Raw genomic sequence first — 219,981 nt, 5'->3', positions numbered from 1 at the left:
GGTTTTGGCTCTCATACCACTGTTATGTATCTGGAATGAGAAAAATAAAAAGACAAACAAGATAAGAGACAATGAACTAATCTTCTATCACATTCTGCTCCAATTATTAACTCACAACCAGCTGCTCTCTATATAGACCTACTGCCCAACGGCTATATGCATAAAAGTAGAAATATGCAGCCACTTAAGTCCTAGATAAGTGCTCAACGTACAAACAAAATAACAAACCGAAAGACTCGGTAAATACATGCAACAGACTCCACTACCACCTGAAGACTAGGACAATATTCAACTAAATACCAAAATAAAATATTAAGTAAATACTTCCAACATTACTTGCAGGCGGTTCCTGCCCAAGCCTCGTGCAGCTCAACCATGGGGACTGTAATGTCAAATAACTGAGTCACCAACAACCACGAGTGGAACAACCAAGGCCTCGAATGATAAAACCTGTTCCTCCACAAGCTCCATCATCGATCACACTTCTATCAAAGTTGATCTTAAGGTAACCATGAGATGGGAGGCCCCCAAATGAAATAAGTAACATGAGAAGACAGACTGCAGAAGGGGAATCATAAATTTCCCTCGCTGTCAAAGACCCTTAGTGGTATGTGCTTGAATGGACTATGAAGCTTGAAGGGATGCATCTTTTATAGGCGTCAGTCAACGGCTTTGGTAAGTGTGTCCAAATAGTTGACAATTCCTGGCCAGCCAAACGTAATATGCATTATAGTAGAGGAAAATGGCTTCTATCCTTGATCCCTGAGATCCCTATTTTAGCTGATGAAGAAAGGCTCCTTAAGAGGGAATAGCAGCTGCATGGGGATTGGAGCCAGTCTCCACACCTACACTACCCATGAACGCTGAAGAAGAACGTAACCTGAAAGGTCGTGCCTGTGATAGAAATGTTCATAGAGAAATAGGGCGTACAGGAGGGGAACCTAATGGAAAGGATCCTTCAACGTGTCAAGTCTTCACGATTTACATGCAAGGACAAGGCTTTGGATTTTTTGTGTATTGAAGTACAGCCTCTCTGTGAGACTGAATATATGCATTTTCTATTTGGTGTCTTTGTTGGTTTACAAAGAATTTATTTTTACAGGACTTTTTTGGACCCTGCCAATCTGATGAGTTAGGGGCAGGGAATTAATTTATTCTCAAAAAAAGGAATTTTTATAGGAAAAAGAAAATGATTTACTAATATTGGTTATACTTATGCCCTTGATGGAACGATAAATAAGCTCGAGTGGAAATCTTTTTGGGGGTGATTGAGTGCACCATTGATCAACAAGAATCACGGAAATCAGCCACAAACTCTCATCAGGTTTCTACTGACAATATAGGATAAAATTTGTTCTATGTCCATGAGCCGGGATTTATTCTTCTTCTTAGCAACTAGAGATTCCAAGTTTGACTCTTCGATGATATATCCAAAAAAAATATGGACTTGAATAATAAGACTGAGAGTGAATCACTCCATTTCTTTTTTTTTAAACAAAAAATCTTCCTTATTCAAACATACAAATTTTCCAAAACCATCTAATCATACCCAAGTTCACTCAATGAATAAAGATGTCAGAGTTTCTATGAATATAATCCTCTTTTTCTCAATTTAATGTACAAGTTTAATAACACAAGTAAAAGACACTTGGATTATCACATGTAGCACATAAATCATCAAGGCATTTCAACAGTTTCCTAAGTAAAAACTTAGATCCCTAATGTCAAATTATTTGTTTGAGGTGAGTTTCCTCAAAAAATTCTTGATTTGTGGCTTCTTTTCATTGGCTGATGAACTGCCAATGCCTACACAGGTTTTTATCTTCAACCTATTTAAGCTAGCTGGCTTCACATTTAGTATAATAAATCATGAAATTCACATTGAAGACTGTGTAACTAAAGAAGAACAAAAATAATACCAAAACCAGCATCACAGAACGGAAGATTGAGACCACACCTGATAGGAAGAGCTCCCAAAACCATATGAATGCAATTCAGAGCCACAATCACACTTTCTGCCTGCCGCTAACAAAGATAACAGGTGAAAATAATTTATCAGTAGAAAACATATCAATAGAAAGATAACCCCATCACTCTCTTGTACAATGTCAGAGTACTAGACAAAAAATTTTGCTTGAGTTTGGCATATGTGACAATGATTAAGACTAATTTGTTTAAGCACAATTTTTGATGAAGATGCAAGTAGCTGGAAGTTAACTGCAGCATGAAATAGAAACTGCAATCTGCAGATATGGTGTTTTAATCTATCGTACCTGAGGAATGGACCACGTTGTGCAAGCTTTCTCAGTCCAATATATTGAAACTGAGAAACTTGAGGAGCAATATTGGATGAATTATAAGATTGAACGAAATCTGCAAAAGACAGCAATTACCATCTATGTACAATTACAAGGGATTAGAACTTGGTTACCAAAAGTGGGTGAGGGTGCAGGAGCAGATTCATAATCAGGGTGTGCAGAAACAAATCTCTTTTTTCTACAGAAATTAAAAAAAGAAAGAAAACTGGTGCTGGGACGGGTTTCCTGGAAGATTCTGGAGCAAGTGCAGAACCCTATGCAGAAGATTCCTGATACGAAGGGTTAGAATTATTGAAGATATCGGCACAAAAAGATTAATAAAGGCTATGGCATCATTCTTTTGTGAAATCTGGCAGATGTCTTCAACTTTTTGCAGAAGTCAAGATTTACGTACATAACCACAAAATTTTGTGAATACATGAGTAGGTAAAAGTGTTGCCTCAGAGATGCAAAGAATACCAATTTACCCATAAGAAACTAACTGCAGCATGAGTAAATACACTCTTTTCAATGCATCACACCTACAGTCTTAGCTTAAACATCTACATGTCATTTTGCATGCCTTCTGTCCAACATATCAGAACCAATACTTGAGAAAGAACCCAGGTTGCAAGACTGACAAAGGGCAACAGCTCCATGTATACAAATTTAATGAGCTATCGCTCTCTCATGTATGTACGAACAAACAGATATTCAACTAACATATAATCCAGGAAAAAACAAACTCACATATAAACCAAGGAAAAAAAGAATTCAGCAATTTTAACACAGTCCTAGAACTCATATGGATCAAGAACTCGTAGCTTGCACCATGCAATGCAATAAATTTTAATTTTCGTCCACAAGCTACTTTAAATTGGATAAATCAAGGTGATATAGTTAAGTTAGGAAAAGAAGCAAAAAATCACAATATGCTTCATCTGCTCCAAGCAAAATCTTAAATAAATCTGCTGCAGAGAAGGAATCCAATGTGAACATTGCTTCACACCTACAGACATAGCTGGAATAGTAAGGTTCATTTCTGGGCTATATTGGGAGCAGTTCGACGCATCTCTTGCAACCGAATAGAAGCACATTTACTACCAATACATACACCTTTATTACTTAAAACCTGGTTTGTTTAAGTCATACTACATAAACAAATTCTTTTAGCTACAGATAGGATTTTGCAGGTTCTTCTAAGCTTCCACCTATGCATTTAATGCAACACATGGTGCTAATAAATCATATACGATTTTTTTGATGGAAATCTGGTTATACTCCAATGAAAGTACTCGATGACCGAAAAAATCAATCATTTTACTGTTGTTTTCTTGCAATGCATCCTAAATTTGTGCAGAATAAACATTTATCTAGTATCCACTAGATGAATGTGATTTAATTTGGTCACAAATTCTAAGAAGACAGTGAATGGATGCTTTTAGTCATAACTAAGATAATTTGGAAAAAGGACTTACACAATGTAAATCACATATTGCAAGAAACCACAAGTCATTTGCGAAAAAATAGAAAAAACGAACAATATAACTGAATTTGTGATGCATTATATACTCACGAATCATCTGAAGCTTCATTGTTAAATACTGTCATGATGGCTAAACCTATTCATTATTAAGACACATCTCACAAGCTTCTTTTCCTCTTCATGAGTCATATACATGGCAACCAGCCTCGGCTTCACTGCATGAAATTTCTCTCCTGTGAGAGGTCCAGAGTTCAAAGCCTACTAGCAGCAACCTCGCCATTATTCTCATGTATTATACATATGAAGGTAGAGAAGTAGACTAAGATTTGAGTAGTTTCCAAGTAGTCTGATTGATGTAAGGTATACCATCCAAACAGCAAAATTTAGATATAGCTAACAAACAATCAAATGCTTAAAAACTTCCATAAATCCATGATATAAAAGTTTAGTTTATACCATATAAATAAAAAATTCATTGAGCAATACTCATGCTTATGTACTTTACTGATAATGTTCAATAAGAAGCAAAAAAAAAAAAAATCAATTTTTCTTGCCAACACATTATAATGCAATCTGGAATTGCCGATAATAAGCAATTTATCTAGTATATAAAGGTAAATCAGTTGACTTGCCCGAGGTGAAACGAATGAAATCACACAGTTCTGCTATTGGTAGTGGCACGTGGGATGTGCCCACTAGTTAAGTCCCCTCTCAAACCAGTGAAATCATGTCTGCCACGTTAATGTAAAACCAAAAACAAAATCTTTCTCGAAGCTTCAGGTTCATTCACAGGAACCAAACAACAAAGCAACAACAAGCATGGTGTGAAACAAATGAAACTACATATTTTTTTGTCAACAACAGCAGCACTCACTATGAGACACCTGGATTAGTCCGCTCTCAAAACAACAAAGTTCTATCCATAATGTTAATGTGAAAGATTTCTAATACTAGCAACAAGATATGGTACAAGGCCCATTAGAATAAGTCTTCTGCAAAACTCACAAATTGTGCCCCCAACATTAATATGAAATTGAATCTAATCTCTCTCAAAGCTTCAGGTTCATCCAGAGGAACTAAAGAACAAAAGACAACAAGCTTGATAGAGTTCAAACCAAACATTTGTATCATCGGCAATTAGACTCCATATGAGCCCACCAATTTAACTGTCACTCAAACCTGGGAAATCACTTCCCAATGTTAATACAGAAATGAATCCAAGCTCTCTCTCTCTCTCTCTCTCTCTCACACACACACACACACACATTCATAGGAAGTCAACAGACTTGCAACAAGCAATATAAATGCAACAACAGATTTAGAAACTCACCCATCTGAGACATCCACTTCCTGTTTTGATGTTATGAAGCCAAAAGAGACCCTTTATTTCTGAGCCATTAAAGGGGATCAATTCGATACTATCGTGATGCTAAATTTGCCTCTAAAAAATTATTGAGACCGCTGCAAGAAGTTTCATTATAAACTCATTAGACTCTCCAAAGAACTTCTCAACCAACAACTTTAACTGAAAAAGAAAAAGGAAACAAAATAATAATTCATATGTCAAGAAATATTTTGACTGAGTTGAAACCTGATATGGACTTTCTCATATGCACATATTAATATAGTTTCAACTAAAAAAATATTGATGAAAATCAAATAGTTGGAACCCAGCCCAAAAAACATCAGCACACTTTCTATCTTATTGACAAATTTTAAAATCTTTCTTTTCATCATCCAATTCTTGATACCTACAAATTTGTCAAATATATGCACTTTGTAAGCATATGACAACTGAGTGCTTAGCATAGGATTCACACATATAATATAAAGAATCAACTAGAGGATGTCAGTCAGCAAATAACAATTCCCCACACCTTCATAAAGTTCAAATGAATATATGCTGAAGAACGAGACAAGAAATTCCTTTACCCATCAATTCAAACACCATCATCAAAATTAGTTGTTTGTAGCATAAAAGGAAACCTATATGAAAAGTATTAATTAGAACGGGAACTATCTAGATTGCTAGAATATGTTGTAGATAATGTATTTATTTCTGAGTTCTAATTTAAGCTCATACATACATACATATATGTCAAGGATTGCTAAGCCCGTACTAGGTCCAGCACTGGTTGCCCAACGGCACAGTTTGATACGATACCATGCAATTTTGTTCTAGACCCATACCGACATAGCAAAACTGGGGGAGGGCAAGGGAGAGAGAGAGAATGGGAGAAAGAAAAAGAGAGAGAGGGGGAGGTGGAGAGGGAGAGGAAGGGAGGGAAAGAGAGAGAGAGGGAGGAGGATGGCTGTAGAGGGTCGGGGGTGGGGAGGGGCGGAGGAAGGGCTCTTCCCTCTTATTTTCTTGTTTCGTTTGAAACAGGAGCCCCGAAGTTGCCTTTTTTTATTTTAAAAATTTTAAGTGAAGTCGGCAAGGAGACTCCACAGGCCTCCTCTAGCAATCCCTCTTTGTCCCTCCCTTCCTCTCCGTCTCCCTCCCTTTCTCTCTATATCTTTTTCTCTCTTTCCTTCTCCCTCTCTCCATCCCTTGCTTGTCTCGAACTAAGGGGCTAAACTGTGCCGGTCCACATCGGTATGGCTCGATATGCTCCGAACCGGATGGTTCGGGCCGTAAAACGAACCATTATATATATATATATATATATATATATATATATATATATATGCGCGCACGTGCACGTGTGTGTAGGTGCGGGTGCGGGTGCGTGTGTCTGTGTACATATAGCAACTCTTGGTAATAAAAACTGCCAATGAGTTTGGTAAGAAACAAAAAAGAAAACACGCATTTTTATTACTTGGGGGGGGGGGGGTGCACTTGGTATGAGCTCATTGCACTAAATCTTCTCTCAATCCAACAAATTGTGGCCACGACATTAATAGGAAACCAAATATAAGCTGCCTCAAAGCTTCAGGTTCATTCACTAGACATAGACAATAAACCAATAGCCTTGTTACGGACCAAAAAAACCCCACGTATTTCTATTGCTAGGGGCCACACCTGGTAAGAGGCAGCCACATTAAGTCATCTTTTAAAGTTGGTCCGCTATATTAATATGAAACTGAATTCAAGCGCTCTCTTGAAGTTTCAAGTTTTTACATAGGGCATAAATGACAAACTAATAATGAATTTGGTAACAAAAGAAACACAGAGTTACAAGGGCCACAATTGTTATGAGCCCACCGTATTAAGTCTTCTCTCAAACCTACAATTTGCACCCATGACAATAATGTGAAATTGAATCAAGGTTAAAAATGAGCTTATTATGAAATAAATAAAACGTGTTTCTTTTACTGTGGACCACATTGGTAGTCCACCACATTATTTCTTCTCTCAAATTTACAATTGTGCACACAGTATTATTGTAAAACTAAATACAAGCTCTCTCTTGAAGCTTAGGTTCATCCATAGGATTTAAACAACAAACTGACAAAGGCGATGTATTTCTATTACCAGGGGCCACACACAGTATGAGGCCACCACATTATGTTTTCTCTCAAATCCACAAATTGCAGCCACGATTAATGTGAAATCAAATTCAAGCTCTCGAATTGAAGCTTTACATAGGCTTGTATAAACAATAAAGGGAAAATAGGCTTGTATAAACAAACAAACCAGACATTTTTGTTACTAGGGGTACACGCGGTATGAGCCCACTACATTGTCTTTTCTACAACCTACAATTTGCACCCATGATATTAAGCAAAATTAAATTTAAGCTCTCTCTCAAAGCTCACGTTCATTCACAAGACATAAATCACAAACCAACAAAGCTTAGTATGAAACAAAAGAAATTATGTATTTTTATTACCAAGGGTCACATTGGTATAAGCTCACTGCATTAAGTCTCCTTCCAAACCTACAAATTGCTTTCACGATATTAAATGTGAAGCTGAATTCAAGCTCTCGCAACTTTGGATTCATTCATATGTCATAAATGACAAACTGGAAATGAGATTGGTATGAAACAATAGAAACCACACACTTCTATTACCATGGGCCACACTCGATATGAGTCAGCGCATTAAGTTTTCTTCCAAACTTACAAATTATCCCTGCGACATTAATGGATACCAAACTTCAGATGCATTCATAAAAATAAATGACAAACCCACAAATAGTTTGATATTAAAAAGAAAACCACATATTTCTATTACTAGGAGTTGCACTAGATATAACCAACTACATTAAGACTTCTCTAAAACCTAGAAATTGCACCTACAATATTAATGTCCAATAAAATTCAAGTTTCCTCTTGAAGTTTCGAGATCATTAACATAAAATAAATGACAAATTCACAACGAGCCTACTATAAGGCAAAACAAACCACTCATTTGTATTACTGGTATAGGCGCCACCACGATATTAATGCAAAATTAAGTTCAAGCTTGCTCTCGGAGCTTCGAGTTTATTAGCGCAAAATGAACCGAGCAACATCAAGTATAGCACGAAACAAAAGAAACCACATATTTCTATTACCGACAGCGGCACGCAGTATAAGATTAAATCCTCTCTCAAACCTGTGGAATTACGCCCACAACATATCTGTAAAACCGGATGCAACCTCTCTTTGGAAACTTTGGGTGCCGGAACTAAACGACAAATGAACAACTGCTATATGAAGGCAAGAAAGGGTTCAGACACTCACCAAACCAAGCTACAACAATAGCCACCTCATGAAGCCACCAAAGGAGCCCCCATCACAGCCCTTCCAAGAATTGGCATGCGTGAAGCCATTAGAGGGGATTCCATCTACGCCCTCGACATCAGTCCCATACCATCCATACCTAAGAAACGGGCAGCCAGGCCTCAGCACTGCTGCGCCTTCAATTGTGGCCTTCTCCCAGGAGTCGGATCCGTTCCCCAGGATTAGGAGTCAATGGCACGCCAAGAGCCAGGATCCCTCCATTGACTCGGCACAGAGGCCGTCTGGCGAACCCATGGGTCGCTTTACGCCCTTCTGATCCCGGACCAGCTCCTCGGTTGGGACCGCCTGGAGGAGGTGCTGAAGGCTGGTGGTGGCTCCGGATCGAAGCCATGATCGACTTGGTGCCTGAGTTCCGGGGAGGGGGCCGTGGACGGATGCTCGGAGACGGGGGGAAATCGAAGGCCCTTACCATGGCGATGGGGTTGGGCTGGTGGACTCCTAGACAGGTAACGGGGGTCATAGGATTGAAATCATAAAGTGGTGTAAAAATAGGGCACACCAATGAAATAGATATGGTCGTAATAAAGCTTTGGATCTCTCATATAGAAATTTTAAGCTTAAATAGAAATAGGAGTCTTATGATGGATGATACTTACAAGAGAAGTTCATTGAAATTGTTTCAGCTTTCCTCTCGTCCCAGAAGCAAAACCCTAAGGTGCGCTTTGTGAGAAGCGATGTTGGAGAAGGGCTTTAGCGGTAGTCGGCGTTGGCAACGGAAGAGGTAGAGGATTCGGCCGCTGACTCGCCGGTGGAGGATGTTGGCGACGGATCAGAGGACGCCGATTGCATGGCAGCCATGTCCGACGATGTTATGCCGCCATTAAAAGAGAGGGCGGGACGGCACGCACGCTCGAGAGAGAACAAGAAGCACAAGAAGGAAAAGGTGGGGGCCCGGGAAGCGAGAGAACAATATCAAGGTGAAGAAGTGCGAGAAGAAAAGGTTGGGAGGAGGGAAGGAAACGTGACATGGTCACAGAGAGCTGTGGCTGGGGATTGGAGCCATGATCGACTTGGTTTACTTCCTCTTTATTTCTTTTTTTTCGAGAAAAAATGTAAAACCATAATCTAATTGTTCCATCGGTACATTAAAAATTTCAATTGTATAAGATTTCTAAACGTGTCCGCTATAAGCACCATTTACGGATGCGAGCCACGCATCTATGCCGTAACCTCCCCGATTGGGAAAACACAGACCGCGCGCTTCTCCACAGTTTATAGTCATCTAGTCCAAAAAGAAAACGAAAAGAAAATCCGGTTCTCTAGATTTCAAATTTAAATCGCGCGCTTACGCAATTTTTTTCTTATTTCTCTCATGGTAAGGTTTCTACGCTGCGCACGCAGAAAATGATGCTCAAGGGTGCAACCTGAAACTAGCGCTCCACATTATCTAACGTTTAATATTTCATAAAAAATTACTGATTTCAATAAAGCGAACCGTGAAGCACTGAAGGAGGATGGATGGATGGATGAGGTGGACTGGAGAAAGGATGGACGAGGCAGAATTCATCCCTCCCCTGCTTGTTTAATGAAATATGGAAAGATGGATGAAAATACTTTTTTTTATTTAGTAATAAAAAATTGAAAAAAATTAGATTATATTTATGAGATATTTTTATTAAACTATTTTTTTTGGTAAATACGGCATTTCATATAGTTCTAACGTGAGTACATCCAGCCATATCAGAAGAAAGTAGAGAGTACATAGTACAAGGTATCTCTCCTACAGATGTCCAAATGATCTTCCCAGAATGCCGAGCAACAAATGAGGCAACCCAATCTACTACGCTGTTCGCCTCCCTAAACACGTGTAAAGCCTGAAAATCAATCAACTCCTGAGCCAACCTACGAGTATCATGGATAAGAGGATGACCATCACCATATCTGTCCACTCCCCTAACCCAATCAATCACAACAGAGGAGTCCCCCTCAAGGCATATATGCTCAGCACCAAGTATCCGTCTCGCATAAGATATCTCCTCCCAAGCTGCCCGCAGCTCTGTCCCAACAACAGAAAGTCCAGGCGTATGACGGCCACCAGTTGCCATCATCCTCCCGAAATGATCTCTGATCACAAAACCAACACCTCCAGACAACCAATTCACTGACATACTATCATCGAAGTTCACTTTGAGATAACCAAGAGATGGGGGTACCCAAGAAACAAGGACGAACCTGGGCACTGTGATAGCGGAAATAGTATCCCAGATGTCCCTGACCATTCCAGAAGAGAAACTCGCAGTAGCTGTGGTGATCTCCCTCGCATGACATATAGCTCTATCCACCACCATCCTCGGGGATAACCTCCTGCCCTCGAACATGCCAGCATTCCTATCCAACCAGATGTAATAAGCCAAATATGCCCAATGAATCCCCACCTCAACAGTACTTGGCCTTCGCATGGAAATTCTCAGCCAATGAATCAAGTTCTGTACCAACTCGACTGAGTGGGGCAGTAGGTCAGGTAATCTCCTCCAAATCTTCCTGGCCCTGGAACACTGCAGCAAAACATGGTCAAAAAAGATAGGACGTGGATCTCGTCTCCTATCAAAAAAGATAAGACGTGGATCTCGTCTCCTATCAAAAAATTAATAAAAATTAATTTTATCAATGTACAAATCCATTTCTCCTAATTTATTCATCCTTTTTTACATCCTCATTTTCGTCCATCTTCCTTAAAATTTTTTTGAACCAAATAGTAAATAAAAATTATCCATTCTTCCAACATCATCCACTGACCTCAACCAAATACAGGATTAAAAAATATCTGAAAAAGAAGAACAAGCCTCAAAGTAATTATGAGACGGAAGCATACACATGCCAATTACAATGACAGTTCAATTATCTTTTGTATGTAATTGTTGGAAAAAACTTAAGCAAATTGACTCCATGATTGCGCCGAAAAAATAATGCAAACTGCTCATATTTCTAAAATACACATTCGCAACCTTTCAAAAATTTGTTGACAGCGATCCTTCCTTTGATAGGAATGCACATAAAAAGGGGAAAGTATACAATATGGAAGAACACTGCAAATTCATTAATCAAATATCTAGCTGTTTGTCCCTGCATACTATCAAAGACGCCTTATCCCTCTCCCTCTTCTCCTCGAGGGTCATGCATGAAGCAGAATCCTTGAACTGATTAGACGTTCATCTTGGAATCAGTTCACTGCCATGGGTTCTTTCTTGTATTTCTAGCCCTTCTTTGATTGCTCGAAGAGGTTTTAGAACTCTGCAGATAAGAACCAGATGGTGCTATGGGACTACATATCAGCATTAAAGATAACATCAGATGCTTATATGGTTTGACATACTAATTAGTCTTCAACTTTCCTCAGATCCTGTTATTCGGAGGTTTCAAGTAAATACATTTTACTCAAGCACAGGAGTAAAATTTACTCAGCAGCCATGAAAAAATTAGGCATGCGAAAAAGCCGATGTATCACTGGCTAATCCAGGCATATTCTGACAATGACAAACTAAAAGCCAATGGAACTAGAAGACTGCATGCTTCAGCTCAGATCTCCAAAGTTGGTCAAAAATAAGAATAATGGAATACAACTTTTGGTGAAGTAGTTGACAAAATATAGAACATTGAAAAGCTACTAAAGATTTGAAATTATTTCACCTCCTTAAAATGGGTTAGCTGGAATTTTTTTGTTTCCTATTCCTGTCCTCCTAACTCGATCAAACCCTTGTCCATCGGTCTCCACAAATGAAGACATAAGTAAATAAAATTCGAAGCAACATCAGTACTGCAACTGTAGATCAAGTGGGAAACCTACAGAAAGATTCATAAACCTGTAATAAGTGAGCTTGTACATGAGGCAATTCAACATTGTTGGAGTTGCATGAGCTTGTACATGAGGCAATCAACATTGTTGGATTTGCATGAGCTTGTACATGAGGCAATTCAACATTGTTGGAGTTGCATGAGCTTGTACAACTTGAGACAACAGTAGCTAGAAGGCCACAAAATATCAGCATTTCCTTTTGATCGTCTAATTCTCAATATACTCAAGTTTATTACTATTGCAATCAACTAGAGTATGCCAGTCTTGCAGAATAGCATATTGCCATGATTGACAGGTTAATTAACCTCTAAGAAAATTTCAGTCAAATAAAATATAGAAAAATGGCAGACAATATACTCTTTCAACCAGCAAGGCAAGCAAAATTAACTTTAAATCCCCAACAAGAAAAGAATTCTATGCAAATATCAAACCCACAAAACAAGATGGAATATTAAGATTTTTCTAGACTCAAAAGGCACCCTTTGAGATGTCAATTCTTTTGCGGATGACTAGAAACATACCTTTTACTTATTGCCCCCCGTCAAGTAGTTTGACCATGTTTAGTTGAGATATCTTCAAATAATTTAAAACTTCCATATATGCATTCAGATGACAATTAATGCCTTGAAATCATGTGAAAAAAAAAATAACCAACTCATATTTACTTATACTTTACCAAATATATCCAATGAGTACACATGCACATTGCATGGATACAATTTGAATCCTTTTAACTTATTCGTAGTAATCTATATCTGTCTAGAATAAACACTATCTCTTACATTAATGTGAGTCCATCGACTTGCCAATGACTAAACTCGAGAATTCTAGTCTCTTCAAGAACTTTCTAAACCATAAAGAGTACATTAATGAAAAGCTGAATTCAAGAACTATCGTGAATGTTTCCAATTCATATATAATATATAACCAACAAGTGAAAATAACATGGTTAGCCTCTTATCAATGACACGAAAAATAATGACGGGACAATTATGCAGCCATACTTTGATAAAATCTGGCCTGGCTTTAAAGCATTGACCTACCCAATTGGGGACGAGGACACATGCGTGGCATTGTTGAGACATGAACAGCAACTGCCTCTGCCAGTCCATTTTCCATCTGTACCATGCATGTGGAATCAAAGCAAAGCATGAAACAGTTGCCTGATATATCTATGTTCTCGAAGTTGATATTGACTTCTCAATATATTGCATGAAAGTTCCTTTTGTTTTTAACAGGAAAATCAGTCCATGAAAAAGTGCTCTTTTCAAATCACAGCATGTCCATTGGAAATAATGTCAAAAAGCAAGAAAAGATTGCTGAGACCATGCACTACCACATAAAATACTTGAGATGTCACACTGTCGGTCCTTCCAAAGTTAGCTAACTGTAGTTTTTGGAAACTAAAAAATTAACAATTCTTACTGATGCAGCATTTCACCTAAAAGACTCTCTTCCTTTAGAAGTAACATTAATATTCAAATTATGAAAACTAGCTCCTTTTTGTCAGTAGGACATGATTTCTAATGTCAATATTAGTGACCATTTAGAGAAAAACATGAATTAACCTTTTATTGGTATGCTTACCAACCTCACGGCTGCCAAGTTGATCCACTTGATGATCCATGTAGTCTCAACAATTTCACTTGCAAAAGAGAATAGTGTTCACTCGGCTTATGAGGCAATTACAGGACCTGAATGATGTACTAATGATACAGATTGCAGATGCCAGCGAACTACTTGAGAATTGAGATAGATAAACTTCAAAACCTCTTACCAGAATGTCAAGCCAACCAACTGCAAGTGCTAATGAACATATTGAAGACCCATAGGGAATGTATTTTGTGCATACTAAGAAATTCAAATATATCTCACGCCCTAAAGGAATCTTACCATGGTGGTCTTATCATTGCACAAGAAGATAAAAAACGACAATATCCTTCGTATGGTTATTTAAAGACACAATCAAAATAAAAGTTATACACAGTGATTTTTCTCAGAAGAACCAGACATCTAATAAATATGATTCTCTAATCAAGTTACTAAGCCACTGATCAAAAAAACACTGAAGAGGTAAATTTGAAAAACAAAGGGGCAATTGCATAGATCACTAATTGGAATATAACATGTTTAATGAGGGTTCATTCTGTTACAAACCTACAAAGTGTAATACCAATGAGCGAGGTCTTACAAGAATAGAACTTTAATCACTTAATGATCAATCATTGTACCATATAATGGTCAAAAGTAATTAAACCAACAAAAAAAAGATCATGCGGATAGTAAAAGAAAGATTGAGTAAGATTCAAGGAATAATAATCCAACTAGTGCAACTAAGAATACCATTTCACATTAGAACAAGATTATTCTACCAAAAGGTATATCCAAATCAAATAGATAAGATCATGACAAAGGATCATATCAAGTACATAATTATTTTAAAATAAGAGAACTGGAGAAAATGATGTCGCCTGATAGATCACTAAGGGCTCGTTTGGTTCGCGGGAAGCATTTTTCCTCCTAGGAATATGATTCCTGGGAAGAAGATTCCTAGAAAGAGAATGCCTGGGAATGTACTTTTGGCATGTTTGGTTAAACATGAAAAGTGACAAATTTTTAGAGTGCTTATGTTTAGTTGACCATCCACTTTTCTGGAAAAGTTATGTGTAATTTCTATTATACCCGTAATAAAAATTAGGTCTTTAATGCCTCTTTAATGCTGAAGGGCCTTTTTGGGAAAAAATAAAAATGAAGTGATTCCCACCTCATGGGAAAGTTACTTTTCCATGTTTCTTATGGGAAAGATTTTCAAAGTTACTTTCCCATGTTTCTCATGGGAAAGACTTTCCCATGCAATGTGGGAATCATATTTCCATGGGAATATAACTTTCCCATCTCTCTCCTTTGAAAACTTCCACCAAACAAGAGGCATCTCATTACTTTTCCATTAACCACACTTTCCCCCCTTCTTTTTCCGCGAACCAAACGAGCCCTAAGAAAATCAAACATGTAAATTGACAAGTCTTTTTTGCAAGCCTGCAAGCTTTGAATGAATTGTTGTCTATGTCCTGGTTAGAAGGCTGTCATAATCCTAGGAAAGGAAAAACAAAATAAAAACAAAAGCAAGCATTTAAAATCCCACAACGGAGAATGAAAATTGCTGTGTCAGATCCACATTGAATGAGAAGAAAAAGAAGCTGAAGAATAAAAAGAAAGAACGGTACTGCTACCAATCAACAAGGCACCCTGGAAGCCAAGTCAATGACTGCTTATCCACATAAAATATTTCCATTAGCTGCCATGCTGCTTTCAAACCAGTAGGCTCCTCATGGTGCTGTGGCAGAAGAGTTGATTAACTTCAATAGAGGCAGCTATTAGAGAAAGAGAAAAAAGACTTTGGTGTTAATAAAAACCTCACATATGATGTTAAAAAAAGTATATAAATAACAAAGAACAAAAATGATAAACAAGGAAAGGATGAACCACAAATGTTTTGAGAAACTATCAATTGCTTCCCTTCGAATGCAACTTTATTAGCAAGCTACAGAACAAACTCACCTGCAGAAACATCTTTGGGTCCTCAACCACTGTGCTTGAAGGAAGCCTTGGGGTCCCAAGAAGATCATTTATGTGACAACTGACTCCAAAACATGTTCCTACCTGCATGTGCCACAAGCATCATATTAGAGAACAGCTTACAGCCCGTATCCATTTTCTGCTGATCTGCATGCACAAAAATGCAACAAAGTTTCTACCAGCCCTTCATAGGTTGTTTCCCTATTTTACCACAGAAAAGGTTCGTCGATCCAAAACAACTGACTACAAGAACCTATCATTACTGGGTATAAACAGTAAAAGTTTGAAGGCTAATACCAATTGTGATACCCAACTGTTGGGGGAAAATAAATCGCTCTGAAGCACGTGAGCAGATCGCCAGCACGTGATTGAAGGCGCCCAACCTGAGGGCGCCCGACCTGGAAGCGTCCGACCCGAGGGCGTCCGACCTGAAGGCGCCCGACTTGGAAGCGCCCGACCTGGAGGCGCCCGACCTGAAGACGCCCGGCTCCAGAGGCGCCCAACCTAAGGGCGCCCGACCTGGAAGCGTCCGACCCGAGGGCGTCCGACCTGGAGGCGTCCGACTTCAAGATGCCCAACTGAAAGTCCGACCTCAGGGCTCTCGATCCAGCGCCCGGCCAGACGCTCGACTCCGAGACCCCCGACCTGGGCACCCGACCTCAGCACCCTCGACCTCGGAAGTCCGACCTCGCTACCTATCTGTTGCGGTCACATCCTTCTGCAGCTCGACCAAGGACCATGCTCTGCTCCGGCTCACTCAACAATCAATGCGCATGGCCTCTGCTGATCTCCGGCTTACTCAACAATCAATGCGCATGGCCTCTGCTGATCTCCGGCTCACTCAGCAATCAATGCGCATGCTATCTACGGATCTCAAGTCCTCCACGGCAAACAGCTGACCCGCTCGACTACGTCCGATCAGCCACGACGACTCACTGGCTCCAGCATGATCTCCTACGGCAATGCATTAATTCACACGATCGTGCATATTTATACGACATGCTCAATCATGACGGTAACCCGTTTGCCTCGTCACATCACAGATAATCCTGTATCCCTCTATAAAAGGGGAACCCCTCCATCCGAGGAGGGGTTGGACTCTGAAACTTCTGAGACATATTTCCTCTCCTCTCATACATTTGCCCCCTCTGACTTAGGCATCGGAGGGCTGGTGCCGAAAACCCCAGCCACCGGCTTTTTGCAGGTCCCCCGGAGGACGCCGCCCGCCGACGGACCACCACCCGCTATCTCACTCTGGAGCTCCTCCTTCTCAGCCGACGGCCACCCCCGGGTCCAATTTCCAGCAACAGTTGGCGCTAGAGGAAGGGCCCTAGTCGTGGCCATGAAGTTGAGAAGCAAAGGAGCCTCCAACGCCTCCCGGCATTTTCCACCAAGTCCTGGACACTCTGTCCAGAATTCGCCATCTCCGGCTGATCCAGTTCCCCAAGTCCAGCCGGAACAGTTCAACATCCTGGTGCAGCAAGTTCAAGCCTTGGCCGCAGCCGTCCAAGGCCTGCAACGTGAGGAAGCCCCACCTGTGCCGCCTCCGCAGGCCCAGGTCCAGCCAGTGCTTCCTCCAAACGGACCGGTGCCCCAGGGCCAGAACCTCCACGACTCCTCAAGGGCCAACAATGAAGAATGATGCTGTCGCCAAGGCTCAGCCCGGGCGTCTCCCCGGAGAGAATTGCCAGGGAGGAGCATAGACAGAAGGCCACAGCTGTCGGAAGCCGAGTCAGCCCCGGGCCGTCACGAGCCGGAGCAGACTACTGTGGCGATCCCCCAGGCTGGGGAGCTCGACAGGAAGGTCGAGAACCTTGAGCGCCAGATTGAAGCGCTTCACAGCAGGAAGGCAAGGCGCGAGGGCGACTTTGAGTTTACCACCAAATCCTCCTTTTCTCGCCAGATCGAGGATGAGCTGGTCCCACCGAGGTTCAAAATGCACCAAGTGGAGCCCTACAACGAAACTACCGACCCCTCGATCATTTGGAAAGTTACCCGAGCCCTCATGGCATTGCAAGGGTCCTCGGAGGCTGTGCTTTGCAAGGCCTTCCCAGCAACTCTTCGGAGAACAGCTCGGCTTTGGTTCTCTGGACTGAAGCCGAGCACGGTATCCTCCTTTGAGCAGCTCAGCAGGCAGTTCGCCACCAACTTTGCTGCCAGCCGGCGCCAGCGGCGAACATCGGATTCCCTTCTGAACGTCAAGCAAAAGGAGGGGGAATCCCTCAGAGAATACCTCGACCGCTTTACTGCTGCAACCTAGGAGGTCCGCGAGCTCGACCAGTCGATAGTCATGTCGGCACTAAAGACTGGGGCTCGCTCCTACAGATTCCTCTTCTCCATTGAGAAGAGCTTTTTCCGCCGACTTCACTGAAATGCTGGCCCGAGCTCGGAAGATGCGAAGACCGAGGAGGCTATCGCCTTCAGGCGGGGCACGACCGAGCAGGCCTCAAAGAAGCAGAAGAAGCGTCGTGAAGAGCGCGGCCTCCCGAGAAGCCGATCTCCTCATCGAGATAAGAACCTGCCTCAGTTGAGGAGCCCACCTCGACCGTGGGGACGGCTTCGACCAAGGTCCAGCCTCGACTGAGATCTCCACCGCGGCCATGAATGCCCTCGGGGAGGTACAAGAATTACACCCCCCTGAATGCCCCCCGAGCAGAGGTCCTAATGGAGATAGAAGGTCGAGACTATTTCCGACCTCCACCCCCGATGCGGGATACCGGAGCTCGGCGCAATCCTAGGAAGTATTGTCGTTTCCACCGGGACCTCGGCCACGACACGAAGGATTGCTTTCAGCTCCGGGATGAGATCGAGGCGCTTATTCGTCGCGGAGTACTCAACCGGTTCGTGCGAAACCGGCATGAGGAAAGAAGGCCAGTGAAAAATGCCGCCCTGCCCGAAAATCCGAATGACAACGGGCCTATCGCCGGCACCATCAACACCATTGGAGGAGGAAGCTCGGCTGAAGAACCAATCGAGGGAAGGACCCCTCCGAAGCGCCCGCGCACCTCCGAAGCCATCTCATTCTCGGACGAGGACTTGGAAGGAGTTGAGACGCCTCATGACGACGTTGTGGTCATCTCCATGATTGTAAATAAATTTGATGTAAAGCGCGTCCTAGTTGATAATGGAAGCTCGGCTAATATTTTGTACTACGATGCCTATCAAAAATGGGGATGACAGAAAGCCAGCTTCGGAGAATGAACGCTCCATTGGTCGGATTTACCAGGGATTCGATCCCAGTCGAGGGCGAGGTCGGCCTCCTTGTCACGGTCGGGCTCGCTCCCCGAGAAAGTACCGTAAGGACGGACTTCCTAGTGGTCCGCCTATCTTCGGCCTACAACGCCATTCTTGGACGACCAGGGCTAAATGCCCTCCGAGCTGTGGTCTCGACCTATCACCTGCTTATGCGGTTCCCCACCGACCGAGGAGTAGGCGAAGTTCGTGGGGACCAGGCAATAGCTAAGCGGTGCTATATGGCAACTCACCGAGCAAAGCAACTAGCTAAGGCACCAAGCCGGGAGGAGCTACCGGCCAAGGCGCCAACCCAAATGTCAGATCAGATGCTGCCCATCGAAACCTTGGAAGTGCGGGACGATCCCCGAAAAGGACGGGTAGAACCTGGAAACCCGACAAAGCTCGGATGCCCGACCAAGCTCGGATGACCGACCAAGCTCGGATGCCCGACCAAGCTCGAATGCCCCAGCCAAGCCTGGAACGCCTCGGCACGTCGATGTCGAGCTTGGTCTCGATCTCCCTCAAAGACCCCGACTAAGATCGAGATGCCCCGTTGTTCGACAGTGAGCCCAAGCTTCCTCGACCTTGGGAAGCGTCACCAGGTCGACAGCGAGCCCAAGCTCCCTCGACCTCGTGCTCGATTCCTCGACTAAGGTCGGGATGCCCTGCTGAGTCGACAGTGAGCCCAAGCTCCCTCGGCCTCAGAAAGCATCACCAGGTCGACAGCGAGCCCAAGCTCCCTCGACCTCGTGCTCGATCCCCCGACTAAGGTCGGAATGCCCTGCTGAGTCGATAGTGAGCACAAGCTCCCTCGGCCTCGGAAAGCGTCACCAGGTCGACAGCGAGCCCAAGCTCCCTCGACTTCGTGCTCGATCCCTCGACTAAGGTCAGGATGCCCCGTTGAGTCGACAGTGAGCCCAAGCTCCCTCGACCTCGGGAAGACAACAACGGGATAGTACCTTCTCGGACCCCCGAGGCCTTCAACAACGGGATAGTACCTTCGCGGACCTCCGAGGCCTTCAACAACGGGGTAGTACCTTCGCGGACCCCCCGAGGCCTTCAACCACGGGGTAGTACCTTCGCGGACCCCCGAGGCCTTCAACCACGGGGTAGTACCTTCGCGGACCTCCGAGGCCTTCAACAACGGGGCAGTACCTACGCGGACCCCCGAGGCGTGTGCAGACGCGCCCAAAGCGGACTACAGGCCGAAGAGCACCGCTGAAAGCCAACTTCGGAGCGGAGTCTGTTGCCCAAGGTGACAAGCCAAGAGGGGGGGTGAATTAGTTTTTCTAACTTTTTGATTTCTTAATCGAGTTAATTGATGAGTAAGTAATTGTAGTAAAGTAAGACAATACACAATGCAAACACACAAGAAATATAGTGGTTCGGTGCTCTCCTAAGCACCTACGTCCACTTCCCAAGCGACCCCTTGGGAATTCACTATAATCCCGCGGATTACAGTTGGATTGTTTTCCGGGCTCACAATCCAAAAACCTTTACACTTTGGTTTCCGGGATCACCAAAAACCTATGTTGGTTTTACGGGCTCACCAACGAACCTTCACAATTGATTTTACGGGTTCACCAACAGCCAACGTTGGTTTTACGGGCTTACCAACAACCTATGTTGGTTTTACGGGCTTACCAACAACCTACAATGTTGGTTTTACGGGCTTACCAACAAACCTTACAACAAGAATAAAGAACAAGGAACTAAAGCTCCTAAATGAGCAAATAATACAATTATGAGCTACAAAGAAGAGTTTAGAATATAGTTATCCCTTTAATAAGGCTCTTCTCTTCTTTGTCATGATTGCTTCACTCTTCAAGGGTTGGTGGAGCTCTTAATGTCTCTTGGAATCTGCTCAACCACTTCCTTTTGGCTCTTTGAATGAAGCAATTGAATAAAGCTTGCTTTGCTAGGGTTCTCTCTTGAATGCACTTGATGTATTTTCCAAAGCTTACTTCCTCTGATGAATACTCCCTCTTAAATACTTCTCCAACCTCCAAATAGTCCTTCCTGACCGTTGGATTGAAGAAACTAGCCGTTTATAGCCGTTGGAAGTCCAAAAAGCACTTCTGCACAACTAGCCGTTATGCTTCTGCCCGTGCTTGGGTCGACCCAAACTTTTCTGGGGTCGACCCAAACCACTGTTCATCGGACTTGGGTCAGCTCAAGCTTTTCTTGGATCGGCCCTCTCAGAAAATCCAGAACCTTGTATTTCAGCCTTTCTTCACTTGGGTCGACTCAACTCTTTTAGGGTCGACTCAAAGATCAGTTGGGTCGACTCAATTTTCACTTGGGTCGACCCTCTCAGGAATTCCAGAGACTTGTTTTCTTGACATTTCAATCTAGGGTCGACTCAACTTTTTCTGGGGTCGACTCAAGGTTGGGTCGACTCAAGGTTGGGTCGACCCAAGGTTGGCCTCCCGAGAAGCCGATCTCCTCACCGAGATAAGAACCTGCCTCAGCTGAGGAGCCCACCTCGACCGTGGGGACGGCTTCGACCAAGGTCCCGCCTCGACTGAGATCTCCACCGCGGCCACGAATGCCCTCGGGGAAGTACGAGAATTACACCCCCCCTGAATGCCCCCCGAGCAGAGGTCCTAATGGAGATAGAAGGTCAAGACTATTCCGACCTCCACCCCCGATGCGGGATACCGAAGCTCGGCGCAATCCTAGGAAGTATTGTCGTTTCCACCGGGACCTCGGCCACGACACGAAGGATTGCTTTCAGCTCCAGGATGAGATCGAGGCGCTTATTCGTCGCGGAGTACTCAACCGGTTCGTGCGAAACCGGCCATGAGGAAAGGAGGCCAGTGGAAAATGCCGCCCTGCCCGAAAATCCGAATGACAACGGGCCTATCGCCGGCACCATCAACACCATTGAAGGAGGAAGCTCGGCTGAAGAACCAATCGAGGGAAGGACCCCTCCGAAGCGCCCGCGCACCTCCGAAGCCATCTCATTCTCGGACGAGAACTTGGAAGGAGTTGAGACGCCTCATGACGATGCTGTGGTCATCTCCATGATTGTAAATAAATTTGATGTAAAGCGCGTCCTAGTTGATAATGGAAGCTCGGCTAATATTTTGTACTACGATGCCTATCAAAAAATGGGGATGACAGAAAGCCAGCTTCGGAGAATGAACGCTCCATTGGTCGGATTTACCAGGGATTCGATCCCAGTCGAGGGCGAGGTCGGCCTCCTTGTCACGGTCGGGCTCGCTCCCCGAGAAAGTACCGTAAGGACGGACTTCCTAGTGGTCCGCCTATCTTCGGCCTACAACGCCATTCTTGGACGACCAGGGCTAAATGCCCTCCGAGCTGTGGTCTCGACCTATCACCTGCTTATGCGGTTCCCCACCGACCGAGGAGTAGGCGAAGTTCGTGGGGACCAGGCAATAGCTAAGCGGTGCTATATGGCAACTCACCGAGCAAAGCAACTAGCTAAGGCACCAAGCCGGGAGGAGCTACCGGCCAAAGCGCCAACCCAAATGTCAGATCAGATGCTGCCCATCGAAACCTTGGAAGTGCGGGACGATCCCCGAAAAGGACGGGTAGAACCTGGAAACCCGACCAAACTCGGATGCCCGACCAAGCTCGGATGCCCGACCAAGCTCGAATGCCCCAGCCAAGCCTGGAACGCCTCGGCACGTCGATATCGAGCTTGGTCTCGATCTCCCTCAAAGACCCCGACCAAGATCGAGATGCCCCGTTGTTCGACAGTGAGCCCAAGCTTCCTCGACCTTGGGAAGCGTCACCAGGTCGACAGCGAGCCCAAGCTCCCTCGACCTCGTGCTCGATTCCTCGACTAAGGTCGAGATGCCCTGCTGAGTCGACAGTGAGCCCAAGCTCCCTCGGCCTCGGAAAGCATCACCAGGTCGACAGCGAGCCCAAGCTCCCTCGACCTCGTGCTCGATCCCCCGACTAAGGTCGGGATGCCCTGCTGAGTCGATAGTGAGCACAAGCTCCCTCGGCCTCGGAAAGCGTCACCAGGTCGACAGCGAGCCCAAGCTCCCTCGACTTCGTGCTCGATCCCTCGACTAAGGTCAGGATGCCCCGTTGAGTCGACAGTGAGCCCAAGCTCCCTCGACCTCGGGAAGACAACAACGGGATAGTACTTTCTCGGACCTCCGAGGCCTTCAACAACGGGATAGTACCTTCGCGGACCTCCGAGGCCTTCAACAACGGGGTAGTACCTTCGCGGACCCCCCGAGGCCTTCAACCACGGGGTAGTACCTTCGCGGACCCCCGAGGCCTTCAACCACGGAATAGTACCTTCGCGGACCTCCGAGGCCTTCAACAACGGGGCAGTACCTACGCGGACCCCCGAGGCGTGTGCAGACGCGCCCAAAGCGGACTACAGGCCGAAGAGCACCGCTGAAAGCCAACTTCGGAGCGGAGTCCTGTTGCCTAAGGTGACAAGCCAAGAGGGGGGGTGAATTGGTTTTTCTAACTTTTTGATTTCTTAATCGAGTTAATTGATGAGTAATTAATTGTAGTAAAGTAAAACAATACACAATGCAAACACACAAGAAATATAGTGGTTCGGTGCTCTCCTAAGCACCTACGTCCACTCTCCAAGCGACCCCTTGGGAATTCACTATAATCCCGCGGATTACAGTTGGATTGTTTTCCAGGCTCACAATCCAAAAACCTTTACACTTTGGTTTTCCGGGATCACCAAAAACCTATGTTGGTTTTATGGGCTCACCAACGAACCTTCACAATTGGTTTTACGGGTTCACCAACAACCTACGTTGGTTTTACGGGCTTACCAACAACCTATGTTGGTTTTACGGGCTTACCAACAACCTACAATGTTGGTTTTACGGGCTTACCAACAAACCTTACAACAAGAATAAAGAACAAGGAACTAAAGCTCCTAAATGAGCAAATAAAACAATTATGAGCTACAAAGAAGAGTTTAGAATATAGTTATCCCCTTTAATAAGGCTCTTCTCTTCTTTGTCACGATTGCTTCACTCTTCAAGGGTTGGTGGAGCTCTTAATGTCTCTTGGAATCTGCTCAACCACTTCCTTTTGGCTCTTTGAATGAAGCAATTGAATGAAGCTTGCTTTGCTAGGGTTCTCTCTTGAATGCACTTGATGTATTTTCCAAAGCTTACTTCCTCTGATGAATACTCCCTCTTAAATACTTCTCCAACCTCCAAATAGTCCTTCCTGACCGTTGGATTGAAGAAACTAGCCGTTTATAGCCGTTGGAAGTCCAAAAAGCACTTCTGCACAACTAGCTGTTATGCTTCTGCCCGTGCTTGGGTCGACCCCAAACTTTTCTGGGGTCGACCCAAACCACTGTTCACCAGACTTGGGTCAGCTCAAGCTTTTCTTGGATCGGCCCTCTCAGAAAATCCAGAACCTTGTATTTCAGCCTTCCTTCACTTGGGTCGACTCAACTCTTTTTGGGTCGACTCAAGGATCAGTTGGGTCGACTCAATTTCCACTTGGGTCGACCCTCTCAGAAATTTCAGAGACTTGTTTTCTTGACATTTCAATCTGGGGTCGACTCAACTTTTTCTGGGGTCGACCCAAGGTTGGGTCTACTCAAGTTCAGTTAGGGTCGACCCTCTTAGGGATTCCCAGAGACTTGTTTTCTTGAGGCTTGAGGATGGGGTCGACTCAACTTTCACTTGGGTCGACCCAAGTACTGTTCATCTGTGCCATAAGTGCTAGAATGTGCCAGAATGTTTCTTGATGTGCCGGGATCGACTCCACCTCTTCTAGGGTCGACTCCTACTTTGTGCCAAGTGTTCCAAGGCGTGCCAAACGTATCGGGGTCGACTCCAAACTAATTGGGGTCGACTCTAACCATATTTTTCTGCACTTTGAAGGTTAGTTATGCACATTGAAACAACAATATGATATTCCAAGCAAATTATGATGCATGGCATAATAAAGTTTCATACCCTTAACAGTAGAAATTACCGAATTGCCCTTTTAGGTATTTTTAACGTGAAACTTTGTCAAAATAAATTCTTGAGCTTTCTACCATTCTCTATTACAAATTTTATGTCGTTTATCAATCTTGAGAGTATTTTGACCATATAATCCTAATGTATCATGAGTGTATCGAGGGTGTGCCATTTATCAATGATGTATCAAGTTAATTTGCATTTCTAATTTGATATAGCCTCAATGGTTGTGTTAATTATCAAAATAACATTATCATCCTTCAATCTCCCCCTTTTTGATGATTACAAAACATTGAGTGTAAGCAAATTGGCATTCATATGAAAAGTTAGATTTAATATTCATAAAATACTTTTGGTTCAAGAGTTTTCAAAATAGTCTTATTTAGAGTTTGTATAAATGAACCAAGAGCTCCCCCTATCCTATCCAAATGGATGCCAAATGAGTTTTAGCTTTGCTCCCCCTTACTCTTGTATTTCATTAAGACAAAATTTTCAAAAGTTTGTGTCAAAGCAAGAGTTTCAAGTCATGTATCAAGGCAAGAAAAATCTCTATGATTATGTGCCAGATTCAGATTTTCTCTTTGTTAAATGTCTCCCCCTTAAGTGTATGATGCCATGTCTCCCCCCGTAAGTATACAATATATACCTTTTATATTTTCTTTGTTGAATGTCTCCCCCTTAAGTATATAATACATGTCTCCCCGTAAGTATACAATATATACCTTTTATATTTTCTTTCTTATACGGTCTTTGTTTATAGAATTATCTTTCCTATAGAATTTGCTTCTAGTTTCTCTCTTATACTTTCTCCCCCTTTTTGTCATCATCAAAAAGAATGAATAGCAATGGATAGTATTGTTATGACAATCACAAAGATCATGACTCAAGAGAAACATTGTCTATGCCAAAAGCACTATGTTTTAGAGAAGAAATACAAACTACCACAAAGAGCAAATATAAGTCAAAACAAATACAAAGTTTGGGAGATACTTTAAGAACATACTTCATGATAATGCTTTAGAGTTAATCAGCTTTAACATAATCAACATATTTTAATCTAAGCTGATTTATATTCAATTCAAAACATAAAGCATTATGAGCATATACTCAGATATTTTTTTTTTTTGACAATATCAAAAAGATTGCAAAATAATGAAACATTAAGCACAAGGCAATATTTCATTCAATGGATGTCAAATTATTGCAAGCATATGAATCACGTAACTCAAGGCAATAATGTCAGGGCAAGATAATGAGTATAGATCATAGCCAATTAAGGTAGTTTCAAAATTATGATGAGATCACATCAAATTTGATGATTTTAACATTCTTTTAAAGTTCTTTTACCTTTCTTTCAAAAAAAACATCAAACCTGAAACAATTTCAGGGGTAACAGATATCATCAAAATCAAGAATGAAAAGTTTGGCTTTAAGAATGAGACATTTAGGATGTGAGCCAGAAGTGATCTCTAAATGTAGATTCCAAAGATAGTTTTCAAATCAAGTGTAGATGGAATCTTTTTCAAGTTATTTCAAGGAGTATCAAGAATAATATTCAAAGAAAGCACGAATGAAAATCCAACACCCTTTTTTTTTTAATATATTAAGTATATAGCAACATGAGAGCAATCTAATTAATTTTCAGAGTATAGTATAAGAGCAGATAAAGATCAAAATTTATATACTCGAAAAATATAAGATTATGTTGAATCCTTAATTCTTAATGACTTCAAAGTTCTTTCATGATATAAAAGTATTGGGGCATAGATACCAAAATATGAATTTATGCAATGTAGGATACATAAAATTCAGGGCTTTGAAAGTTCTTTTAAAGCTTTCTTAAAGACTTTCTTTTACTCCTTTAAAGATCATAGCATCAAAATCAATTAAAATGGATTGGCTCAGGATTGAAACACTAAAGTGCAAGCCAATAAGAGCTTATTCGTAGATTCCAAAGTAAATTTCCAATACTAAGACAAATAGAATTCTTTTCAAGTGATTTACCAATTAAGTACAGATGAAAATCCAACTTTCAAAAGATATTCAATAAATCACAAAGTCTAATACCAAAATATGCTTAAATTTGATATCAGTTTTAGATCAGTTAGACATTAAAAACATACTAAAAGTTCTTTGCCAAATTTACATAGAGTAACCTTTAATGATTTAGCTTTAAGAAAATTCATTTCTCTTTCATTTATGTAAGGCTCTTGATATTAATTCATGCTTTGTAAGTAAAGCGGTTAAATTTAGAAATTGACAAGAATGATTATGAATCAAACATAAAACATTCAAAGTATGCATCAAATGTAAGTGACTTTTGAAAAAGATGCAGAATGCAAGGAGATTGAATATTTAAGGCTTTCCCTCAAAAGATACATTCTTCTTTAAATATTCTTTTCTTTTATTGAATTTCAGATTTTAATGATAAGCATGAATGAACTGAAATTTTGTGATATAGAGTGATCTAGAGTTTTTCAAAATTTATAGCAATCACTCTTTTAAGTCTTTCAAGAACAAGTTATGCTTCCTCTTAACTTTTGAGAATATGCACTGAAATATTGATCTGAAAATAATTCTTTTGAAGCGCAAATTTCTTTCAAAAGCAATTACATTTTCTTTTCTTTATGAATCATTTGAGTGAGCTAAAATATTATTAGCCTTAAGATCATTCACTCTCCTCTAAAAATAGCTTTTTCTCTTAATGATAGAAGCACTTAATTATGTAGGAGAAAAGCATATAGAAAATCATTCAAGTGTATATTTATAAAATTCAATTTCTTAGTCATGTTTTCTTAGCAATGTATACATGTAGTACAATAAATCTTTTTAATATCAAAACAAAATCATATGCTTAGAACTATTTGTTCGCAATCAAGATTATTGAAAAACACATCATTTAGACCAATTTCAGTATACTTATAAGATAGAAAAAGATATGTTTCATATGCGTATCGGAGCAAACAACCAAGGCATCAAAATTAATTCTATTTTTCTTAAACCGTAGTTTTCATCTAGGAATCATATTGAGTTATTCTCGAAAATCTTTTTTTTAATTTCTTTCTTTAACCACTCAATGAACATTTTGATTATCTTCATTTGTTTTTCGGTTTTACTTTTCTATGCTCTATATTCTATTTGCTCCCTATCCGGTGGAGTTGGAAGGGGCACGAGGTACTACCACTAGCCTCCCTCTTGTGTCGTTCCTAATATACCCTACACCGAATAGTTGGGTCAAATAGTGCCGAGTACTACCACTAGCCTCCCCATTGGCACCATCCCTATGATGAGCAATGTAGAAAGGTTAAACTTTTCTCTTTAAAAATGTTCACTCCAAACTCTTCCTATTATAGTTGATTACGGATTTTATCCCATCCAAAGAAATGCTCACATAATTCTTACAAATGTGCTGAATATATTATGCTTGTTTTGCTTTTACCTAAGATTGGAGTACTTACTTAGTTTTATTATCTTAACAGATTTTTATGAATCTTTTGATATCAATTAGATGTGATTCATTAGAATTAGTTTGATATCTTTGCATATAAGCACAAAATGAGCATACAATTTGGCCTACAAGCTGCATGATATAGTAATACAGCTTCAAACAATAAAATTATCTTGCTCATTATTTTTAAACTCTACAATATGGGGTCATAGATATACCTTTCTTCTTGCCAAACTTCTGTAAGAATATTCTTGTGAACTTACTTTGGCCAATGAAGATTTCCTTTCTTATTTGTCTTAGTTTGGAGTTCGAGAGGAAAGACTAGTTCATCCATTTTACTCATTTCGAACTCACCCTGCATGAGCTTAGAAAAAAGAAAAAACTTTACATAAAGCTTCATTAGTAGCACCACAAATAATGTCATCAATATATATTTGAGCAATTATGATATCAAAATTTTTCTTTTTGATACATAGTTTTATCACTATTACTTTCTATCAAAAAGTTACTTAATCATTCATATCATGCTCTTGGTGCTTGTTCTAAATCAAATAGTATTTTATCATGTTTGTAATGAATATTTTTCAAATATAGATGGTTATTTTTACATAAAAATTTTAATCATATAACCACACAGAAGTTCATTCTACACATTCATTTGACAAAATACAAGTCTCATAAAACAATCAAATGAAAGTGGTTATCTTTGGCTTCTAATCATGCAAAGATTTCATCAAGATCTATTTCATCTTTTCTGATTAATTCTTTTAGTAATTCATAAATTCTTCTTAATTGTGTTTCTGAAAAACTCAGTTTTGTTCCAAATATAAAAAGTTTTCAGATTCTTCAATAAGATTTCAAATTTTATCCCTTTCAAAATGATTTAGTTTAACTTAACCAATTATCATCTTGTTCATTCTTCTTAATGTCTTTTAAATAGAAGCAAAATGACAAACTATATTCTCAATAAAAGATCTAGTTTTAATAAGAATAATATGAATTGACATTTCTACAACTAGTATCTTTTCATTGAATATTCTATATGCATTGCTTAAAGAGTAATATCCAAAGAAACACTTGTTTTATCAGATTTGGCATATATTTCATTCTTGAGAACATAACATGTATAACTGAAAAACATGAAGGTATGCACCATTTGATTTTCTGTTTTTCATGAGTTCACATGGGGTTTTCTTCAAAAATAGATTTAATAGAAACCTTATAATATGACAAGCTGTGATGATAACATTAATCAACTGCTATCACAAAGCATTGTCCTTACACAACAAAGATTCTATTTTTATATTTTTATAACCCCTATATGTAATAGTATTCTTGGTGCAAAAATAATTGTATTCAATACCGTTTTCTGTGCAAACCTTATTAATAAATTGGTTTTCAAAACTGTGCCATGATACTTTCACAGTTTGCAAACCCTTTTCATTTGAAACCTTTTGTAAGTTTGTGCCAAAGTAGAGAATATTTCAATTTAAGTGCCAAGAATAAAACCAACGTTAGCTTTGAGAAATCATCCATAATTACAAAGTCAAGAAGCTTATCTCCTAGGCTCACTATCCTAGAGATTCAAATAAGTTCTTATGGAGAATTTTCAAAGACTAAGAGGTGGAAACAATGTTTTCAGATTTCGAAATGATTCTAGTTTGTTTTTCTAGATGACATGCATAGCAAACTTTGACCTTTTAGAAATTAATTTAAGTAAGCCAATGACAAGGTCTTTGGAGATTAAGTACATACTAGTATGAGTTGATTTTATATGCCAAAAGTGGTTTCTTTAATCTTGGTATTCATAGTGCATATATTTAAAGGCATACCAAGTATACATTCTCATGTCTATGATCAATAAAAGATAATATCATTGATAAAAACTCTCAATCAAGCATATAGAGAATTCATAGAGTTATTCTTAATAAATTGATTAATCATTTAGCAACTTATCCAGCAGTAAGTAAAGCATACTATAAAATGAAGTGATTTGATTATATTTTTAAAAATATTACCTATATCACAAAATTGATTAATACCTCCAATTTATGTTTTAATTAGATACTAAGGCAAAGAGAATGATGAGATGCAAGGATTACTAATTTCATTATTCTTTTCATTTCAATTACTTTTCTTAAGTATATTTTAAATTTCATTCTTTAATATATGTCTAGAGCACCCAATGTCTAAATTAACATCTTTTGTTGGAGCCTTGAGTGCTAGACACACCTACAGAAAATATTCAGATTTTCAACTTAGGAATCCAAGCTCTTTTGGGTCCTTGTAGGTTAGCTATTATTGTTCCTTTTGGAACCCATATTTTCTTAATAGCTATTTTGTCCATAGGCTTGCAGATTTTAGGATTATAAGGAATGTATTTATGCATACTCTTATTAAATTTAACAAACATCGATTTAATATAAGTAGATGATGGATTTTTAATTTTCTGTTTTTGTTCATTAGGTTCATCAGATAAATTAGAATCCGTTTTAGGATAGATAGTGAGGATTTAACACATATGTCATTAAGGAATTTTTGTGTGTACCAAGATTGATATCCTAATCCAGTCTTTTCAAATTCAGCTCTTTGATTATTTATCATTAAGTTCAGTTTTTCAGAGCTGATAGTAAATTTTTCGACTATAGGCTTAAATTTGTTAACTTCTTTAGTTAGCCTTTCACTGTCTTCTGAAAGTAATTTATTATTTTTCTGAGTTGTATCTAGCTTTCAGCAAGAGATAGATTTTTCTGATTTAGCTTTTTATTCTTTAAACTAAGCTTCTTATATTCTAAGTATAGATCATAAAAAGCATCATGAAGTTCATCAAATGTAAAATCAGATTGAGTTTCAGCATGTACTTTATCTTGGAATGAGAAATCACTTTGTGTTCCAATACATACCTTATCTTCATGTGCCATAAAGCAAGGATTTTTAATTTCAGTTTGCTACTCTTCTTCTTCAGAGCTAGTTTCAGATTCACTAAAAATGTTAGTGCATTCATATTTACCTTCAAGCATATTCCAGATTTCCTTAGCAGTTATGCAAAAAGATATGCTATTAAGTTCACTATCATCTAATGCACAATATAGAATATTCATGGCTTTTGCATTTTGCTGAGCCATTTTCTTATCATGATTAGTGTTTGTGTGTAGCCCGTTGACTATGATACTCCATAAATCATAGTCATGTGCTTGAATGAAAATGCGCATGCGTACTTTCCAATGTGTGTAGTTTATGCCATTAAATAGTGGAGGTCGATCAATTAACTGTCCCTCTCCTAAGAAACTGTCTATTTGAGTTGTCATGATCTTTGGCTCTTTGACGGTTAGATCAAAATCAAAAAGGCAAGGAATTATAGAGCACCTGCTCTGATACCACTTGTTGCCCAAGGTGACAAGCCAAGAGGGGGGTGAATTGGTTTTTCTAACTTTTTGATTCCTTAATCGAGTTAATTGATGAGTAAGTAATTGTAGTAAAGTAAGACAATACACAATGCAAACACACAAGAAATATAGTGGTTCGGTGCTCTCCTAAGCACCTACGTCCACTCCCCAAGCGACCCCTTGAGAATTCACTATAATTTCGCGGATTACAGTTGGATTGTTTTTCGGGCTCACAATCCAAAAACCTTTACACTTTGGTTTTCCGGGATCACTAAAAACCTATGTTGGTTTTACGAGCTCACCAACGAACCTTCACAATTGGTTTTACGGGTTCACCAACAACCTACGTTGGTTTTACGGGCTTACCAACAACCTATATTGGTTTTACGGGCTTACCAACAACCTACAATGTTGGTTTTACGGGCTTACCAACAAACCTTACAACAAGAATAAAGAACAAGGAACTAAAGCTCCTAAATGAGCAAATAAAACAATTATGAGCTACAAAGAAGAGTTTAGAATATAGTTATCCCTTTAATAAGGCTCTTCTCTTCTTTGTCACGATTGCTTCACTCTTCAAGGGTTGGTGGAGCTCTTAATGTCTCTTGGAATCTACTCAACCACTTCCTTTTGGCTCTTTGAATGAAGCAATTGAATGAAGCTTGCTTTGCTAGGGTTCTCTCTTGAATGCACTTGATGTATTTTCCAAAGCTTACTTCCTCTGATGAATACTCCCTCTTAAATACTTCTCCAACCTCCAAATAGTCCTTCCTGACCGTTGGATTGAAGAAACTAGCCGTTTATAGCCGTTGGAAGTCCAAAAAGCACTTCTGCACAACTAGCCGTTATGCTTCTGCCCGTGCTTGGGTCGACCCAAACTTTTCTGGGGTCGACCCAAACCACTGTTCATCAGACTTGGGTCAGCTCAAGCTTTTCTTGGATCGGCCCTCTCAGAAAATCCAGAACCTTGTATTTCAGCCTTCCTTCACTTGGGTCGACTCAAGGATCAGTTGGGTCGACTCAATTTCCACTTGAGTCGACCCTCTCAGGAATTCCAGAGACTTGTTTTCTTGACATTTCAATCTGGGGTCGACTCAACTTTTTCTGGGGTCGACTCAAGGTTGGGTCGACCCAAGGTTGGGTCTACTCAAGTTCAGTTAGGGTCGACCCTCTCAGGGATTCCAGAGACTTATTTTCTTGAGGCTTGAGGATGGGGTCGACTCAACTTTCACTTGGGTCGACCCAAGTACTGTTCATCCGTGCCATAAGTGCTAGAATGTGCCAGAATGTTTCTTGATGTGCCGGGATCGACTCCACCTCTTCTAAGGTCGACTCCTACTTTGTGCCAAGTGTTCCAAAGGCGTGCCAAACGTATCGGGGTCGACTCCAAACTAATTGGGGTCAACTCTAACCATATTTTTCTGCACTTTGAAGGTTAGTTATGCACATTGAAACAACAATATGATATTCCAAGCAAATTATGATGCATGGCACAATAAAGTTTCATACCCTTAACAGTAGAAATTACCGAATTGCCCTTTTAGGTATTTTTAACGTGAAACTTTGTCAAAATGAATTCTTGAGCTTTCTACCATTCTCTATTACAAATTTTATGTCGTTTATCAATCTTGAGAGTATTTTGACCATATAATCCTAATGTATCATGAGTGTATCGAGGGTGTGCTATTTATCAATGATGTATCAAGTTAATTTGCATTTCTAATTTGATATAGCCTCAATGGTTGCGTTAATCATCAAAATAACATTATCATCCTCAGAGTCGCTTACCTTAACAAGAGATATCCGGCTCCGATGGTGCGAGAGGTATATCCTATCCAGCACCTACACTATTGTGCTTACTTGCTTATATTACAGGGCGGTCAACAAAACCCCGACCAAGGCCGGGATGCTCCCCTAAATCGATCACGAGCCGAGGTTCCCTCGACCTCGTGAAGCTCCACTCCACCAATCTCCGGCTCAATCTTAGTCCGAGCTCCCCCTGGACGAAGGCTTTGCCAAGTCCGAACGTCGGCTCAAGCCGAGACAGCCTGTAACGACGACTTCGAGCTCCGCCCGATGATACTATGGCCGAGCCCGGAAGTGCCAAGTCACTCACTGTAAGTTCTGATTCTACTTGTTGATACTCCGACCAAGTTCGAGATCAAAAAGCACGAAAGCTCCAACGATAGCCCGACCTCGGTCTAGGATCTCTTCGGAGTCCGACCTTAAAGCTTTGACAAGTTTATTCTGGAAGCCGAGCCCAAGGACTTGGCAAAATTTTCCAGAAGATAAACCTAAAGGTCTAGCGGGATCTCTTCAGAGTCCGACCTTAAAGCTTTGACAAGCTTATTCTGGAAGCCAAGCCCAAGGACTTGGCAAAATTTTTCAGAGGATAAACCTAAAGGTCTAGCGGGATCTCTTCGGAGTTCGACCTTAAAACTTTGACAAGCTTATTCCGGTAGCGAGTTCTCCTAAAATCTAAACCCAGAGCTAAGCCTAACAACTTAGCGAATACTATCGGGACTTAGGTCTAAAGACTTAGCCGAGCTCGAAGACTTGAAGAAACTCGCCAAAAAGAATCCGATTTAAGCAGCCAAAAATAACAGTCTATCAATTATGCAAATAGAAGCAGACACAAGTTTAAAAAAGAAGGCTCTTCATTGATAAAAGCCCGAAGGCTAAAATACAAAATTAAGGTTCGGCCGTACAATGACTTCAATGGCCGACCTCATTTACAAAAAGGAGAACAAAACAAAGAAAAAGAAGAGACCAAGTCCTAAGAGGCTGCGGCTTCATCGGCACCGGGGTCGTACACGATGATCACCTGGGGGTCCTCGGCAGGAATTGGCTCAGGACCTTCCGCAGCGGCCTCAGATGGAGCTTCGCCAGCGGCCTCGGGAACGCCACCGGCAACTTCCCCAGCGGGAGTCTCTTGAGCCGTTCGCTCGGCCGCGCCAGTCTCGGCCTCGACGACCTCTTCCTCGGCCTCAAGGGTTGCGGAGAGATCGAACTCGCTCTCTTCGCCGACCCCCGACCTAGGTCGAATACCCCCGAGGTCAAGCTGGGGGCAGAACCTGTGCATCTGCCTCCGAAAATTTTCGAAGCCGCAGAGAAACCCATCCACGGCCTCCTCCAACATATCACGAAACTCCTCCGATTCCTTGAAGAGTTCCACTGCATTCTGGGCTTGCTCCAGCGCCCTTTTTTCTCGAGCCTCGAGCTGCTCGATTTTCAGGCAGAGAACCCCGCCCTCATACTTATGGCCGGCGACTTCGGCGCGGGCCTCAACAAGACACGCCTCGGAGGCGCGTAACTCCGACCTTGCCAGAGTGTGCGCAGCCTTCTCCTCCGCGAGCTGGTCGAGCGCTGATCGCCGCTCGGCCTCGGCAGCCTCCATCCGCGCGATGGTCTCCGCCCGCGCGACCTCAGAGTCGGCGAGCCTCTTCTCGGCCATCTCCAGCTGCCTCTGGAATCGCCGAGCCTCATTCTAGCATCCCGAAGCTATGAATACCAGTGTGTTGATCTCGTGGAGATGCTGCACGAAAAACGACGATAAGTAAAAGTGAAGGAAATGTCAATAGCCGAAGCAAAAATGAAAAGGTAACTTACCCGAGCAGCATTACAGTAAGTTTGGTCGACCAGATCGCCGAGATCGATAGCTTCGAACTCGGCCCGGTCGGCCGGGAGCAACGCGCGGCGAAATACTGCGCGCGCGACATCACTGTCTCGGAGAGCCGAACTGCCCTCATGGATCGGGGACTTCGGGTCACTGGACCCCCTCCCGGAGCGATCTCCGGCCCCCGACGAACTCGGCCTATCCGAGCTCGAAACTCCGAGGCCCCTGCTCGGCTGAGGGCCTGAGCGTCGTAGGCGAACGACTGGCCGACCTAGCCGCTGAGAAATAGGGGCGGGGCAAGCAAGGGGCGCCGAACCCGTCACCCCCTGGAATCCAAGCTCGCCTGCTCGGTAGCCGGGGCCTCAACCCGGACGGATCCGGAAGTTCCGGCCCTAGAACCCCTCACCTCGGCGGGAGCAGAAGTTGAGACCGACCTGGCCTTCTTCCTGGGCTCGGGAAGAGCCTCGCCGGCTTCGGCCGCCCTCCTCTTAAGTCGGGAGAAAAGCACGGTGTTGCTCATCACCATGTTGGGAATGTTTGAAAAAAAGAAAAAATTTCTAAGTGTTAGATCAGCACTAAGAAAAGGAAAGAAGCAAATAAGACAAAAAATAGCAAAATGAAGAAGGAGCAGTGCGACTGCTCTTACCCTCGGGGCGCGCCGAGCTCAAGCCGACATTCACCAAAGCCTCTTCGCTCAGGAGGCCGGTCAGAAGGATATCGCCCCCAAGGCCGCATAGAGCATCAAATGCCCTCTGCTCATCCGCCGAGAGCTCGGTGAGACGGTTGAGGGCCTTCAGCCGGGGATGCCCCCATCTCGGATCAAATCCCCACGAAAGCTCGAAGGAGAGGAAGAAAAACCTCCCCTTCCACTCATGAATAGAGGAAGGGGCACCTCGGAAGAGTAACATACCGCCCCGAAGGGCGAAGTAAAGCCACTCCCCGTCCGCCAGGTTCGACTTCAATAAGAAGCACCGGCGGAAAACACCTCTCAGGGTCGGTATCCCATGCGCAAGGCAGAGGGATACGAACCCAATGATGGTCCTCCACGAGTTCGGAGCGAGTTGTGCTGGGACGAGCTGATACTCCACCAGCAACTCGTTCACGAACTCGTGAAGAGGAAAGCGCAAGCCGGCCCAAAGCGTCTCAACGTACACTCCGATCCGACCTGGAGGAGGTCTCGTCACCCGGTTCTCCGACCCCGCAGGCTCGAGATGAAACCCAGGCCAAAAAAAAACCGGGAACGGACCAGCTCTAGCTCCACCTCGGTAAGGGTAGACCCGACCTCACCGGGACCAAGACCCATCCTAGAAAAAGAAAAAACGAAGGAGAAGACAAGGAACGAAGGAAAAACGAAGGAGGAGACAAGGAACGAAAGAAAAAAACAAAGGAGAAAGCAAGAAATAAAAGGAAAGAAGAAAAAGAAGAAAGGTCCCCCGAGCTAAGGTGGGAGAATGACCTACTGTAGAATCGCCGGAAATCGCCTCAACACACCGCCGGGGAGACTCGATCACGACAATGGAAGAAGGAAGGAAACGAGAGGAAGAGGGAAAAAACAGTGACGGCCAAGCAAGACCTTTCTAGGGCTAAGTCAGAAGGTTTATATAGACCCTCCCGACGGCACAAATCGGCGCCCGCCTTCTGTCCAGATCATGCCACGTGTCGGCCCCAAAAACCGAAGCGACATATTTAACCTGGATCGACGCTTCGAATACAGAATCAAGGCAGCATCCCATCGGATCCTGGAGCCCCATCATGAGCCCACCACGCGAGGCGGCCTCGAAGGCGAAAGGGCGTCATCTCATCTCCTCTCATTAAAGATATCCCGAAGCGCGCAGAACGCCGAAATAATTTAAGGCTCCCTGGCCCCCATCAGTGCAATAAAGGCAACTACTTCCCACGCCCGAGCTCGCAAACGGCTCGAACTCGGAAGTCAGAGGGTAGTGTTGGGGGAAAATAAATCGCTCTGAAGCACGTGAGCAGATCGCCAGCACGTGATTGAAGGCGCTCGACCTGGAGGCACCCAAATTGGAGGCGCCCGACTTGGAGGCGCCCAACCTGAGGGCGCTCGACCTGAAAGCGTCCGACCCAAGGGCGTCCGACCTGAAGGCGTCCGACCTTAAGACGCCCGACCTGGAGGCGCCCGACCTTAAGACGCCCGGCTCCAGAGGCGCCCGACCTGGAAGCGTCCGACCCAAGGGCGTCCGACCTGGAGGCGTCCGACTTCAAGATGCCCAACTGAAAGTCCGACCTCAGGGCTCTCGATCCGGCGCCAGGCCAGACGCTCGATTCCGAGACCCCCGACCTGGGCACCCAACCTCGGCACCCTCGACCTCGGAAGTTCGACCTCGCTACCTATCTGTTGCGGTCACATCCTTTTGCAGCTCGACCAGGGATCATGCCCTGCTCCGGCTCACTCAACAATCAATGCGCATGGCCTCTGCTGATCTCCGGCTCACTCAACAATCAATGCGCATGACCTCTGCTGATCTCCGGCTCACTCAACAATCAATGCGCATGCTATCTATGGATCTCAAGTCCTCCACGGCAAACAGCTGACCCGCTCGGCTATGTCCGATCAGCCACGACGACTCACTGGCTCCGGCCTGATCTCCTACGGCAATGCATTAATTCACACGATCGTGCATTAATTTATACGACATGCTCAATTATGATGGTAACCCGTTCGTCTCGTCACATCACAGGTAATCCTATATCCCCCTATAAAAGGGGAACCCCTCCATCCAAGGAGGGGTTGGACTCTGAAACTCTTGAGACATATTTTCTCTCCTCTCATACATTTGGCCCCTCTGACTTAGGCAGGTCCTCCGACCACCGGAAACCCCGACCACCGGCTTTTCGCAGGTCCTCCGGAGGACGCCACCCGCCGACGGACCACCACCCGCCATCTCACGCCAGAGCTCCTCCTTCTCAGCCGACGGCCGCCCCCAGATCCAATTTCCAGCAACACCAACCAACCCATTTTCATAGAAGTTCAACAAGTTTCTCTGGAAATCCTGAGATAAATGCAATTGGATGATTTCTGCAAGGAATGCAGCAGCATCAAAAGCCCAATTGAAGTAACCAAGAAATGGTGGAACATTTGACCCAAGAAACCACCAAGCCTTGCTCTTTCTTACAATCCTCCTCTTTAGACAAGGATATTAGCTATTCAATAAAAGAAGTGCAAGAAAGGCTAGGCTGAATAAAAATTTTGAATCTTTTCAACAGAAACCTTGCAGGTGATTCAAAAATTGGGAGCATAGCAAAGCCAAATAACCCCTAAGTTTTCTATCACATACTATGCTAAAGGACGTAAAGCTCCATGAAGAAGTTTGCCAAGGAGGTGTGATGATTGGCTAATTCGGATAGACAAATGACTATGGACAAATTCTTGAACACCCTAGTTCAAGATACAAACCCTAGTTCAAGAGAATCCAATTCTTCAAACAGGATATTGATACATAAAAAACTTCAAACAGCATAATGGTACATTAAGAAAACACAAAAAGAAAGAAAAGAATTGAACGGAAAAAGGACACCATTCGGTGCGAATCGAAGACGCAGACATTCTGGAGGTAGCCGCGAGGGAATTCTTCCGACTGGAGCAACGCGAAGGCCGCAACTGGGCCATAAGCGATCCTCCGCCTCTGGGCCTCACCGATCTCCCCGTCACCGGCCCCAAGCGTGACCTCCACCACCTTCCCGACGACCTCTTCATCGGAAACTCCGTCATCACCGCAGCCGGCTGGATCCGGCGCCGGAGGACGGAGGCACGCGACTTGGAGGAGGTTCCCCCGAGTCCACGACACGAAGACGTGGAAGATCGGGGGATTGACGCCAAGGTGGACGGGGTAGACGACCGGGTCCAAGAAGTCCGGCGAAAACGTGGCAACGGAGTCGCCGTGATCCGACGCAAGACCGGTCATCTCCACCGGCGACTCGGCCGGACGGGATGGAGGATAGGGTTCTGGGAAGGGCGGGTTTTTTGGGCGTTTGGGGTTATTTGAAAGGGTTCGCCAAAGTACTGAACATGAAGCCAGGCGGTGCATCCCCGGCGCGCGTGGTCACTAACCGCACCCGCTCCGCCTGTGGTCTTCACGGCAACGTGACGGTGGACCACGCCATATATATATATATATATATATATATATATATATATATATATATATATATATATATATATATATATATATATATATATATATATATATATATTATTTTTTTATTTTTTTTATTTTTTTTTTTAGGAATGGCTACTCATTTCATATAGTTCTAACATAAGTACAACCTGCCAGATCGCGAGAAAGCAATAAAAACAAAGGAGTAGGAGCGTCTGATACAGACATCCACAAAAAATCTCCGAAGTGCCGGGCTACAAAGAAGACGACCCAGTCTGCTGGCCTGTTCGCTTTCCTAAATACGTGTGCTGTCTGAAACTCGCCCATAAGCCATCCTACACGTCTTCCGGATAAAGGGATGACTATCACCATACCTGTCTGCCCCCCAGATTCAATCAATCACCACAGATGAGTCCTCCTCGAGATACACCCACTCGGTACCAAGTACCTGCCTAGCAAAAGATATACCCTCTCAGACCGCCCGCAGCTCTGCCCCGACTACTGTAAGCCCTGGCGTACGCTACCCTCCTACAGCAAACATCCTACCATGGTGATCCCTGATCACAAATTCAACCCTGTCAGTCACACCATCCATAGACCTGCTGCCATCGAAGTTTACTTTGAGATAGCCAAGGAGTGGAGGTACCTAAGAGACAAAGGGCAAATCATGACACTGACCCAGCGTGAAGAGTACCCCAAATATTCCTAGTCATTCTAGAAAAAAATATAGTATACCATATTTATAGTTGCTGGTTAATGCCGTTACTATGACGCTATCATAGTTGTTAGAAAAGACAAAGTAAATTCCATTATCTATGTTTCATGTGGTGACTGTGATTGATTCTATGATGACTATATGAAAATATAGAATTTGAGCATTCAATAATAAAATACAAAGTGATATGTTATCAAGTTTCATTTTCCATATGTTGTATAATGATCATAGAATCAATTTCTAGTCACTATATGGAAATATCACTAAGTTTTAGCATAATCAACAAATCATGGAGGGATTTGTGATTGAATTTCTTTTCCCAGGGTGCATAAAGCAACCATGATAAGTTTGGTAGTTATTAGTTGTATGGTTACTATACACCAACATTAAATTTGGCCATGATTGACCTATTATTAAATTATTTTTCATATTTTATATAATAATCCAAGATAGTTACATGGTTATTACATGGAAAACAAGAAAAGTTTAACCTTGTTATAATCAATAAACTATAGAGGAGACTTTGATGCTTGCAATTATAATCGTTCTTAGCTCTTCTTTCGTATTTTGAGTCTTGCCTTCTTCATTATAGCATAAAGAAAAGACACTATAAAATCACAAATTTTCAATTCCAATAAGTCATATAGTGACCACTGAATGATTTAGAGTCGCTATATCAAAACACAAGATTTAGGTGTTAACATTATCGATGGACTACCCAGAGACCTTTTATGCATCTTCATTTATGTATTTCATAAAGTGGACCAAATATAATTTTGCAGTTAGTATATTGAACTATAGAATTTGGTTCTTAATATAATTTATAAAGCACAAAAGGGACCTGTTCTACGATTCTCTTATATTTTTTGTAGAATGACACTAAAATGATTATATTGGATTGGCCTTCATGGGTTGAGATGTCACTGCATTGAAAAGTTTATGTTTTATGATCCACTCTTGATTTGGCCTTCAACAGTTAGAATCTGATGCAATTTTGGGCAAGAATGGCATGCCATGAAATCTAAAAGGTGGATTGGCTGATAATATTTCTTACCAAATTAACTTAAGCTCATGCCATAATGGTAGAGTAGTGAAGTAGTTTAATTCCCAGGACGAATGGTAATGCGGTGGAGCATGGCTAACATATGCATGACAGGCAGTTATCTGCTCATGCTCTCAAATATTATTTGACTGCACATGAAAGAAGAGCATAGTAGGTGCAAATCATGGGTCTTATTTTATGACTGAATCCTCACAAATTGTTTTAAAATGAGGATCATTGTTTTGTTTGCTAAAAATTGCAATTATACTGAGCAACTTATTTCGAAGCTGTTCTACAAGCAACTCCTTGACCCAGTCCCCAATCGACAACCAGTACATGCATCATTCGAGCGAAGAATGATAGACTTCATTAGATCAACACATGCTTTTGAGTTACATTTATAGCTATCACATGCTAACACTGATATTTCAAAAGATCAACTAATAAAAAGTAGCCAACATATTTCTTTCTATATATTCAGAGTCCCCCAGATTTATGGATAAAACCTGTCAGACAATAAGGAGCACAGCCAGAACAGCTAGCTATTCAAGAATTTGGAGAAAAAAAAATCAGCCATATCCCACTCCTCTAGGATTATCCCGGATCTGTATACCATATAGAAAAAATCAATGAACATTAACTGATATCAAATGGGTCTGCTCTATGTCCATAACATAGTAGTTCATATAATAAATTAGCCAGTTCCACTGAGCTTCAGAACATCATACTAACCATACAAAATGAAGAATAGAACAAGCACACACTTGTAACCAATCGCCAACGATTGAAACCTTCAATTATTTGCTGCAATCCTAGACTTTATATGACAAGCAAATAGCACAAATATGCAGACTTATAAACATTGTACCAACAGTCATCTATTTCACAGCTGCAATAAAGTAAGAAGCTCCTTATATTTTGCTTATATGATTGATGTATTGACTTCAGTAAGTACGTCTCCCAGTGGATAAAGAACGAAGACACTCTTTGACCATCTCTTGTACTTTTCTTTTCGTCAGTTTGTCCTTCACACTTGAAAGCATGCTACGGTAGAACATCTCCATTCGAGCAAGCTCATCAGTGTCGGCTGCTTCCATCATATTCTCCAATTCCCTTCTGATATCAAACACACCTGAGTCTTGCAATGATTGTGGAAGATTTCGCTCATCAAGAGGCTTACGAAAGATTGAAATATGCAGCACAGTAGCATATCGTTCCATGATTGTCAGCTTCATCTGTAGGTTCTGTATCTCTTCCATTGCTGTAGACAACGTCTGGTCCATCTCCAGTGTCTGTCCAACTTCACCTCTAGCATCTCTGTTGCTGTTTCTTTCCCCTCTGACCTTCTTGAAATCCTCATCAAGAGGAGGCCACATCACAAGACATGGAACAAAACTATCGGCCGTCTGGCCTCTCCCTAGTACACCACTCCGGCCTCTACCCCAAGCCCACAGCTTATACCCATTGCCAGCAACAAGAACTGTATGAGCCGCTCCACAGGCAACTTGAACCGCATCTGTGAACCTGAATCCATTTGTTTCAGGAGCTGGAATCCTTATGGGAGAGAGTGCATCCCCTGCATCTCTTCCAGTAAAGCTAGCATCTGGGCATAGCCCAAGACCCTTCTCCATCCCCCAAGACCATACATCTCCAGCTGAAGAGACAACAGATGTGTGAAACAGGCCACAATCAAGAGAAATCAGAAAGGCATCCTGTGGTAAACCATCTACAGGTTCCGGCAAGCTTGCGCTGTTGGTAGTCCCATGACCAAGCTGCCCATTTTCGCCAAGGCCAAATGTCCAGCACTTTGATTCTAACTCCTGGTCATATGACTTCTTATGAGTAAGAACAGCGGTGTGAAAAGCTCCACAAGCAATTTCATAGACAGCCCAAGAAGTCTCTTGGTTGAATGTGGGAATGACTTCAGGACGTGCTCTGTTGTCTTTGTCACCTAATCCTAACTGACCATGGCTATTGTTGCCCCAGGCATAGCATATCAGGTCACCTCCTGTATATGTTTCTCCAGCACTAACTGCAGCTACCACATGCTCGTTTCCACATGCCACTTTAACAACAGTGTGGCCATGGAAATCCCAAACAGGCAGAGGAACGGAACTACTAACAAGGCAGAATACCCCTTCATCAGTTGGCTGAGGGCAGTTTCCCCACATCCATAAAGCCCCCAGACTATCTATAGCAAGTGACGTCATTCCTCCAGCCTTGACAGAACAAATCTGCAAGCAAGTCGTGACAAATGTTCTTAATACACTGCAATTGAAAATCAATAATTGCTCGTGGACTCAATGTGGCATATCAATAATCTGCAAGCAAGCCCCCAGACTTTGTTCACTTGCACCTCAAAGGATGAAATTCCACTACCTTCAATGGAGTCCTTTCACCATCTGTGTTTGATTCGTCCGCCAAAGAGTCAGGAGAACCCAGTTCCTGGAAGCGCTCTATTAAACAAGGAACCGAGGAATTTTCCACACCATGACCACACTGGCCATCCATCAAATAGTCAATGCAACAAAAGATATGGTGGCTTACTAACCAATCCATGCAGTGAGGTGCCTTAATCAAACCAGAAAATTAAATGAACAGTAGCATAAAGGATACAGGTATTGTAGCCCCATGACCAAACTGATCCATCATCTGCCATTTAAGAATCAAGAAGTCAATACAACATGCTTCATCCCATCTATTTGTCATAGCGCAAGTAGAGAAGATGCAATTGCAAGGAGATAACATCCAATAACAAATATACAATAGAATACATACTTCCCATGTCTTAATACATTCAGCCTTGATATGTCGAATGCATGAGCCATCATGAGACATAGAACATCCATGATGTCTAATAATGTGCAACACATCTTCCAAATCATATTCGAAATTGATTGATATTATCTAGAAGACTTGCATTGATGGTAAATACAAGGCACATTCATTCAATATTTTCCTAAAAAAGAGAAAGCAATCTGCCAATGATCGTATGTGCCAGTATGCAGTCCATCACATAAGGTAACATTTGCTTCTTCCCTCTTAACTGCTGCTGTATGGATAAGCGGTTTTTTAAAACTACTCGTTTTACATGAGAAAAAAAGGTCTCCTGAATCAATCATCAATGCTTCAGAAACTCAATGGAAGAATTAACCTGGTCGATATTGGAGGTACGAGATGACTAAAATTTCGTTCTCTGAACCAAAGAAACAAGGCTGCATTGGCATGGGAATTGCATCAAATAACTAATGATAAAGGATCTCTTAAGCTAATGTTGCATCAAATAGTTCCTGGGGACATCAATAGAAGCCCAAGACAACTGCTATGAAAATTTGTGGTATCAACATGACGAAGCAAATTGCCCTTACAATTGGAACATAGTATACTTTTATTTCAGCATATTGAAAGAATAGCAAAGATGAACACCAAGGATCTCCTCTACGCAATTTTCGATCTGAAGATCCTAACAGTCGGTTTCTTGCAGGGTGAAGGACCAGGAATAAATGGGGAAAAAAATACGAAATCTGTTTGCTACATGAGTAAGATCAAAATCCAACAATAAGTCAATGTTATGTTTGATCGCTCTTCATATGAGATGGAAAGAATGGAGAAATGAAACCTTGAAGAATTTTATGCAAACATCCAGAACTACTCTGACAGGGGGACAAAAGAATTTTACAGGCACAGCAAGAAAAGGCATGCACAAAGTGTATTACTCCAGTCTCACCTCTCTGCCAAGCATTTTTTTTCGAAAAAAAAAGAAGAAAAACTTTAGATTACAATACTTTATTTGAACTGGTGGAAAGTTGAACTTGCTTAACCGCCTTGTTAGAGCTAAATTGATAGCTCAGGAATGGAATAGTTTAACAACTATTTGGTTCACGGGAGAGTGGAGTCGGATATCATCCTAAAGAAACCCCTAAATTGCTGGTCAGTCCCGACGAAGGAAAATCAGCATATTCAATAACTTTCTGAAAACTTCCATCTCATTCACTAGAATGAATTCATTCTCATGTATCAATTCTTTCTCAATATTAGATGAAGTGGCTTTGATGTCATAACATATGAACCATGTAAAAAATCTTTTACTATAAAAGACTTATTAATCTAGAATTTTGATGTCACGACAACTGCTAAGAGTACTACAACTGATCCAAATTCCACTTAAATACCCTCAAATTCGTGCTTTGATTGACCTTGGTGATCCCAACACTTAAATTCAATTGAGAAGTACTGCGCGCACATATCATGATCCCCCTTTATTCCCTATGAATAATAACAGCATCTACTTCGGATTTTCCCTTCCAAGTATAGATCTTTAACTAAAAACAAAGGCCCCGTAGCTACATAGTTTAATTCAAAACATCCTATTTGATGACAAATGCAAAAGAAAGATCAAGATATTTACCGAATCAATTCAATGGAATCGCAAGAAGAAAGGAAGAAGAGATCAAACCTTCCAAGGCGAGACTATGGTAAGCACCAGTAGCTATTCCCACAAATTTCGGCCGCCCTATCTCTCCATTCTCCAAAGAACTCCTCTCCTTCTTCGAAGAAGCGTCGCCCGAGGCGATGGGGACCGGGAAGAGCTCATCCTCGTCCTTTCCGGTTCCCAGCCGCCCAAACGTCCCCCTTCCCCACGAGTACACGCTTCCGTCGCCTGCCCCAATTGCACAAAAGAATCAAAAACAACAAAAAAAGAAGAAAAAACGGATTTTTTTCTCCTCTATCGATCACTTCGACTCGGTGTATGGGAGAAGAGAAGAAAATAACACCGTTGAGAGCGAGGGTATGGGCTTCCCCGGCGGCGATTCCAACGACTTTTTTCGACATATCGCCGGATTTAAAGCGAGGCGCTGCTGCTGCAGTGGAGTCCCGGAGGTACGGCCCGTGAATCGCAGACAGGTAGTGATAAGGATCAGTGGGAAGGCAGCGACAAAGCACTCGACCTTTATAGCGACTCCATGCTATTCTGCGCCGCGGCCGCTCACGGCGAACCGCCTATGATCAGGTATTCAGGTCTAATAAACCTACATTGTAGTACCTCTTAATATACGATTGATATTATTTAAATTTTTTTGACCCTACATCTAGTAAATAATTTTTTTAATAACTTTTTTATTTTACTCTTAAATAAATTAGTCATATAGGTAGAATTTTTCTTGACATAGGGATCTTGTTTTCGATCTAATTTTATTTTAAAAAAATCTCATTTTATAATTTAACTAAGCTTCCAGCTACCATGATCATTAAAAAGTTAAAAATTAAAAAAATATATATAGAAATGGTTTCCATCGTTCAAAGTTAGCACCACGTGGATAGCGGAGGGAAATGCCATTTTCCGGACATGTCACATGCGGACTTGAAAGCTTAATTTATGTTTTTATGTTCCGCTAGTAGATACTCCCGTTTTTGATTTAACAGTTAGTAAACACTGTAGAAGTATATCATGTAAAGTATTCTCATCCACACTTGGTTACTGGGATCCATAAGTTTGTCATAAAGATTGGATGCTACCAAAAGGAAAAAATGAAAGGATAGAAAAGAAAGCAAATGACGCAGACACATGACCTTCTAAAAAGATAACTATTATTTGAGTTCGTACCCTCGACCACAGATGCTGATTTAGCACGGACGTTGATTTCTTTACGTTTCTTAGCCAATTCTTCATCCGATTAGTCTTGGATAATATATGTTGATGATGATAAATTGTGCCAGCTACATCATCTACTTTAGCTATAGCCGGAGGAGAAGCCCCTCGAAAGAAGGGGAAAGGGGACAGCTCACGGAAGGAGCAAGTGTGGTCAGACACAGGTGGAGATGCGGTCTTTTTTGCTTGTTGGTTACGTTGTTTATTTGGTATCAAACCAACCATATTTTGACGCAATGGGCGATTTGAACAAGACCTTCGTGCATGGAGGCGAGAGAGCTCTCGCTTGTAAGATTCGTGGAGAACTTACCCACAAATATGTCCCTATAATGTGGTCGGTCTCTTCGTGGGCCATGGCATTGCAGCTTTGCAGTGTTCGTGTCCACAAAAACTAGACGATAGATAAAGTTGGATGACTCGATACTTTTGCTCTCTTTTTCCTTTTTTCTCTGAGCACCGAATCCTACTTCTTCACTAGGTTATGCAATGGGCGATTTGAACACGACCTTCGTGGATGGAAGCGGGACAGCTCTCGCTTGTAAAATTCGTGGAGAACTTTCCCACAAATATGTCCCTATAAATGCGGTCGGTCGCTTCGTGGGCCATGGCATTGCGCTTTGGAATGTCCGTGTCCGCAAAAACTAGACGACAGATAAAGTTGGATGACTCGATGCTTTTGCTCTCTTTTTCTCTGATCACCGAATCCTACTTCTTCACTAGGTCATGCTAAGAATCCAATCAATAATTGAGCCCGGGCAACAATAGTAAGATTATGAGTTGTGACAAATGATATTGGAGTGAATCTGACCCATAATTTATATAGACTAGAGGATACTGCAACCCAAATCCATCGGGACTAATTGCGGGCTGATCGTTGTGCTTATGATTAGATTTGAATGAATTTGAACTCTTCGCCTAACGAGGACATCAGGACTTAAACGAATAACGTATGTAAAGACTTATACAGATATATGTTTAGTCTCACATTAGTTATTCACTAGATAGATCTTGAGTGCTTATTCCATACAGGCGTGTGTTTAGTCCCACATCAGTTATCCAACTAGCTTTTTTGGGTGAAGTCCTGGGTTGTTACAGGATCCCAATAATATATGTATTGAGCTCTTGTTACACATTGATACATAAGCAAGTTTTGGTCCATGTATGAGCACAAGTAAAATGTATTTCTGCAGTTCCTCACCACAACAACCATAAAAGCTACAAAACCTGTAAGTTGATATATTCCTTTGGAAAAAAAAAAAAGTTAGAACAAAATGCACACAAGACCACTTGAACTTGTCAGCGCTGGTAAGAAATGGCAGCTACCATAGAACCGGCTATAACTAATTTCGGCCATCACCAGTCATAAATCATTAAAGAGAAATTCAATTATTTTTAAGCAATGAAAATTGATAAACTACTTGCATTTTTGTTCAATTCTAGACCTGATAAAATTATACGTAAATAGACTAGATAAAATTGATGAGTAGCCATCCGCATTCAGGTGGAGTTGCGTTCTGCGATCAAGGCAAAAAAATAACCAGTATTTGTCTTACCAGATGGTCAGGGCAGCATGCTAAAGATAGATCAAGGTCGATCGAAGGGTCGTGTTTAAAACAACAATGGGCACTAAGCAAAGCCAACAAGAGCTTTTCTTCCACAAAGGAAAAGAGCAACTGACACAGAAAAATTGTGGTCAGGTTAGCTGCCTGGATGATAGAATTTTCATTTTTCCATCATAATAACTTCCTTCAAGGCTATCTTTTTCTTTAAAAGAAAACCATTCATGGCTTTGCAGCATTGCTGTCCTACAACACTGTCAGCTGACCAGTTCTCGATTAGAGAAACAGTTCTAATAACATGCCACTTTGCATCCTCATGATTGATTATTGAAGTGTCATATTTAGATGGCGAACAACTCATATGCGCTTGATATGGCTATATGGCACCTGCAATCATGTCTTCTCCTCACCATGTTCTTGGCAATGGGAACAGGCACTCATTTGACTTAGCACTGAAAATATTGGCTGTTGGATGCCACTTTCCTTAAGATTGATAGTAGTTTTCTTACTACTACTATAGGCTGTTAAAACCTAGAAAGATAAATATTTTTGAATTCACTATTCTGAGGCACTTTAACAGCAGATGACATGCACATTAGTTCAATTTCCACAAAGGAGGCAAGAGTCTAAATTTCAAACCAAAAGATTTTGATAACCTGGTAACACAATCACATACAAGTGCAAGTCTCGATATTTTAGATCATCCATTCTGACCAAAAGATCCAATATACTCTAAAATTTAGCTGATCTTTACATGGAACACAGGTATGGCGGCAAGTGGGGTTTTAAAGCACTCAGTACTTAGATAACCAAAGCACATCGAGAATTGCAGAAGTAGCTAAGAGGAGGCAGCTAAGAAAAGCAAATGTAATTGAGATAGCCATGCGGTCACAGAACCGATGCAGAGGCTTGCAGAAGTCTGGAAGTGCAGTGTGCCGGATCCCTGTGCGGTTTAAGTTGGTTATCCCAGCTGCAGCTGAGCCCGCGCTCATCATAGCATATGCAAAAGCCTGTCATCATGCAAAATAACAGCATTATAGCTTGTCGTAGCATACTCATCTTAAACCATTTTTCATCAGGTCGAAACTAATATGGTTGTATTTATTGAGTCACATACAGTGAACTATTGGCAGTCAATTAGTGTTATTCATTACAATACAATGAACGTTGCAAGACCAGGCATTCCTTATAGCTCATACACTGGCATAGCATGCAAGCTTGCAAAGTTTTCCTGTCAACACATAGATGAGACCACATTCTAAACATCATATACATACCTAAACCTTGTTTGACTCCATATACATACATATATATGTAAAAAAACCATCGGTCAATAGTTGTAGATCAATTTCTGTACATAGAATAGAGCTATATGCAACTTTGCATATCATGTGGTACGCCTGGTCGTCACTATTGGTTAAGAAATAACTCATGCATGTCAAAATGAAAACTAGAGTTTGTTGCATATATGGAAATTAAATAAAATGAGATATATGCACCAAATGGATAGACTGAAGAAGTGAGCCATTCACAAGGCAATCAGCATGGCTATTACACTTGGAATCTTCAAGAACTCAGAAGGAGGTGGAGACGACAACACCTTTTATTTACCCATAAGCCCACAATAGAGAGGATGCCAAGCCTGCTGATGTGATTGCTGCCGGGGACGTTCTTTATTTTAAATGAGAAAGGATGGGAGGGACATGAGCTTCTGCAAGTCATGAAGAGAAGGACCTGCAATTGGCCATTCAAGATGAAAACCTCTTCAAGCTTGCACATCTTCCTGTTTGTGCTGATCACTAAAATCTACCTAGGAGGTACCCAGGCAATGGAGCAGCCAATATATCTTGTCAAGCTGATTAGCAGACAAAGCTGATAATCAGATGTCAAAATACCTATCCAAATTTCCAGAGACAAAATTGCAGAAATGATCCGTTTCGCATGTGCACGCAAAATATCTTTTGTCACCAGTATCTAGGTTTCTCTTACTAGAAAATATTAAACAAGCAGTCATAACAACACGAATGCTACATATATTAAGTCAAATATCTTGTTTTCTCTTTGAGAACTCATTATATCAAATATCTTTAATGTAATAGTCCATTTTACTATAAAAAAGATGTATGCACATTTTGCCTAAGGAGTGTACTTATAAGAGTATAATTACAGAACTCTAGAAAAGCTTTACAGCTTTTTTTAAAAGGAAAAGCTTTACAGCTCTTTTTAAAAGGAAAAGCTGGAAGCCGGATATCCATGATATTTCTTTTCAAGAAATGAAAATGAAAAATCAGAGAAGAAGCCAAGAGATAACTAATGACTGCCATACTAAATTAGCCCTTTTACTAATCTCGGGCTGAAAGAGACTTCTGGTGCATTATTAACACAAAACATTGAGCTCATTGCAAAAAGACGCTTTGGTATTCCTTGCATATCACAAGAAAATAATAGATATGCTTTAGCGACTCAAAAGTGTAAGTCAAAACCCAGAGTGTTGTATTCTCATTGCTCCCTTTGAATTGGCATCGTGAATTGTGCCACATAACTAAGAAAAGTGAATGGTGCAAGACAATTGAACAACTTTTGAGTGATTTTTAATATCTAACCTCAAGGTCACACAACTCCTGCATTAACTTTTGTAAAAGAAAATAGCTTTAAAACAATCCGCCTTGCATTTGTACAAATATAATTGATGCAAGTACCAGAAAGGGAAGGGTTCATAGGATGCAGAAATCTGTAGTTTATGAAATAATAGAACTTTGTTACATGGAATGATCTGATATCAGAACTACAAAAGAAATTACAACCAAAGAAAAATTACATCAAAAGGACAAGCACTTGGATGGACTATGGAACAACAACAGGCTATTTTGATGGCTGTTTGCTCTATGCAACACCTTACTGGTCCAAGAAACAATACAGAATCAAAGCAGTGTTGGATTTAATGCTTCTATATTCTATTTCTCTGAAAAAAGGAAAGAATCAAATTATCAAACAAGTATTTGCGCCCTGTGCAACCTGTAAAATTTTGTTATGTCCAATTGACAGCATGTTGTGGATCTATATGACAAGCTTCACCATTTCCTACCATCAGAAGACTACTAGATTTTTTTTATCATATTATCATTTTAATTACATTGGTTGCACTTCATACTTATTTCTAGAAATAGCTTAAAAGAAACTGTTATGCTATAGAAGTTTGAAATAAACTACACCTATTTAGAATCTTGTAACGATTAATGTGAGAAATGACCAGAGTTGTATAACTTTCTGAATTTTTTAGCTTGTTTTAAACCACTACATATCCCTATATGTGCATGCTGGTTCTCAGGCTATATAAATAAAAACCAAGTACATGACACTATGCAATTTATTAGAAAGGAACATAGAGACCAATTTACTATAAGTGCTCGACAAGGTTTGCAATACCGGTTTCGGTATTCGTACCAGTATCACATTGGTATAGTTACCACGGCCCCCTGTACCGAATATTGGTTTAGTGTTGGTACAGGTTTGGTTCAATACAGGGTGGTACATATTGGTACAACGAAACTTAGTGTTAGAAATATCATCAAACATTAGGCATACACACTATAACAAAGCTAAGTGTATATTAGACATAACATGAAAGGATAAACATAAAGCATCATGACAAACTTCATGGTATAAAATTCTGCTTCTTAGCTGCATGTAATAAGATAGGTTGCCTTTCCCACCAAGTGATTCATATGTCTTAAAGTGGCCATGGCTCTAATTCATAAGGTTGACATCATCCTAAGTATTGGTCATCATTCAAAATCCAGATCCATGAAGATGAGATAAAGTTGATTAGTTAAAGTTTAAAATAGGAACTATCTACATAGAGGGCACTGCCATGAGATCCCTCTCTCTGGGTTGTCATGGTCTGAGGATGGGTAAGATATCATGAACCGTGTCCATGCTAGGAGGTATACAGGAGAAAAAAAAAGTAAAAAGAAGCACCTCTGACTTAGTGTTTGAAGCAAAAAGCTCAAGATTACCTATGCTTTTATGAACTGTGTCAGTTACAAGCGAACCTGATAATGCAATTTAGTTCACAAAAATTATGGTTTTACATTTGGTTTTGGTGTCGCAGAGTGCAAGACGTCTGACATACACCCAGATTGAGCTTATACCAAGACAATCGGGGCCTCAATAGTGCATCCTTTTTTCTTAGGAGGCAAGTTATACATGACACCAACCACTGTCCCTCATCTCCCACCATCCCTTTTCAGTCCATGGCACTTTTCTTCAACCTCATTTACAAAAGCAATCTCGGCAATGCTTCAAAAACCACACATCATTTTCAGACTGATGCCCGACACACGATTTATATTAACTAAAAATGTTGATCAAAAACTTTGCAATAATTTTCATATAAAACATGGTAGGTTCTATTTCCACAAACTTAGCAATATAACTGCTGGCAAAGATACAACCTTTAAATAAGAAGAGAACCAAAATTCATCTGGAATCAGAGCTATAAATAAACCTAGATTCACCCTCCTATCATCGCTTCAGCTCAGTTACTACTAGTTAGTGCTTCTGAACACTATCAAACTTAAAGAGTATCTACCTCCTTTATCAAAGCTATTTAATGTTCTGATCTCTATGATGAAGCTATGTCGGTTTGCATAAGCCACCATAAATGCTAGGTTGGGCCACACCTATTTAAAGGCAAGCAACAAATATCTCTCCTACTCCCAAACCTCTTAACTTCCATGGCACATTTAAGAAGATAGAACATGTTACATGTAATCTTGGTAGCATGATTACATGCATCTTGCACATCAAAACCGTCTCTTTTTTTTTCTTTTTCTTTTTTTTGGAAAATGAGAGCAATACATGAAAGATAACATCATGATGGTGCTACCTTGGTCAAAAAAAGGGGAAAAAAACCAAAAAAACGTATAAAAACTTCAAAATTTCCACAGAATCGTGATTCTATAGTTTGCAAGACGCTGAGACAAAAATAGAACTTAATTACGCTAATATTAAAGCAAAATAAAGATTGGTAATTAAAGAATATATACCTGATCGCCAGCAAATATAACCCAGCCGTGACGACGGGACGGGATGACAGGCGCCTTCTTCACCAGCTTCCTCACGCTCAATAGTAGCTGCAGCAGCGAATGCGCCGCCACCGCCGCCGAGATCCCCACCAGATACCTGACCAAAGAACAGAAACGGTAATTTCACCGGCCGGTACGCCGACCCCAAATTCAAATCTAAAAACAGAAATATCCGTGAATCACGACCGTCATGAAGGGGCATTTTAGGAGATCAAAAAATTATTTTTAAAAAAAAAACGGGTGGCGGGGCATCGTGGGAAGGAGGGCAAGACTTCTCGCTCTTACTCGAGGGAGTCGGAGAACGACCACTTGGAGTGGAGCGGGAGCTGGAAGCCGAAGAGCGAGAGCTCCCCACGCTGCTCCGCCGAGACCATCAGCGCCAAAGCCAAAAGCGACGAGACGACCGTTGCCGCCCGCATCGCCGCTCCGGCAATGTCCCACCGCCTCCCGGCAGCGGCGGCGCCGTCCGGCCTTCCTGTCACAGGCACCAGCGGCCCGCTCATTGTTCCCGAGTCTACCGCCACTGCCACCTTCGCCGCCTCCGGCATCTGGATCCCCACCTCCGCCAGCGCCTTCCGCCCTTTGCCCGCCCCGTCCATATCTCCCTCCCTCTCACTCTAGTTCTCTCACTCTAGTTCCTGGAGGCTAATGGAGAGGAGACAAGGGGTGGCAGGGACTTTAAGGGAGTAATGGGTGACCGTACCTCGTTGTGGCGCGCAAGGACACGTGTTAAGAGGAGAGAGCCGGAGGATGTCCTGTCCGTGTCTACGAGAGTGCACGAGACCCCGGAAATGGTGCTTTGATGTTTCCGACGCTCGGAGTTGGTTGGGTATGGATTCGCGCGAGAACCGTCTGATGTTTATTTTAAGGTGATGAGAATGGATTGATCAAGTAAGTGTAAAGCTCCCACGGAAGTACAAATCTAACCTTCCCACTTGTTTTGGGCAACAAAACTTAACTGGGAAACTGTGATGGATTAAAATTTAAAAGTAACAACCTATTACAATAAATTTTTAGCGGGGTACGTCTCGCTGCAAGAGTCTAAGCCGGTTCCGATGCCAATATATCCAATCGATCATATATTTTTATACATATTTTATTTAACAATTACATATCCTTGTACGAACATTGGTAGGATAGAGATTCAAATAAAATATTAAAAAGATATTTATAAATATACATTATAAGTTAATAGGTTGATCCATTTTTTAGCATCGCAAAAGTGACCCAGAAACATTGAGGATTGAACAAGAGGATCCATGCAACCCAAGTGCCAAAATATTTTACTTCAAAAAGCTTTAATTCCAAATATTTTACTGCTCTTCGCTAGATGTCAGACCTCTTAACAATTTCTCTTTAGAATTTACCAGAATTCAGTGCTACTGGGGAAGATCCTCATTGCATCGGAGAGATTATGAGATTATTTGTTCACAAAAATTGAAAACGTTATACTTAACCTCCTTCGGGCCTGTGAAACCGTAAATAAATGATGATTATTTGATATTTTCATGGGAAACTAAGCATGTTCTCTTTGCCTCCTATCACCCTTTCAATGTGTCATCATCCTACTAGAAAGGAGACAGAAGCAGCAATATATTACTAAGGCCGAAGATATCCGAGCACTAATTGACAGATCCTTAGTCAATCAGCATAAAAAAAAAAGGAAAGCAAGAGGCAAAACCCGGCAAGTCAAGGCAAAGTCACGAGGGAAAAAGGACAAAAGACCATCCGGCTCGCTCGGGGAATCTTTTTGGAAGCCGCACGGGCTGCATACAAACGATGCAGCAAAACTGCCACCCGAAGGCATCAACTACCAACTAAATATGTTCATGCTGACAAATATATGTTCGAATTTAAGAGAGAGATTAGTAATCAACAGTCTAAAATTCTGGGGACGCTTGTTGGTCATAGGAAGTTGGTATACCAAGTTTTCTTTGTTTTGCTCCTCCATTGCGTATGAAAATAGACAACTTGTTAATAGAGTATTTGTACAATTATTGGAGATATTGAAAAGAAATTTTGCAATGATTGTTCCATGACATCTTTGTAATTACTGATGGGAGGCAAAATGAATCGTCCTGCTCACAACAATAGGACCATTCAATTTCAGCCAAACAGACTCCTGCACCGATTGAGTCAGACCTTGGTCTTGCTAAGAGCCAGTCCAAACTCGAATTTTGTCAAGGGCTCAGCCGACCTCAAACGAGTCTCTCCGTTGCTACGATCTGCATCAATCTTTTCTGATGCTCATAGCAACGACCCGAGCCCAAGCTCGGGGCGCGCCCAACTGTTTGGATTACGAGCTCGAGAGCTCCTTCGACCACATATCCATTCGCCAACGCGCCCCAACCGAACTTGGGGCGCCCCCTTTATATATTCACCGACGCCCCCTCCCCCCGAGCTCGGGGTGCCCTTATATTCGCCGACACGCCCTGGCCGAGCTCGAGGCGCCTTTATATTCGCCGACGCGCCCCGACTAAGTTTGGAGCGCCTTATCCAGCAACGTGCTCCGACTCTTGAGCTCGAGGTGCTCTACCGAGCACACCTCGGAGTCAAGGATGCTAGGCCGGCCTCAGCACTCGTTAAGCTGACTTCACCAAATACATAATGCGACCTCTTATCGAGCTTGGCCTTGCCTACGGCCGCATCTACGAGCGTGCCCATGCCCACCTACGTGGCCGTACATTGCAATGCCTCCGCACCATGCTTTGTTTGCTGACCAATGACAGCCAAGGACAACGCCATGCTACTCCAGCCATATCCTGCTACAACTGTCAACATCTTACCGTTCACAAGAACGGACTGCACCGTGCGCCTCAAGCGAGCTCTAACTACGCACCATTTGGCTTAAAGCCATCCTTTCTCATGATGAGAACGGGCCATATCTCCGCCACCTGGGCACCTCTATAGAGACTATAAATAGCTCCGTCAGGTAACGCCTAAAGGACTTTTCGATCCATCTGAAATCTACCATAACTTGAGTATCGGAGGGTCCTCACCAGAACCACCGGTGAGCCTTTATGTAAGTATGCCGTCATGCGGGAGGTGGCTCTCCTCTTCCTCAACATTCCGGCAGCTCTCTCGACTCCTCTAGCGTTGTCATTTTCGGGCCAAATTTGAACCACAATAATTATTATAAAATTTCAATACTAATCTCTAAAAATCCAGTCATGTTCTTCCAATATCAACTACCTGAAGAATCATTGAAAGATCAACAAATTGTTCCATTTTACAACAGTTAATGATGATCGTTAACATAGTGCAATAATATTTTATAACACTATTACAGTGCTTGCAATTGATGAGTTTTGGGTCATTAACCACATTTCTAGCAAAGAACGAGAGTAATAATTCTCTTCTCGCATGGCTTACCACATGGCACAAAGGAGCTGATGTGATTCGCCGGTTGACGCAATTCATGGCAGAGTTATAGGACAAAGCACCGATCTTCTTGTGCCACATCAAAATGATAGCTGTGAAGAGGGTAAATTTTAATAATTGGGCTCCACCTCAGCATTTTGTTTGCAAAGTTAGTCATGTGGAAAGTGACTTATTAGTAAAAGGATGCTGTATTCTATCTGATCATGTGGTCTAAAACATCATGCTCATCGCCCGTAAGTCTGGCATCTTTTACATGGCCACATTTCAGTAGCTGAATTTAGGAGTAATCATTCTGAAATGCTTTCTATGGGAGTTGTTGTCTTATTAAACTTTTTTTTGAAATTTATAGATGCAGTTGGATGTTTCCATTTGATGCTTAGATCACCACTACTGATCAAATTTCCTTCTACATAGAGTATTTGTTGAAGCTAATAATCATTGGAAGCAATAGTCTCGACGTATTAAAGGATAAGATTTCAAAGGTTAGAACATGACTTCATGGCAGGATAATCTCAAGTTTGTGGTCCAGGGCCCAAATTGGTAAAAAAGGATTGAAAAAACAGTGAATCCATCTTAACTACTAATTTGAGTACGCTGTTATATTTATTTACTCGTAGCGATGTTTTGTAGTCCTCGGAAGCCATGATAAAGAGTGGAATCTCCTTATGCTTCCGCGAATTTGCCACTAAGGCTGCAAATAGGCCGGGTTGACCCGTGATCCGATCTCTTTAGATCTGATCCAACCTGATTTAAAGGATCCATAGGGCCGAGTCGAATTCTGACATTAGACTTGTTTCTTTTTCTAAGTAAATTTACTAAATTCTTGTAAACCCATTTACAGCCCTGTCAGCCACTGGCTACTGAAGAGCGAAGTCCGACATCAAAAGCAGTGTGAACTCTGATGAGCAGGTCTCACGAAGGAAAAGCTATGGTAGTGGTAACCACGGGTATAAAAAAAAAGAAAGATAAAATAATTTACAGGGATTAGGAACTTGGATTGAAGTATGATCTTTTGGACGGCATGCCTATATTAATAGGAGATGATCGGATTTATCTGACTGTTTAAAATACCCACTGAACCGTACAAGGAAGCCAATGGCTCTTCATCATTCTCGAACACCTTTTGATATCTTGATATCCTAAAAGCTTTATTGACTTACTTATATATTAAACCAAAATTCAGGGCTCTAAGGCGAGCAAGCTGAGAGTCAAATATCTAAAATATTCAAGTCTGAGTGCAGGCTAAAGATTTTCATTTTCCAATGGACTACTATGTAAAGAGAGTCCATCGTGTTTCAATCTCAATATTCCCAGCAAATCTGATCCATTCTTCCCACAATTTCAACCCTAAATTTTGCAAAACTGAGATTATTCTAAATTTTTTTTACATCTTTTATCAGAAAAATTAGTTTGTTCTACTTTTCTATATCTTTTCTCCAAGACTATTGGAGCATAGCTAGACCTAAATCGATAAGCTTGAGTTAGCAGATTTCCATCTAATTTTATCAGGCTTTAATGCGAACAAAAAAAAAAATCTCAAATATTAATTGTAGATATATGACCTACTTACTTCATAAGGTTGACTTATCCTTAAATTATTGAAAACTAATCTTTTAATATGGCCAAAGTTTTGTTTTTAGAAAAATAAAGAATAATCAAACGATAACTCTTAATGCCATAACACTGAAATCGATTTTAGATTCATCTTTTTCTATACATGAAAAATTATACTACCATAGGAAAGATCGAAGTTGCCAACCCCCATTGCTCCAATTGATAATAAAAAAATTAAAAATACTCTTACTAATAAAGAGAAAAAAACTACTATGTTTATTCATCTGATGATCCTATCTCAGAGGACAAGTAATAGGATTACTGAATTAGGGTGGCAGCGGATCAAATTGGACTATACACAGGCCGGGGTGGATAAAGAATAAGTTAAAACTTTATTCAATCTGAATATGATGGATTTATTTATTAGATGAATCGGAAATTTAAATTTGAACCTGATTGTTTGACTAAATAAATAATTCAATCCGATCTATGATAAATTGAACTAAGTTGAATAAATTAAATATGTTAAACATTATGTTGTAAATAATATTTTTTTTGGCTGAAAAATAGAAGAGAGGAGAGAAGAACCTCACCCGCGCAGCAGTCCCCACTGGTTCCCCTTCTATCAGAAAATGTTTGATGCAAGTCGCAAGTTTCTGCGTACCTTCTTCGACCTATGGGTTCTTCTACTGAGATCAATAATCATCCCAGCGCCACCTCGGTACCAGTAGACCAGATAGCAATTCTATTGGATGAATCAAGTGAAAAATATTTGATCTTCATATTTAATCGATGCATGTGCATTTTGAACTTGAGCCACTTCGATAAAATTAAAGCTCCGTTCCTACCGCGCTACAATCGTTGTGGCTTGTAAATAATTTTGTTAGGAGTGTCTTTGTGCGTGAAGAAAAGAAGCTCTTCCGCAGGTACATGGCCTTCACGGATTTTGGATTTTAAAATTACAAAGCAACGACGGGGGTTCTGCCCGCTGATCCACTCATAAGTCAGATCAAATTAAAAGTTCTCGCCGATAACTTGACGCTACGGTCTACATCAAGCGCGGTAGACGTAAGCTTGTGGGGTCTCCCGTAACGGGTAAAAGATCCATAGACAATGGCTGGTAGCTTAAATAAAGGGCAGCAGCGCGGCTGACCGCTTATTTCTCCCTCCGTTTTCTTGGGTCTCTCGTGGTGCATGCAGTGTAGGGTATAATTTCTCATCTTCTTGGGGTTCGGTCGATCGGTAAGCGAGCGTTTTTAGCTTCAAGAGCTTCGAGAACTGTTCCCTTTTTCTCTCTTCTTGGCGTTCTTCTTCGTCTTCTCCTACTCCTACTCAACGCAATCTTCTTGGAGATGGTGGGCAAATTGTTAGTGTAGTTCTTGTTCTTTAGCGTTGGTCTTTGTTAAAACCAACCCCCATCTCTCCTCTCCTCCGGTTGTCTTCTCTCTTCTTGAACGATAGGCGAGGCAGCCCTTGTTAGTCTAGAAGCACAAATATAATTGATAAATCAATAATATTTAATTTAATTAAACAGCTCTGGGGGTTCTGATGTCCCGCAGGCAACCGATCTGCAGCCATCTTGAGATGGAGAGGTCCTCGACTGGAGGAGAGGAGAAGGGGAGATCTTTGGGTCCCATCGATTCAAGATTCGTCTGAGCCTCCCTGTTTGCTTCTACTATTCTTATCGTTCTCCTTTTTCTTCTTCTTGCTCTTCCAGGAGGTGAAGGCCGTGTTGTTCTGCCTCTGGCTCTCATCCCTTCTCTTCTTTTCTTTTCTTTTCTATTGCTTTATAAGGAGGCTGTGATGACTCCGGGCAGAGGGTTTGCGGCATAATGAAGCGGAAAATGGTTAATTCCAAACGGCAAGGCGATCTTGGATGGCCTGCTGCTGTTTAGCAGGCAACCGTTCCCAGCCGATTTGGTTTAGTTGTAGAGAATACCCGAAGTAACGTTACAATGCAGGATTAAATGGTGAATCTGAGCCTCCTTTTTCCTTTTAACATCTTCACTTTTCTAATTTCTGTTCTTTTTCTTTCCCAAGTTTCAATTTTTCAACGCTTCTTTGTCATATTTTTGGAGAGTTGTTCTTGTGGCTCCTCAACAATTTATAGATTTTGGAGGCCGATGAATCATCCGAGACGGACTGCATCAATATTAGCTAGGGTTCCGAGAAACCCCCAAATGCTAAATATTTTTTTTAGAGAATTCGTTTTCGAAAATCAGGGAATATTTGCTTGCTATTAGGGTCGCACATTGTTCTCGATCTTGGCTCAATTTTTTTCTTCTTGTTTTTTTACTTAGGTTATTTTTAACCCATGTAACAAGGGTTTTGATCTTCTATTGGCTTCCTTTTGCTCCATTATTTTTTAGTCTTGTCCTTCTTCGTTTGAGCGTCAATATGGCGAAAAGACAGCCAGAAAATTCTATTTCGCCGTAACTACCTGGTTCCATGAGCTGGTTTCTCTGGCGTTGCTCTTCTAATATGGCTTTCTTAGGGGCTGACTGGGCTTTGTGACAACTTCGCGTTGCAGTATTTTTTCAAGCCCGTATGAAGGAGTTCCAGGACCCTCTAGAAATTCCTCTGGAGTTGGTAGTAGGTAAGGTCACCCACTTCAACTCTTCCTCCATGATGTCCTTAATCTCATTAAAAATAAATACAACCCTTCAATTATTTATGCTGCTTCTTTATCTGCTTTTATTTTTTTTCTCAATCTTCCTTCTTAACTCTGCAGATGTAGTGGTAATTTGCTTTGTTCATATGCTTCAGTGCTTAAAGGACCTGCCTTTTATGTAACTTGCTTGGATTTGATGTGTAACATGTTGGCTAACAAGATCCATGAAATATGCCTTCCTCTTAAAAAGTAACAACCTAGGACCTCAAATAACCGATGTAGGACTAAACACACGCCCGCACGGATCCTTACATACTTTATCCTGTTTAAGCCCTAACGTCTTCGTTAGGCTAAGAGTTCAAATTCATTCAAATCTAATTACAAGCACCACGATCGGCCCGTGGTCAGCCCCAATGGATTCGTGCTGTAGTGTCTCCTAATCCACATAGATTATGAGCTGGGTCCACTCTGACACTATTTGTAATAACCTAGGATCTCACTCAAAATGGCTAGCCGGAAGGTATTATTTGGGTTCCTTAATCCTGTATAAGCACTCAAGATCCACCCCGCGAATAATCGATGCGGGACTAAACATACGGCCGTCGGGGTTCTCACGTAAATATATCAGCATTTCTTGTCTGCTGAAATCATTCGCTTATGTAATTATTTGCCACATATTCTTAATAGCTATCTCGAACAAAAATGTAATGTTTTTGTTTTTTAAATATTTGGTAAGTTATACTTACTCTGTATTTTGTGGTGTTATGTGCCAATTAGTTGGAGTCAAGGTGGAAATAAAATGGAAAAAGTTGTGTTATTTGCAATTTGGAAGCTTTGTTGTTCTGCAGTCTACTGCTGCAACCTATTGGAGATGGCACAAGATTTCTAGTAAATGGGACCGAATAAGCCCTTCCTCCTGCTCAACTCCACATGCCATTTTTATGCCTCCTTTTCGTTGTTGTTGAATATTATATTTTATTCTTTTATCAAAAACAATATTTTAAGAATGCCAAGGCCATTTCCTCTAGCAACTTTTAGAAGCATATGTTTTGTGGTGGTCATGATGATGGTCACGTGAAAGGCTGCCTTCTCTTCTAAAACACTAATTCTCTGGCTATTAACCCATGGGTTCTTCTTGGTGGTGGAGGTGGAGGGTGGTATCTATATTCTTTCCTTTTCCCCTTCTTTCCAATCTAAAATGAGTGATAATTTGTGAAGGAGGATTGAGGCTTATTGGTCAAGCTATGATTCTGTTATCATTGCTTTTCTCATATTACTGAGGTGATGATGAGATTTTCTGAATATGTTTTGCTGGGAGATGTATAGTTTGCATGTAATACTCTCCACTGAAACCAAAACTCGGGCTATAACTTCCATTTTTTTTATTGATTCAGATTATATACCCCTTTGTTGTATATTTTTAATATGTTTTAGAAAATTGGCTTAGTACACATCTTATACCTACATACATGCATTGTAAATCCTTATGAACAAAAAGTTGCAAATACATGCATATGCACATGCATAAGTAAATTTCTTTATACATGCATAATTGTTGCTCATGTATGATGCATGTTGTGTGTTCAAGAGGAAGGACAATCTGATGCATGCAATGCATGACTATAATCTCATCTATTACCATTGCTAGGTGTTAATATTTTGAACCTGCTTCCTTTTTTTGCCTTTGTGCATTTTCCCCCTTTATCTTAACTATTTATCTGGGAGCAACCATTGATGGGCATATTTACTAAAAGAAGAATGTTGTTACATTAATAAAGTGGGACAACAGCTCTGAATAGATTTCAACCACACTGCACTCTTTCACAGTTACACGCACACATACACATATGGTTGTGCATGCCTATCTTGGTTTTCTTGATTCTAAATCTTGTTATATCTGAATGCATCTTTATTCAATTTTTTTTAGTTTTCCCAACTTTTTATGGGCGAATATTTTTATACTATTTCTTTAGTTTCAATTATTTAGTAATTTATTTTGCTGTATGCTGGATGACTGTAACTCGTATGGATTTGGTAAATTGTGCTGTCATTTCAATATTCTGATTGGATATGGTGAGATGAATATTTAGTTATCTTCTCTGTGGTAGGCAATCAGTTTCTGTCATTTGCTCCCATCTGTTGTGTAGAAGCGTTTCTCATCTTTCTCATAGCATAATGTCAGAAAATAGGCAAATGTGAGCACCTCCTTTTTCTCTCTATCACTACTCAGGTGATGATGGTAAGCCATAATCATGTGATTCAGTCTATAGCATCTTTGCATGCCATGGAACATTAGACCATTACCAATTTATCCCTATCACTTCTCCTCTTCCTCTCCTGTCTAATGATGGTGGGGTTACTTGCATGGCTGACTACTGCCATTGTTACGTGGTAATTGGTAGGTGATGGGATTTGATAGATATATGGATTTATCTGAGCCTCAAACTCTAATTTACAGCTCTCTCTCCCGTCTCAAGTTCATTATATATATGAAAATAAAGGTGCCTCAGAGGTCTATGGTTGGTGTTCCTTGTGAAATGAGGCTTTTGGAAGAGTTTGGGCAATTTTTTCTTTAATATATCTCTCTGCATGAGCAGAGATACACATACACCAATAACTTTACATTGTTTTTTTGTCCTCCTGTAAATCTAGTTATCTAAAATTTGCTATCAAGTCTAGACAAATTCTTTTTATGATTTGTATTTTTAGTATATTAAATCTTTGCCCCCAGCTTAATTGTGTTACTGAATGCTGAATTTGCGACTATGGTTGGCTATAACATTTGTCAAAATATTTTTTCTCCTTAAGAAGTTCTCGCTTCCCATGATCTATGGGACAAGGATTGATTCTGCTACAAAGTGGAAACAACAAGGTCTTATACCCCTATCTTTAACACAATGGAAGCTTGGATGTTCTGCTGTTTCTCACACAACCAGTTGCAGCTGTTTGCAAATAGTCAAAGACGTAAAGAATGCCTGAAAAAATGGTGGTTCTATGCCTCCATTTACTTTTCTATTTTTTAATTTGTTTTCTTGTTTTTGTTTCTCTGCTGCTTGGTTCCTCAGATTTTCAGAATTTTATCTGATATGGTGTTGTCTGAAGGATTGGAGGGATAAGTGACTAAAACCTTTTTACTTTAGTATATTTTAAACTCTCTTTAAATTTTGGCTGCTGAATCCTAGTAAGAAAGTGAAAACTGGCTATTGGTCCAATGAAACATCAAAGTTCAACTCCTGAAGTATCTTGATGCCCTATTGATCTAAATAAATAGCTAGTGTGGGTTTTCTTCATGTTGTTCCCTTGACTCATCCTTTTTACTTGAGTTTTTCCTTTTTGCAGGTCACAGGGGTTTTGGTCTCATCTGAGTTCCCTTTTTCCTTTTACTTTTCTGCTTTTTTCTGTTACTACTCCTTTTCCCACGTTGAAAGATAACATTAGAAAATCTCAAATGTAAAATGAAAAATCCTATGCATGAGACCTGTAGCAATGATGTCCGGTAAATTGGTTTTCCTGGCAGTGTCATTATTAGATACAGATTACTTGGTGGTTGGTGGAGTATTGGAGATTCTTCAATTTTTTTGGTTATAGTTTAAACCTCCCTTATGCAGCAGCATTTTAAAAGCTCAAACAGAATTTTTGATGGCACCAATGAAAAGGTTCTCGACTTTGACACTCCATTAATGATGCTCTTAACCTCTTCAATACAACTCTTTATTATCTAAGAATTCTTTTTTTTATATTTGTTTATCTTTTTACTTAGATCTATAGAGATGGTGAGAATTTGCTTTGTATGCTTTTATGCTTCAGAAACCTGAACCAAATCCCCTGTATTTTTTAAGCCGAGTGCATCATGGCTATGGCATAAATTTCTATACAACCCAAATGGAATAGATATCTAGTAAATTTCTAATCGATTCTTTAGTTCCAGGAAGAGATGGAAAAAAGACTAATAGGAAGATTTTTAATTAATATAATCAAGTATGGGAATGGCTTTCTTCTATAAAACATTAAAATCTTCTCCCAATCCACTTCTATTTGAATTAGTTTCATAAAAAAGATCGCCGTCATAAAATAACTAGAGAAAATGCCTGAAGCCACATTCCTGGATCTTTTGCAACATTTATTCTAGCTTGCCTCTATTGAAAAATAAATGAAGTAATTTATCATAGTGTAATGAGGCGATGATGGGAAGCATGTAAGTGTTTTTCTCATTTGTTGGTTTAGCAATGTCATTAAGATCAACCCCCATCTCTCGTCTCTCTGCTTGTCTACTCTTCTTAAATAACAGGCCAGGTAGCTCTGAAGTTCTTTTGTTCTGCAGGCAACCCATCTGCAGCCATCATGAGATGGAGAGGTTGCCGGCCGGAGGAGCAGAGAAGGGAGATCATTTGGTTCCATCGATTCAAGAGTTCCTCTGAGCCTCCTAGTTTGCGTCCACCATTCTTCTCTTTCTTCCTTTTCTTCTTGCTACTTCCAGTGGGTAAATGCTGTGATGTTCTGCCTCTTGCTCTCCTCCTTTCTCTTTAGTCTTTTCTTTTCTATTGCTTTAGTAGAAGAGGCTGTAATGAATCTGGGCAGAGGGTTTGTGGCATTGTGAATCGGAAAACAGTTAATTCCAAATGGCAAGGCGATCATGGATGGCCTATTACTGTTTAGCAGGCAACTGATCACAGCTGATTTGGTTTAATTCTGTAGAGGGTATTCGAAGTAATTATACAATGCTGGATTAAACAGTGAACCTGAGCCTCCTTTTTTTTCTTCCCCTTCACTTTTTTAATTTCTGTTTATTTTCTTTTTGAAGATTCTACATTTCAATGCTTTTAACTTCTTTTCTAGAATCAATTTTGTATGATGAGCTGGTCCCGTGTGGCTCTACAAAAATTCATAGGTTTTGGAGGCTGATGAATGATCAGGGATGGGGACTGCATCAATAGTAGCTAGGCTTCTGAGAACCTGAGTCCTTAATATTTTTTTTTTGATTTTTTTTTTGAAAGTTAGAATATTTGCTTGTTATTATGGTTCCACAGTGTTCTCAATTCTGACTCTTTTCTTCTTTTTTACTCAAGTTGTTTTTCCCATGTAATGATGGTTTTAATCTTGCATTGCCTTCCTTTTAATCTTGCAGTCTTTTCCTTCTTCTTTCGAGCATCAATATTATGAAAAGACAATCTGAAAAGTCTCCAATGCTATGCTCCAGACCAAATTCTATTTTGCAGTAACTACTTGGTTCCTGAGCTGCTTTCTCTAGCATTGCTTTTCTAACATGGCTTACTTAGGGGCTGAGTGGACTTGTGACTCACTATTCTTTTTAGCCTCTATTCTGGAGTTGTAGGAACCTATAAAAATTTATCTACTTTTTTTTCCCTTAATCTTTCTACTTTACTCTGCAATGATAGTAGTAAGTTGCTTGCTTTTATGCTTCTGTGCTTTAAAAACCTGCTTTTTATACAACCTGTTTGGATTTGATATGTACTCCGTGGGCTAACACCATCCATGAAATACCCTTTCCTCTTAAACATATCAGCATTTCTTGTCTACTGAAATCATTCATTCATGTAATCATTTTCCACATATCCTTAATGGATGTCTCAAACAAAAATGTAAACTTTTTTTTATTTTTGAGAACTTATACTTATTCTATATTTTGTAGTATTATGCCCCAATTTTTTTGGGGTCAAGGTGGAAATAAAATGTAGTATTAATTTGGAGATGGCACAAGATTTCTGGTAAATTGTACCAAACAAGCCATTTTTTTGCTTCCTTTTTATTGTTTGTTAATTATTGTACTCTATTCTTTTATCATTTTTTTTTTTTAATGTCAAGGCCTTTTCCTCCAGCAACTTTTAGATGCATATGTTTTGTGGTGGTCATGATGATGATTGCGTGAAAGGCTTTCCCCTCTTCTAAAACAGTAATTCTCTTATTATTAACCCATTGCACCTTCTTGGTGCTGGAGTTGGAGGGTGGTATCAATATCCTTTTTTCTTTCCCCTTCTTTCCAGTCTAAAACTAGTGATCATTTGTATAGGAGTGAGCCTTATTTGTCAGGCCATGATCTGTTATTATCAGTTTTTAGATTACTGAGGTGATAATGAGATGTTCTGAATGTAATTTCCCAGTAGAAGATGTGTAGTTTGCATGTAATACTCTGAAACCAAAACTCCAGCAATAACTTTCACATTTTTTGATTGTTCCAGATTACATACCCCTTTGTTATATTTTTTAATATTTTTTAAAAGATTGGTTTAGCACACATCTTATGCCTACATACGGGCATTGTAAATATACATGAACAAAAATCGCACACACATGCATACGTAAGTATACCTGGACTTGCACTGTTGTTGGTCATGTATGATGCATGTTGTTTATTCAAAAAGAAAAAAGAGCTTGGGATGCTTGACTATGATCTCATCTATCAGTGCTGTTAGGTATTAATATGGTGAACTTACTTCCCATTTTTGTCTATGTGCATGTTTCCTCTTTCTCTTAATTATTTATTAGGGAGCAACCATGGAGGGCATATTTACTAGAATGTATTTACACTAGGAAAGTGAGACAGCAGCTCTTCCATAAATTCCAGCCATTCTGCACTCTTTTCTATATGCATATAAAATACATGGGCATGTGAAAATTTTTATATCTATCCACATATATGCTTGAACATACATATCCTGGTTTTTGGTTCTAAATCTTGTTATATGCAAATGCATCTTCATTCATTTTTTTTTAGTTTTCTCAATTTTTATGGGTGAATATTTGTAGACTATTTCTCTAGTTTTGATTATATAGAAACTTATTTTCTTCGACACTGAATGACTGTGTCCATTGTATGGATTTGCTAAGCTGTGTGCTGTAATTCTTTATTCTGATTGGATATAGTGAGATGAATATTTAATTATCTGCTGTGTGGCAGGCAATCAGTTTCTGCCATTTGTTCCCATTTGCTGTGTGGGTGGGTTTCTCATCTTTCTCATAGCACAATGCTGGAAAGTAGGTAAATCTGGGCGACCTTTTGCTCTCCCATCACTATTCACATTCTGTATGTATGCTTGTTAACAGGTGGTGATGATAAGCCACAATCATATGATTCTGTTTATGGTATCTTTGCATGCCATGGAACCATTAGTAATTAAGCCCTTTATCTCTCCTCTTCCTATCTTTGATGATGGTGGGGCTACTTGCGTGAACTGCCCTCATGGGCAACCAGTTGCAGCCATTTTTAGGTGGGAGTGGTTGGAAGGTGATTGGATTCCATAAATTTATGGATTCTTCTGCACCCCAAACCCGATTTCACAGCTCTTTCCCTTCTCAATTCATTGTACCTTCCGAAGACTATCACTGTTATGCAGATAACAGTGCCTTGAAAATCCATGGTTGGTGTTCCTTGCTTTGCGGTGCTTTTAGAATCATTTGGACAATTTTTTCTTCGTTGTTTCTCTTTGCATGAAAAGATGTATACCAGTAATTTTTACATTCTTTTTTCCCCTCCCCTACTACTAGATATGTAAATTTATTCTCAAGTCTGGACGATTTTTTTTTTTTTTTTTTTATGTTTTGTTTTTTTAGTATATCAGATCTTTGTCCCTAGCTTAATTGTTCTTGAATGCTTGAACTTTTGCCATGATTGGCTATAACATTTACCAATCTTATTTGTTCTCTTTAAGAGGTTCTCCCTTCTCATAATCTCTGGAACAAGGATTGATTCTGCTATAAGGTGAATACCGGGTCTTATACATCTTATCTTTAATAGCAAAGCATATGCTTGGATGGTCTTATATTTGTGCTTAAATTAGGTCTAAGACTCACAAAATGCCCGGCAAAGGGGTTGTTCTGTGCCTCGATTTAGTTTTCTTGGTTTAATTTGTTTTATTATTTTTGATTCATTGCTGATTGGTTCCTCAGATTTTTAGAATTTTATATAATATGTCTGTCGATATGGTTGATTGGCTTGCTTGATGATGTGGCAGCGAGAAACAAAGATTGCAGCGAGGAGAGATATTAGAGAAAAGGCAATTGAAGCTCAACGATGCTTGTAGATAAAAGCACAATGAAAGAAGAGTAAGAGACCTCAAACTTGATGATGAAGAAGCCTAAGGTAGCTTTGGTCCCGTCCCGGAGTTGAGGATACCGCGGTTACCCTGCCGGCCGGTTCTTGATGTGACGGAGTTTGAGGACTACCGTGCTTTAGATGAACTTGTAGACTGACGACATCGCCTCTGATGGAGGCCTTCATGGCCACCACCACCAACCTCTAGGGCTTCTCTTGGGTGGCGTCGCCTGCCGCCTCGACGGAGGAATAAGAGAACCAGAAGTGGGTGCTCAAGGTGCTTAACTCTCTCATCTTCGGTTGTGTCGGCGTGTCCTTGCCCGACATGGAGGAATAGGAGCATCGGAAGTGGGTGCTTAGGGAGTTTAATTCCCGCATCTCTAGTGGCACCGGCATGTCCTCGCCCGACACGGCTATGGAGGAGGTCATCGACACGGAGGAATAGAACCACCGGAAGCGGGTGTTTAAGGAGCTTAACTTCCTTATCTTCGGTGGCGCCAGCGTGTTCTCGCCCGACGAGACTGTGGAGGAGGTCAGCGATACGGAGGAATAGGAGCACCAGAAGCGGATGCTCAAGGAGCTTAACTTCCTCATCTTCGATGGCGCCGACGTGTCCTCGCTCGACGAGGCTATGGAGGAGGTTACTGACATGGAAGAACAGGAGCACCGGAAGCGGGTGCTCAAAGAGCTTAACTTCCTCATCTCCGATGGCGTCGACATGTCCTCGTCCGACGAGGCTGTGGAGGATTGGAACTCGCGCTTACTAGATCGCCATCGCTTGAGCAGAATCGCCTGTAGCCATGGCGCATCCGAGGATCCTCTGAACCAGCACTTATATCGGGGAAATCGAGAAGAGAACGAAGAAACAACGGCTTCTACGATTGAGAGAACCCCAAATCGAACGGTAGAGGGACCTGGATGGATCAACCAGGGAAGCAGCGGGAGGGCTCTGTCAAGCCGGCCAAGACTAGTGAAGGAAAACGCCCCGCGGCGGGGTAGGTGACAATCCTGAAGTGAGGGGAGCCGCTGGAAACGTTCAGGAAGCCGACGGCGGCGGCGATGTTCAAGACAGGGAGGATGAGGCCGGACGCTGAGATGGTCCCAAAGTAGATCGGTGCGGGCGTTTGAAGACCGCAACGGCGGCCACGGTGGTGTACGTCAGGTCAGCCTTCTCGGTCTCGTTGTCGTCGAGCTCGTTGCCGTTGCCGATCTTTTCGGTGAAGGAGGAAGTACCGGCGATCATAGACTACGCTACCAAGGATCCGTAGAGAACTTGAAGCAATGGACAGATTTGTGGGGTGGAATCAGATCAAAGAGAGGATGGGGACTTAAGGATTCCCTATCTTCCCTCTTTAAGATTGGGAGTTAGGGATTCCCTATCTTCCCTCTCTATTTCTCCGACGCTCGGAGGTGAAGAGATGGGCTTGGCCGGCACGTGAGGCGTGCGTGGATTGCAAGGGAGGCATGTTCGAGGTCCGCCACCGTCATAGCGCCGTTGGAAAATGGTCCCAGAGTGGGAAGAGAGCCATCCCAGGCGAGAGCATAGCCAAGAGAGGCAACTGCAGCGCCTACACAAGTAGGGTTGACATCTCTTCTCGATCGTAGTAAAGATGAATAAAAAGAAAAGTTTAGATTTCTTTCAGATTTGAAGGGGGCTTTGAAAGCCACCAAGGCCGAAGCCTCGGGTATCCCCCAAACGAGGTAGGAGACAAAGGATTTGCAAGTGACGACGACTACCACAACAAAGGCGGAAGAGATGACAATAGGTTACGTGATTGGTGGTGCTGGTACGATGTTGAAATAATTGGAGAAGAGAAAAACAAAGAAAAAGATAGAAGTAATTTTATTTATCTGTTTTTTCATATTCAGTACATCTCAGGAGTTATATATACCTATGTACAGACTCCATGCATAAAAAAATTAAATAGGCTGATATAGAATCTCATTAACAATGAAAAATATTATAGGTGATGCAGATTGTCATGCGATATCTAAAAGTACTTTAACAACATTATGGTAATAAAGAAAACTAATATAGGTTGACACAGAATCACGGTGATAAAAAAAAAATATTATGAGTGATGCAGGTTGTTATGTGATTCCTAAAATTATTTTAACAGTTTTTAATATCATAACTCAACCCTTGCTGACATGTTATGTATGGAGCTACGAGTTGCTTTTCTTGGAGTTCATCTATCAAGCCCGACGGGGAGAAAAGAACAAATTTATTTACATATTTCGTATCGCAAAACATTAACATTATTATATTACAATATAATATTATTATATGATGCTTTGTTAATATAATAATATTAATATTATTATAAAATATTTTATTGACCGGTTGACGAATATCATTAGTTAAAGTTATCTCTAACTAGATTTGTTTGAATCATAGCTCGCCCAAGCCTTAGGCGACTGAGGTGGTCGCCTAAGACCTTAGCCTAAAAAAAGCCCGTTGCAGGAAAAGCCTTAAAAATAAAATAAAAAGAAAAAAAGATCTCTCTTAGTAAATTCGCTTTAGGCTGGTCCATTGCAGGAAAGGCCTCAAAGATAAAATAAAAAGAAAAAAAGGTCTTTTTCAGTGAGTTCGTCTTAGGCCCTCAAATACATCGAGCCGCTCTTGATTCGAATGTAGCTTGAAAAGGACCATAGGATGCTATATCTTTGAGTCGTCGCTGTGATTCCATGTCCCTCAATTCATGACTTCTACCACCCCCGGTACTGTATTTAGAACATCCCAACTTCCAAGAGTCAATGCTCAATTATTCATCACTTCGCCTATCTATTTTTTTTCAAAAATTTTGGGAGATCCTTAATTCATCTGCTTATGGGAGGGTAATGCTCAGGTCTAGGTTTTGACTCACCATCTTGACGTCCATTTCTGCCTTGGGAAGGAAGGCCCGTGTTTGAAACTTCTCTGTATGGTTCGTTCGTTTGGGCAAACCGTTCGGGTTGTGATTGTTCACCATCTCGTCACCTATTTGCCTTGGCGCCTCTAGCGAACGCTTACGTGCCAAGGTCTTAACATTTCGAGTTCCCAATCCGTATCCTCCTGTTCGTTACAAGTTTTGAAATCGTAGGAACTCCTGACTTCAAATCAAGAAAAAGAAAAGGAAATCTAGGTGGTGAAAGATCAATTCCGAGGAATAACATATTATTACATGGCCATATGAGGGCGGATGGGAGTATAATAATGACAAGTGCCATGATTTTATATGCATACGAAAAAAAAGCAGCTAACCCAGGAGGTGCACAAAGGTTTAAGTTCTTAACTAGGGCCATAATCAAATTATTGTTTCATTTAACAATTCTGCTTTACTAGCTGTCGCTGATACCAAGCCTCAAGATTTTCAAGCCACTACATTTGAGAGATTCATGGACAACCGGTACTCAAACAGATGCGGCAAGCAAGACATCATCTTGGAGATCCAGTCTCGATAGATAGATTGATTCGGTCTCCACCCCGTGATAAGAGCGGTACCTCAATGTACCATGCTACCAATTGCAGTTCTGTGTTGAAAGCATAAACTAATAAGCAAGCCGCACTGACTTTTTTTTATTTTATTTTTGAAGTTACTAGTGGAGTTAAATCCCATATGGAGTGAGGAGAACTTGATATCATGGTGCAACAGATTAGAACCGAATGGTGTTTGGCACATTAAAATTCAGATGGGTTTCGCTCCCTGCAACGCGTCCGGGAGATCAGAATAGCGCTACGGTAATTCTTGCACTAAAATAGTTCAAGCTTCCAGGCACTGCAATAATAGTACAAATACTTTCAAGAGAAAGGCCTCAGCGTCCAGTTTCCAACTTTCCATACCGTTTTCATTATATTATTTTGATGGAAGTTTGCTTTATATGAAGTAGGAGAAACTTGTTGATTGGACAAAAATATGCACAAACTCGCATGCAACCACGTAATGCACATATATATAATCCTTTCAAGAAGCCTCTACATTTTTAAACGCCAGAAATTCTCAGGGAAAGAGCCGCATGATCATAATTCAAGTTTCACTTGGTCTGTAAAAATAACATATAGCTAACTCATCTACTGGGTCTGTTTAACAGTTGGTATAAACTCAGATTACATCACACTACAAGGGTGGCAGACTAGAAAGCTGCTATAATACTTCGAGGTTGCACTGCAAGTCTGCCACATACATTTTGAACTCACCAAGCATACCAAGAAGACAACAGGCATAGTTTGTATGTAACACTGGCAAAAATCAAGGCAAACCAATTTGATTATATGATCCTCATTGACCATCCTAAAGAAGAGGATTTTAACTTCAGCGAGCGGCCTAAACGTACTCTGGTAGCTGCAACAAAGAAAAAGAAACACCTGAAAATACATCTCAACAAAGAATTGTCACCTATCCAACTCATATGCCAAACATCAAATCCCTGACTTTTGATACAACTGATTTTGCTGGGAAAGCAATCGTTCCTGCAGAATGGTGTCCGCTGTCACTGACGGCGTTGGTGCGGGTTTGTGGATGATAGGGGCGAGGGAGAGATCCCAAAGAACTTGGTGCAGCGGAACTCGTTGCAGTATGTAACTTTGAGGGCAATGAAACCATGAAGCCCCCATGATTTATGCTGTTGTGCTTCTCAGTCAGAAATTGGCACTGCATAGGGTCCACAGGTTTCACCCCAATTATTAGAACATTGTTTATTTGTGTCCCATTCTTTGCAAGAGCTTTTTGAGCGTCATACTGGTTCTGCTCATAGAGAAAAAAGAGGCAAGAACAGTAACAAGAAAAAACTAATCAGTGTTGAATATGGCATTACCAAGAGAATTTAGTTTTAATTGTAAATGCTAATCCGAACCTGATACGTGATCCTTATTGAGAATTGACAACAAAAAAGCAGCAACATGTTATAAAATGGTTTCAGAATGTTTAACAAGAACTTACAACCACTAATATGGAATTCTGAAACTGGTAGAATAATCTAAATTGGGAATTCCAACTACTACAAATGTAAATTGGAGCATGACATTGTAGCAGTGCAAAATAAGTGCCAAACTCTAACTCATCACAACACCCTTGTTCACAAGTAGCCAAACTTGTTCCCTTAGAGACATGAAGACAATCCTACACTTATATAGCAAATTGTTTGTTGCAGAATAGAACCAGATATAACATAGACAAACCCGAGAAAGCCTCTGGTCTTTGGTCAAGGTTAGAATGAAGAGGCGGGGGAACTGAGAAAGGCCCCAGTTAGAAATCACGTCATCTCCATGCTTTCAATACCTTTTTAATGGGGAAAAATATGAAGTGATTTTGACAATCTAATGATGGGCAAGTTTAAGGGTAATTTACAAACTGTCTAGAGATCCACAAAGAATTCACGTCTAGCACCACTGCACAAAATAAGGATAATGCCTATTCCATTCATTCATGTATACATGCAAGTATGCATGAAAAGCAATTAAGCATTTGGTGTGGCTAAAGTAAATTGAAGAAACAAATGCCTCTATTTCACTGCATGAAAGCAGCTTTGCAAGTAAAAGTGGCTTAAATGACCAGTGGTTTGCATAAAAAACATAGTTATTATAGCTAATTGTTTCAACTAGTGAAGAATAAATAACATCAAGGACTATAATGTATACTGCAAGAGCCCGTACAAGCATGCGTCTAGTCCAACATCGATTATGCACTAGGTAGATCTTGGATACTCACACAGGGCTAAGGAACCCAAATAATACATTCTAACTAGTTTTTTTGGTTGAGGTTATGGGTCCTTATATACTACTGCAAGTATCATATACAAAATGCAGTAGAATTACCTGATATAAAATGTGCATCCAGTTAGCATCCCTTGGACCAGGGACATGTTTCAGTATTGGACCACATTTCTCAAGCTCACGTACTACCAAGTTGGTATCACCAGGGGAGAATCTGGAAAGGGGAAAAGAGTAGCATTACATATAATAGACCCAACATAAATTCAAATAACAAGAAATATCGAATATTAAATTCAACAATATGGATCGAAATAAAAAGAACATTAACAGACAGTAATTGCAAGATTTAGTCAATGCAAAATAGTTAAGCATCTTCAAGAGGTTTACTCTTGGAATAAGGTGTAAAACATCTCATTTCACAACTATTAGATAATTTTGTCATTCAAGAGATGGACATTTTAAATGGCCCTTGGAAACTAATTACAACAGCAAGATCCCTCGACCTCAACCATCAAGCCAACCACCACGCACTTATGTCCAGCACCACAACCACGAAAAAAGTAGAAATGTGGAATTTAATTTGGTCGCACTAATAAAGTTATCTCACTGTTATCCAGGATCTGGAAATCCACGTGAGTATTAACAAACAAGGATATGACTACATTAACAACACAAGAACAAGAAAAGAAAAAAAATTTAGCTCAAAATAGGATCGACTCTATGTGACTCCTTTAAAGGGTGAGTTAGGCCAGGCTTTTTTCTTTAAAAAAAATCATGAGCTAAACATTGCAAGTGCCATCAGAGGATACATAATTATGCACACAAGAAAGTAAATATCTAAAAAATGCACTAAAGTCTTCTTAAATTATACAGCCAACCAACTAATTCCTCTGAGAAAAGAACATGAATAAAAGGTCTGACACAACGGAAGATGTAAACCAATTTTAATTGAGAGGAAAAACTGATATTCTCCAAACCACAACCCGCCATTCAATAGAACCAAAATGAAACTTTCACAACAAGTAATGTCATCCAAGTGCGACAATTCTAGACCTCAATTGAAAATAAAGCATGCCCCCCCCTTTTTTTTGCTGAAATGGATGATTCATATAGTTCTAGTACGCATACATCCAATAAGGTCTTTGCAGATACAATTCAATGATATTTAAGATCCGAGATTACTGAATCAAACAATATATAGCCAACAACAGTAGTTAGTAAAGAATTAGAAACACCAACATAGAACAACACACTGGTACTAATAGAATTCTAGAATAACCTCTTGCCCGTATCAACAGTTTCTGAAACCACAGCCTACATCAAGAGAGGGAATCAACAATTCCTATTCAAAGTCTACCATTCCAACCCCCCAAGCAGGCATTTAACAACATCTAAAGTTTAACTTGGTTATATGAGTCTCTACCAGAAGCCCTACTTAATATCTAGCTACGTTATATACTTAATAGCAGCAGAAGAATGTCACAAACATTGCTAAACTTCTAATATTCACAAGTAATACTTAATTACCCCACCTCAGCAGGCGAATGTTTAAAATATAGCTACATTTCCTATCATCACAAGCTGTACTTAATCTATACTAAATTTCAAGTCAATCTCAGCAGAAGAATGATATAAATAAAGCTAATTTCTGAACATGAAACATGCTATTACATTGACATTCAATTGAAATAAGACTAGAATCCAAAAGAGTTTTTTTTTAAAAAAAAAGTTAAGGCATACCCAAAAACAGTGACCCACGCCTCCTCGTTAAGCCCGCCGTTGGGCACGATGCTACTCTTCTGCGCCTCCGGCCTCGTCACCTCCCTTGGCGGCGGAAGCATGAGCAAGGCCCCCTGTTCGACAACTCCATCCACCGGCGAACCGTTCTCCTTCTCGCCTTGGTGGATCCAGCTCAAGCTCTCGGGGCTCTGGGGCGCCGCCTGCTTCCCTTCGGATCCATTCACCTCTGCCCTAATTTTCAAAACCGAGGGAGAGGAAAGCAACGGGGAGCGGGAAAAGGAGCCGCTGCCGCCCCGGGAAAGCGGCGGCGGGGTCCGGCTCCTACTGCCGGACCGGGCCGCCGGCGAGGGTGGGTGGAGCTCGGCGAGGGCGGGCTCGGGGGAGAAGTCGGCGCGGTCGTCGAGGGTGAAGACGGGAGGCGGAGGGGGGTCGGAGGAGGATAAGTTCTCCCGCCAGAGGGCGGACACGGCGGCAGCCTGGCCGGGTGTGGCGAAGCGGCCGCCGCGGTGGTGGGCGGAGATCGGGGAGGCGAGGTCGCGGAAGAACGGGGACAACCGCCCGGGCTTCGAGCTTCCAGGCAACCGGGAGGAGCTCATCTCCGATCCACTATCCTTCTGATTTCCGGCGAGAACTGACACCTTAAACCCTAAATTTTGGGGACGTAATGACGTATGGAGACTGGGGAATTTTCGAATTTGGGGGGGAAAATAATATAAGTTCGACGTTGTCGGAAAACCCCAGTTATTCCGCTGGAGAGCGAAGTAATAATTTAACTAAAAATACCCTTACCTCTTTGCGTTTTTTTTTAATTTTTTCATAATCGCAGGCGTCCAACGAGGAGCAGTTTGGCCTACAAGAATTTTGGTCCAAAATGCACGATTTGGTGCACATTTTCTGATGGAAAATGGTGGCCGCATGGCTCTCAATCCTAACCGTGATAGCTTTGCTACATCGTTTATCAACAACCGTTTGTTGTTGTTATATGGTGATTATTTTGTGAGTATTATAACGGACCAATTAAGTTCAATTGAGCAATTTTAGATTAGATAGCCTATAGAATGATTAGGCTTGAATACCCTAGGGGGTCCATCCCAGTGAGGAGAAAAATGTTTCTAATCGACATTTGGTTGGCAATCTATTATAGATCATCAAGTCAAGATTTAGGAACTGTCGCAAACCGACAATGATCGAGTGAGACTGAATGATATATCTAGGAGAGATTGAAGAAGAGGATTTCTTTTCACCAAGGCACAATAGCTACAGTCCCATATATGCTTCAAGATTTAGCAATAAAACAGCAAATTGAAGTGCTGATCCAGAAGGGTAAAGTTCTTTATCTATTTCCTCCACTTGGAGGTTGCAGTTAAAACCAGATAAACATCAATACCATGCAAAGAGATCTCATTCATACGGAGGAAAGGCCGGCCTGCTGATTTATTTGACTGAAATTCCATCATCACATTCTCCAGTGACCATGTATTATACAATAGATTCTCAGTGACAAATTTGAGAACTGCAGCTCCTCAAGGTTTTAGAACAGATATGATAATATGACATGCGCCAAAGAGTTACAATTTTTTTTGAGAAACACACAACAGTACGATACCCCAAAATAAATCAGCTCCCTTCTTTGTGAGGGGTGTAACATAATTCATAATTTAACAAAGATGAGTGCCTTACAACAATGACCTCAACTCAATTTTCGTGCAGCTCAAACTGCAAATGTCCAGATCAAAGTTTTTTTCTAAGGAAGCTTTGAGGTAAACTACATCCGCAGCCAATAGAGCCTTTTATCAATCAAAAAGGCCTGTTTCTGAGAGACAAACAAGAAACACATTAACACCATACTTTGGGAAACAAAGCATCAATCCAATGGTAATGAACACAAAATATTAATACACACCATGTGATGGTTGATTTGATTAGTTACATAGAATAATGGGAGAACATAAAGCTCTTGAAAAACAGCCAGAAATTTGTACAATCATTTTGTTAACTACATCTACTTTTTCAGTCCACATTACATATCATAACCAGCCAAATGCAGTGTTCTGTAAATCACAACATACATAATTGTGGGGTAGACATGAGGGAATTTTATTGCTAGCCATTCCTAAGATAATCAGCTGTTCTCCAGGAAATTTCCAACCAACAAAAAATATAGTTACATGTAACTGAAATAGAAGTTATGACTTATTGCCTCAACCAAAATTGTAACTAACAATTAGTTTATTGAACATAAAATGAATAATTTTCGGACATGCTACTATATCTTAGAAGCATATATAAAGAGGCACACGAGTTCATTATATGTGATGCACAGAAAGTTAATTCTACAAGGAAATTAGGCCAATGAAGTAGTCTATGGCAAATGTGATCTCATTCTATTACTAGTCGTATTAGTACCTATATATGCATTTCATAATATTTCAGCACATGTTAATGGAACTTAAACTAAGGCTTCAGGTAGCAGACAAAAATATGAATAGTTTAGTCAAATCGTAAACCATTTAATAAGGGAAAACATAACATTCCAATAGTTCTTTGGAGCAATTTCAATTATTCTTCTTGCGATCCAACATTATGAATCCATCCGAGCATATCCTCTTATGGTGCAAGAAATGATTCATCTTTTAAAGCATTGGGATGAGAATATTGATTTTAGCAGGATAGCTTGGCTACAAAGTCCAATTACATGGATGCAATTACAATATAAGCTTATCCATTAGTCTGTGATAGGACATCAAAAATAGAATAATCAGAACTTGATGATCTCCTTAATGCAGTTGTAAAGCTCAGTCAAGCATAAAACCAACAATGGCTGATGCCCCTCAGCAAGTCCGAAGAGTAACAAAACAAAGGAAGAATGACATCTAATGGGAACGTTAGCAAGACATAGATGCATAAGGCCTTTGCTCTGAACTAGAACTAAAGGTATGGAAAATAGAGAATTTGTTAGGTAAACATTCAAGTCTATCATGTTATTCTTACTCAGACATGGTATCTTAACACCAAGTTGATCAAGGGAAAACACTACAGCAACCCACTGTCCTAGAGTTGTGCTTTTCCAGAACCAGACTAACAAAGGTTGTTATATTGGTGAAGTATATCTAAAAGATGATGAACAAAAGTTTGCTGCCTTTGTCAATTGTCATGCTTGCTTAGTATTAGTCTAGTAGATCTCCACTAATTACTTATCCTCCACAGAACTTACACTGAATAATTTCCTGAAACCTTCACTCCTTGAACAATACATATGGCAGGCAAAAAATTCTAACTGCCATCAAAAAGTTGGGTTAACACAAGGAGCTTTCGACCTTGAACTTCATAGCATGCTGGAGTCGTCTTTCAATAGCAATAGCATGATAGTAGAAACTATCTCAGAGAAAAAATTGCAGATCATGAAATCACAAACATTTATATATAAACTTCTAGAAATCCAATTAAAAGATATGTCAATTCTCTTTCTTGCCCTGTTCGGTCAGTAGGCATTTCAGAATTGCTAATTCACTCATGAACCTGATCAAACTCTACTCGGGCTCGGCTCGGCTCGTCATGAACCTGACAATTAAAAGATATGTCAATTCTCTTTCTTCCCAAGCTCGGGCTCGGCTCGGCTGCCTAAGTGCCCATCTTTCCTAGATTATAAAATTGTTATGACATAATTAATTTTGAATCCAGAGTGGGGATTTGCAAAGGAAATAGAAGCCTAGATGAAAAAAGAAGAAGCAAAAGTAGAACCTTTTCATGAATAAAGCATCCTGCTGGATCCCATTGAATCAATACATCAAATGTCAAATAACTGTCCGTTTTTATCATCATCTGAGGTAAATTATCAATTATATCAAATTCAAGTTTTTAGAAAATGAATTGCAGGAACACCCAAGAATGCAGAAGTCACAAAGCATGTTAAAATAAGCTATCAAAATATGCCCGGCTTATAGGTTTCCAGTACTTACACGTACTGTCTATATGGGCATATATTACCAACCTGGCACGGTACTGGTGTGGTAGGGGGCTCACTATGCCCCCGTACCAACACATAATACATCTGTTGTCCCAACTCCAACAGCATACCGTGTGTCCGTACATGGATTTACCATACCGATCTGACCCATATCTGTATAGGGTCCATTATAGGGATTTAAAACATTGTGCAGCTAAAAGAGAACCATGCAAATACCAAGCCACATCAAGATGATATTCCACTATACACATCAAACACTGAGGATGCTTCTCAGTTATGATGTCCACCTAATTACGCATTTCTAGCAGTCTTCATCTTCAAGCCCCCGGAGAGGTCGTGTATGCCTTTTAAACCATTTGATCAACACTCTAACTTCTTAATATCTTTAGTCGATAAAGCTTGTAACCCTTCGAAGAGTCATCAGTTAACACTTTGATACTTGAGGGCCTTAGATTATATAGGGATCTCCTATAAGAAACCAACTTCAAAACCCCTTGTTTTTGTGGATAAAATAACTAAATAACTCTAATCCTGATTTCACAATATATTTGCATTATGCAAAATATTTCGACCATTCATGGTGAAAAAAAGAAACCTCTACAAGTCAATAAAATAAAACTTCACTCCACATTAAAGAAATCAATATGTTACAGCATGATAAATCAGCACCATGTTCAATTAGTGCATAAGCACAAAAAGCAGGTATCATCTAAAGCACGAAGAATGGAGCTCTCCTGGAAACCAAAACACATGCTAAATGGTTTCCTTTTTCTCTTTTTTTTTCCCTGGTTTGATAGTGGGCGCCTCAGAGCATTGTAAGGAATCTTACAATTCCCTGAAGTATTCTAGCTTGTCTCTCATTGTTCAACCATGGGAGATAGATTAAGCATACATAAGAATGATACTTAGTTTCTAGCACATAGGAATATGTTTTATATCTAAGGATAGAATTGTTTTGCAAAGCTGCCATTCTAATAAGTGATTATGACAAAAGATTCACATGATCTTGAGGATAGAAGCATGTCAAGTTTGCAACTATCTGGTACCAAGGCTCATCTGTGGCATGTTTTATGAAGCACCTGCGTTCGTTCAGCTCCAGAACAAGCCTAAGAAATTCCCTATCCTCTTTTTTCTCAAATGCATTCTTAAAGTTTTATTTACTGATAAACCCAACTCATCTTTGGCATGCTTAGTTCATGCACATCCATAATCCATAAGCCATTTCAGCTCTCTTGATCAATACATCGGTGTTACAGTCACGAGCCAAATAAAACTTCAGCTTCTCATCAGTGTATATTAAGTGAAAACAACCATAATCGGGAAAAAAAATCTATCACATTCGCTTCACTGCAAAGGCCTCTCCTTTAAAAATCATACAATAGCCAGCTGACCAGATCCCAGAAAGCAACGCCAAATGCAGCTTCCCTATGTCGGATCATATATTGAGCCTCCCAACAAACAAATAGAACCACGTTGCAACCAAAACTATAAGAATTCGAAATCGCATAAATCTTACGAGAAAAGTTTGTCACACGCATGAGTCAATGAGTCGAAAGAGATAAATAGAAAAAGAAAAAAAGAGAACGGTGTCTTACTCCACAAGATAGTTCAGAGAGAAATTGGGGGGAAAGAAAGGATCAGACTCCGGGGTTGGAACTGCAGAGCGTACCCTGGGACAGCGACCTCGAGCCCGCCGTGGAGTCTATCCCGAGCCGCGAGGTCAGCCGAGCCGAAGACACCGCGCTGTGGAACGGCAGGAGGGATTGCAAGGAACCCATCGCGCGAGGAACCCTAAAATGAAAACCAAAAGAGATCAGAAAAAAAAACAAATACAGGAGGGGAAGAAGTGACGAACATAAGAAAGATCTTGCCTCGGAAAAGAAGGAACGGGACGAGTGAGAAGATTAGGAGAGAGCGGGCTGATGGTTTTCCTCATGGAAGACTTGAGGAAAGAGACGGCAGGTCTCGAGATCGAACGACAACGAGAGGCCATGAGATGGAGACTGGAAGAGGAACAGAGGATGGAGCGGGCGACGAGAGTCGTAGAGAGAACCGTGAGGGCAAAGTGCGCGAGGGTTTCCGAAGGTTTTCTTTTCTTCTTCTTCTTCTTTCTTTTTTTTTTTTTTTTTTTTTTTTTTTTTTTTTTTTTTTTTTTTTTTTTTTTTTTTTTTTTTTTTTTTTTTTTTTTTTTTTTGCTGCATTGGCTGCTCACACTGATCTCGCATTAGCACAACTAACTACATCACTAACAATAAGACTACACAAAGCAGAAGGAACGGAAGACAGCTCAGCTCAGAGAACATCTCTCGAATGATGAGTAGCGAATGAGGCGATCCAATCAGCAGCCTGGTTCGCCTTCCGTAGGACGTGCCTAACCTGGACCGCGTGGCACTTCCGAAGCAAACGTGTGTCAACTAGAAGATGATGCTTTGCCTCCTCCGGCCTCCCCTCTCGCGCTCAATCAACGAGGCTGAGTTTCCTATCAGGATGATGTAACTTGCCTCCAGAATATGTCTTGCATAAGCAAGTTCCTCCCATGCAGCCTTGAGCCTCGCCCCAAATGTTGATGCCTCGAAAGACCGCCTCCCCCGTCGCAATCAACCTGGAACAATAGTCTCTGATCATAAATGCCATTCCTGCACCATCGCCACCGTTAGACCAGTTTTCATCAAAATTCACCTTAAGGTGATAAGAGGGATGGAGGCTCCCCAGAAAGCAAATTTGCATGCTAAAAAAATGGAGAGAGAGCCCTAGATGTCCCTAGCCACCATAGATTGTGCACGTGGCAGTGTCAATGGCACCGCGTATTTCTTTATCAAAGTTTTTCTCTTATTTTGGGGGAAAAAAAAAAAGGAGAAATTCTCACCATGGGGACGCTGGCTACGAAATGGGTCCGAACCAAAACTGGTCGGCAGCAGGGCCTAAGAAGAATTAAGAATCTGGCAAAATTGGGTTGGGAAAAGGAGGTTGTTGGGGTTATTCTTCCTTTTCTCCCTTGAAACTATTGGTAGGGTCAATTGAACGTTTGGAAGAACAATCTTTGCTTCTTATATGGCAGCATTCTGGGGGCATATTGTGGACAGAATTATCAGTTGTTCCTGTCACTCTCTATAATATATATTTTTTAATTTTGTTACAATATTCCTATAAAAATATATTTGGCTTATTCTTATTATCTAAAAGTATAAAAAGAAAAGAAAAAACATTTTGACACCAATGCTGAGCACAATTGCCAGCAATAATTGAACAGGGAGAAGCCCTCCTTATCCTCCTCTCTTTTATTTATTTATTTATTTTTTACCCAACCGGCCAGACCATTCGTCTTAATATTTTATATTAATTTTTTACTTTCAGCCTGAAATTCTTCCAGCAATACAACCATCATTATCCTATCACACCAATCCTACAAACCTCTTATCCCTTCTCGTTCGATCACGACGGAGGAGCAAGTCAAAATATGTCGTGAGGAGCAAGTCAAAATAGAAAAACTCAAATTGGGTTTAAGGATAATCAAGCTGGAACTCCTGCTAATGATTATGTTTATCATAAAGGTGGATACTTTTCACATCAGATATTACATTTTCCTTGGGTTTTGCAATCATGTCACTATTGATTACTGCAATCCACAAAAAGAGTGGTTTACGCGAGCAACAAATTGGAATACCTTCTTTTGCAGCTGACAAGAGCTAACCTGCTGAATGAAATCTTCCATTGTATAACACTTCAAGGAAATATGATTAGATTAAAAAGGAAAAGGTACAAACTAAAACATACAAGGAGCCGTTTTTGGATAAATATGTGCGTTCAAAGGTTAAGAGTTGTTCAACAAACACATGAAAATTACACAGAACTCAAACCACATTGGAGCTTTTGCAATAATACCCCAATAGAAATCAAATGGAAGTCCAATACCCTGCAGAAGTTAGCAGTTGGATATGAACATTGCTTGATTGGCTTTCCCGGGTCAAGAGCTGCTGTTTCAACAGAAGATAGGGAAGAGGAGGCCATGCAGAGGACCGTCGTCGTACTTTAGTTAAGACTTCACTAAATCCCTGAACAATCATGGCTTTTGCTTGCACTCGTGGCACCTCGGAAGAATCCCTTAGGAAAAACACCAAGATAGAGGAGCCTTCCTCATTCCTGTACTGGAAAATCTGCCATATAATGGATCAGTCTCTAATAAAAATGATCAACCAACCATAAATAGTCTAATAATAGAATTGATATATGATTTATTAACACACTGCCAAACAAGAGCACGCAACTATTAATGCAAAGAAAAAAGGATCCTTAGGGAGTTATTGTGTCTGACCACAATTTTGTAAATAATAACAGCAACATTTGATAATTAGGCTGATACACATTTTCTAGTCTCTAGAGCTCATCAACCAAGATATGAGCACCTTAATTTGCCACCTGTGCACCATAACATCATTACCTCCATTGTGCTCAAGCACGTGCAACTTCCCAATTGCTCTACAGTATGTACATAGCAAAACTGATGGAATTGGCTCTTCTTCACTATATCCATCTCTCCCTTATTCTACGCATTGATTAACCAAACTTACAACAACAACATTATTCCCATTAAAAATGCTATATTTGCTAGCATTCAATTTCAAGGTCTTTATAATAAAACATCCTCCATTATTTTGGTCCAGAGTTCATTGCATGAACTATATAGTTGTCCAACAATATTTTCAGCCTCTCTCAAACAATGCGTAATGAGGTGGCCAAGTCTTGTTGGATTGGCTCATAAAAACTGCTAGATCTGTAAGGCTGAGGCAGAATGAAGCAGCTCTTCTTTATTTCCATAGGGCCAGAATTACATATTGGCATCGTATTAACAGAAACAGAGAGATCCTCCAAAACTCCAACTAAGAAAACAAACTCCTTAGTCAAAGCTGATGGATAAGATATAAAATTATACTATTTTCAGAAGCTAGGCACTTGAAGAGGAGGGCCTGGAAGATGTAAAATTGGAGATGAATCTATACAACTAAAATGAATGGTTTAAGAGACGAAACTCATATAAAATACAACAGCCGTATGCTAATAACATGAGAGGCTTCTTGTAACATGAAGTAGGTTTGTTGCATAAACTCTAGCAACAAGGTTGAACATACTTAACTCGCCACTCATAAATTGCCCATGATACACTTTTTGGATACTTCATATTTCATTCATCTGGAGGTCTAAATAATCTATGCAGTGCAAGATCATTAAAATCGTTTCTTACAAACCCCACTCTCCATTTTTTTTCTGATATTTTCTTCTTAATCCCCCCACCAAGTTCCTTAATATGTATGTATATTAATTAGCGTTACATCGTCTAAGAATTTCTCCTGCAACCATTTTAGATAACTTATCACCTAATTCCACTTCATGCAAAATTCTCTTGCAACACAATCTGAGAAGTGAAATTCATCATAGAATCATTCTCTTTCCCTTCCCTGGTCCGAATGAAGTATACATCCTACAAAGAAACATGCAAGCAAATTTATAACTAACAGTTTTTACAGGTTGATAAAAGGAAATAATGGCATAATGTACTGACCCTTGTGGCTGCCCATTTTAAAGTAGCCGCAGTTTTCCGGTAACCGAATCAATATCTGCTTTCCTCCCTATTTGATAACATCCAATAACATAGTATTAATAATATAAGACTAACAGATAATAATTAGACAGAAAGCAGGATAGTCTAGTACAGGCAATATAAAAGGGTGCTTATTTTGGACTGAATTGCTTTGCCATCAGATGCTTGACAAAAATTAAGACAAATAAAAGTAAATAGAATTAAGGGCAACCATACACAATATAATGTGAAAGTATTATAATTAGATAGCCATTTTTTCAATTGAAGTTGAATCAAGTATGTCAACAAATATTGTTAATTAGACAAGTCTATCCTTCCCATCATATTACACAGATCATTAGACAACCAATTATCAACATTTTCACCACGTGATATAGTTTGTATTAGCTCTACCGATAAGCTTTAACCACCCACATCAAACCATATAATAAATAAATGAAGTTTTTTCATTGACTTTACATAGGGCAAATTTAAGATCTTTTGCAAAGCACTCTCTCTCTCTCTCTCTCTCTCTCTCTCTCTCTCTCTCTCTCTCTCTCTCTCTCTCCGTGTCTCAAAGTAAATCCAAATCCCTTGCAAGTCATTTCTAGAAAAGCTCCAAAACATTGCTGCATAATAATGCCCTTGTGTTTTCTAATAAACATCTCCCTAACCTTCAGAAACATTAAAATTTTCAGATCTTATGAGTATTGCTGAACAAACTTCTTTTCCTGATTTTATTCCTGCTTAATTACAGTATATGGTTTTTGACGTTGGAGCATCTAGGATTCACCTGTAGGGTGAGTGGGTTTGAGTCCCACATTGGGTGCTATGCCACTTGGACGCCAATTCTCTATTAGGAAAGTTTGATGTTGATCAATTTTAAGAAGTTTTAATTTTTGTGAACTTCTCTTTCGACGACTTTTGATATTATTAGGAAAGTTAATAGTTAGAGTTATTCGAGTCATCATAAAATTAGGAACCATACATTGGAAAGGTGAAGAAAAGAGTTCCTTTGTACCACTTATAAATATCCCATTGGGGCTCCTCTTGTACTCATACTTGAGTTATTGATTAGTGCGAATTCCCTTGTAGGACTTGTCATTGTGTTCTCTCTATTCTCTCACCTACCTTTTGGCAGATTTTTAGAATTTGTGAGTGAGCATCGTGAGAGGTGTATCTTTAGAGAGGCCAGCCAAGATAGTGTTTTCAGCCTTGTAAGAGAATGATCTGCCCTGCTCCTCTTCTACCTACCATCCACCCCCATTGAGAGCCTACTGGCTTGCAGGTCACCGTTGCCACTAAGGTTCTGACACCCTTTGCCGTATGTGTTGTAGTGAGGTTTTTGTCTTATCACAATTGGTTGTGCGGACACTCCCTTCCTTCCTCGAAGTTTTAGCTCAAGTTCAACACCTCTCGACATTAGTTTTAGTTTTAAATTCTAATATTTGGTTAATTTCATGAACCCCATACAATTTTTATGAATATTACACTAACAATTTTCCCCTTGAAGATTGTCAAGTTCTACCTATTCATCAAGATCCTTCAAATTATCTTATCTATTCCTTCTACCTCCTTTTTTTCTTCTAAATTTTTTAAAGCCAATATTTTATTTTTGTTTGAGAGGAAAGCATATTAAATTAAAAAAACAAATGCAGATTGTTTGAAAGCAATTGTAAGAAAAAATAACATAGATTCTAAATATAAATGAGAATAACTTCATATACAAGCTGTAGGGAGGACTTAACCTGGCCCAATGGCAAGAACTGTCCTCGACCCAGCTTGAACCTGCATGAGATTTTAATCATGACTACAGCACAGAGCATAATCTTGCTTGGACACAATTAACAAATCATGATAATAAGTGTATTGATAATTGGATCCTACCTCATCAAACATCCGTATGGGGAAAAAAGAGAAAAAACAGTAAAAGTAAAATTCACCAAGCCATTCATGTATTGCATCCAATATAGCTGAGATGGATGTTGTTTGTTGCAATAGCAATGTGCATACATTTGTCAAATAAACCACCAGGAAAACAAATGACAGCGAGGCAGCGTTATTGTGCATATAGTGGCTTGCATTGAGCATCCATCATATTCAAAGGATAACTTTTGACAGGAAGGAGATTCAAGATAAAAAATTTGGGTCCAAATAATGTCCATCTCCCTCTTGATGGATCTTGAACCAATTTGGTCTTCCCAAGAGCATTCCATCCATTTCATGTACAATTAATTGGGAGTAATTATATGAATAATATTGAACAAAGTAATTTATTCATAAGTCCTTACCATCAGAACTTCAAGGGTTTCATGACAGAATTAGAATATTCTGCATCCATTAACAGAAAAAATTATTATGAGGTATTTAATTCTATACCGTACACGACTGTGCAGATAATCTATTTTACTTGTTTTTGTCGCTTTTGCATGTTAATTATGATTGTTTCATGTTCTCGAGATGATCATTACGAAGCATGCTCAGTAGCATGATTTTCAGTAACATAATCGACAACTCCTTTGTGAATATTTAGTGAAACCACATTGTGTAATATTTACATTTACATGATAAAAACAAAAATAAACCTGTGTGCGCCCTGCATCAGAAACAACAAAAGTTGGAAGGCCACACCGATCTGCTGTTTCCTTCATCTTATTCCTAATAAGACACATTATAAAAATTAAAAAGAAAAACTGACATGTGAAAAGATATTTTTAAAAGTCATCAAAAATCAAGGTCAACATTGTGCATTTAATTGGGAAAGAAAAAGGACTGCTTGCTTACATTTCTTGTTGATTTTTGCACGACAAAACTATTTTAGGCTGGCCACATTGCTCCCATTGCCTCAAAAGAGATCGGTGGCTGAAAGAAGAGAGATTAGAGGGCCTGCAGAATTCTTGCAACAAGATTTGTTGCTCAAACAATAGAAACACTGGCTGAGATACACCAATAAATGATCACTAAAGAAACAAACTTTGACAAACCATAACCAATGCAACTACTGATCAAATGAAAGAGACATACATACTGCCAGATTTGTAGTCACCGTTCATATCATTTGCAAGTACAAGTGCTTAGCAGTGTTGGATAGTTAGTACAACAAAGAAGCACAAAGATTGTAATAAAGCATATATCATGGTCCACCGTACTGCCCCACACCGCTTGGTATGAGGCACACTGTACCGTACTAGAAGGAAATAGGTATGAAACTTAACTTCAAAATGGTACAAGTCCGTACTGAAGCGTATTACCCCATACCGATGTGCACCGACCTGTACTGAGATGTACCGAGGTCTACCGAGATGCATATCGGCCCGTACCGAGGCGTACCAACTTATATCGAAGCATACCAAAATAAAAATTGAGAAAAATAGCTAGAGAGTTATTTCTGTATAGAAATATCCCGTACCATACTGCATTGAACCAAACCAATAAGGTACCGATACGGTACCCGGTACCGAAATTACAGATCTTGGAATGTAATGTTAAAAGGAGCACCAGATCATGAAGAACTTCTGCAGAAGCTAAACAAGTATTCACCTGTAAATACTTGGCATAACACTTAATTTAAATCCCAAGTGTTTCCATGTTTTCAGATTGTATGCCCACAAATCTGATTTACAGATAACAAATGGCCTCTAATTGCCCTTGCTTAACATAATTTTGTATATAATGCATGAACTACTCAGAAATAATGAAAACAGTATTCAAGGCCTTTTAAAACTCAACAATAGAAACAGCCTGATTGCTGCAGACATAGACAAATTAAACCATCAAATCTAGAAGAGGCCTAAAATTCTTATGTATTAAACCATCAAATTCATCCCTCCTTTCAGCCACAGACAAATATACACACAAGACTAAGCCAATTTGAGCAATGCCACATGCAGCAAAGAGAACTACATTAAGTCTGATGAGCTGTACATGTCAGTCGATAACAGACGATCAGAGAGTATAGAAATGTCATTGAACCAAAAATGGCTGAAAATGGAATAGGATATGAAAGCATAATAGTACCTTTGCGACATCTCTGCATACATGCCAGTGGCTGCATCTGTCATTTCAAATGAGTGGCATGTAGTTAGTGACAAAAAGGGGACAACCAACCAAAATTTTAAAATTTATACAGTGACGAGACTACAAATGTGGCCGAGTTTGGAAGATTAAGATGATTAAAATTTGGCACTAATAGCTGGTCCTTTGATAGGGAGGGGCTACTGAAAGTGTGCAATCATTCTTGACTAATGATCCTTCAAAGGATGATGGCTCACTATCATATGGAAATAATGGAGACCACACCAGCAAGTAAGAAAACCAACAATATGGACAAAATAATTATTTAAAATGAACTAATAATATATATTTTTATTGATGATGCCAAATTTATCAATTAATGTATCGTACGAGCACATTGAGAAGCAATTTTTCCAGCTCCCATCCTCAAATCTTGTCGAACAATTAGAACCTGCAATTGGCAGTACATCCATTGTTAGCTAATTTTTGCCACAAAATGACTCATGTAGTAGATTACGAGACTTAATTGTCAATATCTAAACATACCAAATTGTATATCGAAATGAAAGAAAGCTTCTCTTATCCTAAGATGGTATGTTAGTAAAGCTCCTGAAAGAAGAACTACTTCAAATAAAAACTTTTATAACCTAGGTACTTATCTTGCTTCTTATAAATTTCATCTCTTTCACATCTTTTAATAGGATAAAGTATGAAAAAAAAAGCAATATCAAGCAAGAAATAATATTTAGCAAAAATGAGACAGCTGAGAGAAAGCACATGACATCACATAAATTTGATTACAGCTGTATTGAAGTCAGAAAGTAGAATTGCAGACAGACAATACAAGATAGTAATGCCTAAGAGTAAGATTAACTTTATATTTAGCAGTGGACAGCTGGATGTTATAATTGGCTAGGTTAAAGGGTGATCCAGGAACTGTCATTGATTGGATTAATGCAAAAGGTGCTATAGATGACCATGCCCTGCCACTTCTCGGAGATATTCATTCATGCATGATACAATTGCAGGCTTTTCAAGCTACTCATGCATTTTGGGAGGCAATCAGGCGGCAGATTGATTCGTGGGATGCGCAGCTGAGAATCACCACAACCTTTGCCTGGCTTCTAGTCTTCCTGTTGCTTTCAATTCTTAAGTTGTGGCTGATGCGAGGGAGAAAAAGATATATTTGGCAAAGAATGTGGAGTCATGAATGTTGAGAAAGAGTGGATGCCTCGGCATGATATAGACTCAATTGGGATAATTGGATGCCACAACATGATCGTGATCAATAAATTGCAAAATTTCTACAATCAAGATAACTGCATAAAACACTTAAACAAAAAAAAAAAAAAAAAAAAATTGGGATTCGATTATAATTCCTTCTTCACTTCAGAAAGAAAAGAAAAATAAGGGAGGGCGAGACAAAAAGCAGTGAAGTAAAACCCAAATCCTTTTCACGTTCCCTTCCAAATTCGGGAAGGTGGAGGAGAGAATAAGCATACCATCTTGAGTTCTTCACCGTTGCCGCAGGAAACGACCGACTGGTGCTTGCCCGACGGAAAGGAGGATTTCCCCTTGGAGCTGCTTCTATTGGAAGCAGTGAGATCGATAAACAGGCCCAGAAGAAACCCGATTACGAGCCCTGGAAGGAAGTTCTCCGGCCTCAGGCTGGCGGCCAGCCATGGCTCCTCCCTCTGTGGATTCGAGAGATGAGAGAAGAAATCAGAAGGTTTTCGAAGGAATGCAAGAAGAGCGGGGGGAGGGAGGGTAAAGAGAGTCGAGTTATTTTGCGGGCGGAGAAAGGGGATACGTTTTTCGAAGGTTGGGATGGATTTCGCCGGAAAGGAAACATTTACCCTCCTTGCCTCCTGCTTTGTCCGCCAGCGATTGGTTCGGATTTGGGAGGGCGAGAGAGAGGGCGGTCGAAGAGAGGTTTTGCCGTTCCTGAGTTTGGTTCTTTAGACTATCCCGGATAAGTATATCCTTCTGGATTGGTGACAATAAACGGCGATGCTGTATAATTTCGCTAGCCTAATAAGAAAGTTCGCTACGACATCCTGGGCCTTCAGCCCGAGACCTATCTCGGCCCATAACAAAATAAGATGAATGAGGTCCGTTTTGGAAAAGCTTTTGGAGGGCTAAAACATACTTTTTGAATCTCCAAAAGTACTTTTAAATAAAATAGAAATATTTAGTAAAATTTTTGAAAAGCTATTTTTAGTTTTGTCAAGAAGGTAAAAGAGCCTTTTGGGAGAAGCTATTTTGGAGCTTCTCTAGAAAAGAACTTTTAGAATCCATCGGAAAGCTATTTTGAGTTATAATTTTTTTTGGACCAAAATACTCATAATAAAATATAATAGTTATAGAAAATAATAATATTAATATATAATTATTATTATTATAATATTTTATATTTTTATTATGGTATTATACTATAAATATAATCTTATAGTACATTATATCATATATTTATGATATATGATATATGATATATCAGTGTATTATTATATTAAATTATTATGTTATAGTATATAATATTATATTACTATATTATAATAATATTATATTATATTAATATAGGGAATCATTTTCAAGCCACAAGAGCAATATTAATACATAATTTTATTATACTCTATTGTATAATACTATGTAATGTCTTTTATAGTCATTTTGTCGTAAAAAAAATACATTTTCAGTTTGTTTACCAAACAGATGTAAAAGTTTCATAGCACTTTAGAAATATAATTACCAAATAGCAAACAACATTTTATAAAAACTTTACTTTCAAAAGCTCTAAATAGCTTCTCCAAATCCCCCCCCCCCCCCCGCCCCGCCCCGCGCAGTCCTCTTTGACTCAAACCAGCAAATGCCGCTCCAATTCAAGCTGACATGGCTGCCAAGCTATACCCTGGCGTCTTTGCCACCCTCCTCTTCCTCATCAACCTCCTCAACCTCTCCACCTCCCCCCACATCCCCTTCCCCGCATAAATATTCGACAGCACTACGTACACCCCATCATTCCACGGCTCGAGCTCCAGCAGCTTCCCCGCCGCCCACTCCCCCACCTCGGCATCACCGTGCTTCTCGCTTGCCCCCAGCAGCGTCCCCCACACCACCGCGTTCGCTGCCACCGGCATATTCTCCACCACCGTCCGCGCCTCCGCCAGCCTCCCTACCTTCCCCAGCATATCCGCCACACAACCATAATGCGCCACTGTTGGCTCCACCCCCCACTCCCTTGCCATACCATTCAAATACCTCATTCCCTCCTCTATTCTCCCTCCATGCGCGCACGCGCACAGCACGCCAACCATCGTCACGTGATTCGGCTTCACCCCCTCCTCCCTCATCGCCTTGAAAAACTCCAGCGCGGGACCCACCTTCCCGTGCGTCGCCAGACCCATGATCATAGCCGTCCACGTTGCTACGTTCTTCGGCGTCACCCTGCGGAAAACCTGATAAGCCAAATCCGTCCGTCCACACTTGGAATACATGTCCACCAAGGAATTGCACACCATAACGTCGAGTCTGCCTAAATTTTGGGCTTGGAGGACACATTTGTGGACCTGTTGGGCTAGGTTGAGGTCGCCCAACCCGCCGCAAGCCGAGGCGACGCTGACCATGGTCACGTCGTCCGGGACCAAACTGGCTCGCCTTAGCTTGATGAACATGTCAATAGCCTCGGCCAAGCGGCCGCCTTGGGCGAGGCCGCCTATGATGGCGTTCCAGGAGCCGAGCTTTCGTTGGGGATTTTGGTCGAACATCTTGAGGGCAGACTCGAACTCGCCGGTTTTGGCGTAGATGCTGATGAGGCCGCTCTCGCAGAACTCATTGAACTCGAGGCCGAGCTTGACGGTGGCGGTGTGGAGCTGGCGGCCGGAGGAAAGAGAAAACGTCTGGGAGGCGGCTTTGAGGGCGATGGGGAGGGAGTAAGAGTCGGGGGTGGCGCCGGAGGAGGACATTTGGGCGAAGAGGAGGAGGGCGCGGAGGGGGCGGGCGTGGCGGAGGTAGGAGCGCATGAGGGCGTTCCAATGGAAGGGGGCGAGGAGGAGGTGGCGGCGGAGGACGTAGGCGTGGATTGGGGCGAGCTCGGATGGGCCGGCGCAGGACTCGAGTTGGGTTGCCAAGGCTGTGGCTCGGTTGTAATGGCATTCTGGGGAGGGGGTTTGGGTTTGGATTTGGTTGAAGAGGGGGAGAATAAGGGAGGATGGGTTGGGTTTGGGGGTATTGGGGTGCCGAGAGAAGAGAGAGTGAGGCGAATACATGCGGCGGGTTTAGGCAAGAGGGGAGGTAAAGAGAGGAAACTCCAAAAGTCCAAAGGCCAAAGGGCTAATGATGATATATAGGCCACAATGCACTCAACTTGATGCCGTTGTCCGGATTTAGAATGGATGGCAGATCTGTTTTCATGTCATTTGCTTTACGTGAACGTACGCCGCTTCATGCAACAAATGAATCTGTTGCAAAGATCTTTGCTTACATTAAAATTTAGAGTAAATTAGATTGATCACTCGTGATTTAAAGTAATTATAGATTTCCACTCAAGTATTTGGAAAATATACATTCTACTATCTATTTTTTATGCAATATATATGGGATATAACCTCTCATGATAATCTTCCTATTAAATAAGCTAACGGACCTTGCCAACCCTATCACTCCATAACTTATTTGACTCTTAAAATATCTGAGGTGATTTGGGACAAGATTAAAAAGATCGGATTAATCTTGAAAACTAAGATTGAGTTTAGCTAATTTGGGATAATTTAGTCTTTTTAATCTTATAAAAAATGGTTAAAATATTTTAAGACTTAAATAGGTTAGAGAGAGACGACCCTGTGAGCTTGTTTAATAAAAAGATAATGATAGAGAATTATTTATTACACAGATGGTAAAACTTAGATGGTGGAATGTATGTTTCCGGAATATTGGATGAAATTTGTAATTACCTGAAATCTCAAAAAAAAATCAATATAATTCACTCTAAAATTTAAATTATATTTAAATCCTAAACTTCTTGCACTTGCACCAACTTGACTATGTCAAACATTGACAAGCCCGTGAATTACGTCAAGTAGAAACACACTTAAACTTTTAATGTCGACTAGTGAGAGATACTTAACTACTGCCAAACAGCGACAAATCTTTTTGATATTTTTGACCTAATTGTTGTTGAAGCAGAATCTCTAGATTTAGAAACCGATGTTGAAGCGTGAATTAACACTGTCCTTAAGCGAATTTTGCCCCCACTATGTTGCTGTTGGTGATCCAGCAAATTCGCTCCAGGATACAACAAAACCGAAATAGAATTCTAGCCAGCAAAACTAGGATTTTCCAGAACAACTGAATGAAAAATTTAGAAGAAGTTACCTTTAATCTATGAAGAACATTGGCTATTTATAATCTTGAACTAAACTCTGAACCAATACAACTATTGGAACAGTGTCTGCTCAAAACATAATGGATAAAAACTGCCTTTGGCAGTTATGTTGTACAAAACTATATTAGTGTAAAAAAAATAATAAATAAATTCATAGCCAATCTGAATTTTACACGTGCATGTTCCACGTGCCCAAGTGCTAATCTTTGATTAATATAATATTGGCTTTTCCTCCTCTAATTCGCACCAAAACGTAACTTGAACATGTGTAGGATATGAATGCTTATAAAGCTATCTAAAAAACTCTACACAAACAATGTGGGACTAAAACCCCTCTCAATATTACAAACTACCAAAAAGGAAGGAGACTTCCAACAATCCCCCACTTAGTTTGTAATGCTAATTATTCGAGTGTATGGATTGAGAAAGTTTCTTTCGAATTAAACTTTCTCTTAGTGTAAGCACTTTAAAACTTCGACGAAATCAACAGTAACTTAAGTTTAAACCGTGATTCCTTATTACCAAAGCTGGAAGTATACCGTAAGTTTTAGCACCGTATATGGCCTTATGCTACATCCTGGATTCATGAACATGTACAAAAAATTAATATCCAATTTTCTGTTAGAAGCGGCACCACTTCTATGTTCATATAGGTGATGTTCCTTTGAGCCTTAGTACATGGCTCCCATGTTCAAACCGAACAAACAAACTTCATTAAAGGCAATATCTATACCTACCCTCCTTTAATAAGTATTAGCCTCTAATACTTGAAACCATCACTTATCAGAAATTTGTTATTACTGGTTCCTATTACTAGTGACAAAGTTTAAAATGACTTTAGACCCATACCTATGGCAGTTTTCCTAATCATATCTCTCGAGAGTCCTTTGGCTAATGGGTCAGCCAAATTATTACTGGATCTTATATAGACAACTATTATGATCCCCTCAGATATAAGTTGCCTTACGTACTCGTGTCTTAAACTAATGTGTCTAGACTTGCCGTTATAAATCTTGCTAAAAGCTCTAGACATTATTGCTTCACTATCACAATGCAAAGAAATCGCTAGCATCAGTTGTGGCCACAACTTTATATCTAACAACAAATTTCTTAGCCATTCTACTTCTTTGCCTACTGCCGCTAAAGCTATAAACTTAGATTCCATTGTGGAATAAGTTAGATTCCATGAGACAACTCCTTCACCTAAAGTGAAGATCCAACCAGACGTAGAGTTGTTGTCACTAATGCTAGTAATCCAACTAGCATCAGTATAACCCTTTAACACCCTAGGAAACTGATTATAGAATAACCCATAGGATTTAGTCCTTTTAAGATATCCAAGAACTCTTCCTATAGCTTTCCAATATCCAGTGCAAGGGTTGTGAGTAAACCTTGAGAGTTTGCAAACTGCAAAAGCAATATCCGGCCTAGTGTAATGCATGGCATACATTAAGCTGCCAATGGTACTTGCATAATCAATTTGACTAGTAGACCTACCTGAATTCTCAACCAACTTGTTTGAAACATCTAGGGGTGTATTAAATTCTTTTATACCTAAATGATTAAATTTAGTTAGCAACTTCTCAATGTAATGAGACTGGCATAAAGCATAACCCCCACTATGTTTCTTAACTTTGATTCCCAAGATAGTATCAACTTCTCCCAGTTCCTTCATTTTGAATTGAGAAGTTAAATACTTCCTAGTTTCACTTACTCCTTTCATGTTGGTCCCAATGATTAACATATCATCAACATAAAGACATATAATCACACCATATTCTTTAGTAAACTTTGAATAAACACACTTATCCACACTATTGTGGCTAAAACCATGGGACAAGATCACTGAATCAAATTTTTCATGCCACTGTTTTGGTGCTTGTATCAAACTATACAACGATTTAACCAATTTGCAAACCTTCTTCTTATTTTCAGGTAACACAAAACCTTCAGGCTACTCCATATAAACCTCCTCATCTAAATCACTATTTATAAATGTTGTTTTAACATCCATTTGATGGATATACAAATTATAAATTGATGCTAAAGCAAATAAAATTCTAATAGAAGTTATTCTTGCCACCGGAGCATATGTGTCGAAATAATCAACACCTTCACTTTGCTTAAAGCCCTTGGCTACTAACCTTGCCTTAAAGGTCTGCAAGGATCCATCGGTATTGTATTTCCGTCTAAAGATCCATTTACAACCAATGGGTATAGAACCAAGAGGTAAATCCACCAACACCCATGTATTGTTGGATAACAAAGAATTCATTTCATCATTGATTGCTTCTTTCCAGAAAGCAGAGTCTCCAGACGCCATAGCTTCTGTATACGTTTTAGGATCTTCCTCAACATGCATGATTATTGGTATTTTATTAAGCACGATATCTCTACTCCCTTCGACTAAAAATACTATAGCTTGTGAAGATATAAAATCATCACCTAAGTTCTTCTTCTTTCTAGCTCTTTGACTTCTCCTAGGTTCACTAGGAGGGTCAAGTGCTTTCCTTTTATTGTTAACCAAAGAACTAGGGTCTAAACTTGTATCTTGTGGTATAAAAGCTCATTACTATCCTGTATAACCATGGGTGTTAGATTGACATTTGAATCGTTAAGAAAACTTGTTTCAATAAATTCAACATCTCTAGACTCAACAATTACGTTTGAGTCAATATCCAATAACCTATAAGCCTTAGAGTTTTCTGCATATCCCACAAATATAATTTTGAGAGCTCTAGGACCTAACTTTATTCTTTTAGGATCTGAAATTCTGTAATAAGCTATGCAACACCATACACTCAAATAACCTAAATTAGGCTTCTTTTCTCTCCATCTTTCATACAGAGACTCTTTCATTTTTCTTGAGGGAATGCGATTATGCACATGACAAGCCGTTAACAAAGCCTCTCTCCATAAGTTAGTTTGCAACTTGGCATGTAGGAGCATGGTATTTACCATCTCTACAAGCATTCGGTTTTTCCTTTCGGCCAATCCGTTGTGTTGTGGGGTATATGGTGCACTAGTTTGATGAATTATACCATGTTCTTCACAAAAATCAGAAAAATCATTAGAGAAATATTCCCCACTTTTATCACTACATAGAGTTTTAATCTTCTTCTCTTGTTGATTTTCCACCATAGCCTTATAACTCTTAAACATGTCGAAAACTTGATCTTTTGATTTCATTAAATATACAACAGTATACCTAGAAGAATTGTCTATGAATGTGATAAAGTACCTATTTCCTCCTCTAGTTATAAGTCCATTCAATTCACAAATATCAGAATGAATTAGTTCAAGAATATTAGTAGTTCTTTCATTCTTAGAAAAAGGTTTCTTAGCCATCTTTGCTTGAATGCAAGTTTCACACCTTTTATCACTATGATCAGAATAAGAAATTTAACCATGATTGAACATAAACTTTAATGATCTAAAATTCAGATGTGCTAAACGATAATGCATAAAGAAAATGATGAATCAACAATATAAGCAGAAACATTCACTTTATTAATACTAAGCTTGAACATTCCATCACAAGCATATCCTTGTCCAATAAATACACCACTCTTAGAAATAATTAATTTTCCAGCCTCTATTACAACTTTGAGACCCTTCTTGCAGAGAAGACTTTCAGAAACCAGATTGTTTCTAATGTCCGAAAAATGATGAACATTAGTAAGAATTAATTTTTTTTAGAAGTAAGTTGCAGTTCAATAGTTCCTTTTCCAACGACCTTTGCAGTGTCATGATTACCCATCAGAAGCTTCTCTCCTTATGACAAATCTTCATAGTCTTTGAACTTAGACTTGTCATTGCACACATGAACCGTTGCACCAAAATTATACCACCAATCAGAAGACTTCATTATTGTTGCCATATTCAACTCAGTTATCATACTAATTTTCAGATCAGAAATCATACCAACAATTTCAGAAGTTTCTGGTTCAGTCATATTGGCTTATTTACCCTTAGAATCATTCTCAATTTTCAGCCTTTTCCTAAACTTGCAATCTCTTTTAAAGTGCCCTTTCTTTCCACAAAAGAAGATTGTCTTATTTTTCTTACTTGCATCTGGCTTACTTGATTCTGGATTTTTTCTCTTATTTCTAGAATTTTTTTTGGACTTTCTTGGTGCCAAACTCAACATTATTCACCTTAATTCCAAACTCGCTAACACCCCTATTTTCACGGATCTTTGTTTTTTTTTTTCAATCCGAATGTGTTTAATGAGTTGGTCAATTATAAAATCCTCTAAAGTGTGCAATAGTTTCTTTCAATAATTATTCCAAGTCTGAGGTAATTTTGCAATAATTGCTGCAACTTGAAGAGGTTCAGAAACTTCCACTTTCAGATCCTTGAGTTTGGATACCAAAACTTGTAGATCATCAACTTAATTCATAACAGATTTATCATCCGTCATTTGAAACTCAAAATACTTTAAAGAAATAAATTTGTCAGTACCTTATTTTTCTGAAGTATACTTGTCCTCAAGAGTGGCCCAAATTTTCTTTGGAGACTGGATAGATCTAAATAGATCATAAAGTCGGTCTGACAAATGGTTCAGAATGTACCCTCAACAGCGCACTTCATCATCTTCACGTTTCTTCTGGGCAGCCTTCATCAAAATTATCAGGTTGTGGTTCGGGCAGCGATGATTGATTTAGAACATACACTATAGCCAATTCAAAGAGGAGAAAGAACATCTTGTCCTTCCAGCGCATAAAGTTCATCCCATCAAACCTTTCCACCTTGTAAACATCTTGATTAATCACCTTGGGCTCCATTGTAGAATATAATAGAATTTGCTTAAGATTGTTGAAGCAGAATCTCTAAATTTTGAAATCGGACTTGAAGCGTGAATTAACACTGTCCTTAAGTGAATTTTGCCACCACTATGTTGCTGTTGGTGATGCAGCAAATTCGCTCCAGGATACAACAAAACCGAAATAGAATCCTAGCCAGCAAAATTAGGATTCCCCAAAACAACTGAATGAATAGTTTAGAAGAAGTTACCTTTAATCTGTGAAGAACATTGGATATTTATAATCCTGAACTAAACTCTGAACTAACACAACTATTGGAACAATGTCTATTCAAAATATAACGAATAAAAACTGCCTTTGGCAGTTATGTTGTACAAAACTATATTAGTGTTTAAAATAATAATAATAAATAAATAAATAAATTCATAACCAATCTAAATTTTACACGTGCACGTTCCACGTGTCCAAGTGCCAAGTGCCAATCTTTGATTAATATAATATTGGCTTTTTCTCCTCTAATTTCCACCAAAATGTTAGGTGAACATGTGTAGGATATGAATGCTTATAAAGCTATCTAAAAAACTCAACACAAGCAATGTAGGACTAAAACTCCTCTCAATATTACAAACTACCAAAAAGAAAGGAGACTTCCAACAGTTGAGCCACGCATGATCTGCACTACCATGCTACTCAAACCAAATTGCACACTTTTTCTTTTCTTTTCTTTCTTTTTTTTGTGGGGGGGGGGGGGGGGGGGGGGGGGCATGGGTGTAAACCGGCCGCTTACACTAATCTCGCGTGAGCATTGCCTACAGAGTCAGGTGATAAAATACTCCACAACAGTAGAGGGATAGGTACATTGCATATCCAAAGAATCTTTTTAGAATGATGAGCAGCAAATGAGGCGACCCAGTCAGCAGCTCTGTTTGTCTTCCGGAATATGTGGCCAATCTGAAAAATAGCATACTCCTGCAGTAATCAACTGATGTCCTCTAAATGCACACCACGATACGAGATGACTTCTGCGAGATTTAAGCAAGGCCCACCTCGATGAAAAGTGCCAGCATTGGGATACAACCTAGCGACCTAAGCCTTGTAAAGCCCTTCCAACGAGGACTATAGACAAAATGGAAGAAAAAGATGATGGAGTTGGGGTTCAAACTTGTGCATAACAAAAACGACAGAAAGAACTTTGTGCTGGTTTCCAAATGCAAGGAATGTTAGCTCTTGTGCATCTGCAAGAAGTTGATAGGGAGGAATGAAGAATTAAGTTTTCATCATGTAAGATGTGTAAGTAGTTGAAATCAACTACATATTGGTGTATCTCAAAAAAAGAAGAAGAAAAAATAAGACATATGTAAAATGATTAAAATGCTCTGCTCTCCTCATCATTATCTCTCAGCGTTTGCAAACAAAGGTTGAAGCCAATTCATAGATAATTGCAGCAGTTTTCAGGACCAAGCTTCCTATGGGTTATTTCCCTCAAATTCTAGGTCAAATGTTATCTTCCGGGGAACATAGTGGGGGCCGCATATCTTTATCCAATCTCAGGTGGTACTTAAGGAGGATTATGGATATGATATCAATGCAAGACAGGCGGTTTTCTTTTCCTTGGAACAGTTGGGTTGGACGAGGGATTTGGTGAATCACTCAAAGCTCCCTTGAGAGGGAATGACAGGAACCATGGTCTATGGAAAGGTCTCGTGTGAAACAGCCAAACAAGTGATGCACCATTTATTGGTTGGTGGCGAAAAGATGTTGCACAAGATAGTGGTCGAGATACATCAATAAGCATCCAACCTAATTGTTGCCACCGTATTCGGACTCTGACGTCCGCTAGAGACGAATTGAGCAGATTGATTTAGACGTTAGACGCTGACGGACGGTTTGTAAGAAGTCCACTTGCTAGAAGATTTTCGGTGGCGGACCCTTTGATGTCTAAGTCAGAACAACGAGGCAACAGTATGAAAGAAAGAGATTTCAGCAGAGTGACGACTCTGTAAGAATGGTAGCGTATTGCGTACCTCAGGTCTCTGGATTGTTCCTCTTATATAGGAGAGCCAACCTTGTCGTTACCTGTACCGACATGACGTGCAATAACGTCGGGCAACGGCTGATGGTATGGCTGTGGCGTGAGGGTCAGTTCGTGTGAGAAGAGTGCAGTGCAGGTCTGGTGCGGGATATGGGGTTGCCATGATCACGGACTGACATAGTTGTCAGTTGTTGGGGCGACTCCTCAGTCGGAGCCGAAGTTGTTCATCTTGGTTTACATTCGCAGACAGAGAGGTCGGTCAGGTCCGAGGTCAGGGTGTTCAATATTTCCCCCATCACTAATCATCAGCATTTCTTGCCTGTAAAGATTCTAGGTTAGGATAATGGCATGATTTTGAGGTGTACCTACATCTCTCGCTTAGTATGTAATTCTTGATTTTGCTGGTTATTCTGGCTTTATCTACGAATCTAATAGAGTTTTCAGCTCAATCATCCAAACAAACCGTTAGAAGCATCAGAAAAATTGGATTCCTGTCCAAGTGCCTTTCAGCAATCCAACATGACCATATCTGTGATGTCATCCATAATGGCTTTTATCATATGGCTAGAAAGTGCAAGCAATTGATTGTTTAGCCATTAAAAAAAAGAAATAAGCATGTTTTTCAGGCACAGATTAACTAACGGATCTCCAAAGCAAGTGCTTTTGATCATAAAATCCATCATGTCCGATGTTTACAGTGTAACAAGCTTGTTTGACATGATAATAGTTACACATGTTTAGATAGGGGCTAATGGAGAAGCCAAATGTCTAGCTAATGCTAGTGAACATTGTCACGAGTACATTTAGATCATGCCTTTTTTAGTAGAAATTTGTTTGCCATTATCTATAAATTTAAGTTGTATGTATGATATATGCATTAAGTGTTGGAGTTTTAATTTTTTTTAAAAAAATAATTTTAAAAAATAAATATACCAGCTTTATCCCTTAAATTTTAGATGTTTTAAAATATACGATAAAGCTCTTATACTTTTCTTTAGACACTTCTTTCAGAAGAGGTGCGACTCTTCTAAAAATAACATATGAAAAAAGAACGTTGGTTTTGGTTTCCGTAGGGATGCAATGTTTCTGAAATATCGCATTTTCGGAAACGCTACATCGGTTTTCCGAATAGAGTCTATAAATAGACTTCTTTAGGATTAATTCTTATAAAATTCAATCTCTCTTTCTCTCTTTTTTATTGATACTCTGTCTTCCAAGAGTTTCTTTCACACACAAAGTTCTTTTATTTTTCTACTTTCTACTTTCTATCTTCTTTTATTTTTTAGGCAACTGAAGGAATCGATCGGGTCAAGCTTCTCCAGCAATTGTGCTCGCTAAAGGAGGATCGAGCTGAGCCGGGTTGTTGTATCTTGGGGACGAGATCGCCGCAAACTCGCACATAGGGGGCGAATCACATTCTTAAGGCAGTGTATATCACATGCTTCGATCCAGGCAAGCTTTTTTCAATTTTTTAAATTCATTTTAGTGAATTATTCTTTTATAAAATAATGATATATCAATTTCTAGGCAATATTTCTCCAACATTAAGCTCTAAAACACGGACCTCATGCACTATCAATACTTGGAAAGATATCCATTTAGAGGATTAAGATATCTTAAGATTAGTTAGGAGATCACATATTGTAAGAGTAAAAACAACGAAGAAAGGCATATGTTGGTTGTCATAGATCTAAAGGGAGCGTATTTGTGGAAAGTATTAGTGTTTGTAGAGCCACTATGATAAACTTTCAACAAAAATGAAGAAAAAGAAACGGTTACCAGGAGAGTCTAAGGACTCATGTGGTTCGCAGAAAAAGAAAGGAAAAAAATTGTAGTCAATGAAAAAATGAAAAAGACTTCTTATTTGATTGGAGTTTTAAAAAAAAAAATAGATAAGAAAGTAGTATTTCCATGGAAATAAGATTTTAATACTTTATAGAAAAAAATCTATGAGGGACATAGAAAAGCTACTTTCTCGCTAGTTGGAAATTGAATTTTTTTTTCCAAAACTATCCTTAAGCTATCAAAATCTATAGATAAAATCTTTTCCTTTATTAAGGATATAATAGATATTTTGCACAACTTTTCTAGAAAATTAGATGCTCAACCAAACATAAGTTACTCTGAAATGTACCACTTTTCTATAGTCATCCAAACATGTCAAAACTATTTTATAAGGCATCATATTCTCAGAAATCAGCTTCTCAGAAGAAAAAAAATTCTAATGAAAAAAATTCTTCCCATGAATCAATTGAGTCCTAAGTGCAAGAATACAGATCCTTTATGGTATGCATATGGCACCACAAAATGTTGTGCAATCATAGATGACAACCATCAGAAGATACATGGCTATCAAACAAAACAGTCCACGAACGCATGTCGTGTCATGCATGGTGGGCATTGTTTGATGGCTATCCATTTCTTGATGATGGCTATCTAGGAATATACAATACTCTGTGGTACACGGGCCACACTACAAAGAATCTTGGTTGAAAGTATAATGGTTGGATTTCATGTGAAAATTGTCTCAAGGCATCATGCCTAATTATTAAGAAGAAAAACCTTTCTTTAAAACTTATTGGTAAAAACTTGCATACAAAAGACAGCCTTCAAATAATTCAAAACGAGATGTCGCAAGATTTAGGGTATATTTGGTTGGAGGACATTGGGCTTTGAAATGAAAATGTGAATGAATGACTCTCATTCCAGTTGTTTGGTGGGAAGGAATAACATTCCCATTTTGATTCCATGGAAATAGAAATACCCCAATCCCCTAAAGTCTAATTCAAACTTTCACCCAGTATTCAAATTTCATTCCGATTCTGAATCCAGTCACGAACTAAATGCATCAGAAAATATGATTATTTTAATTTTTGTTTTAATTTCTTTTGATTCTGATTCTGATCGCGAACTAAATACATCCTTAGTAGCAAAGTAGGATTCCAGTTGATGCTTTCGAAAAGGCCTTGACTGTGTGAGATCTTGTTAAATCCCTTAGATGTCTAATAAAATACTTAAAGGATTCCGAGACTTCTATCTCAATCTGTTATGCTCAGTATTTTAATTGGACCAAGTTTTTTAACCTTTTACATGCCAATTTTCTTCCAAAATACTTGTTTCGCAGGTAAATTCAAGAAATCACGCACCCCACTTAATTTTTTCAGGTGTAAATGAAAAGGAAAGGAAGAAAAAAAAAAAAAAGAGGATTCATCGAAAGAGACTGGGGCCCTCCGTGACAGGTTTGGCCCCATGGTTAGACTTACCTATCACACCAAATATTGAGCAGACAAAATCTGGACTGGAACTCAAAATATTTTTCCCTCATCAACAATCCACAAAAAAAAAAAAAAAAATTGTCGCTTCTGGATGCCAAACTGTCCTGAACTGACATGGATACAAAAACTTGGAAAATAATCACTGGAGGCAACATCATAGAAGCTGCCGTACAATGCGATAATTAGAACAACCAAGAGAATTTCTCATCTCTCTGCATCAAACACAATCGCACAGAAGAGATTAAAAGGACTAAAGGAGCTGCTCCTTAGAGGGGCCTCATGCAGGAACGACTTGCTCGGAATGTCGGTGATCCAAAGGATCAGCTCACAAGAGCAGCCTCACATGATAATATGCTCTGCAACCCAGCAAAGTTATTAAATTATGAAGAACTTGTTGGCTAGAATGGGAACAAGATTTTGATTGGGGAGACTCTAGTCTCTTGTTACACATGCAATGCAGTTAGCAAGTCATTTGATACCCTCCTTTCATTGAGAAATTTTAGTCGGACCAGGTCCATCTCTAAATTGGTGGACAGATCCAACCATAAAGCAACCCGACACTTTTTTTTTTCTTTTTTTTTTTTTACTTTCTTCAAGCTTGGTCGTGTTTGTTTGTGATTGGACTGATCAACTAGCTTAGTCATGGATCCGATCCAACAATTAATTTTTCCTTTTCGTGGTCTCTAGCATGACAAGTTGCTAGTTGCTAGTTGCTAGAGAGAGAGGAATCCATCACTAGACGAAGTCTTGAAGAGAAGGGCAGTTTCGGAAAGAAGAGTTATTCATAGCCGGTAGTCCTCGGGTGGTTCTATATACACCCCCCCTATTGCTAAGGACACCCCCCAAAAACCAAAATAAAATACCCAAACTAACCTTTAGTGTAATTACCATATTGCCCTTGAAATTTTCTCATACACCCCCCTTCCTCCTCCTCCGTTTCGTTTTGAAAAGAAAAAAAAAAACACCCCTCAAACCCCCCTTAAACCCCTCGATCCATTTACATCGTTTAGGCGATCTTTGAAGGAGATTTAAGCCCCATTCGAAGCATGGACAAGCAACTAGTGATTTGGGACGAAGAATCGGCCACAAAGGTACGTGTTCCACCTTGTTTCGAAATTTTTTTTTTTTCACGGTTCGTGCTCCGTTCGGCACTGGATCGCCGAACAAAAGGCTTCTGTTCGGCTGAACAGTGCCGAACAGAAGCCTTCTGTTCGGCAACCCTCAACCGAACAGATATGTTCGGCTGCACAGTGCCGAACAGAAGGCTTCTGTCCGGCACTGTTCAGCCGAACAGAAGCCTTTTGTTCGGCGATCCAGTGCCGAACGGAGCACGAACCGTGAAAAAAAAAATTTCGGGAGAAGCCGGCGAGGTGGTTCCGGGAGAAGCCGGCGAGGTGGTCGGAGATCGGGAGAATGCCGGCGACGAGAGGGAGAAGGAGGAACGGGGGGGTTTTGGGCGTTGGCGAGGTGTTTTGGAGGGGAAGAGCGGGGTGGGGGGGGTTTGGGGGGTGTAGAGAGCAATTTAGGTGAGGGGGTGGGGAGGGTGGGGGGTAATTTAGGAATTTTTAATTTTTTAGGGGTGTCCTTAGCAAATGGGGGGGTGTAGAGAGTATTTAATTTTTTTTTAATTTTTGGGGGGTGTCTGAGCAATAGGGGGGGCGTATATAGAACCACCCCTAGTCCTCGTGTTATCGGACCAATAAGGGTAGTTCTATATACACCCCCCCTATTGCTCAGGACACCCCCCAAAAACCAAAAAAAAAATACCCAAACTAACCTTTAGTGTAATTACTATATTGCCCTTGAAATTTTCTCAGTACACCCCCCCTTCCTCCTTCCTCCTCCTCCCCATCCCCCACCTCCCCCCCTCCTCCCCTCCACCTCCCCGTCCTCCCCTCCACCTCCCCCTCCACCTCCCCGTCCTCCTCCTCCGCCTCCCCCCTCCTCCTCCGCCACCTCCTCTCACTCCTCTTCCCCCACCTCCCCGTCCTCCTTCCTCCTCCTCCCCATCCCCCACCTCCCCGTCCTCCTTCCTCCTCCTCCCCATCCCCCACCTCCCCCCCTCCTCCCCTCCACCTCCCCTCCACCTCCTCCGCCTCCCCCCTCCTCCTCCGCCACCTCCTCTCACCCTCTTCCCCCACCTCCCCGTCCTCCTTCCTCCTCCTCCCCATCCCCCACCTCCCCCTCCGCCTCCCCCCGCCTCCCCGTCCTCCTCCTCCGCCTCCCCCCTCCTCCTCCGCCGGCGAGGTGCTCGTTGCTCGGGAGATGGCCGGGGAGGTGCTTGAGGCGAGGTTTTTTGGGCGGAAGGGAGAAGCCGGCGGGTGTTTTGGAGGGGAAGAGCGGGGTGGGGGGGGGGTTTGGGGGGTGTAGAGAGCAATTTAGGTGAGGGGGTGGGAAGGGTGGGGGGTAATTTAGGAATTTTTAATTTTTTAGGGGTGTCCTTAGCAAATGGGGGGTGTAGAGAGTATTTATTTTTTTTTTAATTTTTGGGGGGTGTCCTGAGCAATAGGGGGGGGGTGTATATAGAACCACCCGACCAATAAGCTCTTGCATTGCCACCAAAAGACAATTTTGCCCACCCGGCTTCTTCAAAGGATGTCTCACGTGTCCTCGGCGTGACTCGATGACGTGAGAGGGAACCCCGGGGGCTCGTGGGCGGAGCCCACGAAGCACGTGCGGAGAAGCAACTAAAGAAGAGGCGCGAGACGCAATCGCATCCGGCCACGTGTAAATTGACCACCGCTCGTCTTGGGCTTTTGGCGCAGACCCAGGGGCCGCGCCACATGATCGCTGACACCCCATCACGTGCTCCACGAGGGCCCACCGCCCACTTATTAATCCCCCCATCCCCGGCCCTGGCTCAATTATAATAAAAGATTAAAAAAAGCCATACAAGAGCAGGACCCACCTGGAAACAGAAAAAGAAACTCCACGCCAAGCAACGCCAATCTCTTTTCCCAGCCTTTCCTTTTAATCCAAGCAAAAATAAAAAGGTGACGAAAGACCCATCACACCCCCTTCAGAATCACCACCGTTAATTCGAATCATAAACTTTGATCAACGACCACCTCCGTTGATTCGTACTATTTGCTTCGTTCTGAACGAGTACACCGAAAGGATCCCGAGGAAAAGAATAAAAAAATTGAGACGTCATATTGTACCCCTCTACGTCGCGCTACACGTAGGGATCAGAGACGTGGGACCCGGGCCCATATGACGAAGTCCCGCCCCAGCGCCCTTCACTGCCGGCTTCCGGATGCGCGACACGTATGGGAAGACGAGAATCCGACGGTAAGCCCGCTCTGCTCGCCGACCATTTTCCCCGGCCCCGACCTAGGTGGACCAAGCGCCCCGCGGCGTGCAAAGTTAAAATAAACTGTTTAATTAATCGGCTAATTGATTGATTAATTCAACCCGACAGAGTCTCCTGCGGAGTTACACGTGGCGAGATTAGGGTCATTGGATTAATCAGGGTTTAGCTGTAACCGCCGTGCTTAAACGTGGGATACCGAATTTTAAAAGGCCCGGATGGAAGCGGGAGTAGATGAAACGAGTGATTAAAAATAATAAATAATAATTAAAAACAAAAAAGAAAAAGCAACTCACGGGGAGAGGGAAAATAACAGCAACAAAAAAAAGGGCGCAGAGGATTCCGGCTGTAAACTTGGATGCCAATGCACGAGTCGCAGCGACAAGCGCTGATAGATCGATTCCTAAGGAGAGTTGAATTGAAAACAAATTGGAATTATTTTTTTCTCCTTATTTTTGTTAATTTAATCAATTACAGATGGATCAATGGCGGAGTAACTTCATCTTTACTTAATTAAATACCAGTTCGTGGCAAATTACGGTTACCATGCGATCCCTGGACACCGACCCAAATTTTAATTGCATTCCCGAGACGGCCCCTCCTTAATTTTACCCTAATATATAACTCTCCTCTCTTAGATCCTGAGCACTTATTACTTATTAGAGCGCTAAACCGGGAAATTCGTGTAGTTTAAGACAAGGACAAGGTCATCATTTCAAATTCTATTCGCCCATGACGAACCGTCCGATTTGATCACGCGATTGGGTGCGAGGGAGCGTATAAATTGAGTCAAAACGGAGGGGCGTTAGGAAAAAGGAGCCGCAGTATATGAGGGGTTTTCCCGGGAGGTGAAGCATGGCCTTTTTCTTTTCTCGGCGGTATATAATTTTATTTCACCCTACCTTTCGCTTTATCTTCTCCTCCGAATCCTTCCCTCATTTCAGCTGTCCGCCTCTGACCTTCAAATAAACCCCCACTCTTCTCTCTCTCCCTCTTCTCACTTTTCGTCTTCTTTGATCGAAGTAGCGGAAACCCTTACCCTGATTTAGGCTCTGTGGAGCTCTGATGGAGGCGCCGGAGTACTTGCATGGAGGTTACTACAGGGCGGGGACCCCCCAATTCGCGCCGGAGAAGAAGGCCGGCAGCGGAGGGGGGGAGCATTTCATGGTGGAGGAGCTTCTGGACTTCTCGAACGAGGAGGAGGACAAGGTCGGGATGGCGGTCGGAGGGGATGACGCAGGCTTCGACCCCGTGGCTGGGAACTCCACGGACTCCTCCACCGTCACCGCCGTGGACAGCTGCAGCAACTCATTCTCCGGCTCTGACCCGCATTTCGCCCGTGACCTCGTTTGCCGGAGCTTCGCCGACGCCAGACTCTCTGGCGATCTCTACGAGCCGGTAATTCCACCTCCGCCCCGACAGGCCGCAGGCCCGGAACCATAAATTAAGTTTTTCTGATAAATTTCCCCATTTCTGTTTTCATAATCACTGTTTATTTCTCCTTTTGTCTTTAATTCATACTTTATAGTAATTTTCCAAGCAAAAGAACAGATTGTTTTTACGAAAAATACGATTTTTCCCCAAATTGTAGTAGTTTATATGTATCATTGCCTCCTTATTCTTTATTTCCTCGACTTTTTTAAAAAATTTAGGTGATCACTTTTTCTCTGGATTGGCCAATTTTAAATTTTAAATCCTTTATGATGTACTTTTCTTAATTTATAGGAAACCGTTGTCTCTGAGTATTAAATTACCGGGAAATTTTTTAAATTAGTGCAATTCTTCCCTTCCTTGTCTTAATTCAATTCAGTTTTAATTCGAACAAAAAAAAAACGACGAAAAACGCACTAAACTGCAAGAAGAGGAAGGAAGGAAAGGAAACACCCGGCTGCAGCATCTTCTCGGAAATAGAATTCGGGGGTTTTCGGACTGTCCAGAAAAGGAAAGTTAGATGAAGGGAAAGCTTCCCAATTCTAATTGTTTTTATCATTTTTGTCCACAGTACGAGGAAATAGCCGAGCTCGAATGGCTCTCCAATTTCGTGGAGGAGTCCTTCTCCAGCGAAGACCTCCAGAAGCTGCAACTCATCTCTGGAATCAAGTCCTCCTCCCCCGCGTCGGAGAACGCGGCGGAGGTTTCCGCCACTGCCGGCGACGGTGCCGCCGGCTGCGCTGCCCAGCCCGCCCTCGTCCGGGCCGAGGCACCCGTCCCTGGCAAGGCCCGAAGCAAGCGGTCCCGCGCTGCCCCTTCTAGCTGGTCGTCGAGGCTCCCGGAGTTGTCTCCGACGACGACGGCTTCGTCGGCGGAGTCGGGGCTGATCGTGCCGGCGGGAAACTTCTCCGAGAAGAAGGCGGCGGCGAAGCCGGCGAAGAAGAAGGACCCGTCGGCGGGACCCGCGGTGGCGCCGGCGCCGGACGGGCGGAAGTGCCTCCACTGCGCCACCGAGAAGACGCCGCAATGGCGGACGGGACCGATGGGCCCCAAGACGCTGTGCAACGCTTGCGGGGTCCGCTACAAGTCCGGCCGGCTCGTGCCGGAGTATCGGCCAGCGGCGAGCCCCACCTTCGTGCTCTCCAAGCACTCCAACTCCCACCGTAAGGTCCTCGAGCTCCGCCGCCAGAAAGAACTCCAGCTGCAGCCGCAGCAACTCCTCCAAGCCGGCGGCGCCGCAGTCTACGACGGAGGCGCCGCCGCCGCCGCCGACGACGACGACGACTTCTTGATTCACCACCACCTTGGGCCCGATTTCCGTCAACTCATCTAATGGTGAGGAGAGCTCGAAAAATCTCAAAAAAAATTCTCATTTAGGGAGAATTTGAGTAGGGCTAATTTGGATCAATTTTCGTAGAAAATTTTAGACTTCCATTTGTGGATTCCGAAGCAGTTTTCTTGTGTTGGAATTTTCCTTCGATTTTTCTTTTTGTTTTATTTTCCTAACCTTAGACATCCAGGGAAATTTCTACTATGTACTCCAGACTCATCTTTTCTATAAAAAAAAAATCAAAAAAATATAAAATTGTGAAGGACGTGCTCTCATTTCTCAAGCTTCCTTTTCTTTGTTTATAATTTTGAGCGTTTGATATTTTTGGGAGGTGGGGTGCACAAAAATCATGTGTACGACCAAACAGCAAGTGCTGGCCACCCGATGCCCGTGATCGTTTTAATCTCTCTATAAAACTTGTGTGCCAACTTTTAAGTAGGTTGTGGTGCTCCTACTTGCCGATCCTTAATGATCACTACCACCCGATTGGTGGATCCCATCTTCCCCATGGTTACTAGAAAGAAGGTTCGTCATTGCTGTGCTAACACAATCAAACTAGTCGAGCTCTACTTTTTAAGTTTGCAGGTTTATGAAGCTCATCATTTATATATATATATATATATATATATATATATATATATATATATAAGTTAAGCTGAAGCAGCACTACAAATTGAATCTAAAAATAAATTAATCATGAACATTAGCCAACTTAAATAAATAGAAGGGTGTGCCCAAATTAATATTTGACTCTTTTACATGGCTCACGAGCCAAGCCTTTTTATAATCATGACTAACCGCACTTGGGTGTTGTTTGGTTACCAAATAAGAAAAAAAACAAAGCAAATGACCGATCTATGGAGGGAAAAAACCTTGATAAGTATCTTTTCGTATTAGGGTGAAGTCATTTCACCTTCTAGAAAGGCAAAAAAAAAAAAAGTTAGGTCCAAGCGGTAGGTGCATTCATGAGTAGCCAAATGAAATATGAGATGATTTGCAAGGATGAATAAAAGCCATTTTAGTAACTCATTTTTGTAGCTCACATGTAAGAGCTTAAACACCTCTAGTAGTTATCTGATCAAGCTAATCCCAAATAAAGCTTGCTCAGGGCTCCTACTCATTTACAGCCCTGCTTTGCGCGGGGAAAACTGAACAAAAATTTAGAAAGAGAGATAAAAAAGAATTATTTCTGGATAGCCGGAAATCAACTAAAACGGGTCTAGTTAGCAATCGTTATCAATTAGATGGTAGCAGGATGAGGTGGCGATATACATTTTGCAACTATCCATTGTCTCCATTTCTATGCAGGGGCTTATTTTTCGGTTATCCACCGTTTTTTTTTGTAAACCTCTGGTACAGACACCAGTGCCAGGTCAATCATTACTCGAGTCTAAGATCGCTACAAAGTTCAGCCAGTTCAGTCAGCTTGATTTTATATTAGGAGTTTATTTGCATATTGTCATTTTAAGGTTTATGAAATTGTTTTTTTTTAAGTATATTTTTATTATTTTGTGACCCTATATACATGAGTCCGTATATTGTTTAGGATTATGCTATGATGAATAAAAATTAATTTTCTTTCTTCAAGCTCTCGCATGTGAAATTTTGAGCAGAGCCGAATGAGAAGTCAGATTCTTTCTCCCCCTTCCTCTTCTCTCCTTCTTTTATATTTCTTCTCTCTCCCTTTGCTCTCCCTGCTGTCGTGCATCAACCTCCCCGGTAGAAACCTCTCCTCGCTCTATCCATTATTATACCGACCCCTGCAACCAAACTTACCGGGATTGGCGTCCAACGAGAGAGTCACATGAGGGAGAGGCGAGGGTGGGTGAGCACTTCAAAAAATCCATCATACGAGCTGCGTCCTCGTGACCCCAGACACACCTCGCCCATCCATGGGTCCTCATAATATATATGGATATAAGTCAAAAGAAATTTTCCAATATCCCCACATTATTTTATAAACTTACATAAGTTTTTTAGATATCGTTGGAGGAATATTATAGGTGGGGTGGCAGAGGGAAACATACGTAACGGCGGTCACATGGCTATCTATCTATTTATCCGTCAGCGTAACGTGATAACCGTTTCACCGTTTCATTGCCGGAGTTTGCGTCTTTTGGATAATGTTGGCGCGGCTCACGTCCGTGGGGACGAGCACGTGCACGAGCATCACCGGCCAGATTGAATTTTCTTCCGCTGCTGCTCCTTTATTTTTTTATTATTATTATTATTTATATAGTGGTAGCTCATACCATCCGTATATAAGCACACTCCAGAAAAAAAAAAAAAAAAAAAAGTTGGCGAAGGAACACAGAGTCACAGACTCAACACTCTCCTAGCAGAGCTCTTTTAAATAGGGCGCAGTATAGGAGGCAACTCAGTCGTTGTTGCTGCTCTTGGTTGGTGTCTTGGGACCATTCATGTGCGACTCGTCGCATAAGACATGCAGTGTGGGATATCATTTTCATTGGTTGGGATTTTAATGGCGCGCTTTGTTTCTCTGCAAGCATATTGCCATGGCAAACCTTTTGAGCGGTGATACATTATCACATAATCTTTTTTGCTACAAGATAAAAGTAGGTTGTAGTTTCGGTGGTCTGCTTTAAGATGGAGGGAGAATTATAGGTAACTTAATAACACTGCAAAAAAGATTAGAATCCAAAACATTATTTTGATAGCATATTTTGAAAATTACTAAAGAAATATTTTGTCTGACCTTTATGATAATTTTTCGATGTTAGTTTGTTGATCATCTTTGCCACAGATTTTACGATATTATTTTAGTAACATTTTTTTTAAAAAAAGTTGAGCAATATTTTTTTTATCCTACACTTATGATAAATTGATACGTATTAACTTGTAGGTCCCTTTATCAAAGAACGTGCATCATGCACCATTGTTTTAGTAATATTTTAAAAAACAACAGAAAATAATACATTGCCCTATATTTATGATAAATTACTAGGTATTAGTTTGTAATTCATTTTTATCATACAATCAGCAGCATTATTTTAACAATATTTTTTTTAAAATACTAGAAAATAACACTTTACCCCATTTTAATGATAAATTGCCTATATTAATTTGTAGCTCGTCATTATTTTTTCTTTCTTACTGATAAGTCAGAAATATTCCTTAAAGATGTATTAGCTAACATAAAATAAAAATATTGGCTAAAAGTGTATATTAATGCTGGGATCAATTCCAATCCTAAATAAAGATATGCAAGAATGATTTGGCCAAGAACCTAGATCATCGATCTAGCCAAATTTTTTTATTAAAGTACTTTAAACATCATAAATTATTTAAATAAAATATGTATAATATAAAAGTATTAATTTTATATATTAAATACTGCCATGACTCTTTAAACACAGCATAAAGAAATGTACCAAAAAAACACAGCATAAAGAAGTGTACCAAAAAATCACAACATAAAGAAGATTATTGACATGTTAAAGTTGTAAGAAAAAATTACATGCAAATATAGAAATATATTGAAGCCAGTAATTTTTTAATATTTTAAATTAAATAGTTTTGAAAATATTGTAAAGAATAAAATAAAGTTATCCATTTTTCATTTTTTTATCAAAGGAAAAGGGATTGATTTTTTTATGAAAAGAAATTAATTATTAAAATATGAAATACACAAAAAATTTTGAACTTTAATTATAACAAGAATAAGACTTTTAAACCAAATTATAATAAACCTTAATCTTAATAAACTAGATTGTTGCCATGGGGGCCTATCACTACAAAAGAAGGAATAACTCCCGGCGCTTTTTTTTGTCTCTACCGACGCTTATAAGCGTCGGCGAATTTCCAACCCACGCGATCCAAAGCGTGGGTCAGACGTCGGGCAGGTGGGCGTGGGTCCGGTTTTTGCCGACGCTAAGAGAAAGCGTCGGCAAAAATATGGATTTGCCGCGTCGGCAAAAACGGCTTTACCGACGCTTTAAAGCGTCGATAAAGCCCAATCCAGTTTGCGTTTTCGTCGACGCTTTAAAGCGTCGGGAAAAACAGATTTCCCGACGCTTTAAAGCGTCGGAAAAAACAGATTTCCCGACGCTTTAAAGCGTCGATATAGACTAACCAGTTTTGCGTTTTCGCCGACGCTTTAAAGCGTCGGCAAATGTATTTTGGCCGACGCTTTAAAGCGTCGGGATTGCTATTTTTTAAAAAAAATAAAAATACGAATGTAAATTATAAAGGTCAAAATACATATATACATGAGTTATCTTGCAGCTTATTGTTTTACAAAAAGTCAAAGAAGTTAAAACTTTATGCCGAATCACTTATGCTTCCTTTCCTATAATTTGAAAGACAAGCTTATATGATGAGATTAATATAACAAATTGCTGTCATGCAGAAATTAAAATGCAATTATTTTCATAGCAAGTGGATATCTATTTGGCAGCTAGGCCATTTCAATAACTTCCTTCCGAAGTAGCATAATAATAATTCTAAGTTTCTGAGTAAGCTTTTCATGCCTTGCCCCCTGAAAAATAGCAAAATATGTAATAATCATAACTTTGAAAGATGCCCCTTCGAACTTATGATTTGAGATGTATATAGGACTCTTTAGGAATAATGAAGGCCAATATCTGGTTAAAGTTTTTCTTTCTGATGTAAATATCTAGTTAACATAGGGAAAGAAAAAGAATATATTGTACAATTACTGTCTCATCATATATAATAAGGTATTTTTGATTACCTTGCTTACACATCAAACATATTAAACTATCTATATGTAATTTGTGAAGTCGGAACCGGAGGCACCTGCAATCACGGAAGCGCCAAGAGTCCAGCTCCAGCTCCATTGTCTACTACATATGGGATATTGCCAACCTCCTGCAAGACCAGAATGAGACCCAAGGCCAGAGTCATATTTCCAAGGAGTAAATGCAGATGGTCTTGTACTTTGGTTTTTATGAAGTTGGAGATACAGATATGCATGCACACACTTGTGTAGAGATTCATGCATCATGATACATCATCCATAACTTCATTTTCTTTCTTTTTTTCTTTTTTTCTTTGGATGGAAATAGCTTCATTCTGTAAATACCAGTCTTGTTACAGTTCTCCATGCACTTAGAACATGGCAGCTAACTAAACACCAATCTTGTTGATTCAGACTACAACCAGTAGTTTGAATAAGAGGCCTAGCTATGGCATATAGCCCTTTTAATGGAGAACATGTCAATGGGCACTTAATGAGGTTGGAATGAAACAGAGATGGCAGGACAGTAGGGAGTAGACACTGACCTGTCCAGGTATGAAGTCATTGAGGATGATAGGAAGTCCCCTGATCAATGCCTCAGCAATTGTACCAGGCCCTGCCTACAAACACGAGAGCACATTGAAGCCATCTGAAAAAAAACTCCTTAGCAGACTGATCTGGACATCTAGGAAACCATGGTACCTTTGTTATGATACAATCACAAGCACCCATCCATTTCTCCATCTGGGTCTCAAATCCTCTAATCTGACAACAAAGGCAATATTGAACAGCTCTCAACAAACAAAAGCTTAAAATGTACCAACAATGCAGGCTTGTTAATTATTATCTCAGACCAGCTACACCACCTTCACAGGGACCCTCCACTTAATTGACTGCAATGTGGAACTCAGTATCTGGTTGCGGCCGCATACGGCAACAATCTGCCCTATAGGTTTGCCGAGCTCTTCATCAAACAGGGCTTCTCCTAAAGCCATTGCAGTCTTCTTGACTGGATATTAAACTATCCCGGAAGCACCTGCAATCACCAAGAAAGGAAAGGGATCAGAAAAAACCCCCAAAAATCAACACAAAATACTAGAGCCAAGAGCAAAAAATGCAAGAAACGAGAGAAGAAGAAGGAAACCGGAGGGCGAGGTCGACGGTGGCGGGGAAGCGAGATGGGGAGGCGATGGATTAATGTCGGCGCGGGAAGCCGATCGGAGCTCGGAAAGCGAGATGGGGAGGCGATGGATTGATGTCGGCGCGGGGACGATGATCGGAGCTCGGGAAGCGAGATGGGGAGGCGATCGGAGCTCGGGGACGCCGATCGGAGCTCGGGAAGCGAGATGGAGAGGCGATCGGAGCTCGGGGACGCCGATCGGAGCTCGGGAAGTGAGATGGAGAGGAGAGGAGATGGGGACCCTTTTGAATGAGAGGAGAGGAGACGAGACGAGACTTTTTAAGGCAGAGAGGGTTGGAAAGGATTTGGCATACGACGACGCTTATAAGCGTCGTCGTAGGTCCAGCTTACCGCGACGCTTAAAAGCGTCGTCGCGCTGATCAAAACTATCCCGACGCTTTTTCCTAGCGTCGGGAAAAAAGCGTCGGAAAATGTACCTTTTCCTGTAGTGTATAGGTGGTACATAAAATGGGTTTTGGATGGTACCTTCCCCCTTAACCCTCCTTTATCTCATGGAAGCCTTGCATTCTCTCTCAATCAAATCGACTAATCTAGTTCTTTCAGAAATTATCATTTAGATTGGTGTTGGGGGAAAAACCCCAAGTCATACCGCCACGGAGGCGCTCGGCCAAAAAGCGCCGACCGAAAAGGCGCTCGGCCAAAGAGTGCCGACCAGAGGGAGCGCCGAGAGGCGCTCGGACCAACCAACACAACCAAGAAAGAGCCGACCAGAGGACGCCGACCAGAAAAGCGCTCGATTAGAAGGCGCTGACCAGAGAGGAAAGAGCGCGAAATAAAGGCGCTCGGCTAGAAGGCGCTCGACCAAAGGGCGCCGACCAGGAGCATTAGAAGCGACCCCGCCACAGGGCGCCCCATTGGGCGACCAGCTCGGCTCGGCACCCCTGCCGAGCAGATTACCTTGACCAAATGTTCAACTCCTGCCTAACCCCCCTGAGGGACCTGACAACTCTACTACAACCTGCCGCTATCTCCAAGCCATCAAGGCATAAGATCTCCGCAGGTATTCGGCACGACCTGCCATTAATGCATGAGACCCCCTCAAGTCTCCGATGCACTTAGTCATTTAATGAACACGGCTCAAGACGATCTCCGGATCACTGAACCATCAAAGCGTATGGCTCTCCCTGACCGCCGGTTCACTCGGTAATAAATGCACTTACCATCCATGGACCCCGAGCCTACCACGGCCGGCGGTTCAACCACTCCAACAGGTCCGATCGACCATGACAACTCCCTGGTTCCGGTCTGATTCGGCCTTATTTTCCACTACGCCATTAATGGGCCAAATCGTGCCCAATTATTACAAAAGAGAACAAACTCCCTGTCACCTTCCGGGCAACATTAAATCCTTCTATAAAAGGGAGCCTGGGAGGAAAGAGGGGGAGACGGGAACACAAGTAAACAGCACAGACACAATTGAGCACATTATTCTTCATCTTCTCCACATATCTCCTCCTTGCTCTCTCCACATATTTGCCCCCTCTGACTTAAGCATCGGAGGGCCGGCGCCGGAGAGCCCGGCCACCGGCTTTTTTGCAGGACAGGACAGGACGCACTCTCCCTCACTCGCTCACCCTCCAGGAGGACGCAGCCGGCCGGCGCACAGCCGTCCGCCCTCCCTGCGGCGGAGCTCCTCCTCCCCTGGCTCCGTGGCGGCCCCTGGGTCCAATTTCCAGCAACAGTTGGCGCTAGAGGAAGGGCCCGAGTCGCTGCCATGAAGCTAAGAAGCAAAGGGGCTTCCAACGCCTCTCGACGTCCTCCACCCAGTCCTGAACATTCTGTCCAAAACTCGCCGCCTCCGGCCGAGTCAACCCCTCAAGTCCGGCCGGAGCAGTTTGATGCCCTGGTGCAACAAGTGCAAGCCTCGGAGCCTCCTACAAGCGGACTTCCCCTTCGAGGTCAGGACTCTCAAGTCCAGGCCTCCCTCTGGAGAGAGCACCCAGTCAGAGGCCACGGAGGCTGGCCACAACCTTCAGAAGCTGAGTCGGTTCCAGGGCAACCTGCACCCGAACGAACCGCTACAGCAATCCTCCAGAATGACGAACTCGACAAGAAGGTCGAGAAGCTGGAGCGCCAGATCCAGGCACTCCACGGGAGAAAATCAGGACGTGACGGCGTCTTCGAGTTCACTACGAAGTCACCCTTCTCCCCGGAGATCGAAGATGAACCAGTTCCGCTACGGTTCAAGATGCCCCAGGTGGAGCCTTACAACGGCAAGGCTGATCCCCTTGACCACCTGAAAAGCTACCGGGTCTTAATGGCCCTACAAGGAGCCTCGGAGGCCATGATGTGCAAGGCTTTTCCGGCGACACTCCGAGGACCAGCCCGACTGTGGTTTACCGGGCTGAAGCCGAATACTGTCTCCTCCTTTGAGCAGCTCGGCAGACAGTTTGCTGGCAATTTTGCCGCTAGCCAGCCCCAGCGGCGGACATCCGACTCCCTCCTTGATGTCAAACAAAAGGAGGGAGAATCCTTCAAGGAGTATTTGGACCGGTTCACCGCCGCAACATGGGAGGTCCGGGAGCTTGACCAGTCAATCGCAATGTCAGCACTGAAGACTGGAGCCCGGTCCTACAAGTTCCTCTTCTCGATCGAGAAGAATTTTCCTGCGGACCTCCCCGAAATGCTCGCCCGGGCGCGGAAGTACGCCAAGGCTGAGGAAGCCGTGGCCGTTAGGCGGGGCGGCACCGAGCAGAACCCCAGGAAGAGACGCCGCGAGGAGCGCGGCCAGCCCAGAAGCCCGTCTCCGCGACGAGCTAAGAACCCGCCCCGCCCGAAGAGTCCACACCGGTTGAGGGGACCGCCACAGCAGAGGTCACCACTCCGCCCGAAATTCCAACTGCGGGCCCATGCACCCGAGGAGAGGTATGAAAAATACACTCCCCTCAATGCTCCTCGGGCTGAAATCCTCATGGAGATCGAGGGTTGGGATCGCATCCGGCTCCCACCTTCGAAACAAGATACCAGAATCTGTCGTGATTCCCGGAAGTATTGCCGTTTCCACCGGGATCACGGCCATGATACTGAGGATTGTTATCAGCTCCGAAACGAGATCGAAGCACTCATCTGCCGAGGGGTGCTCGATCGGTTTGTACAAGGCCGGCGTGAAGAGAAGAAGCCAGTCGAAGGAGCCACACGGCCTGAAGGTTCAAATGCCAACAGGCCCATCGCCGGCGTCATCAACACCATCCAAGGCGGGGCCTCGGTTGGAGAAACTTCAGGGGAAGGAATCTCCTCAAAGCGCCTGCGCGCCTCTGAAGCCATCTCCTTTTCAGATGATGATCTAGAGGGAGTTGAAACTCCCCATGATGATGCCATGGTCATCTCCATGATCATAAACAAATTTGATGTAAAACACATCTTGGTCGATAATGGAAGCTCGGCGAATGTTTTGTATTATGGTGCCTATTGTAAAATGGGGATGACCAAAGAACAGCTACGGAGGATGAATGCTCCGTTAGTTGGATTTACTGGGGATGCAGTCCCAGTAGAGGGCGAGATTGACCTACTGGTCACAGTTGGGCTCGCCCCCCGTGAAAGTACCGTGGGGATGAGCTTCCTCGTGATACGCCTTCCCTCAGTCTACAATGCCATCCTCGGAAGGCCAGGCCTCAACGCCCTCCGAGCAGTGGTCTCAACTCACCACTTGCTCATGCGGTTCCCCACCGGCCAGGGAGTCGGCGAAGTTCGAGGAGATCAAATGGTGGCAAGGCGATGCTACCTGGCGACCCACGAGGCAAAGCGACCAGCCGAGGTGCCTGTCCCAGCGACCGACCAGCCCTCGACTAAGATTCTGGAGGCACGGGTCAACCCTCAGAAAGAGCGGGTAGAGCCTGGTGAGTTATTAATTCAAGTTCCTTTACGAGAGATCTCTCCCGGGCTAACCGTGCAGATCGGCTCTGGCCTCAACGAGCATGAGAGGGGTCGCCTCGTCAATTTTCTACAAGACAACATGGATGTTTTCGCATGGTCGCCTGCAGACATGCCGGGGATAGACCCGGAGATCATGGTCCACCGGCTCCAAGTGAAGCCAACCAGCAAGCCCGTGCGACAAAAGAAACGAGGCGCTGCCCCTGAACGACAGCGAGCAGCAGCCGAGGAGGTCGGCAAGCTCCTTGAAGCTGGCTTCATCCGGGAGATATCCTACCCGGAATGGCTCGCCAACGTGGTCCTCGTCAAGAAAGCCAGCGGGAAGTGGCGCATGTGCGTGGACTACACCGACCTGAACAAAGCCTGCCCAAAGGACAGCTTCCCACTCCCCAGCATTGACCAGCTCGTGGACTCCACCTCAGGTCACGAGCTGCTGGCATTTATGGACGCCTTTTCCGGATATAACCAGATCCGCATGGCGCCAGAAGATGAGGAAAAGACAGCCTTCATCACCGACGGGGGAACTTACTGCTACAAAGTGATGCCGTTCGGTTTAAAAAATGCCGGGGCAACTTATCAAAGGCTGGACAGCCGGATCTTCAAAGACCAGATAGGTCGGAACATGGAGGTCTATATTGATGATATGCTGGTGAAAAGCAAGGTGGCACAAGACCATATAACCGACCTCAATGAAGCCTTCTCCACACTCCGAAAGTACCAGATGAAGCTCAATCCAGCCAAATGTGCATTCGGAGTCACCTCCGGCAAATTCCTCGGCTTCATTATTACACAACGGGGAATCGAGGCCAACCCCGAAAAGATCCGAGCCCTCCAAGAAATGACGCCTCCCAGGACGGTCAAGGAGGTACAACGGCTCACAGGCCGAGTGGCAGCCCTTGAGAGATTCATCTCCCGCTCGGCCGAGCGCTGCCTTCCATTCTTTACAGCCCTCAAGAAGCCGAAGAACTTTTTGTGGTCGGACAAGTGCCAGCAATCTTTTGAGGAGCTCAAGCATCTACTGGCTTCCCCTCCCCTGCTCACAAAACCTCAACAGGGAGAGCTGCTTTATCTATATCTAGCCGTCTTCCCTGTAGCAGTAAGCTCGGTCCTCGTCCGAGAGGAGGGTAAACTTCAAAAACCAGTATATTACACCAGCCGGGTCTTGAGGGACGCCGAGACCCGATACTCCAAGCTGGAGAAGACTGTCTATGCTCTGGTCATCTCAGCTCGGAGGCTCCGACCCTACTTCCAAGCTCATACAGTGGCTATACTGACCGACCAGCCGGTCAAGCAAATCCTGCAAAGATCAGACCGTGCGGGCCGGATCACTAAATGGGTCGTCGAGCTCGGAGAATTCGACCTCGAGTACCGACCCAGACCGGCAATCAAAGCACAAGCGCTCGCAGACTTTATAGTCGAGTGCACTATACCGGACGAGGCCGAGCCCGAACCTGAGCCACCAACGGTTCCGACCCCGAGTTTGACATGGACTCTGCATGTCGATGGCTCTTCAAACTCGGGGGGTAGCGGAGCGGGACTTATCCTCACCAGCCCGGAGGGGGTGGTCGCTGAGCAAGCCTTGCGCCTCGAGTTTCCTGCTTCCAATAATATGGCGGAGTACGAAGCGCTTGTCGCCGGGCTCAAGCTAGCCAAAGAGCTAGGAGTAAAAGACTTGAAGGCCTTCAGTGATTCTCAGCTCGTCGTCAACCAAATTATGGGCGACTTTGAAGCCAGAGACCCGACCATGCAGAAGTATCTTCAGAAGGTACGGGATCTCGCCTCGACCCTGGACTCTTTTCACATTCAACATGTTATCAGGTCGGAGAATCTCAGGGCCGACCAGCTATCAAAGCTGGCGTCCTCTCGCATGAGCAAGCTTCCTAAAGCGGCAGTACTGGAGTATCTCCAAAAGCCCAGTACAGACGAGCCCGAGCAGACCCTCTGCACTGAGTTCGAGCCAAGCTGGATGGACGAGCTCATCAGCTATCTGCAAGATGAAGTCCTCCCCACTGATGAACGAGAGGCTCGCCGAATCAAGCGCTCCGCCACCCGGTACATATTGCATGAGGGAAGGCTCTATCGGAGATCTTTCACATCTCCCCTCCTCAGATGCCTCCGCCCAACGGAGGCTGGTTACGCCATGCGCGAAGTCCATGAAGAAATTTGTGGAAATCATCTCGGAGGGCGAGCATTGGCCCACAAAATTTTACGCCAAGGATATTATTGGCCGACGCTCCAGAAGGATGCTATGGACTTTGTCCAAAGATGTGACCGGTGCCAGAGGAACGCCAATGTCCAACGCCGGTCCTCGGCTCCCTTAACTTCAATCAGCTCCCCTTGGCCTTTTGCCCAGTGGGGAATTGACATCCTAGGGCCATTTTCACTGGCCACTGGGCAAAGGAAGTTCCTGGTCGTCTCCATCGACTATTTCACAAAATGGGTGGAAGCCGAGCCCCTTGCCCGGATCACCGAGCAGAAGATGCGGGATTTTGTTTGGAAGTCCATAATCTGCAGATTCGGGCTTCCCCGCATCCTCATCTCTGACAACGGTCGCCAGTTTGACAACATTCACTTCAGAGAATTCTGCTCCGAGCTTGGCATTGACCACCGCTTCACCTCGGTTGCGCACCCTCAGACAAACGGAGAAACCGAGGTAACAAACCGTACCATTTTGCAGGGTCTCAAAGCCAGGCTCGACAAATCCAAAGGACAATGGGTCGAAGACCTATACAATGTCCTGTGGGCTTACCGGACCACGTTCCGCGTCCCTACCGGCGAGACTCCCTTCAACCTGACATACGGGACGGAGGCTGTCATCCGACTGAAGATTGGGATTCCTTCTCCAAGGGTCGAGCATCACGACGCCAGCTCCAATTCTTTGCAGCTCAGAAGCAACCTTGACCTAGTCGAGGAGACGAGGGAGGCCGCCCGAGTTCGTATGGCGAGGTACCAGCAAAAGACAGCTCAGTACTACAACACCAGGGTCAAAGTCAAATCTTTCAGACTAGGGGACCTTGTCCTCCGAAGAGCTGAAGCCTCCCGACCAACTGAGCAAGGGAAGCTGGCCCCGAACTGGGAAGGACCATACCGAGTCACGCGCATCCGCCGACCCGGAACTTATAAATTGGAGTCTCTAGATGGGACTCCTATTCCGCGGAGCTGGAACTCTGAAAACCTCCGCGTGTACCACCAGTAGAACCCCAAGGGGTCCCTCATTATTCAACTATTGAATTTCATTCTGTGGATTTCATTTCATAATAAACTTATGATCTGCATACTCATTTCAAGCTCACCGATTTTCCTGGTTATCTCATGATCCCAGGTTTATTTCTCCTCCCCTGACCACGGTTGGGATGCCCCGATATCTCGGGATGATAGAGTACCCACCTGGACTCCCTGAAGACGGTTCGTGAGTTCGTGATGCGCTCTCCATCGGCCAACGAGCTCGGCTCGTTCTCCTACCCTGACCACGGTCAGGATGCCCTGCCACAACGGGATGCCCCGATCCGTCGGGATGGCTCGAGACGTCGAGATACGGTCTTAAGTGACCGACGAGCTCGGCTCGTCCTCCATCGACTTCCACCGACGAGCTCGGCTCGTGCTCCATCGGCCAACGAGCTCGGCTCGTTCTCCTACCCTGACCACGGTCAGGATGCCCCGAGACGTCGGGATGCCCCGATCCGTCGGGATGCCCTGAGACGTCAGGATGCCCCAATATATTGGGATGCCCTGCCACAACGGGATGCCCCGATCCGTCGGGATGGCTCGAGACGTCGAGATACGGTCTTAAGTGACCGACGAGCTCGGCTCGTCCTCCATCGACTTCCACCGACGAGCTCGGCTCGTGCTCCATCGGCCAACGAGCTCGGCTCGTTCTCCTACCCTGACCACGGTCAGGATGCCCCGAGACGTCGGGATGCCCCGATCCGTCGGGATGCCCCAAGACGTCGGGATGCCCCGGCTATAGGGATGCTCGAGACGTCGAGATATGAGTTGCGGTCCTCTCTGACCAGACGAGCTCGGCTCGTTCTCCATTGACTTCACCGACGAGCTCGGCTCGTGCTCCATCGGCCAACGAGCTCGGCTCGTTCTCCTACCCTGACCACAGTCAGGATGCCCTGCCACAACGGGATGCCCCGATCCGTCGGGATGGCTCGAGACGTCGAGATATGGTCTTAAGTGACCGACGAGCTCGGCTCGTCCTCCATCGACTTCCACCGACGAGCTCGGCTCGTGCTCCATCGGCCAACGAGCTCGGCTCGTTCTCCTACCCTGACCACGGTCAGGATGCCCCGAGACGTCGGGATGCCCCGATCCGTCGGGATGCCCTGAGACGTTGGGATGCCCCGGCTATAGGGATACTCGAGACGTCGAGATATGAGTTGCGGTCCTCTCTGACCAGACGAGCTCGGCTCGTTCTCCATCGACTTCCACCGACGAGCTCGGCTCGTGCTCCATCGGCCAACGAGCTCAGCTCGTTCTCCTACCCTGACCACAGTCAGGATGCCCCGATCCGTCGGGATGGCTCGAGACGTCGAGATACGGTCTTAAGTGACCGACGAGCTCGGCTCGTCCTCCATCGACTTCCACCGACGAGCTCGGCTCGTGCTCCATCGGCCAACGAGCTCGGCTCGTTCTCCTACCCCGAGACGTCGGGATGCCCCGAGACGTCGGGATGCCCCGAGACGTCGGGATGCCCCGATCCGTCGGGATGGCTCGAGACGTCGAGATACGGTCTTAAGTGACCGACGAGCTCGGCTCGTCCTCCATCGACTTCCACCGACGAGCTCGGCTCGTGCTCCATCGGCCAACGAGCTCGGCTCGTTCTCCTACCCCGACCTCGGCCGGGATGCCTCGAGACGTCGAGATGCCCCGATTCTTCGGGATGCCCCGATACGTTGGGATGCGGTCTTCACTGACCAAGACGAGCTCGGCTCGTTCTCCACCGGCTTCAACCAACAAGCCCGGCTCGTTCTCCATCACCGGACTTCTCTGCCGACGTCCTTAAAGAGCGGACCCCGAGCAGAGGAAGCGTCTTCAGTCGCCTCGGCGCAAGGACGCACACGGTACAAGAGGAAGCATCTTCAGTCGCCTCGGCGCAAGGACGCACACGGTACAAGAGGAAGCGTCTTCAGTCGCCTCGGCGCAAGGACGCACACGGTACAAGGTACCCATTTATTTAATGTTTTTACATTATCTTATCTATTCTTGGATCTCTGCCGACGTCCTTAAAGAGCGGACCCCGAGCAGAGGAAGCGTCTTCAGTCGCCTCGGCGCAAGGACGCACACGGTACAAGGTACCCATTTATTTAATGTTTTTACATTATCTTATCTATTCTTGGATCTCTGCCGACGTCCTTAAAGAGCGGACCCCGAGCAGAGGAAGCGTCTTCAGTCGCCTCGGCGCAAGGACGCACACGGTACAAGGTACCCATTTATTTAATATTTTTACATTATCTTATCTATTCTTGGATCTCTGCCGACGTCCTTAAAGAGCGGACCCCGAGCAGAGGAAGCGTCTTCAGTCGCCTCGGCGCAAGGACGTACACGGTACAAGGTATCCATTTATTTAATTTTTTTACATTATCTTATCTATTCTTGGATCTCTGCCGACGTCCTTAAAGAGCGGACCCCGAGCAGAGGAAGCGTCTTCAGTCGCCTCGGCGCAAGGACGCACACGGTACAAGGTACCCATTTATTTAATATTTTTACATTATCTTATCTATTCTTGGATCTCTGCCGACGTCCTTAAAGAGCGGACCTCGAGCAGAGGAAGCGTCTTCAGTCGCCTCGGCGCAAGGACGCACACGGTACAAGGTACCCATTTACTTAATGTTTCTACATTATCTTATCTGTTTTGGATTTCTCTGCCGACATCCTCAAAGAGTGGACTCCGAGCAGAATGTTTTAGTCGCCTCGGCGTGAAACACTCACGATACCAACAAACTTGGTATAAACAGTCTGTTGAATCCCCGTCACGAGCTGACGAGCATTCGACCCATTCGTTGGAAAAGAATCTGGTTCGCCCCGGCAACCCGAGGCTCAGATTCGAAGTTCACTACGCTAAAAAAATCTGTCCTAGCGGCCGCCCCAGGGCTTGGCCGAATTCTGGACTAGGCTCGGAAAAATTCTCCGAGCCCGAATCCCCTTGGTATAAGCATAAGCGTCGCTATACCACTGGTCGAAAGACCGAGCAATGGAGCTCGGCTAGCCAAACCTAAAACCAAACCCTGTGGCGGGTAAAGCTGAGGCCCTAGAGCCCATATCCTCGGAACCTAAAATGGATCCGAGCAGAGAAACTTGGACTACAACAGACGAGTTTCCAAAAAGTATATTCATTTCAAAAAGCCCGTAGGCCGAGTACAAAAATTCGGGTTCGGCCCTTACAAGTATGGGGGGCCATCCCGATTTTACAAAATAACAAAAATTACATCAAGGCTCGAGCTCGACCACTTCGGCTTCGGCAGTATCGGGAGCGGTAGGCTCAGCAGTCGGGGCTTCAGTAGCCTCGGCAGCAATGGGAGTAGCCTCAGGGGCGGCTTCGGTTGCCTCGGCCGGACCTCCCTGGTCGGCCCCCGGAGTTTCTGCCTCCGCCTCCGGCCTCTCGACCCCTGCTCCCGGTTGAAGCAGGTTTACATCAAAATCCGGGAGAAGCCGCCGCAGGAGGTCGTGAATAAGCCCGTTCACGCCCTCCTCTGCTAGGAGGTCGTGAAATTCCTCCGACTCGCGGAAGAGCCTCACCGCGTTCTGGGCTTGCTCCCGAGCCTCGTGGTACGCGGCCTTCCACTCGAGGGTTTTTATTTCCCGCTCGAGCTCTAAGTGTCGGAGGCGGGCATTCCCTATCTCCTGCTCGCGGGAGGCCGACGCCAGCTCGGCCGCGGCCAAACGAGCCTCGGCGGCGCGCACTTCGGACCTTGTTAGTGTGTGCGCGCCCTTCTCTTCATCGAGCTCGGCGGTCAGAGCTCGAATTCTTTCCTCGGATGCTCCAATTCTCTCTTGGAGCACCTGACGTTCGGCCTCGGAGGCCTGGTACCTCGCCTCGGCGGCCAGGTACCTCGCCTGGGCCTCCTCGTAACCGCGCTGGCACCTCCGGGCCCGCTCCCGGTAGTCTTGGACTATGTGCATCAGCATTTCCGTCTCATGCAAGTGCTGTAAAAAAGACGAAAAGAAAAACATAAGGCGCTGCGAGTAAAATTTTTTTATAAATTACACAGATGAAAAGTTTTACTTACCCGGACGGCGTTGCAGCGGGTAGCGTCCATGAAGGCATTGTAGCTCATGGACTGTATCGTGGCCCGGTCAGCCGGGAGCAGCGCGACCCGAAATACTTCGCGCGCCACTCGAGGGTTTTCGAGGGCTGAATCGCCCTCGAATACCGACCAGGTGAGTGTAAGAGGCACTCGCTCCCCCGAGCCTGATGGGCCCGGAAGGCCAGCATCGGCTGGCCTCGGCGGAGCCGACCCCGAGGCTCCCTGACTGCTCCCCGGCTCGGAGCTAGGGGGCTGGGGTCGGACAAGCGGCCGATCCGACTGCCGCACGACTGAGGCGGAGCGCGCAAGCACGGGACCCGCAGGACTCCTCCCCTGGTCGGCAACTGGAGCGTCCTGCCGACCAGGAACTTGTGCCAGGGGCACCGGGCATGGGAGCACTGCTGAAGCTCCCCGGGAGCCCGAGCCCCTGGAATCCGCCCCCTCCCTCTGACCAGCATCGGGATGCGCGGGGCGAGAAGGCCCCGCCTCGGAATGCGCGGGGCGAGAAGGACCCGCCTCGGCCACTGCTGTCGCCGGGGTCGCTGAGGTCGCCGAGACCTTCTGCTTCTTCCTCGGCTCGGTGGGCTCGCCCGAGAGCTCGGCTGCCCTCTTCTGGAAGCGGGCGTAGAGGACTTCGCTTTTAGTCACCATCTTTGCGATATCTGCAAAGGCGAACAGGATTAGAACATTAGAACAGTAAGGAAATAAAAAGAGACTGTAACTATCCTTACCGTGGGGACGTGCCGAGCTCAGGCCCACGTTCACCAGAGCGTCCTCACATATGAGGCCGTTCAGCAAAATGCCGTCCCCGAGGCCGCGGATGGTGTCGATGATCCCCTGCTCACGTGGAGAAAGCTGGGGGGTTTGTTGATGGACCTGAGCTGGGCCGGCCCCCACCTGGGGTCAAACCCCCAGGACCGTTCAGAACCTAGGAAGAAGAATTTCTTCTTCCAGTCATGAATGGACGAGGGGGCACCATGAAAAAGTAGCCGACCCGCCCGAAGGGCGATGTAGAGCCACTCACCGTCTCCCGGATTCGACTTAAAAATAAAAAGTCGCCGGAAAACGTTGACAGAGGTCGGAATCCCGTGCAGTAAGCACAGTGACAGGAAACCGATCACTGTCCTCCAGGCATTCGGAGCGAGCTGCGCCGGAACCAGCCGGCATACCATCAGCAACTCATTCACGAAGCCGTGAAGAGGAAATTGGAGACCGGCCCAGAGTGACTCTAGGTACACTCCAATCCGGCCTACCGGAGGATCGGTTACCCGATCCCCACGCCTGGCGGGTTCCAAACGGAACCCGTGAAGAGGGAAAAACCACTCTTCGGTCATTTCGACCTCCAGGACGCTCATGGTAGACACAACCTCACTGGGAAGAGAACCCATTGAGAGAGAGAGATTAAAAAGAAAAAGGGGGACCTGAGGAAGATGCCGGAGAAAAGAACTTCGGACTGTGAAAAGCTGGGGGAAGAAAAGCTAGAAGCAGAAGGCAATAGGAAGGGGACGGAGGGCCAGGGGAGAGTTTATATAAACCTCCCCAATGGCCCCGATCGGCAAAAGAAAAGCCGCACCCTGTTGAGATGACCACACGTGTCGGTCCAAAAGACAGAACGACGCATTTAATTAGGGCTAACGCTTCGAACGCCGAAGCGCCCCATCGGATCGTGCGGCCCCATCATGAGCCCACGGCGCGGGGACGCCTCGCAAAAGGTGTCCCAATAATGAGGATTTTCGGAAAAGAAGAGACGCTGCCTATTAAAGGCATCTCGAAGCGTCCGATAATTCAAAATGCGCAATAAATTAAAATTTTCGAAATTCGTAACAGCCCAACTAGAGCTACTTCCCGCGCTCCAGCTGGTAGCCAACTGGAACACGGAAGTCGGGAGGTAGTGTTGGGGGAAAAATCCCAAGTCATACCGCCACGGAGGCGCTCGGCCAAAAAGCGCCGACCGGAAAGGCGCTCGGCCAAAGAGTGCCGACCAGAGGGAGCGCCAAGAGGCGCTCGGACCAACCAACACAACCAAGAAAGAGCCGACCAGAGGACGCCGACCAGAAAAGCGCTCGATTAGAAGGCGCTGACCAGAGAGGAAAGAGCGCGAAATAAAGGCGCTCGGCTAGAAGGCGCTCGACCAAAGGGCGCCGACCAGAAGCATTAGAAGCGACCCCGCCACAGGGCGCCCCATTGGGCGACCAGCTCGGCTCGGCACCCCTGCCGAGCCAATTGCCTTGACCAAATGTTCAACTCCTGCCTAACCCCCTGAGGGACCTGACAACTCCACTACAACCTGCCGCTATCTCCAAGCCATCAAGGCATAAGATCTCCGCAGGTATTCGGCACGACCTGCCATTAATGCATGAGACCCCCTCAAGTCTCCGATGCACTCAGTCATTTAATGAACACGGCTCAAGACGATCTCCGGATCACTGAACCATCAAAGCGTATGGCTCTCCCTGACCGCCGGTTCACTCGGTAATAAATGCACTTACCATCCATGGACCCCGGGCCTACCACGGCCGGCGGTTCAACCACTCCAACAGGTCCGATCGACCGTGACAACTCCCTGGTTCCGGTCTGATTCGGCCTTATTTTCCACTACGCCATTAATGGGCCAAATCGTGCCCAATTATTACAAAAGAGAACAAACTTCCTGTCACCTCCCGGGCAACATTAAATCCTTTTATAAAAGGGAGCCTGGGAGGAAAGAGGGGGAGACGGGAACACAAGTAAACAGCACAGACACAATTGAGCACATTATTCTTCATCTTCTCCACATATCTCCTCCTTGCTCTCTCCACATATTTGCCCCCTCTGACTTAAGCATCGGAGGGCCGGCGCCGGGGAGCCCGGCCACCGGCTTTTTTGCAGGACAGGACAGGACGCACTCTCCCTCACTCGCTCACCCTTCAGGAGGACGCAGCCGGCCGGCGCACCGCCGTCCGCCCTCCCTGCGGCGGAGCTCCTTCTCCCCTGGCTCCGTGGCGGCCCCCGGGTCCAATTTCCAGCAACAATTGGCATAGTCTTTCACTACGTCGCAGCACCAACCTCACGTGCAGAAGATCAACTCCCAATTTTACAAGCCATGCTAACCCTGCATCAAGGTAATATCTCTGCAAATACCCTTCATGATCCTATCTACAAAGATAGAAGAAAAGAAAAGTACCTCATCGAAAGGCAAGAGTTACTGCATCTATTCCCATTATACTTTCCTTCAAATTGTCCACTTGCATGCACATATTGAGTGGTCTCTGTTAGAGCTGTATAAATACCAGGGCAAGAGTTGGAATTGTAGATAGAAATAAGAGAATGCACTATCAAAAGGCAAGTGTCAATGTTCCAATTCTCATAACACCTTCCTTGAAATTGGCTGCTTGAGATCATTTGATATTACCATTAGCTCTATGTCAACTCAAGGGGATTGATGCAGGGAGGAGCAAATGACTACGTTTGGCCTTCTTTTCGAGTAGTAGGATGGCTTGTGCTTAAAATTATATAGCTGAATTCTAAATTTTGGTCATCTTGCATTTGCATCCTCCCCCCCCCCCCCCCCCCCCCCCCCTCTCTATATGAATGTGTTATGTGTCATCCAAATTTCATATTTATAAGTCACCATTTAACCCTTGAAATGTTTTCTTCATATGCTGCACCAATCTCTGAGTTCCCGATAGAGTTACAACTTCAGAAACCAATAACCCTCACCCCCTTTCCTTCTTTCTTTTGGTAGCTTTATCTTGCCATTAAGTTTATACCTCTTTTTAGACACTTAAATCACTAACTCTGCTTCATTATCTATTATGTAGCTTTAATTTGTGAAAGTCTAGCTGAAACAATCGTTGGCAAGAAGGGAAAATCTAGCATCAGGGCAAAAAGCTTGTAAGGAAGATGGAAAGGTTAATCTCTAATTTTTGGGAGGATGTATCATTGTCTCAAATCACAAGAAGTGGCAATATGGATTCACAGGAAAGTTTCTGACGACGGCTTACCTTTAAGCAATAGCAGACTCTGATATTAGTAGATCGAATCCTCTTTACTTCACATTGAGTCTTAATTCCAATATCTGCCTACATCCAACTGCTGTGTGTTGCTGGAAATTGGACCCGGGGGCCGCCACGGAGCCAGGGGAGGAGGAGCTCCGCTGCCGGGAGGGCGGACGGCGGTGCGCCGGCCGGTGGCGTCCTCCGTGGGGACGAGAGAGCGGAGAGGAGTGCGTCCTGTCCTGTCCTCCGTGGAAGGAGCTCCGCCGCAGGGACGGTGGTCGGCGGTGCGCCGGCTGGTGGTGTCCTCCTGGAGGGTGTGAGTCCTGCAAAAAAGCCGGTGGCCGGGCTTTCCGGCGCCGGCCCTCCGATGCTTAAGTCAGAGGGGGCTAGTATGTGGAGAGAGCAAGGAAGAGATATATGTGGAGAAGATAAAGAGAATATTGTGCTCAATTGTGTCTGTGCTGTCTCCTTTTTTTCTCTTTTCCTCTCCTTCCTCCCAGGCTCCCTTTTATAGAAGGATTTTATGCTGCCTGGGAGGTGACAGGGAGTTTGTTCTCTTTTGTAATAATTGGGCACGATTTGGCCCATTAATGGCGTAGTGGAGAATAAGGCCGAATCAGACCGGAACCAGGGAGTTGTCACGGTCGATCGGACCTGTTGGAGTGGTTGAACCGCCGGCCGTGGTGGGCCTGGGGTCCGTGGATGGTAAGTGCATTTATTACCGAGTGAACCGGCAGTCAGGGAGAGCCATACGCTTTGATGGTTCAGTGATCCGGAGATCGTCTTGAGCCGTGTTCATTAAATGACTGAGTGCATCGGAGACTTGAGGGGGTCTCATGCATTAATGGCAGGTCGTGCTGAATACCTGCGGAGATCTTTATGCCTTGATGGCTTGGAGATAGCGGCAAGTTGTAGTGGAGTTTGTCAGGTCCCTTAGGCTTAGAGGATTAGGCGAAAGTTGAACATTTGGTTAAGGCATTGGCTCGGCAGGGGTGCCGAGCCGGTCGCCCGACGGGGCGCCCTGTGGCGGGGTCACTTCTAGTGCTTCTGGTCGGCGCCCTTCGGGCGAGCACCTTCTAGCCGAGCGCCTCTATTTGGCGCTTTTTGTCTCTGGTCAGCGCTTTTTAGTCGAGCGCTTCTCTGGTCGGCGTCCTCTGGTCGGCTCTTCCTAGCCGAGCGCTCCTACTCATTTATTTTGGTTGGGCGCCTCTTCTTGGCGCTCTCTTTGGTCGGCGCCCTTCAGTCGAGCGCCTTCCTGGTCGGCACTCTTTGACCGAGCATCTTTCTGGTCGGCGCTCTTTGGCCGAGCGCCTTTCCGGTCGGTGCTCTTTGGCCGAGCGCCTCCGCGGCGGTATGACTTGGGGTTTTTCCCCCAACACTGTGTATCAATCATGATTTTATTAGCAGATTGAAATGCTAAATAATAGCTACTTTATTCATTATCATCACTCTCTGGATGAGCTTGACCAGCACATTTCCTGAAATACCTCTTGCCCATCTCCGAGGCATTCACCAAGCTTGTGTACTTCTGAAACTTACGACGTATAGAACCTGGATGTGTTTTGATTTTTTTTTAAAAAAAATCTCTTCTGGGTGCTTCGTTTTCTTTTTGGAACTATTGCATGGTAAATAACCTTTAGACTAAAGCCAAAACATGCACTATAATTATATGTAATGTCACCACCTGAAAGGCTGGTATCTCTGTCAAACATCCATCCGTCTGCTAGTTCAATTAAATTAAAGCACAAGATGTCATGATTTTTGTTGTGCGATGCATCTTAAATTGACAAAATAAAACCTTTTACAAATGATCTCATGGTGAAGTTGACTTATTTATAACCACATTATTAATATATAATTGAAGTGTATGCGTAAGAAGGAATGTTTCATACGAAACTGTTGATCTTTGTGTTTCTTGGACGTTCCTCTGTGTATACTTCTATACTACTTTCTGTAGTATTTAACTAAACGGGTTAAACCAATACCCATGAGCTTGACCAAATCCACATTTTTTCACATATTATTCCGTAAGACCAAGTTATTATAAACAGATTATGTAAGATACCGTGAGATGAGGTCATGAGTACAAACAACTCACCGAATGGATCACGTAAGAGGGAAAACTGATTTAGATCATATAAAATCTCTATGCAACTGATGTGAAGAATCTCCACATTATCAACCTAAAAGGAGAGCCTGCATAAACATTAGCTGTTTAAAATCCTGATTCGCTGCTTGTGAGCGATCACGAGTTGGGATATCAACAACTTCCAACATTCTTTGCTTTTTACAACAAATTCAGATCATTTCGATGGATTTAGTTCAGACACATAAGAGATACTGCTCTCCATCTTACTCCACACACCCTTCAACAGTTCCTAGTTGCAGGCTTGGCCTCAGCTGTTGCTTCTTGTTCATATAAATGATGAAATAAACTTAGAGAATTTAGATCATACCTTGAGTCGCTAAATCCATGATGAAACTTTAAGAGATGTGAAATCTGATCTGCAACAGTAATTAATAGTAATTATCTCTGATTGTATCAGAGATTAGCAGAAAGATCATTTGGAGAGAGAGCTCTGTATGTATGCGTGTGTTCATATAAATGCAAACCAAATCCTCTACGAGCAGGATCCATCTGGATTCTTTTTCTTCCTTTGTGAAAGGCCTCACTCATTGAAGGAAAAGGTCCTAATAAAATCCCATCTTACTTTTGCTTGTTAACATCCCCACCAACTTGGAGGTTCTTCCCCACTCGAACCTTTTCCTCCTACCTATAGGCTATAGGTAGCCATTTGTTCGCTTTGAAAGGGCATGAAGCCAATTGACACGCTCCAAAAACAAAGAAATAAAAGAAGCATCTTTTGTTTGGAGGTTCTTCCCCCACTTACTTTTGCTTGTTAAAACCCCCACCAGCTTGGAGGTTCTTCCCCACTTGAACCTTTTCCTCCTACCTATAGGCTATAGGTAGCCATTTGTTAGCTATACAAGGTCATGAAGCCAATTGACGCGCTCCAAAAACAAAGAAATAAAAGAGGCATCTTTTGTTTGGAGGAGCCATGCAGTCTAAGCTTTTCAGCAAAGAAGAAAACATGAGCCTCCTTCCACCTGAGGTAATCATCATACACAGATTTGTTCATGGGTTAGTTTCGAATGAATATTTGGGGACATTCATCCTTCATCCCTTAGAATGAGCGTTAATCACTTTCTAAGCCTCATCGCTTAGATAGAGATCTGATGAACCACTCTTGCCATTAGAAACATCAAGGTGGTGGGTTCAAGCCAACGCGATCTCTCTCTGTGTGTGTGTGTGTGTTCGTTCCAGGTTTAGCATGTTATTTGGTCATCCATGACATTGCTTATTCCTCACTGCTTGTTATAATATTCTTTTTTATATGAAAGGATCAAGGGCTCCAGAGAGTGCACACCAGTGTCCCAACAGAGATTGATAACATTATCGAAGAAGTGAACGAGGCCATGACCCCAAATGAAGTAGCGAAGGTGGAGTGCGAGTGCTGTGGGATGTCTGAGGATTGCACGCCAACCTACATCATCCGAATCAAAGAATTTTTCTGCGGCAAATGGGTCTGCGGGTTCTGTTCAGAAGCAGTAAAGGAGCAGGTGAAGCGAACTCCAGCGCTGACCATGGAAGAAGCCATGGAGTCCCACATGGCCCTCTGCAAGAAGTTCAACAGGACCACCAGGCTCAACCCTAAGCTCTCCTTAGCCGGTGCAATGAGAGATATTGCTAGGAAAATCTCTCAACGTAGGATTTCCATGGGCTCATGTGTGCCCAAGATTTCTAGAACCAGTAGCTGCGGTGAGGTGTTCGACTTAAAAATCAAACGGTCACCTATCCAGTGATCTACCGCTTATAGTTCTGCTGAGGTTCTCCTTCCCGAGTTTCTCCAATGTTACTTTTTTTCAGGGGAGGAAGAGTGGAATACCGAGTGCTTATCTAATTACGGATGGTACGCATATAGGTAGTATCTGTGTTTTCTTCTGCCATATTCATCAGAAATTTGCTTTGTGAGTTGATCATGATGGCTTCTCTGTGCTCGGTAGAGGGTTCGGCTCCATAGTTTTTTTGTGCATACCATTGCAGGACCTATCTCGGTCAGAATATATATTATGATATACCATACCAATCCGAATTAGATGATACAAAGTATACTATACTATACTGGCGATACTAATATTCGGTATGAACGGCGTACCAATACTCGGTATACTAAAAAAATTTCATACTATATTGTATTGATACTATGCTAATATGGCACCGATATGGAGTCCGGTACTAAAACGGTGAATCTTGATATATGTTGACCACGCAAATGAGATAGTATTCTTGTTCAATTAGTCAAATTAAGGTATGTCATGAGGTAATCTTAATTTTGAGCCTCTGCATGTTTCTTCTGAAAAAAAAAAAAAAAGAAGAAAGTCTTGGGCTGGATTTATTTTTAAACAGCGGGCACACTGATGATCCGTAGGTGAGATCAAAAAGAGAGATTATATTAGTGTTGGGGGAATAAGATTTTTCCCCCCACGTGACACAAATGCCCCCAAGAAGCCGCACAATCGCCGACCCTGAACAGCCGAAGTTGGAACGCCCGACCTCAAGACATCCGACCTCGAGACCTCCGACCTAGGAAAGTCCTGATGCTCAAGGTCTACCCTTGTCAGCCACCTACTACGGCCGTACTCCTCCGAGGTCCAACTGAGGACCATACCTTGCCACTGCTTCAGCATTTATTGCGCATGGCCGCCGTAACCCTCCGGTTCACTCTACAATTAATGCGGATCTCCGGCTTACTCCACAATTAATGCGGATCTCCGGCTTACTCCACCATTAATGCGGATCTCCGGCTTACTCTACAATTAATGTGGATCTCCGGCTTACTCCACCATTAATGCGCATGGCTCCTGACATCTACGGATCCTCGGCTCTCCACGGCAAGTTAGCCCAGCAGAGTCTGGTCAACCATGATAAGTCTCTGATCTCGGCCATACCTCCGACACCAATGCAATGATTCGCCTGGTAGCGTACTGGTTCGGGTCGTACGACGCCCTCACCGCCGACATCAACACAATGATTCGCCTGACCGTGCGCCGACCTGAGCCACATGCCGAGCCGTACTATGGCCTCGCCCTGTTACATCACAGGTAAACCGACCCCCACCTATAAAAGGGAGCCTTGGCCTCTCAGGAGGTTGGTTGGGAAATTCCGCGCCTTACAAGCACTGTTCATCTCCTCCTTACACTATCTGCCCCCTCCCTGACTTGAGCGTCGGAGGGCCGGCGCCGGAAAATCCGGCCACCGGTTTGTCTGCAGGCACCCAGACGGAGGACGCCGCCCGCTGACGGATCGCTGCCCCGCCGTGAGGACCCCCAGCTCCCTCTCTCCGGCCACCCCAGACGAAGGACGCCACCCGCCGACTGGTCGCCGCCCCGCCGTGGTGACCCGCAGCTCCCTCTCCCTCGACCGAAGATTGCCCCCGGGTCCAATTTCCAGCAACAGTTGGCGCTAGAGGAAGGGACCGAGTAGCAGTCATGAAGTTGAGAAGTAAGGGAGCCTCCAACGTCTCCCGGCGTCCCCCGCAAAGTCCTGGACGCTCTGTCCAGAATTCTCCAACTCCGGCTGACCCAGTTCCTCAGGTCCAGCCGGAACAGTTCAACGCCTTAGTACAGCAAGTCCAGGCCCTGGCCGCCGCCGTTCAGGGCCTGCGACGCGATGAAGCTTTACCAACGCTTCCCCCGTGGGCCCAGGTCCCGCCGGAATTTCTTCCCAACGGCCCGGTTCTCCCCGGCCAGAATCTACATGGCTCCTCCAGAGCCAATAACGAAGAACGGACTTCCTCCCAGAGAGAGCTACCGGGGGAGGATCTCAACAGAAGACTCCAGCCTTCTGAGGCTGAGTCAGCCCCGGACCGCCGTGAGCCGGCGCAAACCGCGGCGACAATCCCACGGATGGGGGAGCTCGACAGAAAGGTTGAGCACTTGGAGCGCCAAATTGCAGCGCTCCACAGTAAGAAGGCGAGGCAGGAGGGAGACTTTGAGTTCACTACCAAGTCCCCCTTCTCCTGCCGGATCGAGGATGAGCCGGTTCCCGCAAGGTTCAAAATGCCTCAGGTGGAGCCCTACAGCGGAATCACCGACCCTCTCGACCACTTGGAGAGCTATCGGGCCCTCATGGCCCTACAAGGATCCTCGGAGGCCATACTTTGCAAGGCCTTCCTAGCAACCCTCCGAGGGACCGCTCGGCTTTGGTTTTCTGGACTGAAGCCGAACACGGTGTCCTCTTTTGAGCAACTCGGCAGGCAGTTCGCCACCAACTTTGCTGCCAGCCGGCGCCAGCGACGGACGTCAGACTCCCTCCTCGACATCAAACAGAAAGAGGGGGAGTCCCTCAAGGAATATCTGGACCGCTTCACCGCCTCCACATGGGAGGTTTGCGAGCTAGACCAGTCGATAGCCATGTCGGCCCTGAAGACTGGGGTTCGCTCCTACCGATTCCTCTTCTCCATCGAGAAGAGCTTCCCGGCCGACTTCACTGAGATGTTGGCCCGGGCCCGGAAGTATGCCAAGGCCGAGGAGGCAGTCGCCTCTTGGCGGGGAGCAATTGAGCCCGCCTCGAAGAAGCAGAAGAAGCGCCGCGAGGAGCGCGGCCAACAGAGGAGCCGATCCCCTCGCCATGAGAAGAATCTCCCCAGACTGAGGAGCCCGCCCCGTCAGCAGGGGCGACCTCAGCAGAGGACCCCTCCCCGACCGAGGTCCCCACCGCGGCCTCGGACGTACCCGAGAAAGTACGAGAACTATACACCCGTCAACGCCCCTCGGGCCGAGATCCTGATGGAAATTGAGGGTCGGGACTTCTTCCGACCCCCGCCGCCTATGCGAGACACGGGATTTTTCCGTAATCCCAGGAAGTACTGTCGCTTCCACCGAGACCGTGGGCACGATACGGAGGACTGCTTCCAGCTCCGGGACGAGATAGAAGCACTCATCCGTCGAGGAGTACTCAACCGGTTCGTGAGAAACCGGCGCGAGGAAAGGAGGCCGGCGGAGGATGTCGTACCAACCGAAAATCCGGACGACAACAGGCCCATTGCCGGCACCATCAACATGATTGGAAGGGCCTCAGCAGGAGCAGCCGCCTCGGGAGCATCCCCGAAACGCCCACGCACTGATGAAGTCATCTCGTTCTCGGACGAGGACTTAGAAGGGGTCGAGACCCCTCACGATGACGCTGTGGTCATCTCAATGATTGTAAATAAGTTTGATGTAAAGCGTGTCTTAGTTGACAATGGAAGCTCAGCCAACATTTTGTATTATCATGCCTACCAAAAAATGGGGTTGACAGAAGGACATCTCCGGAGGATCAACGCCCCACTGGTCGGGTTCACCGAAGATTCGGTCCCGGTCGAAGGTGAGACCAGCTTCCTTGTCACAGTTGGCCTCGCCCCCCGGGAGAGCACTGTGAGGACGGACTTCCTGGTGGTCCGACTGCCCTCGGTCTACAACGCCATCCTTGGGCGGCCAGGGCTGAATGCCCTTCGAGCCGTAGTTTCAACCCACCATCTGCTCATGCGGTTCCCCACCGGCCAAGGAGTAGGCGAGGTCCGAGGAGACCAGCTGGTCGCCAAGCAATGCTACACGGCGGCCCACGGAGTAAAGCAACCGACCGAGGCGACAATTCAGCCAACGGGCCCTTCATTGCCCATAGAAACCCTCGATGCGAGGGACACCCTCTGGAAGAAGCAAGTAGAGCCTGGTGAGCTTCTTGTTCAAGTTCCACTAAAAGAAAATTTTTCCGAGCTAACCGTGCAGGTCGGCTCCGGCCTCGGCGCCCGCGAGAGGGATCGCCTCGTCAGCTTCCTGCGGGACAATGCTGACGTCTTCGCCTGGTCGCCTGCGGACGTGCCGGGAATTGACCCTGAGGTCATGGTTCACCGACTCCAGGTGAGGCCAACCAGCAGGCCTGTAAAGCAGAAGAAAAGGGGCTCCGCCCCGGAACGGCAACGTGCTGCGGCCGAGGAGGTGGACAAACTCCTCGGAGCCGGCTTCATCCGGGAGGTCTCCTACCCGGACTGGCTCGCCAACGTAGTCCTCGTAAAGAAGGCCAACGGAAAATGGCGTATGTGCGTGGACTACACCGACCTGAACAAGGCCTGCCCGAAAGACAGCTTTCCCCTTCCAAGCATCGACCAGCTCGTCGACTCTACTTCAGGGCACCAACTGCTAACTTTTATGGACGCCTTTTCAGGGTACAATCAAATCCGAATGGCGCCAGAAGACGAGGAGAAGACGGCCTTCATCACCGACAAGGGCACCTACTGCTACAAGGTGATGCCCTTTGGCCTGAAAAATGCTGGGGCCACCTATCAGAGACTGGTTAGCCAAATTTTCAAAGACCAGATCGGCCGAAATATGGAAGTCTACGTGGACGACATGCTGGTGAAAAGCCGAGCGGCGGAACACCACATAGCCGATCTCGACGAGACATTCGCCAAGCTCAGAAGATACAAAATGAAGCTCAACCCGGCGAAATGTGCGTTCGGGGTCACCTCGGGCAAGTTCCTGGGTTTCATAGTGACCCAGCGCGGAATTGAAGCTAACCCGGAGAAAATCCGGGCACTGCAAGAGATGTCGCCTCCGAAGACAGTTAAGGAGGTGCAGCGGCTCGCAGGGCGAGTTGCCGCCTTGGAAAGGTTCGTCTCTCGGTCAGCCGAGCGCTGCCTCCCTTTCTTCAAAAGCCTCAAACGGCCGAAAGACTTCCGGTGGTCAGAAGAATGCCAGCGAGCCTTTGAAGAGCTCCGGAGCCTTCTGGCCTCTCCCCCGCTGCTCACCAAGCCTCAGAAGGGCGAGGTTCTTTATCTATACCTGGCCGTCTCCCCGGCCGCAGTGAGCTCAGTCCTCGTCCGGGAAGAGGACAAGCTCCAAAAGCCGGTCTATTACACCAGCCGGGTTCTCAGGGATGCTGAGACCCGATATTCTAAACTTGAGAAGACCATCTTCGCTCTCATCATCTCGGCTCGGAGACTCAGGCCTTACTTCCAAGCCCACACAATAGCTATATTGACCGACCAGCCTATGAAGCAAATATTGCAAAGGTCGGATCGTGCGGGGAGGATCGCCAAATGGGCGGTTGAGCTCGGGGAATTTGACCTCGAGTATCGGCCCAGGCAGGCTATCAAGGCCCAAATACTCGTCGACTTCATCGTGGAGTGTACCCTGCCGGACGACCCCGAGTTGCCACCCGTATCCGCGGAGGAAGCCCCGAGGCAGCCATGGGTCCTGCACTCGGACGGGTCTTCAACCTCGGGGGGTAGTGGAGCCGGACTCATCCTCACCAGTCCAGACGGAGTGGTGGCCGAGCAAGCCTTGCGCCTCGAGTTTCCGGCTTCGAACAACGAGGCCGAGTATGAGGCCCTCATCGCCGGGCTCAAGCTGGCGAAAGAACTGAAAGTGGAAGACCTGACGGCCTTCAGCGACTCCCAGCTGGTAGTGAACCAGATTCAAGGAGACTTTGAAGCTAAAGAGCCATCCATGCAAAAGTATCTCCAAAAGGTGCGGAAACTTACGTCTGCCCTGAATTCTTTCAATATTCAGTACATTCCCAGGGCGGAAAACTTCAGGGCAGACCAGCTGTCCAAATTGGCAACCTCCCGCATGAGCGAGCTTCCCAAGGGAACAACGCTCGAGTATCTTCAGATCCCCAGCACGGAAGAACCCGAGCCCACCATGTGCATCGACTCCGAGCCAAGCTGGATCGATGGGCTCGTCTGCTACCTCCAAGACGGGACCTTACCTCATGACGAGACGGAGGCTCGCCGAATCAAGCGCCAAGCCCCCCGGTATGTCCTGTACGAGAATAGACTTTATCGACGATCATTCACTTCTCCCCTTCTCAGATGCCTCCGCCCCTCCGAGGCAGACTATGCCCTCCGAGAGGTCCATGAAGGGATCTGCGGAAATCACATGGGGAGTCGGGCACTGGCCCACAAGATCCTGCGGCAAGGATATTACTGGCCCACACTCCAGAAGGATGCGACGGATTTCGTCCGGAAATGCGATCGGTGCCAGCGAAACGCTAATATCCAGCGTCGACCTTCGGCCCTACTGACTTCTATCATCGCCCCCTGGCCATTTGCCCAATGGGGGATCGACATCCTGGGGCCCTTTCCCCAAGCCTCCGGACAAAGGAAGTTTCTGGTCGTCTCCATCGACTACTTCACCAAATGGGTCGAGGCCGAACCCGTCGCCCGGATCACCGAGCAAAAGATGCGGGACTTCGTGTGGAAGTCCATAATCTGCAGATTCGGACTACCCCGTATCTTTATATCTGACAATGGTCGACAATTTGACAATGTTCATTTCAGGGAATTTTGCTCTGAGCTCGGCATTGATCACCGTTTCACCTCGGTCGCTCACCCCCAGACAAACGGAAAAACTGAGGTAACTAATCGCACTATTTTGCAGGAACTCAAGGCTAGGCTTGATCGGTCCAAAGGACAGTGGGTCGAGGACTTGTACAATGTCCTTTGGGCGTACCGGACCACGTTCCGACTGCCCACGGGAGAGACCCCCTTCAACCTAGCATACGGCACTGAGGCCGTCATCCCGTTGGAGATCGGCCTGCCTTCTCCAAGGGTGGAGCATTACGACCCCGACACCAATTTCTCCCAGCTCAGGAGCAACTTGGACCTCGTCGAAGAGACAAGAGAGGTTGCCCGGGTCCGCATGGCGAGATACCAACAGCGAACGGCCCAATACTACAACTCCAGAGTTAAACCCAAGCTCTTCAAAGTGGGGGACCTCGTCCTCAGGAGAGCCGAGGCTTCTCAACCGACCGAGCAAGGAAAGCTCGCCCCAAATTGGGAAGGGCCGTATCAAATCGCCCGGGTGCAACGACCAGGGGCGTATAAATTAAAGTCCCTAGAGGGGATCCTGATCCCGCGAAGCTGGAACTCCGAGAATCTACGAATGTACTACCAGTAAAACCCCTAGGGGTTCAAGACAATCAGGACAATGGGCTCAGTTCCTTTTCTGCAAATAATTCTCTTATCTTGATGACTGTAATTCTCTTCTAATGTTGGGCCGTCTGTGATCCTCAGATTCCCCGGCCAAAATCGGGATGCCTCGAGACTCGACCGTAGAGTCCCAAACTCCCTCGACCTCGAGAAGTATCGCAGGACGATGAAACATCGGCTTGACACAAGGATCCCTCGACTAAGGTCGGGATGCCCCGAGGGTCGACCGTAGAGAACCAGACTCCCTCGACCTCGGAAAGAAGCCGTGAGGGGTGGAAAGGGTGGTTCCACCCGGGGCGCCACAAAGTGGACCCCCGGGAGCGGTCGACGATCCCCGATCCCCGAAGCGGACAATACTTTCCCTCGACTAAGGTCGGGATGCCCCGAGGGTCGACCGTAGAGAACCAGACTCCCTCGACCTCGGGAAGAAGCCGTGAGGGGTGGAAAGGGTGGTTCCACCCGGGGCGCCACAAAGTGGACCCCCGGGAGCGGTCGACGATCCCCGATCTCCGAAGCGGACAATACTTTTCCTCGACTAAGGTCGGGATGCCCCGAGGGTCGACCGTAGAGAACCAGACTCCCTCGACCTCGGAAAGAAGCCGTGAGGGGGTGGAAAGGGTGGTTCCACCCGGGGCGCCACAAAGTGGACCCCCGGGAGCGGTCGACGATCTCCGATCTCCGAAGCGGACAATACTTTCCCTCGACTAAGGTCGGGATGCCCCGAGGGTCGACCGTAGAGAACCAGACTCCCTCGACCTCGGGAAGAAGCCATGAGGGGTGGAAAGGGTGGTTCCACCCGGGGCGCCACAAAGTGGACCCCCGGGAGCGGTCGACGATCCCCGATCCCCGAAGCGGACAATACTTTCCCTCGACTAAGGTCGGGATGCTCCGAGGGTCGACCGTAGAGAACCAGACTCCCTCGACCTCGGAAAGAAGCCGTGAGGGGTGGAACGGGTGGTTCCACCCGGGGCGCCACAAAGTGGACCCCCGGGAGCAGTCGACGATCCCCGATCCCCGAAGCGGACAATACTTTTCCTCGACTAAGGTCGGGATGCCCCGATGTCGACCGTAGAGAACCAGACTCCCTCGACCTCGGGAAACGTCGCAGGTCGGTAGAGCGTGCCCAGACCCACCGACCTGACGAACGATTCCTCGACTAAGGTCGGAATGCCCCGAGGGTCGACCGTAGAGTCTCAAACTCCCTCGACCTCGGGACGAAGCCGTGAGGGGTGGAAAGGGTGGTTCCACCCGGGGCGCCACAAAGTGGACCCCCGGGAGCGATCGACGATCCCCGATCCCCAAAGCGGACAATACTTTCTGAAGCAGAGCTCTGCCATTGAACTAGCACGCACCCTACTTCGGTAGAGCGCCCACAGGCCCGCCGACCTGACACAAGACTCCTCGACTAAGGTTGAGGCGCCCCGGGGTCCGACCAGAGGGTCTCAAGCTCCCTCGACCTCGAAAAGAACTGTAGATCAATAAAGCCTCCCCAGATCCTCTCAACTTCGGTGGGTGTCGTCGGGTCCGTGAGAAGCCCGAGCCCCCTTACAAGTCAAAATGACTCCGGAGGACGACGAGAAAGGGAAGCAACCTACTCCGCCATGTGGAACACAACTCCAAGAATGCAAGTGGTACATCTAACTCGATGCCCTCCTTATCAAATTTTATCTACATACCGCTAATCATCTAACGTTGGAGTCCTATCTCGCCCCAAAGTCGGGCTACTCCAATGGGTCGGCTTAAGACCGATCTCCTAATTACATTATGCATGCTCCGTTCGACAAGTCTCCACTCGTCAAGTCTCAACTTGAGCAAAGTCTTCGTAAGTTAGGGCCCAACTCGGCCCCCATACATAGACTCCGATGTCTAGCTGAGAAAGCGGTCCCGGCCGCAAGTGCACCAGCCGAACACAGATACTAAGGCGATCTTCAGAGATTCCAGCCTTATTCACTGAAATCTCGGCAGAGTCCGAGAGCAATAACTATGAAAACCTTCGGCGGTAATTCGACTATTAGTCCGCGCTCCCTACAAAGGACCCTCATCATGAGTCCGCCGCACAAAGCGATCTTGGCGATCCAAGAGACGCCACCCCCGTTACACCCGCTCCGAGAAACGTAAAGACACGAGCTCCACCATAAGTTCGCTGAATAAAGCAACCTCGAAACGCCCAAGGGCGCGGGTCTCGCCATAAACACTCCGAGAAACACGAGGGCGCGGACGAGATTTGCCCCCCAACTTTAATGATAGACTTTACTTCCCACGTCCGAGCCCGCAAGCCGCTCGAACTCGGAAGTCGGGGAATAGTGTTGGGGGAATAAGATTTTTCCCCCCACGTGACACAAATGCCCCCAAGAAGCCGCACAATCGCCGACCCTGAACAGCCAAAGTCGGAACGCCCGACCTCAAGACATCTGACCTCGAGACCTCCGACCTAGGAAAGTCCTGATGCTCAAGGTCTACCCTTGTCAGCCACCTACTACGGCCGTACTCCTCCGAGGTCCAACTGAGGACCATACCCTGCCACTGCTTCAGCATTTATTGCGCATGGCCGCTGTAACCCTCCGGTTCACTCTACAATTAATGCGGATCTCCGGCTTACTCCACAATTAATGCGGATCTCCGGCTTACTCCACCATTAATGCGGATCTCCGGCTTACTCTACAATTAATGTGGATCTCCGGCTTACTCCACCATTAATGCGCATGGCTCCTGACATCTACGGATCCTCGGCTCTCCACGGCAAGTTAGCCCAGCAGAGTCTGGTCAACCATGATAAGTCTCTGATCTCGGCCATACCTCCGACACCAATGCAATGATTCGCCTGGTAGCGTACTGGTTCGGGTCGTACGACGCCCTCACCGCCGACATCAACACAATGATTCGCCTGACCGTGCGCCGACCTGAGCCACATGCCGAGCCGTACTATGGCCTCGCCCTGTTACATCACAGGTAAACCGACCCCCACCTATAAAAGGGAGCCTTGGCCTCTCAGGAGGTTGGTTGGGAAATTCCGCGCCTTACAAGCACTGTTCATCTCCTCCTTACACTATCTGCCCCCTCCCTGACTTGAGCGTCGGAGGGCCGGCGCCGGAAAACCCGGCCACCGGTTTGTCTGCAGGCACCCAGACGGAGGACGCCGCCCGCTGACGGATCGCTGCCCCGCCGTGAGGACCCCCAGCTCCCTCTCTCCGGCCACCCCAGACGAAGGACGCCGCCCGCCGACTGGTCGCCGCCCCGCCGTGGTGACCCGCAGCTCCCTCTCCCTCGACTGAAGATTGCCCCCGGGTCCAATTTCCAGCAACAATTAGAAATTTCTGATACTTCATCTAATAAACACCATGGAGGAAAGCTTTAAGGTATTAAATTTTGGGGAAAAAGTTATCTTGGTATACTGTTTTTATGTATCGCTATGGGTTTAAAAATAATTTAAGCTCTTTTCTCAAAATATGAAATCGATTCAAGCTACAAAATAGCTATCTAATACAAATGAAAATCTAATGGACCAAATTAACTAAGGCAATGACTGGCAATCTGTTTAAATCTTGGTCTCCCTTTTAATTCCTAATCTAGCTCCAATAATGTATGACTGCATTCATGCAATGGACTGCACAAGTAAAAATTATTAAAGATGGCTACCAAGCATAATTATCTAAGGATAAGAAATATTTGTTTCACATCAAAAACTAATTTAAGAATCGAACAACATTAGAAGCAATCTAAATATTATTTCTACAGTAGAAAGCAGAATTTACTTCTCAAAGTGATCTACTAAGCATAGTCACACAAATAATTGCTTGAAACCCTATCAACCTCTAAACAAATCATTACAAAATACAAATTCTATTGTCAACCAGACACATGTCTGCTGGTTGTCATCTTATCCTTAGTGCTTGAGTGCTTAAATCAATTGCTAATTACTATTTTGTATCCAAAAATGAAAGTAGTTAAGTTATGTGATTAAAAAAGAAATAAATAAACAAAGTGTGAGAGGAAATCATTAGACATGTACTTCTTTGATACCTTACAGCTATGCAGATTTGGAGATGCTTACCAGTGTCAGTCTACTTGGGGTGGGAGTCAGTGGAGGAAGGCTCCAGTTTCTGAGAGAGGCCACCCGGGGACTGAGCACTACAGAGATGAGGATAGCAACAGCTTACTTGGCCTATCATATATGGTTGGACAAAAACAACCGTCTATTTGAGGGCAGGAGGCCGTCTTTACGGATTGTGATGGATAGAGCCATGCGGTGTGTAGCGGTGGTGACTATGTAGCTACGTCATCCTCATCTGGGATGACCAGGGACATCTGAGGTACCTGTTTCACTGCTTCAGCATCCAAGTTTATTTACTTTTCTTGGGTACCCCCATTTCCTGGCTATCTCAAGGTGAATTTCAATGGAGGCATGACGTGTGATGGTATTTCTAGGAGAGTGGGTTTTGTGATTAGGGATCATGAGGGCAGATTTATAGCAGCCAGAGGGCGGAGCATACCTGGACTGATCGTAGTGGGAGTGGAATTACCGATGGCACGGGAGGGCATATTGTACGCGAGATGGGTGGTGGGGGCTAACAGCTTATTTATCGAGGGTGATTCGTCCATGGTGATTGACTGGATTCGGAGAGTAGACAGATACAGATACAGAGATGGCCGCCCTTTGATACGGGATACTCGTACATTGGTGAGGGAGCTAACCTCTTTCCGAATAGATCATGTTTATTGGAAGGTAAACAGTACAGCAGACTGGGTCGCTTCCTATATTGTCTGGCACTTCGGAGAGGTCCTTTGGACTAGTTTAGCTAGTATTCCACACTCTTTGTATTGTTTACTTTCACTTGATTTGGCAGCTTGTACTCACGCTAAATTTATATGAATTGAAATGTCGCTTTTGAACCAAAAAAAAAAAAAAAAATCCAAAGTGTGAGAGCTAGGGCTGATTGTAGCTAAACAACTAGCAGTTGCTTAGATGGATAACAAAAATACAGTCTCAATAAAGCAGGGTACTTCTACACTTATCTCTGAAAAATACATGGACTTTAGAGTGAGAGGCTCCAAGTAAATGCAATGCCATTCTCTTATTATTTTGTTTCCAAACATGAATGTAGTTAAATTATGTCATTAAAAATTAAATAAATAAATAAATAAAGTGTGAGAGCTAGGGTGAATTGTAGCTAAACAACTAGCAGTTCATTAGATGGATAACAAAAATACATGGTGTCTATAAAGCATGGTACTTCACTTATCTCTGAAAAATATATAGATTTTAGAGTGAAAGGCTCCAACCAAAGGCAACGTGGTGCTCTATTTCACCCCATCTTTGACTAGGGGAGGCCTCCTTTTTAGACTCGTTTATTTAATTTATAAAAAAAATTCTCACTGAAATATTTTTTTTTCTGAGAATATGATATCAGAAAAAATTGTTTTGGCATATTTGATTGATCATATGAAAGTGATATTTTCAGAGTGGCTCACGTTTGGTTGAGCATATATTTTTCCGAAAAAATTGCATGAAATACCTATTATACCCATAATAACGAAAAAACTTTATCTATAGATTTTGATGACTTAAAAATATTTTTGAAAAAAAATGGCTACAATTTTTTATCGATCGAAAAATAGTTTTTTCATATCCTTTACAAGTTTTTTTTCATAAAATATAGGATTCTAATTCCTCGGTCCTTAATTGCCCTCAGTCCGTGGGTGCCATTTTCCAATTCCCATGACTTACGTGTGGTTGGAGTGGACCCACTTGAGGTGTCTGGACCATGGTGGTACGGGCCGGTACCGGCCAGCACATACCGGTACCGGACCCTACCAGTACGGTACAGCTACATATTTCGTTACCGAACCGTACTGGCCTGTACCGACCGGTACCGATACGTACCGGCCCGTACCGACCGGTACCGACCCATACCGACTTGGTACCGGTCCGTACCGAACTGGTACCGGCCCGAATCGACCAGTCCGTACCGGCTCCAATTTTTTTTTTGGCTTTTAACCCCATCGGTACAGTATCGGTTCGGCTCGATTTGGTTCGATACCATACCAGTATCGATGCCCATCGGTATATCGGTACAGTCAGTACCGCGTATCTTGGTCTGGACCGTTGATGCCCACCTCTTTTCATTGTCCTTTGGGTTGGGCCATCAGGCCCTGATAACGGTCTCAAAGTTGGACAAAGTTGGCAGCCTACTTGGTGATGGGTTCAACCTGTATCTTTACTGTGACCTTGCTTAGCAGCCTTCTCATCATGTTATATGAATTAAACTAAAACCACTTTGGGGGTCTTTTCTAAAGCCAAAAATAAATGGTATTATCCCTCTAAAAAAAACCAAAAAACGATAGGTATAATTCTGGTGGGCACTCGCTGCCATCTTGCTGACATCGTTCAAGGAAGGACATGATGCCTACAGGTTCTACAAAATAGCTTTGTTTATTTATTTACTACCAATCATATTTTTGAGCACGAAAACATATGTTTATTGACTAGAGGATTTGTTAAAAAAGGAAAATTGGTGGCAAAAATTACAATAGAGCGGAGCCTAGTTCATTGGCAAAGATCTTGCATAAAAACTACTAAGGTGGTAGCTTAGTAGGAGCGTGGCCTTACTTTCAACCAAGTGGTTACGAGTTCGAAACGCACGGGCGTCGATTAAATTGTGGAGATCGGATGCTCCCTGCTCGGACAAAGGGTCTGGAAGGGCGTATCGCTCTGCTAGTACCTTCGGTGGTGCCAGGTGTGACGTACTCACACGTGGTATTCATGCCGGAGCTCAGAGGGGTAACCGAGCTGGGCCTACTGGTGGGGAGGGTATGAGTAAAACCGGCCAGGATGCCCAACACATGGTCATTTCTGCCCGCATCGAATATTCCCCTGGCGGGGTGGGGGTGGGCTTGTCCCTTCCTCCCCCCTCCCTTTTTTTTCCGCAAAAAAAAAAAAAGATATTGCATAAAAGATCAGTTGAAAATCTAGGTTGGAAGAGATCAAACACAAGTCTACTTTACTAAATGAACCGGTTAGCACCCTCCTATCGTGGAAAAAGCAACTATCACTGTATCATATCCCTTCTTTTTCATAAGAAAGAGGTGCGGATGTATATTTGATGGGTAACATGCATAAGAAATGTTAGGACAGCCCGAATTAGGCCTATTTTGAATCAAAGTCGGCGGGCACAACCGATTCCGTTCAAAAATTCACAAAAACAAAAAGTGGGAAAGAAGGAAATTGTGCCCTAATGTTATCTCTCTTCTTTGGACTAAACCTAAAGCCTTGACTAAACAAAGTCAAGTTTTTTTTTTCCCCTATGTTGATCGACATAGACGAATAGGTCAGGCTCCCAATTGGACCTACACAAAGGATTAGGCCCAAAAACCCACCTGACCATAGATCGGGTATCTCTCTTCTTCCTATGTTGGTCGACCCAATCCAAACAAATCAAGCCTTTAATTAAACCTAGACTGAGTTTCTCTCTCCTTTCCATCTCTATTGGTTGACATGAACCGTGCCTAATTTTCTCAGTCTGATTTTCTCTTAATGGACATATCAGATTTAACCCAGAAACTTCAGTCTGATCAGCTGGAAATCCAAATTTGGATAGTGAGGAGACATAATCAAGACCAATTCTGTTACATTCAAAAAACAACGAACTCCATCTCATTATGAAATACTTGTGTTAAATTAATTGTTAGATCCAAGAAGCAGTCGAGACCCCTGGACGTTAGACTAGTTTTGGTTGTCTGGACATGAGCCGGACCCTACCTTAGAATATTTTAAATTATATAATGCCTTATAGGAGTCTAATACGACAGTTGATATGGGTGTGTAGGGTCGAGCATTCCGCCAATATGTCCCTACTGTGAGGTGGAGGAGTCTATTAATCACACCCTCTTCCAATGCATGAGAGTGTGGCGGGTGTGGAGAATGGGTGATATCCCTCGGGATATACTCCACTTGGTGACCCCTGCGGATCTCTTTACTAATTCTTGAGGAGTTCGTTAAGCAAGCCACATCTCAGGACGGAAGGCATCTTAGTGGATATGTTACTTATCATATTTGGTTGGTTAAAACTATCTTATTTTTTAGAGAAAGCAGCCAGCAATCGAGGATAGTACCGGAGAGGGCTTAGATGCAGGCTGCTGAGATCATTCAACTCGGTCCTCCGAAAGAACCTTTGATAGCTCGTGGCACATGGGACTCTATCTCTGCTCGCTAGCATCTTAGATGATGTTTATTACCTAGGAGCTCCTACCCTCGAGTTTTCTTAAGACGAACTTCGATGGCTGTGTGTTGGATGGTGGTAGGAGGGAAGGAGCTGGCTTTGTTATCCAAGGCCCAGATTCTTGATTTGTTGCTGCAGGTGAGGGCCCAATCTTTGCTTGCTCTATGCCTAGAGCAGAGCTAAGGGCCGGTTAGGCCGGCTTTAGCCATGCACGACATATATTGACGGTTGAAGCTATATTGTTAGAGGGTGATTCGGCGACGATAATCGGCTAAGTCTAGGGACGAGCTAGAGGGCGGGCTCGCATCCCTTGATTTAGGACATCTAGAGCATGGCGTAGGGAGCTACCTCCTTTGGGGCAATGCATGTTCACCGGAAAGTCAACGAGGTTGTGGATTGGATGGCCACTTTTGTGGCTCATCACTCTGGTGGAGTACTTTGGACATGTGAGGCACATGTGCTTGGAGCCTTTAGAAACTTTTTGTTTTCTTACTTTCTTCGATGTATTCAGAGTCGTGTGAATCACCAACTAAATCAAAAATAAATAAATAAATAAATAAAATATATTAGATTAATTATTTCTTCTACTGCATGAGTTTGGAATGATATGAATGCTTAATTATGAATCAAATGGCAAACCTTGCATGTCCTGTGGTTGGGGTTAAATCCTACGATTGAGCAGCCGTTTATCATGTGCTCGGCTCGAGTCATTGGATCGAAGACAAGAAATGCACGGAAATTTCTTAGATGATCATCAGCAATCACGTACATTCCATTATTGCCGAGTACCATCATATGTCCCTTTATATCTTGTACCAACATATGTTCCTTTATTGCCGTCTACCGGTGTATGTCCCTTTACTCCATGCAAAGTTGGTGTATGTTACAATTTCATCTTTCATCGATGATCGCTTATAAAGGAAGGATAGAGAAGTCCCTAATCTATACCAGAAATAAGGCACTATGATCTTTAAGCACCAGGCTAATCAAGTTTGTGAATCCATAAAACTTATTGCAGGTTTGGTGCCACGTGTTTTTGGTACTTGTTCGAAGTCTTTTGTGATTTTTTGATTTATCTTGAATTATTAAGAGGGGATTTGGAGTGTTTTCTTCAAAAAAAAACCTCTGATCTCCTGCCTGATGAGATGTAATCTTAGGTTTTGTAAACTTTTTGGAGGAATCTACAATGATAGTTTATGGTTGCTTACAATTTTTTTTTACTCCTTTTCTCCATACGAATGCAAGTAAGGAACAAAATAATGATACTTCGCATGATATAACTGTTTTAGTATTATTAAGTTATATTAGCTAATGTGACATCAATTTTTGTTCATTAAAATGAGTTCGGGTTGGGTATTTTTAAATTGTCTAAGGAAACGAAGAGAAGGACCCAACCCAAAGACCATACTTAAGGCCAGGTCTAAGAAAAATTAGCCCACGTTACAAATAAACACCGCTCACACTGCTGATCCCTTGACAACTGACCATGAAACAGATGTCTAAATTTGTCATGCTGATTCCTTCTTAATACTAGAGCTTGTGTGGTTCCTATCATGCATAGACTTACAGCCTTGCCTGCAAGCACTAGTATATAACAATAGTCCCACATCGAAAAGACTCGTTATAAAGCCTGGGCATATGAGGCTGGTGTCTCCTAATCCTGCAGACGTATTTTGGGTGGAAAACAAAACTGGGGAGGGATGAAGGATGCTTGCGTGAAGCTCCGGAATCAGACAATATCTGGCAAGGGAGCCCCATGTTTCTCCTCTTATGTGGCCCCCATGTGGGCACTAGGTACCTCATGTGCTCCGCGGAAGCGGAGGCGTGACATTTGGTATCAGAGCCGAGGACTGCAGACGCGTTTTGGATGGAAAACAAAACCGGGGAGGGATGAAGGACGCTTGCATGAAGCTCCGGAACTGGACAATATCTGATAAGAAAGCCCCGTGTTTCCCCCCTCATGTGGGCACTAGGTGCCTCACGTGCTCCGCGGAAGCGGGGGCGTGACATTTGGATCTGGCATGCATGCTGATCTTTTCAATTAATTTTCATAATCTTCTCCCACATACTAGAGCCTTTCTTTTAGGTATGTTTTTTTTTGGTACATCGATTGCTTATGCTAATCTCGCATGGGCACCGCCAGCAGAATCAAGAGAAAGAAGACAGCACAATGGTGGGGGTATGGATTAAATTGAGTATGTTGTTATTTCCTACACTGCCGGCATGGTTCGTGCATACCATTAATCACAACTGTTCTTTTTTGTGAGCGCTCATGCATCTCGGTGTATTATTATATTATAAAAACGAGTGATTGTCATTGATAGTGTACACCGCCAAGTGCATTAGAGCCTCCTGTTATTTAGCTCCTTATTACATCAGTTATATGATAAAGATTCTCTGAAGTTTTGTGTGACAATGATACTGGAGAGGGATACAAGCTACAAGCAACCCCAAAGATGGAATTGCCATTATGGCACAAAAGTATACGTTTATGACCTCATCACTCTGCCTTAAAACAGGCGCAAAGTCCCCATCAATGGCGAGCGCGGTCCTTCTTCTACCACATAGTCCAAGAGGAGCAGAGAAGGAGGGGAGGCGTATGATCCAAAACTCTTAATTATATTTGATTGGTTGGTGCCGTCTTTGTGGAGAAAGGTGACAGCCACGGAAGTAGTCACGGGCAGTCTCCATCAACGCCATGCACCAAGGATTTCCCTTGCGTGCAAAAGTGGCCCTTGATTTGGCTTCCCCGAGTAGGGCTCTCAGTTCAACTTGTGCAACTAGACTTTGGGCAGCGTTTGTGGCACTAATTTATGGTCAAGATCTTGGACCTTTTTTTTGGGCTGGCATGGTGGCATTTCACCTACTGCGGCACACCTAAAAATGTGCAATCCATCACCTGCCATTCATGCTTGTCCTTGTTGCTGTACATCTAGTCAATAGGTGGTGCTTGTCAAGTTATGTTCACTCGAGCTATTGAGTCAATAAATGGTACGAAATGATGTGATGTTTTAGATGAGATATCTACTAAGAAACTAATCATACCGTTGATTTGGCTGGCCTCATACGTAATGGATTACTTTGAAAATCACTATGAGTTGGACGAAAAAACCTATTTAGAACACTCCACGATATGTTGTTTTTTTTTTTATTTTTATTAGATATATCCATAAAACTTATGAGTTATCCACCACAGGCAAAAAAAAAAAAAGAAAGTCTTCGCGCTGCATATAGATTTGACAAGTATTCTGCAAGCATCTATTATTTAGTCATTGTTTTGCTACAATAATTATTATATAATATGAGTAATAGCATTAATATTATTTTCTTATCAATAAATTATGAAGAACCGCCATATATATAGCATACGAAAGTTATTTTATCAAGTAATACTATTCTTTCATTATTATCTTCCATTAATTTTCATTACCATGACTGCAAGCAACATAATAATCATCATCCCACAAAAGAAATTCAAAGATTGGACCATACAAATAACTTTATTCATTTTTTTAATAATTAATATAATAATAATCTTGAATCATTCAACCACACTCTCAATAGCTATGGAGATTTCTCAATGCTTTTTTTTATAATTGGTATGCATCATGGAGGAGGCCGGTTCAAATACCAAACACATCGACCTAATCCATAAGAATCATCGGCCTTATGTGGGTAATTGTGCACCGAGACAATCACCGGCCTAATTCATAGAGATCAATGGATAGGTCCATTATACCATTACTTCAAAGCTAAACCATGTCCTTTTTTATAGAATTGTTGATTTCTGAAAGATTTTAGATATATGTATAACATAGTAACATAAGCATTAAAAGGGGATTGCTGTTTTTGCTCATTAGCTGATTAGTGTTTTATATATTAGATCCATGCAGTATGGCTTAAAGTCATTGGTGCAATATATTAGATCCATATGATTGTAGTGTAAAAATGCTCTAGATCACCCCTCCCAATTCACCAATCTGATGGAAAAATTGATGATGGGATGAGCGAGAAGCAAAGCCCAATTTTTTTTTTTTTATAGGTATCAAAGCTTACCCTCTGCCGTCAATTTTTATTTATATGCCCATGCATATAAAACCATATTTCAAATTGCACCCGAAAAAAAAAAAAAACCACAGGCTCCAATCCACTTTAAATGAGACCAATTGCCTCCTCCCACGTCAGATGGGTAATATCCGGGTACACAAAAATGGCGCTCCATAGCAAAACCCCTCGTACCAGAAACGGAACAGTCGCTTTCGTTTCGTGTATAAATTCTAGCGCTGGGGCGGAGCAGAACTAGCAGAGAGAGTGGGGGAGAGGAGAGAAAAAAAAGAAAGGAGAAGAGGGCGGGATGGAGAGAAGGAGCATACATGCGGAGGAGCTGACTTCGGATGATGCGGGCGGCCGCATAATGCCCGTACCAACGGACGCCCGGAGGTCCGTGTGGTCGCAGGGGTCCGTCCTCCGCGTCCTCGTCTTCCTCCATTCCTTCTTCCTCTCGCTCCTCCTCCTGCTCCGCCGCGGGGGATGCCGGAACCCTAACCCCTCCAAGGCCGCACCGCCGCCATCGCTCTCTTCTCGGAGGCGGAGGGCGGCGGAGGAGGAGGACGACGTGCGGAGGCGGAGGGCCCTGGCCGAGGGCTTGACCATGGTGGAACGATCGGACGGCGGGGATGGCGTCTCCTCGTGCAAATCGGGGACGTTCTTGCTCGCCGGAGCGAGGAGGGACGCGCTCTTCTGCCGATCTTGGGTTCCGGCGTCCGGGGATATGAAGTAAGGTCTCCATTTGCTGTTTTCTGTTATCTTAAGCTAATCTAGTTTTGCCTTATTTATCCGAATTCTTGTTGGAATTTCGATTAGTGTTTTTCTTCCTATCGATTGGGAAAAATATAACAATGGAAAAAAAAAACTATTTTGCTCTCTGTTTTATAAATTCCATGGCTGTTCTTGCTTTACTGGAGTCAGTTAGGGTTTTGACATGTTCCTTAATTTAGAATTTTCGTTTGTTATATATAATTCATATAGTTCCGATTTTGTATAACATGGGAAATAGTTCGATGACATTGGATGAACACGGGGCGTTAAAAGCACTAATAATCTAGATATTGTATGTAATTGTAGAACAGTTGATGAAATCAATAATTATGTTGGATTATTTGGTTCTTTATTTGCTTGTGATGCATTAATTATTTGTTGTTAATTGAATTATCTAGATAATAATAGTGGAAGCCTACAAAGCACTGTTGCTTGTGTATATCCAGTATAACTGATTTATTGAACTGCTAGAGAAGACTTTTATGATTGCCTTCAGTTTCTATGATTTATAATTTCTTGCCAGTATCTCTCCTCTGTTAACTTCAGATGCCTATGTTTCGCTTGGTGGTTCCGGGCTACCTATGTTTTAGATCCATCTTATGTTATGGAATTCTCTTAGCAGCCTCTAAGTTGTCTTATATTATTTTTGGTTTGTTACGAAACCACAAAGTGATGATCATGTTCAAAGATCGTAATCAGATTATGAGAAAAGAGTGCATAGTTCAACTGTGGTACAAGGACATCCAGCAACAGAAGCGAAGGACTTTATTCACATATAATATATTCTATAGATGAGATATTTTGGCCTACAAGAATTACTCTGAATCAAATGCTTTAAGGGTTCATTTGTTGGGGTACTGCAGATTATGAGGTAATCTGAAGATTCTTAGGACTCATTTATTTGAAAAAATGATTGCGAAGGAAAATAAACTTTTATCATATTTGGTTGGTGAAAAAAATTACTCTAGAAAATGGTTCCAAAAAAGGTTACTATGTTTGATTGGAGGTAATCTTATTTAAAAATATTACCAAATTTTCAACAATGCCCTTGAATAAATAATTTAAGTAATAACATTTTTTATCAGTTCATTTGTTGGTCATTTATGGCCCATTTATATAAGCGCTATCAATATTAGCTATTTTGAATATTGATATATATTTATACGAGTTAACAAAAATTTTTAGATTAATTATACATATATTAGAAAATATATTTCTTATTATATAAATTTTAGTATGTTTTGGTATATAAATAAATGTATTAATTATTAATAAATTTTATCTTAGATTTATTGATAATTAATAAATATTTGTTATTTATTTATGAATAATTAATCTATTTTATTAATAATATACTAATTAATATATTATAATATACTAATATAATTAATATTAATTATATAATATAATTAATACAAATATTAATAAAATATAAGTGAGGGTATTTTTTTTGAAAAAATGTTAATTTTAGATTATCTTCACTCTGTAATTCAGTGTGAGAAAACAAATATCACCCCCTTGGTGGTAATAATTTTACCTTCTCTCTCAGAAAAATAGATATGAGTTTCACCATTTATTTTACTATCTCCCTCATCCACTTTTGATACCAAACATGGTATTCTTACACGGAATTTATTTTCCAATGCCAGATAACCCCCAACCAAATAGGCCCTAAGAGGCAAGGACAAAAAAAGAGGAAAATTTCTAGCGTAGTGTTTGTAATTGAGATGGTGTAGTGTCATATGGAAGATGAAGTCTACATCTTGTGCATGACTCTTAGTAATCTTTTAAGGCTTTGGGACGTTTAGTTTAATATGGATTTTGGATGTTGTGATCCTGTTACTTGTTAGCGTTTTTGTTGTGCATGCTAAACCATTGTAACATGGTACTAAGACTATGCTTGTATTACAATATGTCACTGTACTTGCTAAAGTTAAGCATCCATAGCCAAAGTTCTTGTAGCTATGCAGGACAGAATGTGTAAAAGCGTGAGTGCCTTATTTTTCTTGCCACTTGATTGCAATCCTGGCAAAAAAACAAAAACTTCTTGAGCCATTTTTATTGCTGAGAGCTAGGAATCATTACCTATTCACATATTCCTTAATTCTACTCTCTCTCTCTCTCTCTCACACACACACCCAGTTGCATGTCCTGGTCTCATGTTTAGAATGTGTTATGAAAAGGAAAGCCTAGGTGCTTGGGTTGTTTTGACATAGATGAATCTTTATTTGTTTGATTTCTCCCTGTTGAAAAAAAAGGTTTAGGTTCCATAAAGTTATTTCCCATCCTTGAATTTGTTTTCTGATATGCAAGATTAAGTAACATGGCAATTCTTTTGTATCCTGCAGAGGCATTTTGGTGATTATTCATGGTCTTAATGAGCATAGGTAAGAAAGGTGGTTGTTGGGTTTATAATTCTCTACCTTTTTCTTAGTTTTGCAATCATTGCTTTGCTCTTGTGAGTCCATATAATCTTTATTGCAGTCAAAACCAGACTGGATGGCTGTCAATTGCAGGTTCTATAGTTTAACAATTTATCAGGTAGTGGAACCATCTCAACAAGCTTGGGGCCTGATCTGGACCACCGTCCAATCTATATCAGAAGGCTAGGACGTTGGTGGGCCTAGATCTTTCTCTTTCTTTGGCTGGATTTATTAGCTACTAGTCCATGACCTCATGGCTGTTCTTTGTTCCCACCAGCCAGTATGCAAACATGTTTACTTCTCAATAATTCGGCTGATATCTACAATGCTTTGCTGATTGCATTGTTCTGTCTGTTTGCAGTGGAAGATATGCACATTTTGCTAATCAACTCACATCACATAATTTTGGTGCATATGCCATGGATTGGATAGGTAGGTAGTTAGAAGTCATCTCTTTTGTTTTTCATTTTCTGTCATTTCCCCTTTGAAATTTGTAATTCTGCTAGTAGAAGTACAGCGTTACTTGGGATAAGTTAATTTTTCACTAAGAATTTATTAAATGGGTTGCGTGAGGGAAAAATATAAATTGTCCCACAAGGTCTGCAGTTTCAGTATGGTTTGGTACGATATGGTATCATACTCTACTTTCACTCGGTACACAAATGTATACTGGTTCGGTATTGGTACAATATTGTTTGTTTGCTTTTGCTTATGAGGATTATTTTAAGATTCATGGATGTTTAAAAGTATTGCAGTATACTTTTAAAGTACCCAATTAAGATTTTATGGATGTTCAAAGTACTTTATAAATTTCCTATTAGCAGATGTAGATATTTTAAAGTTTAAAATGTGAACAACACTAGTAGTAATTAGAAATTCTAAGGAACACTTTATGGTATTGTATATCTATACTATTCAAACCACAACGATAGATAGCTGGCACCAAAAGTTTCTAAGAATAACCCAAAAGTAATACTATATTAACTCTTACACAACTTTATCAACCATGTAAATATCAAGAAAATCATTGAACTTTAAATATTCTAATATTCTAAGCTTTTCTTTGGGCATTGTCTCAAAAGACTCATACATCACTGACCCATGTTGTCTCTTTCAAAAATAAATGAAAATAGAAATTAGACTTGGTAAGACTTGATTTGTATGTGATGCGGACACCAGTACCGGACCGCCTATTACGCGAGTCTACGGTCGTTGCAGGAGGAGGGTCCAGCCACTTTCGTTATGGCTGGATTGATTTAATGTTAGTTTATTTTATGTTGCTTGGGTTTATTTGCATATTGTTATGTTAGGATTTTTATCGGATTAGTTTATTTGTAGGGACCTTTTTGTATTTTGTAATATGGGTCTATGCACTTGATGAATGATAACGAATGATGAATGAAAATTAGCCTTCCTTCTCTTCTTCTTCTTCCTCCTTCTCTTCTTCCTCTTCTCTTCTTCCTCTCCTCTCCTTCTTTCTCTTTCTCGCACGTTTCTTCTCTGTCCTGCACCAATATGCCATCGAGCACTTTGATTATTCTCAATAACATTTTCAAGCTACAACCATTAACCCTCAAAAAACTACAATGGAATTAGCAAAAATAATACTATTAGAGCTAAAACCACATGAAATCACAAAATCCATATAAACTAGAGCTTTTAATATACTAACCTATTAGAAAAAACAATGGTGAGACATTTGCATTAATTTGGAACATTCAAATCCAGCAGTTTTGTATTTACTAATACATTATTAGATGCTTAAAGTTGTAATACCATTCTTTAGATTGCTTAGGGTGCATGATGCATTTAAATATTATGATTTATGACTATTTGAGGTCTTCGAAAAATGGCTATTCAAATAGCATATACGGGGAAAGAGGAAGAAAAAGAAAAGAGAGGAAGGAAAGAAGAACAAAAAGAAAGGAAAGAAGAAGAAAAGGAAAAAAACAAAGGAAGGAAAGAAGAAGAAAAAGGAAAGAAAGAAAGGAGAAGAAAAAGGAAGGAATGAAAGAAGCAAAAAAAGAAAAAAATAGAAAGAAAGAAGGAAGGGAGAATAAAAAGAAAGGAAGGAAGAAAGGAAAAGGGAAAAGAAAAAGGGTAGCATGCCCAAACCATCCTGAACCGCTTTGAATCGAACAGACCGTGGTTCGGACCCTTTACTGAGTTGTACCCCTGAATTGATATGATACTGTGCTGGTTTGGGTCAGTACGCCTTGAACCGTTCGGCTTGGCGTAAGTTGCCTAGAATTTGACAAAAAAGATCATAGAAACATTAATTTTGGGTTAAACGATATTTTGACCTTTGTTGTATGTGTTGTGACAAATGTGTACTCGTGTTCTCTCAGTAGAATTTACTAGCCTTTTGGGTTCATTCATGTATTGGGTCTTACAAATGTGAAGAGCGAGTTTTTGCTTTATCTCTTACTTTTAAAAGAATAGATAAAAAATGTTTCTCATGTTAGTGTGCATGCACACATAAAATAACCAGGCTGCCCTGAAGATCATAGATGGAGTCATGAGAATAAAAGGCAAGCAGTTGTCTTATGATAGGAGAGATGGACCGATCTCTGTCCCAATCAAAGCATGAAACTAATTTAGGTTGCATCAAAGTCATATTGGACATAGAATCTGTTCTATCCATTATCTCAAAGGATGGTTAATGAGTGTGGGAGTGTGAAGTAAGAAACAAAAGGAGGGATTATGCTTCCTTCTACCGCAATGAAAGAAAATCAGGGGCCTCATTTGCTTTTCTGTTTTAATGTTTTGATACATTGTAAAAAAAAACAAAAGTTATATAGGCTGGATGTCTTACTAAGCTGTTAAGGTCTCCTAGCGATCATATCAAAGGCCTTAGTTCAAATCCCGCCTTCACTGGGAATTGTGGTATTTGGGAGAGATTACCCCTTATTGTATGCCTACAAGTTTCTTCCACTGAAAAATAAAAAAAAGAAACAAAAAGACAGGGATTATAAGCGCATGATGTGTATAAATTGTATTTCATGAACATGCTAAATATGTAGTTGCAAAGAATAGGAGTATTCTACATATCTAGCCACTTATCATGTATGTGCTCGCTAATAAGTGCAGGTATTAATGCAAAGATATCTATTATGTATGTAGCAATGAACATTGGAATACCTAATTCTGTACTTGGAGCCTGAAAATATATGTTAATAGATATTGGATATTTTTCACTGCTAAGCATGGAACCATATTTTCTCAAATAAGGCTTCTACAACTGGGAAAGATTTGCTTAACAGAAACCTCCTGTAAGAGAAAAGACTGCATACGAAAATTCTTGACTTATTTGGTTGCTTCTCGTTCTTTAGATATGCTTTAAAAGTGTTTCTAGACCTCTTTGTAATAGAAGAAAAACTATGGTTGTATGTGAATACAAATGTGATGATAAGCATGAACTGTTCTTTGTGGCAGATTGCAATTAATAAATAGTCACTTGTTGCGGCCATGATAAACTGTTGCAGACATCTTCATAATAGAAGGAAAACTAGGAAGTGTTATATGTGAATGCAGATGTAATGATAAGCATGAACTGTTCTTTGTGGCGGATTGCAACTAATATGTGATCACTTGTTGCTTCCATGATAAGTTGTTGCACTTTGTGTCTCATCTATGGCACTTTAGTACCATCTACTTATTTTCATTATTAGTCCCCTTTGATGTCTTCAATTCACATGGATATGCTTTCCCTTTTATTTAATTACAGCTGTCCAAACTTGAAGGCACATTAACATATGATACTAAGTTTGGTACTCCGAGCATAAGTTAGTCACTTGTGCCTGTAGTGTATTTGGTATCCGTGATCCACATGGACTTGTCACTAAACTGTGAAAAGTAGCTCTCTACAAACTTGAGGTGGTAATTGGAAATAACTAGTTGTTTTTGCATTTTTCATAGGCCATGGTGGCAGTGACGGATTGCATGGATATGTGCCTTCTCTAGATTATGTTGTTGCAGACACTGTAAGGAGTACCAGTACTCTGTCAATCCACTCATTAGCTAATCTGCAACCATAGTTGATAATGTTCTCTGTATCTTATATGCAGATAACATTCCTAGAGAAAATCAAAATAGAAAATCCTGGAGTGCCATGCTTCCTCTATGGTCACTCAACTGGTGGTGCTGTGGTTTTGAAGGTGCTATTTCAAATCAGTTCAGCATGGTTAAAAGCTTTTACCTTATTCTTTTGTGTTACTTCTGTGCTTATGAGTGCATGTAGAATTTCACAGGCGGCTTTGAGTCTTCAAATTGAGGACATATTTCGTGGCATTGTTCTGACTTCTCCAGCACTGCGTGTAAAACCAGCTCATCCAATTGTTGGGGTAATTATTTTCATACTTATATGGATGTACATCTCTAGCATATGGAATCACGGGACGTTACAGACTTGTATGTCCTTGTGCTTGAAAAAAATGCTTTCCTGGTTGGCTCTTTGTGAATACAACTGTGAAACATATAGTAAATATGTAAGGATGACCATGTTTGCATGCACATCCATGGACCACGGGTATCGAAAATGCACTTTGATGCATGTCAGTGTGTGATTGATGGAGCATCCTAGACTGGACATCTAATGTGTTATCTGAATGTTATAAACTTCAGCATCATTTTTGCACACGGCGGTTTGGGCTTCTAGCAAAAATTGAAGCTGAAGTTTCATATTTAGACAGAGTTCACATTTTTGAGTTGATCAGCATGTCCAATTGGTTATGTTCTATGCCATGAATCTGAAACTAAACATGCATATTACCACCAGGAGGTTTACAGTGGTACTTCATGTTCTGTCACAGTTGGTTTGGTTAAGACAAGATATGAGATATCTATGTATTGACAAGAAATGGGGATGAAAATTTGGATCTCTTTTTACAGGTTGTAGCTCCTCTTGTTTCACTTGCGCTCCCCAAGTTCCAATTCAAAGGAGCTAATAAAAGGGGGATCCCCGTGTCGAGGGACCCAGCCGCGATGATGGCCAAGTATTCTGATCCATTGGTGTACACTGGACCAATAAGGGCTCGAACTGGTTATGAGATCCTGCGCATATCGTCTTACCTGATGCAGAACATACAAGCAGTCACTGTCCCTTTCTTGGCATTGCATGGGACTGCTGATAGGGTCACCGATCCTCTAGCCACTGAGGACCTGTACAACTATGCTACTGCAAAATGCAAGGATATAAAACTATACCAGGGTTTCTTACATGACCTCCTCTTTGAACCTGAGCGTGATGAAGTAGGAGCAGATATCATAGACTGGATGGAGAAGAGATTGCTCTAACTCTTCCAAAGGAACTGTGGTGGCATGCATGACCAAAGCTTTAATGATTTCTGGCGAATTGGGGCTGGAGTGATACGGTTTGCATCAATTCACTTGGATGCAAGGATTGTACAACCTCAGTTTATATATGCCAATCGTAAATTATTGTTTAATTGCAATGCAAGTGCTTTATTTTTAGATCAGGTGGTTGATTGAGCCTGTGTCTTGGCCCTACTCGATGTGGTTGCCTAATTTGGGGTTGCATGACAAGTGAACCTACCAACAGGTGCTGTAAAACAGGGAATCCTGAAGCATTCTATTGGTCCTCGTCATGCTCCGGAATTACCTTTAAATGAGTCGCTCATCATAGGTAGCATGAGTGTCCTAGAACATACCTGCACGTCATGTAAAAGGTTACTTGATATGTATGTGTGCAACCTTACATTCGAGAAATTGTATCCTATATGCTTGTTTCTGTAGTGGTTCAGTGCATTGCAGTATACTGAGATGAGCGCTCGATGAATAGAGCCTATAGAAATGAGTGGCTGTGATTGGCAGTGTGTGCAGCCATGTTGTGCCAGTGTATTTACAAAACCACATACGTTGTGATTGCCTGTGATAGTTGGCACTATTTAGTATTTACAAAACCACATATAATTCATTTTCTTTGTACAATACGCAAAAGCTAATTGAAAAAAAAGGGCTTCCTACGTGCACACAAAATATATGTATCGGCTAGTATTCCACAGCACATTCCTCTTTCACCCTAGAATTTTTCACTTTCGAGCTCATCATCGACGTACTCTTACATCAACCAAATATATTCTTCATTACAGAAACTACGGACCAAAATTAGGCTCAGCGACAGCCTAAGCCGGCCCAAGGCCCGGAACAAAGGAGAGTAACAAAGCAACGAAAAAGAAAATAGAAAAATCTATAATTAATTGATTATTAATTAACATAAAACCCTAATCATCATGTAAACAATAGTTTTTAAGAAAAAATGCATCATTCGCCCAACCGAATAGTTTCTTCTTCCACCCTCGCTGCAACGCCTTGCGCCAGCTTCGCCAGAAACGCCACGAATCCTGCGCGAGTCCACCCTCTCACCGGGTCCGCCGCGAAGCACCACTCGATGCAGCAGCCCTCTGCAACGCCCTCCGGATCCGGGACCACCCGGATCGTGGCGGTGTACCGGCCGAACCCCTTGTTGCTCTCCACGATCTCGTAGGTGTAGGAGCGGCCGGCCGGGTCGAAGGCGACCAGTCGCTCCTTGGACCAACCCACCTCTTGGGCCGGCGCCGACCGGTTCACGGATCCGGCGCAGTACCTCATACAGCCGGGTTCCCCCTCGTTGCCTTCCAGCTTGTAACAAGTGTCGATCGATGGGACCCATTTGTGGAGAGAGCAGAATTCCTTGAGGAGCGACCAGGCCTGATCTGCTGTTGGGCCAGAGAGCTTGGCATACACCTTGCCTTCCCACCGGAGCTCTGGATTTGAGTTTTGCTCCATCAGAGAGAGACAGAGGCAGAGACGAGAGAGAGAGAGAGAGAGAGAGAGAGAGAGGGAGAGATTTGGGGCAGTGATTAGGTGTGGAGAGTTTTCAGGCTGAGTTAGCTGTTGGAGAAAAAAAGAGAGAAATTTCAGCAAAAAGACAAAAGAGAGAAATGACATGAGATTCCTTGAGGGGTGATTAGCTGGGTGGAACATCCTATAAAACATCTTTAAAGGTTACCTACCATATTACTTAAAAGGCTTGGATGGAATCATAGCATCATACACCATGAAGATGGAAAATACAGCGGATGACTAGATTTTAGACCATATCTAGAAATTTTCCATATTTGGTATAATACTTTCTGTAGTGTATTTGTGAAATTTGCCAGTTATTCAGTCACTTAATGCTCAGTGAGAAACCTAGATACAATACCGAGGTCTAAATGCAAGGGCAGGATCCAGATATGAGGGCTCTAGGTGAATGGTTTGATACTTGAAACCCTAGATTAGTCTATACTAAGGCTAGATTATTACATCAAGATTAATTTAGTAAATGGTTTGATACTGATTAAAAAACATGTTCTGAAAGCTGTGTATTGATTTACCTGAAGATGTTTATTGGATCACTGCTGGAAGTATATCAAAGAGACTTACAGTATATATCAAAAAGTCGATAAGTGTATATCACCTGGCCATGTAGTATGTATTAGTGAATATGATGTATTAGAAACTATGTATCAATTTGTTAGGAGATTTTATTAGGTTGCTAGATGATTAATTTGCTAAGAGTGTACCATCTAATCACGTACTATATACTGGTGGACATCATATTCATGACACCATGTATCGATTTACCTAAAGGTGTGCATTAATTTGGTAAATAATTAATTTGCTTGGTGTCTATCATCTGATAATGTAGTATATACCGGTAAAAAGCATGTTTTGACAATGAAGAAAAAAAAGATGCCATGCTTTGTTGGCAATCATGAGACTTACAAATTTGTTAGTAAGAGAAGTCTTTAACTTTTAAGTTTTTTTTTCTAAGATAAGCATTAAAGATGACGTGGCAAAATAGAAAGCTCATCTCTTTTTTTTTTTTCTCTCGTGCCCATCTCGTATGAATTTTGCTGTCAATAAACAACTTCTTTGCCTTTTGAACAAGTTCCTTTATTTTTTAATCAAGAAATAATTTCTCTCACTCGTCTTCCTTTGTTATAAGAATGATATTTGGAAAAAATTGAGATCCGGCATGCATGTCCAATGACTCATGAAAGAAGTGAGGACTATCAAATCAGAAGTCCATGACTCAAAGTGGATTTCCATATAGAACTGGCAAAGTGCAAAAAACACAGGATTACATTTCACCATAGAGTATGCAAGATTTTTTTTTTTTTTTGGATAGCTGATAAGCATAAGGTTTAGAGGAACCAGAATGTGGTGGTGGTGCTCGGAAAAGATGATGTAACGTTCATTGTAAAATCAAGGTGCATATTGATGGGAAAAATATAGGAAAAGAACTGTCTAAAACGATGGCACTACAAATCTAATAGAAGGAGCTGGGAGGGGTTTCGGGCTCCGCATGTCATGTTGCATAGAGATTTAGTTAAGAATCCATGTCATTTTGCCAACAAAAAGGGAAGAAAAAAAAAGTTTAGACAGAAAGATCAACGGGGAAGATACGGAAAGTGAAAAGGAGAAACCCGATGGTTTTCTTTATAGGTTATTTTGGGTGCAAAGTGATCAATGCATAATTTGTGTAACTTTCAGGATCTCGCCAAAAATGACCGGCTGAAAAGTGTTATTCGAATTCTTTGATTCTGTATAAGTATCCAAATCTATCCGGCAAATAATTCATGTGGGACTAAATATACGCCCGCACGAGTCCTCACATACTCCTTCTGTTTAAGTCCTGATGTCGTGACTAAGGATTTAAATATATATAAATCTAATCACAAACACCATGATCGACCCGTGGTCAGTCCTAATCGATTCGTGCTGCAGTATCCTTTAGTCCACATAGGTTATGGGTCGAATCTGCTCTAATACAATTTGTAACAACCCAAAATCTCATCTAAAATGGCTAGCCGGAAAGTATGATGCGGAACGATTATGCACAGAAGCCTAAGCTAATGCGGGGTGGTCATGCAATTTGATTAAGATCAGCAATCAGATTTTTAAAACTAGCAGTCACAACATAAAGGGTTTAGCGAGGCGATTAGATTATAATCGGAAGACTAACGTTCATGCAGTTAATCGTTCCTTTTAAAACTCTAAAGAAGTGCAGGATCGGCATTGGTTAAGAAACCAATGCTATTAGGGCACCCCAATTCTGTTTAATTTCTACTGAGTGATTAAGCATAAGAAGACAGGGTATCTTGCATGAATCAATAACGATCTACTCATTAAATTTGTGAAAAGGTCTCACCAACATGTCGCACAGGACTTCTAGAAGAGGGAGGGAAGTTCCAGCGGTCCGGGTTGTCGTCAGGTCGCCCTTCGTCCACGCACTGGATGACCCGATCAGATCTGAAACATGACCTTCCAATGATTAGTTCTAGTAGATAGAAACCAGGAAAAGGATAAAATTCCGGAAGAACTGAGGAGCCGGATTGGAAGGAGGAAACCGGAAGAAGAAAGGGGCCGGTAGATGCGCCGTTTGCGCAGAAGAATGTGCGGAAGAACAGGGAAGCCGCTGCTCACAGAGAAGAGGAATTCAGGGGAAAGGGGGAAAGAGAAGAGTGAACTTGCCCAAAGCCACGTTTCAATTTCTTTTCTATTATCAAATATTTTTTTCAGCTTCCTTACATGTAGTACAAGGCCTCTTTAAATAGGCTTTTACATAGCAATTTTGTAATTTCAAAACAAAGGAGGGGGGGGGGGGGGGGGGGGGGGCCGTTGGGAGCACTGCACTTGCCTCTTCGTTTTTTTTTTTTTCCCTTTTGCTGTTTCTTAAGAGGGTTGCTTTGAAAAAGGAGGGAGTGACGTTTAGCAAAATCAGTGGGGCGTTGCTGCATTGTGGGAAATGTTTGTGGTGTCTTGGGAGCCGGTCCTTTTGAGAATACTTGGGAATAACAGCAAGAAGTGTCACTAAATGTTCTGATGTGATGATACTTGGGAACAACAAGAGGTGTCTCTCTGGCTTACGAAATTGGAAAGGTCACCGACGGCTAAGCTTCCACTCTGCTTTCTGTTTATTGCTTCAAGCTGACCACGAATATTGTTATACTCTGCTGCCCGAACTTTCATGTTATCTTCAATTTTTGCTTCTTGGACATGAATGCAGCCAACAATCCCCTTTCCTGAAGTGGAACCAAAGTAGGGACGATGAATAGGAGCCTCTTTTTTTTTTTTTTTTTTTTTTTTTTTTGCTGGAGCAACTTACATTGGACTCAAAATTCCAAATACAAGGACTTGACTGTCTTGACCAAATAGGACTCAAAATAGAATTAACTGGAATAAAATAAGTAGACTAGTAAAAGTAACTGGACTCAAAATGAAATACGACTCGGACTCGGCTCTAACAATCGAGCCAAAGGGATACTGACTGACTGGTGTCCGCACCAAAGTATTATTGAAATTTTTGATCTTGTATAAATATTCAATATCTATTTAACGAATAAGTGATGCATGCTAGGATTTGGGTGCTTAGATGGCTTCAGACATTTTTCTGGCGGGTCCTCACACATTAATAGGGATGCATGCTTGGATTTGAGTGCTTAGATGGCTTTGGACATTTCCTGGCTAGCGTGCTTAGTTGCGTATCTTTTGCAATTTTTTTTTTTCTTTCTCATTTTCTTTTGTTTGTGCGTGTTTGCGAATGCCCACGCGTTTGGCCACCTGTTTCTATGGAGCGGACTGGGTGTGGTATTGCCTTGCAAGCGGCTTATACTTGCGTGGAAACCTTTCCAAGTCCATGCGAAGAACTGCAACTACCAAGCTATGGCCCAATTTCGTTCTCATAAATAAAACTGAAAGAAAGATGAAAACCTATGCTATAAGATAGCACAAATTCCTTAAAACTTAGCCAAAGCCCTAGTCACTTGGCAGTGACCCATCACCAACTTGGATTTCGTATTTATCTCGGGGTTATCAGGCCGTAGCCTATTTGCATGGGAGCAGCTCAGCTATCTGGTCTCAAACAAGATAATTACATTTTGAGTAAATGCCTGGAACTTGTGCTAGTCTCTTAATTTTGGAAGACTAAGACTTGGTCCACGGACCCAACTTGGTTTATTGCTACCCTCATGGTAAGAACAGCAGGGTTTAGTTTAAGTTATCGTTCTAAAGTCATCTGAATCAGAGGAGATTGGACAGCTCTAAATCTTTGGAAAACATTGGGTAGAACACTTGGGAGGCTTGATAGAGTGAAGCTATTCTAATCCTATTCTGTTTCAATTAGGAAATTCCCCTCTCCTTTTTCCTCGTTTTGTTTTTCCTTCTCTGTTCATCTGCTTACTTCTTCACTTCTCTGTAAGGGCTCGTTTGGTTCGCGGGAAGCATTTTCCTTCCTAGGAATATGATTCCTGGGAAACAAATTCCTAGGAAGAGGATGCCTAGGAAAGTATTTTTGGCATGTTTGGTTGACCATGGGAAAGTGACAAATTTCCAAGGTGCTTATGTTTGGTTGGCCATCCACTTTCCTAGGAAAGTTATATATAATTCCTATTATGCCCTTAATAAAAATTAGATTTTTAATGCCTCTTTAATGCTTCTTTAATGCTGAAGGGACTTTTTAGGAAAAAGTAAAAATAGAGTGATTCCCGCCTCATGGGAAAGTAACTTTCCCATGTTTTTCATGGGAAAGACTTTCCCATGAAATGTGGGAATCACATTCCCATGGGAATATAACTTTTCCTTCTCTCTCCTTTGAAAACTCCAACCAAACAAGAGGCATCTCATTACTTTCCCGTTGACCACACTTTCCCCCCTTCTTTTCCCGCGAACCAAACGAGCCCTAAATGTAGTGCCAACCTGCCTTGACTACAGTTACGTTAAACATATTAAACACCTTAGGGGTGTTTAATGGCTGCATAAATCTCCTGACGCTTATTTATATCTATATTTAAAAGTAATAATGATAATTACTTGCCACCATCCAGGACTGAATCTGAGATCTTTTCTATGAAGAATTGGATGCCAACCAGCTGAATTAAACGGAGATAAACATGCGACATGCATTTAATTCTTAGACCAACCGCTCGCTTGCTACAACTCAAAAATTTGGTTCCCATGAGAGATGAATAGCCCAGCTTTTCTCTCACTCAAGGATCACTATTTGATTAGGCTATTGCCATCAAATATTAGGTCCATCTAATAAACGGTACACATTCTTTTCCTGTGTTAAAGACTCAGCCAAACCTTCAATCTCAGACTCCTCCAAATTTAATTAAAAAAAGCTCTATCAAAAAATAATTAAAAATAAAAAGTAACCAATAAGTAATCTAAGACCATGGATCGAATCCAATGGCCATTACGCTAATTAAACCGCGTTGTGATGGGACGACGACGTTTCTCCTTCCCACGCCTTGAAGGCGTGAGGTAGGCATTAACCATTCATTCATGCCCATCCTTTCTCTGGCCAATCTCCTCGGATAGCTCTATTTAACGTAATTTTCCCAAGCGTTTCCCTCAATAGCCACCACTCGTGTACTCCAATCTCGTGCCCCCACCACGACTGAGGACTTCGTAGTAAATTTCACACCAATTACCTTAACAATGAAGTCCAAACAACATCCTCGAAAGTCCTCACCTGTCCCGCCACCATTTCTATAATATTCTTCTTCTCCCAATCACTCAAACCAACCCACCATTAATGGCTTCTCCTTTTCAATATATACCCTCCTCGTCCTTCTCTCTTCCTCGCACCAGTTCATCATAAGACCCCTCCGAAGAAACAAAATTAATGATACCAATGGCATGGAGCGGTCCAAAAGGCACGTCCAAGAAGCTATGGCGCATCGCAAGATCCATCTACCGCATGCTCCGAAGGGGCGTCATAAGAGCGGTGGACCTCCACCTCCTCCTCCTCCAACGAGGCAAGATCGCCGGCAAGGCCCTCGGCGACGTCCTCGCCTCCCACCACCAGTACTGCACCACCTCAGGCGGCACCAGCTACCCCTCCGCCTTCTCGTGCCGGTCGATGGATCTCAACACTGCCTTCTACTCCCCCAGAGAGGTTCAATTCAGCTGCAGTAATACTCCTTCCTATCCGTCCTTCTATTCTACTAAGCGAAGGAGCCGCCGCCACCGTGACTGCTACTATAACTACAGCGTTGCTTCCATGGCCAAGGCTTTTGAGATTCTAAACTCAGAGATATTGGAAGCGGATGTTGCGGTGGCGTCGCCGTCGCCGGTGTCGGAATGGAGCTATGGGAAGAGCCCGGTGGCGGTGCGGCAGCTGAGGGTGACTGATTCGCCGTTCCCGACGAGGGAGGAGGAGGAGGAGGAGGAGGTGGTGGATGGCCGAATTGATAGCGAGGCGGAGGAGTTCATCCGCTGGTTCTACGAGCAGCTGCGGCTGCAGCCGTGCGTCAGTCCCCGTGTGGTCACCGGAGCGAGCCAGTACCGGTAGGCCGAGCTTGAGCTAGCCATGACGTGGGTCGAATAGCAATGGTTACAGGGTTGGGTTGGTGTCAGTAATTAAATCGGTGTGAGTATTGCATCGCTGTTTCTGTCTTCAAATTCTCTTGCTTTTTTTTTTTTTTGATTACATAATATTGGAGCTGTGTATCGTTTTACATAATATTGGGTATATGTTCAAGTAACAATAAAATGAAAATTCTTATACATTATATTTATTAACCCCAATTATATCTTGAAAATATGTAATACCAAAATATATTTATTATTAAATAATAAAATATCATATTATGTTATATAGTCCAATATACAATTCTGCAAAATTAAAGATATATAATTACATATTAGATAATTTATATATAGCGTTAGAAATATTGTATTCTATTATCTTGTATTGTATTGTATTGCACAATTAGGTAGATTAGGATTTGACTAGATTTCAAATCAGATTTGGTTGGGCAAAATTGGAAGGCGAGAATCGAGATGGATAATCCAAGCTATATATTGAATATGATTTACTATATGTAAATTACTTACAGGCTAAAAACTATAAAATTTGGAGATTTCTAGCTTATGCAAATAATTTAAATAACATATTCTCTTGGTTTTTACTATATTTTTTTGTATGAAGAGTAGCTGCACTCTTTGAGGTGCAAGGTTATGATTTATGAGTTACATGGTTTTCTTTGATTTGAAATGGTGAACTGGGTTATCTAGCCAAGAGGATATTATAAAGTACGAGTATTTAAAATTTACAAAGAATATCATAGGACATATGGAAGCTCGCACAATACATCCCAGTGTAAAAATATGCAGAGATTAAGTGCCTATACTTTTTGGTTTGGAGTTTTGTGTAATGAAAGCACAGGTATATTGTTTCGCCACTGTCTTTGGTCCTTCAAGAGAAAGAGTACTGGTATATCTTACATGCCAATTCCAATCAAGAAGCAAACTCCAAAGGAAGATGCAAACTCTAAAGCCAACAAAAATTTATTAGCTTCAAAGGTAGCTATGATACGGAAATTGGAATAAGCTTAGCTGACTAATAAGCCAAAAAAAAAAACTAGTCCAAATTTGGTGCATACTTTGTATCATCGTGTCATGACAACAGACAGCATTTCATATGAGGACCTGGCTTTCCGCATTGTGTAGATTCTCATTTCTTGCAAATTAGTAGATGTCTTGATAGATTGAATGATATTGCTTCCAGTGGTTGGTACTTATGAGTGGTATAAGCTTCGTGTGTTTTCCTTTTCCAAAACTCTAGAGCTCTTATTGCATAATAATGATCTGAAAGCAATTGGAATTCGAAAAGTAATCACAAGGATCCCAGCACAATGATGAGGGGGCAAATGGGATCGTTTTAGAAATGCAGCCCTTTCATTCCATTAATGCATGTCCCCCTACTTCAATAGTGACCATCTTTAAACATGAAGTATTACAGGGTGACCAAGCTAGTGTGACTTTTGCACCGCAAAATACTGTACCATTATTAGATAGCCATGACATCATTTATCTCGAAGATGGGTGGCTCATTTTTTTCACCGCTACGCGCTATGTATCACACTGTGGTGCCTTATCGTATTTGAGGAATGAAGGAGAGTTGTCCATCTTCAAAATGGATGACGTGGTGGTTATCCATAATAGTATAGGACTCTACAGTGTAAAACCATAGAAGATCTAAACTTTTATAGAATTTATTTTTACAACCGCAGAATATCTAAACTCTTATAGAATTTATTGTCGCAATACTCAAGCTCTCTTCTTTTTCTTCTTCTTTTTAAAGAGAATGGAGAGGAAGGGCCTCACTTAAATTTTGTTTAAGATGAAAGGAAGCCACAACGCTCAAGCTCACTATCTTTAAACATGAAGTATTACAGGATGACCTAAGATTCTTTGAGGTGTCACTTTTGCAACGCAAAGTCCTGTACCACCATTAGATAGTCATCACATCATCCATCTCGAAGATGGGTGACTCTTTTTCATCACTGCTATGTGCCATGTATCACACTAATGGTGTCTCATCATATTCTAGAAATGAACGAGAGTTATCTATCTTCGAGATGGATGATGTGGTAGTTATCTGCGATGGTATAGGACTTTACTGTCCAAAAGTTGTCTTGCAGAGGATCTAAACTCTTACGGAATTCATTGCCACAACACTCAAGCTCTCTTCTTCTTTAAGAGAATGGAGAGGAGAGCCTCACCTAAATTTGTTTGAGATAAAAGGGAGTCATAATGCTTAAGCTCACCATCTTTAAACATGAAGTATTATAAGATGACACAAGATCCTCCGATGTGCGACTTTTGCATCGTAAAGTTCTGTACCACCATTAGATAGCCATCACATCCTCCATCTCGAAGATGGGCGACTCTTCTTCATTACTGCTACGTGCTATGTATCACACTAATAATGCCTCATCATATTCTAGGAATGAACGAGAATTATCCGTCTTCAAGATGGATGACGTGGTGGTTATCCGCGATAGTATAAGACATGGTACAAAAGTTGCACCGTAGAGGATCTAAACTCTTACAGAATTCATTGCCCCAACACTTAAGCTCTCCTTTTCTTCTTCTTCTTCTTTAAGAGAATGGAGGGGGAGAGCCTCACCTAAATGTTATTTAAGATGAAAAGGAGTCACAACGCTCAAGCTCACCATCTTTAAACATGAAGTATTATAGGATGACCCAGGATCCTTTGGGGTTTTATTTTTGCATCGTAGAGTCCTGTACCACCATGGATAGCCATTACATCATCCATGGGTAACTCTTCTTCATCACTACTATGCGCCATTTGTCACACTAATGACGCCTCATCATATTCGAGGAATGAATGAAAGTTATTTGTTTTCGAGATGGATGACGTGGTGGTTATCTGCAATAGTATAGGACACTGCGGTCCAAAAAGTTGCACCGCAGAGGATTTAAACTCTTACAGAATTCATTGTCGCAACACTCAAGCTCTCTTCTTCTTCTTCTTCTTCTTCTTTAAGAGAAAGGAGGAGGAGAGCCTCACCTAAATTTTGTTAAAGACAAAACGGAGTCATAACGCTCAAGTTCACCATCTTTAAACATGAAGTATTATAGGTTGACCTAGGATCCTCTAAGGTGTGACTTTTGCACCGCAAAGTCCGGTCCCACCATTAGATAGCCATCACATCATCCATCTCAAAGATGGGCGACTCTTCTTCATCATTGCTACATGCCATGTATCACACTAATGGTGCCTCATCATATTCTAGGAGTAAACGAGAGTTGTCCATCTTCGAGATGGATGACGTGGTGGTTATCCATGATAGTATAGGACTCTACGGTACAAAAGTTGCACCATAGAGCATCTAAACTTTTACAGAATTTATTGTCCCAACACTCAAGATCTATTCTTCTTCTTCTTCTTCTTTAAGAGAATGGAGGGGGAGAACCTCACCTAAATTTTGTTTAAGATGAAAGGGAGTCACAACGTTAAGCTCACCATCTTTAAACATGAAGTATTACGAGATGACCTAGGATCCTCCGAGGTATACCTTTTGCACTGCAAAGTTCTGTACCACCATGGATGGCTATTACATCATCCGTCTTAAAGATATGCGACTTTTTTTCATCACTGCCACGTGTCATATATCACACTAATAACGCCTCATCATATTTGAGGAATGAACGAGAGTTGTCCATCTTCGAGATGGATGATGTGGTGGTTATTCACGATAGTATAAGACTCTGCGATACAAAAGTTGCACCGCAGAAGATCTAAACTCTTACAGAATTTATTGTCATAACACTCAAGATCTATTCTTCTTCTTCTTCTTCTTCTTCTTCTTCTTTAAGAGAATGGAGGGGGAGAACCTCACCTAAATTTTGTTTAAGATGAAAGGGAGTTACAACATTCAAGCTCACCATCTTTAAACATGAAGTATTACGAGATGACCTGGGATCCTCCGAGGTATAACTTTTGCACCACAGAGTTCTGTACCACCATAGATGGCTATTACATCATCCGTCTCAAAGATATGCGACTTTTTTTCATCACTGCCACATGTCATATATCACACTAATGATGCCTCATCATATTTGAGAAATGAACGAGAGTTGTCCATCTTCGAGATGGATGATGTGGTGGTAATTCGCGATTGTATAAGACTATGCGATACAAAAGTTGCACCGCAGATCTAAACTCTTACAGAATTTATTGTCATAACACTCAAGCTCTTTTGTTGTTATTCTTCTTTTTTAAGAGAAAGGATGGAGAAAGACTCACCTGAATTTTGTTTAAGATAAAAGGGTGTCACTACACTCAAACTCACCCTATCTCCTACTCCAAGAAGGCCCCTTTGCCTTAGGGTTTGTGCATAAAGGCACACTTAGCATGAAAGTTTAACATGAAGGCACACTTAGCATTATTCTTAGATTCATGCATAAAAGTCAAAGCCTATTATATAGATATGGCACTCTACGTCATAATGAAAATTTAGTTTCTTCTACTCAGCAGCTCTAAATATGCTTTTTTTCAAAAATATTACCCAAAAAATTGTTTAAAATAAAAAAACCAAAAACTTATAAAAAGAAATATATAAAACAAATAGAATTTGCTATTAATATATATTTATTTTATGGTCAAAATTGCTATCACACATCACTGCACCGCTATCAATCACTATAGAATTTGCGATTAATATAGATAGAAATTTAACTTCATATTTGAATTTCATGGATATTTTGTATGAAATATAATTTTATGAAAATGATTGAAACTGTTGTGCACCTGTGCCGTCTGTTTAACATTGAGGATTTCATTTAAGATTGCATCATAAACATGGAAAATCGTTTAAAAGAAATTGATACGCTATCCATGTGATTCATGCAGTGGAAAATACGTCACGAATAAATAATAATATACTGGGCATTCTCATTGGTCATGTTTCATCTCAATTCCTTATGTTTTATTAATTATTTTAGTTACTTAAAACATTATAGAGGGCCATGTTGTCATGAAATCTAATACACCAAATCATTTAAAGTGTTTCCTTTAGAGCTCAAATTATGCAAGATTAGTGGATCTTCTGTGCAACCTTTTCTTTTCCTGAAAGAAAAAAGTTTGAATATTATAAATCATACTCCAAATAAAATTATTTTCCTATGATCTTTTCTTTTTTTGATACATGATCCACAAATTGATAAAATACCTGCGTACGCTCTAATTAATGGACCAAGTACAGATCATGGATCACTAAAGATTCAAAGATTTTAGCAAGACATTCAGAACCTATAAAGTTAGTTTAGATATCATCTCTAATCTGCAGCTTTTGCTTTAAACCGCATGCTTGCTGACTCGTATGGCTCATGCTTTCTCTCTTCACTCTTTTACTCTCTTTCCTCTGCTTCGGACTACATGCTGTAATGTGGCTCAAATTCTAAAAAGGGGTGTTTGCAATGCTCCATCCGAACTCCCAACTAAATAACTAATTGCTTTTCTGACCTTCCATGATATTAAGTAATTAATCAGCGAGACTACAGGTGGTCTGGGTCCAATCCACTCCAAGCAAACATTTTTAGGGATCAACTTGCAAGGGGTGTTTAAAATGAACCAAGCAGGTTGAGCTCGGCTCGAACTCTGCTTTAAAAAGCTTAAATCGGGCCCAAATCAAAGTTGAACAAACTAAGCTCGAACCGGCAAAGGAAGCTTAAATTTAATTTTTAGCCAAGCTAAAATTTGACCTGCTCGATCAAGCTCGGCTTTCATAGGTCTTGAATGTATTTATATTATATGTTATAATATTATTTAGACAATGGACCATCCATTTAATACTTTAATTAGCTTATCATTTTATTCCTTGAATCGATTAATGGTTAATTTAGGTTTTAAGAAAACTTGAAATAAAAAATGATCCAAGTTTCAATTCGAGCTTGAAGCGAGCTCGATTCAAGCCTGAACTAATTTGACATCGGTTTAGGATTATCAAGACGATCAATTAGATACATGTTTGGCTTAAATAGAAATTAAGTATGAATCGACATTAAATAATGGTAAACAAATCAAATTTGATCTCGAGATTCAAGTTCGAAACCCAAGCTTGGCTCACTTACACCCGCACACGTATACTAATGTGATACACATAGAAAACTATTGCTAGCATTAACTATGTGGTAATTACTGCTACCTAAATATGCACTTTTATCTACTACGGTTTTGTTAGATTACATTTACTTCTCTTTACTTGACAAAAGAAAGTAATTAGTGCAAAAAAATTACTCAACCAGGAAGCGGCCCTATATCCATTTAAAAACAGAAAAGGTGAAAGCACTAACAAAATGAATCACAGAAGGCCTGGACCTCAATCTGGATAGATGGAATGAAGCTACCGCTGCTCATTCATAACTTAGGGTTATGTGCTAGTATTGATTTTTTAAAACAGATCTAGCTCATCAAATAACATTTGTATTAAATGTATAAAGTTCACAAATAGCAATATTTGTATATCCTAAGCCTACTTAGTGCACAATCTGAGTGCCTTGAATTGATAAAATCTAATTACTCTCTAATCTTTTGATAATTCGGATAACGTTAAACATGCAGCCTCTCACGCTATGCTGCTCTTGGTTGTCGTACTCGTGGCATTGTTTTACATTTGTAAGTTGCAAGCTGCTGCAATCGGAAGAACACGGTTAACTTAGAGACCCCCTTGGGCAGAGATCACTGTTTTGAAGAAGTAGCCCCTCTAATAATGGGTGATTAAACAAACTTATCTTCACATTTACTTGCAACTATTCGCTCGAGCGGGCAAAATTCAAGAAGAATAACTTAAGACTTGTTTGGTTCGCGGAAAAGATGGGAGAAAAGAGTGGTCAATTGAAAAATAAAAAATACTTCATGTTTGGTTGGAGATTTCAAATAAAAGAGATGGGAAAGTAGCTTTTTCATAGGAATAATTTTCCACAATTCGGGTCTGTTTGAATGAATGGGCTGAAAATCCTATTGGATTCGTGGATTGGATCAGTATAACCAATAAAATCATAAGATTACAGGCTTGGCTATGCCAATATTCATATATACATAGGAATAGCTTTGGAGTGGACCGACCCGAATCTCATAGAAAGAAAAAAAAGAAGATCTCATATCCTTTATGGAAAAATAGCTTTGAAAATTAAACGACATGGATGGGGAAAGTTCTGGGGAGAGTTTGCTTTAGTATTCGTGTGCGATCGGGATTCTTTGAGTTCCAAGTGCTTATGATAATGACTGGCCAAGGAGGCAAAATAGGGAGTGGCTGATCCACCAGAGGGATTCATGGACCACCAGCACCGGGCAAGGAGAAGGAGAACTGGGCGATGCTGGGAGGGTGGTCAACTCATTGGATCTTAGAGGAGGAGGTGGAGAACCTCCAGCAGCACTTCAGGACGGTCTTGGAGCTGCCGGAGGACCAGATCAAAGCCTCGAAGAAGCATGGGAGAACTTGGCGGTTGTCGTCTGGAGTCTTGGTCGTCGGATCCCGGCGGAGTGGGTGGTCTGAGATGTGTTGATGCGAAGAAAGCTTCAGTATGAGATGGAAGCCTTCCCACTCAACAATGACCACATAACTGTTAGATTCAAAACGGAGGTTGACCGGGACAATGCCCTCGTCGGCGGCCCCTGGGTGGTGGCGGGGCAACTCCTTGCCATGGAGCTGTGACTCCCAACTTCGTCCTGGGCCAGATATGGTGAAAACATTGGTGGTGTGGATCCGTATGCCGAAGCTCCCGGTGGAGTACTAGGAGAGGGAGACCATCTTGCAAATCGAAGTTGTGGCTAGTCAATCGGTGGCCGTTGATGGCATCACCAACTAGCAGAAGAGGATGGTTTTTGCAAGGGTCAAGGTGGCCATCGATGCGACTGCACCACTGCTGCCAGAAATCTAGATCAAGGAGAGGAACAAGGTGCTCTAGCAGCTGTTTGTGTTTGATAATGTGCAAGATTTTTGCTTTTGGTGTGGGCGGATCGGGCACGCCGAGGCTGGCTGCAGGTTCCCGATGCCGGAGGTGGTAGCAGAGGAGGAGGCCCTGTTGGATCGGATGCAATCCCCGGCTCCCAGGGTGGTGGCAGGGCTGGCCCAACCTTTAGGCGACTTAGGCAGTCGCCTAAGGCCCTAACCAAAAGAAGGCCCATCGCAGAAAAGGCCTCAAAGAAAAAATGGAAAGAAAAAAGGCTCCCTATGTGTTTGTCTTAGGCCGGCCCACTACAGGGACGAACTTAAAAAGAAAACGGCCTTAGGCCCCCAAATGTATTAGGTTGCCCTGGGTGGTGGAGAAAGGTGGAGCCTTGGAGAACGGCACGAGCCTGCCTCTGGCTTGGACGAGTTGGCCCGAAGGCCACTTTTTGGCCCTTAGCTGGCAGCAACGAAGATCTGGCCGTCGAGAACGGTGAAGGGACCGTCGCGGCCGAGGAAGATAGCTAAGTCTAGCTCAGAATAATTTGAGTCGAGCTCATCGTATTGACGACCGTGCTCCCTTCCAAACCGTTCAAGCTCCCCTAGCTCACCATCGGACTCAAACGGGTGGCAGAAGCCGGCAAATGTGACGCATCGGCATTCTCCCCCTAATGAAGGCAGGTCGGCGGTGGATCTGATTCAGGCTCTGGGTTCGATGATTGATCACTCAGTTCTAGCCACTCCTAGCTCTTCTCCGACACCGCCGAGGGCCTCCCCTTCTCCGACCTTTGGGACCCCTTGGGAGCATATCCTCCCTGGTGGCAACGGCATGGTAGACTAAAAGCTAGTGGAGTCGACTCTTCAACCAATGACGGAGACAACGTTGGTGGATGTGGAGACCTCTAATGAAGGTGGACCAGTTAGGCGTGTAGTTGGACATGTTCCCCTCCAATGCGATGGGAGATCATCGAGCTGCGGCGAGGAAAACTAGAGAAGCGATGCAGTTGGGGATTGTGGAAAGGGGCTCGGGCAGTGGGCCGGCCCACCAAAAGGAGCAAGGGGAGGGGACTACGAGCAGTGAGGAGTAGAGTCCCTCCTTGGTGCATGTTGAAGAATGAAGATTTTAGTATGGAATTATAGGAAAGCGGGCAAACCCTCCTTGCTACCTCTTTCAAAAGATTGGTCTAGGGTACATGCCCAAACAATTATTTTTTGTATGAGACGCGGCTTTCTAGAGATAGCCTTCTCTGAGTACAGCATTTTCCTGTATCTTGGGAATCTTATGCAATTGAATCTCAAGGCATGTCGGGGAGAATTATTGTTTTATGAAAGCAGGGCTTTGCTACTGTGCATATGTTCCATAACTGCCCCTAGCAAGTTGTAATAGTAATTTGAGAACCCAATGAAAGTTCTTGAATTATGTCGGATGTGTATGCTAGTACTAACTACGAAGAGAGGAAGACTCTTTGGGGAGAGGTGACTAACCTTGTGACACAGAAGATCCCGACCTTAGTTGTTGGTGACTTTAACCAAGTATGTCTACAGGGAGGCTAATAGAGTTGCAGATTGGTAGCTTCTTTTATGACTAATCACTCCCAAGGGTGGGTCTTCTAGACTGGTGAGGGAAAGTTGCCTAGAGTGTTTCGTGACTTATTATATTTTGACTTCTTTGAATGTATTCATACCGGGTTGGTATGAGTTATTCAGTGTAGCAAAAGAAAAAAAAAACCTCAAGTCTTTGTTTCTCCTTATAGAATTTAGGTTGGCCCACTGGGTACTTATGAATATAGGCTTCACCCAACCTATAATCTTATGATTTTGCTGGTTGTTTTGGCCCAATCCACGAATATAAGAGGATCTTAAGCCCAATTATTCAAACAAGCCCTTGAAAAAAAAATCCCTATGGGATATGGGAAAGCCACTTTTCCATGGGCTAGAAATTATGATAATTTTTTCAAAAATACCCTTAAGCCATCATGATCTTCCTAATAGCTATTTTTAATTATTTATCTTAAACTATTAAAAATTCCCATAATATAAAAAAGTTGTGATGATTTTAGCATAAAAATATTAATAACTAATAAAATTATGACAATATAAATTTTTTAACTACTAAAAGTTGTTAGAACTATTAGCTATTTTTAAACATTTAGAAATATTTTTAATTGTTTTTATATTTAAAAATATTTAAAAATAGCTACTATAATTATAATATTTTTTACAATCTAAAAATATTTAAAAATATTTTTAATTTTAAAAGTAGCTATTAAAAATATATTTTGGTCATTTGGGCGTTGATCCATCAAAACCTACAGACCTTTCATGCATCTGATTCTAAAAATTATGCATGTGATGTTTTATTCGTCGTAATTTCTTTATTAAAAGCATAATAGGTATTTTACAAAACCTTTCTATAAAAAATGGATGCTCAACCAAACATAAGTTACAAAACCTTTCTATAAAAAATGGATGCTCAACCTTTCATGCATCTGAGGTTTCTCCCGCTCTTTACGACTAAGGGTTAACCTGCTAATTGGAGGGGGGGGGGGGGGAGGGGGAGGGAGAGGAGGATGTATTATTAATATACAAAATAGGAAAAAACATCATTCTACTTTTAGATGTACCTTTTTTATCACTCTTAAAATATCCAAAAGATAAAGAAAACATCATTTTAGTTTTAGATATAAACTTTTTTTCCAAGATATACAAAAGAGAAAAAAGTCATTTCACAGCATGTTTGGAATCACTTTTATTTTTTATTTTCTATTTTTAAAACCTATAAAAAAAACCAAGATAAAAATATTTTTGTAATATTATTCTTATTTTTATTTTTTTGGAAAAATATTTTTATTATTTCTAAAATATTGAAAGTAAGAATTTCTTACTTTTAATATTTTCAAAAATAATGAAACTCATGCTCTTCACACCGAGATTGACACCACCTCTACCATTACTGCTACCACCCCTACCACTACCATTATTATCGTTGTTACACTCGCCGTTGCCATATCATGGCTGCTCTTATTGCTGCGTTTACTGCATTAACGATTCTTACACCACTCTCAATACACTATCACTATCACTAATATTATCATCATCACTTTTACCAAACTATCATCGTCATCACTGTTGTCTTTGCTATATATCAATGCCCCTATTACTGCCACACTATCACTTCTGTGACATTGTCACCACCATTATTACTACTTTTATTAAATCGCTACCATCCTATCACCACTACTACTATCATCTTCACTACCTCTTCTGTTTTTACCATTATCTCTATTTCTATCATCACATTTTATTTTTGAAAATAATTAAATATACCAAACATATTTATATGTTAAAATTTTAAAAATATTCTTTTATTTTTTAAAAATAAAAAAATGTAAATGATGTTAGAGAACATCTTATTTTCAGATGTTGCCTTCCTCCTAAGATTTATAAAAGAGAAAGAGGTCAAACAAAGGGGGAAAAAAAGAATTAAGCCCACCGTGGGCTCCCTAGTAAGATATACAAAAGAGAAAGAAAACATTATTTTCCTTTCGGATGTAGACTTCCCCCTCAAGATATATAAAAGGAAAAAAAAATTATCTTAGTTTTAAATGTAGCCTTTTCCTCCAAAATAAGTAAAAGAGGAAAAGGCCAGAAAAGGAGAAATAACCAAGATATACAAAAGAGAAAAAAAAAACATCATTTTAGTTTTAGAAGTAGCCTTTCCTTTTTTCCCCAAATATATATGAAAGAGAAAAAACAAAAAAAAATAAAAAAATCAGAAAAGAATTAAGCCCACTATGAGCTCCCCTCTAAGATATATATATATATATATAAAGAGAAAGAAAACATCTAAGGTAGCATTCCCCCCGCCGGATATACAACAGAGAAAAGGGCCTAAAAAAACCAAGATATACAAAAAAAAAAAAACATCAGTTTAGTCGTTGATGTAGCTTTCCCACCTCATGCTTAAAAAGAGAAAATATGAATATTAACCTTTTTCCCACTAAAATATGCAAAAGAGAAGGAAAAAAAAACTGAAAACGAATGAAGCCAATTGGGTTTCAGATCTAGCCTTCCCGAAAGAGAGAAAAAAGAAAAATCATTCTACTTTGTGACGTGCGACCGCAAGGTTAAGGCCATTCATTATACGCTACCGACTGAGCTAAAGGGCTCAAGAAAATAATATTATCTGGTATATAAGACTTCTCAGGCATTAGGTGATAGGTACGGGCAAAGCATTAGTACGTTTTCCTTCCAACGGACGAAGGATCCGAAAGCAGCGCGATACAAAAACGAAAGCCCTCAACCACCACCTTCTCCCGACTACTCGCGCCCCTCGCCTCCGATCTCCGTCCCACCGCCTTTTATAAATGCTGCGAGATCGTTTCGCTCCCTTCTAGCTCTCCTTCCTCCTTGGATCGGACTTCTTCCCCCCGTCCGCCATGGCTTCTTGGCTCAAGGCCGCCGAAGGTACGCCGATCTCGTCCCTACCCCTGCAATGGCCTCTGCGATCCCATACCGATCCGGAGTTTCCTTGCGGTTTCTGTTTGCATGGCGAATTGGATCTAGTGATTTCTTTAATTCTTCTTGAAACGATCGAAGAATTAGACCGGGGATATGGAAGATCTGTTCATCTCTGATCCAAGAGAAAATAGAAAATTTAAGTCCTGTTTGGTCGAAATTAGGGTTTGTATTTAGTTCAATGCATGCATCTTATTAACAAAACCTGTTAATTTGTTAGGATTTGCTAATGAAATTGTGAATCGTGGGCATCTGGAATTCTTGATGTTCTAAAAAATTATGCAAACTAATGCGGGCTTTCTGGCAACAGTTTTAATTGGTTCCAATGTCTGCTGAGCTGAGTGTTTTAAATTTTAACTCATCAATCCATATATGGAATCAGGATGCATGAGTTGTTTTTTTATGTAAAATAACTGATGGATTTTGTTGAAAATTGCTTTAAATTTCTTTCTTGGGCCCTTGATCTAATGGAGGAGATTGGTGAACTGAGGGTTACCTTCTTGAAAGACCTGAAATATTATTACAAGGTCGAATTGTGCATCGTGTCTTGAAAGATTGGCCCATAAAATTTCAAGAATGGGATAAGTTCGCAGGAGAAACCTCAGGGACTGAATTTGAATTAGAGGTTGTGGCGTTTAATTTATAGACAACCTTTCCTGGCAATGGTTTGGTGTCATTCATGTCAATGAACCTAGTGGCTTATATTTGATACAACTTCCTGACTGGCATAGCGGTATGATGTGATAAAGTCCATAAACATATTAAGTCAGAATGTTAGGATTTCTATCAAGTCAAATAAGGGAAGCTGTAAGTGAAATAACATAAACGCCAGTTTTGACATTGATAATTAAAATGAAAAAAAGAAGATCCAAAATATTAAGAACAAATCTTGAGATACCAGATAAAGAAGAGTGCTCTAAATAACATTCATCTTATGCCATTAGCAACCCACCAGGCTATTCCTGTAACTATATTGTTTCATTTAGGAGACATGTGATTGTAAGTCATCTTATTGCGTATACATAAGTAACACAAACTCATCCTGTAGCCAGTTTTGAGCGGATCATGCAGGTTCATGTCAAAGGATCCAAAATTGTGGCCAATACAGAAGATGCCTGTTCCATGAGCAAGAAACCTTGCAACCTTAAAACCAGGCAATGCTCTGATGATATAGATTGGTTCTCTTAACGGTTGATCCTGATGAAAATGTGTTGTGAATTACACTATCCAATACTAGAACCATAGATGGTTACATAAGTAATCCGCATTTGCAGAATCATCAATCTTTCTGGACTGGCTGGTAGGTTTATCATCTGGTTCAGTATTGCCCTTGATGATATTGTTCTGTGAAGATAGTTTGCACATGATCCACATTTGCCAAGCTAACGGCATGCTCAGACTGGATGAAAAGAAAAAGAAACCTCAATTTACCCAGAATTTCTTTTAATATCTAATAATGCAATGACATGTTGTTGATAGGATAGGACAGATGACTATAGGGAAATTAGCTGCTAACACATTGTTTTATCACAACTGGACCAGAATGGTGTATATTTCAAAGTTACAGGAAAGAAAAGAGACAGAACATGTTGAAAGACATGCTGGATTTTTCATAATTGTTGAAAACTTGAGGAAAAAGTATACAATATTTTAAAGTTTCAGTTCGTATATATCATGTGATGTGTCTTTACCGTGTACGTTGGCTACTTAATAAATTAGTTTATTAGAAACCCCATAGACTATCTTTTTCATGTCGTACAATAAATATTACTTATCAAACAAAATTAGAAAATCAAGTTAGATAACAACATAAAGAATTTAAAGGTTGAGAACTGTAGATATTGAGTGATGACGCCTATCTAGGTTGACTGATAGAATGTATTACTTACATGATTTGAGGGCTTACTTGTATACGTGTACATTTCACAAATCAAATACTTTGGTTGATTGATTGATTCAAAAGATCCTCTGGAAGGCTATGCTATCAATATATTCTGTTGCCATTCTTTTTCTTGCTAATCTGCTTAAGATATTATTTTTTTTTCATATGCAGTGAGTACAACATGTTATGTTTAGTTTGCCGTGTTCAAAGGCCTTTGTCTTAACTAACTTGCAAATTACTCCTTTTGTCACAAGCATGAGGTTATAGTTGGAATGTTGTGAATACACTAAGATACTGTAATTTTTAAAAACAGACTTATTGGAGGTTGTAGACCGGAGAGCAAAACTTGTTGTTGGTGAGCTGTCAGATGAGCAGGCTGCCTCACAAGACTTAGGTACAGTTACTTGCCATCTTTTATTGCAACTCTACCAAGCTAGTAATGCCTTGTAGCAAAACTGCCTTTCTGCTTTTTTTGGTTTATTATGGGGTTTAAAATGCAACATTCAGCACTTATATTTTATTTTTATTTTTTTTTTGCGATCAATTAGCATCCAACGGTCAAGAAATTCAAACCAGGAAGGCAAAACCCAAGGAGAAGGTCATTAATCAGCCTACCACTGGTTTTCATCACACACTTAAAACAATGCTCTTTTGCTCGAGGGAGCAGATTTTGTTGTTTATCTCAAAGATTGTCTATGTAATTTTTACAGGGTCAATTAAAACTCTCTAGCACTGAAACTTATAAAGGCATCAGACCTGAGCAAGACCAGAAAACCAAACAAGCATCAGTGCAAATTGTGAAAACTGATAATGTCAAAACTTCTCCATCTGAACATTCTCTTTATGTTAGCAGTAATGACACTGCAGAAACAAGCACAGAACCACCTTCTGATAACAACAAAGACACAACAATATCAGATATTGAAAATGGTAAAGGTGGCGATGATATAAACAATGTGGTGGAAGTCCCATCTGCGGACAACAACAAGGAAAGCACAACCTCCTTTACAAATGATGATGTCATAGTTGCAAATTCAAAAGATGAGCTTGAAAGGCCTTCCGCCCTTCCCTCAATATTCAAAGGTAGTGAGATATCCAATGGAGATCATCCTGCTGATGCTGAACCAAAAGTCAGTTTGGTGGATGAAGCTACCTACTTGACTGTCAACCAAGAGAGACCTGGATCTGAAACAGTGGAAAGCCACAATGCTAGCAACACCCAAGAAAATGAGAAAGAGATCTTACCAGATCTTTTATCAAACATGAACAAGGAAAAGGAACATAAGGCTGATGCCTCTCCAATGAAAGTTCAAGACCAGCTTGATGAGGTGAGTTGTTTCATGTTGTAAAGGACATGACATTTAGCATTGGATACCCCCCTCTCCCTTCTCTTTCTCTGCAGATGCCCCATCCCCCTTCTCTTTCTCTATATCTCTATCTATCCATATATTTTGTGTGGCTCTCCATTTATTTATCCAGCTACATTCATCATTATGTGTTGATTCTTTAAGTTGGATGGCAGGCTCAAGGATTGCTTAAGAGTGCAGATAAGACTGGTCAATCAAAAGAAGCCCGGTTAGCTAGGGTAAGATTTATCACATATGACCTTGCATTCATCATATTGATTCTCCTTTGCAAAAGCTGACTATTTGTAAATATTGATTAGAATATTCATACTAGCTTAGCGTGCATACATTTCATGCCAATCATATATAAGTCATCATAAACTAAAGTCCTCTGCATTCAATTAATTTGATATCATAGCTAGCAGATTAAAGACTGTGCCATATGGTTTCTATGTCAAGCTAGATAGCAAAACATATTTTAATAGTTCGAATTATAGACTGGTAGTTAACAATACAATAATACATGATAGTTTGCTTCTATTCAACATTTAGTGAAAAATGAAAAAGGATTCAATCAAGGTTCATAATCTTGGTAATGGGGATCATAGCGGTTTGGTATGTCATGGTATGGTACCATGCTGATACTCAGTACTCAGAAGTTTATCGGTACAATACTAATTCATGGGTTTTCCTTTTTTTTCAAGTTTTTGGCTGTTATGATTATTTTAGGGTCCAAGGATCTTGGAAATGTGACTTTAAGGTTGTTTTAATATTATTTTATTTCATATTAATCATGGAGGCCATATGATTGCTTGATGGATGCAATTTTAATAAATAAAAATAGGTATTGCATAGTTTTAGCTTCAAAGTACATATATTAAATAGATTTGAATTACAAAATACATATCGATATCTAGGACCTCATGGAGCGTCTATGCTGCTTATAGATATTGGGATTTTGTTCATAGTTCCTTGGACTTGTCTTCAACTTAGATACCATGCCCATCCTTGCATATGATAATTTGGGCCTCCTAGATAACCACGTTGATATTGATGCCATCCCACTTGAGGGAAATTGCGGTAGCAAAATCTGACCCATAATTTGGCTGAGGCTATGGAGAGTAATAGCCACTTAATTACTACCTCTTAGATAGAGGATATGCATCCAAGTGTACCAAGGTATGCCATACCGTCCTGAATTGGGCGATTATACCGTCTTGTATCGGGCGGCCGCACCATCCTGAATCATTCAGTTCAGGGTGTATTGAATCGTATCAAGGGTGAATTAGCATGGTTCCACCCCTTGATTCGAAAAATCAGGCAAGGGAGGAGGAGGGAGAGGAAAAGAGGGAGAGAGACGGAAGGAGGGAGAGGGAGATGGAGGAAAGGAGGGAGAGAGAGGGAGAGGGAGGGGAAGTGAGAGAGAGAGGTTGAGAGAGATGGAGAAAGGGCTAGAAGCACTCATCAAGATAGGGCTCCTCTATTTCATTTCGAAATAGGGGTCCCTTTTTTATTTCAATGCTTTGAATTGAAGTCGGCAATAGCCGCCGACTTTAGTTGGAAGCGGTAAAATAAAAAAAAAGAGACCCAGTGAAGTCGGTAACAATTGCAGACCTTAGTTCAAAGCGGCAAAATTAAAAAAGAACCTTGTTTCGAAACGAAATAGGAGAAACCCTGCCTCGACGAGGGCTTTCGGCCCTTCCTCTATATCTCTCGGGCTCTATTCCTCCCTTCCTCCCTCTCTCCCTCCCTTCCTCCCTCTCCCTCACCCTCCCTCCCTATCTCTTTTTTCCTCTCTCCTTCTCTCTCTCCCCCTCCCTCTCTGACTCTCCCTTTGTTAATAGGCCCCAAAACGACATGGCAAAGTACAGTCCCATACCATGCCATTTGGCAATCGGTACCAATACAACCAACCTTGGGTTGTACCTTTGCCATGCAGAGTAAGCTCTGGTGCAAGGTTCGCTGTACCGGTCGGTACCGAGCGTACCGTACCCGTACCGATGGGTACCGGTATCGGTACACCAATGTCGGTACGATCGGTACCGAGCGTACGGTACCGTACCGACACTTGGTACGCCTATACTAGTGCGGCACCGGTATGGGGTTCGGTACCGGTACGGCGAACCTTGCTCTGGTGTATTATGATGATTTAGCAACGTCCAAGGGCACTACTTCACGTGCTATATCATCAGTTGTTGCAAGCTTAGTTTCTATACCATCTTGAGGGGCTCGTCTCCTGTATGCAATCATATCTTTGCAGGCTTCACATCATGCATTGTGGTCTGCATTCTATGCGGCCTGAGTGAAACTAGACTCACTAGTGAATGGACTCGAACCATGTAGTTGTGAGTTGTATGCACCCCTGCCATATCCACAGTTACCTCCTTGGTCATTAGATGTGTTGTGGGATGGGGTTCCCAGTTTAGTCCCACATCGGCTAATCAGCGGAAAGGTCTGTGCCTTATAATGAGGAGGCCTAAAACCTTTCCTCACGAGGCGCCCCTACGGGGGACAAAACCGTGAGGGACACCTGTCCAGCAGCCACGCGCCTGCAGGTGGGTCCGCCACCGTGTGAGCCAAAGCGCCCACGGTTCCCAAAGCGGACAATACCATATCGCTCTGCCGAGCTGAGCTGTTCCAGCACTCTCTCGTTCAGACGAGGCGCCTTTTATAGGACAAAACCGTGAGGGTAGGGGGCAACCTCCGCGGACCCCCGCGCCGTCAGGGCTCGGGACTGTCATTGGGACTGTCATTGGGCTCCGGCCCTGGGCGACCTCCCGCAGACCCGAAGCGGCAATCCCAGAGTGGACAATACCTCGCGAGGGACGCAGATGCTTTCCCTGCTCGGCCGGTGTGTGGGCTGGTGTCGGGGTTCCGACCCCACATCAGATGGCGCTAGAGGAAGGGCCCCGGCCACGCACAGACCTTCCCACTGAGGGGGCTGTGTTATGGGATGGGGTTCCCAGTTTAGTCCCACATCGGCTAATCAGCGGAAAGGTCTGTGCCTTATAATGAGGAGGCCTAAAACCTTTCCTCACGAGGCGCCCCTACGGGGGACAAAACCGTGAGGGACACCTGTCCAGCAGCCACGCGCCTGCAGGTGGGTCCGCCACCGTGTGAGCCAAAGTGCCCACGGTTCCCAAAGCGGACAATACCATATCGCTCTGCCGAGCTGAGCTGTTCCAGCACTCTCTCGTTCAGACGAGGCGCCTTTTATAGGACAAAACCGTGAGGGTAGGGGGCAACCTCCGCGGACCCCCGCGCCGTCAGGGCTCGGGACTGTCATTGGGCTCCGGCCCTGGGCGACCTCCCGCAGACCCGAAGCGGCAATCCCAGAGCGGACAATACCTCGCGAGGGACGCAGATGCTTTCCCTGCTCGGCCGGTGTGTGGGCTGGTGTCGGAGTTCCGACCCCACATCAAGATGTATCTTCGCTCAGTCTGTCATTAGCATCATTGTTTGCATCGTGAGATGACCTATGCAACCAGTTGTCGAAGGGCTCGGTCTCAGAATATGAGTGAACGAGCTCCTCATCAACTCTGTTTAATAGGTTTGCAGATTTCTTTTCTTTTCCTCTCTTTTACTTTGACGAACTACTTTCTTTCCCTAGTTGCCCTTGCTTGATTGGTCTATTGGTTGACTCGATTAGGATCACCAACCTAGCTGACCCTACCTCCCTGATTGGATGCGGTGTTATGTTAATCTCTTCTCAGCATCTCCCTGTCATATCTTTAGGTGATGGTCTCATACATGGAGCCTTACGGCCTCGACCTACTTCCTCCTAACCTCTGTGATTGCTCTTGCTGCTGGGCACTAGCTGGTCGTGAGCATGACATGTCGCTTTACCTAGTGCTTTGTATTCATCCTAGCCTCCTTTACATGATACTGGCTAGTTGAGGAGGCGATCCTAACACATCAAGCTCTGGTTGCTAATGCTAACCCTTAAACCAGCCAATAATAGGATCCTTATTATCATATATAAAGTTATTATGAAGTGAGTCATCGTATTTTAGCTCCACCTTCATATGGATACACTTAAATCTCAAACGACTTCTCTATTTACTATGTATTAAGCAGAAATTCGCCAATGGTGCTCATAGCTACTAGATTAGATTGTTTGTGAAAGGATCTAGATTGTTAATCTCCTAAGATTTTGGGTTGACAAGCCAAAATAGAACCATTTATCCTAAAATATTAGATTAATTAGAATTGGTGCCTAAAAATGCATGGATTCATATTATCTTTACTTGCTATAGCTGCCTTATCATGGGAGGGCCTAGAATCATGTTGTACCGAGCAGAACCATGATTTAGACTAGTTCGGACTGGATTCCAAACCAAACCAGCAAAAAGACCCAGTTTTGCACCGATTCAATTCAATTCAATACCCCTTAAATTGGGCGGTTCGGATTAGTTTGGCTAAGCTTTGATTCAATAACCTATTCTTAATTAAAAAAATAAAAAAGAATAAATGGGTGTTGTGCCGACCCATGCTGGTGCTAGCAAGGTTTACCGTGCTAGTACTGGAGCCTGTACCGATCGGTAGGCGGCACGGTTCGGTATTCCCCTATGCTGATCAATGTCGGGCTCATACCGACACAACACAGAGGGCGAGGGAGAGAGAGGACATGAGAGAGAAAAAGAGAGAGAGAGGGGGAAGGGAGAGGGTAAAAGGAAGGGAGAGAACGAGCTCCGGAGTGCGCTGAAGCGCTGGAACAGGGGCTCCGCCCTCCAAACCCCTGTTTCGTTTGAAATAAGGGTCTGTCGGGGCTGCTTTTTTATTTTGAAAATTTTAAATGAAGTCAGCAAGGGGTTTGTCGACTTCACTTAAAATTTGCATCCTTTTTTATTTTGAAATTTTAAGTGAAATCGTCAAGAGGTTTGCCTACTTCACTTAAGATTTTTTAAATAAAAAAAGAGCCCTGACACATCTTGTTTTGAATGAAATAGGGGCTTGGAGGGTGGAGCCCTTGCTCCGGCCCTCGCCCTCTGGCGGCCCTCCCTCCCTTTCCCTTTTCTTTTCTCCCTCTCTTTTCCTCTCTCTCCTTCTTCCTTTCCCCCTCTTACCGATTTCTTGTTTTGAATGGCGGAACCGTCTCGGTCCACCACCAGCACGGCTCAGTATGGCGCGAACCGGGTGGTTCGGGACAATTCCACATTCCTTGGGTGCTAGTATTGGCATAGCGTAGTACATGCTGGTTGGCATTGATTGGCACAAGCTAACACTTGAACCTAGTTGATAATTACACTTACTTTCCAAAATTACGCCTAGCTTCTAATGATTGAAACATGTTCAATCTAATTGAGCTACATCCAATGCCTATTGAAAATGGAAGCCCATATTTTACAAGAAAATGATGTTTGCTATTGTTAACATATGACCTTTCGTATCTTTGTTGTGGGAACATAAATAGTCTCTGGTGGTTTTTATATCGATGCAGCAATTATGTAGGTCAATCGTCCATTGCATGTGAACAAACAACACTTTAGAGGAAGGTAATGGTGACACCCCATGGAAATGTTACGAGCATTGAAAACCAATAGATGCATATTTTTTTGTTGGGTTCAACAAACTCTGAAAAAGAAAAGGACACTCCATGATCTAATAATGTGTTACTATGATAGGGATATTTTCTGTTTTGGCCATTGGGCTTATAATTTGTGCCTTAGAGATAAATGCAGAAAAGCCTTCCTTTATTCCCTCTTCATATTATTTTTTCGTCCAGATCTAGTGAATCTTGGAGCGTTGTTCCGTTATTGCAGTAATTTGTTGGAATATACCATCAAGTTAACTAGTAACCTAAAATTTTTTCTATTTTTTTCCTGACTAATGGTAAACCTTACTCAAAATAATTATGATATTTCTAATATTAGAAAAGGGTAATTAGGAAGGTTGGTCTCCAAATTTCTTTCTTAATTATGGAAGAAGTAAAAATGAAATGAAAATTTGCAGAATTGCTCTTTTCTGGATATCAAGTATTTGCTAACTTACATCCATAATATATTGCTTCTGTGTTTTGTGGGACTGATAACTACTATTTTACCGGCCAACAGGTCTGTGCCGGACTTTCTTCCCGTCTTCAAGAATACAAGGCTGAGAATGCTCAGCTTGAGGAACTTCTTGTTGCAGAGGTAAAACTTCCTTTTCAAACATGTCATTTGTGTGTTTTTTAATTCAAACTTCATATTTCCTTTGCTAATGAGAGATGCTGTATAATCCAATCATGATCTGCAAGTCTTAACAGAGAGAGCTGAGTAGTTCTTATGAAGGTCGCATAAAGCAACTACAGCAAGAGTTGTCTGCATGCAAGATGGAAGTGGCAAGAGCTGAATCAAATATGGCTGATGCTTTATTTGCAAAAAACTCTGAAATTGAGGCTCTTACCAGTTCAATGGATGCTTTGAAGAAACAAAGTGCTGCTGCAGAAGAAAAGCTCGCATCCTTGCAGGTAGTTCCATTCTGTAATTTAGAGTATAGCAGATACATTAATTGCTGATGCAATGATTTTCCTGAATAGACTTGTTAGTACTCAGTATTGCCATTGAGTCAATCCCTTTACAACATGAAGCTGCTGCTTAAAGTATAATTTATGTCGCCATAAATCAGCAGATTAATAGATCAAATAAAAAACACAAGATTGGATGAGTAAATCATACAGAACATAGGTCAGATTAACTGAAAATTTCACCAAGCAGACTGTTTCATAGTCACAGCCTCACAGGTTACATATTTATTTCTTATGCATAGGGAGATGTTACATTGGCATATTGACCATCGGAACTTGATTTTTTTTGGTAAAAGCAGTTTATTTATGTCTATTTCTATATTTATATATTATGTTGGGTTAAGTTTTGTTTTATTCTTTGGTAGGACCTGGAAAATTAATGGGTTAGATTGGTTGTCCATAATTCATTAACATTGTTTCATGAACTTTCATGTTCATTATCCATGAGGTTCCATAGGAATACAAGTTTCAAAATTTGTGTTTCATTCTCCTTTTCCCTTTCTTTCTTGTGAATGGGATTCTATTTCAATAGTCAATAAAATAAAATTATTCTTGTGTTTATATTTCAAAAGCTGCAAGCAACCTATAAAGGCTAAGCCTCACCTTATTCCCTCATTGTTTTGTACACTTTGGTTCTTGAGAAATAAATAAAAAATCATAACTTCTCCATTCCTGATTATATGACCCCATGTTTTATAAGTGCAAGATCCTAGGCACAAGTCATATGTACTTTGGTGATCCTTTTTTCCTTGTTTCTCTTGATATTTTCCTTGTATCTTCCTTTCTTGTATTGTAACCTCTAAAAAAATTGAACTACTCTAAAATCTTTTCCCTAGGCACATGATTAAAAGCCCATTGCTTCATCACTTTCTTCACTTGCTTCTGGCCAAAGAAGCATATTGAAAAATATGAAAACAAACTAGTGATCTCAGTTAATTGACCATAAACCCTTTGAAAACCTAATGAAACATGTTCTACAATTTGCAGTTAGAGCCCAGCTCTTATATTTTGCCTGAAGATTAAAACCTCTGCAATTCAGGTAGTTTACTTCTAGGTTCAAAAAGAAAATTCATCCATAGAGTTCGTGACACTTTATTGGCAAAAAAATACAACCTTTTGCTCTTACACTCTGCAGCAGGAAATATTATTCTGAACCCAAAATATTTTACCTTCACCCTATATCATGGCTTGATGTTCAACTTGCTAATTTAGTTCTACTATTAATTCATGTTTCTTCTGCCAAGAGATGAGGCTTTACCAACTGAGCTTGCGAGAATGAGGATTGCCAGCTTAAATCTGCTTACTAAATCTCATATTCTGAACAGAATACCAACAGTATGTTATTCATCTCTGATATGTAACAGGATGATATCTAGGTTCAAAAGGAAAAATCAGCAGTGAAGTTCATGGCACTTTATTGGAAAAAAAATAGAATTTTTTGCTTAAACTTACACTGCAAAAAGAGACATTATTCTGAACTTAAACTATTTTACCTTCATCATATATTTAGGCTCTACATTCAATTTTACTAATTTAGTTCTACTGCTGGTTCGTATTTCTTCTTCTGCCAAGGCATGAGGTTTTGCCAACTGGGCTTGTGAGTATTGGAAATGCTTTCTTAAATCTGCTTACCATATCCCATATTTGGACCAACTGTATGTGCTTTGTCTCTGATAGATAACAGCATTATGTTATGTAGCCTTCAACATTTCTCAAAATTTACTCGAGTGCTTTAGGTATTGGTGTTTAACACACTTTGGATGGTCGGTGAAATCATGTCAGAATTATACAAATCATACATGCAGCCATCAGTATGTAAGTACATACACCCATATGCACATACATACATGGTATATACGTGCATGCACACTGTATATATATGCATTTGTATGTATACTTACATGTGTGCACACATTCATGTGAGTCTGTGGCAAGCATATTTGAGATAATTCAAAAGAGTCAGGGCTTATGGCAATATAATTCGTGCAGATTCTATCAGCTTTTGTGGCACTCAAACAAATGCCATGCTAGACTGACTAACATTTCTTCATTATGCTGGACTAACGCCCTCTCTGGATGCTGGGAGTTCTTGTCCGCCCTATAAGAACTTCTCAGCAGGAAGAGGGTTTGAAAAATCTGATGGAGGGGCTAGAATTTGAAAGAGATGGGAATTCCTGCCTGACACAACTAGTCCATGTTTTTAAGGATCGATTATTTCTTTTCTTGTGGTTTTAATGGTTATTTCGTTTCCAAGTGATTTAACTTATCCCTAAAAATTAGAGTTAGTTGTGTCATGCCACTTCCTTCCATTGTAATTTTAGTTGAAACACTGCGTGAATGCTGCTGGGAAGCTCTCATCAGCTGATAAGCTCTTCCGGCATGCAAACAGGGATTAAGTCTTTCAGTAAAAAGCAATAAAAACCAGACTGGATGATTGTGACCATTTCTTAATTTCTCAAGTTGACTCAATCATTTCTACAGTGGTATCTTTAAGCTATCAGACTGGATTCAAATATCACATCAATCTTCTATTTGAAGCAGGCTGACATGGAAACTATTATGAGGAGCCGTGAACTAACTGAAACCCGGATGATCCAGGTATATCTTTTAGCTCTAAGAGCATTTATTAATCTATAATTTGGATTAATGTCAAGGTAAAATGATTTTTTGGGTCATTTGTTCTAGTAATTTTAAGGTAATTATCTTCTCACTTGATAGGCTTTACGAGAAGAACTTGCTTCTGTAGAGCGCAGAGCTGAAGAAGAGCGCGCGGCACACAGTGCCACCAAAATGGTGTTTCTTTGTAACTGTTCTAAATTCCTTTCATAATCTTCGATTGTCATATTTGCTTATGACTATCTTTGAAACTAACAGGCAGCAGTAGAAAGAGAGATAGAATTAGAACACCGAGCTGTTGAGGCATCTAATGCTCTTGCTAGAATCCAGGTAATTCTAGGGAGGTATTAATTCATTCATGGCAATCATGTTCTTATGCTTACATCAACAAAGGCAAATTTGCTCTTTATTTCAGATGCTTATTCTTTCTTGTTAATTTGTAGAATGTAATAACAAACAGCCATTTAACATCTCATGCAAAATATCTGAATTTTTAGTTTTTATGTTTTGTTTTCTTTATATGTTCTAATAAGCAAACATCTGATCAGGATATGTATTCACATCAGAAGTGAGTTATGCATGATGTTGAAATGTGCAAGTCAAAGTAAACCATGCGTGATGTACCTTACATTTAAAAGTTAGTGTACACATTCTGACAATATATTATACATTCATAGAGAAGTATATTAGGCTATACTATAAAGGTAGTGGCTATTTAGTAAATCATTGGCAAACTTGTGTTACGTCTCCTGTTTATCGCTACCTTTCTTTTTATTGTTTATGAAATCTATTGAATTGAAATATGTTTTCTTACCCAAAATCCTGTCTGAACATCTTTATTCTAGTAACATGTGCCTTAATGCTGAATGCAAGGAGAAGGTTGTTTTAATTGCAAAACTAAGATTGTTTCATGATCTAGCAAATTCCTATCTTACAATTGTATGTAACTGATGCATACACAGTGAATAATTGATGGGTTAATACCTCGCGATGCAGGATTGTTGAAAAAGATGTCATGTTTACAATAGCTTAGGCGATGCATTGAATACATGGTCTTTGTATCCACTTGATGCATGGGTGAAAGACCTCCATAACCTTCTTTTTTGGTACTTAAATAACTAGATGTTGAAAAGCATGATCAGTTGTGCAAACTCTCAATTAAGATGGCCCAGCACATATTTTGCGCTGGAAAGTTTTGGACTAAATCCTGCTGGTAGGGTTATAACACTACTTTTTTTCACTCTTTATGGTGGAAGTACACAAATGTTATGATGTTGTCACTTATCAAATTTTGATGGTCTACTATGTATTGGGTGGATTGTTAAATTCGATATCATAGACCTGTTCATTGATGGCTTGTTGGTTGTTAACAAATCAACTCGCATCTGCTGCAAGTCTGATTAATCACAGTTTTCTGCTGTAAAGATCAGCAGAAAACAGCATGAGAGGGGAATTATAGTGGGAGAATGTCATTAATTAATCGAAACATGTTTTGGATCTGACAATATGTCAGATATCTGGTTGATTTACAGCAGAAACAGCAGCTGCTGGAGAAGAAAATAAATGAACATAGGGAGTATATTGATACGAATAGCAAGAAAAAGAAGTAAAGAAGTGATATAAGAGGAATATTAGGGAGAAACAGGAGAAAGGCCGCCTTTTTTATACTTATTTCCTTCATTGAATTGTAAAACCCTTCCATTTTTAGCTGGTTTTTCCCTCCTTTTATTTAATGTGAGCTCCTAATTGAAAAAATGACCCAATCTTTCACAACAACCGATTCTGATTCAATTCCAACAAACCTTCCACCGGGAAAGAGCCAGCCACTATTCTCTGTCAACTTGATGCCCGCTAGGACCCACATGAGGGAGCAAATTAAACCCCAATAATGTCTCATGAAATCCTATGAAAAGAAAGAATCTTACCAACTATGGACCGGACTACCTATTTTAGAGCCCCAACAAATCTTAACTTATTAGTTGATTTAGGATCTAAGAGGATTAACTTGAGGTACAAGGGAGCATAGTTTGAATGTTGAAATACCAGACTGTATTGGGCGGTATCAGGTGTACTGACTGTACCAGTAACAAACCAATACTCAGTATGACCCTCATACAGAGTATCGGTACCAGTAACCCGACTGTATTGACATTGTACCAATTGGGTATTAGTAGGGGTACCGAAACTGATACTACAAAGTATAAACCTTGGAAAGGAGGGATTGGTCAAGCTCTCTTGGCCGGGCTTTAACTGTAATTAGCAAAAGTCAACACTAGGAATTGACTGGGCCAATTTTTTTTCTGCCTTGGATCTCCAAGTTGTGCTCCAAATTCTATCAGTATGATCCTTATTCCTTGGAGTTAAAGTGCAAGAACACATGATAGACCCTATAAATCAAGAATTTGGGCTGTTAATCATGTTCCAAGTACCGTAGAAAACATATGAACCAAATGGGTTTGGATACAATCTTTTCTTTAAAAAATTCCATTTTGACACCACTTGGTGCATAGGAAAAACTTAAAACATTTGATTTTTGGTTTCAAGGCTCCCAGGTAGAAAATCTCCAAAACATTGAATATTTAACCTAGACATTTAGGATGTTGTAATCATGACTAGCTTATTTAAGATGGGCCATATTGTAAATGCACGATATTTTTTTTGTTAAAAGAAATGGGTTCAAATCCTACCCATGGCATGTATGCACATGCACACACACAAAAACTGCATATGCATACATCTATATAGATGTACAGACATGTATAGAGAGAGATTCGTGTGCTGCATGGGGACATGTACAGACATGTATAGAGATTCGTGTACAGACATGTATAGAGAGAGATTCGTGTGCTGCATGGGGACATTCACTCCTTTGTCTGAGTGCTGATATACTTACGCACTGATATGGTTGTCTGTGGAGTATGTGCAGGCTGTTCACAGCATTTGCCCAACCAGACCCCAGCACATCATCTTGTAGCTTTACATGTGTATAGATTATTCCTTTCCTTTTTTTTTTGTCGTGACAGATGCTAAACTTCTTCTTGGGCTGTTTGTCCTGCTTTTGTTGGATTCCAACAATAGAAGCTTTTGGAGCATAGGGTTTTATATTCAGTGGATTTCAATTTCTACACTTCTTCATTTAATTGGTTTTATAATACAGAAAACATCCATGTGCTGTGTACCCATGTTTTCCTTACATACTGGAAGCATATGCATTACATATTAGCTTCCTATCAAATTTTATCACTTGGCTGCTTCTCTCTTTCCCGTACTTGAATGTCCTCCTTTGATTATCATGGATCTGTAGACAGTTCAGATCCTAAAACCTTGTTATATACTGGATTAATTCACATCCTAAAACCTTGTTATATACTGGATTAACATCATACTGGTGGTTGCAGAAACACATAATTTGCTTTCACTAATCTCCATGTGGTATAGCTTCATTTAGTTTTGACAAGTTCATTGACATTCAGAGACAAGCAGATGAAAGCACAACAAGGGCAACGGAACTGGAGCACAAAGTGGCTTTGCTTGAGGTAGTGTGTCTTTCTGTCTTTTAATGTGGTTGCTGCAAGGGACTGGTAGGTAAGTTTGCAGCATATTCGAATAATCTCTATATCATCTTAGGTTGAATGTGCATCTCTGACTCAAGAGCTACAAGACATGGAAGCTCGTAATCGTCGTGGCCAGAAGAAGCCTTCTGAAGAAGCTAGTCAAAACCTTCAGGTAGTAAACACAACCCTATAAACATTATGTACATCAATGAGTTAAAAAATGGATTTCGAGTTGCCAATCGTGTTATCAAGCTAGGAGCTAATTATACAATCAATCATATAGGGAAGGAATTGAGGAAGCTTCTATTCTACAAAATGCCTGAGTTTGATTAAACTGCTATTTCAAAGCTAGGCATACAAGTGCCCACTAACATAATCATGCTTAATATGGTAATTATGGGCATTAATTTGTTGCTAAGATTTTATGCTTATTGAAGAAAATATCGTCCATAGTTATACCATCGACAAGTTTGCAATTAATTTTGTTAACTGTTGTGTTCCTCAAATATTTGTGGCCCTTTTCCCATCCATTCTATAATGGGATGCATGGTGTATCGAACTAGAGTAAATGCTTTATAGGCATATTTAATTATACTTTTTTACTTTTCTGATTTTCTCACTGCAAACTAATAAAGTGGTTCCTTATTTGCTAATAGGAAAAATGTATATCAATTTGACAGTACTGAAAACTGTTAGCAGACCATAGTTGTACGCTGCAGAGATCTGCAATTACTGTTATCTGTTAGGATGAGATTGAAGCATAAAATTATCCTCGGAGGGAAAAGTGCAGCAATCAATTTGTTTTAGCAAACAATTTCTAATTTACCCTTGCCTTTCGAAAATTAAGATGCAGGCATGGCAGGAAGAAGTGGAGCGCGCACGTCAAGGACAAAGAGAGGCAGAGAACAAGCTTTCTTCTTTAGAGGTAGTTATTTTCTAATTCTCCGTTACAAACAAAATTGTTATATTTTTTCCCTCAAATTCAGAGAGCACAAACTCTAGGCTGTCTCATTGTTTAGGTGATACAGGTACAGTTAGGAACTCCAGACACTGTTCCTGATTAAGAAAATTTAATATGAAAATATTACAATTATCATTTCTTTTAAATTTTCTCTTAGCACTTATAACCCTAGCCATTTTAATATTTATTGTTAATGGACTATTATCATCAATTAGCATAATCACCTGGCAGGCTGAGATGCAAAAAATGAGAGTGGAGATGGCTGGAATGAGAAGGGATGCAGAGCATTATTCACGGCAGGTAATTTGTTTCTTGTTGTGAGTTGTTATTACTTTGATAAATATCATTGAAATACTTAATAGTTAATACTAATATTTTGCCTAATGGTGTTATTCTAATGGTGAGTGAATTGATATTTTGCCTTCCTGTAGATGCCACTTAAAACTGTCGGTTGCATTATGGATAGTTATTCAAACTTTCAAAGTCTTAAAGCTTCCATGTTTTTAAAGAACCCATCAAGCATCCCAAATTGTTGTACGATATGGTAATATAGCAAGTGTCTCCCATTCTAATTTTAGTTTCAATCAAGGTATACCGTACCGGTCTGAATCGGACGGTACACGGCGTACCATACTATTTCGGTACCGGTACTCGGGATGGGTGGCGTATCGACACTCGGTATGCCAAAAAAATTTCGTACCGTGCCATACCGATATTGTGCTAGTATGGCACTAGGAGGTCCGCTATTGAGATGGCGAACCTTGGTTTCAATATAATTTTCTCAAGGAGAACTACAGGTATGCTAGTTGAACTAGAAATTTCAGTGACTGCTAATGTACTAAAGGTCGTACAGTTTCACATAAGCTACTGATATTGCAGAAAAGTAGGATGTTTAGTAGAGTTGATGAAAAAAGGGACTTTGCTATGGTACAGATTTTAGAGAATACTTATTTTATTACTGTAATTTCAGATGGGTGCATGTAAAGAATTCAGGAGGGTAAGTTGCTATAGATTTGAGAGACTATAGAAGTATTAGAAATCATTGGAGGGACCTATTTACTAGCTGGTTTTTAATTTTGTCTATACAGCGAACTAGCATTTTTCAATTTTCAGTTGAACTTAAAAAAAGTGTAGTACAAATTTAAAGCTAACAGATCAAATAAATCATTGTGCAACTAAAGTTTTAGTCTTGGTATGGGATTCCATGCTGGTACCTTACCAGTACAGTAGGGTATGGCACTAGAGTTGGCACAGCATCTGTAGCATGTGTTGTTATGGGAGCAAACCCATACACCAAGCTGGTTCCTTATTGGGTCAATATGTTATGCCCTGTACAGGTTGGTGCCGTGGTTTAACGATCATGATCTTTTGTTAATTGTTAGGAAGTTATGGAAAAAGATTGGACTATCAAGGAGTAAACTTTCTTGCTTGGGTAATTAATATACATATTTAGAGAGGTTAGCAAAATGTACAGATGTTTTAATCCTGCTTGTATAGAGGTGCATATAGTGCACCATTAAAGGAAGCTTCAATGACGTTGGAAAAAAAAGACATTTTATATTTATATTAATTTAAAGTAAAGAAATGTACAAGAAAACAGTGAATTAGTGACATTGTCAAATGTCTTTTTTTTGAGGGAGGGGTTTAATCTCTCCCAGCCACCCCAAGTGTAGGCATGATTTGAACCTAGGTCATTAAGTACCTTAGCCCAATGACTTTACCAACTATACTAGTTGGCACCAACGTGACATTGTCAAATATCATTCTAGTATATTCACTTAGTTTCAAGCAGTTTATGTAAATAGATATGAATGTTTAGATGCTTGTCATAACTCATTAATGAACTAATCATTGTTGTTGGATGTTATAGTGGTGATGATATGGGAAGTTTGTATGACACTGGAATTGAATGCTTTGGGAGACATTTTAGAATTATTTTCCTTATGGTTTTTATATCCGGTAAGAATAATAAGAAAGAATGAAAGGAGCAGTCGTTGTACAGACAACTACGAAGTAGAGGCCAAAAGGGCGGTGCGACTTCATAGAAGTCAGAAGATAGAAAGAAACTGTGAAATAGTATGAGGACTGGAAAATGCATTTTATATATTGGTTTTTTTGTATATATATCCTTATAAATATATGAAATTGCATGTATTCCCTCACAAATTTATTATTTGCATGTATACCCTTATGAATATCTGAAATTGCATGCATAACCTTGCAAATTTACTATTTGCATGTATACTCTTCTAAATTATTTTTTTACATGCATACGCTCATAATTTTACTATTTACATGTACATCATTATAAATTATTTCTTTTTGCACATATACCTTTATTGAGTTGAGGGCATGCACACAGAAAAGTAATTTATAAGCTTTTACGTGCAAAAATAAATAATTTATAAAGGTATATATGCAAGTAGCAAATTTGTGAGGGTATACATCTAATTTTAGATATTTATTAGGGCAATACATGTCAAAAGAATAACTTATGTGGGTATATTTACAAATAATAAATTTGCAAGAGTATTTATGCAATTTCAGATATTTATAAGTGTATACATGCAAACAATCATTTATATACTTTGAATATATAGAAAATAATCTAGCATGAAATTTATAGCCAGTAGATACCTTGCATTTAATTTGTTATCTTGAATATAACATATAGATAATAAAGGATTGCCTAATCAAGATGAATGGAGTTGAAATGTGCTTGTAGGAAACAGATTAGAATTAACAGATCATAGCAAAGAATGCTAGCTAGATGACAAAGTTGGAACACAAAGCAATTAAGAGGGTGCATGCAAATGACTTACATACACAAAAACTAAAAGAAGATTGTGGCAAGAGGAGAAATCGCTTTAGTGTGGAAGAGTTGGAAGGGAAGATGGGTTGCTAGGGGTGCAATTGCCATTCTGCTAGGGGTACAAATCCTAGGGATTTTTTTGTTTGTTTTCGGCTTTTTACATGCGATACACTTTCACTAACAGCATCAACTATCAGTTTGTATGGCACATCATTTGTCTTGGACTGGTAGGTTTACCTGTACATCCCCCTTCGAAAGTCAACATATTCAATTGTCTTGCTATAATATTGCGGAATCTTCTTTTAAAATGGTATACATTTTACAGGAACATATGGAACTAGAGAAACGATATCGTGAACTAACAGATTTATTGGTATGTCCCAGATTTTATTATATTACAAAAAAGAATGTTGTTTTCAACATTTTGATTTCATCTTAAGTTTGGATGCATCTGATGGTTTTCATCTCAGTACCATAAGCAAACACAACTAGAAGCAATGGGCAGTGAAAAGGCCGCAATGGAGTTTCAACTGGACAAAGAGTTAAAGCGTTTCCAAGAAGCACAGGTTTGTATTTAGCTACTAAATCTTTGCTTCCAAAAGTTGACTTGCCACATATTCTTCTTATCTTGTGAGAACTCATTTAATTATGCAATATGGTAACCGGAGCATGTATTATGCAGGTTGAAGCCGAACGAAGTAGAGCTACCCGTCGTTCATCATTGACATGGGAAGAAGATACCGATATAAAAGCACTCGAGTATGCAGACTCCTCTTTTGTTTTCTTCAGTATTGCCTCGTCATTCCTATAATAGTTCTCTGGCATTCTTTTTGCTACACAATAGTAGGAGTCAAGGTTCGCCGTACCGGTACCGGTCGGCGTACCGGTGGCGGCCCGGACCGGTCCCGTACCGGTGGCGTACCGGTTCGAATCGGTCCGAACCGGTCCCGTACCGGTTCGAATCGGTCCGAACCGGTCCCGTACCGGTCCGAACCGGTCCCGTACCGGTCCGAACCGGTCCCGTACCGGTTCTTCAACAATAAACTAGCGGTACCGGATTTCACGTTGATCCGGTATCGGTCTGGCCTGGGACCGGTACATACCGGCCCGTACCGGCCGGTACGGACCGGTACGGCAGACCATGGTAGGAGTGGTTATTCGCTATTATAGTTTTGATTAGGTGATTGCTTGGAAGCAATAAAAGCGAAGTGTTTTGCATGCTGTTGAAACCTGCATTAAATATAGTTCGTTAACAAGGTTAGATGAATTATGATTTCTCCAGCAAGACAAAAGGTTCTTGGAATAATGCTTCGCAATATCTTTTTGTTTTAACCAATAGATGGTCATCGAGCTTTGAACTAGTATCTTTCATATAATGAGTAAAAATAGGTTATTAAGAAATGTCACCAAAAAATAAATAATCTTTGAAATAAACGAACAGGACTTATTGAATATTTATTGTATTGCATGCTTTAGTAATATCTGTTCTGCTAAACTAGTAGTCATTCTGTAGTTGTGTAATTAAAATAGTCTCTTCAGATGCAAGGTATTATATAGTCACGTCCAAGGGCACTTGTACCTATAATTTCGTGGAAACCCTTTTAAAGTGATCCTGGTTAGGAACCTTTGACCCTCTTGATCAGGTGAAGAGCCATAAAAGCCCCATTCTGTTGAATAACCAGGCATTATTTTCTGAATTATGGAACAGGAAAAGCATTGTATAATTTTGTGTACCTGTTGACCCAGTAAAGTTTGAATAGCAGAACACTTATCAAATTTCACAAAAAGAAACAAATGTAAGATAATGCCAGCAAATGCTCTGCTAGATTTTTGGTGATCTGGTCGAGATTCATTAGAATGTAATGTTTAGACCTTCGATCTACTTTTTTAACTCACGGAAGAGAAAGCTGTGAAAAACCAGTGACACCCTGACTCAGAAAGAAATACAGAACTTTACCAAAGCCATCCCTGGGCTTTTACCATGGCATTTGTAAAGCATGACTCTTGGAAACTAGATGTGCAAGACAAGAAGGAATTATAAGTACGATTCAGAGCAAGGTGCAGCTACTCTGGACCAGGAAAGCATGTCAGTCTCATGATTTTTGAGGAAGCATTTGAGAGGTGGCAGTTGTCTATGCTACCCAATTTGTGGAGATCTTCATTGATCTAAATTGTTTAAGTCCCGATACATTGTATGCTCCTAGGATGTTATGCATCCTAGAGAGTAGAGACTGCCTGGCAGTTTGGACGATCCAAAGCATTTGAATAGTGGTCTGTCATTCAAGTAAATCTGAGACAGCATTGACATACTTTGGTTTTCAAAATTGCTAGCTTCTCTGACCAGTTAATTCCAGAACATGGCCATCTAAATGAAATCTTATGTGTCTTACGGTCACTGACTCACACAAATGTGCCTGTGCAAATCGTATAGTGGGTTTGGCCTTCTTCAGCAGCAAAAAGGGGTAAAAACATGTAACAGAAATCAATTGAGAACTGAAAAAGTGCTTATTATTTAGTGCAAGATTTGCACTCAAAGGAGTAGGTTAAGTTGTTATGATTGGTCATTTGGTACAAAATAAAGCCGAATAAGAGCGCCTGCGGCCTATCGATGTTACTTGAAGCCAGCGATTCAATTTAGTTCAATCTTCCTGATCAAAGAAAGTTTTATATCAAGAGAATGCAAGATTTTCACAAAAAATGTCTGCTGGTGGTGCTACTCTAATCAGCTTCATTTTGAAATCTGTGTCTACTAACTTAACCTGACTAAGCATTGATCCCAAACTAGTTGAAGTCGGCTACATGAATCCTTTTCCTCCATTCCGCTTGATTTAGGGCAATATTTTCTATAAGATGTTGCGATAATTTTGGGTCCACCAAATAACAAACTGATGTCAAGCAACAAAGAAACAGTATGGCAATTTAACTAATTAGTATTCACATATTGAATCATTTGTGATCTTTTACTTTCTTATGGTGGAAGCTCGAGTAAGTTGTTACTTAACCAATAGGTGCACTGCAGGCCTCTTCCTCTGCACCACCGGCATATGGCTGGGGCTAGCATGCAGGTGCATCTCTCTCTCTCTCTCTCTCTCTCTCTCTCTCTCTCTCTCAATCTCACTCGTGCATGCATGCCTCCTTTTGCTCTCTTTTAACACATCAGTTTCTTGCAGCTGCAAAAGGCTGCAAAGCTTTTAGATACAGGAGCTGTCCGTGCAACTAGATTTCTATGGCGGTATCCAGTTGCTCGGGTCATCCTACTCTTCTATCTGGTTAGAAATGGCTCACTTGCTTCCTTTGTTATTTAACATTATTTGTCAAAAACCTTTGACCGTGTTTCTATACAGGTATTTATCCACCTCTTTTTGATGTATGTGCTGCACCGCCTTCAGGTATGCTTTCTTTTGCCATAACACAGGTTATAGTTCATTGTGGTGAATTTTCTACTTAAGAAAAATTGATGTTCTATTATGTATGGTAATCTGTACATTCGATTCAACTATATCCATTCATGGCTGTGGATATGCCCTTCATTCTTTGTTTTCAATTAGGACTTGTGAATGGAAAACAAGGAGGGAGAACCAGTCTATGAGTACAAGAATTGCCTGCCCCATGATTCTTGCTCATCTCTGATGAATTGCATTTCCTACAAATAGATTTTTTTTCTTCCTACAGCCTTGCTCATGATGAAATGACATAGTTGCGGAGCTTAACTCATCTGCAACATGACCTATTTCTAAAGATTGCTAGAGTTTGTGATAATCTAATTTTGTTTCTGATGTTTAGGAGCAAGCGGACAACTTTGCCTCCAGGGAAGTTGCTTTATCTATGGGACTTGGCAATTCAAGCCTGCCATGAGTTGGCTGGCCGATGCACATCTGATGGTCATGCCATTCCATGGATCTCTAGGATCATGCAAAAGCCTTGGTGTTTGACTCTTTCACGCGAGGACTTCCCACTTTTTTCCCCCAGTGTAAATGCTCTTGTTTTGTGGCTAGCCTCTAACCATTTTTTCATCTCTTATACAAGTATCAGTAACTTAATGCAAATTGATGATTATGACTTGGAAATGAATATGCACGCTCAGAAAGGATGGAAATCTACAGGAATATTATTTTTAAAGGAAGGCCAAGAATAATATGGTAGCTTTAACCTGTAATCATGCTTTAACTGGTTGAGTGTAAGTAGATAGATGTATTTCACTTGTTCATTTAAGTTGAGACCTATTTAGCAGATGCTAACTTGCTGAGTTCAGCGACGGTAAATGTGTGGAAAGGATATTGGCCAAGTTAATCAACTGAACGTGGATCATTTGGTGAGATCATTGAAACTATATTAAGCACCCCAAAGACAGGAGCAAGAAGAAAAAGCGCTTGAGTCCCAAACGAGTTCTGAAGAGTAGTTAAAATAGATATGTTATTATGTTCTGTTGTTTATTGTTGGTTCGTTTTTACCAGTTGACTGGTATTCAAATGTGATTTATATATTGCCTGATTTCTTAAAAAGATATATTCATTTTTTTTAAACGTATGAAATTCTTGATTTTAAAGTTGGATTGCAGTTCTTAAGAAAATCTATTTATGGCTTTTAACTAGTTATGCACCTATAGGCAGTCTTGTGAAATTTGAGAATTTGAGCACATCGTAGAAGGTTCGAGATTCTTCCGGGATTGACTCCGTAAGGTGTCGTGTTTGTGCTCGCAAAATAAGGATGCTCCAAAATGATACATTTTCAGTTCAAAGTCCTTCACAGTGGCCGTCAAGTAAAACCTTGTGCATTTCAAAAACGCAGTGCTGTCTCAGTACTATCTTAAAGTTAGCATAGGCTGGTGCCATCATAAGCCTCTACCATGTCATTCAAAAGTTCAGAAGCGTTACCCGCTTGCTGGCAACCTTGGACGTTCAAGAAAGCTGAGTTCGATTGGCAACAAGGTCTTGAAAGTGAAAGAAATATGCTCAATTTCTTGTAATGATGCTGTTAGATGCTTTTTGATATCTATTTTGGGTGTGGGTTTCCAGTCTAATGAAGAATCCGGTTTGAAAGCACAGTCTGACGCAATTGAAAGGCAGCTGGGAATTATGCAAATGATGTCGTCATGGACAAATACAGGAAAGGTCCTAGAGCGGTCAATGCTCCTGCAAAATTGATCTCTATATATCTGGAGCTCGTGCATAATTTTCCATCATACAGCATGTGTGGTCTTCACCTGAGAAAAATAAGAAAATATAAAAACCAACAAGAAGATGCAGCTTTGATGAAAAACACATATACCAAGTAATTTACTGATATGGAACGTACAGAGTCGGCAGAATGTTTCAGAGATACGTTGATCACTTCTCCTCCTAAGATAAGTGTTGGGGGAAAACCCAAGTCGTGCCAACCTGGAAGGCGCTCGGCTAGGGAGCGCCGACCAGGAAGGCGCTCGGCCAGGGAGCGCCGACCAGAAAGGCGCTCGACCAGGGAGCGCCGACCAGGAAGGCGCCAACCGTAAAGGCGCCCGACCCCACAACGTTCAAATTGGAGGCACTTCGCTGAGCAACCGGCTCGGCTCGACCAGGTGCCGATCCCATGCCTTGTCCAAATATTCGACCCCAGCCTAATCCCTTAGAGAATCTGACAACTAGATACTTGACTCCACCGTACTCTGCTACCGTCGTCAAGCCATTAAGGCACGTGACCTCCGCAGGCCTCCAGCACACCCGATCATTAATGCGTGTGACCCCTGCGGGCCTCTAGTGCACTCAACCATTAAATGAACACGGCCCAAGATGATCTCCGGATCACTGGACCATCAAAGCGTATGGCTCTCCCTGATCACCGGTTCACTCAGCAATTAATGCACTTGCTATCTACGAACCCCAAGCCCACCACGGCCGGCGGTTGAACACTCCAACAGGTCCGATCAACCATGACAATTCGCTGGCTCCGGTCTGATCCGGTCTCGTTCTCCACAACGCCATTAATGAGCATGATCGTGCCCAATTATCACGAAGAAAACAATTTCCCCTGTCACCTCTCAGGTAACATAATATCCTTCTATAAAGGGGAACCGGGGGGGAAGGGGGACGGACACAAGAACAACATTCTCCTCTTTTACTCCACTCATATACCAGCCCCCCTCTGACTTAAGCATCGGAGGGCCGGCGCCGGAGATCCCGGCCACCGGCTTCTTGCAGGACTCTCTAGGGGGACGCCACCAGCAGACGCGCCGCCACCTACTGTTCCAGCAACGGAGCTTTCCCCCCCTCTCAGCCGACGGTCGCCCCCGGGTCCAATTTCCAGCAACAGTTGGCGCTAGAGGAAGGGCCCGAGTCGCGGCCATGAAACTGAAAAGTAAGGGAGCTTCTAATGCTTCTCGACGTCCTCCACCCAGTCCTGGACACTCTGTCCAGAACTCGCCGCCTCCGGCCGAGTCAACTCCCCAAGTTCGGCCGGAGCAGTTTGATGCCCTGGTACAACAAGTTCAGGCCTTGGCCACCGCTGTCCAAAGCTTGCAATCCAGGGGCATCCCGACGGCACCGCTCCCTCCAGCCCCGGTTCAGCCGGTGCCTCCTGCAAGCGGATTCCCCCTCCGAGGTCAGGACTCTCAAGTTCAGGCCTCCCTCTGGAGAGAGCACCCGGTGAGAGGTCCTGGTGGCTGGCCACAACCATCAGAGGCCGAGTCAGTCCCAGGGCAACCTGCACCGGAGCGGACCGCCGCGGCGATCCTCCAGAATGATGAGCTCGACAAGAAGGTCGAGAAGCTGGAGCGCCAGATTCAGGCACTCCATGGAAAGAGGTCGGGACGCGATGGTGACTTTGAGTTCACCACGAGGTCCCCCTTTTCCCAACGGATTGAAGACGAGCCGGTCCCGCCAAGATTCAAGATGCCTCAGGTGGAGCCTTACAACGGCAGGACCGACCCCCTTGACCACCTGGAAAGCTATCGGGCCCTAATGGCCCTGCAGGGAGCCTCGGAGGCCATGCTGTGCAAAGCTTTCCCAGCAATACTCCAAGGACCAGCCCAGCTCTGGTTTACCGGGCTGAAGCCAAGCACTGTTTCCTCCTTCGAGCAGCTCGGCAGACAATTCGCCAGCAACTTCGCTGCCAGCCAACCTCAGCGACGGACATCGGACTCCCTCCTTGATATAAAACAAAAGGAGGGGGAGTCCCTTAGGGAATATTTGGACCGATTTACCGCCGCAACATGGGAAGTCCGGGAGCTTGACCAGTCAATTGCCATGTCAGCACTAAAGACTGGAGCCCGGTCTTACAGGTTCCTCTTCTCCATCGAGAAGAACTTCCCTGCGGACCTCACCGAAATGCTGATTCGGGCGCGGAAGTACGCGAAAGCCGAGGAAGCTGTTGCCATTAGATGGAGCGGGGCCGAGCAGACTTCCAAGAAGCAGAAAAGACGCCGCGAGGAGCGTGGTCATCCTAGGAGCCCGTCCCCGCGCCGAGCCAAGAATCCGCCCCGTCTGAAGAGTCCACCCCTGTTACGGGGACCACCTCAGCAGATGTCACCGCTCCGCCCGAGGTTTCCACCACGGGCCCGCATACCCGAAGGAAGGTATGAAAACTACACCCCCCTTACTGCTCCTCGGACCGAAATCCTCATGGAGATTGAGGGCCGGGATTATTTCCGGCCCCCGCCCCCGAGACGAGATCTCGGAGCCCGGCGCGATTTTCGGAAGTACTGTCGTTTCCATCGGGATCATGGCCATGATACGGAGGACTGCTTCCAGCTCCGGGACGAGATTGAAGCACTCATTCGCCGAGGGGTGCTCGATCGGTTTGTACGAGGCCGGCGTGAAGAGAAAAGGCCAGCGGAGAGGGCCGCACAGCCTGAAGATCCAAACGCCAACAGGCCCATCGCCAGCACCATCAACACCATCCGAGGCAGGGCCTCGGTCGGAGAAGCTCCAGGGGAAGGGACCTCCTCGAAGCGCCTGCGCGCCTCGGAAGCCATCTCATTCTCAGATGAAGACTTGGAGGGAGTCGAAACTCCCCACGATGATGCTGTAGTCATCTCTATGGTCATGAATAGATTTGATGTAAAACGCATCTTAATCGATAATAGAAGCTCGGCGAACGTTTTGTATTTTGATGCCTATTGTAAAATGGGGATGACAGAAAAGCAACTACGGAGAATGAATGCTCCGTTGGTCGGATTTACTGGAGACTCAGTCCCAGTAGAGGGCGAGGTCGATCTTCTGGTCACGGCCGGGCTCGCCCCCCGGGAAAGCACCGTGAGGATGGGCTTCCTTGTGATACGCCTGCCCTCGGCTTATAATGCCATTCTTGGAAGACCAGGGCTTAACGCCCTTCGAGCCGTGGTCTCAACTCGCCACCTGCTCATGCGATTCCCCACCAGCCAAGGAGTTGGCGAAGTCCGTGGGGACCATGCGCTAGCGAGACGATGCTACATGGCAACCCATTAGGCGAAGCGACCAGCCGAGGTGTCGGTCCCAGCAATAGACCAGCCTTCGGCTGAAACCCTGGAGGCACGGGTCGCCCCTCAGAAGAATTGGGTAGAGCCCGGTGAGCTACTAATCCAAGTTCCTTTGCACAAAAACTTTCCCGAGCTAACCGTGCAGGTCGGTTCCGGCCTCGATGATCGTGAAAGGGATCGCCTCGTCAGTTTCTTGCGAAACAACATGGACGTCTTTGCCTGGACGCCCGCGGATATGCCGGGGAAAGATCCGGAGGTCATGGTCCACCGACTCCAAGTAAAGCCGACCTGCAAGTCCGTGCGACAAAAGAAGCGAGGTGCCGCTCCTGAACGACAACGAGCAGCAGCCGAGGAAGTTGATAAACTTCTCAAGGCTGGCTTCATCCGGGAGATATCCTATCCAGAGTGGCTCGCCAATGTGGTCCTCGTTAAAAAAGCTAGCGGAAAATGGCGCATGTGCGTGGACTACACCGACTTGAATAAGGCCTGCCCAAAGGACAGCTTCCCACTCCCCAGCATCAACCAGCTCGTGGACTCCACCTCGGGACACGAGCTGTTGGCATTTATGGACGCCTTCTTCGGATACAACCAGATCCGAATGGCGTCAGAAGATGAAGAAAAGACGGCCTTCATCACCGACGGGGGTACCTATTGCTACAAAGTGATGCCATTCGGCTTAAAGAATGCCGGAGCAACTTATCAGAGGCTGGTCAGCCGGATCTTCAAAGACCAAATAGGCCGAAACATGGAGGTCTATGTTGATGACATGTTGGTGAAAAGCAAGTTGGCGCAAGATCATGTGACTGACCTCAGTGAAGCATTCTCCACACTCCGAAGGTACCAAATGAAGCTCAACCCGGCCAAGTGTGCATTCGGGGTCACCTCGGACAAATTCCTTGGCTTCGTAATTACGCAGCAGGGAATCGAGGCCAATCTTGAAAATATCCGAGCACTCCAAGAGATGACGCCCCCAAGGACAGTCAAGGAGGTACAACGGCTTACGGGCCGTGTCGCAGCCCTCGGGAGATTCGTCTCCCGATCGGCCGAGCGCTGCCTTCCATTTTTTGCAACTCTTAAGAAGCCAAAGAACTTTCTATGGTCCCCCGAGTGCCAGCAATCTTTCGAAGAGCTCAAGTGCCTTCTTGCTTCCCCTCCCCTGCTCACAAAGCCTCAGCAGGGTGAACTCCTCTACCTTTACCTAGCTGTTTCCCCCGTGGCAGTGAGCTCGGTCCTGGTTTGGGAGGAGAGCAAGCTCCAAAAGTCAGTATATTACACTAGCCGAGTCTTGAGGGATGCTGAGACCCGATACTCCAAGCTGGAGAAGACTGTTTATGCCTTGGTCGTCTCAGCTCGGAGGCTCCGGTCCTATTTTCAAGCCCACACGATGGCCGTGCTGACTGACCAGCCAATAAAGCAGATCCTGCAAAGATCAGACCGCGCGGGCCGGATTACTAAGTGGGCCGTCGAGCTCGGGGAGTTCGACCTCAAGTACCGACCCAAATCGGCGATCAAGGCGCAGGCACTCGCCGACTTTATTGTTGAGTGCACTGTACCGGACGAGGCCGAGCCCGAACCTGATCCTGCGCCAATAGAGCAGACCCCGAGCTTGGCATGAGCTCTGCACGTCGATGGTTCTTCAAACTCGGGGGATAGCGGAGCGGGTCTCATCCTCACCAGCCCGGATGGGGTGGTTGCCGAACAAGCTCTACGCCTCGAGTTCCCTGCTTCTAACAACATGGAGGAATACGAAGCACTCGTCGCCGGGCTCAAGTTAGCCAAAGATCTAGGAGTGAAGGACCTGAGGGCCTTCAGCGATTCTCAGCTCGTCGTAAACCAAGTCCTGGGTGACTTCGAAGCCAGAGACCCCACAATGCAGGAGTATCTTCGGAAGGTACGGAACCTCACCTCGACCTTGAATTCTTTCCACATCCAACATGTTGCCAGGGCAGAGAACCTTAGAGCAAACCAGCTGTCAAAGCTGGCATCCTCTCGCATGAGCGAGCTTCCCAAAGCAGCGGCACTGGAGTATCTCCAAAAATCCAGCACGGAGGAGCTCGAGCAGGCCCTTTGCGTTGAGTTCGAGCCAAGCTGGATGGACGAGCTCATCAGCTATCTACGAGACGAAGTCCTCCCCAGTGATGAACGTGAGGCTCGCCGAGTGAAGCGTTCCGCCGCCTGGTACATATTGCACGAGAGAAAGCTTTATCGAAGATCTTTTACCTCTCTCCTCCTCAGATGTCTCCGCCCGACAGAGGCTGATTATGCAATGCGTGAAGTCCATGAGGGGATTTGGGGAAATCATCTGGGGGGACGAGCACTAGCGCATAAGATTTTGCGCCAAGGATACTACTGGCCGACACTCCAGAAGGATGCTTTGGACTTCGTCCGAAGATGCGACCGATGCCAGAGAAACGCCAATGTCCAACGCCGACCCTCGGCTCCGTTAACCTCCATCGGCTCCCCCTGGCCTTTTGCCCAGTGCGGGATCGACATCTTGGGACCATTCCCTCTGGCGACCGGGCAAAGGAAATTTCTAGTCGTCTCCATCGACTATTTTACCAAGTGGGTGGAAGCCGAGCCACTCGTCCGGATCACCGAGCAGAAGATGCGGGATTTTATCTGGAAGTCAATAATCTGTAGATTCGGACTCCCCCGCATCCTCATATCAGACAACGGCCGCCAGTTCGACAACCTTCGCTTTAGAAAATTCTACTCCGAGCTTGGCATCGACCACCGCTTCACCTCGGTCGCGCACCCTCAGACGAATGGAGAAACCGAGGTAACAAATCGTACTATTTTGCAGGGGCTCAAAGCCAGGTTCGACAAATCCAAAGGACAGTGGGTCGAAGACCTATACAATGTCCTGTGGGCTTACCGGACCACATTCCGTGTCCCCACCGGCGAAACTCCTTTCAATTTAACATATGGAACGGAAGCCGTCATCCCGCTGGAGATCGGACTCCCTTCCCCGAGGGTAGAGCACTACGGCGCCAGCTCCAACTCCTCACAGCTCAGAAATAACCTGGACCTAATCGAGGAGACAAGGGAGGCCGCCCGGGTTCGCATGGCGAGGTACCAGCAAAAAACAGCGCAGTACTACAACGCCAGAGTCAAAGTTAAATCCTTCAAAGCAGGGGACCTCGTCCTTAGAAGAGCCGAGGCTTTCCGACCGACCGAGCAAGGGAAACTGGCTCCGAACTAGGAGGGACCTTACCGAATCACACGTGTCCAGCGGCCCGAAACGTACAAGCTGGAGTCTCTCGATGGGACCCCCATTCCACGAAGCTGGAGTTCCGAAAATCTCCGCGTGTACTACCAGTAGACCCCAAGGGGTTCCCCATTTTAATCATAAATCTCGCTTTTTTACAACAGCTTATGTGCAATTGTTCAAATGCGCCAATTCTCCTAATGATTGTCTTATGACTACCAGACTTGGCCCAGCTCGTCCATCAGCATAGAGCGAAGCCGGACGCCTTAACGAAACCTTGGAGCGTCGACATCGAGCTCAGCTCGATCTCCATCAAACATCGAGCTCGGCTCGATCTCCATCAGACATCGAGCTCGGCTCGATCTCCATCAAATACCTCGACTACGGTCGGGATGCCCCGATATTTCGGGATGATGGAGCACCTTCGTGGTCTCCCCGAAGATGTTCGTGAGTTCGAGATGCGGTCTCCATCAAACATCGAGCTCGGCTCGATCTCCATCAAACATCGAGCTCGGCTCGATCTCCACCAAACATCGAGCTCGGCTCGATCTCCACCAAACATCGAGCTCGGCTCGATCTCCACCAAACATCGAGCTCGGCTCGATCTCCATCAAATACCTCGACTACGGTCGGGATGCCCCGATATTTCGGGATGATGGAGCACCTTCGTGGTCTCCCCGAAGATGTTCGTGAGTTCGAGATGTGGTCTCCACCAAACATCGAGCTCGGCTCGATCTCCATCAAACGTCGAGCTCGGCTCGATCTCCATCAGACGTCGAGCTCGGCTCGATCTCCACCAGACGTCGAGCTCGGCCCGACCTCCACCAGACGTCGAGCTCGGCCCGACCTCCACCAGACGTCGAGCTCGGCCCGACCTCCACCAGACGTCGAGCTCGGCTCGATCTCCACCTGTTCGTGTACAGTAAAACATCTTCGATGGCAACTGGTTTCTTCTATCATGCTAGCGTCCCCAGAGAACGGACTCCGAGCAGAAGAGTGTTTTCAATATTGCCGAGCAAAGTTCACAACCTCGGCGTAAGACACTCATGGTACTAGGTACCCTTTCGATTAATGTCTTACATTATTTCATTTACTTCATTCTTGATTAATTAAGTACCTGAATGAAACCCCGACTAGCGCCGAGGTACCAGGCCGGGCTAATCATTGCCTGGCCTCGCCCGTCCCGCATGCACTGCTCGACAACGAACTATAGCCTGGTCTATATCGGCAGCTCGACGAACTCCCGTCCCAGACCTCGGAATATCCGACTTTGGTTGTCGGAAGAGGTCCGACAACCCGCCTTGGTAACCTAAGGTCCGAGTTCGGAGTCCGAATAAAATTCGAGTTGGGTTAGTGACCTTTGGTCCTAGGGCTCGGCCGAATTCTGAGCTAAGCTCGAGAAGGCTTGCCGAGCCTAAGCGCATCTTCTCAGACCTAAGCATCGCGACATCGCTGGTCGAAGGTCCGAGCAGCGGAAACTCGGACCTGAGCCCGGACGGACAAATATGCTGAACCTAAATACAGGTCTAACTGCGTAGCAAACGAAATTGGGGCTGCAAAGCCCGAGTCCTTGGAACTTAACGCGGATCCGATTGAAGAAACCTAGATCTACCAAAAATCGGGACATAAACCAATTGCAAGTTACGAAAAGATATTCATTTAGAGGAGCCCGAAGGCTAAGTACAAAGTGTAGGCTCAGCCTTATAACAATATAAAGGCCATCCCAATTTACAAAAATGAAGAAAATGAAAAACCTAAGGCTCGGCTCTATTGTTCTCGGCAACTTCAAGGGCGGCTGGTTCCTCCGCGACTGAGGTCTCTACCACAGCAGCCTCGACAACCTCGGGAGCAGCCTCGGGCGCCTCGGCCGGGCCCTCCTAGGCGGCCTCGTCGACCGCCGGAGCTTCTGCTTCCGCCTCCGATTCTTCGACCCCCGCTCCTGGTTGAAGCAGGTTAAGGTCGAAGTCGGGGAGAAGTTGCCATAGTTGGTTGCGGAAGTCCTTGAAGCCCTGGATGAGCCCATTTACGCCTTCCTCCTCCAGTAGGTCGCGAAACTCTTCCGATTCACGGAAGAGTTTAACGGCGTCCTGGGCCTGCTCCCGAGCCTCCTTCTCCCGAGCCTCGTGATACGCGGCCTTCCGCTCCAGATTCTTTATTTTCCGTTCGCGAGCGATGAGCAAGGACTGCGCGTCGCGCAAACGGGCCTCGAGCTCTTGGGCCTTGAGGTGGGCTTCCCCCACCTCCTGCTCGCGGATAGCGAGCGTCGACTCGGCCTCGACCAGACGAGCCTCCGCGGCGCGCACTTCGGATCTGGCTAGTGTATGCGCGCCCCTCTCCTCTTCGAGCTCGGCGGTCAGAGCCCGAATCTCGCCCTCGGCTGCCTCCACCCTTGTCTGAAGCACTTTTTGCTCGGCCTCGGATACGAGACACCTTGCCTCGGCCTCCTCCTGCCTGCGTTGATGCCTTCGGGCCCGGTCCCGGTAGTCTTGGACTATGTGCATCAGCGTCTTGGTCTCGTGGAGGTGCTGTAAAAGAAGAAAATAAGAAACAAAATCCGAGCCAATTCGAAACGAACTTACACATACGAAAGCTAACTTACCCGGACGGCAGAGCAAAGGGCTGAGTCCATGAAGGCGCCATAATTCATGGACCGGATCTTAGCCTGGTCGGCCGGGAGCAGCGCGACCCGAAGAACCTCACGCGCTATCTGGGGATTATCGAGGGCTGAGTCGCCCTCGAAAACCGCCCAACCGGGAGCGTAGGGCACCCTCTCCCGGGGACCCGACGAACCCGGAAGACTGGGCTCTGCTGGCCCGGGCGAAGGCGGCCCCGTGGCCCCTTGGCTATTCCCCGGCTCGGGACTGGGGAATTGGGATCGGACAGACGGCCGGTCTGACCGCCGCAAAATTGGAGCAGGGTGCGCAAGCACCAAACCCGCCGCAGAAACAATCACTCCCTGGTCGGTGCTCGGGGCTTCTTGCCGACCAGGAACTTGCGAAATTGGCGCCGGGCACGGGAGCGCCATCGTAGCTCCACCAGAGCTCGCGCCCCTAGAACCTGGGCCCTCCCCCCGACCAGCCTCGGAGTGCGCGGTACTGGGAGCGCCCTTCTCGGCAACCACGGCGGCCGAGACCTTTGCCTTCTTCTTTGGCTCGGTCGGTTCTCCCGCAAGCTCGGCCGCTCTTTTTTGAAAACGGGCGTACAGAACTTCGCTCTTGGTCACCATTTTCGCGATATCTGCAAGGACGAGCAGGATTAGAACGCAGAATGATAGCAAAAAAAAAAAAAAATAAATAGGACTTTCTATTATTACCCTTACCCTGAGGACGCGTCGAGCTCAGGCCAACATTCACTAGAGCGTCCTCGCTTATGAGGCCACTCAGCAGAATACCGTCCCCGAGGCTGCGAACGGTGTCAAGGATCCCCTGCTCGCGCATAGAAAGCTTGGGGACTTTGTTGACGGTCCTAAGTCGGCTCGGCCTCCACCTAGGGTCAAACCCCCATGTCCGCTCGGAGCCCAGGAAGAAGAATTTCTTCTTCCACTCATGAATGGACGATGGGGCGCCCTGGAAGAGTGGCCGACCCGCCCGAAGGGCGACGTAGAGCCACTCTCCGTC

At 42.7% G+C, this 219,981-nt stretch overlaps 14 protein-coding genes and 1 long non-coding RNA gene across 30 annotated transcripts; 6 read left to right on the top strand and 9 right to left on the bottom strand.

Moving 5' to 3' along the window:
• Positions 1–11,417: 11,417 nt before the first annotated feature.
• LOC103717853 (nuclear pore complex protein NUP85-like) lies at positions 11,418–39,597 on the bottom strand. 5 transcript variants are annotated; one of them, XR_003387651.2, is made up of 4 exons: positions 39,039–39,594; positions 15,865–15,966; positions 15,537–15,677; positions 11,418–13,425 (listed from the first exon to the last, which is right to left on the bottom strand). XR_003387651.2 is itself a non-coding variant. In XM_026808758.2 (4 exons), coding segments are annotated over exons 1-4 (717 nt in total). In that variant the 5' UTR covers positions 39,549–39,597; the 3' UTR covers positions 11,418–13,424. The 5 variants fall into 5 exon arrangements, 4 of the variants coding, with proteins under 4 accessions (XP_026664559.2, XP_038981322.1, XP_026664558.2 ...); XM_026808758.2 differs by having other exon boundaries at positions 15,537–15,640; positions 39,039–39,597; XM_039125394.1 differs by lacking the exons at positions 15,537–15,677; positions 15,865–15,966; positions 39,039–39,594 and adding an exon at positions 13,898–14,019 and having other exon boundaries at positions 11,418–12,293; positions 12,376–12,474; positions 13,350–13,425.
• A 2,394-nt stretch (positions 39,598–41,991) lies between these two features.
• Positions 41,992–46,395, bottom strand: LOC103717852 (ultraviolet-B receptor UVR8). 2 transcript variants are annotated; one of them, XM_008806390.4, is made up of 5 exons: positions 46,150–46,395; positions 45,831–46,034; positions 43,991–44,026; positions 43,754–43,881; positions 41,992–43,608 (listed from the first exon to the last, which is right to left on the bottom strand). In XM_008806390.4, the coding sequence occupies exons 1-5, from the start codon at positions 46,205–46,207 to the stop codon at positions 42,319–42,321; spliced, it is 1,716 nt and encodes a 571-aa protein (XP_008804612.2). In that variant the 5' UTR covers positions 46,208–46,395; the 3' UTR covers positions 41,992–42,318. The 2 variants fall into 2 exon arrangements, with proteins under 2 accessions (XP_008804612.2, XP_026664557.2); XM_026808756.2 differs by lacking the exon at positions 46,150–46,395 and having other exon boundaries at positions 43,754–43,873.
• A 2,815-nt stretch (positions 46,396–49,210) lies between these two features.
• LOC103717851 (CASP-like protein 3A1) lies at positions 49,211–54,331 on the bottom strand. 2 transcript variants are annotated; one of them, XM_039125393.1, is made up of 4 exons: positions 53,956–54,331; positions 53,632–53,767; positions 50,184–50,317; positions 49,211–49,593 (listed from the first exon to the last, which is right to left on the bottom strand). In XM_039125393.1, exons 1-4 carry the CDS (start codon positions 54,267–54,269, stop codon positions 49,575–49,577), a joined length of 603 nt encoding a protein of 200 aa, XP_038981321.1. In that variant the 5' UTR covers positions 54,270–54,331; the 3' UTR covers positions 49,211–49,574. The 2 variants fall into 2 exon arrangements, with proteins under 2 accessions (XP_038981321.1, XP_008804611.2); XM_008806389.2 differs by lacking the exon at positions 50,184–50,317 and having other exon boundaries at positions 53,956–54,327.
• A 5,417-nt stretch (positions 54,332–59,748) lies between these two features.
• On the top strand, positions 59,749–68,938 carry LOC103717850. Of its 2 annotated transcripts, XR_005511401.1 has the most exons (3): positions 59,749–61,201; positions 65,538–68,171; positions 68,279–68,938. It is a non-coding gene; the product is annotated as an uncharacterized LOC103717850 (long non-coding RNA). The 2 variants fall into 2 exon arrangements; XR_605732.3 differs by having other exon boundaries at positions 59,753–61,201; positions 65,538–68,902.
• A 4,325-nt stretch (positions 68,939–73,263) lies between these two features.
• Positions 73,264–77,479, bottom strand: LOC113463439 (nuclear pore complex protein NUP35-like). The gene is made up of 3 exons (XM_026808747.2): positions 76,699–77,479; positions 75,061–75,172; positions 73,264–73,990 (listed from the first exon to the last, which is right to left on the bottom strand). The coding sequence occupies exons 1-3, from the start codon at positions 77,292–77,294 to the stop codon at positions 73,652–73,654; spliced, it is 1,047 nt and encodes a 348-aa protein (XP_026664548.1). The 5' UTR covers positions 77,295–77,479; the 3' UTR covers positions 73,264–73,651.
• Positions 77,480–78,106: 627 nt separating this feature from the next.
• Positions 78,107–82,753, bottom strand: LOC103717849 (protein NONRESPONDING TO OXYLIPINS 2, mitochondrial). The gene is made up of 3 exons (XM_008806387.4): positions 82,537–82,753; positions 82,261–82,456; positions 78,107–78,511 (listed from the first exon to the last, which is right to left on the bottom strand). The coding sequence occupies exons 1-2, from the start codon at positions 82,656–82,658 to the stop codon at positions 82,303–82,305; spliced, it is 276 nt and encodes a 91-aa protein (XP_008804609.2). The 5' UTR covers positions 82,659–82,753; the 3' UTR covers positions 78,107–78,511; positions 82,261–82,302.
• Positions 82,754–84,381: 1,628 nt separating this feature from the next.
• LOC103717866 (probable peptidyl-tRNA hydrolase 2) lies at positions 84,382–92,563 on the bottom strand. 9 transcript variants are annotated; one of them, XR_003387647.2, is made up of 10 exons: positions 92,065–92,563; positions 91,757–91,948; positions 90,645–90,705; positions 90,258–90,294; positions 89,025–89,126; positions 88,826–88,898; positions 88,532–88,571; positions 87,989–88,028; positions 86,223–86,289; positions 84,382–84,819 (listed from the first exon to the last, which is right to left on the bottom strand). XR_003387647.2 is itself a non-coding variant. In XM_026808750.2 (9 exons), the coding sequence occupies exons 1-8, from the start codon at positions 92,104–92,106 to the stop codon at positions 86,240–86,242; spliced, it is 597 nt and encodes a 198-aa protein (XP_026664551.2). In that variant the 5' UTR covers positions 92,107–92,407; the 3' UTR covers positions 84,382–84,810; positions 86,223–86,239. The 9 variants fall into 9 exon arrangements, 6 of the variants coding, with proteins under 6 accessions (XP_026664551.2, XP_026664549.2, XP_026664554.2 ...); XR_005511399.1 differs by lacking the exon at positions 88,532–88,571 and adding an exon at positions 86,038–86,141 and having other exon boundaries at positions 92,065–92,405; XR_005511400.1 differs by lacking the exon at positions 88,532–88,571 and adding an exon at positions 86,038–86,141 and having other exon boundaries at positions 89,025–89,102; positions 92,065–92,395.
• Positions 92,564–93,094: 531 nt separating this feature from the next.
• LOC103717865 (pentatricopeptide repeat-containing protein At1g77170, mitochondrial) lies at positions 93,095–94,611 on the bottom strand. The gene has a single exon (XM_008806406.4). The coding sequence runs from the start codon at positions 94,517–94,519 to the stop codon at positions 93,134–93,136; it is 1,386 nt and encodes a 461-aa protein (XP_008804628.3). The 5' UTR covers positions 94,520–94,611; the 3' UTR covers positions 93,095–93,133.
• A 15,247-nt stretch (positions 94,612–109,858) lies between these two features.
• Positions 109,859–112,061, top strand: LOC103717864 (GATA transcription factor 9). The gene is made up of 2 exons (XM_008806405.3): positions 109,859–110,415; positions 111,020–112,061. Exons 1-2 carry the CDS (start codon positions 110,083–110,085, stop codon positions 111,779–111,781), a joined length of 1,095 nt encoding a protein of 364 aa, XP_008804627.2. The 5' UTR covers positions 109,859–110,082; the 3' UTR covers positions 111,782–112,061.
• A 4,322-nt stretch (positions 112,062–116,383) lies between these two features.
• Positions 116,384–117,883, bottom strand: LOC120110439 (probable monogalactosyldiacylglycerol synthase 3, chloroplastic). Its single transcript, XM_039125392.1, has 5 exons — positions 117,643–117,883; positions 117,365–117,534; positions 117,201–117,263; positions 117,044–117,118; positions 116,384–116,629 (listed from the first exon to the last, which is right to left on the bottom strand). Exons 2-5 carry the CDS (start codon positions 117,491–117,493, stop codon positions 116,564–116,566), a joined length of 333 nt encoding a protein of 110 aa, XP_038981320.1. The 5' UTR covers positions 117,494–117,534; positions 117,643–117,883; the 3' UTR covers positions 116,384–116,563.
• A 17,972-nt stretch (positions 117,884–135,855) lies between these two features.
• On the top strand, positions 135,856–136,660 carry LOC113461609. The gene is made up of 2 exons (XM_026801735.2): positions 135,856–135,909; positions 136,199–136,660. Exons 1-2 carry the CDS (start codon positions 135,856–135,858, stop codon positions 136,658–136,660), a joined length of 516 nt encoding a protein of 171 aa, XP_026657536.2.
• A 19,674-nt stretch (positions 136,661–156,334) lies between these two features.
• On the top strand, positions 156,335–165,032 carry LOC103717848 (monoacylglycerol lipase-like). The gene is made up of 7 exons (XM_008806386.4): positions 156,335–156,818; positions 159,209–159,247; positions 159,645–159,715; positions 163,202–163,266; positions 163,351–163,440; positions 163,534–163,626; positions 164,174–165,032. Exons 1-7 carry the CDS (start codon positions 156,397–156,399, stop codon positions 164,576–164,578), a joined length of 1,185 nt encoding a protein of 394 aa, XP_008804608.1. The 5' UTR covers positions 156,335–156,396; the 3' UTR covers positions 164,579–165,032.
• A 284-nt stretch (positions 165,033–165,316) lies between these two features.
• On the bottom strand, positions 165,317–166,177 carry LOC103717847 (lachrymatory-factor synthase). Its single transcript, XM_008806384.4, has one exon. It carries the CDS (start codon positions 166,067–166,069, stop codon positions 165,566–165,568), a length of 504 nt encoding a protein of 167 aa, XP_008804606.1. The 5' UTR covers positions 166,070–166,177; the 3' UTR covers positions 165,317–165,565.
• Positions 166,178–171,636: 5,459 nt separating this feature from the next.
• Positions 171,637–172,840, top strand: LOC103717862. Its single transcript, XM_008806402.4, has one exon. It carries the CDS (start codon positions 171,957–171,959, stop codon positions 172,623–172,625), a length of 669 nt encoding a protein of 222 aa, XP_008804624.2. The 5' UTR covers positions 171,637–171,956; the 3' UTR covers positions 172,626–172,840.
• An 11,901-nt stretch (positions 172,841–184,741) lies between these two features.
• LOC103717846 (golgin-84) lies at positions 184,742–208,884 on the top strand. Its single transcript, XM_008806383.4, has 21 exons — positions 184,742–185,001; positions 187,248–187,328; positions 187,483–187,532; positions 187,645–188,262; positions 188,457–188,519; positions 194,334–194,411; positions 194,525–194,728; positions 197,327–197,383; positions 197,504–197,578; positions 197,660–197,731; positions 200,875–200,937; positions 201,029–201,127; positions 201,803–201,880; positions 202,148–202,216; positions 205,054–205,101; positions 205,199–205,294; positions 205,411–205,487; positions 207,748–207,793; positions 207,899–207,997; positions 208,073–208,117; positions 208,512–208,884. The coding sequence occupies exons 1-21, from the start codon at positions 184,974–184,976 to the stop codon at positions 208,581–208,583; spliced, it is 2,118 nt and encodes a 705-aa protein (XP_008804605.1). The 5' UTR covers positions 184,742–184,973; the 3' UTR covers positions 208,584–208,884.
• Positions 208,885–219,981: the final 11,097 nt, after the last annotated feature.

This window comes from Phoenix dactylifera, chromosome 4 (genome assembly GCF_009389715.1).
Source record: "Phoenix dactylifera cultivar Barhee BC4 chromosome 4, palm_55x_up_171113_PBpolish2nd_filt_p, whole genome shotgun sequence".
In the NCBI taxonomy this organism is placed as follows: domain Eukaryota; kingdom Viridiplantae; phylum Streptophyta; class Magnoliopsida; order Arecales; family Arecaceae; genus Phoenix; species Phoenix dactylifera.
Note: the sequence above shows the minus strand (reverse complement) of the source record. Positions and strands in the feature narration are given on the sequence as shown.

Excerpts from the sequence above, each read along its gene's own strand:
- LOC103717853 (XM_026808757.2), bottom strand. The coding sequence starts at position 39,548 with ATGCACCGCCTGGCTTCATGTTCAGTACTTTGGCGAACCCTTTCAAAT. Across the intron at positions 15,967-39,038 it reads TCTTCGATTCGCACCGAATG|GTAGGAACATGTTTTGGAGT; the intron begins GTGTCCTTTTTC and ends TGGCACATGCAG. Across the intron at positions 15,641-15,864 it reads ACCCAAAGATGTTTCTGCAG|CACCATGAGGAGCCTACTGG; the intron begins GTGAGTTTGTTC and ends CTTCTGCCACAG.
- LOC103717852 (XM_008806390.4), bottom strand. The coding sequence starts at position 46,207 with ATGTCGAAAAAAGTCGTTGGAATCGCCGCCGGGGAAGCCCATACCCTC. Across the intron at positions 44,027-45,830 it reads CCATAGTCTCGCCTTGGAAG|ATGATGGATCAGTTTGGTCA; the intron begins GTTTGATCTCTT and ends CTTAAATGGCAG. Across the intron at positions 43,882-43,990 it reads GTCATGGGGCTACAATACCT|ATGGCCAGTGTGGTCATGGT; the intron begins GTATCCTTTATG and ends ACTATTTGATGG.
- LOC103717851 (XM_008806389.2), bottom strand. The coding sequence starts at position 54,269 with ATGGACGGGGCGGGCAAAGGGCGGAAGGCGCTGGCGGAGGTGGGGATC. Across the intron at positions 53,768-53,955 it reads TCGTTCTCCGACTCCCTCGA|GTATCTGGTGGGGATCTCGG; the intron begins GTAAGAGCGAGA and ends TTCTTTGGTCAG. Across the intron at positions 49,594-53,631 it reads TTATATTTGCTGGCGATCAG|GCTTTTGCATATGCTATGAT; the intron begins GTATATATTCTT and ends GCATGATGACAG.
- LOC113463439 (XM_026808747.2), bottom strand. The coding sequence starts at position 77,294 with ATGAGCTCCTCCCGGTTGCCTGGAAGCTCGAAGCCCGGGCGGTTGTCC. Across the intron at positions 75,173-76,698 it reads GCGTGGGTCACTGTTTTTGG|ATTCTCCCCTGGTGATACCA; the intron begins GTATGCCTTAAC and ends TCCCCTTTCCAG. Across the intron at positions 73,991-75,060 it reads GGATGCACATTTTATATCAG|AACCAGTATGACGCTCAAAA; the intron begins GTAATTCTACTG and ends CTCTATGAGCAG.
- LOC103717849 (XM_008806387.4), bottom strand. The coding sequence starts at position 82,658 with ATGGCCTCTCGTTGTCGTTCGATCTCGAGACCTGCCGTCTCTTTCCTC. Across the intron at positions 82,457-82,536 it reads CCCGTTCCTTCTTTTCCGAG|GGTTCCTCGCGCGATGGGTT; the intron begins GCAAGATCTTTC and ends TTTTCATTTTAG.
- LOC103717866 (XM_026808750.2), bottom strand. The coding sequence starts at position 92,106 with ATGTTTCCTTTCCGGCGAAATCCATCCCAACCTTCGAAAAAC. Across the intron at positions 89,127-90,257 it reads TATGCAGAGATGTCGCAAAG|GCCCTCTAATCTCTCTTCTT; the intron begins GTACTATTATGC and ends AGAATTCTGCAG. Across the intron at positions 88,899-89,024 it reads TGCAAAAATCAACAAGAAAT|GAATAAGATGAAGGAAACAG; the intron begins GTAAGCAAGCAG and ends GTGTCTTATTAG.
- LOC103717865 (XM_008806406.4), bottom strand. The coding sequence starts at position 94,519 with ATGTATTCGCCTCACTCTCTCTTCTCTCGGCACCCCAATACCCCCAAA.
- LOC103717864 (XM_008806405.3), top strand. The coding sequence starts at position 110,083 with ATGGAGGCGCCGGAGTACTTGCATGGAGGTTACTACAGGGCGGGGACC. Across the intron at positions 110,416-111,019 it reads CTGGCGATCTCTACGAGCCG|TACGAGGAAATAGCCGAGCT; the intron begins GTAATTCCACCT and ends TTTTGTCCACAG.
- LOC120110439 (XM_039125392.1), bottom strand. The coding sequence starts at position 117,493 with ATGGCTTTAGGAGAAGCCCTGTTTGATGAAGAGCTCGGCAAACCTATA. Across the intron at positions 117,264-117,364 it reads AGTGGAGGGTCCCTGTGAAG|ATTAGAGGATTTGAGACCCA; the intron begins GTGGTGTAGCTG and ends CTTTGTTGTCAG. Across the intron at positions 117,119-117,200 it reads GTGATTGTATCATAACAAAG|GCAGGGCCTGGTACAATTGC; the intron begins GTACCATGGTTT and ends TCGTGTTTGTAG.
- LOC113461609 (XM_026801735.2), top strand. The coding sequence starts at position 135,856 with ATGCAGTCTAAGCTTTTCAGCAAAGAAGAAAACATGAGCCTCCTTCCA. Across the intron at positions 135,910-136,198 it reads TGAGCCTCCTTCCACCTGAG|GATCAAGGGCTCCAGAGAGT; the intron begins GTAATCATCATA and ends TTTATATGAAAG.
- LOC103717848 (XM_008806386.4), top strand. The coding sequence starts at position 156,397 with ATGGAGAGAAGGAGCATACATGCGGAGGAGCTGACTTCGGATGATGCG. Across the intron at positions 156,819-159,208 it reads CCGGCGTCCGGGGATATGAA|AGGCATTTTGGTGATTATTC; the intron begins GTAAGGTCTCCA and ends TGTATCCTGCAG. Across the intron at positions 163,441-163,533 it reads GTGGTGCTGTGGTTTTGAAG|GCGGCTTTGAGTCTTCAAAT; the intron begins GTGCTATTTCAA and ends AGAATTTCACAG.
- LOC103717847 (XM_008806384.4), bottom strand. The coding sequence starts at position 166,069 with ATGGAGCAAAACTCAAATCCAGAGCTCCGGTGGGAAGGCAAGGTGTAT.
- LOC103717862 (XM_008806402.4), top strand. The coding sequence starts at position 171,957 with ATGATACCAATGGCATGGAGCGGTCCAAAAGGCACGTCCAAGAAGCTA.
- LOC103717846 (XM_008806383.4), top strand. The coding sequence starts at position 184,974 with ATGGCTTCTTGGCTCAAGGCCGCCGAAG. Across the intron at positions 201,881-202,147 it reads ACAAGCTTTCTTCTTTAGAG|GCTGAGATGCAAAAAATGAG; the intron begins GTAGTTATTTTC and ends ATCACCTGGCAG. Across the intron at positions 207,794-207,898 it reads TGGCTGGGGCTAGCATGCAG|CTGCAAAAGGCTGCAAAGCT; the intron begins GTGCATCTCTCT and ends AGTTTCTTGCAG.